This window comes from Miniopterus natalensis, chromosome 12 (genome assembly GCF_054644295.1).
Source record: "Miniopterus natalensis isolate mMinNat1 chromosome 12, mMinNat1.hap1, whole genome shotgun sequence".
Lineage (NCBI taxonomy): Eukaryota > Metazoa > Chordata > Mammalia > Chiroptera > Miniopteridae > Miniopterus > Miniopterus natalensis.
The window spans coordinates 60,517,782-60,806,139 of NC_142092.1; the positions used below are offsets into that span (position 1 = coordinate 60,517,782).

General features: G+C 44.5%; 1 protein-coding gene across 1 annotated transcript; it reads left to right on the top strand.

Moving 5' to 3' along the window:
• Positions 1 to 31,012: 31,012 nt before the first annotated feature.
• On the top strand, positions 31,013 to 175,497 carry BRINP1 (BMP/retinoic acid inducible neural specific 1). The gene is made up of 8 exons (XM_087823223.1): positions 31,013 to 31,265; positions 73,131 to 73,398; positions 118,122 to 118,312; positions 128,559 to 128,728; positions 131,538 to 131,643; positions 147,760 to 147,996; positions 152,076 to 152,298; positions 174,260 to 175,497. The coding sequence occupies exons 2-8, from the start codon at positions 73,181 to 73,183 to the stop codon at positions 175,398 to 175,400; spliced, it is 2,286 nt and encodes a 761-aa protein (XP_087679349.1). The 5' UTR covers positions 31,013 to 31,265; positions 73,131 to 73,180; the 3' UTR covers positions 175,401 to 175,497.
• The last annotated feature ends 112,861 nt before the right edge of the window (positions 175,498 to 288,358 follow it).

A 288,358-nucleotide genomic window follows, 5' to 3' on the forward strand; every position in this document is an offset into this window, starting at 1 on the left:
TCCACCTTAGTGATTGGGACTATCCCATCCCAGGCCACTGAACCTGCCTTATCCTGTGTGGTCAACGGCTGCTAAGGAACACACCAGTTACTGTGCCCCTGATGCCCAGCCTCACCTTCCAGACAAAACTGCCACACTTCTATAGAGTCCTGCTGTTTGGGGGTAGATACTAATTGGATCAGGTATAATCACCTGACATAGAAGAGTTAATTCATTGGCTGGTAGTGAAGCTGAAATAGCTTGTCCTGGGAGGGTGAGCTGAATCTATCAGATTTCTTCTTGGAGAATTCAAACTGGAAGGACAGAAAGAGTTGGTTAGTTGGAGGTGGACAGAGAAATAGACTCATTAGGTTGGTAGTAGAGCACTTGAGTAAGAATCCAGAAGGTTGACTTGGCTGCATTACTGCATTGCCTGCCAGCCTGAGCTGGGATAACCAACAATCCCTGAACTTCCCATTGTGGATCCCTGGAGAGGATAGGTGTGAGGACATGTCACAGGGCTGGTCAAGGGAGGCTCTGGGGGAGGTGACGAATGAGCTAAGTCTTTAAAGGTATTAGAGGTTCTTAAAGCAAAGGACAAAAAGGGGCCAGGACATCCCTAGAGATGGGAAGAGCATATGCAAACACTTGAGGTTGCAAGAGAACATGGCTCTTCTGAGAACAGCAGAGACGAAGCCGCAGAGGTGGGCAGGAGAGAGTTTGTAAGGGAACTGTGATAGGCCCCTGAGGAGGTTGCCTTTCCTGAGCACTGCTGACTGACTGGCAGCAGAGACCTGGCTGGCAAGTTGGGTGACAGTATGGGGCCTGGATCAGGGCTGGACATCTGGGGCAGGAACCTAGCAAAGTTCTATGAAGCCGCTGAAAGTTTCTAAAGAGGGGCTGACTTGCTTGGAGACGATGTACGGGCAACTATTCCTGGGGAGGCCGGTGTGTGGGCAGGTGGCTTGAGGTCAGCCAGACCCAGGTCAGATCCCCTCTCTGTCATGGCCTGAATGTGTGGCTGCAGGAAGTCCTTTGGAGCTTTATTTCCTTCTCAGAGCTTTAGTTTCCTTATCTGTGAGTTGACGAAGGAGCCTTGGAAATATCAATTGTGAAAGGCCTTGATGCATTTTAAAAGGCCATTCATATGCTGATTATCTATTGGTTAATTATAAGTAGGTAAAATTGTATGAGTGAGTGTGTGCACGCGCATGCACATAGACGAAGGGGGTTTCATGCAGTTTTGCGGCTGCGCCTGAGGAATTGCTGGGATCCAGGTGGACCTGGCAGGTAAGTGGAAACACTCTACTGAAAAGCCTGCGTCTAACTCTCCATTAAACTAAACCACCTGCTCTCCTGAGACGATCTCGGAGGCAAGGGGCTGGCACCATGCTGCCTCAGGTTCTCTGCACTGAGCAAAGCCTCGGGCGTAAGCGGGTATGTAGACATCGTCCACCCTTTCACCACTATAGTCACATGATTCTTCCAGAGACACAGAGCCTCTCAGGAGGGGAATGAGACTTGGGGGGCCACTGTCCTGACCTCTTCCTGCTTGCACGTTCTGGTGAGGGAGCTTGGGTCCCACCCCAAGAGCTGGCCGCATCTCTCCCACTCTCCCTTCCCCTACTCACTCCATGGCTGCAAGGCTCTCTACTGTCTTCATTTGGTGGTTGAATGAAGGCAGGCTCTCCTTCCTTTCTTCCACTGGGGCCTTTCTTCACCTACAGGGCCTCCTCCCTGGAACATTTGTTCCCACCCAGCTGAGATTTACTCACCTTTCCTGCCCCACATATCCATCCCTCCAATCCAAGAGGCCTTTCCCCACCCTTCAGCCTTATAGTCTGGCCTGCTTACCCTGCATGTAAACTCTCATAGCTCCCTGCCCTTCTCCCTCACAGCATGTAGTTGCTTATAAAATCAGTTTTGTGGGTTTTCAATATCTATCTTTCTCCATAGACCAGTGGTTGTCGACATGGTGATTTAGCTCCCAAGGGACTATAGGCAACTTCTGGAGACAGTTTTGGTTGTCACAGGTGGTAGGTGGTATTTCTAGTTAGAGACATTGCCACATGCCCTGTAAGATACAGGACAGGCTCCCTCCCAACAAAAAATTTCTGGTCCCAAATGTCAATAATCCCATGGTTGAGAAACCCTACCATACACAGACGGTGGGCTTCATGCTTCATGTGGATAGAGACTTCGACTACTACATTCATAACCTCACCCCCTGCATTGGACCACATGCACATTGACCAATTTGTAGTTGATGTTCAATAGGTATCTGGGGACTGAGAGACAGCCCCCCCTTGCATCAAGCTTGTGAACAAACCCATGCATACAGACCTCCCTCTATATAGGACGCCACACCATTAGATAATGCTTCTAATATAAAGATACACCTTACATGCACACGCCTCCTTCCACCTAATGTATAATTCACCTCTTCCTCATCAAATAAGTCCTTTTAGCAGCTCTCACCTCTCCCCACACCAACCTAACACCCACATGCACATATGTACCTATACGTGTGTATGTGCACCTGCCTGGGGACTTGGCACACCTCCGCTCACCTGTCCCTCTTCTCATGAGACACGTCAACTCTGCGGCAGAGGCTTTCTCTTTCATGTCACATAAAACAGGCTCAAAACACCAGGCCTGCACAGACACACGAACACATGCGCCAGTACAGAAAAGCAGAAGGCAGGGCTGGGGTGGCGGAGGCCCAGTGCACTTAACAAAACCTCCCCGTGGCCCCATTCAAGCCACGGGACTGTGGAAACACGCGCCATTAAAACCAGATCTGAAGCCAGACTTCAAGCAGAGGCATCAAATCCAACTCCTATAAAAATCTCTCTGTCTCTCCCTCTCTCTGTCTTTCTCCCTCTCACATACAGCTTTACAAATTTTCCTTTAAAAAAAAAAGTCAAACTTCAGAAATAATTTTAATCAACATCATGCCAGTGTGGGCTGAGGGTGAGATAGGATATGAATGCTTTTATCTCTGCTGGGGACACGGCTGACTTTGCCACTGATTCCGTTCGCGGGCGCGCCCCAGGTGTGTTCCCGCAGCATTTCTGCATTAGGCAGCTGCGCGGCCGGGTCTCACATCATTTATTATCTCGGCAGAGCTGCACACGCCGAGTGCTGGGGCCGTAATGAAAAGATCCAATACCCCATTAGCACAGCTAAATATTTGACTTCTAAACTCAAGTGGAAAATGAAACTCGGAGCCTGGAGAGGAGCGGGGAAGGGGTTGCAGTGTCAGGGAGCTCGACGCAATTTCTTCCTCTTCACAGCACTTTACAGTTTACAAAGCCCCGCAGATGCATCTTTTCTCTGAATTTTCACACCTGATGTCAGCAGCATCATCCCCCCTTCATGGTGAGGGGACTGGGGCTCGGAGACATGAAGCGACGTGTCCAGACCCGGTGTGGCCTGAGCCCAGGCAGTCGTGGTTGGTAAAGCACATGTAGCCTTTAATCGACATCAGTTCCCTTTTCTTCCCCACCCTCTGGCCCAAACTTTCAGTGTTATGTCGAGAATTTTCTAAACAGAAAATAGGATTTTAGTTTCATATTAGGGGGAACCTACCTTCCTTCTTGTCTGCTTGCCTTCCTGCCTGCCTTCTTCTCTCCCTCCCTTCCAACAAAAATGGATTGAATCTCCCCCACCTTCTGCCCACCTACTATGTGCCAGTCCTGTGCTGGGTGCTTGGGAGGGAGCAGTGAGTAAACGAATGCATCTAGCAGGAAAGACAGAAGGCCATTCCTAAATCATAACAGAAAGTGGAGGAACGGAGAAATCCAAGGGCTGGAAGAATTGAAGGGACCTGAGGGGCTGGGTTATGGACATCTTCCTAAGAGAACGACATGAAAACTGGAATTCAACTGGGAACCAGCCATGAGAAGGGAGGGAGGGGAGACGGAGAGTTTCCTAGAAGAAACAACACGTGTAAATGCTCAGAAGTGTAAGGGACATGCTGACTGAGTCACCGAGGGCAGTTCATCGTGCCTGGGAGGGGAAGCTGGGAGTCAGTTGTCCAGCAAAGCAGGCAGTGGCTAGACCTTCAGGAGTTAAGGGACTAAGAGGCTCCTGTGCTGGTACAGGGGAGAGTTGGTGGCCACTGTGGGAAAGGACAGGATGTTCTCGCCTTTTCATGTGTAAACAAATCACCTGAGGAAGGCGGGTTCTGATTCAACAGGTCTGGGATGGAGCCTGAGGCTCTGCCTTTCCAACGAGCTCTCAGGTGATGCCCAAGGTGTGGTCCACGGACCACACCTGAGCAAGAAGGCCTGGATCTGTGCTAACCTGGGGGCCACTCGCCACACGTGGCCACAGAGCAACTGAAACATGGCTAGTTCAAACTGAGATGTAACCTGAGTGGAAACTACACATCATAGAAAAAAAGAACTTAAAATTGTCATTAGTAATTTGTTTTGTTTGCATGTTGAAATGATATTTTGATATGTTGGATTAAATAAAATATGTCATTAAGATGAAATTCATTGGCTTTTACTTTTTGAATGTGGCTGCAAACAATTAATTACATATGTTAATTACACGCTTACCTATTTTGGATGTATTGATTGAAATAAAGTGATGATTCAGATTGACTCTACCTGTTTCTTTTTACTTTTCTAAATGTGGGTACTAGGAAATTTGAGGTCACTTATGGGACTCACTGCACTCTCAGACTACCCCTCTACCGTGGTTTTTTTTTTCATTGTTCTTTCAATAGGCAGGGCACCTTCCTACCCTGAGACCTGTCTCCACTCTTCCGCTTCTTAGAAGGACCTCCTAGCTAAGAACATTAGCCAACTAGTTCATCAGAAAGTGCTGGGTCCCCTTGAGCAGAGTTTCCTAATTTTGAAATCATCCAGGAACTGATGACCTAACCCTAACTGGTTCTGATTTAAAGACTTCACCCCACATACTTCTACTGTGTAGTTAAGGTTCAATACACTAAAGGAATATTAGCACTAAAAGGGAACTTAGATTTAATCCATTCTTAGTTTGCAAGTGATTAAAACGAAGCTCAGAGATAGATATTTAGTTAAGGTCACCCAGCAACCCAGCTTTATTGATCCTCGCCACTAATCAATCCCTCCCTTGTAGCCTAGTGTGAATGTCACTCACAGTGGCCTAGAATGTTTCTCCTCAGTGGTATTTGCATTTGAATACCTCTATCCTTGAAGGAAAGTGTAGCCTGTGGGCTCCTGGAGACCTGGCAAAATACCTCCTTCTATGACCACCATATGCCAAGTAGATAAATGCCTGAATGGTGTTCACACTCTCACACACACACACACACACACACACACACACACACACACACACACACACAGAGATGACTTTATGTTTAACTTCATTTGTAGATTATGTAAAAACTCTGGGGTCCTTCATGAACGTGAGGCTGCTGGTTGAAAGGTCCTTTGAGCCCCTGGGACAGGCCCCACCCAGGACTCCTGACACCTCCACGCCTTGCGGGCTGCCACCTGGTTTGCCAAATCCCTGCTTTGGTTACAGCTCATCCCCAGAGCTGGTCTCTGTGGGCCAAGCAAGAATTTCCCCGTTTCCTTCTGTGATCCCTGAGGGATCATCTTAATTATAATCTGCTAAGGAATTCAGTGTGTCTCCAGGCGGCCTTGGTGGCAGCGCAGCCACTCATGCCTTCACTGGAAGGACCCGCCCCTCCCCCTCTCTGCGGTTCATATTTTAAAGTTTGACACCGTATATTTAGAGGACTCTTCATTAATTCTAATTTTCCCTAAACACCCTTCTGGGCAGGAGAGGGGTTTGTAATGTTGTCTAATGACTCTTAATAAATCAGAAGGTTGTTCGAGGCTGACGTTTGATGGGGGAGTTTGCGAATGGGCGTCATCATTCCAGTTTCATAAAATTCCAGACCTGGGAAGGCCTTTAGAAGTCACTGGGTTTAATCTCCTTATTGCACGGATGGGGCACCTTGGCCCAGGAGTGAGGTGACTTAGTCAAGGCTACAAAGGCAATGGCAGAGCAGGAAAGGGAGCCCGATTTCTGGCCTCCACCTGCCTTCATGACCCCTACGTGCGATGTTGTTGACACAAGACCCAAGCAAAGAGGACTTCAGTGTTTCTCAGCTGACCAGAGAAAATAAAATGAACAAAGCATGACTCTTACCCCAGCAGGTTTAAATCCTGTATGAATTTATAAGTGCAGGTGGAGTTGTGATGGCCAGTGCTTCCTCCCCTGCCCTTGTTATATGGGTTTTCATGCTTGGAGGGCTTTTGTCTTTTTTGTTTATTGCTCTATCTCTATAGCACCACAGTTCAATAGAAAGGTAATGTGAGTCGCATCTGCTAGCCACATTAGTAATTTTGAATTTTTCTAGTAGCCACCTGAAAAAAGTAAAAAGAAACAGGTGAATATAATTTTAAAAATAATAGCTTTTATTTGAATAAATATATCCCAAATGTGATCTCAACTTGCAATCAATAGAAAGCAGTGTTAATGAGATACTTTGCATTCCTTTTTTCATCTTACATTTTTGAAATCCGGTGTGTAGTTTGTATTTACTGCACAGTTCAGTTTAGGTAGCTTCATTTCAATGCACCAAACCCACAGGCGGCTGGGGGCTACCATATTGGACAGTTCAGCTCCAGTGCTTAGAAAAGGGCCTGACACATAGTAAGAACTCGCAAGAGTCTTTATGAATGAATAAATAGATTGGAAGCACCCATCTCATCGATCACCTAATACAGTTCACTAGTATCAGAGGAGGAAAAACGAGGCCAGAGAACGACAGTGACTTTGTAGTGTTCCAAGTAGCTGCCTTCCTCCAGGACTTGGAAGCAAGTGCAGTGCCCAGACAGGGAGCAGGCCCAGCCTACCCTTGACCATGGTTCCCCAATGCTCAGCACAACCCCTGACATATACCAGGAGTCCAGCAAATGTGTGTTGAGGGAAAGGTCACCTCACTAATTGGTAAGAGAGCAGAGTAGAGAACCTGGGGCTCCTGCCTCCTGCCTGGGGCTCTTTTCTCTATACCCTGCTGTCAAGAAAATTGATTTATATTCAGGACCAGGAAGAGTGCATAACAATCGCATCAAAGACGAGCTGGTGGGGTGCGGATGCTGAGGCGGTGATTACTGTTTAAATTTCTTTGTGAATAGGTGTCCAGTGGGCACAGTCGGAACTCATTGTGTCGGGATCTGAATTTGCCTGCAGTAGGGATGCTGGATGCCATTTACATAGCAGAAGACGGGCACCTGCTACCCTGTTCCTTTTAAACAAACATATGCTTTGGGATGTGCCTGGAGCATCCACAGGGCGTCAGAGCTGGGAAGACACCCCTCTGAGATCCCCTACCCCTTCGACATTGCCTGTCTCCATTCTCCCCACCCTTCAGGGCCCAGCCAAGGGCCATGCCTGCGGCCCCTCCCCGCTCCTCCCTGTGCCGCGGGGAGCACGGGTCCTGCTCTGCTGAGCCCCGTCTCTCCCCCTGCTCAGCGCTTTCCACCTTATCTCAGAGCACGGTGACGTTGCAGGGGAGATGTTGCCTCTTGGAATCAAACAACCCATAGCCATAATCTGAATTCAAAGGGGCCTTGCAAATCTTCTAAAGCAGCTTCCCCAACTCAGGTGTCTGCGTGTCCCCTCCAGTTCTTTGTCGTCGCTGTCCTTGCACTCACGGTGACTCGTTTTCTCTAAATCTCTCTGCTTACTAAAGTTACATGAATTTTTGTGTGAAAGAAAACAATGTCTCTGAAAAAACCACAGTGTGCACATCACATGTATTCTCCATATAAAAATAATATATAGCTGGTTTACTATCATCTCACTATAATTAATATTTATATGTAACTGTAAGTCTCAGTGCATCTCCTAAAACCAGCTGTGCCTCTACCGGTGACACACGTCTCACTTTTAAAACATTTTTTGTCTAGGGCCCACCCTCATCAGACAGTGAGAAAACGGAGTCTCAGCTGGGGGCAGCTCTGTCCCCAGGCAAGTCTGAAGGACTTGGGTGGCAGTGCTGGCTTGGTACTCAGACCTGCTGGCCCTGGACCAAACCCTATCACATTTTCCTCCAGCTGGGCAGCCGGCGAGGAGCTCCACGCCTCCGGCTGGTGTTTTAAGAAAACAGGGCTTTTCAAGCCATAGGTGCTGACCCAGCTGTACATTCGGGGCTGCTTGAGTTTATGCCAAGTGCCAGTCCTCCCCATTCCATGTCCTTCCAGGAGGCGGAGATGAAGCACGTCCTGGAGCTGGGGAAACATTTGCATTTTGACGGGGCTGACTTAGGATGCTGGTTCACACACTAGCCTGGCACAGTCCATACAACTGAAAGCATGGCAGCCAGGTCTTGTTTTGTTTTGTTTTTCAACTTTATTTTTATTGTTGACACTATTACAGATGCCCATCCCCCGCCCCTTTTGCCCATCTCTATCCAGCCTCCACCCCCGTCTCTCTGGCCATCGCCACACTGTGGTCTGTGTCCGTGGGCTGTGCATATATGTCCTTTGGCTACTCTCTTCACCTTCTTTCATCCAGTCCCCACCCCTCCCCTCTGACCTCTGTCAGTCTGTGCCATGGACCCACGCCTCCGTTCTATTTTGTTCTATTTTGTTCATCAGTTTATTTTGTTCATCAAATTCCACATATAAGTGAGATCCTATGGTCCTTTTAAATTTTATAGTAGACACATTAAAAAAGAGAACAGGTGAAATATATTTTATTTAACCCATTATATTAAAAATATTCCCATTTCAACATGTAATCAATATGAAACTATTATTAAAATAGTTTCCCCTTTTCACATTAAATTTTCAAAATCCAATGTATATTTTATACTTAAAGCCTGTCTCAATACAAACTCTAAATTTTCATTAAAAAACTTGACCCAGATTTAGATTTCATAAGATATATACAGTTGAAAAAGTCTATAGATTCGTAAACCTGAGTTTTCCAAACCTACTTAAAATTGTTTCGTGAAAAATTTTTGAGTATTAGCTTTTGAGTTTAAATTTAAATTATATAAAATTAAATAAAAAGAAAATTTGACTTCCTCATCACACTGGTAATATTTCAAGCTCTCAATAGCCACATGTAGCTAGCGGCTACCCTACTGGACAGCACAGGTCTAGCATTTTACCTTGTGCTTACATCTGTTCCCTTGTAAAGTGGTCATTGCATGTATGTTGAACTTAAATATCTTCAAAATACTTGCATCTGTGATGGTTTACTTGCTCATCACGACCACTGATGAGACAAGCTGAGTAGATATTACTGTCCCCAGTGTAGAAATGGCAGAACCGATGCTGAGAGCAGGTAAATGGCCAGCCTCGCATCACACAAGCAATAAATCCCAGAGCCAGGCCTGGAACTCTGGGTTTCCAGTTTCCTCAGAGTCCTTAATGAAAATTCCGAATTTACCTCCATTTGACTTAAAGATCAGCCTACCAAGTTTGTTCCTTTAAAATGCCTGTGTGGGCTTTTTGTTTTGTTTTGTTTTTGTTTGGTTGGTTTTGATTGATTTCAGAGAGAGGAAGGGGAGGGGAGAGAGAGAGTTGAAACATCAATGATGAGAGTCATGGATCGGCCGCCTCCTGCACGCCCCCGGCTGGGGATCGAGCCCGCAACCCGGGCATGTGCCCTGACCAGGAATCGAACCCCAATCTCCTGGATCCTAGGTTGATGCTCAACCACTGGGCCACACCAGCCGGGCTAAAATAACTGTTTTATCACACAGTTAGTGTTATGTGTTAATAACTTGTGCCCATTCTTTTTTTAAGCTAAAGGGAGGGGAGGGGAGGTTATTGCTGAAATGCTGAACTAATTACCCCGGCTGTCAGTTTACTTAGAAGGCTCATTCTAGCAGGCATATTATTTAAGCATCAGACAACTGATTTGTTAATAACTCTCTTTCTTCCTCCAGGGAGTATAATTTTCTTTTGGGGGTTCAAAAGGTAAACTTTTCACCACCCAGAGGCCTGGTCGTGGTGTTCAGTCTGATAAGGTCTGTTCTCATACTCGGTTTGCTGGTTCCGGTTCTCCTTTCTTTCCCCAGGTTGCAGGGTGTGTGGGAGTGCTAATCTATATAGCATCTCTCTTTCTTCTTCTCTGTTTGTGCTCCTTTGACTGCTTTCTCCTGTGAGAAATACAATAATAACATCCTACTTTCTAAAGCTCTTTTCATCCTGATCGAGTTCCGAGCGCCACAGAACACACTGCATTTCAAAACCTATGGAAATGCAAGCTTACAGGTTACAGATTTAGGCAACATGAAAAGGCAGGCACGGGGCTCTCGAAGCACATTAATTCATTCACAACATGCCCTGTCCTCCGAGCGGCTACAATTAATTGTCTCTGAGCTAAGCCAAGCCTTTCGCTGAGGGTAGCACAGCCCTTGTTAAGAGAAAGGGAATGGTGTTTGTGCGTCTGCATTTCCATGTGATTATTGGGAGCCCACGCAGATCTGTTGGGTTCACACCAGCAGTGCAGGAAAAGGAGCTTGTACTCTCGCTGCAGTTTTGCAGACAAACCAAACATTTGCATCTTGTTAAAAGCTCCCTTCTCCTGTTCCTTCTCTCCAGGGTGAGGAGTCCAAGTTGCTTTTACAGACTTGCAAAGGCTGCCTGGAACATCTTAGAAAACTACAGCCCGAATGCCTACCATCTTGTGTGAAGTCCTACTTACATAATTCCAAACTCTGGATCCCAGACTATGGCTCTGTCTCACCCCCACGGCCCAACCTACCACCTTAGCCCCCTGCACTCTCTACTCCCACCCACACTGGGAGTTTTGTCGGGAGCAAGCTCCTTTCTGCCCCCAGGTCCTCTTCTTGCTGTGTCCCTCCATCAGCATTTCTGCTGCTGGCTCCTTCAAATCTCCCAGGTCCTGGCTCCAACAGCACCTGCTCAAATGGCCCTGCTCTGTGCATCTGAAAAACCTTACCATGTTTTCCTGTTTTTTTGTTTCTCTTGCAGCTCTTCACTATGTGCTTTTTTTTGTTTTGTTATTTATTTGTATAATTTGTAGTGTTTAGTCCTCTTCATCAGAGAACAATTTTAGCCATAAAATTGAATGTTGAGTGGAAGCCCCAGGACGCTCTTCTCAGAGGAATCACCCTTGCAAAAGAGAGAGCTTGGGGGGTTACTCACAGGGTCTTTACTTACTGTGAATGTTGTGTTTATGGCTCAAGGGTAATTTCTGAATCTATCATTCATGCTGGAAAGGACTTTAAGGAACAGCAACTGTATCCATGTCTCCTCCAGCTCATGGCTGGAGAAAACCACTGCTCGGTGGGTCAGATTGATAAGGGAATATGGCAGGAGGATTTTGAATCAATAACTTCTCTATCCAAATACTTGACATCATTCTCTGGGAACATCTTACTCAGTGCCCATATTTATAGCTAATTTAACTGTGTGTAATGCAAAGGGAATAAAGAAGTCAACGTGCATCCCTTTCACTATACCTTAGTTCTAAATCAAGATGAAGGCTGATTTTGGGTGGAAGAAAGGAGCTGGCACTATGCTACAGCCACATAAACTTTGGAGGGAGAGAGGGAGATGGAGGTCAGGAATTAGAGAAAATTTACCATTATTCAGTGTCCGAAATTTCACATCTATTGTCTCATATAATCTTCAAATCAAGCTGGAATGGAGGTTACCAGCTGCATTTTCCAGCTGAGGACTGTGAGACACAGACAGGATAGTGGAGATGTGTTGGGGAAGATCAAAGGGCTGGTATACATACAAAAGGTGTATGTGTGTTTGTGGGGGTGTGTGTGTTTCACATGGGTTTCAACCCAAGTGTTTACTCTGATCTATTGGTAGTAACTGTGGGGACATCTATTAGGAAGGAGTCTGAGGCTGTCTCAGAGATGAGCCCAAAAGTGCGGTGATTGATTAATAATGTCTGTCAGGGACACGGTCTTGGTGGTGGTAAAAAAGACAGAGCACATGCCATGTAATTTACAAACTTGGTAAATTATAAGTTCCAAAGTCCTAGCCATCTGCGTAATCTGGATTCTATTTCTAACTCTTCTAATAATGACTAGTGTGGTCTTCAAAAGGTCATTTTCTTCTCAATGGCCATTATGAGTCTGTAAAATTTGAATATTATAGTAGATGATTGGTAAGGTTTTATCCAGCTGAAATAGCCTGTGATTTTATAGGAAGTTTATAATGACTATATTATTAAAACAGGCACCCTCATGGAATAGCACATTTCATCCTGAGCCGCCGGTACATTTCCCTCCTCTTTTTCACTTGTATCGATTACTTAAATAGGGTGTTTATTTATATAAACAATGCAGGTATTTAAAATGGCAATATTGATTCCTTCAGTGTAAAATTTGACGTGTGTGGTGTGTTTCCTCCAACACCCATAGGGGAACAGTCATTCTCATTTTTTCTTATTTTTTTCATGGTGACAGCAGTTGACCTACACAGTACATTCTATATACTGAGCATATGCTGATGATTATGGAAGTAGCTCAGTAAAGAATCAGAAACAAACTTACACAAAAGGAGGATCAAAGGGCACCATGGTTCTCGAAGTTATAAAGATTTTGTCTCCTTCCTGTGACAAAAATAAAACATGTTAACTGCAGAAAGATTAGGACATACAGAGCAGAAACGGGCGGCTTGAGCGTATGGTCCCTGATAGCAGGAACTAGGTCTTGCTCACTACCCATTGTATCTCCTGCGGTTTGTAGAATTTCTGGGACTAATTAGTAAATAGGTTCTGAATATATGAATAAGCAAATGAATGGCAGCAAAAAAGACAAAAAGCACACCCAGTCCTGAACCGCAGAGATAACCCCTCTTAATATGAAGTGTTCCTCCACCTTGACTCCTCACTGACAAACATATACATGTTTGTTTTTAAAAATCAGCTTTATTGAGGTATAATTAATGCACAGGAGTCATCAGATTTAAGTATACAGTTCAGTGAATTTTGACAAATGTCTACAATCATGCAACCACTTCCACAATCAAAGTTAAAATATTTTCTTCGCTCCCAGCAAGGCCTTTGTGACACTTTGTAGTCAGTCTCTGTTCCCCAACCCTGATCCCAACCAACTGAGCTCAAACCACTGATTTCAGAGTCATCTGGAATCAGATAATGTGCAGTCTTCCATGTGTGGCTTCTTCACAGAGCATAAAGCTTTTGAGATTCATCTATGTTGTTGGGTATCATCAGTTGGTTCCTGATCCAGTTTTATGTTTATCCACTCACCAGCTGATGGGCATTTAGTTTTCCAGTGTTGCCTGTTGTTAGGAAGCTCTTAACATTCCTGTACAAGTCTTCGTGTGGACGTATGTTTTTCTCTCTGTTGGATAAATATCTAGGAATGGAAAGGCAGAGTTCAATTTTAACTGTATACAAAACTGCAGAGTGTTGTATTATTTGCATTTTCAGCAGCAGTGTGTGAGAGCAAAATTTGCTATTGTCATTCTTAATTCTGGTCATTCTAAATGGCATTTCGAAGCATCTCATTGTGGTTTTACCTTGTATTTATCTAATGACTAATGATGTTAAGTATCTTTCCCTGGTTTATTTTGCCATCTGGATATTATTTTTTGGTGAAGCATCTGTTCAGATTATTTCTTTTTTCCTTGTTTCTTTTGTTTGTTTGTTTTTTTAAATCTAGTTGTGTATCTTTTACTTATGGAGTTGAATGGGTTATTTATATATGCTGGTTACAAGTCCTTTGTCATCTGTATACTTATGACATATTTTCCCAGTGTGTAATTTTCCTTTTCATTTTCATTACAATATCTTTAGAGGAGCAAAGAAGTTTAATTTTGGTGAGGCTCTATTTGAAAATTCTTTATAGTCTCTCCTTTTGGTATCCTATAGTTATCCATTTTTCCCTAACCCAAGGTCACAATGATTTCCATATATATTGTCCTTTAGAATTAGGTTTTAGCCCTTACATTTAATTTTATGATCTATTTTGTGTTAATTTTTGTGACTGTTGAGGTGAGAGTTGAGGTCTGTTTTTTAATATGTGCATATCCAATTGTGCCAGCACCATTTGTTCGAAAGGATGATACCTTTCTCCATTGAATTTCCTTGGCTCCTTTATCAAAAATCAATTAACCAATTATGTTTGAATCCATTTCTGATATTTTGTTCTGTTCCATTGATTTACATGTTTTCCTTTTGCCAAAACAATCCTGTCTTAATTCTGTGGCTTTATAATAAGAAGCCTTCCAATCAGGTAGTTTAAGTCTTCCAACTTTGTTACTTTCGTATTGTTTTCAATATTTAACTTTTAACTTTAATGTGCAAAATGATTTTTTATTTCATTGACTTCTATTCTTATGATGAATATTTCTTTATTTCCCTACTTACGTTAAGTTGCATTTGCTCTTCTTTTTCTAGTTTTTATGTAGAATTTAGAGTATTGACTTGAGGCTTCCATTCTTTTCTAAGATCAGCATATAATCCTATAAATTTCTGTTTAAACACTGCTTTACTTGAAAGCCACAATTTTGTCATGTTGTGGTTTTTATCTACTTGCAACTCCAAATGTTTTCTAACTTCCTTTGTGATTTCTTCTTGGACTTGTGGATTACTCAGATGTGTGTCGTTTAGTTTCAAATATTTGAGGGGTTTTCCAGAACATTTGTGTCTTCTGGTTTCTCATTTAATTCCATTTTGATCAGAGCATGTACTCTCGTAAATTCTTGATCATTTTAAGTTTATCTAGATTTTATAGGTTCTTAGAATGCTGTCTACCTCTCCATGTTGACTTGAAAGAATATGGATTTTGCTGGTGTCCTGTGCTAGTATTCCTCCTCTAGGTCTACTTTATTTAATTATTAATATTTATACTATAGATTTTTTAAAAATTTAGTCTTAGTGTGGCATACTTTTCCCATTCTTTTACCGTATCTTTGGCTTTATATTTAAGGTGTTGTAGGCATCATACAGCTAAATCTTGCTATTTTTTTGCAGTCTAACTATTATGCTTTTGAAGTTTGAAGTTTGATGATTTATATTCAATTTCATTATTGATATGAATGGGTTTATAGCTACTGTTATGCTTATTTGCTTTCTATTTATACCATCTGTTCCTTGTTTACTTTTCCTTGTTTACTTTCCTAACTTTGGTTCTCATTAACTGAGCATTTTCTGTGATTCAATTTCATCTCTACTATTTGTTCAGCAGTTAATCCCCTTTTTGTTTATTTTAGTGGTTGGTTGCTCCAAGGCTGTGGTACACATCTTTAACTTATTGTAGCCTATCTTCAAGCAATAGTATATCAAATTGCACATTGTATAAGAACCCTACAACAGCATATTTCCATTTTTCTTCTTTTGGCTTTTATGCTGTTGTTTTCATGCATTTTTATTTCTACATATATTATAGACCCACGAAACACTGCTAACGTGTTCTGTTTTAAAAAGACAATTATTATTTAACAATATTTTAAATTATGAGCAAAAGAGGGAGATACATGAAAATTATATGCTTTATTAATTTTAAAATTTATCTCCTAAGGCATGACCTTGGATCATAATTCATTCAGTTCAGTTACCTTCACCTTTCTCACCTTCAACTTCTAGGACTATGACTCAGAAAAAATGTAAAGGACCCTTTTAAAACAGTGGTATTTATAGTCCTTCTGATAGTGTAATCCAACTGTAAAAATATCATAAATATACACTCTATTTATTTAATATATTTATTCACAAATGTTATGCACTGCTACACCTCTATAGCATATCTATCATCACCTATATATGTTAGAAAAATCAAACTCAGAGGATGAGAAAAATAGATAAAAATAGAATTTTAACAGTTTCTTCTACAAACTCATAATGGATTATTCTTGCATCTCCAAGATGTATTCTTACCAACCTTGGAAACCACTACTCTCAAACATAAAATAGTAAAAAATATGCATGAGCAGTCAGGATAACTGACTTATTGGGTTGACATGTCAGCTTAAAAAGGCACACGTTACTTAGATTTTATACATAAGGAAACTGAGGCTTAGATAGTAAGAGGCTCCCCTAGCATCACACTTAAGGTAAGCAGAAGAGCCCAATCTAAATGCAAGTCTCCTCATTTTGAGTCTAATTAACTTTTCTTTGTGCAGCTGTGTTCCACCCATTGGAAAACGATACTTCATGGCTGATATATAAGAACAACATTATCAAACAGCCTAATAACTACCATTAACTCAAAAATCCTTCATAATACGATTAAAACCTTCATTTCCAAAACAAATCACATAAGATGTTTTATTCAATTAATGCTATTTAATAATGATAACAGCAACTATATTAGAATATACAAAGATGCCATTTAATCCTGTGTTTTTATATCATTTGCCCTTAATTCTTTCTCTCATGTCGTATGAGAGGAAGTGAGGTCATTGGGAATTAAGTTTTCATTTCCAATTAATAAGGGAAGATTGGGGGGGGCGGTGTAGAATTAGGCCTAAAAGAGTGGCATGGAATTGAGCTAGAATGAGGGAGGGGTAGAGCATTTGGAGAATAGAGAAATCTTTGGAGAATATCCCAAATCCCAGCTTCTATCTACGAAGTAATCACATAGAGCAGACAGTGAAAGACTGGACCAGAGTCAGTCACTGACCTGGAGATGAAATTCTCCGTTTTCCATTATCAACTCAGCCAGAAATCCTCTCCCCCTGGAGCCATACTTAGCCAACTTGCTATCTCCCTCTGCGCCGCCTGGTTGATAAACACAGACTCGGGCATGGAGGTGCGCAGACCCAGGGCTGTCCTCCCAAAGGGCAGACTATTTTTGTATAGCATCAAGCAGAGTTCAGGGGCCAGAAATGGTTGTAGTAAATAAAACAACAATATTGAATCCTGTTTGCAGTTCTGTGAGTGATGGGAAAAGGAGATAAGAAAAGATGAAGAATCAGAACTAAGAATCTTCAGCCTGCTGGCTATGGTAAAGTAAACACGTTTAGAGAGGTACAGTTCTGTGTAGGAGGGAGACCTTGGGTTTGACAGTGGAAAGACCTGTGTTTATGCGCCCACTTACTTCTACCATTTCTTCCGGCTAGATTTTTAGCATAGCACCTCAACTCTGCTGGCCTCGGTTAGTTGATATTTCAGATGGGAATGCAATTATTGATGTCACCATAGAGATGTTCTAGATATTAATGTGAGCATAAATATGAGGTTGTTTAGTTACCATTTATTATTTACCTTCTACCCATTCTCCAAGGCCATGACTAAGTCACTCCTCCCTCTCAGCATCTGATCTTTCATCTAAAGTGGCCATTCCCTTTTCCCAAATCCTTTGGAATAGCTAGTAGCCCCATTAGAAAGAATGAAATGAAATGGGTGAAATCAATTATAATATTTCATTGAACTCCATATATCAAAAATACCATCATTTCAACATGTAACTAGTATGAAAAATGTTATAGACATTTTACATTCCTTTTCCATACTCTTTGAATAAATGGTGTATATTTTATACGAACAGCATGTATTAGTTCGGGCTCGCCACTGTCTCTTCCTAAAACCAGTCTAAGAGGAGACGGCGTTTCTCCTTTCTGTGGACTGGATGCTTTTCTAAGGTTAGTCTTCAGTGGCAACAACCATTCAATGACCTGGGAAACACTCCATATTCCCAACTCAGTTTTGGAGTTCTAATGATCTTAGCTATCTTCCCCGATGGCTGAAATTCAAAGATCAGAATGAAAATAGGATGGAGTAGAGTGCAAGACTTGACCTTTAAAGGTCATTTTAGCCTTGATTCAGTGCCCCATGGATACTTTAAAAGGCATCCCCAGTTCTTCAGATAAATAAAGCTGCTGGGAAGAGAGTGAATCAGACCAGATTATAACCTCATTGCCCTACATCCTATCTAACAAAGTTCAAGAGTCGAAATGCTGTTGGATTCCAGGGGATTCTGTTGGTGCAGCATGAATGCAGATGTGCCCAGTGTGTGAGACCCTTGCTCAGTCTACCATATCTCGAATTTGGCTGGCTCACTAAGGCATGGGCGATTATGCAGTTAAAATTGGATGAGAGTGGTCATGGTCATTAAAAAATATCATCAATAACAGCAAAATAATAAACAAAAATAAAACAGAGATTTCCCTAATCCACCAATGAAATATTTCATCTCAACTCTGAAGACTAGACCAAGATCTCCTAGAGCCAGACAGTCCCAACTGAATCTGTTAATCCTGAAATTTTATAGCTATTAATGTGTGGAAAATACGCCTTTGGATTACTAAAAGCTCTTCTGCAGAGACTTGTATGAGGGAGCCATACCTATGATAATTTAGGAGACAGTGAAGGCCCTCTGATCTTTTAGAAAGGTAGATGGCAACTCCCAGGAGACAGATGTTTGCGCAGTGATTTCTGGGCACAGTCAAATAGGATCACCACTTAGAGGGGGATTTGTTTGCAGAGGAGAAATGCAATTCTCATTCCACTAGAGATTTGGAGAGCTGTGGAATATCAACACAGCTCTCCAGGAGCACAGTCAACCCGGTTTGAGCTCCTGATGGACAGGCATCACTATTCTGACTGGAAAATAATGCATGCTGCATAGCCTGAAAAACATCTCCTTGTCTCTTCCCAGCCCACAGGCTTGTTTCCTGAAAACAAGAGGAACAAGAAATGGAGTCCGATCCTAGCTCATTGATCAAAGTACTTTGCTGCTAGTCTCCTCTATAAAATGCCAATGGGAAATGAAGGGTACCTTGTTCAGGGAACCCTTTGGCTGCCTTCAAAGATTTACAGAGCAGGCAGAATATATCTTGGCCCATCCTGCGTGGCCTCTCAAGGATTTGGGGAACCAGCCAGAGCTGTTTTCAGCGCCTAGGTTCATTTCAACTTACAGGTAATTATTTTTTTAAGCAGAGTAAAAAAATATATTCTGTTAACAGAATGTAAAAAAAGTTCCTCCTCTCATTCATATGCTTTACCTTCCTCACTGTATATGGTAAAAAATGGTAACATTATACATACTGGGGGAATATTTTTCACTGTTTCACTAGTTCATTATCTAGGTTAATGTACCAAGCAGAAAACATATTCTGGTTGCTCGTTGTGTGTTAGAATTTCTAATCTTTGTATGCAGAAAAGAGGAAGAGACGAAGACTGGATTAGATGTTGTCGAATGTGTGTGTTGATATTTTTATTGATTCACTCACCTGACATTTAGTGAATGCATGCTCTATGCCAGATGAGACCCTAGGTTCTGAGTGTTAAATGAATCTACCATTTATAAACCATCGGTGTCGGCCGCTTTGCCAGGCTGAATTCCCTTGACAGTGGGATAACACACACTCTGACTTCCTCATACACTGGACTGAGAAATAAGTGCATCAGGCATTTTGCAAGCAGTAATACTCTTCACCTTTCCTCAGTTCTCTAAACTAAATATTATTGGGCCAGTTTTACATATGAGAAAAGTGATACTGAGTGGTGACGCAATCTGGCCCAAATAAATTAATGGCAGAGGTGAAATTTGAACCCAAGTTTGTCTGGCTGCAACAATTATACTCTTTACCACTATGTGGAAATCTTTATAAGTGCACAGAACTACTGGCCTGCCCCATTTTATTATAATATAGCCAATTTCATACATTAACCTAAGTATCTCTAGGGGGCCTTAGGGGTTTTGAGTGCTTTCACCAGGCAGCGTTTAGAAGGTTGGCCATGGTCTGATAGGATGAAAGGGGGTTGGCACAGTTCATCAGGTGAGCTTCTGTGCTATAGAGCTGAGACCTGGGCATCAGGCTTTGTGCCAATCACGAGGTCACACTGGGGAATGGGTAGAAGTCACCAGGAGAATATGAGCCCCTGGATTTAATTCTTGGTACCTCTTGCGTGCCAATGTCAAAGGTCTCTCGACACACTGATTAGACATGGCCATCATGTGTCTAAAGGAACCAATATCTGAAAGCTACTGGAGGAGATCAGAGAGTGGGAAGATGCCACATGCAGGCTTTGCTAATTGTTCTGATATTTCCAATACATAGATACCTGAATTATGCTCTGGAGTGTCTGGAGATGGGAAAAAGAGGCCATTAAAAAAAAACACATTTCTAGTTTCCGCTTTCTAATCACATGCATTTTCTCCTGTTCTTTGAGATGTTTGTGAGTTTGGCCATGTAAATTTATAAAAAGGAATAAAATCAATTTTTACTATCTTCAGCGATGTTTAATAACATCATTAAATATTTCAGAATTAACTGCGATCATTGAATTGTAAAATGTGGAAGGTTCAGCAGTATTTAAGCATCCCTCGGTTAAAGTGCTCTGGGGTGCAGAGAGCCCCGAGAAAGATGCGAGAACCACATGGGCCGCGTGCTGAAGACAGAGGCGGTGTGGTCCAAACGGTTCCTGGGGCACGGACAGAACTGCTGGCGAAGGGGAGCATCCTGAGCATCTGGGGGCCCTTTTAGGTGAAATACTAAAAAATTATTTAAAACATATAAAGTTATTTTCGTGTGTATTTTTCTAGGAGAGACTAACAGCCAATGTGATGCAGGTCAGATGGGTTGGTGGCGTGGACATTTATTGCTTTGGTAGCTCTTATCTTTTCTCCATATTTCTGGCCATAGCACCCCCACATTTCCCTCCAAGGAGTAACCTTTTCCCCTTAATCCATCGGGTTGAGGTGATAGTGAGTCATCCTCGGGACAGGAGCATAGAGGACCTGATGGAGATTCAGTGATGGAGACACAACCCCTATTACGACCATTTAGACACAGTCTCGGGATTTTTGTTGGGACTCCGGGAGCAGTTCGCATTCGCCCTCCAGCTCCTTGTAAGGAACGTCTGCTTGGTCCCTTAGGCGACCCAGAGGGACAAACAGCTGACAGAGGCTGGCGGAGTGGGTCCTGATGACATGAAGCCAAGCCCGGGCAAGTTCTACATCTGTTTTGGGGTTTGTTTGTTTTTTCAGTTACATGAGGCAATACATTTGTTTTTGCTGCAGTTAGTTTCATATGAGTTTCTTGTCATTTATAAGCAAGAGAATGCTAATTGATAGTGCGAGTTTGATTAAGTGCTCCGCTCAAAGCCCGTCTGAAGCCGTCGCAGGCCCGGGGAGGCGCTGTGGCCCGCAGCATGACCCGCACGGAAACACACGTGGCTCGCTGCGTCCTGGTGTGATCACTGAACGGTTATTATCAGCAACATCTAACACAGGCACCCGTCCTGGCAGGGAAAAACAGTGACCAAATTCGTTAACCGTGATCTGTTTACCCTCTCCTTGTTTAATGAAACAGACAGTAATTTGTTTCTTGGGATACCTGTCCCTAGTAAAGCCCACGTAGCAATGAAATTGGGTTTGATGTCTACAAATATGTCCGGATTTCCTAAGTATTGTATTTTGCACAAGCGGCAGTAGGGACCCAGGCTCTGTAAACAATTTTTCTGTGCTGACATCTGTAATAAAACACCGAGAAGGATAAGAGTTACAAGGCGCTTGACCTTCAGGATAAAAAGATAAAGATATCCTGATTTCACAATTTAGATCATTCTTTCTATTTGATCTTGCCAGCAGACAGGTATGCTTTTATCTCTGGCATCTACAGAGGGTCTTCACCTGTCTCGGGCAGAGAACAGACAGGGCTGACACTTAGGTTTCATCTCTCGTGACTTAGTCTAATTGATTGGTAGTTGTTGCCTAGAGGCTGAGAAGTGTTTGGGGGTTTTGTGGGAGAGGGTCTCTCGTGATCCACTAGCAACGGCTGCCCCAGGCAAGAGAGAGACAAGAGGTGCCACTAAGGAGACACCAAGAAATATTGAAAATCTAAGCATATCTGGTGGTTTGAAACAAAATAAAGATAAACTCACGCTAATTGCAATAGAAGTCAATTATAAACACTGACAAAAGGATATTTATGTCATAAAATAACAAGCCAACCGTACCTTCTCAGGAACAGGGATGCTGAAGCTGAATGAAAATGTGTTTAGATGCCGGTTGAATGTCACTATGGATTCAAGTAATTGGGGTGTGCAGCCCTGTGCTACATTACGGTTTGCGAAGTGGGACTCAGCCGGCTAAGCACAGAGAAGCACAGCAATTAAGAGCACAGGCTCAAGGGGCTGGGACTTCAAGCCAACCGTCAGCTCTTGCTAGCTGTGGGTTCTTGATCAAATCATTTTACTTCTCGGATCCAAAGTTTCTTCATCTGTGACAGTGGAGATAACCTGTGACTCATGGCTTTTTTAAAAGCTTATTTTAATCAATACATTTAATGAAGTAATATTTGTGAAGGCCTTAGCAAACTTCCTGGCATATTATAGGCATGAAATATGTGGCAAATAAAAAACAATAAAGAAAAACAGCAATGCTGGTGATTTCATTTTGTCTCACCCAGTCAGTGACAGTAACTCGCTCAGAGTTTATCCTGTGTGGGGTGCTCGGGGTATATACGATTGGGGTACAGGGAGGTTTTCACCATTCAAAATGAAATGTAAACAAAACCAAAACTCTCTCCCTTGTATCATCCCTTTTGCTCTAATGGCATCAAATTAGAGGTGGCAGAGAATCATGGTTAGGTGAATTGAATTGTGAGTTCCACTATATGAATTTGAATCTTAGTTTAATGCTGACTAATTCTTTTATCTTTAGGAATGATAATCATAGCATCTATCTATTGGGATTCTTGTGAAGATTACATGAGTTAACACATGGAAAACAGAGAAATGCCTGGCCCAAAGTAAGTGCTCAGTAAATGCTGTTATTAATAATTATGTAATTTTTAGGCAGAGGTATAATACTTGTAAACCTGCTCTCATTGATTTAGGTACTGCTTGTCAGACCTCATGCTGAGTGCTTATCTCATTTAATCGTTACAACAACCTTGTTGGGATAAGGGTTACTTCCTAATGAGACTACATATTCCCAAGGGGAATGGTCTGTTCACTGCTATAGACCAGATGTCTGGCTCAGAGGAGGGGCTCAATAAGTAAATTCCAGGTAAATTATTGGATCCCCATTTGCCAAATGAAGACATCGAGGCTTGAAGGGATTACTGCTATGTGTGTAGAGTTCCTGGTAAGGTACATTTTGTGTCTTCCTGGGGGATGCCAGGTTTGGGCCCAAATCTGCTTGACTCCATAGTCTACTTCTCATATCCACAATGCTCATTGACTTGAAAATAATTAGTGTTTATTCACAGCCCAGAAAAATATGATGTCACCAGATCGGAAGATTGTCTTCCTGAGAACAAGCTGTGGCACAAATAGACACCCACTTTCACATCCCCCATCCCCAATAATCATGCATATCTAGATGGAATTAACTTCAAAATTATAAATCAACAAAGCAAGGCTTTATAAGAAAAGAAGTCACTGAATGGAATAACTTCACAGACTGAGTGGGGGGATTTCTCCTTCTCTAGCCTGGGAGGTATTTATGAATGGACATGAGGCAGGCTAGCAGGCACTGAGATATCATATAGGTACCCACAGATATTTAGCACCAGCAGGTATTATCACCTGATCGTGTAATGTCAGAACTGAAAGGGAAGACTGTAGAGGTGATTTGATATAACTACCTAATTTATAGATTATTAATTCTCTATTTGTGTACAGCAAATTCCCACAGACTTAATGGCTTAAAAAAAAAATCCCACATTTATTGTTACACAATTTCTGTAGGTCAGAAGACCAGGCCTAGAATGACTGAATCCTTCACTCAGGGTCTCATCAGACTGAAAGCAATGGGCAAGCGAAGGCTGTGACTGTCATCTGGAGCATGGCATACTCCTCTCAGCTCGCAGGTTGTAGTCAGAACCCATTTCCTCCTGGTTGTAGGACTGAGGTTCCTGTTTTCTTGCTAGCTGTCAGTCAGGGACCTAGAGACCACCCCTTGTTCCCTGCTGTATAATCTAACACAATCACAAGAGTGATACCTCATCATATTCACAGGTTCTACCCACACTCAAAGGAGAGGGATTATATAAGGGCAAGGGTACTGGGGTCAACTATAGAATTCTGCCTACCAAATAAGTTGAGAACACATGTCCCAGATGGACAAATAGACTTGATTTGTCTGGAGTACAGGGCTTACTGGAGACTGATGGCTGTTCACCTGGCTCCAAGTTCATCTCTCTACTTCTGGTCTCTGTAAATCAATTGCTTCAGTGTTGTGTATCTAAAACTCAGTCATCCTGATTGATAATGCTATTGGGATACATTAGGTTGGAAGTGACAAAAACGCAAATCACACTGGCTTAAGTAGCAGGGAATGTTATTGGCTCATAGTGTCAGGTACCTGCCTATGACTCTAGGTATCTCTGGACCTATTTTGTGGTTAAATCTCCCTCCATGTTGCCTTCATTCCCAGTCAGGCCTCCTGATTGTGGTGGCAAAGGGAATTGCCCGAACTCCAGGCTTGGATTTTACCAGCTAAGTGTGTGCATTATTATCATTTTGTTTTATGAGTATTTTTTAATAGTGGTTCCAGTATATGTTCCGGGGCTAACTCTGATTATACCAATCTGTGTCAGTACCCATCTCTAAACCAACCATAGTGACCACTGGGATAGAACACCCTGCCTGGCTGGTCTTGGTTACACAACCTAGGGCCAGGGGCTAGAATCAGCACCTGTCGAACCAAATGGACTGAGAAACTGAGAGGGCTGGTTTCCCAAAGGAAAATAAAGGCGGTGCTGGCACAGGAGGAAAATGGATGCAAGGCAGTTAAATGCTACCAATAGCCTATGTAGGGCTCCCCCTAGTGGAATGAGGTGGAGAGTGAGAGCTGGGGTAAGGCAGGCCTGTTACAAACAGGGAGGTGAGAAGAGAGAGGAGAGTGGAATAGACTGATCATTAAACCACCAAAAACAGTGTTTAACAGAGAAGTAAAGAGAGAACCAGTCCACTAGCCTTGATGACTTTGACTACCTGGGGTCAAGCTGTGGGTGCATCATTACAAAGTGTTAATCTTATGTAAGTCATACTAAGTTCCCGAGCCTGTTTCCTTTTCTGTAAAATGGGGCTACCTGCCATGCCTACTTCATCTTTCAGTCGTTGCAAAAGTAAGGTTTGGAAAAACAAGGCAAAGCGAGGGAGAAACTATCTGAGATTTCAAAAGGGCTTACGTACACTAAATTATTAATTCACGTAGAATATTGAAATTTGCAATAGGATTATCCCTTGAGACTAAGTCAACAGGATAGTACTTTTTTGGACACCTTTTTAAAAAACCCCTTTTTAGAACTCATATGCCACCAAGGTAACGGCCTGGGCAAGCTCTGGCCTAAGGAAGCTGGAACTTTGGCAACATGGAAGGGAGAAGGAGTTGAGAGAGAAAGCTGGGCATATCTAGTGAAGCAAGTCTGCACGTGTTCATGTCCAAATGCATCCATTCTCGTGGCTGAGAGAGAGCCTACTGGGAGACCAGGAGGCATGCAATCCTCGTCCAGGCATCAGTAGGTGTTGGCTTGGCTCCAGAATACCAGTGTGCTTGCTGAAAGAGCTCAGCCAGGAGCTGGGGCTACCAAGACCAAGGCTCACATGTGCAAACAGGCATCAGACCAGGCCGAAAGTGAAGGGTGCCAATATTCTTCAAGGCCTGGGACAGCACAGTGACTGTGGGCTTGGCTTCTGTACCAGGGTGGGCTGGGTTTGAATCTTGGATCTGGTATGTGACATTGGGAAATGCATTTAACCTCCCTGTGTCTCAGTACTTTTCATCTGAAAATGGGGGTTATAATCAATAATAGTCTTGATATCATGGGACTGTTTAAGGGATTAAATGAAGTAATATTTGTGAAATACACAGAGTACTTCCTGGGACATAGAGTATGGTTAATACTTTTTCGCTGTATTTTTATGTGCCACGGTCTCATTGTGAATATAGCTTTTAAGCCTTGAGTTCTAGTTCTAGCTCAGGAAACATATTCTAAACAAATAGTATCACCAGTCACTGTTTAATTACAATGACGATACATGTTTTGAGGGAGACGTTCAGGTGTGAGAGAGCTGATAACAGGGGACCTGCCTTGGTCTGGAGATGAGGGAAGTGACATTCACCCTGATCCTTAGAGGGTGAGCAGGACTTAGATAGCAGTGGGAAGGGCTTCTGACTGAAGGAACAGCTGGCACAAAGGTTTAGAGGCATAAAGGAATTTTGTAAACTCTAGTAACTGGAAGAGTGCCAGTGTGGGTGGTGCGGAGGGGGAGACATGACATTAAGGAGAAAAATCAAGCCTTGTGCACTTCATGTTAAAATGTGCTTTTTCCTAATTGAAGTAGTAGAGGGTATATGTGAACTAAATATTTAAGGAGAGGTCAGATTTGCTTAGGCAGAAGTGAAGGGTTACTGGGGAGAAAAAGCCATGGAAGTAGAGGGACTGGTCTAATTAAGGCACAGAAAGAGGACACTGGGAGCCAGAAGCAATGAGCAGTGAATTTTTGTTAACAGGGAAGGTACAGGGGCGATAAGTAGGTATAAGAACAGCAGCCAGATGATGGGGGGCATTGAATTCTGGGCAGAAAGTTTCTGACTTTGATACTTTGGTTGGCAATGAAAAATCCCCCATGCCTAGCTGGTGTGGCTCAGTGGTTGAGTGTCAACCCAGAAACCAAGAGGTGACAGTTTGATTTCCGGTCAGGGCACATGCCCGGGTGCCGGCTGGATCCCCAGTAGGGGGCGTGCAGGAGGCAGCCGATGGATGATGTTTCTCATCTATCTTTCTATCCCTCTCCCTTCCTCTCTCTCTAAAAATCAATAAAAACATATTTAAAAATCCTCCAGATTTCGGATAAGTAGATAAGAGCTGTGTTTTAAGCTTATTGCCCCAGCAGGTTTGGGAAAGGGTGACAGTGAAAAGGGAGAGGAAAGGAGAGGAGAGAAAGAGAGAGAAAGAAAGAGAGAGAGAAGACTAAATGGCATTTAGCATTTTTGTTCAATTAGGACATGCTAATAAAAACCTAGATGAGAAAGGCATGGAAGGCTTGAATGTTGCTCATACATAGTAATCACTCAGTAAATATTAGTTCTTATTAATTCAGCTGCTTTTAAAACAAAGTAAAAATAGCTCTTGAGAGGTGCAAACTGTTGTACCTCATACAGAGACAAACGCTCGCCTCTCGGTTCCTGCATTTCCTGCGCCCCCGCACGTGCCCGCTGCATTCCGTGGTACGGTCTGGTTTATGGATAAGTGTGGCTGAGCAATGGACTTCAGACTCCCAGAAGACAGGTACCAGGGGCCATATCTGTTTCTGAATCTTTCATAGCACCTCATATTCAGTAGGCACTTAACAAATGCCGGCTTCTTTCCGCACTTGTTCAGTCTGTTCTGAACCCAAAGGACCTCGGATGAAGGGATTTTAACTCCTTTGAGATTTGACTGGAGTAGTCAACTTAAGCTTTTGAGGCAGTGGCAGGTGGCTCAGAGTCCTGCACAAATAGGGCTAAATCTTATCTTTATTTACAGTGGGGGAAGTAAAACTTCCATATTGTCACTGAACGTTTATCTATATTTCTTGTCTATTTCTAGAAAAAAGGCTGCTTACCTGCTTTTTGATTTCCCTATTGACTTCCACTTTCCAGTTTCTCAAGCTGACATATAATGAAGCAATCTATAAAATCTAAGGTCATGCTGGAGACCGGAAAAGTTATTTCCTCCAGAGGTCCTGAAGCTGGGGTCCAGGTATACATATGAATGAGGTTGGCAAATGAAATGCCATGCAAAATTTTGTGGGTATTTTTGTAAGTGTATTTTTTTCAGAAGAGGGAGGGTCTATAGAAATTATGAGGTTCTCATCTAAAAATATGATTCACTGCTTATCAAGCCATCATAATAGGAAAACTAAAAAGGAACCATCAGACTGTGTCATTAAAATGTCCTTGACAAAAAGGTCCCATTCTAGATCACCCAAGATCTACAGAGAGGAAGTTCTTTCTTAAGTCTACCCTAATTCTTTGGCACCTTCTCCCATGCAAGCCCTTGGTAAATTCAGTGGAAATAGCAAACAGCTGCTCACCAACACCCACCCCAAAGAAAGAACAAGACATTTCTCACATATCTCAAGCTGCCTTAAATGTTCTTTCTTTGGCAAAGAAGAAAAAAAAAGAAATATATTTTTGGCCTCTAAACCTTTTCCCACCCGTGCGTATTTCTGCAGAAATGTTATCCATATGGTTCCGATTGCTTCCTTCATAAGTCATTAGGAATGCTTTACACCGAGAACTTTTCTGATCACCAAGGGGTCTTTGGAGACTTTTAAAAATGGCTCTCTTAGCCTTTCTTCATAGAAACAGGGAAACTAAACAGAGCCAAATGCAAATGAACTAAGACCTGGAAAGTTTGGAGTTTTATTCAAAACTCAGAAACTATAAGGCTCGGATAAGTCTTACATCTATCCATGCAAAGCCTTCACCTCCTCCTGCAGGGACACTAGCTGATAAATACCCCATTGGCACACAGGATGCAGAGGTCTTAGCCTTTAAGTTGATATTTAGGGCTGAGCGTGGTGGCCCCTTTAAAGGCTAAGCTTTTCCAACCACCCCAATGCTTCTCCATTATTTCCAGAGGTCACAGTAAAGATTTTGTACTTAGACTTGGGCGCGGAATTCCTGAGTCCATCACCTACCAGCTGTCCCTTGGCAAGCTACTCAAGGTTTCCAAGCTCCAATTTCCTATGATGTAAAAATGGGATAGTATCACCTATTTCATACCTCACAGCATTTTGAGAATTATCAAATATAATCCAGGGAAGCTCCCAATGAAATGCCCAATGCATGGTAAAAGCTCAAAAATTGTCTCTTTCCCTCTTCTCTTGTAGTCTAACAATAGTTAGCGCTGGGAAGGGTTCTGTGTTTCCTGAGGGAAATACTGGCTGTGTGGGGCGGAGGAGAGGAAGATAGGAAGATGTTCCACAGTGTTGAGTTCTCTCTTTCTGAGGCATCTGGACCACAGCCCACCTTGGGGGACTGATTAAGAGAGAAGAGCAGAGAGGAATCGGTCTGTATCTCGGGCCGCCTCGGAAGCTGCCTAACTAGGTTGTTTCAGGCGGATTTCAGACCGACATCCCCAGCAGGGCTGCTGTTGCCTACTCTCACTCAAGGAGAGATGACGGAGAAACAGAGATAAAGGAAGGGAAAAGTGAAGGAAGGGACGGGGCAGGGAAGGGCAGAGAGGAAAGGCAGGAGAGAGTGCAGCCTGCGGGGAGGGGGGGACAGGAGACGTGGACCTGGATGGGAGACTCGTGTGTGCGCCGTGAGTGTGTCTCTTTGTGGTTGGAATCGAAGTCAGAACTGTCTCAGGAACCACTGCCCAGGATCTGAACCTGGGCCAGACGCCGAGGGAAGAAGAAAATTGTCCAAAGAAAATGGAGCAGCTTTCACCTGGCAGAGAGGAATCAATCACTCCGTCGGCCGGGGGCTGGGGAGCTGTCCGTGGTGCTGACTCCCCGTGATTTGGATGCGAGCGAAGGAGACGTGAGAGGAGCTTTGGACGGGAGGGAGCGCTCCTGCTCCCCTCGACTCGGCCCCTGCGCCCCACCCCACCCCACCCCCACCCCAGCCCTGTCCTGCTGAGGCCTGGGCTCATTCTGGTTAGTTCCCTGTCTCTTCCTCAATTTTCCCCACCCTCCTTATCAAGGAAATAATTTTTCTCAAGTTCTCAATTCCTCACTCAGAAATGTATCTTCTGTTTTGTTTCAAGGCTCCTCTTCCTCTAATTAATTCACCAGGCCCCCGATCCTCCCCCCTCCCCCCCCGCAGTTATCACATCTCTCCTAGCACCCTTTGCATAATAATAGCATTAATAACAGTAGCAATCATAATTACAGGTAACACGCTTGGAGCGCTTGCCAGGTGTCCGGGAGTGCTCTGAGCGCTTTGACATACATCGGCTCATTTAAATCTCACACCAACTATGCTCCATAGGTAGTTACGCTCTCCCATTGTGCAGCCGAGGGACTGAGGCTCGGGGGCAAGCGGTGCGACCAAGCCCGCGCAGCTGCAGGATGCCACCGGGTCGAGAGCCTGCACTTTTACCGAATCCGGGTTCCTTTAAATGTCTCACCACTTTTTCCTGACTGCTCCCTGCCCCTCCATCTGGTGGCTTCGCGATGCCTGAGCTTCCAGGGGCTGGGAACCTTCATTGCCCATTTAGCTTACGTTTAAAGAGGAAGCGAAGTAAGCCTCCTGAGCGTGCACGGCGTGAGCACTCCGCCTGCGGGCCGGCCTTCCCGCGCCAGCCCCGCACCCCGCGCCTCCCGCTCGCCGAGTCCCTGCCTCGGCCCCCGCGGCCCCTCGCCCCCGCCCTGCCCCGGGCTCCATCCAGAGAACTTTGCGGCCCCTCGGCGTCTCGCTCCCACACCCTGCCCACCTTGGGGAAGCCCTCGCCTAATTCTGGGGGGCTGCGTGGGCTCCTGCCTACAGAGCCAGAGGAGCAGGCGGTCTCACATACTCACGGGGAGGCACGGAGATACAGGCGGACCCGCGCGGCGCCTCCCCAGACAGAATCACACTCAGATACGCACAGACACGCAGGCACCCGCATACCCAGAAACACGCAGACACTCGCGACGCGCACGGCGACGGGCGCGCTTAGGACACCACGATGCGGTCTCGCAGTCCCCGCCGGCGCTCACGCGGGGACGCGCCCCCCCATCCCCAGACCCAGGCGGTTCCTCAAGGGCTCAGCCGCAGCCCACCCAGGCTGCCCCTCCCCCCGAAGAGGCCTCCTCGCTCCCCTCCCCTCCCCTCCCTTCCCCTCCTCTCCCCTCCTCCCCCTCCTCCTCCTGCGCCTAAAGATGTACAAAACACTCCTCGGAATAAACCCGGGCTCGGGGCTCCTCCCTTCCCGCCCCCCGGCGCCGCTCCCCCATTCATTTTCGCCCGTCGCCGGGTAAGTCCCTCCCCCCGCGTAGCCCGGCCCCCGCCGCTCCCCGCCCGGAGACCGCGGCGCACTCGGACTTCCCTCTCCATTCGCCAGCCGCCGCGCTCCGGTCCCCACGGCTGCGAGCCGGCCCCGCGCGGGGGGAGGAGGCCAGCGCAGGCGAACGCGAGGGGGAGCGAGGGGGAGCGGGGAGAGGGGAGCGGGGAGAGCGAGCGAGCGCGCGCCGGGGCGCGGGGAGCAGTGGCCGCCTTCCGGAGCCGGGATTCATGCCTGTCCTCGGGACCAGCCAAGGGGACTTGACGGCTGAGTATGAGCCAGGCTGCTAGGAGCCAGGTGCCCTCACGCCTGCAGTCCCCGCGCCGTTCCCGGGATGCGAGCTGGACGCAGGGCTCTCCCAAGTTCCCACCGAGCCGAATAAAAAGCGTCCGCCCGCAGCTCTCCGCCGAAGACGGACATTGACTCCAGGTAAGGCGGCGCCAGGCGCGGCGCCCCGCGGCCCGTCTGCCCTTGGAGACGGCCCCGGGCCGCTTTCGGGGGGCGCCCCGCCGCCCCGCCCCCCTTCCTCCCAGCACCCTTCGGCTCTTCCCTCGCCGCCTGCCTCCTCCAAGTCCGCTCAGGTTCCCGGGAAGGGGGTGGTGGGGGGGTGGGGGGTTGTTTTCTGGGGTGCAAAGGGTTAAATGCGGGTTTTAGTAAGTGGCATGTGTGCGCTCCCCGCGCGCTCCCGACGTGTGTACCATGGTGGAAACTTGATGTGGCGCTAGTGTGTGTTTGCGTGTGCGGCGTCGTTGGCGTTGGATGCGTGTGTTTGTGATGTGTGTGTGTGTGTGTGTGTGTGTGTGTGTGCGCCTGTGTGTACGTACACGGGAGGGGTGAAGAGGTCCTATAACCTACTTAAGGCGCGATGCGTGTGTGCATGTTTGTACGTATGTGTTTGTATGTGTGCGCGCTTGTGTGCCTTTTAATTAGGTCTCCAGCTCACACGAAATGGGATCCTTACTATAGGATCACGCACGTAGCCACCGGGAAACCCGCCGTGGACTTCCTCTTGGGGCTCTGGGATGGGGCTTTGGGGAGGACTACGGAGATTAGGATGGCACCTTATAGAGCCAAATGTTGGTACCCTTGAAGGAAAATTCTCCAAAGGATGGAGACCTGCTACACTTGGACTCACCGTTTCGTATGAAAGAGAAATGGCCAAACCTTGAGGCAATGAGATGCTGTCACTTTAAATTCCGCACTAGGCAGACTCCAGGATTCTGATGGGAATTTGGAGTCGCTGGGCGGTGGGCGGCAGAGGAAGGGAGAAGTCAGCAGTGGGCTCCTTACCTGGGGCTTGACAAGTCTGGGATAGAGTCTACCCTGCTCCTTCATTTGTAATTGTAACAGCATAACAGTGCCTTCTGCTTCTGGTGCTTTGGGGGAGGACCGGGGACAGTTTGCATGGATACCCCTAAAGGAAATGGAGAGAGTCCTCAGGGACTTGCTCATCCATCATAGTTACACAGGATCTCAAATTCCTACAAAATTCATTTGGGGTAAGCGCTGGGTAGTATGGAAGGAGATGGATGGGGCACTTCCCTAGGACAGACTCCTCCTTCCGTCCCCATTTCACACAGGCTTGGGAAGCCCCACTTTAGGAGAATCTCTTCCTAAACTGTCCCTCCTCATGGCTCCCCTGGAGTTGGAGGATACTGGGATCAGGCAGAGAGGCAGTGCATGTGTGTGTGTGTGTGTGTGTGTGTGTGTGTGTGTGTGTGTCAGCACTGAGGGAGACCTACGATTTGGGAAGGGGTTGTGGGTAGAGAACTCATGGCAGGATATGGCTGTAATTGACTTATTGAGTCATGTTGTCTATTTGCACCTCACATCTCTTGCTTGGCTCCAAAATACTGCCAAGGGCACAGGGGTGGTGGAAGGAATCTCTGTGAGAGAGACAGTCCAGGCCAAGTCCCTCTTTCCTCTTTCCTCCACCTCCTAGGAGGCTCTCTAGGTAAGTCCCTTGGCCACCCTGGCTAGGTCCTGCTGGGCAGGGACTCTGGGGCCAGCCATTGATTTGATTCCTGGCTGCCTCTTACAGGCCTGCCCTACTCAGCAAAAATGCTGAGTTTTACTGCTGTTCATGCTTCCAGATTCGGCAGCTGTTACTTTTCCAAGGTAAGAGGCAGCCGCTCGGCTCTCAGAAGCAAGACTAGAGGAGGCTGGGGGCTGAGATGCTGGGACACAGCCTCTTGTCTCGCTGGAAAGGGGCCACTGAAAAGACCTTTTGGGAAAATGAAAGTAGAAATATACTTGTCTTAAACATTATTTATATGTATGTATATATGTATCTTCTGGGGAGAGATAAAAGCAAACATGTGTTGGCAGGAACCTGCCCTGGCGGGTGGGTGCCGGTGCTACCTGCAGGCACTTGCAGCCGCACCATTCCCTGGCCAGGGGCTGATACCTGAAACTGAAGCCTCCACAGGGCCATGGCGAATCTGCTTCCAGAAACTCACCTCAGAGCAGAGCTCCCAAATTCCTTCTGGGTGTGGGGGGAAGGCAGAGGAAGAGACGCGTGTAAGGAACTGCTCACATTTTCTCTCTTTTTCAATCTATAGACAATCAAATCTGGAAGGAATATGAAAGGACAGGCAGGACTCTGTGCCCAGGGAGGGGATGAGAATTCCCCAGCATTCTCTAGGGAGTTGGTGGTGTGCCCGGGCTAGAACCTGTGATGCCTGACGCCCAGATCACCGCCACACTGCCCAGGGGCTATATAATACTCCTCAGCCCTATCTTGTCACTGTGCTCCCACCCGAGACAATCGCTTGTCTTCTCTCATCAAACTTCTCATTTCAGAGATGCATGTCAAAGCTGCTCCATCTGGAAACGTGACCCCAGAAAGAAAGGGCCCAATCACTCTCCTCACTAGACAGACAGACAGACAGACAAATAGACACACACAGGCACACACACATGCACCCGCACATGCACACAAACATACATTCTTTCTCCAGTGCCTTCAGGGAATTGCAAACAGGAAGGGACCCAATACTGGCTATGACTATAGAGCCTCCAAACTGTACCTGAGCTCTTTATTAAGACGTGGTTTGCTTTCCATAGAGTCAAATGCACACCCCTCCAGCGATGCAAATACTTCAGGCAAATGAATGCCTTTATACTGAGAATCTTGCCCTTATTCACATTATACATCTCCCAGCCACAGGCGCCTGTGCGGGCACACATGCACACATGAGTCATACACACATGTGCCCACACAGATCCAGAAACCTTTCCTACTGGCTGTATTCCCCCAAAGGGAATTGCAACCTCCGCACCAAATCGTGTGCCCCCATATAAAGGCATCTCCCACAGGAAGACTGGGACTCAGTACCGGGGAAGGAGAAATATAGAGGCCTATGAAAGATAGGCTTTTGAGAAGTCAGAATCAGGGCCCACAGAAGTATGCTCCCAGACTCCAAGATGTGTGTTTCGGGGTGCAGGCAAGCTCTGAGAGGAAAAACATGGGGATTTCAGGCCCATCTGCAATAGAGGCTTTTCCGGGGCTGGATGGCACTTTAGTTCCCAGAAGGGGGAGCTGTGACTCCATTTCAGCCAAGGAGAAACAGCTCAGAGATTCTGAATCAGCTACGGGGCCCCTGTTGAGTTTAGATGGCCCAGCTGAGGCCGAAATGTATTTATTTGAAACAGTACAGGTGGGGACCTTAAAAACACTCTCCCCTGCTTAGTCCAATAAAAACACCTTGGTGCTTGCAAGAGTTTGTGCTACTGACCACAAAGTCCTCTATTTGTCTGGAAAGGTCTTTGCCCAAGGGGCCTTCAGTTGTGTGAAGAGACATTTTCTGATTTGCATCCTCTAGTTTGTCCCATCCTAATTCCTTAAACAAAATCACCCATACATAGCACCTGAACAGGCCACTAAGGTTAGACATATCCCGCCCTTCTCTCCCTGCATCGCACTTGCTAAATTCCAAAGGTTAATCAATTGGCCAGCGAACCCCTGGTAATCATGTTACACATTAGGTGGGGGTCGTGTGAAAAGGACAGGTATCCAAATGCCGTTCCCCAAATAACCCTCCTTGTTTTCCATTCTAATCTTTCTGCAAGGAATACCTTTATCTCCTCTCCTCCATTTCCCAACCTCGGCATTTACTTTTAAAAATCCTACCCGTATTTCAACATCCAGGTCAAATGACCCTTTCAAGAAGTCTTCCCAAAACCTTATTTTGGAAGTAATCTCGTTCCCCCCTGTTCATTCACATAATTTTTCCTGAAACTCTTTTAGCTGTGTCTCTGCTTTGTTTTATAGCTCTGTGGGTACATGTCTAGCTTGCCCTCTTCCATATGGTCTTTTTAGGAGCAATTTTTTTAAATCCCCAAGGACTGACACATAATAGTTGTTCTATAAATGTTGCTATTGCTGTTTTTCAGCCTCAACAGAAGCTGTAACACCCCCCCCCCCACCGCCCACTCCTTCATGTTCACTCAAAGCAGTGCAATCATGGCTTCAAGATTGCACCGCTGCACCCACAATATAGGGATATCAGTGGTGAGTCAGACAGGTAAACTGACGTCCTGCTTGAAGTATTACCCTGCTGCATCCCAGGGTCCTTAGTTTTGTTCTCAGTTAATCTTTCTTCTCACCCAGTGAGGCAGATACAACCCCCGTTTACACAAGAGGCTACTGGACTCATGCTGGCTGGGTCCCTGGCCCAAGGCCACATAACCAGCAGGGAGATAAGATTGGAACCTCCCTCCTTGTTTCAGCGTCTTTCCAGTGTGCCACTGACTTAATGGTAACCACTGCGGATGGCAAACAGGATTGGGTTGTTCAAAAGGTGCTAGGAATAGCAAGGGGCTTATTATTAATTGTTCGGAATTGATGTTATGAGGGGTCAGGGAGTCATTGGATCAAAGAATCTGTGTTTTCCAGTTTCTCAATAACCAAACCTTTCTCCTCATTCAAGAATTAAGAATCCTTTTTGTAATATCCATAACCGATGGCCCCTTGGTCTCTTTTTCAGTACTTTTAGCAACAGCAAACTCATCACCACGCAAAGCAGCCTATGTTGTATAGAAAGAGCTTTATTGGAGCCTTGACCCTAAGCCTGCTTCTAAGTCTCTGCAATCACACAAGTATTATTCTTTCCTAATGATCTGCCCGTCAGATATGATGGAAGCACGATCGTATCACCACCAGCATTGTCTTTTCGACTGGATGGGGCCATTTTTCGTGACATTCCCTTGGGCCCCTCACCAAGCTGGATATTGTCTTAGGGACATTATCTAGTTTATCTCACTTACAGGGTTTAGAAGCCACAAAAGCAGGTAGAGACGATTACAAAGTGTCATTTATTCATTCATTAACTCAACAAATATTTACTGGGTTCCTACTGTTTTTCAATCCTCTCTCTAGCCCAATGTTGTCAAATAGAACTTTCTATGATAATGGATATGTTCTCTGGGCTGGCCATCATGATAGCCATTAACCACATGTGACTGCTGAACACTAAAATGTGTCTAGATTACTGGTGAACTGCATTTTAAATCTTATTGTTGTTAATTTTGTTATAATTTAAATAGTTCCGTGTGACTAGTGTTTGTGAGCAGCACAGATCCAGACATTAGAAACGTCTCATGAACATGGTCCTATTTTCATGGAGCTCCTAGTCTAGTGGGGAGAGATGGACAATAACTGAGTGAAAAATAGATAAGCAAAATAATTTCACATAATGGTAAATATCAGGCAAATAATAATTTGGGGTTATAGGCTAGAAAGGAATGTAGATGTATAACTTTCAATAGGGTAGTCAGGAAAAACCTTCTCTGAGGGGGTGATGTTGCGGCCGAGATCTAAACAGAAGGAACCAGCCATGTGATTATGTGGGGAAAGGATACGAGAGGCAGAGACAGGAACAGAGATGAAGTCACTACACAGGGGCAAACTTAGGAAATCTAAGGGGTAGTGTGGTTGAGCTCTTGCATGAGACAAAGACTAAGAAAGGAAAGCAGGGGCCAGATCACAAAGGCCTTATACAGGATGAGGGGGTGAAAAGTCAAGACATCTGCCCTTGGAACCTCCCTGTTTGGGAAGCAGGTAGTCTGAGGATTTAGCTGAGCAGAGCTTGGAGACTGACAGAAGCTCATCACCAAGTACTTTCGATGGGTTTTCATCGTGTCCATATTTTATCACTCATCTCATGAACTCTCTCTGGTCCTGCTCTGAGTGCTACACGCTCCAGAAATCCCCAACTGTAAAGGGAGGGGGAGAAGCTGAAAGAGGGGAGATGGGTAGGAAATGAGGAAGGGAAGGGATACCTGGGGAGAAGGTAATTGAAGTGAAGTCTAGAAGCTGAAATGGGTTTGCATCAGCAAATATTTATTGCGTATCTTGTCTGTGAAAGGCCTGGAAGAAAATGACTTTGGGGGTATGGTGATGAATCCTGCTAGGTGCTGGCAATCTAATAAGGAGATCTTCAAATTTGTAAATAATTGTCATTCACGGTCGACTGGTAGTTGTCATTTCAGAAGTTCTGTGGGGGTCTGGGGAAGTGGCGGTGATGGGGAGGAGGAGCGTGGCCAGACGGTTAGGTCTTGGCGATCGGCGATTGTATCTTTTCACTTTATAGCCCTGTTCATTCTAAATGTCATATGGAAAGAGCTCAGGGACTCGGGGCACCTGATTCTAGCCCTGGCTCCTACCGCTGCCTACCTGGACCACCTTCCAAACAGATCGGGCCCCTTCCTGGGCTCGCCTTCTGCACATTGTGAAGGACCCAACTATGGCCTGTCGCACTGAAGGGGTGTGCAGAGCTCTTTGGAAATGTCGCGTGATGAAATTCTCGCGAAAGCAGAGAGAGACGCACGCACGATGGCCATGCTTCGTCATAAGGGCTGGGTGTCTTCTCAAAAATGAGCCAGTGTGAGGGAAGCCATAGCTCAGGGCACAGACCGTGGCTAAGACAGGGTGGCTGAGTGGGACGGATGTGCTGCTCTTGTACCTCTTCACATCAGAGCGATTAAGGGGTAGCTTGAGCGCCACCCTCCTGGAAGGCATTAGCCTAAAAAGCTGCCTGGAAACCCGCAGACAGTCCTTGCTACTGAGGGGGCAAAGAAGACAATTAAAAGATAATGAGGCTGAGGAAAAGTGAAATTAATTTCTTTTTTTTTTTTTTTTTTTTCAATGAGGGTGGGGACCTTTGTCTCTCAAAGGAACTGTCTTTTAGAAATTGCAGGTGGACTTGAAGAGGATAGGCTAACTAGACCGAGTGTGAGGCAGTTAAGAGTGTAAATCACCCGGCCTGTCTGCTCTCCAGCAGGGGACACATAGGGAGAGAGGGCCTGGTGAGGACACCAAATATATCATTCTGAACAAACCCCGTTCTCCATTCGCAGAGACTTTTCTCATGGGTGCAGAGCTGCATACGATGGTGTGGGAACCATCTTGGGAGCAGCTGAGAGACTGTATCCCCCAAGGATGGGGAGGTAGATTCATAAGGCAATTAACAAAAGCAAGACGCAGTCGCTTTCATGTAAACTGCTAAGGTCGAAGCAACGGGGCTCCAAGTAAATGACCCATCTGAACAGCCAGAACCCTTTGTAGAGGTTAACCCAATACTGGCCCAGAAGGGTTTCTGAGGTAGAATTTATGTCGCCTTTCAGAGGTTCTGCGAATGAACCAGTGGGACCCTCGGTGAGAATCAGGGATCCTGGGGTACTGGGGAGCAGCGCGTTACAGGCTGCAAGCTGTTCGAGCAGAGGACGAGCGGGCATCCAGGATAGGATTGCTTTCTAGAGCACCCGCACTTCCGAGGGGTCAGGGCTCACAGCTCTGTCCCAAGAACCTGCAGTCCACTGAAGCAGGTGGGCACTCCTGTGGGCTGTGGAACTCCTAGAGACCCCGGGAACCCCAAGATAAACCTGAGAGAGCCGTCCAAGAGCCGTGACACACACCTCCCTTAAGTAAGTATGTTTGGTTTATGTGGTAGTGGAGAAGCTAAATTTCTCATGGAATTTGATGGGCTCGGAGTTTATAGGCACATCATAGGGGAAGACCTACAAGGAGCCTTGGCTGGCGCTTTCAAAAACATCTGCACCAAGCACAGGGGCCATTCCAACAATAACATCGGTGTTTTGGTATGATTAGGGATGTAAGGGAAAGATTAAAAAATAGATTACCCGGCAGGGGGTAGTAATACAGCTTTTCTGCTGGGGCAAATTTTGGAGGGATGACTCTTTGAGATAAAGTGGTTCTCATCAAATGCCATTGCCAGAGACGCCGAAGCAAGGGAGGGCTGAGAGGGCTCATAAATAATTTTATTCTGAATGCACATCAACTGGGCAGCATCATTGAAACTCCAGTGAAGCCTTGCAAGTGATTCTTGAAACCATTACCTGATCAGCCAGTTTCTTCCCCCTTTTCCTTTCCCATCCCGACAGCGGGAATTCCAGATTTAGGCAGAGCATAGGATAGAATTTGAGGGGCTTCTGGAAGGACCTTCTTCCACAATATTTGGAGATGGCCGAAATGTCACAATTATGAAACCATTCTTGGAGTGGCAAAGCGTATGTGCCAAGCATGTCACGCATTCTTTGTGCTGTAATGGGCACTTACCAGATCTGTACCCCAATGTCAACCTCTCAGTGAGGACCTCCCTTGCCCACCTATACAAAGGAGCAAGTCCTCTCCCACATGTCACCTGCCACCTCTATTGCACTCATCTGACTGCCGCATGTTTACCAATTTATTTATCTTCTTTCTCACTAAACTGTCAGCTCCCAGGAGGCGAGAACAAGTCAGCTTTGATCACTGCTGTATTTACAGCTCCTAGAACAGTGTCTGGCACAAAATAAATGTTCATTAAACAATGCTTGTTTGGTTTTAAATGAAAGCATGAACATCACATTTCATAAAAGGCTGTATTCAACACAGATTTCCACCAATGCCACACAAGAGTGTCTTTTTCCCCCCCTGCATTCTTGCCAAGGCTGAATGCTGGCATTAGAAAAAGAAACAAAACAAAACAAAAAAGCCTAAAAAACAAACAAAAAACCCTGTTAATGCTATATGGCATGGCATTGCTATTTTTATTTTTTTGTTATTAAATGAACTTGAAGATTTCGAGTTTTTTAAAATAGATTTATTGGCCAAATGTGTCCCCCATTTGTATTTTTAGCTAGACGTCCAGAGCCCAGCTCACACTCTTACAGTAGATGATCTTCTGACCTTACCAGCACTCAAGTTCCACTAATAGGGGAGACGGTCTTGGCCTTGAACCTTTCTTCCTGTCTGTTGTTTTTATTTTTCCTACCTATTCCCAGCCCCATTCAGTGTTCCTTTCTTTATATATACCTGTATGGGTGTGTGTGCATTTAAAGAGAAATATCATATATATATATGTGTGTGTGTGTGTATATATATATATACATATACACACACACACACACATACACACACACACATGTACATATATGTTTTTCCTCTCTTCCAATTCATGTCACCTCCACCTTCCTACTTCATGAGCTGCTTTAAAAAATGCTACTGTTACCAAAGGCGGCTTTGGCGATTCCACTCCCAAGAAAAATAAGACCTTAGCTCTGACCAGGGTTTTACTCCATTTACTCCATGACTACCGGTCCTAGCCTCAGTAGCCCTTGAACTTCCACAGCTTAAAGGCGCAGATACACACACAGCGAAGGTTTGCCGCCGAGGCACTGTGAAGTTAAATTTCTATTTTAAGAGGCTATGAAGTTGGCAGCTAGAAAGCACTGGAAGAGAGGAAGATATTCATGGAGTTGACAGATAAAGGAGAGAAAGGAAAATGCAGGTTATTAAGGAGATTTAAGAGGCTTCCCTTCAGTGGTGCCATTTATAACATCTCCTGAAACGTGTGAGACGGATGCCTTTTTCGTTTAGATGTACACAACCGGGATGGAGGGCAGGGCCTGCGTGCCAGAGGGTTGAAGATTTGCAACAGTGGACCTGACCTAAGACAGCAGAGTCCCCGCAGCAATAATCAACCTTGATTTTGGGAGGCGGCCACGCTCCTAAGAGCTGGATGGTGCCTTAGAGGGTGGATGGCAGGAGGGCAGTTCGGTGAAAGAGCTTTATGTCTAGCGGCTGAGGGTAGAGGTTGAAGACCCGATGCTGTCACTTACTGTATAACTCAGAGCAAATCCTTTCGCCTCTGAGCCGCAACGTGCTCATCCGGAAAATGGGGAAAATGATTGCAACTTCAGGGTGTGGCTGTAAAGGGTAACTGAGCTAAAGCATGGCAGACATGCCATGCGAGCACTTGGTAAAATACATGGTAGCAATGAGGAAGAGGGGAATCGCGAGGAAAATGGTGGTAAACACCGTTCACACAAGAGCCAGCAGCACCTGGCTGCCTGTCCGCCGCTGTCCCATATGCACGTGCTGAATACCTTGGTCTTGCAGCTTAGAAAGCCACATCAAGAGCTACAGTGACACGGGATGCAGAGGGCCAAGGTGGGAGAACCAACTCAGGTACTGCTGGATCTTAAAGAGAAAATGGTTTCTATCTAAAAAATATGAGGAAGTTAGGCTAGACTATGATGAAGACAACTTTCAGCTCCAGTGACTCACGATCCTGTCTTTTTCTGGTTTCTGACCCATGGTAATACAGAGAAGATAGAAATCTGCCCCAGTCATTTGACATCTATCTGAGCGTTTTTCTACTCTCAGTCTCTCCCCAAGCTGCTGGTATCATATTGCCAAGAGGGGGACAGGGTTTGGTAAAAATGATTAAGCAAGCTCATTTGCAAGGTAGTGCCTTGAACCTGGTAATAATCTCTTTCCTACAAGGCATTTCCAGTTGGAGAACATACCTGGGGTCATGGGCAACATTTCATCTAATGCAACAGAGTGTAATAATAATAAAAAGTAATAATAGTTAACATTTAAATAATGTTGATGATCTGCCAGGCATTGTTCAAAGCACCGATCATATAAACTCATTAAATCTCCACAATATCTCTTTGAGGAGTTGCTATTGTCACCTTCATTTTATAGATGAGGAAACTGGCACAGGAACATCAGGTAATCTGGCCAAGGTTGCAGAGCTAGCCAGCGGCAGAGCTGGCATCCAAACTTGTGCGTCTGAGCTTTCAACCATATTTTCAAGTCAGGCAGAAAGAGTCCAAATCTTTGACAGGTCATCGAGTCAGCGTTGCCCTTGGACAAATGGCATCACTGCGCTGAGCCTTGGTTTCCACATCTCTAGATTGGGCGATGTAGCATCTGCACTTGAACTTGCTGAGAATATTCAACAAGTCACTAAGAGTGGTAGTAGAGGAGCACATTCACAAGTTAGAGAGAGGAGTGAAGCTAGGGAACGTGACCTGTAAAACGGGGCGAACAGCAGTACCGCCCTGACAGTGCTGCTGTGAGAATGAATGTCATATATAAAGCACTTAGCAACATGCCTCATGTACAGTAAGTGCTCAGTAAATGACATTCATGACGTTTATTGACATGGACATGTTTTTTGTATGACATACTATGTATAGCATGGCTCTTTTATGAGATGCACCTTAGTATTGGGGTGGTTATCTTTGGGTGATAGGTTAGGAGGGAACTTAATTCTCCCTTTTATGATTGCCTATATTTCCTAATATTTCTCTAATGAATAGGTGTTATGTGGGTAATTAACATTTTAAGGAGTAGAATTTGGAGGATCAGCGAGGCAGTCTGATAGGAGACACACGTGCGCAGCCTGAGATAATGCAGAGAACTGGTACTGAAATTGGAGTTACAGCAAGTTAGGGAGCAGAGAGGAGTCTGTCTGTGTGAGCCACGAAGGTTGAGTAGCCAGTTGGATAGGTGGAGGAAGGGCATTCCACCTAGAGATTGGGAGAGGAAATAGTTCCAAGTGGCTGGAGAGCATGCGAAGGGGTGGAGCTTTAAAGACTTGGAACTCATATTAGGTAATCTGTGTTTAAAAAATTGTTGGTAGCTGTTAAGAAAATACTTGACTTGATTAGATCTGGGATTAAGGAACATAAGGAGGAGAGGAGGGGGGAGTCTGGTGGCCCTTTAGCAGGTTATGGTAATGGTTCAGATGATAGAAGATGTCCTTGGCTAGGGCAGAGACAAGGGAGTGGAAGGATGGGAAAAACACTGTGATGGTGGGACAAGGTGGAGGGAGGGGTTAAGGATGACTTCCTTTGAGGTTACGCAACATCTAGGCGTGTTCTCTCTAAATAGTGCTTCTAAAACCAGCAGGGTCTCAGTGATCTCTCCTTGGGCTGTGAAATTCTTAAAAAATAAAAAATAAAAAGAGTTCTCAAAACAGAATTAAGTTTAATTTGCTTTAATTGAAAAATAAACACATGCGACATATAGCACTCTCAAAAGAGCTAGAAAATGAAATGAACATTTGGGTGTGGTAGGCCCTCCATGATTGGAAATCCTGAAAGGAGAATTGGTGTTGATTGACAAAGTGAATTCAGAGTTAAATTCAGGAACGGGAGGTGTAAGCCTTTTCTCAAGGCCTTGGTTTGTATTATTATTATTAAGAGCATGATACGGCAGCCGAGGGATAAAGGAAGGAGCACTGAGCTTGGGGCCAGAAAATTTAGATTGCGTGCTTTTTTCTCTTACTTTAATTGCGTGATCTTTGGTAAGTTGTTTTGTTTCTTAGCCTCAGGCTCCTCCTCTGTAAAATGGGGTGATAATCCAGAGAGCACTGGATTCCAGTGAGGACTGTGTAACGATTACGCATGGGCATTCTAGCGCTCTGTTGGGAGATGATGGAGGAGAGGTGAAGGAAGGAGGGAAAGGTGGAGAAAGGTTGGGAAGAGGCAGTGGAAGGGGAAGACGAAGAGAGCTACAGTGAGTCGAATCGACTCAGTGCGCCGCACAGCATCATTGAGCGCCTTCTAGGCTCAGGCCTTGTGTTACCCTAGGAGATGAAATGGCAAGCAACAGCTGAACCTGGCCTCTACGGCAGCTGTATTCCAGCCAGAGATATTCTCCATCTCTGGGCCATGGGATGGCATCCAGGAGGAAGACTGGGCAGAAGCAGGTGTTTGGAAAGCCTTGAGATGTTTTTTAGGAGCTCTTACGGGCCATGTTTCTCTCTTTCACAACCACTCGGTCTTCCCTATTGACGTATAGATAATTTGACCCTGACTTAGGTTCTGCCTGTCCCATGGGGAAGAGTCTGATAAACACATTTGCATCCAGGCCTTGGTGGCTTGGAATTGTAAGCTCAAAGTGTCGGAATCTTATAATATTGGCATCTTAGAATCATAGTTGTAGAATTTTAAGATCTATCAAACCTTGGAATCAGAGAATCTTAGAATAGTAAAGACTCAAGAGTCAGACTCTCATGGACTCATAGGATGTAATATTTATAGAATATAAAAATAAATGCTTAGTACCACCAAATCTTAAAAATCATAGAATCATGAAATTAGAGTCTTTTAGAAGAGAATTGCATTTTATGGTTTTCTGGTCCACCCTCCTGCCCAGTTAATGGAAAATATTAAAATAGCATTAAAAGTATAAACAGCCCCAGCCAGGGTGGCTCAGTTGGTTGAGCATTGTCATGTGCACCAAAAGGTTGCCAGTTCAATTCCTAGTCAGTGCACATACCCAGGTTGCAAGATTGATCGCTGGTGTATACGGGAGGCAACCAACCAATGTTTCTCTCTCACATTGATGTTTCTCTCTCTCCCTCTCCTTTCCTCTCTAAAAAGTCAATAAAAACATTTTTTAAAAAGCAAAGAAAAAAGAATACAAACATTCTTGAGAATCTTTATACAGGAAAAACATGGCCATAAGGAAAATATAATGCCTAATAACACTAATGGTGAATATGTTGACCCAGGGGCACTGATGATGGAGACAGGTGGAGTTTCTGAATATTGTAAAAGCTCCTGGTGGGGTGACCGTTGACTTTACTGACATCTGAAACAAACACTTATCTTAATAGAAAACTTGAAGCAAAACAGGAATGAATGACTTTGCTCACTGGCCATCCTGCTCTGTAATTATTCATGTTGGCCCATCTTAGCCATGCCTTCATTTTAGAAAATAGTCCCCTAACTGTTGGCCTCCTTTCTTTGGACTGTAAGCTCCAGGAGGTTAGTCGTGATATATGGTTCCATCTGACTTCCGTAAGGTTTCTAGAAGTGTTTAGCATACCAGGGCTTTTTCGGCATCCAGTCTGTCTGTCCTTTCCCTCAGAGGTTCCTCTTGTATACACGTGGTGCACGGTCGTTGGTGTGCGTCCCTGCTTATGTTTCCTCTGAAGTATTGTTTTGCCAAGATTTTTTTTTTTTCAATTTTAACTTGGCACCCATTTTGTGTGTAGCAGTTGTTTTTTTCCACATTCTCTCACAGGACCTCCGATCGAATGGCATATTTTGACAAGTACGGGAAGAACCTGGCTTAAAGAAGTGTGTAGGGTGTGTAGAGCCCTTTGCTGTATACCACAGAAGCTGTGGTGTGTGCGTGTGTGTGTGTGTTTACACGTGTATGCATGCGCTGCTCCCATACAGTGTGAATTTAGGTATTTTTCACGTGAGTGTGCAATTGCATTTGAATGTATTCGTGGCTCCCTGTGTGCACGCACATGTGGATAACCTAATGTGGAAATGAATGTGCTCATGAATAGTAAGCTATGTAAATGAATGTGTGGCTTTCGCATACCTTTGTTGCACATCTACTGTGTTTCTGACAATGAAGTAAGTGCTTTCATGGATGCTACTGTATTTGATCTTACAACTATGAGGTAGTTATTGTAGGCATTACAGTTTCTATTTTGAAGATGGGTCAGCGAAGGCTCTTAGAATTGAAGCGATCAGGGGCTGGTATTTGAAATGGAGCCTCTCTGTTGAAGACTTTTTTGTTAATATGTTTTTGATTGGAGTGTACAGGTGTGTGAATCCAGGTTGTGTGTGTGTGTGTGTGTGTGTGTGTGTGCTCATGCTCATGGACGTGGGTCTGCATACATTTCTTTTTCTCAGATGCATTTCTTTGTATGCATGGATGTGTAAATATATGAATATGCATATAGTAAACACACAGGCGCTGGCTGAAACGATAATCATCCAGCAAAGTAAATCAGTGTGGTTGGTCTTGGGGGCCAGGGGAGTGTGGCCGGAGTGAGCTGTAGGGGGAGAGCATCCGAGAGACAGGATCTGTCCCCAGGTTTTCCTGCCCACGTGTTTCCCCTCCCCTGCGCGTCCCCGCACAGTTTCCTCCGCTGGGGTTTTCTCAGGATACCATCTGAACCCACGTAAATCTCAGGCAGCCTGACACCCAGCCAAGCCACATAAACATTCCCATCCACGGCACTGACACTCCAAGGGGCTGGAATAGAACTTTGAAATTCTCCTTCACTTTTAATTAAAAAAAGATTTAGGTCAACCCTGGGTTCCCAGTTCTTTTTAACTGCGGCTGCTTTTACCCGTCGTTGTATTTTTATTGTTGCAAATGTGACGCACCGATCCATCTTCCTTGTAACGCTTCTCAGTTTCGGCTCCATCTGTTGAAGAGAAAACATTTGCAGAAATCTCTCGGCTTCTCTCCAAGGGCTGAACTTCAGTTGTAGCAAGGAGTGCAGTGCAGGAAATAGGGCTGGCCGTCGGTGAAATCAGGAAATTGGAAAAATCTGTTTTCAGCATCTTTTAGATCATCATTCGCCCAAGCTAAAGCTTCTCCCGTGTGCCAGGCTGATGCCACTGTGTCCCCCTGGGTATGCTGGGCACCCCACATTTAGGGTTTTTCACTCTTCTTTGCAACAGAACCATCGATTCTGTTTTCATTTGTTTGTCCCCTCTTCGAAGCTAGATTCTACATAGTTTTTCTAATAAACTATTGTTAGGTCTTAATAAGGACTGTTTGTTATGGAAGCGGATGGACTAGGCATTGGAGGACTTGAGTTCAAGTCTTTACTTTGCCACGTTTGAACCTGGCAAACCACTCAAACTCTCAGAGTTGAGATTTCCTGGGAAAGTCCCACGATGCTGTGAGGATCGAATGGGTTAATTAAAACCCAAATGCTCTGCAAACTGTGAAGTGCTGCTCTCATGCTACACATCGGAAACCCTGCTCTTCCTTTGTGGCTTCATTTTGCTTGCTCAGTCTTTCATTTGTTAGTTAGTTATGGGGCGCCGCTGGATGAGCGCTACGCACCGGGTCCTGCTTTGGCGTGGGTGAGACTGACATGAATGAGGCAAAGTGCGTACCCCGCAAGCCCACATGTCTGACATCATAGTAGGCACTGACACAGAGGCATGAAGAGGCTGTGGTTTCTCCTGGGCGGTCAGGGGATTCTTCAATATTCAGTTCAAGCGATGACCTTGAACTGAATATCAAAGAATAAGCAGTTTATTAGGTTTGGTAGGGGGATAAAGTAGGAGAGCAGTCTTGGCAGAGGGATTGGCTCAGGAAAAGGTAACAGAGGAGTAAAACAGGTTGGGACCTGCTGAAAATATCAGCGGGGAACCGAGAAAGCAGAGGCAGAGATGCTGGGAAGAGGCATGGGTAATAATGGGGCGAAGTGACAACAGCTTATCGCTGACATTTAGAGGTGGGAGGGGGCCATTGATAGATGCCATCAAGGAAGTGACCCAATGTGATATTGTGATTTATAATAAGAAATGTATATTGGTCTCCATCTTCCTTTCTGGCTCCTTTCAAGAGCTTTGAAAACCCTTGGAATGTCCTCAGTGATGAGAGAGGTAAAGGTGTCTTTTGTTATGTTAGTGAGATAACTTTGGGAAAACCTGGATGGGTGCCTGTGGCCTGTGGAGCCAACCTTGTGATTAAGGGGGTTGACACTTTCGGCTCCACCCCCCGACCTCTGGGGAAGGGAATGGAGCTGGGGGTTGAATCCTTCAGCAATGGGTAATGAGTTCATCAGTCATGCCCATGCAACGGAGCATCCATAAAAAACCCCAAAAGGATAGGATTTGGAGAGCTTTCAGGTTGGCGAACACGTGCAGGTGCTGGGAGGGCGGTGCACCCGGAGAGAGCAGGGCAGCCCTGTGCCCTTCCCCCATACTGTGCTCCATGCATCTCTTCCATCTGGCCGTTCCTGAGTTACATCCACTTATAATAAATCAATGATCTAGTGAGTAAACGAGTTCCCTGAGTTCTGTGAGCTGCCCCCGCAAATTAATCAAATCCAAGGCGGGAGTCTTGGGAACCTCTGATCTGTATCTGGTTGGTCAGTCAGAAGCGCAGGTGATAACCTGGGCTCGAAAATGGCATCTGAAGTGTTGGGGAGGGACATCCTTATAGGACTGAGCCCTTAACCTATGGAATCCAACGCCATCTCTGTGCAGATGATGTCAGAATTGAGTTGCTTGTGGTTGGTGTGGCAACCACCCTCCCCCCACTCAACACACACATTGAAACAGTCTCAAGACACCAAAAGACCCAATTATAATGATAGCTGCCTTTTACTAAACACTTAACTATATTTGAGGCAGACACTGTGTTAATGATTTACATTAATCATTTTATCCAAGGCCCCCAAAAATAAGGTGCTATGGGAGAGGTGCCATTTTGGCTGATGTGGGAACTGAGGTTAAAAGAGTTAGCACGACTGGCCAGCTAGGCAGTGGGTTCCACAGTTTGAGCCCAAACTAGGCCTGTCTACCTGTAATGTGTGCTCTGTTATCCAAATTAGCATTTTAGGAGTATCTGGTTAGCTCTGGAAAGGAGCTGGGAAAGGGGGAGAGGCTGAGCAAGTAACAATTGTGGTTACTCTGAGGGTAAGAAAATCCTTACAACTCTAAAAAGAAGTCACTCTGATTGTGAAATTTCAGGCAAAATTTTCAGCCTTTTCAGGGAGACATTTTGGAGCAAAGAGGAGAGTCCATGTGGGCAACTTCCTGGGGCACCCAAAGGAGGAGATGGGGATCTGGGAGGAAGTGGGGTCTTCAGGCCTCTTTCTCGATTTGTGGATGCCGGGACCCACCCCTCAGTCCCATGTGGGTCTGTCGCCGCCACCTCTGCCCATCGGACTTTTCTTCCTGCGCGCCTTTTTGTGCTCTTCTCCTCTGGTCAAGACTTGTAGATTGATGGCACTTAAATGCTGGTCTAAAATTTGTGTCTACATGTGAGGAGCAATCTTTTATTTCGAGATTATGCCCTCCCTATTTTTTGTTGTTGGGTAAAATGTTTGTTCTCTTATACAATGCTGGTAATAGTAATTACAATTTCTGTTTAGTTAAATGACCTTTTCTAGAACAAGAATATGTTGATAACTTCATGTTGGTTCAAAAAAATTGGTTTTATAAATTCGACTCGGCTATGGAGCTTGAAAGACTGATGTTGATGCTATAGTGACACAGAATAAGTCCGTTTCTCATTCCACATTCAGCTCCAGAACAGTATTATCATATCTTTGTGTATTTTATCATCTCTTATAATACCTTAGTAATGTCTTGCTCATAGTAGGTCATCATTAAATGTGTGATAAAGTAAGTGAATCTTTGGGTAATCAAACATGTACTATGTTCAGGTCTGCTTGATGTGGTGAAACATACACTATATTGTAAATAAATTTCAGTTTGATATGAAACTTATACTCAAGGCTTCAGAGTTGAGTAAGCGAGTGGTTAAGGGCTCAGGTTCTGGAACCAGACTGCCTGGGTGTGAGCCCACTAACTAGCTATATAAATTCAGGCAGGGTACTTAACAATGTACTACTTCACTTACCTGATCTGGAAAGTGGTATAATAAAAGCCTCATAGAGTTGTTGTGAAGATTACCTGAGTTTACCCAGGTGGAGATTTTAGAGCAGTGCTGAGACATAGGAAATGCTCAGTAAATGGCAACTCTCATCATTAAGAGTCACATTGTCAGAAATGATGGAGTTGGGAGCCCAGGTTGACATGGATCAGAAGACCAGGTGCATGTTCCTACTCTACAACCTGTTGGTTGAGTAAACTTGGAAGTCACCTAACCTCAAATTCAGCACTAACCGTCAGTAAGAATTTAGAGAAAGCTAATGTGTGTAGGATGGAGAAGTTGAAAAGCCTCCATTGAAGAGGGACCTTAGAAGATGAGCTGGGTATTGCTGTAGAGAAGGCAGTGAGATAGGTGGCCCAAAAGCTGAAGTAGCCTATGGAAAAGATGTAGAGCCATCTCATTTCCTCTTTCTGGAAAGTTCTTTGAAGCATTAGTAAGATTATTGGTTTCTCTTAGGATGGAAGATATTGAAACTCTTGCATTTGATAGGACATGCTTTTTCATAGACACACCCAGAAATAGAATTTCCATTCTCCCAGGAATTTACTGCCATGATGAAAACTCTTCTTGTCATAAGGGGGCTGATGAAAAGGTGAAATTAACGTTGACAATGGAATGAAGGGAACTAAAGTTGTTAGAATGTTGTTCAGGGTCTGGAATTGTTATCAAGTACACTTAAGACAGGATCAGTCTGGAAAGGGCTTCGGCGTGATGTGTGTGGAGTCAGATGTGTGTTTGTGAATATTCAATGAGACAGAGGTTGTGGCTGCTTCCAGCTCTCTGGATTTTGTTTGCTGCCAGAGATTAGGCTGCCATCTGGATAATACCTGCCTCTAAGATGTTACATGGGTTCTTGCTGAATTTTAGAAGTTGGTCAACAATTCCTTCTGTTTATTTTTGTGCGGGGAAGAAATAAAGGCTGGAACATTGAGGTTATCAGAGGAGACTGGTCATGTGGGGCGGAGGCAGGAAGTCTGAGGCTCTGTTTTTTATGTGCTTGGGGGATCTTGGTAAGCCACAGCAGGGGCTGGGTTGAAAAAAGACTAGGCATGAACAGAGGATGCTGAATGAGTAACCTGATGGAGTGCCCCTCTTAGCGAAATAAAGGCATTTGCACAATTGGATGGTGGCTGTGGCATTTGAGGCTGAGTGTGTGGTGAGAAACTGAGAGGTGGGGGTATGTTAAAAACCTCAGCACTGGGTATCAGGTAAGCATTTTAACTGGAGCATCTTGGAAATCTGTCCACATGTGTCTCAGTGGCTCAGTGGTTGAGCATCTACCCATGAATCAAGAGGTCACAAGTTCGATTCTTAGTCATCTTCGTCAGGATACATGCCCGGGTTACGGGCTCAGTCCCCCAGTAGGGGGTGTGCAGGGGGTAGCCGATCAGTGTTTCTCTCTCCCTTTGATGTTTCTATCTCTCTGTCCCTCTCCCTTCCTCTCTCTCTAAAATCAATAAAAACATATTAAAAAACAATCTATCCATATGCTCACACATTCAACTATTCATGCAATGAACATGCATAGTAAGGCTCCTCTTTTTGCTAGAGGCTGTGGTTAAAATGATATATTCCTGTTCCAGAGGAGTTTAATCAACTGATAAATAAATGGTATACACCTACTGTGTGCTAAGAGCTGGTGATAAAAGTGAGCAAGACAGTATGACTTCTACTTTTAAGGAGCTTATAATTCTGGAGAAAGATTATTAATCAGATAGAGAATAATATGAGAGTGCTAGAATATTTATATGTATATAGATATCCCAAATAATAAAAATAATAGTAATAATAATGTATATTTATTCAGCATTTGCTACGTGAGAGGCACAGTACTAAAACATTTTCTAAGTACTGTCCCAACTAATTCTTTCTGCCTCTTTTTGAAGTAGGCAGAATACAGTTATCCAAATTTTACCAATAAGAAAATGGATTCAGGGAAGTTAAATAAGTTACCCAAGGAAACAAAACAATAGCAGCAGACTGGGAAACAAACTGAGGACTTCCAGCGCCCTTCCCCTTAGCTTCTCTCCGTCTGCCCCGTCTCCCCAACAAGTAGTAGGGACTCTGGAGGAAGGGGCAGCTACATGGCTGGGCTCTGAGATGGGGCAGAGGCAGGACAAATGCCTAAGCTGGATACCATAGGCTTAGTGACCGTTCATCAGAAGGACACGTCTGGGAAGAGCATTTCATGGTGTGAGACTCGGAAGTCTGCACCGTCCCAGGCCTTTGAGGAAGAGTAAGTAGCTCTGAGTAGATGGTTGGGGGCAGCCAGGGAGTCTGGGCAGGAGAGGGTCCCTCCAGTCCCTCCACACGCAACCCTGGGCAGGTAACAGTGACTCAGATTTCAGTCTCTGCCCAGGACCCCTCTAGGGACCCAGTGAGGGAGGGTTCACTGACCTGATTAGGAGCCACCCTGCAGAGACAGCCATAGGGAAGGAAGGACGAGGCGGGTCTTAAATGTGGAAAGATGGGCTTGGAGGGTTAAGAGGTTTAAGAGCTCCTTTGAGGGGCAGGGGCGGCTTTCAGACAGGGTGCTGTGCAGGAGCAGGACACATTTGGAAGGAGTCAGATCCGTCCAGTTCCACGTACGTGCAGTGAGGGTGGGGGATGCGAGTGGGTGAGCAGGGGAGAAAGGCTGCGTGGGGCCGGGCGGGCCAGGAGCAGTGGTTAAGTTGCGGGTTTATGACTTGGAGAACGCGACCCAGGTAGCCAGCTTTCTTTCACTGATGTGCTTTTAATCGGATGTTCTTCGAAAATTTGCCCTTCGCTGACTCCATACCTCATTCCCTGGAGGCTGTGTGGAGCGATCTGTTTGCACCTGCACTTTATATAGCTGAGGGGCCCTTTCCTGTCACACGTGGTGGCTCATGTCTTGGACACAGCACAACAGCCGAAGTGCCATGGTGCTGAGTGACCCGGAGGCTGCTCTGCTTGACACTGTGCCCTGTAATAACAGGAAGCGTTTAGCGCACACACAGGAAGTATCCCAGGCCCTCTGCCAACCGCTTTACATGCATTAATTGATTTGATCCGGGCAACAGACGACTATATTATATTAACCTCTATTTTATAGACATGTAAACTGAGGCAAAGAGAAATAAAGCAACTTGCCAAGGTCACACAGATAATGAATGGCAAGCTTAGGATCCGAACTGGGGATGTCTCAGTTCCAGAGCCTTGCGCTTATTAATCTCTCTAGTATGCTGTTTGCTTGATGCTGTACATCGATTTTCCAGCAGGGAGAGCAGTTTTGGGAAGTGCTGCAATAATAGTTATGTTTTAGAAATAGCAATGAAAGTAATATCAGGCCTTCACAAATACCGTTGAGTTAATTATTCTCATAAATCACCTGTCACCCATAGGTGGTGACTAGTCTCATGTCTAGAGGTCTCTCAGGTGCTGAACATAGTAGCTCTGGGTCTAGCTCCAGGCCGTGATGCAAACGCAAGGAGGTTCCCATTCTGTGGATACACAAATGGAGGCTTAGATGGGTGATGCAACACTCCCAAGGCGAGTGCGGTAGTTGCCAGGTTTGGGGTTCAAATGGAAGCTGCTCTGGCTCTAAAGCCCACATTCTTAACTGCTATTTTGTGCAGGCCATCGTCTTTGTCTTTGCCTGTTTCTTGTTCCTAAAACAAAGGCATTGGATTAGGTCAGTGTTTCTGAAATGTCAATTTTCCAGGTACCACCTTAACTTCTGCTCTCTGTCTCATCTATAATAAGTGTTTGTCCTTAAATTAATCCACTTCTTATGGAAATGCATACATTTACAAAGGAGACTTCCTGTCACTACAACTATTTTTTAAAAATGTCTTTGGCCAAATAGATGGTATAACTACACAAATAATACGCTTAAAACAAAACAGTGCAGTGATATGCTAGTTTGGAGTCTCGCTTCTATAGTCAGCCGTAGTCCTCCCTGCCCGAGTATGTAATCTTTAGACCTGCGCTCTTTGTGTTGACACAGAGTATTTGAAAATGTTAGAGGCGAAAGATGGAGTAGCACTGAAGTGAGCCTTTTTCTAGACTTAATCAGGATTGAGACAGAGTTGCAAAGGGAATTTTTTTATTATTATTATGTGAGTTGAAGTTACGTTATGAGCAATCAGGTCTCCACTTAAAGCCATGTGTCTTCCAGCCAGTGTAGACAGCCCCGATTCTATGAAATGCTGGGCTGGGGTCGTAGCATCTTCTCAGCCCTCACATTCTTTCACTCTAAGGATTTGCTAAGGGCCCTCGCATACTTAAAGATCCAGTTTGAGAGAAGTAGGCTTGATTGGATGGGGAAGCGGGAGGTCCGGTCTAGACTGGGGTGAGGAAGGAGGAAATGAAAAGAGCCATCGCTATGCTGCGGCTACCTTGAGGCATCCAGAAGGGAGGCAGGCGTGGGAGCCTGCAGAACCCCCAGTGCTGGAGCTTCCATGCCACGTCGCCCATGGTAACCTTTCACTCTTTTGTCATTTTCCTTGATGCCCATCGGCTCCCTATTCTCTGTGGCCCTTTCCATGATTCTTACCTACTTTCTCTCCCTTGATCACCAGAGACCAAGGATATCAGGGCTGATATCCATTTAAAAAGCTATGTCTGCCCGCTGGCGTGGCTCAGTGGTTGAGCATCGACCCATGAACCAGGAGGTCATGGTTCGATTCCCAGTCAGGGCACATGCCTGGCTTGTGGGCTGTATCCCCAGTAGGGGATGTGCAGGAGGCAGCCGACCAATGACTTCCGTTCATCATTGATGTTTCTCTCTCTCTCTCCTTCTCCCTTCTTCTCTCTGAAATCAATAAAACAACAACAAAAACACAAACAAAATAAAAATCTATGTCTAACGAAGATTTTAACAATTCTATAGGAGGAATTAACAAGAATCACAAGTTGCCTCTGTCTCCATCATTGGTTGGACATTTTTCATATATAATTTCACTTCCCCCAACAACTCAATGAAGTAAACAAGGGTGACACATTTGACACATCAGAAAGTGAGAGTATCAATTAAGTCCCTCAGCTTCTGAGGCCTACAGAGTCTCAAAACCTGTGCTTTCTCTGTTATTGTGAGATGTTGAAGATTTTCCTGGGTCGGGAAGAGGAAGTTCCTGCACTGAGGACCTGTGCCTGCACCCTGGGGGCAGGGCACACTCTCACACCTCTCAGCTCAGCCTTTCTTTGTTCACTGGTAGAGGGATGATGCTAATGAGATCCTACTCATGGATTTGTGCCCCTTGGGGGCCAATTAACTTCACTTTACTTCAGCTGCCAGGGACCTCAGAACTAAATCCAGATCAATTAGCTCTTCCCAGGTGCCTGGTAGCATCTCTTCCTTCACTCATTTTAACTATTCTTTGTACCATTTTTATTTTTAATTGTCTTGATTTATATCTTATTTAACTTCGTAATATCACTTTAGCTGTGTCTGGGGCGTGAGTGGGATATGAATTCTAAATAAATAAGTAAAATCACTTTAGTGATATCTCTGGAGAGGGAGGACAGCTCATGGGTCCTCTTCTGGATGGAAATGGTGAGGTTGTTTCTGAGAAGGTGGCTTGGGGCAGTGAATCCTTTCTGGAGCACAAGGGCACTTGGGGAGGGGCTAAACCTGGCCCACTACCTGTTTTTGTCAATAAAGTTTTATTGGAACATAGTCACGCACATTTTTTACTGATTGTCTATGACTACTTTCATGCAACAGTGCCAGAGTTGAGTATAGTTGAAACATGGACAGTATGGTCCATAAGACCTAAAATATTCACTATCTGGCCCTTTAATGAAAATATTTTCTATTCCTGGTCTAGAGGAAAACAAGATTTGTAGAAGCTGCTGTCCAGGTAAAAAGAGAAGCTAATGTTTTCTTTATCTCCCCTGACCCTTTTATTTAGTGTCTCATTTTTCCTTTCCTCCCTGTTTTTTCTCCCTCCCCTTCCCTCCCCTTCCCCCCTTCCCTTCTTTTTCCTCTCCTTCTCTTCCTTTCACTTCCCTGCTATGTTGAGCTGAAAGAGTCCTTCTATTTCAGTCTTTTCTATTTTTTATGTTTTATTTTATTTAAATTTTTATTTATTGATTGATTTGACAGAGAGAGGAAGAGAGAGAGAGAAACATTGACTTGTTGCTCCACCCAACCATGCACCCACTGGTTGATTCCTGCATGTGCCCCAACCAAGGGTCGAACTCACAACCTTGGCATATCGGGATGACACTCCAACCAACTGAGCTACTTGGCCAGGGCAGTCTTTTTTATTTTTGAAGAGGACACTGAAGTCTAAAAACTGCTGAGATGAGGCGGTAGGAGAGTGGCTATGAAGGGACAGCCACTTCCCAGTGGGCAAATTCTCCCCGTCTTTCACTGTGCACACAGGCCATGGTAGGAGCTCAGGGGAGATGAGATATACAAATACAGGAAAAGCACCTAGCACAGTGCCTGGCACATAATAGAATGATCAGTGAAGCTTCGCTGAGTTCAAGAAAAGCCCAATCTAATTGCAGAGGCAAAAAGCCTATACCCACAGTCTGAATGCCAGAGACTAGTCAGAGCCTTAGAAGTTGGTGTTTTTCAAGATTGGCCTGGAGAGCTTCCCCTGCACATCAACTCCCTCACTGCATCACAGCCACATTGAGCCCACTTTAAAACCTGCTACCTTAAGCCAATATTCTTACTTCAAAAGTGGTGGAAATTGAGTCTCTGCGAGAGGAGTTAACCTGCCCAGAGCCACACAGGAAGGTGGGGGAACAGCCAGGATTAGAACCCAGGTACCCTAGGTTCCGAGTCAACCACTTTTTCCACTGTGGGATCCTGTTAAGTAACCATGAACTGGTGGTATATGTTTTAAAGGACAAAGAACAATCATGTACCTTCCTAGCTCTAGGATTTGAGAAGGGGCTGATGTAGTCAGGAAAGGCTTCCTGGAAGAGGCAGGGCTTAGGTGGTACAAAACAGGCAGAAAAAATGTTCTGTGCCTACGAAAACAGCAGTATATTTCCTGAAGTGATAGGAAATTGGACTCACCTTGGTTACAGGATCTATACTGATGTATAGGAACAAAAAGCAAGGTTAGGGAATTAGGTTCAATCTAGTTAAGGGTGTTTAAGGTATTTGGGCTTGATCCTGTAAGACCAGAATCATAAACAGATGCACCTGTTGGTACTTGGATGCATTGTATTTGACCCTCACATGTCAGGGGGGAAAATCATTTGTCCATGCTTAAAAATGGAGAGATTTCAGATAAAAACCTGGATTTCCTCCCGGCTTCTCCTAGAAATCAGGTGACTGGCAGCCTAGAGATGCCATTTTCACATGGATGCAGTCTGCTGACCTACCACTTGTCACCACACCCCCTTCATAGGCTCTACACCCTGCCACTCCATCCCCTCACGTCTATGTCCTGGACTCGAGGCTTTTGAGTTTACGTTTCCTGAAGACGTGGTAATGGACTAAAAATCCGTCGTCATTGATGTGATGAAATCATGTCAGAGGCTGTTTATTTGCTCGTCAAACATTTATTAGGCATCTATTTCCAGCAAGGCTTTCAAAGGGAAGGGCTGGGTTCAGGAGATGAATTAGGAGGCCGGTCCAGGGGTCCAGATGAGAGGACAAGCTTAGGAATAGAGCCGAGAGCCGTGGGGATGGGAGGTTGGACCCTTTTCCTTTGACCCCCATAGTCCATGTTTCAGAAAGGAAGCTGCCCCTCCCCATTTCCATAGAACCCGGCACCTGTCCTTTTAGGCCCCTTCGCCCCATTTCTTATATATTATATCATCCGAGAAGAGGGACCCATCTTTCATTCTCAGCTCCCCTCTCGTCTCTCTTGTCTTCCTCATGTTGTCGAAGGAGCACATCCACCTGGTCCTGATCCCGCACTTCAGCCCCCGCATGCAGAGCAGGCGGCTGAGCCTCCCCCCACCTGCCGGGAGGAGCCGGGCTGGCAGCCTCGGCCTCAGAGCTGCCTTTGCAGATCAATACACCTGCTTTGTTCCCATCTCTGCGCCTGACTGCGGCGTTCAGTCCCGTCCGCTCCCCTTCCCTCTGCTCCCCGCACTCTCCCGCGCGCCTCTCCACCCTCCCGGCCTCCCTCTCAGTCGCCCCTCCAGGGTGCTCCCCAAAGGCCCAAATGGCTCTCCACCCTCACACATTGGGGAAGTTGACTTCACTGCAAATGGTCCTTATGCTAAAACAACACAAAACCTTACCAAAAAAAGGAAAAATCGGTGCGTGTAGGAACAGGAGAGGATGCTTGGAGTAGTGAAAATAGGATGCAGGAGGCGGTGCGAAGACTCGGTTTTTACTCTTGGTTTCTACCAGTAACTAGCTGAGGGACGGGACGGGAGCCTAGGTGTCGCTTTTCCAGAAAAGAAGCAGCTGGACTTGATCCCTTTTGAGGACCTGTCAACCTAACATCCTTCAGAGTATTAGGGGGACATTTTGAATGGGTTTCTTTTCTACCTTTTTATGACATGTGCATGGTGCTGCCAGTCAGCCATATTAGTGTGCAGACCAGGAGGCCTTTCCCCACATCTCAGCCTTGGTAAGAACTGCCTCCCGCAGAGCCCGCAGAGCCCGCAGAGCCCCCAGAGCCCCCAGAGCCTGCAGAGCCCGCAGAGCCCGCAGAGCGCAAGGCCCTGGTGAGACTCCGCAGGAGCGCGGCCTGCCTGCCTGCACGAGGTCTTAGGGGTCCTTTCTGTGGGTTACAAGGAAGAGGTGGACATCAGACCCCGCAGTGCTGAGGTTCTGGACTTGGAGAGAGCTAGCTAGATCATATGACACCTTCGGGTCACTCCCTGCCTTAGGGGAGTGTCCATAATCTCACAGAAAGCCCATGTTGGGTTTGTGAATGTCAGTTACCTCATCCCCAGGGGGTGCCTGGCGCATGAAATGCATCTGATCAGTACCTGTTGAATGAGTGAAAGTCACTGGCATTTGATCATAGAATGCCTGAGTCAGAAACACCCTTAGAGAGCATTTAAAATTTCCAGCTGTTTCCTACATGGACAAACAGAGGTCCTTAGACAGGATGAGCCTTGTCCCAGATCACATGGACCAGAGACCAAGTCCGGACTGGGGCCCAGGCCTCCTGACTCCCCTTCCGGTGCTTTTCACACTGACCGACTCTGCTTGCATCCCACATCGTCACTGGGCTGTCTTAGATTAACCCTTTCCAGAGGCCCTTGTGGCTTTTGTGTTGATGTTCCCAGCCTCTTGGGGGGAGGCAAGCTGGTGCCTTCTCTCCTGCTCCCGGGCTGGTTCTTTCTGTTGGCTGTCAGGACCCTGCTCTCTGAAGCACACGGCCACCCCATCACTCACTCTGACAGACCCCGCTGAGCACCCCCGGTATATCTGGGAGCCATCTTCTGTTTGGAAGTCAGCGACGGTCAGCCAGCATGTCAGTAATATTTGCTTTCCTGAGGCTTAGGCAAATCAAGCCCATCCACTTCCTGAGGCGCGCTCTCTCCCATCTGGCACAATTGCCCCCCCATCCAGGGCAAGCCCTGGTTCTCAGCACGGTTCTCTCTCTTCCTCTCTCCCTCTGTCTTTTTTCCCTTCTGCCCCTCTGTGCTTCTCCCCGCCTTCCCTCTCTTTCTGCTTCTCTCGCTGGTAATAGGTAAGTTTCCTCTTTACTCCACCAGGATAGAACTATAATCTGAAACAATGCTAAATTTGGAAGAAATCACCCAAGCCCACTGTCCTGATTCTAGTAAGTACAGAGACCAAGTTCCAGAGACGTAGGGTCATCAGCTACCCCGTCTTGCTGCTGCAGTGGGATTAGCGTGGGGCGAGAATTTAGACTCAACCTAGTCCAGTGTCAGTTAAACCTCGTGGCCTCCTCTCCCCGATCCTCCCTAAACAGCCCTGCTTCAGGCTGTGTCCCCGCTGGCTGCCCTGGAGCTGGTGTCCAACTAGGAAGGAGCTGGAGACACGTGAGCATAATCTCAGACTCTGGACTTCAACTCTCCGAACTCGGTTTCCTTGTCTGTTCAGCGAGGACTCAGTTTCCTCATCTGGCACATAATACAGAGTTGCTGTGGGGGTCAAGGGGGGCCCTGTGCTCCTCAGGGTTCTAGATTGCTAGACATGTGCCTGCTCCCTCTGCTTGGTGTCATTTGGCCTCTCCCTTGAATGGGAGCTTACCATTTTTCAAAGTGATGCTTATTCTATACTGAGCATTTGGGGCATCCCGACAAGGAAGCAGGTGTGGTATTTTGGGGCAAAGAATCTCTTTCAGGAGCTCTCTCCTTCATCTCACTGCCTACTGTGTGCTAGGCCCCCCTCCCAGTAGGGAAGCGGACCTCCTCTGGGACCGCATTAAAGCCACCTCAGTCAGGGGGTGTAGCAGCCAGAAATAGACCAGTGGTTTCCTTGGAAGTTTCGCAAAAATGGATCCTTTGGGTCAAAGGCTACTTAATCTGCAGAGCACAAGCTGTTTGCCTGACTTGAGGCCTCAGCAGATTTCCTAGGCTTGAAGGGGCTTTGGTATGGAAAAATGGTTTGTGTTTTGAAGATTAAGGGCCCTTTCATCCAAAAGATGCAATTTTTTTTTTCTTCTTTCCTCAAGCTCCCAAAGAAACACTATGTTCCTTTCTGGTTTAAAACTGTAGCCTCCTGTTGTATGCATGGATGGGTTAGGTCACACTGCATCCTCACTTACTGAGGAGAGAGCCTCAGTGAACCTCAGTGCCCCCTCTTTTAGGACTGGCCCTCCTCTCCTAGTCCCAGTGTGGGCCAGTCATCCCCACAAATGCACTAAAATCATCTGGGAGTGTTTTAAGACTACAGATTCTGGGACCTCACCATGAGAATTTCGGATGAAGCCTGGAGGAGAAAATGCATTTTAAAAGCAGAGACTGCTTGGGACTCACCAGCTTACAGATACCTGGCTTGGGGACCACAGTCCCCAGCCCAGCAGTCAGTGCAGTGAGGTAGTTAAGAGCCTAGACTTTGGAGAGATCCAGAGTCAAATCACAGTGCACTTCGCTGACCCTGTTTCCTTACTACAAAGTGAGACTAGGGTGCCTGTTCGCCACCCTGCCACCACCATCACTACCGATTCAGTGGCTCTAGACAGCTGGCATTTATTATCACAGCTCATGCGCCTGTGCGCCAGCGAGGGGCCGCGGGTCTGAGCCAGCCTCATTGCTTAGGCTGGGCTGCTCTCGCTGCTCACGTTCAGCCGGGGCCTCCGCGCTGAGCGTGGCTGGCTGAGGCGTGTTAGCTGGACTGTCTGTGCCATGTATTTCATGATCCTTCTGAAACACCGGTCGCATCCTTCTTGCGACAGCAGCAGAAACACAGGAGGGGTGCAGGAACCCACGAGGTCTTTTGAGGCCCAGGACTGACGCACCATCACTTCTGCTTCACTCTGAGCACCAAAGGGAGTTATGGTGATGAGCCCAAGTGAAAGGCATGGGGAACAGACTTGACCTCTTTGGTGGAAGAGCTGGGAAGCGGCGTGACAAAGAGCCTGACCATAGGGAGGGGTGATGGCTGGGGGCCATTCATCTGCCACACCTATTCCATACGTGGTTCTGAAAGTCGACTGAAATAATGTTTGTAACATTCTTGACCCAGTTCCTGTCATACGATACATGCTCAGTTATGTTCATCATGGTTATGATTATAGTAAGGACTCAAAAATGGTGGCTAGAATCATTAATCCAGAGTTTCCAAATCTAACAACACAGGTAGGAAAACATGCCCAGAGGGGTGATGAAGCTTTCTCAAAACCACACAGATGGAGCAGGTTGAGCCCTTGGAAACCAGACGATGCAATGATGTTTTATTTGGGATTTGAAGGAAAGTGGGAAGAACCTGGGTTTTGCTTGCTGTGATATTTGGCATTCCAATAATCGCGAGATATTTCTTAGAGTTAAGCAGTGGCCTCAGATGATCCTGCCATCTCCCTCCCCTGCCAGGACAGTGGGTCTTATAGGTGGATGTGACTTTAGTGTACATCTAGAGCCTTTATTTAAAACGCAGATCTTTATACCTTTCTTACTGGAGATTGCAATACAGTAGGTCTCGTGAAGTGTCCAGAAGATTAAATATTTATTAAGCATCTAGTGATTTTGACCTTGGTAGTCTGTGGAATACTTTTTTTGAAACCCAAAGGAGTGCCCATGGAGGGCAATACTGAATCCCTTGAATCTTTCTTTGGATCTTTCTCACATTAATACGACCGGATCTCATCTGTGGCAGAATGAGCGCTCTCAGATCTGTGAGGGCTGAGAGAGTGTTGGAAAGAGACAGTGGTAGAGGAAGACGGACTTGACCAGGCGCGTGTTTGCCAAGGAAAACTCATGGCAGCAGGGACACCCCAAAACAAGAACCACAGACGGGTCAGTGAAGTAACAGTAGCTGAGCAAATTTTATGTAGGTTTGCAGATGTGTGTTGAAAAGTTGCTGTTATCTCTTAGGGCTTCGTGTGGTGGTAGCACTAGAGAACCAAACTCACACTGGATTACGGTTAAAAATAAAAAAAAGCAAAACAAAATAACACAGTAGCTGTGAGACCATGATAAATTATGGAACCTCTTGTTTTCTCTCCCATTAAGTGAAAATAATCATCAAACCTTCTTCAACGTCTTGTCTTGAGGACTAAGTGAATTTTGTGTGTTTTATTTAAATAATTCACCGGTGTTAACTCGCAGAATGTTGATTTTCTCATCTCTGGAATGAGAGGTATATCCCTGTCCTACATATGTTAAAAGTGGCTCTGAGATCAAATGGGAGCTTGGTCCCTTTGCAGCATGAAGTCTTGCTGGAAGGCAAGGATGGAATGAGGAGTGCCTTGAGAGAGTGTCGGCGAGAGAGGGCATTTACAATCTCCAAACTGACCATGTTTTTCTAAAACTGAGATTGCCACCCAGCACCCGCTTGAATACTCAGATGTACGTCCCCTGCCTTCTGCCTTGGCTCCATGATTGTCACGGACAAGCAGCAGTTGTAGCAGTCCTTTTAGTTTATCATTTAAAAAGCACTGCATAGAAGAATGAACCCATTACTCAAAACAAGCAGAGCCCAAGGAACTTCTATCCAAATGCATCCACCAGGAACCTTTCATCTGTTTTCTCTAGTGACCTGTTCAAAACATCAAGCCAAGGGTCAGAGCTTTTGATGAGTAAATGCTGAAGTTGAGGTTCAGATGGAAACTTAAGTGTTTTATTTATTTTCTCCACTGAATATTAAGCATAGATTAGCCACAGAGAAGAATTTAGAGCCACTGACTCAGCAGAACACTGTTTATTTATTGAACAATTATATTTTGAGCTCTGGTGTAGTGCCAGTTCCTGTCTTTGGCATCCCGTTTTAACACCAGGCTCTTCAGTATCCCTCCGTAGGGAGAGCATCCTTTCCTTATTCGTCTCTGTGTCCCAGGCAGCATCTCATTTACTGATCTGCACGTAATTGGTGGGTTTGCATGATTCGATGCCTTTTGCTCACACTGGCCCCACTAGCTGAAACGCCTCCTATAAAGTCCCTCCTTCCCCTTCATCTGGAAATCACTATGAACCATTGGAACCCAAGTAAAACCTCAGCGCCCTGGGACAACTTCTTGAACTGGCTCTGTTTGAGTACCTTTTCCCCTCCTCTGTGCCAACAACTCTTTGTTTAGGTCTCCGACGGACACTTCCTTATTTTACTCGAGCTTCCCGTGGCTGGCCCAGAGTTTGGCATTCCACCCCAACCCCAGAGCCCACGCCGTTCTTCAATCAGTACTGATTTTCCTTCTTTTCCGTATTTTCCTTTTCTTCTCTAATTCTGGATCTGTTCATCGAGCTTATAAATACCATCCTCATGCTCCTATGAAGAAAAGAAGTCCTCCACTGACACTGTGCTCCCTCCTCTGGTGGAGAGAAAGGCAGCACTGGCTACTGCTTGTTGGCTGGCTTTCTTTGCCAAGTACTCTACATTCTGTGCTTCCATTTATTCCTGTCCCATTCATGCCTTAATCTCTCTCAATGAATGTTCAGTTCCCATTAAGATATTGAACGAACACTGTCAGCCACCTCTGGATTCTTAAGTGCAAGAGGCATTTGGAGTCCTTACCGCGTTGTACCACTCTGTAGTTTTTTGAAACTTGAGACCCTTCTCTTTTTAAATGTTCCTGCTCCCCTGGCTTTGTTGATATTCTCTCATGGTTCCCTTCCTCCCCCTCTTGTAGCCTTTTCTGACTGCACTCCATGGGATTCTTTGCCTTTTAATCCTCCCTAAATATGAGCATCGCTCCGTATTTGTTCCCATCGCTCTGGTCTCAGGCGTATTCACTGGGTGTTCTCACCCACTTCCAGAGCTGGAACTACACTAGTTGCTCAAATTGTTACACAAATCTCTCCCTCTAGTTTGGCCTCTCTTTTGATTTGGCCTCAAGCATTCTTCAATCCACTGGAAATTCTGACTTAAATGTTCAACAGACACTTCAAACTTAACAGGTCCAAGAGGGAACTTGTCATCATTTACTCTAAACCTCTTATTTTAAATATATGTGTCTTTATTGATTTCAGAGAGAGGAAGGGGGGGAGAGAGAGAGAGAGAGATAGAACTATCAGTGATGAGAGAGAGTCATTGACCGGCTGCCTCCTGCACGCCCCCGGCTGGGGATCGAGCTCGCAACCCTGGCATGTGCCCTGACCGGGAATCAAACCGGAATCTCCTGGCTCCTAGGTTGATGCTCAACCGCTGAGCCATGCCTGGCTGGGCTAAACATCTTATTTTTTAAAATTATTATTTATTAACATGAATGACAGTCATCATTCTAATCCTCAAACCCAATCTAAGAGTCATCATGACACCTTTCTTTCACCACCCCACCCACCCAGTCATCAATTCTTGCTAATTTTGCCTCCATCCTCCCCCCCGCCCCCCCACACACATACACCTTTTGGTCAAATGCGAGATATCTTGTTCAGGCCATTTCTTGCCTAAACTATTGTGATAACCTCCTCAATTTTACCCTTGCCCTTCTTAAATCTATCCACTACCCCAACAGTTGGAGTAATCCATCTAAAATGAAACTCTAACGTACAGCTTCTCTGCTAAAAGCTGTCAGTGGATCCTTGCAGTCTCACAGGGCTAATCCTAGCTCCTGATTTGTTTGGTTCATTCATCCAATAGGTATTGATTTAGTGCCTACCATTGATTCCAGATCCTGGCATTCACGGGGGGAAAGGGGGAAGAATCGGTGTCTTCAAGAAACTACCAGTCATGCATAAAGATACGATTATAAAGCAAGTCACCCCATTTGGCTCTTTTGCGTCACCTCCTGTCACTCCCTTCCTCAAAATTCTCACTACAGTAACTTTGAAATGTTTATAGATGTTATATTCATACCACACTCCTTTATTCTTTTCACATGTTTTTGTCCTGGCCTGAAAATGTCAAGGCCCACATTTTGTCACAAAATTCTTTACCTTCCAAGTCCTTGCCTGAATGCCATCTCCAGGAGGCATTCTCAGAGACACTAGCTTGGGGCTCCATGCTCCACAGAACACTGGTTATACCCTGTCTTTGCCCTGTTATGTTATTTTTAAATTACCTGTTTCTTTGTCCATCTCCTGCTGTGGACTGTGAGAATTAATTAAAATAGCAGGGACTCAACAAATATTTGTTGAATTTTGTCAAACTGACCCAGAAAAGACATTCCAAAATGTTAATTTCACTTTCCTTTTTGAAAGATCTCCTGCAAAGAATGCTGATGATTTTGAGGGAAAGCTTAAAAGGCAGCTTCCCTGAATTTAGATCTTTACATTTCTAAATGCGGCTCCAAATGAAATATTTACGAAGAAAAGGATTCTCTACATAACTTAGAGAAATTTTGTTAATTACAAAAAATATATATAGTATTTACGATCCCATCCCTAAATCACAAAAGCAAGTATTCCACATATTTCAGTTTTCTTTTAGATTGCTGTGGCCTTTCCTAGATTCAACATTTCTGGAAATTTCACACCTCAGTTTGACTTAGCCATTTTCTTTGTTGACATCTCTACAGTTAATTTGTGGTTGTTCACGATTGTCAAAACAAAAAAAAACCTATAATTTAGGATGATGTGATATCTTAGCTTATTGTATTAAAACACTGAATCATAGAACCTAGTTAGAATTGGCTTAGTTTGGGATAATTTGAGTTTGAGAAGCCTATGGGATTTCTTAGAGATGTTGATTGTGTGGTTGAAAATAATAATATAAAATGTATAAATTATAATGAACACTCATTATAGTGGTTTCTATACTTTTTTTCTAGTCACAGACATAACATTCAGTAAAAATGTTTGACTCCATACCTCTCTATGAATGTACGCATATGAATTATTTACACATATTACCTTCACTAGCTAATATCCCAATTCCCCATGCTCCGTGTTCACTTAGAGCAAAGACCAGCATTAATAATTGCATATGTAAATCCATATTTTAATTAGTCCTTTGGATCATCTTGAATTGTTTTGGCCAGTTCCTGACACATCTAATTAGATCATCATTATTTTGGTTTAGCCTTCTAGTGTGGCTTTTCCTCCACCATTTTTGTGTTCATGTTGGCTTGAATTATTAGCATTATTGTCACCGACAATTTCTTTTTAAATGACTTGCCCATTTTGTGAGCTAATATAAATCAGATTATATAATCCTAAACTCCATGTCTCTAGACACACATAAGTATTGAGGCTTTGGGATGCACTGAAAGGGAAGGAATGATGAAGCCCAGCCTCTTCAAGGTGTAGGGGTCCCCCTCTTCACTCTGGTGTCTTTTGGACACTTGACTGTCGGAAATTTGGGTTAAGTGTGGAAAACAGGTAATCAACACGTACACTAGAAGTTCTGCTTTTGTTTCCTGCTCTGTGTGCCCTGATTAGTAAATTCTAATTGGGCTTCATTGGACTTTTACGTTGAATCAGGTAGGCACTGAGTTACGTGTTTTAATGCATGAAATCTTTACTTTGACCAAAGAGGATTCATAGAGTAAGATCAGAAAAAAGCAAAGAAAACACACCCTCGATGCTTATGTTCCACTGTTTAAACTTGTTCTTGGATCGGGTGTCTCTGACATTTGGATGAAACTTAAGACAAGTCCATGATATTTTCAGGCGACATTCACCATTTTTCTCTTCACCTCTGTTCCTCATTTTCAGTCTTGGTTCAGCAATTAATGTGTCCAGTGCAGTATATTACAACAAATCAAATTTTATTTGAGGTGGAAACTTCGTTGTTCCTTCTGATCCTCCTGTCTTTCAAGATTTTGCCGTATCTCTTCCATCTTGCTCACCTTGATCTTCACTTCTTCAGGGTCCAGAGTTTTCTCAAGGTGGCGAGGTGAGGAGGTAGTACTTTCTCATCAACTTAGCATCAGTGCTTCAAGGGCTTGGAAGGGGTCCAGACTAATGTTTTCCACATGCAGCATTTTTGGGGGTATCTGGAGCTTCTCTTGTCTCTGGGATCTCTTACTTGTAAATCCTGTGATGAAAGAAAATGCGTATCTTTTCAGCTACTCACTGACCAGTCATCCTTGTGTCCTTGGTAAATTATAAGGCAATTTCAGTTTCCTTTTGCTGGGATCCCCTTTCCCTCCAGCTGGGGATCTGGGACAATCTCTCCTGGCTTTCTCTTGTATGTCACCCATCTCTGATTTATGGGGGGCACGTTCCTTTTACACATGAGCTAAGCAGGTACTTCCCAAATGGCAGCCCCTCCTCTACCATCAGGTGTCTATCCCTCTGCAGAATTCTTTGTTTAGATTTCTCCAGTGTGAGCCAGACAACAATGTGCCATGTTCCCCCAACCTCCAGGGGACATTTGTCATGTCTTTGAGTGGTCTTGTTGAAGCTCTAGGCGAGGAACTTCTACCCTGACTGTGCCCCTGAGTTGTTTGGGGATGGGCAGGAGGATTCACAGCACGGTGTCTGTTCTCACTCAGACTCCACTCATAATCTAACTCTTTTTTCCATCATGTGACTGAAAAGTTGAGAATCTCAAAAAGCTCAGTTGGGCTACCTTTTTGGAAATCCTAAATAGTGGTCGCCCACCTCTCTTTAGAATATTCTATCTGTTGTCTTGGGCTTCAGCTAAAACCCAGACAAAAATAATTGTATTTAAAATCCTACTTAATCTTTCTCTGAACGCTGAGAGGTACTCATCCCCGGATGAGGATTTTTACAGATGAGGAGACTGAGTGTTCATGGTCATCCAGCTTTGCAGGTTTGTATCTCTGGTGAGAGGTCTTATCTGGAGATCCTGGTATCGAAGTTGAAACCTGGATGAGATCATCAGGTTGCTCCAGGCTGAAGAGGGAGGCACTGTGGGTGATCTCAGATCCAGTGACCCGCCTTAGGGACCCTGAGGGTGGGGGACAGGGCAGGCATTCCTTTCCACCCTTGGCCGAAAAAGTGGGCTATGGCTCTGAATGTGGGCCATGGCTCTGCAATGCATACGGAACCAGCAGAAATGCTTGGTGACAAAGCCGTGGAAGGCCCTTCTCTCTCATCTCTCATCTCTCCTGCGTGCTCCTCAGATGTAGATAATTTACAATGGCAACAATTAGAGAGCATGCTCTGTGTGGGATGAGCCTGATTCCCTTAATAGCACTGCAGGCTTATATATAGCAGGGTTCAGCCAAGGGTCCCACGTGTTCTGCAATCTACAGCCCTCGTCAGCTGCTCCACGTCCATCAGGCACCCGCAGCAGAGGGCCTGGGGGTCAAGGGCAGCCCTGGGAATAGAACCGGCCTCTCTTTCACAGTCTCTAAGCCCCAGTGGCAGGAAGTTCCCGGTATGAATGCTGGGAAAAGGACAGTTCTGGAATGCATGGTAGTACATATCCAGGCTGTCTCTAGGATGTGCAGGTTGGGGGTGTGGCCCTTGAATGTGGAAGTGTTTGTTTGTAATGTATTTAATGTCTGTTTGTTTATCGATTTTGAAGGGAGGAAACAAGTGCACCGTGGCTCAACCACACAGTTGCTGGGGAGAGTGAATTGGGTCCTGGAAATGTTGATAAAAACCTGGAGATGGATGAGTGATCTTCTCAAGCAGTGTCATAGAGCAGAAAAGGCTCATTCTAGCCCTGCACTGTCCACGAAAAGTAGAGTACCATCTATATATGTCATTTTAAAAATTTTAGCAGCCACGATAAAGCAGTTAAAAATAAACAGGTGAAATGAATTTTAATAGTATATTTTATTCAATCCAGTACATCTAAAATAGTAATATTGCAACATGTAACCAGTACAAAATATTAGTGAGATATTTTACATTCTGTTACTCCTACTGAGTCTTTGAAATCTGGTGGGTGTGTATTTTAAGCTCACATCACACCTCGATTCGGAGTAGCCACATTTCAGGTGCTTGAGAGCCACATGTGGTCAGTGGCTCCCAAGTTGGACAGCACAGACTCCAGCTCTAGCTCTGTCAATTGCCAGCTCTGTTGTGTTGGACCAGTTACTTCAACTTTCTGAACCTCAGTCTCCCCTCCCCCCATGTATAAAATGGAGATCACAATCTCTCATGATAGTGAGAGGAAGTCACATGCATAAAGCAGCTAGTGTGGTTCATGGTACATAGTAAATGCTCAGTTAATGCGAGATTCCTTCCTCTAACTGACTTCTGTGGCAACTAAACTGTAAGCTCCTTTGGGAGACTGGCTATCCAGAAGGAAACCAGTGCTGACCCTCTCTCCCCCTTCCTTCCGCTGACATCATCTCCCCCCAGGCATTTGCCCCACTCACTCCTTCACATCCTTCAGGTCTCTGCTGAAAAAGCTCTTAATCAGAGAAGCTTTTCCTGAACAGCTTGCATGTAAAGGCGCACTCTCACTCTCGGCCCCCCCTTTTACCTTTGATTTTCTTTGGAGCACTTTTCACCTTCACGTCATAGATACAGTCACTTCTCATTTGTTTAGTCTTCCCAACCCAACAGAAAATAAGCTCCTGGAGGGCCCTGGCTGCTCTGTTTACTGTTTAATTCCCAGCTATATATGTTGATGGATGAATGAATGAGTGAATTTATTGAACAGCCCCAGTGCTTTGTCCTTAGCATATAGCACCGAAATGAAATGCAGGGTTCTTGCTTGATGAGAGAGAGCATGAGAAATAGGGGCGATCAGATGCCTCAGAGACCCTTATTGTCACTGAAACCTCTGCTACCTGTGTCCTACCCCGGCCACACACGCCATCACTCTACCCTCTCCTACCCCTACACTCGTTTTATGCCACTTGCTCTGCTGGAATTTCCCTGACCTCATCTCTGCTTGTTAATGAAACCTTACATGCTGTTTAAGGCCCAAATACCACCTCTTCTATAGGATCCTTTTCGGATCTCTTGGTTGAAAACCTTATACCTGGCCTCTATTCCTCCATCGGAGGTTTTCCTTTTGTTATAGTATTTATGACGGCATATTTCCTATCAGAACTCCTCCTGAATGGGCGTGACTCCTCACAATATATTGAACCTGTGGAGGGCAGGACCTAATTTCAGCCGGGGTGGCATGAGGGTGGGGATGTAGTTGAAATTTTACAGACTTTGTAATGAGAAACCCGGGGATTAGAATCCTGACTCTAATACTTCAGAGTTGTGGGCTTGGGGAAGTTATTCAATGTCTTTAAGTTCCAAGGTGCTCATCTGTGAAATGGGATAGCATGACCTCCTGGCAGAGTTAACCTTTATTAACATCTACTCTGTGCTGGGTGCTTTGACTGCTATCAAGAGAGCAGACACAGATCCAAGCCCAGGGTAGATGCTCAACATTACCAGTCATGGCACCTGTATATGATCCTGAGTCTCGAGTACAGTGGGTGCTGATATGGGCCTGTTTATAGAATGGGAGTCATAGCATCTGTCATAATATGACAACATGTAGGTAACATGTAGGCTGTCGTTCTTGCCCAACAAAATATCCATGTCTATTAAAACTCACTGCATAGAAACTTTTGTTTTCATTGTTAGTGTTCTGTGGATTAGTGTGATTTTCTAAGTCAACAGAGATATATATTCTACCTTCTTCCAGGAACCACTCATCTCTCCTTGCTCAAATGTAGATTTTATCATAGGTCTCAACTGCAAAGAAGGTTCACACAGGGCCATATACACCCACTGCGTTGTTCAGACAATGTGTCAACATGAAAACCAGGAGCTAAAAGATAGAAGTCAGGTGCACTTGGTCTCTGAGGTCATGATCTGTTAAAAAAAATTGGGTTAGAGCAGGGTTTAACTTTTGCATCATTGCCAAGTGGGCCCAGTATTTTTGTTTGTTGGGAGCTGTGCTGTGCATTTGTGGGATGTTTGGCAGCATCCCTAGCTCTACCCACTTGACGTGAGTGGCACCCCCTCAGTCATGACAATGGCAGATGTCCTTTGGGGGACAAAATGGCCACCCGTCGGGAAGCACTGGCTGAGATCTTTCAAATGTCAGCTAATTCTAGGGCTGCAGGCTGAGGGCGCGTTGTCTTGTGCGCACACACGCTCACGGGGGTGCTGCTCCACGCTTAGCTTCGTTCCACTTTGGAGAGCAGCAGTGTTCGGAATCGTGTTTCCCTGCACACGTCCAATAGCCAGGCGTTCTCGCCAGGCTCCCACCCTGCCCCCACTGACAGCAGAAGCCATTTGGAAGGTCTTTATGGGTGACACGCTGCGATTTCAGTGTGGGTTGCTCCCCACCGGGATCTCCGAACAGTCGCCCCCACTCCTGCTTGCACTCAGGTGGGGCTGGCAGGCTGTGTTGGCAGCTGCAGCTGTTACAGTTCTGCACTCAACACGCGTGGCTTTGTTTGAGGCTCTGAACAGAGCTTCAGGCCTCGGCTCCGACAGCCCTCTCCTCTGCCCACGGGCCTTTCTCCTTGGCCTCTGGCAGCTGGGGCTCGCGGTGCCAAGCAGATTTCCGTAGCTCCTCATAATAAAACAATGCAGTTGGGCAACAGAGGGAAACATCCAATCAAGTAGGAAATCTCCATCTCTTTTTGATTCCCCTTTAGTTTTTTAGCTCTACTCTCTTCTCATTTTCAGTTGGAAGAGTAGACACATAAGATATCATATCTACTCACGTTGGTACATAATTTTACACTTGGCAAAATGTTTGTGTCCTCGCCACATTTTTAAAAGATAGAAATAAAAAATCTGAGATCTAGAGAGAGGACGTGACTGTCTGAAGTCACACCGCTTGCCATGTGCAGAAACAGTCTTTTAAAGACTCTGCAGATAAAGGCTCACAGCCCAGTGAGCCAGAGAGATACAGAAACAGTTAAGTATAATGAAAGCTAATAATCACGAACATAGAGTTATATGAAGTGAGCGACTAGAGCAGAAAGGACCAGCACTTCTGGAAATGAGTAGGAAAAGGAAATGACCTGTGAGGGCCTGACTCAGGCGGCTGCTGAAAGCTAAGCAGGACTTGGCTGGGCGGTGGGGACAATATGAGCGAGGACACTCTTGGCAGGGAATACGTGGACATCGCCAGGACCAGCATTCATCCTCAGCACCCCCTCACCGTCATGGAGCACTTGCTGAGTGCCAGGCACTGGGGGGAACGCGGCCCATAAATGGTGTCGTCGCATTTTCATACCAGGTGCTGTTGTTAATCACATTTTACAGACAAGGAAACTGAGACTCAGAGAGGTTAAATGACTTGTCTGGAATCATTCTGTTTATAACTGATGAGGCCTGGATTCAAAGCTGCCTTTGATACGAACTGAGATGAGCTGTTCTTGAAAAAGTGGGCAGTTCTAGGCTAGTAATTAGAATGATGATGAAATGATGAAAGCAAAATTTATAGATTTTCAAAAGCCTCTCTTCTCTTCTCTCCTCCCTACAAGGAGCCTCTTCCTGAGCTCCCCCTTGGTCCTAAGCATTTCTTGAACATGGCTCCACTGTGCTATGCTACCATCCTCCGAAAAAAGAGGTGGCTAAGGCCCCACCGAGTTTCTTGGCCTTTAGTTTCCCTTCTGAACATCAGGGAACCTTGAGGCTCAGAATCACTAGCAGGTGAATCCTCAGGTCACGTTTCCTTGGGGTAAAGGGGACACCCCTCTGAGCACTGTAGACGTGACTCTAATGAGCGCCAGGGACTCTTCATCGGTAAGGAATCCAACCAGAGGGCCATGCTCATAATCCATCCCGAGACCGTGTGCATTCGTGTGATTATGCAAAAGCAAAGTGCGTCTGCAGCAGGTCCGCGTGAGAGGAGGAGAGAGAGGAATTCTCATTTCCTGGGGCCCTGTTGTGAGAGGCAGGCTGTTTGTGGAGACAGTAGGTGGGGCAGACTCTTGAGTTCTGTCTCCGCATCCCTGAGGCTGTCTCTGCATTTCTTCATTTCATACATTCTTTCAACACATACGCCTTCAGCGCCTTCGATGTGCCAGGCGCCAAGGTATAGGCACGTCAGCGCACCCTGTGTTCTGCAGAGGAGGAAACCGCACCCCTAGGAAGCTGAGCAGTTCGCACGTTCATCCTGCAGGTGAACAGACCTCCGCAGGCGCCGCGCTCTTAGCCAGGCGCGGAACTGAATTTTGTAAACCTGAAAACGCTCTACTGATGTAAGGCCGTATTGAGATGTGTTAATACCATTCTTTCCCTTTGTCTCTCCTTTCCTTTTATTTTCTCTCCGTCTCTGCCCCCTCCCCCTCGCCCTTTCTCCGCAGGACTCCACAGAATGGAGCAAGAATGAGAGGAAAAAGGCCTGCAGAAAAGCATGAACTGGAGGTTTGTTGAGCTCCTCTACTTCCTGTTTGTATGGGGCCGTATCTCAGTGCAGCCCTCCCGCCAGGAACCAGCCGGGACAGACCAACATGTCTCCAAGGAATTTGATTGGCTCATTTCAGACAGGGGGCCTTTCCACCACTCCAGGAGCTACCTATCCTTTGTGGAAAGACACCGTCAAGGATTTACAACCAGATATAAAATATACAGGTAAGCTCCGGGCTCCGCTGGCCCTTGCTTTTCATTCCTAGAGGGCTCTCGGGGGTCAGTCCTTGGCATGGGCCTTGCTGTAAGGCAGGGGCGTCTGGGCCAAGGGATCGTGCCCCTGCAGTAGGCTGTCGCTCACTTTTGCACCTTTTTTTTAAAACTTTGCACGAGAGATTAGCAATGACAAGGGGAAGAACAAATAGCTAATATTTATTGAGTACTTACTGTGTGCTGGGCATGGTACTGGTAGTTTGTATATACTATCACATTTAAACTTTTAAACCATCAGAGATAGGCTCTATCATTTTTCTCCACTTTATAGATGAGGGGACTGAGCTTCAGCGAGGTGAAATAACTTGTGTAAAGTCACATTGTAAATGGTCAAATATTTTTAGTCAACCGCATCAGGTGTTGGTAGTGTTGTTTTGCAAATGCGGTCAGTGCATCCAATAACCTACTCAAACACATGCACGGGTTTAGAAATAACTAAGCACACTCAGTGAACAGCCTTTTCCTGAGCAGATCTGAACTGGTTCTTGGCCCCTTGGAATCCTAATCATACAAAAAGGACTTACCCAAAGTTCTCTTCTCCTTAAAACCATCTTAGTGTCTCCTCATTCCACTTGACCACCCTCTCTTTGGTGTTTCTACAGCTTTCTGCACTTGTATTTAGTTTTAAACCATTTGGAATCAGAGTACATTCTTGTGTTTCTTTCTTACCCAACTAGAAACTCTTGGAGGGCAAAGACATTATATATATATATTTCTTTCAAAAGAGAAGACTATCAGAATTTCAAAAATATAGTTGATTCAAAAGTCTAAACTATTCCTTAGAAGAACTAGTTCTCAATCACCCAAGAACAACAGCTATCTACTTAATTTCAAATTTGGATCCTTAAAATAGTATCGGGCACAATACAACCATTTCTATCAGTGGATATGCTTAAACTAAATATGGGTGCTCACTGATTACGCAACAGAAAGCTCCAGTATCTGAAGTCTCTGGTACTGGGAAAGACATTGGCTTGAGACGTTGGATTTAGGGGAAGAGAAGTAGTGGTAAAGGCCCAGATGTTTGTGATTTGTCAGGTAATAATAGCCTCTTGGTTTTATCTGTGGTCGTCTCTTCCATTTGAGCCTCCTAAGGGTACTTTAAAGTTGGGATAACCAAGGCTCATATTTCCATTTTAAAGATCAAGAGATGATTGACCTGAATACATTTATGTAGCTGAGAAAAGGTGGAGCCTGAACTGGAAACAAAATCTGCTAAGTCCATCCATATGAATAAATGTGCTAGAACTGAAGGCATCCGTTCATTGTTTACAAATGTTTCTTAGCAGCTCTCGTATGCCTGAACTGACTCTAGACACTAGGGATAAGTTGGTCTGAATATAAGTAGTCCTGATATGACAAGGTGATAGAGGGTCATAAGGGAGCTATCATGCTTGTTTGATGATTAATCTGTGTTTGTGATTGCTGCTGTTGAAATAGAGACTTAAATGGGTATCCTCAGTAGAACCACAGCTCCAGCGTATTCCACATTAGCAGCCTTTTACTGGGCGCTTACGATGTGTCATGAAGGCTGGCCATTCAGTTCTCACAACATCCTCTGTGAGATGAACAGAGATTTTTCAACCATTTTCATCTCATGGTACACATACACTAATTACTAAAATTCTGTGCCACACCCCAGAAATATATTTTTTGGCGATCTGACAAAAATAGGTATAGTTTTGATTCATTCACACTGGACTGCTGGTTTTGTGTTGGCTGTTGTCATTTTTTAATTTCACAATCTAAGGGAAAAGAGGTCAGTGCCCCTGACTAAATAGTAAGGTTCTGCATGTTTTACAAATTCTTGCGGCACACCAATTGAAAATCATTGGTCTATCCCACCCATCCGGTGAGGAGTAGAACTAGGGTCTAAACACAGATCTACCCAAAGCCCTTTTTTTACCCACTCTGCTGCATAGCCCTCCGGCATGGTGTCTAAATGTGGAGGGTTTCAGAGCTCTGAAAGAGCTCTTCCAAACTTACTTTTTCACAACCATTTTGTCAACATTTTGGGGGTAGTTTTAGAGATGCTGAGAAATGAAAGTTTGCTAATGAGGTTGTGGGTCAGAACATCTGGATACTAATGCCCACTCTCCAGGCACTGGTCTAGTGACATTAAGCAAGTCCCCTCCTCTCCTGGATCCCACTTTGTTACCCATCAAAATATAGGCGTGAGTGATGTAGATCAGTGGTTTTCCACCAGTGCTCTTTGAAACCCTGAGAATCAATTAAAGAAGTCGTAGGGGCCAGTGTAGCGTAGGAAGACAGGCAAAGGGGAGGAAGCGGTGAGACAGGATCCCCGGCCTTCCCCAGCTCCTGCGAGAAGAGGTTTGTGGGCTGTACCTAGGCTTTTCTTTGCGTTCGCTGCTAAAACAAAGTGTGCAATCAGCCAACAAGCTGATCTCTAAGCTCCTTTCTAGCTCTCAAATTAAGTATAAGGTTTAACTAAGGTCACGTGGTTAATTAAATGATGGAGTTCAACCCAGAAGTCGGGCCCCTGGTCATCTAGTTATTTCTTCCTTCCTTTATTTAATCCTCAAATAATTACTAAGCACCACCTACAGGCCCAGTGCTGTTTGGGGCAGATGATACGATGCTGACTAAAACAAACATGGTCCCTCTCTCCTAGGAGACTAACATTAATTAAACACACACGCACAGGGCTACAAAGAAGAAAGAGCAGGATAGGTAGAACTGGGACAACCTTATTACCATCAGCACCGATCTGGAACCTATTGTGTGCAGAGATTTGGTGGGGCTTCTGTCATCACCCGCACATGGACATGCACATAAGTACCCAGGGACATATGTGCCTCTGCAGACCGGGTGCAGACCAGAGCAAAAACCAGCTAGGACATGCTCCGCAGGCTGGTTGTCCATGGACTCTTCCTTCCCATTGCATGCTGCTTGTTGACACTAACACGTGTCCACCAGTGATTTCCTGTGCTTCCTGTGCACTAACATGGATGTCACACATTAGAAACTGGACATTTGCATCACAAAAGGCAGGCTTTCCTACTGGAATGAACTCTGTTGTCATATGCTAGAGAGACAGCCTCATTGAAAATGTTTTAGACCTCAGGCTCTGGCCAGTTTCCCCCACCCTGGATCCAGGCTAGAGCCCTGAGTGATCTAGAAGCTTCGGGAATAAACTGGAAGTCTCTTCTCCTCAGTTAAGTGGGTTAAGGCTGCCTTCCCCTCAGGCGTCTGCACGCAGAGGCTGGTTTCAGCTCACAGAGTCCTGGTGGGGAGATGGTGCTGCTGCCACGAGAATCTTTCAGAGGAAATCCCAGCAGAAGCTCCCTCTCAGGTTGCTCCACAGGCGGAGTAGTAATATGTGCACAGCAGTGATTTGGGTGCATGAGGCACACACTCTGTCACTCACAAGCCTGAGCTGGCACATGGAGGCTGGACGAGCTCTCTGCTGGCTTCTGCCGGGGCTCAGGGAACCTGGTGCTGGCTCAGGTCTCCCACTTCCCTGAAACATGATTTCAGCCAAGTTAGGGAACTTGTTTGAGCCTCTGTTTCCTCATCTGTAAAATGGGAGTGTTAGTTTAGGTGGTTTCCAAGGGCCTTCCCATGTCTGAAATTCCATGATTCTGTGAAATATTGTCATCTAAGAACAGAGCATAGGGTAGCAGAGAGGACTTTGGACTTGGAGTTCAGAGACGCAGGTTTTGTTTAATTTGGAGCCCCTTTCTAGCTTTGCCATCCTGGGCAAATTCATCTACACACCATTCACTCATTCATTCATCCATTGCTATAGAACTTAACACAAATCACACCCTTGAAGCTGTGCTACAATTGGAGATAAAGAGATGAGCAATCAAAAAAAAGCGTGCACACACACACACACGCACACACACATAGGTGCACACCCCACAAGCCCACAGTGGAGGATAGAGGAAAGAAAGATCCAGTAAGCAAACAGGCATCATTTTATGGGTGCAGAGGACACTGTTTTCTGTACAGGAAGAGAGAATGATGTCTCTCCTCCCTATTAGGTCATGTGATAACAATTTGTGTGAAAATGCTCTGTAAAACTGAAATTTTCTTATATCTGGAATTTTTTTCATAAGGTTCTAAATCATCATTCTAATAAAATCATTTATTTTTAACTTTCTGTTAAGCCCATACATATAACAGTCATTAAATGCAGCATTCTGCGAGGGAAATGCTGGTTTTGTCCATTTGGGGAATGAGAAAACAAAGACAGCAAGAGGCTAAGCGTATTGTCCACGTCACACATCTGGGAAGTGGCCAAGCTGGGAATCCAAAGCAGGCCTTAGAGACTCCACAGTGTGAGTCCCTAACACTGTGTTCATGACTCTCTCTGCTTCTCAGTCACCTGGTTTATTAGCAAACGCCAAGAGACATCCTTTGACCATGGACGAGTCACAACCTCTCTGAGACTCAGTATTCTTATCTGTAAAATGAAGATAATATTAACTGTGTGGTTGTGGTGAGAAGTACCTTAGATGTCAAGTATATTGAGCTTGGAATTTTGTAGGAGCTGCATAAGCGCAAGTTCTTTCCTCTATGTAGGAGAGCTGATAGCATTGCTAGAAATTATTTTTTTCCTACTTGTGTTAATTTAAAAGTCAGTTTGGTCCAAAGGCATTTCCTGTGTTTCCACTGCCTTTTTCTTGTTTTATTTTTTGGTTTATTTGTCCTAACTTTGAGGTCATTAATAATTGCTGTAAATTTAGTAATTATTTCAGAGGTGGATTTAGTAGGAGAAACGAAACGTGGCACCCTCTGTAGGCTTTGGTTCTGGAGAGTCCAGGCAGAGGAGAGATACTGATGATGGCAGTCACTGTGCCATAAGAGGTGGCTTCATATCCAGTGGTTTTCCCTGTAGGTTGCAGAGCAAGGTTTGTGGCTTATGGTACACCTTTCTTTGAGCCTTAAATAAGTACCTGAAACTTGAGTGTAAATCAAATCTTGGCAAAGCAAGTCTGGTTGCCTAACTTCCTTGCAATTGTTTCAGAGTTGCATGAATCTCAGTTTTCATCTACTCCCCTGATGGTTCCTTCATGTGTTTTACAAAAATATCTTAGCAGGTTTTGTGGTAAAGCTGGGGACAGGTGGATGGTTTTATTGAGATAAATGAGATGCGGTCCTCATCTAGAAATTAGTCAGGCATATGCATTGACACCCAGGTAGGCTACATGCTGTACACGGGGAGATGATGGTGCACAAGGTAGACAGGTTTCTGCCTTCAAGGGGTTTACAGACAGGTGGCGGTGAGAGAGTCCACCGCTGCGCCACTCAGGATGCTTGTGGTTGAACTTGAAGGGAAACCACCGACCTCTGGGCTCCAGGAAGAATCTAGATATCACATGGTGCAAAAGTTATATTTCTATTTGTGTGGCTAAAACTAGTCTAAGTTAGAATTTCTTTTTTTTTTTTTTTAAAGATCTTTATTGATTTCAGAGAGAGGAAAGGAGAGAGAGAGACAGACAGAAACATCAATGATGAGAGAGTCATTGGGGATCGAGCCCGCAATGTGCCCTGACAGGGAATCGAACCCTGATTGCCTGGATCCTAGGTCGACACTCAACCGCTGAGCCACGCCCGGCCAGGCTAAGTTAGAATTTCTTAAAGCATGTTATATGGAACTCTGGTTTAATGTGATGTTAAAAGATGTTTTCTGGAAAAAAAAATGATCCAAATAGTAATAATAACAACAATGATAATAAGTGAGCTGCGAACATTGAAAGCCTTACCAAGTGCTTAGCACCGACAGTGCATATAAATTATTCCAACCGATTGATCCTCAGGACAGCCCTGTGCCTTGGGCTTGGTTCTCATACCCATTTACGTAACTTGTCCAAGGAAAGAGCTCATTCACGGCCGCACAGGCTGTGTCACAGACGAGCGGATTCCAGATCCCGCAGGGTTAACTATGCTATGTTGTCTCCCAAATGACATAAATCTATTTGTTTGGGAAACAGATCACTCCTCGAATATTTAATAATATTTGACGAGGCCTCTTTGGCCGGACAGCCTCTTTTTCTCGGAATGATTGGGATTCTGGAGAGGTTTATGGAGCCGCTGGCACTCCCTGGCGTTGGCAGCTCAAGTGTTGCTTCTTTGGATGCCAGCCTGTGTCAGAGCACTCTTGAAGGGACATCTCTTCAGCTTGGGAATCTGGCATCTGGCCTAGGAAGCCACCCTACCTGTTGCACTTTTGCTTTGAGCACCCCCTGGTTTATAATGAAAAGGAATGGGATTAGTAGCTTCCGTTTTCCTATCCCAGGTGACAGGCTTATCTTTTTTTCCCCTCTCCCTTTTCATTTCCTAAATTTTTTGCACTTGTTTTTTATTTCTAAGTTTGGCATCCGCCCTGTGGTATAGGGATAGGAACTTCAACAGAGGGCGGAGCCACAGCAGAGGAGCAAGGAGAAGCCTTGATTCAATGTGCAAAGAAGTGGCCACACCAGAGAGTCACCTGCAAAGCTTTTAAAAAACACCAATGCCTGGGTCCTTTGTCATGTGTTTGCATTTAATGGGTCTAGGATAAACATGAGGACCTCTGACCTAGGGCAACGATTGTCAATCAGGGATAATTCCTCTTCTTAAGGGGACAGTTTTGGCTGTGGCATCTAGTGGGCAGGTGCCAGGGATCAGGGAAACCGCATCTTCTACAGTGCACGGCAGCCCCCCGCAGCACGCGGTTCTCTGGCTCGCAACATCAGCAGTGCAGAGGCTGAGAAGCCTTTCTCTGGAGCACGTATTTTTGGACAAAAAGGAAAAGGGGTGCTGGGAAGGATATTAGAACAAATGGGTTTTGGTCTTCATGAGTTGGAGTTGGAATGGTTGAAATATAGGCACCAGGGTATGGCCGGGTTCCCAGAGAGCCTGGCTGCAGGACTGGAGGGGAAGGGATTTATTTCCTTTGTTTTTAGACGGGGCCTCAATCAGGGTGGCCGTTGATGCGTTGAGGAAGGTGAGGCGGGTTTTGCTTCCTGCTGCAGAGGGAGCATTTGAGGGAAAGTGGTTTTCCACTCCAGATGAAACAGCCTCCCTTCCTCCAGGGGATCTGGGAGGTCTCGTGGGTTTTTTTGGAAGTAATAAGTTCAGGCTTCATAGGTGGCTTCAGATACACATTCCCCGAGTCCTTAAAAATCAGCTTGGACCAAGAGCATTAACAAATCCCTTCTGTTCCTTTAGAGGATGCCGACTAGGCTAAAAATAAGATGAGCATGGGAGATGTCCCGTGTTTGGAGGTATAGATGCCACTCACTGGTTGCCATCCCTGGTGAGAGCCGATACCCTGTGCCCTCCCCCTCTCCTATCCCTCATTTAATCCAAATTTCTGATCGAGGTCTCCCTGAATAGAGCAAACATCTCCTGGGCCACTGTGATCCAGTCAAAGATAATCCTCCATGTTGATTATTTAAAATTGATCTTCCACTCCGCAGAACGATAGCTTTATTGCTACCAAATTGGTACCTTCGTAGCACTTGACCTCTTTGCTCCCATGAGCAACCGCAAAGCTTTGTTTGCCGCAGGCCCCGCAGAGCGGTTGTCCAGCTTCAGTCGGGGGCAGTGTCTGAAAATGGACAGACTGACTGACACAAAATATGGCCATCATTGTGACCTGGCGATATTAGGAAGGGAATGGAGACAAGCTTTTGGGGCTTCAGACACTATGTTCCAAATCTGGACCAAGGAAGAAAGAGAGAGGGACTGGACCCGTGACCTGGAGTACCTGTCACTTGCTCAGGCATTTGAAAAATGTTTACTGAGCTCCAGACTCCTGCCAACCAGCCTGTGCCCTGTTTTCTGGGCATAGGAAGAGGAAAACCTTGATCCCTCAAGGGACTCAGGGTGTCTTGAAGAAAACTGCCTGAAAGGCAATTAAGCACAATGCCTCCTGCTAAGTTCCCGAGCGGGCAGTGAGTGCCCTGGATGCGGGGCTTGTGTGGGAGGAGGGAATTTCCTCTAGCACTGGACTTGTGAAGCAAGCGGGGAAGGACAGGAGGAAAAGGCAGGCCTAGCAAGGCATCCTGGAGGAGAGAGTGTTGAGCCCAGTCTTCAAGGAGGCTTCCGATTTCACGAGAAGGCAGTAGGGAGAAAGCACTCCGGGCAGATGGAGTAGCACCTGCCAAGGCAAGGAGGCAGGAGAGTTTGGGCCGGCAAATTGATTTTAACGAACCTTCAAACTCCAGTTAATTGCCAGGGCATTATATTACCATATAGCTATTTAGAGCAGTGTTTTCTGTTTGTTTCATTTTGCCATCTCTTGACCCAAACTCATGCTACAAAAATGGATTCTACGTTGGCACTCAATATACCTAGAGATATGGGAAATGAAAATTCATTTCATTAAAAAATCTTAACTTTACTGCACATGATGAATCTCGATATTTCATATTCTATTCCAATCTAACCTAATCTATTCCTTCCTTATTTATTTATTTTAAAAATGTAGGTGCATACCAACTAACTCGATCTCAGCTTCCCCAATGGGATGGGCCTTACAATTTTAGAACTCCTCACCTCGAGTCTGTGCTTTGGTCACGTTTTGGCTGAGGAAACTGCCCCATGTTCAGCCAGTGGAGTTTGTCGTGGGTTTAGGGGAGCAGACTAGAACCTGTGCCTTGCCTGGTGTGGGCAATAGTAAATCAGTGAAGGGTTTCACCCCGACATGGTCTGACAGGCATTCAGGGATACCATTCTGGCTGCGGCATGAGGAATGCATGGAGGGGAGTGAGAGAGGGGTTACAAACCCTTGGCAGTAATTTAAGGGAGTGGAAAGGAGTGCTGGATCCCAGACAAAGGCAATAAAGATGGAGTTCATTAACTCCCAAGTACCACTCAGTGCTACCAGCAGAGCTGCTTGGTCTACCTGGCAGGCAGCTCTCTTCCTGGGCTGCATCCAGGCTCACCTGCCCCAGTTCCATTCTAGGCACCCTGGGGCAGGATGCATTATTTCATGGAGCCTTCTACAGCTGCTGGATACCTTTGTGTCTCCCATGAAAAGAACCAGAATGCCCAGGCTTCTGCCTCTAGGCAATTTCTTTATCTCTCAAGGCCTTCTTTCTGGGCATAAGAATTACTGGGTCTCGTTAGCAGTGGATTCCCAGACTAGCTTGGAGGAAGGCCTTGCATCGCACCCTTTATCTACACCTGACTTGTCCTTGCAAACCTTGAGGGAAAGTTACAGCTGCAAGTCAGCAGCTAAGCTTATGTGAACCCTAAAACAGTTGCTATAGCTTAGTAGTGAAGAGCAAGTCTTTAGACCCAGGCAGACCTTGGTTTGAGTTCTGGCTCTGCCATTTCCCACTTATGTGATTCTGAGCATGTTCCTTAAACTTTCTGAGCCTCAGTTTCTTCATCTGCAAGATGGGGAGACATTCCAAGATTGTTGTATGAATCTAAGGAGACTCACATATGATGGCATGTAGCACAGAGCAAGGGCTTGAGGACTGCTAACTTAGATATCCAAAGGGCCAACCCTGGGACATTCAGCCACAGGGACTCTGCAGAGGCTTCTGGGAGACTCCAACAACAGATGGGAAGCTTGACCTGTGTGCTTTGAGGCTCAGGTGCCCTGTGAAACCAGCATTGCTCCATTCTTAGACAAAGAGGACACTTGTTAGGAGGAAGATGGAGAAAGGGGGCCGGAGTGAGGAAGATTTCTGATGCCCTGAGGCACATGGAGCAGGAATCCAGAGGCCTCTGCACTGGCAAGGTGTCCTTAAGCTAGCAGCATGCATCCATTCATGTAAACAGCGCACGTCCGTGATTTGCAAGCGTCTCATTTATTAATCAGCCCAGGTGACGGGAGCAGTCTGTGCCATCTCATCTTCCAGTTCCCACTGCCTGATGCCCGCCAGGGCGTTTTGATGTCTAATGCTCAGGAGACACTGGCCCCTCAGGGATGGCTCTTCACCCAGACACCTTCACGGCAATCAGTAGCATTTCAGGATGGGGTGTGTGTATGTGGGGTGGGGGTTACTTTGCTTTTGCTCAAATTACAGGTGTGCTGTTCAGCGAAGGCAGCAAGGTGCAGCCTTCATCCTGAGCACTTGCAATAGCCTTTCTGTGACTGTGGTATGACACCCTATTTTATATCACTTTGATGGGGAAGCGTGGTTTGTGAGAGAAGGAAGGCTGTGAATACAAATGATGGGGAAGTCTGGGCACTGCTAAAGCGTTGGGGATTGTCTGTGCATTAATTCAGCAAGTAGGTGTTGAGTCCCCACAGTGTGCAGGGACTACATTCCTGATCTGTGCCCTTGAGGGGGACTCTAGGGAGCTGGAGAGGGGCAGGCGATAAGCAGCCAGATTACTGCCTCCCATGAGGAGTGCTGGTTGTGGCACAGAGAAGGGGCACTGGAGTGAGCCCTGCAAAATTGAGGAAGGCTTTCAAGGAGAAAAAGTTTTGTTTGTTTGTTTTATTTTAAAGCTGAAATCTGAATAGTAGGAGCTGGCAAAGGAAGGTAGAGGGGTGTGCGTGTGTGTGTGTGTGCGTGCACATGTGTGTTCTCAGGTGGTGTTCAGAAAGGGACAGACATGAGTGATAGGCAGGGAAAATGTTTGCTGAGGGCCAGATAAGTCAGGGAGTGAGGTCAGGATGGAGCCCTATGTATGTTGCATAAGAGACTTTGAATTTTATCCTCAACTGGCGGCTCCCACACTTTCTCATTTCAGGATGCTCTCTTAATGTCTCAGTGGTTTTGTTATGGGTCCCCTAGGCCAGAGAAATACTAATAATTCTGCTTATTAAGTAGTTAGGTCCAAACAACTTAATGAAGTGGTTATGTCCCAATAAGTTTAGTGGCCATTTGAAAAATAATACATGCAAATCTAGAGAAAAACAATGTTTTTATTTTATTCATAAATAACCACAGTTACTACTTTTCAAATCTTGCAATTAGATCCTGTCACCCTCATTTCCTGCCCCTCATTAATTTTTCTGCACTACTTCGTAATTGTACCAACTGCCTAAAACCCAGCTTCACAAAAATATGCAATCATTGAAAGACTCTAGTGTGTTTTAATGTTGAAACTGTGAAGTACCTCAAGTTAGTAGTTTTTGCTATGCCCAATAAATGTTTTTGCTATGCCCAATAAATGTCAAGTATCCTTCGTTTCCCTTGAGCCCCTGTACCTGTGCTACAGTGCCTCGCAGTGTCTCAGCACACAACATAGGAACCAGTGCTTAAGGGCAATAGGGAGCTCTCTCAGTGATCCAAGTGAGAGGGGAGAGTGTCTTAAACTAAAGCAACTTTCATGGGGATTTGAGATATATTATTTTAAATTTTTATTTTGGAATAGTTTTAGATTGGCCAGAAGTTACAAACATAGTACAGAGAGGTCCTATATACCCTTCACCCAAGGGTTATGTCTTACATAGCTATAGCACAGTACCAAAATCAGAAGACTGACATTGGTGCAATGTGTGTGCCCAGTTCTATGGCATTTATCATGTGTGTAGATTCATGTAATCACCACCCTGGTGAAGATACAGGTCAGTTCCATTGCCACAGAGACCTCCTTTGTGCTGTCCCTTTATTGTCTCCTCTCCCTTCTCTACCATCCCTAACCCCTGACAGCCACTAATTTGTTCCCCATGTCTATGATGACATCATTTCAAGAATGCCACATAAATTATAGCTAGAGATATTTAAAAAAGAAGAAGATGTGGTATTTGGGCATGAAGGCTGAAAGGGAGGGACGACTGAAGAAGCAGGGACTTGGCACCATTGTACCTTAAGTGAAGAATCACTGGATCTAGGTTAATTAGGGAAAAGAGGGACATTTTCTAACTTGGTCAACTAGGTGGGTGGTGGTGCTTTGCATCAAGCTAGGGAGCCGTGGAAGGTCTGTGTATGTTTGAAGCTGAGTCAGCATTAGAAATGTTGAATTTAGACTACCTGGAACATCCAAATAAAGACTTGGTAGGCGGTTGTTTTATGAATGGTTCTGACCCTCAAAAGAGAGAGCTTGGATAAAAAATAATGGTATTCAGAGCCATGAGGGTAGCAATGGTAATTGTAGATCTATCTCCCTTGGGGATGTGCTCCTCATGGAGGAGCTTACTTAGCATGCGCAGAGAAAAGCAATGAGGAGGTGAGGGATGGCCTGTGGTGAAGGGGGAAAATCAGGACATCGGATGCCATGGCAGCTAAAATAAATGAATGTTTAAGAAGGAAGGTGTAGGCAATCAGAGCCATGGTTTCTGATATAAGATATACATAAGATTAGAACTGCAATAGTCTTTTATACTTAAATCTTGACCTTGGCAAGAGCTGTTTAAATGGAATGTTAGGGACAGAAGTCAGATTGCAGTGGGTTGAAGAGTATGTGAGAAGCAAGAGAGGAGAGTAGCCTTTTTTTTTTTATTGGTAAAAAGAATCATAGCTATGAAAGGGAGCAGAGACTTGAAATGAAGAGGGTTTTTTTGGTGGTTTTTCTTTGGTTTCTAAGAGGGAAGAGACCATTAAGAGAGGGAGAGACTTATGCTTAGGGCCAGAGTAGGGTTATTATTGAGGAAGCACTTTCCCTCCCTGCTTCTTGAGAAAGTGCAAGAGCACACAGATGGAGGTAAAAGGAGGGACACTTTTCCATTGAAATGGGAAGAAAGAAGGGAAAGAGAGGTGTGAGTACAGATAAATCTATCGATTTCACTCGGGATTGAAAGGGACTTCTGATGGCTTCTGTTCTCTTTGTGAGGTGGGATGTGAAACCAGTCACTGAGGAAGGGGTACTGGGAGTGCAAATAAGGTCGGTAGTAAGTGGAGAAACTATGAAATAGTTAAGCTGCAGAATGGGAGAGGGGCCCGATTAAGGGGCTGTAAAAGGATCTCCAGGAAGCAGTTAGCACTTTGATAACGTTGGTGGCCACCAACCATGACAGCTGCAGCCTGTGCAGCTGGGATATTATTCTTTATAAGAACTGAAACTTTGAGGCAAGAGAATGGATGGTGGATGTGGGTAGGGGTTTGTCAAGGAGATGCAAGGACAGTTGGGTAAAGGAGTTAAAAGTACTGGCCACAAGTAAATGTAGAGATGGATCATTGGGTCGGAGTCCATCCAAAAGGAAGTGAAGACAGTAGATAGTGGATGAAGGGAAAGGAGATAGTCCTGGGCCTAGAGGTCTTGAAGAGGTAGGGAGCGGGTATTGTGATGGACAAGTCAGAGCCTGGAATGTTTTAATACAATATGTCAGATTTAGAGGGGCTTTGGAGATGGGCTTTGGAGATGACGCATTCTAGGAGTAACCCTGGGAGAAAGGAGGAGGCCGGAAGAGGGTGGAGGTGAAGATCATTGAGATGGAGCGTGTCCAGGGGCCGAAGGGCTGAAGGTATTGGATGTGAGGCACTTGGGGTTAAGACACAGTCTGAAAATTAAGTGCTGAAGCATTAATTAACATGAGAGAATGCCTTAGAAGTTAGTTATTGAACACAAAGAAGAAATGAAGGAAGGGGGTGGGGTGGAGGTGATCTCAATCTGCAGCAGAAGATTTGCATTCGAGTTTTTGTTTTTCCTTCTGCATTTGATCTCTGAATAATCTGTCCTCTCTGAGCCTCAGTTCCCTTCTCCTTAAAGAGAAACTTATCATCTTTACCTCCCTGTGGAGTAGTGATGCTCGAAATGGAATGTGGAAAAAATGTGCTTGGTGAACCCTGCACCCTAGCGTCAATATGGGCCTTGTTCCTGCCTCAGGCACCTTGCACCCAGGACTGACTTTGGATTCCTTCCACTCTTCAGATGGAAGATAGTGCTTCGGTGCCTAATGATTGCTCTTGAATGGCCTGCTTTCAGAATATCATTTTAGGATCACAAAATGAACCGCAGCTGTAATACTGGAGACGTCCCTTAGATGTCCTATCTTTTAGATGTCCAGAATAAATGTGAGGACAGTTGACCCAGACAGATGGACCAACGAAAGGGTAACTTGTGCAACAACATAATGAGTTCAATATTCTTTTGATTTACAAAAAGAGCACTGGGATGCTTGTCAGCAAAAGGGAAATGTAGATGGTATCGCACTTCCTGTAGACCACAGAGTTCTCACTCTCTAACAGCTGCAGCTCAACCTCCTTTTAAATAATAATTATTCTTCATAGCTATTATTATTGCTACTCATAGCTATCATTATTATTATTAAAAAGGTCAAGGAAAGGGTCTCCTAGAGAGCAGGCCTTTCCAAAGGCAGAGTGTTCGGGAAGCGGAATCATGTAACTCTCCCACTCTTGAGGTTGAGCAAGTTGAGCTGGAAGGACAGGGTAATGGGGGGATTTCCAAAACGCAATCCAGTTGGAATTCATTCCAGAACCAAGAACAAAACTGAAAAAGAAAACAAAGCACGCATTTGATTCTCACAACAATCCTATATGACAGATACGGCCTTTAACCCCATTTTACAGATTAGGAAATGCAAGCTCACAGAAATATTTTTGCTCAAGGTCATACAGCTGGGAGGTGGGGGGGCAGCCAGTCATTTGTTTTCCTTAAATGGATCTCTTCAGGTGAGATGGGAAGAAAGAAGGGTGATTGGAAGAAATGCTTGCAGGCAAATAGACCAGACCTTCAACAGTCACCCACCCATCCGTTCTGTTTCTGCAATGTAATATGTAGACGTTGGCCCAAAGGCAGGACATGTTTTTGCTTGGCCTACAGTGAGTGTTTAAAAGGAATGGTGAAAAATCCAGGTATCTTTTTTGTTGTTGTTATTGCTGTTCTTAATTTATAAGTCTCTGCCATCATTTGTGCATATTAACAATGGGCAGGAACTGTGTTACAACTGTTCTCTTCCAGTGTGGATGGCGCTCAGACTTTATCACTAAGACAGTGTAGTAAAGTACGTACGCACTTGAGCTTTACTTCCATGGCCCTGAAAGCCTTCGAGATTTTGATTCCCTGGGTTATTTATATTGCCTTATTTATATGTCTGTTTCTCTGATCTTCAGGGAAAAGTCCAGTGTAGCAAGCTCAGTGTTCTGATATATGTCACCAATCAAATGATCATAACTACCCTACCACAGAGATGTGACTGTAACATTTCTATTGATGAGGTGTTTACGGTTCAGAGAAGTTAATGAACTTGTCCCAAGCAACACAGAAAATAATGAGGAGAGCTAGGATTCAAACCTAGAGCTGCCTGCTCCCAGAAGAGTATGTGGAATAAAAGTTAAAAATGTGAACCATCTCTGAGCAGGGATAATGACATTTCATCTTGCAGTGATATATGAAAGATGTTATTCAAGAACTGTTTCTTGGAACTGGGTCCCTCTTATGAATGAACACTCTCAAAGGGGAGACGATAAAGCACCATGTGCGAATTATTGAAAAGTAAAGTGCTCTGTACCCTGTAAACTGAGAATTTGGAATAATCCAAGATTGGGTACCCAGAGAGGAGAGATAAATCAGATGAGATTTGTTAGCTGGGTTTATTTCCTTTCCTATCTCAAATTTCTCTCTGCCTCTGATTTTCTTAAGGTGAAATCAGCCGGACAATTCGGCTATTTGGGGGTGGGGGGAGCGGTGCAGCCAACCATGTTAGTGCAATTCAAGTGTTTGAAGAAACTTTAGCCCTGGAAAAGGGTTTAAGGTCTGTCTAGTACTTACTTCTCATTTTCCATTGACTACACTGAGATAAGAGTGGTTAGATGACTTGATCAAAATTCCACATGTATAAATGACAGACACAGGGCTAGAATGGCCTGCCTCGTGAGTACCCCGTGTCCTCGTATGTGGCCTCTTCTGCATGTTTGACTGTCTCTGATCTTTCAAAATACCAAAAAGCCCTCTTTTGACATTTAAAATCAGACCTTGTATTGTTAATTATCTTGTCTACCCAGCTACATCAAAATTTCATATATGCAAAGGCTCTACACTTTATTCTTTATATGCCCAGCACTAGGCTTGCATTCAATTTGATGCTGTTTGTTAAAAATGATCCTGGTGGTGACGCTCCTGATGCCTCAGCGACGCATATATATTGTTTATGTTGGGTAAAGTTGCCGATGCTACTAAGGTTGGCGATGACAAAGATGAGTGATGGCAGTTTCGCTGGTGATAACAGTAATATCTCCAGCTGGTTCCAGTGCTGATGTTCATATTAATGATGAGATGATGGCAGCGATGATTTGGAAGGTGCTGCTGATCGGGGGAGGGTGATAAGTATTACTCTGCTTCCAGGTTGCTCAGCTTTTTGCCCCGGCATGTTTGTGGTTCTGTTTGAATCCATTTGGTTCTCTTTTCTAGTACAAGTAGGATCCTACTTCTTAAAAAAACACACAAAAAACCCCCAATGAGTTAGTGGCATGCCACTGCTGAAAATCAGAAGGGCCGTGCTGGGGCCTCTGGGAAGTTGTGTTTCTTTCTGAATGATAACAGACATCCCTACTGAGGCCTCAGAAATCCGTGGGGGAGACAGAAAGTTTGAGGGGTAGTCAGAGGAGCTGGAAACACGGAGAATGGGTAGATGGGGGGAGAGGGAAGGAGGCAGGGAGGGAGGAAGCGGAAGAAAGAGACAAAGAGGAGGTACAAAGGCTGAAATTGAAGCTCTCCGTATGGTGGTGACCCCTGAGTACAAAACTTTGGCAGTCCCATGAGTAATCAGATTAAAGTTCAGGAGGACGCCTCTGGAGTCAGAAATATGCAGATTGAAATCGTACCTGTTATCAGCCTCGTGGACCTTTGGTACATGAGTTAACTGCTCTGAGCACCAGCGCTACCCTGTCCCTCAGCCGGGGACATCCTTATGGAACCTGCCCGGAGCCGCTGAGGATTGAATCTGGTCCGGTGCTGGAAGTCAGACTCCTCAGCGGCTGCCCGGGCGGCCACGTCCCTCATTCCCTCTTTTCCTGCTTCCCCACGGTCGTCGCTGTGTTTTGGATGCGGGAGAACCAGGCGACCTTTCCCACCGCTTTGTTTCCCGTCCCGATCTCAGCGATTCTCTAAACTCTGTCCCCTCCTGCAGGAGCTGGTAGCATGCGGAGGGGCGGTCTGTCCAGCGCTCTGCGGCTGGAGCCAGGGCGGAGCAGGCCTTGGGAGCGGCGGGGCATGTCTGGGGGGCAGGCAAACCGAACCCCGGCTGGCCAGGCCCTGCTTGTTTCCAAAACTGGCGTAAATGAACCTAAAGATGCTCTTGCCCCTCACCAGCCAGAGGGCGGGCGCGTTGCAGTCGGTAATTAATCTTGGCTGATCTACATTAAATATTTATCTGCTGAAATGAGCCCAGCGTTGTACTGTTATTTTTCATCATAGGACTTTGTCATTTCCAAAGAGATTTCCATGGGCCGGCTCCCTTGTACATATTCAACCCAGATTTTCTGTGGAATGACACATCTTTCTTGGCGACAACCTTTTTCTCTCTGTGATATACTAGCTACTGGTATGTTGGAATTTACAGGCTGATAAACACGTTTCTTGAGAAGGAAGGGAGTGAAGCAATCCAGTTGTTGCTTTCTTAATAAAAACCCCCGGGTGCAGGCTCCGGAATGTGGAAATCGGTGCCCATGTTCAGCAGCAGGTGGTGAGGGGCAGGAAATTGAGGTCTGTTCTGGAAAAGGCCCTGGGGAAGGGTGAGGCTATGAGTTGCTTTGGTAATAGTTATTACCACTCCTTGCATTCGAATAGGGCCTTTTACATTCATTTCCATTATCTCATTTTATTCTCACAACCAACCCAAATAAAAGGCAAGATGATATCTCCACTGTAGAAATGAGGCTCTGAAGGTTAAATGTTTTTCTCCAACACAGAGAAGGGGCAGAGCTGGGACTGGAACTCGGAGTTCAGGACGCTGGCCTGTACCACACTGCCTCCCACAGGGAGAAGAGAGAGGCGCAGCTCTGTTAGCTTTCCTTTGTGAGTACGCATCTGATATTCAGGTCACTGGGTAGCCTGCGATTAGTTCAACGTGATGTCAGCCTAGGTCTAAGCTGCGCCTCTAGAAAGCGCAGGCATTTCCAAAGGTAACTGAGAGAAAAAAAAGAGTGATGCAAAATGAGGGAGCCAAATAATCGAACAAGGGGAGGGAAGGAGAAAAACAGGAGAGATCTGGCGGCAGGCTTCTCAAATGGGAATGTGAATTCACGTCAGCCCAGCGTCTTATTAAAAATGCAGACTAGGAACCCGCGGTCTGGAGTGGGACCTGGGATCGTGAGTTTCTAGCAGGCTTCCAGATGGCACGGATGCTGTCGGTCCAAGGACTACAATTTAAGCAGCAAGAAACAGGAAGAAGCTGGAGGGACAATAGCACCAGGTCTGTCACCCTTGGCTTGGAAGACCAAAGACTAGGAAAGTGTTTAATTTTACACATCCCTCTCCCCCTTTTTTAATCCTTAGAGCTAAGCTTAGGTTCCGTGAAATTAACAGGTACTTTTGTGGTCTTTTGGATCATTGATTCTCAAACTTTAACCTGCTTCATAATCACCTGGAGGGCTTGTTAAAACAGACTGGGCTCAGCAGCTGAGCATCAACCTAGGATCTAGGAAATCAAAGTTTGATTCCTGGTCAGGGCACATGCCCGGGTTTCAGGCTCGATCCCTGGTCGAGGGCATGCAGGAGGCAGCTGATCAATGACCACTCTCTCATCATTGATATTTCTATCTCTTTCTCTCCCTCTCCCTTCCTCTCTCTGAAATCAATAAAGGTATATTTTTTTAAAAAAACAGATTGTTGGGCCCCACTGACAGAACTTCTAAGCCAGTAGGTCTGGGGCAGGGCCAAGGAGTCTGCATTTCTAGCAAGTTCCCAGCTGTTGCTGCTGCTGCTGGTGGTCCATCCAGGGACTTTGAGGACCATTGTTTTCTTTGAAACCCTTCATTTTAGAGAACACCAGAGGAGACCCAGAGAGGGAAAATGACTTTGCTTACAGTTGTGGGACCAGAGAGGGGCAGATTCAGGCCTCAAACTCTGTTAGCTACCAGGCCACTCCTCTTTCTATTTCCCCATAGCTCTGCATCCTTGGTCAGGTCCTAGCATCAGTTGCTGTCCCCGAACAAGGTTTTGGAGGAACCTAAGGAGGTTGTTCAGTGAAGAAGAGGACTTGGGCAGTTGTGATTAACACAACCTTGATAAGAAGAGAACCCGCCCTCTCCCCAGGGGCAGAGCACTGTGTGCCTGCGGCTCGCTTGGAAGCATGAGGTTGTGAGAAGCCATCTGTCACCTCGCTCTCTCCCCTGTGACCAGCTGTTACTCTCCCCTTGGGCTCAGTCAACATGAAAAACATTATTTCTGGGCGAAATTAAATTTGGGAGTTTTGAAAATAAGAGAGAAACACCCTAGGTCCTCACACCCCTTTGGAATTCTGTTCTTTCTTCCAGAGGTTATATAGCTCCTGGCATTGCTACATATTGAATTGGGGGGGGTATTTTATTTTATTTTTCCCATCACCATTTGTGCCTTCCGTACCCGCTCCCCCCCTAACTCCCCCCCCCCAGGCTTTTCTGTCCCTGACAGTGGAGATGGGTTTATTTCTCACTGCTTCCGTTCTTTGGTTTCTGTTTTTCTTTTGTTATAGACTTTTCCTCTTTCTCCCCATTACTCTTCTCTCTTTTTTTAAACTTAATCTTTATTGTTGAGAGTATTACAGATGCCCCCCTCTTTTCCCCCCATTGCCCCCTCCCCCCCAGGCCTTCACCACCCTGTTGTCTGTGTCCATGGGTAGTGCACATAGGCGTGTAAGTGCTTTGGTTCGTCTCTTCCTGCCTCCCCCGCCGAGACTCATCAGTCTGATCCATGTTTCCATGCCTCTGGTTACTCTTCTTTTAAGTTCCTCTCTCCCTGTTGTCTCCTTCATTTCACCTTTCCTGGGATCACTGGATGTCTGAGCCAAAAGAGAACCTCAGTCATCAAGTCTAACTTACTTGTTTCCCCGGGTAGAAAACCAAGGTCTAGAAAGCTTCAGCCCCGTGTTGCTGGACCTTCTACAAGGGGTGTAGCCAGGACCTCAGCACTGCTCAGCTGCAGGGCAGGGCTCGACCCAAATGCCTTGGTGCCTTCCCACAGTGGATCTCAACCATTTCCCACCTCAGCAATACTCACACTCCTCAACAGGGATGTGTCTTCTACATGTAGTAGTTCTCAGGCAAGGGGAACAAGTGGGGTGAGACAGGGGGTGAAAGGCTTTGTACAAACTGTCCGTACCCTTAGAGGATGTGAGAAGCCAACGCTTTCAGTCCTTACTGAGAGAAATGCTGATCTGTCTGTTGGAGAAGTCAATATGTTTCTACCCTATGGCTCTGTAATTCCACCTTAGAAACCATCATCTAGAAATTCAGTGTACACAGAGACCTGTGCTCGCAGTGATCCTTTCTGCAGCACTGTTTGTACCAGCCAACAAAGGACAAAGCATGGAAACAACCTTAATATCTATCAGTAAGGATTGTTCAAATAAATTAGGGTCCATCCTCATAATACTACAAAGCCAGTAAAAAGAATGAAGACAATCTCTGTGCACTGATCTGGAAAAAATCGTGACAGATTGTCTGGTGAAAAAAAAGCACGTGGTACATGCACACGTGACCTGATTTTGTGCTAAAGAAAATTTTTTATGTGTCTATAGGGATAGGTGCTAGATTTATATACGCATAAGTAAGAGAAATAAAAGAATGAACATATATAATAAACTAGTACAATGATAGGTGGTTTTTAATATTTTGCAAAATAGCTCCCCTCCCCGATCTTCATAATCCTTGGCGCTGCTGATTTATTCCCACTTGACCGTGGAAAATCCCATCCGGCCTTGCCGACTCCCTCCCCCCCGCTCCCTCTCTGCCTTTGCAGGCCCCCCCCCCCCCCCATGCACACAGCGTAAGTGATTTTGGAACATCAGCGCTCGGAGACGCGCAGAGGAAGAACACCGGTTTCTTGGTAGCTCTTCCGCAAGCCAGGCTGATTGATTGCGCATCGCAGCCAGCTCCAACTTTCTGTCCCAGATGACGAATGAAGAGCTCTTAAAAACAGAATAAAATATCCCATATGAGGGGAACTATCTCTGCCAGGCCGGGCATGAAAGGCAGTGAGCAATGGGAACCGTATGTAATTCCTGCCCTCGCCGTGGCCTGTCTCATTCCTACACTCGCGGAACCCGTGTCAGCAGCGCTGGCTGGGCTCCTTGGCTTGGCTCTCAAGGTCCCTCCGCTATTTATCCCCGAACCACAGCGATCTCCATCACTTCCCTTTCCTGCGCCATTGTGCTGGTGGCTCTGTGGACGTCCCCATTTCCTAGACAACACTCAGTGGCTCTGCTCACGCGCCCTCCAGTGTTAAAGTCCTGAGCGGTCTTCAGGCCCTGGCCGGATGCTTCCCGCTCTGTGAGGTCTGCTTTCGGGATTAAACCAAGCCTCACTTGCTCTGCTGTCGGAGCAGTTCTTCACCCCACATTGCTCTTGACAAGAATCGTGTCATTGTCTTTGCATCCTTAGTTCTCCCGTATACATAGTAGATGTTCAATGAATGAAGTAAGGGATGAAGGAGGGGGAAATGATTAGGCAATAGATAGAGTAGCGAGATTCCTGGTTCAGTTAGGCCTGCTAAATAATTACTACTAAGTTCCCACTGGGCTTAATTCAACAGCATTTAAAAACACTAGATATTTTATTCACGTTGTCGCTATTGGAAACCGCTGCATTCTTTTTCTTTGTATGTCACCATATATGATTGATTTTTTTCAACACTTGCCTGGGTTCAAAAAAGTTTCTCCGGAGATCATCTACCGTTTTCCTTATGTGGGATATTTTGTTTTATTGCCATCTTTTCAAAATTATGACCGAGGCTCCTAGGATCCCCTTTGTGCATATAACACTTATCTGCTTTTGAATTATTTCCTTAGGATAGACTCCCAGGAGGAGGATTATTAGGTCAAAGCATATGAACATCCTTATAAACCTCATTAATTTTGACCCCACTAATTCAGAATTTGTGCTGATTTGAGCAGATAGTGAGCCTTTTCTTACTCTCTCTTTGAAAGGAAAACCACAAAATAATAAATTGGCATGAACGGTTTTCAAGTTGCTATTGACAGTATCTCATGCAAACATTTTAAGCATTTTTGTAGGCATCTCTTCCTTGCATGTGGAATTGATATGTTAATTATAATTTATTCTCATCAGTTCACTGAGGCAGCCTTCCATGGCCAACACTTGGTTAATTAATTCCCACCTTTTTCTACACCATTGATATGAATGAGACATCGGCCACCTGTGCAGGGTCCCCCCCTGGTTTCATCCGATATACATGTATTGAGCACCTGCCACTTGATGGGTATTATTTTAGGTGCTGAAGACTGGTAAATAAGACAGGTCCCTTCTCTCTAGAAGCTCACCTCTCTTACGGGAGACTGGCAGGTAGACAACTGCAGCACCGTGGGCCAGGGAACTGGTGGATGGAGACAGCGCCTTTGAAGGGTACCTCAGAGCCAGGGGCCAGGACGGAGTTCCAGCGGCTAGTGCTCTGGCTGAGCTGAGTTCTAAAGGAGTGGGAATTTACCAACCAAGGACTTTAAATGGGACACATGTTTCAGTTACGGTCTCTACTAGCTGATGGTGTTCTTTTGCTTTCAAGTATTAAACTACCCAGCCTTTTCATTAATTCAGACTAAACCTTCCCCAAGCAGCCTGCATTCAAATGACTTTATTTCTCTCCTCTGCAAAGAACCTTGGGGAGGATCCGAGATCACAGTTCTAAGCTTGGCTCTGTTACTGATTTCTCTGAGCTCCATCAAACCAGGGTATGTGTCTGAACCTCAGTTTTCTCATCAATAAAATGGACATCTGTTTCTCTAGTTGGGGTATTATGACTATAAAAAGACATTGAAAGAAAAGTGCTTTACATTTTAAAACAAGATGCAAGGTAAATGCGTTCTCTTATGTACCCCGTTGATACAGGGCCTCCCTTAGGTCTTCAGGAGCCCCTCATCCATCTCTTCGTTTGAAGCTCCCCATTGGCGTGAGGTCGCAAATACCATCTATGGAACGTGAAAATGGTTTCCTAATAAGCTCTATATGAGGCCAGAAAAAAGTGCCAAACAAAATCAGCCAACAATCAGTCAGGGAGGCGGCACTGCCGCTGACTGTGTGGGGAACGGGTCACTGCTCAGGAAGATTAGGCTCTAAATACAGCCCATGCCCTTCAAGCAGCCGGGCTCTGGGAGGCGGGCAGGGAGGTGGCCAGGGGCTCGACGGGGGGACCCGAGTGGGGACCCAGGGAGTCAGGGGTCCTGGAAGGGACACGGGCTGTCATCCAGTACAAACCCCAAATTGTAAATACAGAATAAGGCCCCAGAGAGGGAGAGGAACAGGGACAAGCTCTGTCTCCCTGGCGCAAGCCCCTGGGAGAGGAGCGATGGGCAAAGATCCCCGGGCACAGCTTGAGCCATTGCGGGTGGGGTGTAGTCCTGAGGAAGACGGGAGTTGCCAGCTCCCCAGTTCTCCTCCCCAGCTTCCCGCCAGCTTTACTGAGATAAAGTTGACAACTAAGGATTATATATATTTAAGGTACACAATGTGATGTTTTGATATATGTATACATTATGCAAGGATTATGCAGTCAAGATGTTAATATATCATCTCATCTGGTTACCGTTGGTTTTATTTTTGGTTTGTCTCTTTTGGTGAGGACAATTTATATTTGCTCTCTTAGCAGATTTCAAGTGTACAACACAGTGCTATGAACTGTAGTCCCCAGGCTGTGTATTAGGTCCACAGAATGTACCCTACAGCCAGCATCTCCCCCTTTTCCCACCTCCCGGCCCCTGGCAACCACCATTCTACTCTCTGCTCTCTGCTTTATGAATGATCTTGAAGCAGAGGTTGGTGACCCCTTTAGAAAGATATCAAACGAGGGAATTGGGGAGTAAGTGAGGAGTGGGAAGTGGGGTGGGCTGTCCTTTGTCATAGCTGCCTTCCTTCCTGCCTTGAGAGATTCCTAGTGTGCTTGGATTCCTGGGGGGACCTTTCTCTTTTTCTCAAAAGCTGTATCTTTTTGTCCTAACTCAAGATGCAAGGCACCTGACTCTGACCATCGGCACTTACCATTCATCTGTGCTGATCTGGACCACTCAGTTGGGACCTTTGGAAAGGCTCTGGGTTTTTCTCTAGTTTTGTCACGTTAAGCTCTTTGTCTGGAATCAATGTAGGTTCATGGTGCATGTTTAACTGTTAGCAATGAGTAAGTACCCTGCTCCCCCTATAAAAGCTCTGATTCTCAGTATTTGTCAATTTCCGTGATGGAAATATTCCCACAATCAGGCTACCAACTCGATGTCACCAACCACAGAGTTAGGAAGAGAGCCACACACAGTTGGCTTTGTCGGGCAAGTGGGGACTGACTCCTACAAATCGGTGTCTGGACCTGCGTCCTTTGTGGATTTCGTTGCCTCTTATCTATTGCAGAAGTTAATGTATCGGGAGAAGAGGGAAGGGGGAAGGGATATGAAAAGCAAAGCAATGGCAGGAAACAACTCAAGTGGCCTTCAACGGGTGAATGGATAAACAAACCAGCGCATCCGTAGATAATTATAGAGAAAATGAAGAAGAAGAAAAAAAAAATGTTTGTGTAGCTGCTTTGCAGAGCAGTGGGGCAGTATTTATATCGTGTTCAATGGGCAAGTCCACTGACCCAGCAGTGCCCTGAGAACATGCACCCATATACCGGGAGGCATGGACCAGGTGTTCATTTCTGGGTGATGTAGAGAATAATAGTGAAGATATTAGAAGTGGCCTAGATAGCCAGCAGGAAGTTAATGCATAAATACATTGCAGATTATTGATAGTGTAGAACACTCTGAAATAATTAAAAAGATTAAAGCACGACTATTTCTATTGACATAAGTTCTATAGAGGATTTTGTTGGGACAAAAAGCAAGTTACAGAGCAATCCACAGGGTAGCATTCCTTGCATATATTTAACATATACACACAAAACAATATTTAAAATTTTGAGAATATATTTATGTGCGTATAAATGTAAAAATAAAAACCAGGAAAGGTTTTACCAGGGTAATGGCTATTGTCTATAATTAAAACCTTTTTAAAAACAAATAAATTGCATTCACATACTGGTTGGATAATTAAACATCAATGGACTGTCATTTGGAAATACTATGATGGAAACTCATGCACCTTGCTTTGGATGGGCTTAGGAAAGCACCCAATTATGATTACCGTCAGGAATATGAGGCCTCCAGTGAAGGTGTTTTGTCTGGCTGCCACGAGGGGAAACATGAACGGAAGAAAGAAGGCAGTGAGGAGGAAAAGATAGCTGAGAAAATAAAGGATACGGGATTAAGAAAAAAGTGAAAAGAAACAGAAACTGGAGAGGGAAGAGGTGAGGGAGGAAAAGGGCAGAAGTCAGTGAGAGATCGGACGGGAAGGATGGGAGAGAAGATACAGCTCTGTTCTATTCCTGGAGGATTCTCTTCTAGGGAAGCCAGAGCTACATCACATCCTTCCTGATAATAGGCTCCAATTCTGCAGTATCTTCATGTCTGTGCCGTGTAGAATGTGGGCCACTGGGAGAGTAGACTTCAAGATAAGAGGTGCCCGGAGACTCATGACTCTTGCCTTGGGACTAAGGAATCCAGCAAAAACTAGAGGAAATCTCCCTGCAGATGTGACTGCGGACTTGCTCCTTATGAGGTTGTAGAAGATCTCATGGTATTGGGTGGACATGGTCAGCAGCATCCAGTATGCTGCACTGGACCTACCCAACAGGGTGTCCGTTTCAGAATTAGTCTTGGAGGGTCCAGCATATTAACACTGTGCATGAAACCTACCCACCTCTCTTCTTAGCTCATTAGAGTCATTTAAATTAATCAGAATAGATGCCTATGTGGTCCTACTTGGCTCAGCACATATTCCATGAGGAACTACTCTGTGATGGGCACCATGCCAGGGACACAGGGGACAGAGATGGACAGAATTGGTTAGAGCCCTGAAGGTATTAAGCGCACAGTCTGGTGGCAGTGAAGACTACATACATAACTCAGGGTAGGACAAAACCAAAAGGAACATAGAGGTGATTTGATGCTAACAAACTGCAAAATTTCCTCATGGATTAGAAGGGTCCTATTCATTGGGAGTTGGACTTTTATGAGCCGAAAGTATTTATTAAAAGAAAAAATGAATTTTGTTCTTAGATATGCATTAGGAACTCCAACCATCTATTATCAGGACACATGTAATGAAATAGTTCGGGTACACAAGGTCTGGGGTCAGATAGACCGGAGTTCAAATCCCAGCTCTGGTTTTACTTCTGATTGACCTTGGGCAAGTCACATTCATGTCTAAGCCTTCACGTTCGTGAATATAAATGCAGTTATGATTTAACCCACAGGGTTATAAAGAGCATTAAATACTGTGATTGTGTAACATGCATAGCACAGTATGTATGTGTTACTATATATACTAAAATCTTTTATTCATACTGTACATTTACTATATCTTTTATATATGTACATGTAACCTATAAAGTACTATATATATATATATATATATATACTGTACACACAGTGTACATGATTATATATATACTACATATGTAGTACATACATGTATATGTAGTGTGTGTGTCTATGCCTATATCTGTAGCTACATCTACGTGTACATCTACACCTATGTCTATTTCTATGCCTATGTCTATATCAATACCTATATCTATGTCTGTACCTATGCCTTTGTCTCTTTCTATCTCTAATTTAGTTAGAAGATCTTCCAAGGCAGGTGCTGAATGTGCTCTCTGTGACCTGGAGCCACCCACTCCTTGATGCTTTATGTCTCTGACAAATCACCCACCTCTCTGCGCCCCAGTTTCCTAATTTGTATGGCTATGCAGTTGACTCCATGCACGTTCTCTCATTTGGGGCCTGGGCTGCTCTGTGAGGTAGGAGGGCTGGAACTACCGCTTCCATTTTTCCAGAGAAGGACCCTTGTGCACAGCCAGTTGGGGGCACTTTCTCAGGGTTGCCCAGATAAGGACTGTGTTCCCCCAGCTCTGTATGTGGTCTGTCCCATATCAGAGCCAGCAGGGGCCCCATCCAGTGAAATGAATCCAGGCCCCTCCAGCTCTATCCATTGGCAGAAGAATGTGGGCTCTTAAAGTTCTCTGTAATCTCCACCAAACCCATCTCTTAGTTGCTGTGGTGCAGCCATTGAATTCTGTTTGTTCTTCATTTTGATTTTTCCTGCTAGCGTTTGTTTCTCCCTCACATGCCCTCTCCTAGTGCCCTGCTTTCCAGGGCCGGATCTCTCAAGGCCGGAGGAGGGAAGCTGGCTCCTCCTTCCACCCTCATTCCTGTGATGTGCTCTGTATTTCTCTGGGCTGGGAAACACCTGCCATTTAGAGAACACAGCTGGTGGGTGGGGCAGAGAGGAGGGCAGAGGTTTCCTCAGCAGGGCAATCTGGGGAATGACTCAGGATAAACAGAATGTGATGGACTCAGAAGGGAAAGCTGCCACTCACATTCATCCCTGCTTTTGGCTTCCAGCCTGCAGCAGTCTGTTTCTAGGCCTAGGCATCCAGTATCACCCCAGCTTCAACTGTATGTCAGACCCTGAGAATATGAAGTGAAGGCTGCTTGTCCTTGGGAAGCCCTTCATCTAATGGGAATATAAGCCGTGGACAGATAGAATGAGTAGTTGCAAAAAGATTTGGTCTAACGGGGTCACCTTGGACAAGTAACGTAACCTCTCTGAGCCTGATAATTTTGGCACCTTCATCCTGGCCTTTTGGGTGAGACACTCTTTAAAACATGTGGCTCAGAGTAAGGTGGTCAATAACTGGTATTGACAAATGAGTAGTAAGGAGATGATCATAAGGCACCAATTCTGGCTGGAGAGCATCGTGGCTGTGGGAGATCTGGAAGCGCTCCTGGGGTAAGGAGTGCTGTGCTTGGCCTGTGGGATGAACTGGACAGAGTGGGCCAACCTTGGCGTGCGGTCCCACCCCTTCCCATCCCTCCCTCCGCCTCCACGCTGCCTTCAGTCCTGCCTCTATGCCTTGCTCACAAGTCTCCCCACCCCTGACATTCTTTACCCCTTTTCTTTGCTCACTCAAATCCTCACCAGCCCCCAAACCCAGCAAAATCCTCCCCTTCCATTCGCCCATCTGAACTTCTCTGGCCTCGTTTTTCGATTCAGATTCAGAATCTCTCAGGGTTCACACTCATTAGTTCTCTAATTGTGTCAGAGAATCATAGTATATATCGACAAGCACTTCAGGGAAATATTATTCAAGCCTTCGGTTTTATAGGTGGAGAAACTGAGGCCCAGAGAAGAGAAACCACTGGCGCAAGTTCACAGAACTCCCTGATGACAGAACCAGAAATAGGATCCTGGATTCATCCTGTTTCCAGAGCTTCCTGAGTGTTGTTTCCCTGTGTAAACTGTAAACTTCGGGAGCGCCTGACTTACTTTCTACTCCCCGTGTAGGGGGTGCTGCTAGCTGCTAGGACTGTGCTCAGGAAGCACAGCGCCCGAAGCCCCTACTGCAGGTGTGATTTCAGCTTCTGCCCTTTGCGGGGCTTTGGGGGCAGGAACGTCCTATGCATCTTCTCCCAGGTCCACCTTCTCAGACCTGACAACTACCTGCAAGCACAGAGGACCTACACAACAGGCCTCAGCTCAGGTTACTTTGATTTTTACTCATAAACATGAGCAAATATAACAAGTGCAGACTGAAGGAGAGAGGGAGCTAGAGCAGGAGCAACTTCAAGGAGAAGCGTCTGCCTCTTCGATGTGGCCGCCCAGGCCCAGGCCCAGGCCCAGGCCCAGGCCCAGGCCCAGGCCCATTGGGCCACCGGGGAAGTCAGTCTTTCATGTTTGTTGCCGGAGCAGGAAATGGTGCAGAAAGACAATGTCTGGAAGTAGCAAGTCTGACCCACACAGGGCCTGCGTCCCAGTCGGGCTGCCCCTTTGTGCCTGGGTAGCTGGCTTCCCTCTCCTGGGAGCTGGCTTGTCAGGACTTGCAGGTGGTGTCCCGGAGGCGTTTCCACAGCAGACTGAGAAGTGATGGATTTTATCTGCTTTTAGGAATTCAGCACAGGCCACTCTCACACTCCCTCCAACATGGACAGCCCAGATCAGCCCCCCAACAGGATGTCACTTTGAAGTGCAATATATATAATTACCTTTAAAAGTAGCTTTTAACTTTTGGTTTTGAAAAAATATTTTAAAAATGTTTCCATAAAAGTCAAAAATTTTTTAAATTTTTTTAAAGGAAAATCAACAACTATATGCTCTTTACCTAGGTTTGAGATTCATTAATGTTTTGCTATATCTGCTGTCTCTTTCTGTCTCCTTTTTCCTCTCTCTCTTTTTCTCTGTGTCCCTCTCTCCTCTGAAATAATGGAAATGCAGATATCATGCCTTCCTACCATAGTTTAACACACATCTTCTAGTAGTAATAAGGCATGCATAAATAATAAATAAATTTATTAATATAAATAATGCATCCTATAAATAATAAATACCTAAATTTCATAATAAAATAATTATACCAGCAAAACCCCTTAGAAAATTAACAGTAGTTCTAAAATACAATCTAATAACTAGTATATATTTATTTAAATATCCACAATATTCTTGCAGAATCAGAGTTCATACATTGCTTTTTTTTTTTTTTTTTTTTGTCTCTCTAATCTCTTTTGGTATAAAATTGCCCACACCAGCCTTTATTTGTGATTTTTTTGTAATGGCATTGACTTCAGGGGAAACCCAGAGCAATATTTACAGTGTTCCCATTCTGGATCAGTCTGATTGTTTCCTTGTGGTGTTAACTTGCCCCTCTGTCCCCCGTATTTCTTATAAACTGGAAGTGAGGTCTAGACTCTTGATTAGATTCAGTATATCCATTTTGGCCTGAATACTTCATGAGTGGCATAATGAGTCTTTCAGCCTGTATGGCTGGGGCTCTTCCATCTTCTCTCATGACATCACCTCTCCCACCGTGCGTAGGCCACTGGACACAGACACTTTGGGCATTTGGGGTGTCCCTGAAGTGGCTCCCAAAGAGTGAATGAGTGGATCCTACCCTAGAAGAAGAGATGCTCAAGTTCCCAGACTGTAAATAAATCTTTGGCATCTCTGTGGCCCTAACTACCGGTCCATCCCCTTGCTCACCCACCAGTGCTGCACGTCCATATCTACTGAACGTATAATCTCGACAGCTCTGCCTTCAGCAGAACATGCTTGTTCCACCATAGGAATTCTCAGCATGGATTCCCATTGATCCTTCTGGACGTAGGGGGCACCCTGCCCACCAATTCTTGTACTGAGGCCAAGCTCCGGGGATGGTGCCATAGACAGAGCAGCCCTGGTGGTCCCCGATATTACAGAGCTTAGACTTTAGCTTTCTCTACTGGATTCAATTCCTTGAGAAGGGGGATTGGTCTTTTTGACTTCTATGTTCCTAGCACACAGCAAAGAGCTTGCTGGGCAAGTCATATTGGCCACCCTCTGGACCAGCCATATCAACGCCATCTCTAGTGCAGTTCCCATTGAATAGTAGGCATTTATTATTTGGTTGAATGCCTCTTCACTCAGACCATTTTTGAAAGTGAGTGTATGTGTATGTGGGGGTGAAGGTGTCAATAATATTTCCTGCTTGAACCTCTCCCAAATCCAAATTTCTGTACCCAACTGCACACTGGGCATTTCACCCAGATGTTAGACATCTCAACTATATTGCGTCCAAACCTGTACTTCTGACTGCCCTTCCCTAGTACCGGCCAAGTCTGCCCTTCCTATAGCTTTCCCATCTCAGTTAATGGCAGATCCATATTTCCAGTTGCTCAAGCCAAAAACTTTTTTACTCCTCCCTGATTTCCTTTGTTCTCTCGCCTCCCTCATCTAATCCATTAGGAAATTCTATTTTTACCTCCTTGAAAATATAAATCCAGAATTTGGCCATGCCTTCTCTCCTCTCCTGGGCAGTTCATGGACCACCCTGGATTACGGCGGAAGCCTCCTGCACAGCTTCACTGCTTCTCTCTTCTTCATTCTATTCTCAGCGTGGAATGATCTTTGTAAAACATCATGTCACTTATTTAGCTCAATGCCCTGCGATAGCTCCCCATTCATTTCAGAATAAAAACCGACGTCCTCACAGTGGTCAAGAAGGTCTTACACGGTCAGACCCCTGTTTTCTCTCTGACATTCCCTCCTACTGCTCCTGCCCCTCAGTCACTGCTCTCTAGTCGCCAGGACTCCTGGTGTTCCCTCCACTTGGAAAGCTCTTCCACCAGATGTCAAAATACAGAGCTTACTCCCCACCTCCTTCAGGTCTTTTCTCAGCCACACACTGAACCTGACCATCCTTTTTGAAATTGTACCCCCTTCGGCCTGCACTTCCAATCTCCCTTACCCTGCTCCACTTTTCTTTTTTTCTATACTACTCATCACTTTCTATTTTACTTGCTTTAAACACATTATTTTTTGTCCGTTGAATCCCTCTAGAAAAGAAGTTCCACACCTGTGACTGTTTTGTTCATTGATATATCTCAGGTGCTCAGAATAGCGTCTGGCACATAATCAGTATTTACGGAATGAATGTATGTGTGAATGAATGAATGAATGAAGAATTCAGTGAATGAATGAATGGCGAGGCAAAGAGGAGAGAGCAGAGAATTCAAAGCCACATGTACCCGGAGCCATGTTGTCTACAGAGCTTCACTGTCTACATTTTAAAAATGGAATAAGTGAAAACGTCTACACATAGGACAGCTTGGGGATTAAATGGAAGCATTTGAAATGTGCTTTGCAAGCTGGAAAGCATTGTATAAATGTTAGCTTCAAAGGGGCGGGCGGGGGAGAACAGAAAGAAACCATGAAGGAGGAGTGACCAGCTTGGGCTTATGTGGGCAAACTCCTACCGGAGGCACTGAAGGGGATAAGACACGAAGTGGAAGGAACTCGGGCTAAAAATGCCTTATGCCCCTGGGAAGGGGAGGGTGATTCATCCTGTAAGCGTTTACAAGGAGTTTGGAAATTGCAAGTCACTGCACTCAGACTGGAACTGGTATTGATAATTTCACAGTGTTTGATGGGGTCAGTCCCCACATGTAAAAGAATTGCCATCCAGGGTCATGAGCGGTTCAGGTGCCTGCCTGGGGAATGCAGAGGCGGGGAGGGTAATGATTAGAATGTAATACCCTTTATGATCACCTCTATGTGGCCAGCCGTTTACATCCAATTTGTCTAACAGGAAACCTGTGGAGGAAGGACCTTTATGATCCTCATGGCGCAGGAAACAATCCAGAAAAATCTGTGACTGGTACAGAGCCACCAGCTGATTAGAAGCAGTCTTGGGACTTGAACGCCAGTCTGCCTTGGTTCCCCGGCCTGTCCTCTTTCTACCCGATGTTACTGTCTCTCATATTTTGCGTTAAGATGGAGGTGTTAGGGAAGTTCCCATAAATGAAGTAAGATCCTGTTTTTGTCTTGATGGGTGGGATTTGGACAGGTCAATTCTTTCATGTGTTTAAGAGATACTGATTGAGCACCTACTAAGTGTTGGGCACAGCTAATAAGCTCATGCAATGAACCATCCAGTGAATAAGGCAATGTTTTTACCTTCCTGGAGTTTATGTTGTAGTAGGTGAAAGGGCTGAGGCCTGGAGAGTATATGGAGAAAGATACTAAAATGTAAACAAATGGCTAAAATAATTGCAGATAATGACATGATTGTCATTATCTGGATAGTAGGATGGGTACTAGTCTAGTTTTGGTGGTCAGAGATTGCCTGTCTGAGCTAGAGACTTGCAGCTTTGAATGATGAGAGGGCAGCATTGCAGAGATCTAGGGAAGTGCGCCTCCTGCAGGCTACAAAAGCCCAGAAAACCAAGACATCCAAGCCCCTTTGAGGACTGGACAAGGCCACTGTGGCTGGGGTGCAGTTAATGGGAAAATGGAGAAGATGAAGTTGGAGAGGTATGTAGAGGTCAGTACATATAAGCCATGGTAGAGAGTTTTGGTTTTACGTTAATTAAAATACTTTCCTTACTCAACTTCTCTTTCACTGACCCTCCTTATTGACTTGGAATTCCTTCTCAGTGCCTTTGCTGGATCTTTCTCTTTTCAATTTCTAGATATTGGAGCACTGGGCCTCAGTCCTCGGGCCTCTTTTCTCCATACTCATATTTTGAAAATCTCATCTACTCTTATTTGTTCTCATGGCCTCTTAGTACCTATCCTGACAATTCACATTTATATTCCCGGCTTAGACCAATCCCCAGAACTCCAGATTCATATACTCAACTATATAATAGCCTTCTTAACTGTGTCGTATCAAAGTCAGAATTCTTGGTTTCTCCTTTCTAAAGTGCTCTTCTGCCAATGGTTCCGGGTTCATTTAATGGCATCACTATTGACCCAGTTTTTGCTCCCCAAGCCCAAAGCCTTCAAGATTTGTCTCTGGCTTCCACATCCCACATCAGCAAATCCTATAGGTTTTACGTATAAAATTATTATCATCTTGACTACCACCACCCTCATTCAAGCCACCATCAGCTGCTGTCTGGGCCACTGCAGTGGCCACCTGATGCCCTCCCAGCCTTCACTTGTGTGCCATCCCTACCTTCAGCTCTTCTCCACAAAGCAGCCAGAAGGATCTTCTGAAACCGACTCAAATTCTGTCATCCCTCCCAGACTTCTCCAGGGGCTTTTCACCGCCCTTAATACAAAATCCAAAGTCCTCATCATGGTTTATCGGGACCTACTTCAGATAGTCCCTGCCCCCTGAACCTACCTCTCTAAATTCACCTTCTTGTCATTTTTCAAATACTCTAAGTTTATTTACAGCATTGAACACTTTGAGGTTGCTTTTCCCATTGCCTGGGGCAGATCTAGATCTCCCCTATCTCATTCAGGTCTGTGGTCATGTCTCTCCTCATTGGAGAAGCTCCCACTGCCCCCATCTGAATTGGACCCTCTCCATCCCTGTTAATATTCCGTTGTCTTACCTAGTTTTGTTTTCCCGTGGGACTTAGCATTGCCTGGCATTTCATTGCATATTCATCGGTGTGTTTATTGACTGGCTCTCCTGCTGGAATATAAGTTTGCCAGGGGCCACAATTTGTCCCTCTCACTGCTGTACCTGCCTCCTTTAGAAGACCACCTTGAGCATCGTAGGTGCTCCAGAGTTGGTGGACTGAGTGACACATGGAAAGTCATGGAGCCAACTGAGCATGAAAGCGCCATGGCCATTCCTTCCTCAGATATTTCAAAACCCACTCTGTGCCAGCCTTCAGACAGATGCTGAGGATGCCCAGAACAAGCTACCTTTTTAATCCTCACGCAGAATGTGTCATGTAGCGGGAACGGAAAGCAGTAAACAGGCCATTTTTGCACAAGGCAATACACTCTTTAATAAGGGAAGTAGAAAGTGCTGTCTGCGAGTAAGAATGAATCAGCAGAAGCAGGGGAGATTTTTCAACAGGTAGGAAAGCCTGGAGGTCAGAGTGGGTTTGTACACTTGATGGAGTTCAGTAAAACAATAAAAACACACTCTGTACCTGCTGGAGCCAGGGGAAGATTAGGTGTCACAAAGAAGCCAGAGGGTCCTGGGCAAGACAGGTCATGGAAGGCATTGCACTCAGAATTGAGTGCTTTGGGCTATATTTTAGGTAGTGGCTTGTCTCTGAAAGTTCATAAAAATGTAAGGAAAAGGTGAAGGTGGGTGCTGCTTGTTATGAATAGGTCCACAGAGCAGTTCAGTTTGAGCAGAGTGAGGCTGTGGTAATAGAGGAAGGAGCTGGAAATTTGGAGCTCAACTCTGGTCATGGGGAATCTTGAATAGGAATTGTGTAGACAGTGGAGATTCATTGACGGCTGCCCAATAAGGTGCAGGAGATGTCATGAGCCAAGCCCTACTCTGAGACGAGAATTCTGGCTGTGATATTGAGGAGAATTGTAGGGTTGTCAAGGTGGAAACGGGAACCAGGTGGGCGGCATTTGCACCTCCATGTGTCTTGGCTAAGAACCTTGTTTTATTAAATCATATAAGAATCCTTTCCTGCAGATCCTTGGACTTATTAGATGTGCTACTGACTGGAAAAGGGAAAAGTGAAAGCACTAGGGTGTTCAGGATTAATTCCAAACCTCCTCACTCCTGAGGCTTAAATTGCCACCTTTATCTACACATGGAACAGGATACAGTCATAAATAGAAATAGGAAGTCACTGAAGACTTGGGCAACTGGAAACAGAGTCCTAAGGTAACTTGCCAGATTCCAGGGGCTGAGCGTTGGCAGTGGAACAATCTGATTGTGGGGGTTTCTAAAAACACGAGCTTCTTAATGCTGGAAAGGAGACGTCTATTCATAAACTCACTTACACTACCTTGATTTATTTAAGAATTATTTATTGGGCACTTTACTAGAACTGAGCAAAATGGATCTAGCCTCTGCCCCGTGGAGGTTACTGTGTAGTGGAGGGGAGGCCAGTGCAATCATCACACAAGAGCATAATTGCCAGGTACATTCAGTGGTTCGGGGCCATTGAAATGCCCTTATGCCCAAGAACAGTGAAATTTGCTAGTTGTTTCTGGGGACACCAAAAAGGAGGAACTGAAGGACCATTTGATGGAGAGGAACCATTTCTATGTGCCCTAGAAGAAAGACTAGAGTTAGAATTGAGATTCGGGGGGAGGCGTGGGACGGACCGTGAGGCTGACATCTCGCAGTGTGTTCTGGAGTATCAGCCAACCAACCAGAGCTAAAAACAGGGAAGCAGGTGCTCTCTCCCGTAACTGCCACCTGTCACTTGGTGTGGCCTGTGCGACACTAACACACCGGTCAGCGCGTGCAAGTTTACAATGGCTGGTTCCTGCCTGAGACAGTTCCAGTTTACCTGCGCGCTCAGAAGACAGTTCATAGTGTTCCATACACGTCTCTCTTTCCTGAAACTCACCGGTCCCCCTAGTCAGTAAGTACAGCCACAGCCACACTGTCCAACCACCGCGCGGGTCCTGAGTTCCTCCTAAAGCACCTCTGTCCATCAGTTACTCAAACTCCGCTTCTGTATCTTCATTCAGGGGGCTCCCTACTTCCCAGGGCATCCGCCCTCTCCTGAGTAGTTCTGACAGTCAGAAAGAGCTCACTGTATTGAGTGGGGCTTGGCCTTTCTGTCGGTGACTCCCAGTCCCCCTAATTCTAGCTCCCGGAGCCATGTGTTCATGGCATCACAACTCACCGGGCTGTAACAGAAAATTGGTGCCATATTTCTTCTTCTTGTGGTGTTTGGACAACCAAAGACCTCTGAAAATGCCTTTGGTGCCCCAGATGGTATTTTTCATCATTATGTATACTAAATCAATTACCTTGTTTAATCATAAAATTATAAATTCTACTTGAAACATGTTTATTTTCATAATCAGGTGTGATCCCGGCATTTTTTGATCAGTTTCTTCTAATTTATGTTTTAAATAGGGACTTTTTTTAGGCTCCAAGGTGCTCCAAGCAGGCTGTGTGGGAAAACAGCCTTATTTTCAAATTTCCTTTGGCCCAGAAGTTTTCAGATATTTTAGGGCAAGGAAGTCCTTTTGTTAAAATACACTTACACAGAATTTACTGACCTACTTTTTGAGTCGTACAATCTATAAATCTTTGATCTATCACCCTTGAATATACCCTTAGAATACATTATTTGATGGACTAGATCAATGGGATAAATGAGGGTCAGCAAACTTTTTCTGTAAAGGGCTAGATAGTACATGTTTTAGACTTGGTGGGCCCCATGGTCTTTGTTGCAGCGATTCTACTCGGCCACTGTAGTGTGAGAGTATCCGTAGCCAATACGTAAACAAATTCAGTGACTGTGTTCCAGTAAAAACATATTTACAGAACAGTGGGACAGAGTTGGTCTGTGGGCCTACAGTTTGCCGACCCCCTGAGTTCAACCATTTTTGAGAACTTTGATACATTTAGGTAACGAATGACCTTAGATCCCCATTTTTCGACATAGGACCAGAAGGTCGGTGAATGTCTATTGAATGAACTGAAGAAAAAGATATTCCTTGCCCAACTGGGTGCCGTTCAGTGGTTGAGTGTCGACCTAAGATCCAGGAGATCGGGGTTCGATGCCCGGTCAGGGCACATGCCCAGGCTGTGGGCTCGATCCCCAGTCGGGGGCCTGCAGGAGGCAGCCGATCAATGATGACTCTCTCATCATTGATGTTTCTGTCTCTCCCTCTCCCCTCCTCTCTCTAAAATCAATAAAGAGATATTAAAAAAAAAAAAAAAAAAAAGACATTCCTTAACTAGTTGTGAGCAGTTAGGGGAGCTTTCTCCATAAGGAAACCAAAAAAGAACCTAAGTAGGAATGTGGATTTGGGGGAGGCTCAGAGATGTCGGCACATTGGCTAATTCTAAAGTATTCTAATAAGAAAGAATTGGCAATTAAATGTAGCATTCCTTTCTGGGGAAAAAGTGGTTCATTTCTCTCTTAAAGAGATGTGCCGTGGCAGCGGGAAGCGAGCCGAGGTCTGCGTGGGCACGAACCGGAGTTTAAAACCAGCTCTGCTGCTGACAGCTGTGTGTCCCTGGGAATATCATCTCCCCTCTCAGGGTCTCCGGGTTTCCACCCGAAGATTGAAAGCAGTACGAAGACATTCTCGGTGGTCCCTCGGAGCTCTCAGATTTTGTGATCTGAAAGAGAGAATTCATATAATTGCAATGTTTAATGGGATTTATGATAATTGGAAAATAATTGCTGCTCCCAACTTTTATTAATCTATATTTAGTTACGATCATGCTTTCACAATAGATGCCTTGGAAATGAGCAGAGACACATCGAGTCAACAGAATTTTAAATATTTTATTTATATGCAGTTTGTGTAATCCCTGGAGCCCACGGGCATATTAAGATTAGTTAAAATACCCATTAAAAGTTATGTGTTATGCTACAAACTCCCCTTTTGGAACGCCTTGCCAGAGGATAAATAGGAAACATTTATTGAGTAGCTACTACGAGTAGATTAATTGCATTCATTATGCTTACTCCTTCCAGCAACCCTTCCAGGTAAGTTCTAGGATTCCTGTTGCTCAGAGAGGCTGAGCAGCCTGCAAAGGGTCACTCAGCTAATGAGTGGCCTTCTGCTAGGATTCAAAGTCAGGGCTTCGGACTTTAGTCTCAGCTCTTCCCACAGTGCCAGGTCTTCGGGAAAGGACCTGTTGTGTGTCTCCCTTCCAGGTGCACTGGGAACAAGTGCAGAGCACAGGAGGTGCTCCCTGCAGGGCCGATGGGGAGAGTTGACACCTGTTCTCCGCTGGCTGCTGAGTCTTGGCTGGAGCGGGCAGGGAGGGCCCAGGCAGAGAAGCAGGGAATCGGAGTTTTTGCCGCAGCTCTGGCGTGGGTTTGCCATGTGTCCTTCAGGGGCCTGGGCCTCAGTTTCCCCTGCTTCCGATACTCCCCATCTTCCAGGTTGTCAGGAAGATGATGTATGTGATGACAGCTCTGTAAAGGACCAGGTGCAATGTGGACCCCACAACCTCGAGGTAATAGGATAGGACAGTGGATCGGGATGGAGAAAGTGAATCTGAGATTCTAGCCCCTCTTCCCCCTGATGGTGCTGCAGCCTTGGGCAAGTCCCTTTCTCTCTCTGTGCCTCAGTTTCCTCATTTGCGAAATGGCTGTGATGTCCTCCTCGGACGATCACTCCAAGCCCTGCCATCTGGCGGTTTGGATTCCATCTGACAAGGCAGCGAGGCAGCTCCGCCGACTGCGGGCATCCCAGGGAACTCCTGCCACTCCTGGACCATAAAGCAGTCCATTCCCAGCCGCTTTTCCCGGGCTGAATTCCCATGACCCCATAGTGGCTCCTGTCCTCAGGAACGAGGCTCCATGAAGAGCCCCATTTGCTCTTCTGAAAATGGCCCATTTATAGGAAAGTTGGGTAGTTCCGAGTGCGCTTGAGTGTGTCTGTTTCCCTCCTTAAGCCTCTACTCACCGAGAAGCAGGGGGCTCTGTTGCAGACGCTTCCTCAGATGAGTTGCCCCCACTTCTTTGCCCTTAATTTTCACCAGAGCCTTCAGAACTCTGCCTCGGGCTGGTGGCAACTTATGTGAGCACGCTTTGGAAAACGGAAAGGCTTATATACGTATTGTAAGCAAGGATTATTTTATTCTCTGAAGTGAAGGCAATGTCTCGTGATTAAATTACAATTATTCATAAGCATGTTTCAGAGACAGTTTCTCTTTCCCTCGTCCCCCTGAGGTCAAAACGCCGCAGGTTCCCTTGGCTCTCACTTACGCCCTGGGGCACGGAGGCGGGAGATGCGGTGGGGACGCTGCTTGCTGAGATGCCTCATTTCCATGTCACGTCTGCCCTTGGGTTCACCTTTCCCCAGCAGTCACGTGGGGAGACTGGAACAGCAGGCCAGAGAAAGATCCCCCCCACTCCCTGTCTCTCTCTCTCTGCCCTTCTTTCTTCCTCTCTCCCCCTCTCTCCTCACTAGCCTCCTCTGTGACTCCCCTCCTTCACCTCTGGGGATAATTTGCTGCTAACAACAGCAGGAGTGGTTCTAGACTCTCACCCCCAGCCCTCGATACTCAGAGACTTTTTAATTCCACTTCCAAATGATTAGTTAATGCAGCCAGTGGGATAAGCTGCCCAGGAGTAAACAAACGCAAACATCCTATAACCGTAATCAGTCATGCTTTCAATAAACGTTTATGGGGTCCACAGTGTCTATAAACTGTTCTAGAATGTACCCTTGGATTAAGTCAGGCCACTGGAGAACTACATATTTAAGCTGTAATCTGTAATATGTTGACTCTCATGGAGTTGCTTTACTGAACAGTGCTTTGGCATATGCACAAGGCTATACTGAGCCCATCAAACAATGGGGTGTTGTTGAAGATGCCCCCTACCGGCATCCATTACATCCATCTCTTTATGTGAAACCATGGGAGATCCTTGTGTCCTATCATAGCATCCAGGACAGCTGTGTTTCTACAGCAACTTTGAACAACTGCCTTGTTATCTTCTTGACTATATGGCTTTTTTGGATGGATTTCTCTTTTTCCATTGGCTGCAAGGAAGCTCAGAGACATTTGTAGTCCATTTCTATCAAGTGTTCAGGACATTATAGAATTAATTTTGTGTGCTAATCTTAACCCAACATTCATTTCATTTTTCTCTTTATTTTTTTTCACTTTTCTGTACATTTAAGTTTGTGTGGAATACGTGTTTTTGAGAATCACTTTCAATTATTTCTGTTATGAGATCAGATTTAATTAAAAAAACAAGCTGCAAAACATGCTCTTTAAAGAAGAGGAAAGTCACCCTTAACTTTACTTGTCATTAGTGGCCTCAATTATGTAGGAAACAGTGCAGGACACTCACATCTATTCAGCTCTCACGCTGGAGGTGCTCTCCTCGCAGCCCTGAGAAGTAGAAATTGTCATCCCCCATTTTTCACGAGGAAACAAAAAAGGAAAAATTAAGCAATAGAAACATTGTCATAAATGTGCCCTATGCAAATAATAAAAAAAATACTTACAGCAGCCTACAATTGTTTGTACCCTGTTGCAATTTACAAAGGAGTTTTCCGACCATTTTATTTAACTCAACACAATTTGGGGAGATGCATGTTTTTGGTCTTCATAGCATCTATGAGGAAATAAACTTGGAGGGAATTTATAAACTATTGGTCTATTTCTTAAATTCAGACTCACTACTTTTAACACACATCACAAGATTCAAATCCCACCTATCCCGAAAGGTCTACGTACTGATGACATTTGAAAGATCCTGATTGCTTCCTCTCGCGTCCCACTCTCCACCCGCTGTCATCCAGCTTCCCATTGTAGCCTCTCATGTGATAATACTGATAATAACTTTAATGCTAGCATTTTATTGAGGGCTTACTATGTTCTAGGTACTGACTGTGCTTCATGAATTAATATACTTCTAAGCCCATGCCCTAAGGTAGATATGCTTCCCCTGGATTGCATCCACATTTTATAGACTGTACACAAACTTGCCTTCCATCTTACAGCTAATTGGTGGCGGAGTTGGGTTTTAACCCAAGATTTCTACCTTGAGAGCCTAGGCTGGGAGATACTGAGCAGAAGATCATGGGATACACCAGCTTATTTCCCAAGGGCACAGAGCCGGTTCTCCTGCCTGTCTTACCGTCTTTTCTCCTTCAGTGGCCCCCAGTGTGTGTGTGTGTGTGTGTGTGTGTGTATGTGTGTGTGTGTGTGTGTGTGTGTGTGTGTGTATGTGTGTGTGGAGAGCAGGGGGTCAGCCAAGAGGATGAGTGAGCATTCCTATACATGCAGTGAAGGCTGAGCTTTGGACTTACGATCCTCTCTCCAGCCTCATCTTAAATCCTGCCACCCTGGCCCCAGTCTGCATCCACCCTCCGCCTCTGTCACCACCAGCCTCCCATCTTCTGCTCCCTCAGTGGGATGGGCCTTGCTGCAGCCACCCCATGCCTCCCATCTAGGATGCTTTTTTAATCTCAGTCTAATTGGTTTGCCTGTCTTGCTGGGATGCTTAATTGGGCATAAGCATATTCCACGGATCCTGTGCCTTTGTGAGTTCTGCCATCTCCTCCAAGGGGAATTTGCTTGCGCTGTGGGCTCAGAATGAAAGATATGTTTTATGTTGTGCTCAATTCACTGAGAACTTACATGAAATTGTTCCTGGGCCAGCAGAGCAGTTAGGCAATATGACAAGCAAGACTTTCTCACTCTCTTTTCTTTTTTACTTCTTTTTTTAAGGCGGCACGTCGCATTCGAAAGGGCACTGTCCTGGAGTCCCGAGCTGGGCTCTGATTTCAGCCCTGTCAGTCTCTTTTATGTGATCTTGGGCAGATAACTTAATGTCTTTGAAATTCAGTTTTCCCATCCATGAGTTGAGTGAGTTAAATTTGGTGTTTTCTATGAAAAGCGCCAGTGATGCTTTTAGAACTGGGGTCACACTCCCTATGGGCCAAATCCAGCCTGCCATCTGCTTTTGTAAATAAAGTTTTATTGGAACACAGCCAGGCTCACTTATGTATATGCACTGTTTATGGTAGCAAAACCAAAATATTTACTGTATGGCCCTTTACAGAAAACAAGACTGCCTGCTCCTTGTTTAGAACACAAGTCAGATTGGGTCATTGTTCAAAACCTTGTTTTGACTTTCTATATTACTTATAATTTAAAAATAAAAAAAATATTTACCAAATCTAACATAGCCTTGGAGATCTTTTGATTCCATATTTTGAGGGTTTCTTTCCTATCACTGTTTCTTTGGTCTCATCTCATCTACTCATCTCCTCATCTAAACCTGCCTCCTCGATGCTCCCCAAACCTAGCGAACACAGTTCTACCTCAGGACCCTGGCACCTGCAGTTTCTTCTTCCTAGATCACTTTTCTGCCCAGTGGCTCCATGATCTCGTCTTCATTTCCTGCAAGTCTCTCCTTAAATGTCATCAAATCAGGAAGGCTTTTCCTGGCCACGTATATAAAACCACACCGTCCCCCCACCTCTGGACATCCTGACCTCCTTCCTCTGCTTTGTTCGTCTTCATGACACACGACTGCTGCTCACACATAGGCATCCCTCTCCCCAACTGTCCTGTCCTCTCTCATCCCCCTGCATTTTGCACACAGGGCTCATCCTTCCTGAAACGTTCTTTCACTTTCCATATCCAAATCCCACATTCCCTCCAAGATTCAACCTGCACAGGAGAACTCTTTCACATCTGTGCGCCCACCGCAGCCCCTCCTCCCCACCGGGTCGGGGACCCTCCTGTCTGACTGACGTGACCATTGCACCCAGCACACCTAGTGACATAGCTTTCCTCAGCATCCCCTTTCCTCCAGGGGCTGGAGTTCCTTAGGCAGGGACTCCGTCGGCAGTGTGGACACGCAGTGCCTGGCTCGGGGCCAGTGCTTCATAACACGCCCCAGTGCCTGGGCCCTTCCCAAGAGCCCGGCACTGCTCAGCGGGCCGTGCACCCCCTCTCCTAGGCCTTCCGTCCACCCCAGGGAGGAGAGGGGCCCCAGTGTTTCCAGGGAAGCGACACAGACAGCAGGCCCGGGGTGTGTAGCTGGTGCATATCAGGAAACCTAAGGAGGCTGCTAAAAAACAACCAAAGGAACTGTGTCGTGGGCTCGTAATGTTGTGGTAGAGGCAATATTCCTTTGTGTCAGTCCTGGTTCTGCCATGGTTTTTATATCTACCTCTCCACAACTACATTACAAGAGTGATTTAAGAATCAGTGTGCCGTGTGTGAGGTACTGAGCTCACTTTATTTAAAATTTGAACCATGTTATGAATTGTGGACTTCTAGAAATCCCTTCGGCAGACATAGAGCGCAAGCTCTGAGGCTTGGAAAGGTACCCGGTGTGAAAGCTTTTGCAGGCCCAGCCTCCTCTGCACCAGGTCAGGCTCCGCCACTGAGTTACCTGGGCGCACCCCGCGGGATCCCCACCCCGCTCTGCCCCTTCTGGCTCCGGCCCGTCCTTCATTTGTCTCTCCCACCTTGCGGCGGGAGAGAGAGACCCTTTCATTAAACCCCGGTTCCCGTCATTTATCTAAGCTGACCTTACATTCCTCTTGGCTGGTGTGTTTTTCTCCAGGGACCTGGAGCTTGTAACTCAGGCAGGTTGGAGAGCTGGTTGTTCCGGGGGAACTTGGTCATTGGTGGGAACGGAGGTCATTGCTGAAGCGAAAGGAGCCTGACCCAAGGCCCCTTAAATTCCTGCTGGTATTCAGTGTGTAAGCGCCTGGTCCCTCATCCAGGAACCTGTGGTGATTTCCGTGCCTGGGAATTTGTGAGGAAATCATGTTATGAAGCTATCTTTCACACTGAATTAGTGCCTAGCAGTTTCCAAAGGCATTTTCACACCCTGCGCTTCATGGAACCTGTGCTTCAGCAATAGGAAATAAATAATATTATTTGGATGTTTTACATGAGGAAAGGTAGGTCCAGAGAAGTGACATGCTCTTCCCAAGGCCATACCACACAGTTTGCAAGAGGCAGAGTGAGAGCCTGAGTCGGACTCCCAAGTTCAGTGCTGTCTGGTCTTGACCCACTCTGTCATTAGTGGGGGGAGAATTGAAACCCCCCCCCCCCCCACGCACACAATCTTCAGGACACAGCTTAATATCTTCCAAATTGCAGTTGCTCGATGAATTCATGTTAAAATTTTGAACTAAACGAGGCTCTGGGCTTGTTATTTGATTTTGTAATGGTCTTAGAACAGGTCTCCATTTGCTTTGTGCCTTAGATCTTATCCATGGTTACACAGACTGCCTTCCTCTGTCTGTCCCTTCTTTCCTTGCATCCATCAATTTTTTATTTATTTGTCCAGCTAACATTCTTATGACTCCTACCATGTAACATGTACCGTGTACCTAGGAAGATTCCATCTCTGTGGTGTCATTCACAGTCTAGGAAGAGAGATGGATAATATGAGACAACAGTGATCTTTGGAAATAAATAAATATATTTATTTCCTATTGACACTCTGTAAGTTACACAAGAACATGACTGTGTCTATCTGGTTTTCCAAAGTCTCCCAGTGATGAGAAGTGTGTTCAATAAATATTTGTTGGCTGAACAGGATTGAGAGCTCCAGCTCTAAGTACCACTTGACAAATATGAAAAATAATTGTGGTCGCTCTCTCACGTAGAGGGATGGATGGCTGGGCAGACTTGGGGTGCAGGTGGAAAGTTGAAGAGTCTCACTCCTCTCTCCTGCCCAGGGAGTTTGCCCGTTGGAAGGTGAGGAACACAGCCATCGAGAGGAGAGACCTGGTCCGTCATCCAGTGCCCCTCATGCCGGAGTTTCAAAGGAGCATCCGCCTGCTTGGCAGGAGACCCACCACTCAGCAGTTCATCGATACCATCATCAAAAAGTACGGCACCCACCTCCTCATCTCCGCCACCTTGGGAGGTAGGTCAGCAGCCACTGGGCCGTAGCCTTGTCATGACTTTGGGTCTGGGACGGAGGGGAGGGCTGGACGCCCTGGGATCAAAGCTGAATTAATGTCTCTGCCATGGCATATCACTCCCATGTTTATATTGCCACAGAAGCCAAACTGTCCTGGTTCTGTGATTGCCCCAGAGCAATTGATTCTGTTCTCCGGACGGTCCTCTGACTTGACAGCTTTACTGACTTCCGTGGAACCATGGCTTCACCTTGGAATTAGCTCAGTTTGTTGGGAATGCGTAATTTGGCTGTTGTATTTGTTCCTTTTGGAATGTCGTCTAATCTGGGGAAATCATTAAAATTCAGATGCTGTTTAGAGAATTGCTGTTAATTTAAGTGTGCTTGAGAGATTGATAACTTGAGGTAAGCATTTTACAAAGGGGGTGTCATTAGCATATGCTGTGGGCTTGGTTCCTACGCAGGCAGACTAGAGGGCAGACTGGCTGCGCCACTCCACTCAGCCTTGCCCATCCCTCCCACCAAGTCCCAGGGGTCTTCAAGGGCACAAGGAGCAGAGGAGAGGGTGAGGGAGCAAAGAAATAAAAAAAAGGGAGGGGCTGGTAGAGACGAGTGCATGCAGGTGCCTGTGGGTCTTGCCTGCGTGCATCATTTTATATTATAAGCTACAATCCCTCGGTCATCAGTTTTCTTCTGACACAGTGACCAGGTCCACCTGAGTTTAAGAAAACCCCCTTGGTGGTAGGGCACCGTGCCACTACTCAGAGAGCTGCTAAGTGGCATTTGGCTATGGCTTACCGCAGCTAAATAAGGTCGGTATATTGACAGGGCAGGCTGGGTGGATTGAGGTGCAGTTAGTTATACTAGATAATCTTCCTCCTCAAAGGGAGGGTGAGCCCCAGGAGCTGAAGCAGGTCATACGCACTGCAGGGAGGGAGTGGCTGTCCAGGCGGACAGGAGCGGGCCGGGGAAGGAGGGAGCACACCGTGTACATTTTCAGGAAGGTCGGACTAGGAAGTTGATGGTGTGAGGGACATGGATTGGTCTGGCAAACTCATTCATTCTTATAATAATAGCCACTATTTATTGAGTATTTGCCCATAGCTGGCATTGTGCATTGTCTTTAGTTCTCAAAATCTGCACATTAAGCCAAATTATCTGCATTTTATAGATAAAGAAGCTGAAACTCAGAAGAGGTATGGCTAGTAAGTGGCAGAGCTAAAGTCTGTTTTTGTTTTTTTTAATTCAATGTGTTTAAACAAAACCAGAAAACTTAAACTTAGTTTTTAATTTAGGGCTTTCAGTCCACAAAGCCTGCATTAGTTTTTGCCCCAACATCAATCTTGTCTTTAACCAACTAATCCATCCACCGACCCACCCACTTCCCAAAACAACCAGCCCGCGTGTATTTGTGGCTTGTTGCTAGTCAGAGATTAGGTGACGTTGGACTTTGAATGTTAAGTCATGGAGTATAAAGTCTATTCTCTTGTAAAGGGAAAATGAAACCACTTCTACCTGGAGTGTTGCATTAACCTGGATCCTTTCCTTTGAACTTCTCCCACTTCCCATTTTACCTGAAAAGTAAAATTGTTGCCACCAATTCAGTTCTTCCATTAGAGACTATGTTCTGTCCGAGTCTCTGGAAAACCCAAATAACAAAGACCTTCCTCGTGCAGTGAAATATATTTTTAATTTTCCAAGGCGTGGTGGTGAATTATTCACAGAGCCTTGTTCCTCTCCTGTTTTCACAGCACAGCATTTTAAAATATGCAAAGCTCTGGAGTGAGTTCTGGTGTTGGACAGCAGGCCCTAGATTGTTGTTCCCCCAACGTGGGGGACTGGGAGGACGAGAGGGAAAGATTGACTCTTGATTGAACACAATGTGCCAGAAACCCTGCGAGGTCCTCCTCACATCATCATTTCATTCATTCGTTCATTCATGGGAAAATGTTTCTTAAGATCCTCATGCAGAGGGAAAGAAAGGAGGTGGTAAGCTCTAGTGAACGAAAGGGCAGGCTCTGGGCTTTGATTAACCGAGTTCCCATCTCGCCTCCCACTCCTCACAGGGTTTGTGTCACCTTGGCAAGTTACTCTTTCTCTAAGCCTTGGTTTGCCCTCTTATAAGTGGAAATAACTATAATAAACTATAATGCTTCCTTAATTTATACTGTGAGGATTCAATAAAATGATGCATCAAAACTGCTCAGTGCAGTGTTTTGCACCTAACAAACTGTTGCTCTTATTATTGCTAGTATTGTTGTTAGCCCTGGCCAGTTTGCTAAGTGGTTAGAGCATCGGCCCATGGACTGAAAGGTCCCAGGTTCGATTCCAACCAAGGGCACTTACCTCAGTGCAGGAGGCAAGCAATCGATGTGTCTCTCTTACATCAATGTTCCTCTCTCTCTCTCTCTTCCACTCTCTCTGAAAAGCAATGGAAAAAATACCCTTGGGTGACGATTAAAAACACATATATATTATTACTGTTATTATTCAGTGGGGCTCAGGAACTTCAGGACTCAGGATTAAAACCCATTCCTACTGCTCACTAGGTGAATGGGAGACATTGAACAATTCATTTTCCTGTCTGGATCTGAATTTTCCTGTCTAAATAGAAGGAAGTGAAGAAAATTTTATTCACTATAATTTTTCCTAAGGAGCACGCTGTGTTCGTTTAGGAGAAATGCTTTGATAAGCTGTTTGAGGTGTCAGGTGAGTTCCTAAGGGTATACTCAGACAACAACGGCCATCCGTAAACTGTCACATGTGGGACAAGTAAATGCATTTGGATGGCTCCCGAGGGAGAAGAAAGTGGAAGAGAAGGGAGTGAGAAAGAAGTGGAGGCGACGGGAGGGCTGACAACTAAGACTAATCCATGGGATCCTCACAGTTTTGCTGAGATCTATTAAGCTCCTAAAATGCTTGGTATTTGTGGGTTTCCTATGGAAGGTGGTGAAAGGAAATTTGGGGGTCTAGGGTAACATGCAGGAATACCAATTTCCCTTAGTCTCTCAAAAGATCTTTTTTGGGCCCAGAGGACGCCCCCTGGAGCCTGGGTATCTGTGTGATCTGCATGATAAGCTTGCAGCATGCATAGACGGGTGTGTGCACATGTCCCCCTGTGCTTGGATATAAGTGAGCCTGTGCGTGGACTTACCTGCACACTCGGTGCACACACGCTCACTCACTGGGCTTATGCATATGGATGCAGTATCCACATATGTGAATATATGTGAGCTTGTACATGTCTGTAAATGTGTGCTTATTGCAGGAATGCCTTCTTACGTGTGAGGTTTCATGTTTTTGCATTTGTGTGTAAGTTTATGTGTTTATCCATTATTTCCCACCCTGCATTTTGGGATATCTCCCCTTGGCTAAGAGGAAAGCTGAGAATAAAGTCACAGGGACTCAGAAGGAAAGGATCAGGGCTGCCCCAAAGGCCTACAGATCAGACACCCCCATCCCCCATCTGGAAGTAGCATCCCCCATTGACTCAAAATGTCAGATGATCAGCTTCCCCCCAACCCCCATCCCTGTGTGGCTGAGTCCACTTTCTTCCCCTCGGAAAGTCCTGCTGCAGAGAGAGGCAAAGGCCCCGGAGGACAGGGCCCAGGAAAGGCCTCTGCGGGTGAAGAGGCAATTTGCAGCAATGCCCTAATGGGAAAGCCACTCTAAACAGAACATTCTCTTAATAAACACAAAATTAAGTCTTAATAATGCAGCGAGAAGCCCATTAACCCCTCTTGATCTAAGGTTTGCTTCTGCCAGTCCTCAGTCCAGAGGGACTGGGCTGATTTCACCTCCTTTTTCACGGGCCCCTTAGAGTGCCTGAGCCGACTCCTGCAATATTTATTTCCTCTTCCACGTGCCTCTAACTTCTAGCATATTCGGTTATTTAATCATTTACCTTTCCATCCATCTATCTCTTCATCTACTCAGTCAATCATCTATCCACCCACCCATCCATCAACCTATCCATCTATCCTTCAAATCATAACAGAACACCCGCTCTTCATCTGACTCAGGAGAAGCAAGGCGAATCCTGTTCCCCCACCCCTGAGAGCAAGTCTAGTTGTATCTAAAGTCATTTTTAAGCCAGATCTATTCGGATTGCTATGGTGTTCAAAGGATGCAAGGTCATGTCCTCTTGGGTAACCGGTGAAGCCTTCACGGGAGACTGTAAACACGAGTGTTATTCTCAACTCAAATCTCGGTACAGGAGACCCAGAGATTAATTGTGGTGATGATGAATCTTCTTACTGGGAGATTTCAGTCAAGTAATCGAGGCAGATATGACAATCACATAGGACAAATACCATGATCATTTGTTAAGCACATAATACATACCCTTATTGTGCTAGGTAATGACAATGAAATGAGGAAAGACTCACATACTCTGACGTCACAGTGCTTCTCCTCTAGGGAAGGAGACAGCTGTCAAATGAGCAATCACCAGAAAATGTGATAGGTGATGTATGGCAGAAATAAGAGACTATGGGAGCACGTGGTTAGAGTTCTTAACCAATTTAAGAGTGGAGGATTCAGGGAAGACTTCTCAGAGGAGGTGTTATCTTGGGTGACACTTAAAGGATGAGTAGAAGTAAGCAGGAGAAAAGCAGAAGAGCGGACTCCCAACAATGAGAGAAAGTGAGATGCATTTGTGCAGGCTAGAGCACACCTAGAGAGTGGCAAGGGAGACAGCAGGAGAGACCAGATCAGCGGGGCCCCGTGTCCCTCATTAGCAACAGGGAGGCAGGCACCCTTCTTCTGGCTGCATCTCACCCTGTGCATCCCTGTACCTGATTTATTATTTATTTATTTAATTAAGTTTATCTTTATTGTTGGAAGTATTATAAATGTCCCTTTTTTCCCCTCATTAATCCCCTCCACTCTGTATCCACCTCACTCCCAGGCCTTCCCCATAACAATGTCCGTGTCCATGGGTTATGCTTATATAACTTCTTTGATTAATCTCTCTCCACCCACTCCCCTACCCCCACCTTCCCTCTGAGATCCCTTAATCTGTTCCATGCATCTGTGTCTCTGGATCCATTTTGTTCACCAGTTTATGTTTATTACATTCCACATATGAGTGAGATCATGTGGTACTTGTCTTTCTCTGACTGGCTTATTTTGCTTAGCATAATACTCTCCAGTTCCCTCCATGCTGTCCCAAAGGATAATAAGTGATTCTTCTTTTTATAGCTGCATAGTATTCCATGGTGTAAATGTCCCACGGCTTTTTTATCCACTCATGTACTGATGTGCACTTGAGAAGAATGTATATTCTGCAGCTTTGGGGTGGAATGTTCTGTAAATGTCAATTAAATCCATCTGATCTAGTGTGTCATTTAGGGTCACTGTTTCCTTGTTGATATTTTGTCTGGAAGACCTATCCAGTGAAATCAGTAGGGTGTTAAAGTTTGGGCATGAGCCTCTTTGGCTTCTTCTTGCTTGGAACTCTCTGTGCCTCCCTTAAAGTCCTCTAAAAGTTTTCTTAATAAATTTAGGTGCTCCTATATTGGGTACATATATGTTTATCAGGGTTATATCCTCTTGTTGGATCAATCCCTTTAGTATTATATAATGACCTTTCTTGTCTCTCCTTGGGGTCTTCATTTTGAAATCTATTTTGTCTGATATGAGTATTGCTACCCCCAGCTTTTCTTTTCATTTCCATTTGCATGGAAAAATTTTTTCCATCCCTTCACTCTCATCCTGCTTGAGTCTTTTGTTTTGAGGTGGGTCTCTTGTAGACAGCATATATTTGGGTCATGTTTTTTATCCATTCAGCCACCCTATGTCTTTTTATTGGAGTATTTAATCTATTTACAGTGAAGGTTATTATTGATAGATACTTATCTATTGCCATTTTAATTCTTTATGTCTATGTTTCTCTTTCTCTCTATTTCTATTTCTACTTCTAATTATAGCAGTTCCTTTAACATTTCCTGCACTGCTGGTTTGGTGATGATAAACTCACTTAGCCTTTTTTTTTTTTTTGGTCTGGGAAGCTCTTTATTTCACCATCTATTTTGAATGATAGCCTTGCTGGACAGAATAGTCTTGGTTTCAGATCCTTGTTTTGCGTTACCCTGAATACTTCATGTCATTCCCTTCTGGCCTGTATAGTTTCTGATGAGAAGTCAGCTGACAGCCTTATGGGAGCTCCTTTGTAGGTAACAGATTGCTTTTCTCTAGCTCCCTTTAAGATTCTCTCTTTGTCTTAAATTCTTGGCATTTTAATTATGATGTGTCTGAGTGTGGCCTCTTTGGGTTCTTCTTCTTGGAACTCTGTGCCTCCTGAACTTGTGTGACTTTTTCCTTGCCCAGGTTAGGGAAGTTTTCTGCCATTATTTCTTCAAACAGGTTCTCTAACCCTTGCTTACTTTCGACCTCTTCTGGCACTTCTATGATGCAAAGATTGTTATGTTTCATGTTGCCTCACAGCTCCCTTAAACTGTCCTCCTATTTTTTGTTTTTTCTTTTTGGGTCTCTGATCGAGTGACTTTTTCTACCCTGTCTTCTAATTTGCTGATCCAGTCCTCAGCTTCCTCTAATCTGCTGTTTATTTCTTCCAATGTATTCTTTATTTCTGCTATTTCATTCTTCATTTCCTTCATAGTTTTCATATCTTTTTTCATGCTGTTATCATCCTTACATCAGTATTCTGAACTCTGTATCTGATAGATTGCTTATCTCCATTTCATTTAGCTCTTCTTCTGGAGACTTCTCTTTTTCTTTCATTTGGGGCTTGTTTTTTGGTCTCCCCATATTGGCTGCCTGTTTGGGTTTCTATGTATTAGGTAGGTCTGCTAGGACTCTGTCTTTTTGAAAGGTCTCTGGTGCAGGCCAATGTCAGATGCTGTTTGTGACTGATCTTGTGTGCCCTGCTTGGAGCTATCAACAACCCTCAGCTTGAGGTCTCCTCTGCTGGGGCTGGGTGTGTTTGGACAGGAACAAGATGCACACCAAAGCCTGCTTTTCCAAGGCCAGGGTCCAGAGGCAGATCAGGCAAAGACTCAAAGCACTCTGAGGTCTGCCTCTGCCTGCGGGCTAATTAATCTGATTCTCTTAATGAGCCTCAGGCTATAGAAACTCAACAGGGTGGGGCAGCTGGTTGTTATCAGTCTCCTAAGGAGCCTCAGGCTGTAGAAATTCCTCTGGGTAAGTAAGGCAAGAGGTTTTCCAGCAGGATAGGTTAATTGCTTACCCCCCACCCCCCAGGCAAAAGCAGCCAATTGTCTGCCTGAGAAAGATTTCCTGTGCAGTCTGGGGGAATGACTAGGCACAGGAATCCAGAGGGGTCCCTTCTGATCTCAATCGCCAGAGCCCACAACCCCAGATTCTCCCCACACAGCTCCAGTCCACTCTGTCTTCCCTCTGCTGGAGCCCAAGGTGAGTGGCTGCACAGGAAACTTTGTGCATTGGCTCTTTAAGAGGGTGCCTGCATTTCCAGTCATCTCTCCCTGGCAGACAGAAACCCTGCTGCTTTTCACAGCCAGTTCTTATGTGGGCACCTTTCTCAGTTCTGGTGCTCTTGGCTGGGAAGCCCAGCGTGGGGTTTAGGCCCCAGAGTCCTCAGTGGGAACCCCCACAGCTGAGATCTCCCTCCCGACCTTTAGCTGCTGCCTGTGGGAGCCCAGCCAGCCCTCTCACGCCTCCGCACTTCCAACCAGTTTCTATATGGTCTCCACTTGTCCTTCTTGGTTATGAGGGTGCTCTCCAGCTCGTCTTCAGTTGCAGTTGATTATTGAGGATGGTTTTTCTATGTTTCAGTTGTAATTCCAGTTCGGTCCTGGGAGAGTGTCCGTGTAGCTTCCACTCAGCCCACCAGTCCACCGCCATCTTCAATCTCCTCACCTGATTTTTTAAATAATCCCCCTAAGTCTCTGTTTCCCTAGACCAGTGTTGTCCAGTGGGAATAAAACATGAGTCACAGTGAGTCACACATGTCGTTTTAAATTTGGTCACAACCATGTTTTTAAAAGTGGAAATAAAAAGGAGAGAATCAATTTAAAAATTAACTTCACTTTATATAACATGTCATCCAAAATAGTATCCTTTCTACATGTAATCAATAGAATAAACTATTAAATAGATATTTAACTTTTTTTACATTTTGGTCTGCCATGTAGCTTACAGCTACAGTGCATCTGAAATTGGGCTGGCCACTTTTCAGTGCTCACTAGTTACACTTGGCCGGTGGCTCCTGTTTTGGACAGCAAGCGTGTGGTCACTCAGTGACTTAAGAATTGGGACAAGGTCTTATTCATTTGTCTCCCCAGTGCCTGCCAAAGTGCTCAGCACACAGAAAATGGCCAGTGCATGCCAAGCTATACTGAATGGACAAGCTAGAGAAGGAGAGAGGGGAGATGAATGCATCTCTCTTAGGGTGAGTGTAGGTCAGGGAAAGCTTGAAGGAAGGTGATGCCTGAGCAGGTCCTGAAGAGGAGGGTAGTAAGAGGAGGTAACGTGTGAACTGGGCCCAGGAAGCTGGACGGGATGTCAACAATCCAGACACAACCGCATTCCATGCATAAAAAAAGAGGCTGAGGAGAGGAAAGCTTGGGAGGAAAATTGGTAAGAATAAATCATGGAGGCAGCGGGAATGGCCTGGGTAGGACATGTGGAGAGACAGCATTGCAAAAACAGACAGAAGGCTGCCCGTGGAGAACGCTGGCAATGGAACTGTGTTCTAGAGGTAGTCACGGAGGGATCTGAGGCAGAGGAGTTAACCTGTGGGTCAGGACTGTGCCCACTGCCCGAGATAACCACTGTCCTTCTGAAAGTAAATTGTTTTTTCTCTTCAACTGAAAAACCTGCCAGCATTCTGAAGAAATTTCAGTTATCTTAGATATTGGGCTTTTGTCCTCAGAAAGTATTGATAGTGTTTGTTCTCTGACTATCCTATCCTATCATACAATTGAATAGTTGACAGAGATCAAATAATGGTGGTTAACCCTTTCCTTGTGCTCACTGTGGGCCTGGCAAGAGTCAGGTACTTCATGTAATTAACTAATTTAATCTGTATGAGGTACGTGCAGTTTGTATCCCCGATTTTACACCTGGAGAAACTGAAGGGTAGAGAGGTTCATGTGTTCATGCAGCTGCTTCAAGTCTAGGCACTGTTTTTACTACTACTCCAGATGGTTTTTTAAAAACATTTTTAAATCAATAAAAATGTCTGTATTGATATTAGAGAGAGGAAAGGAGAGGGAGAGAGAGACAATCTTAAGAGAAAAGTAGCACCTCCTCGGTGGAGTTATTAAGAAGAATAAATTAATTAATACATGTAAAGTCCCTGTATCAGAGACCAGTGTGTTGTAGTGATCAAAAATTGTCTGGAGAGCCTGGCCAGTGTGGCTCAGTGGTTGAGCATCATCGACCTAGGATCCAGGAGATCGTAGTTCGATTCCCAGTAGGAGACGTGCAAGAGGCAGCCAGTCGATGACTCTATGTATCTATCTGTCTATCTATCCATCATCTATCTACCTATCTATCTATCTATCTATCTATCTATCTATCTATCTATCTATCTATCTATCTATCTATCATCTCATCTATCTATCTATCCATCCATCCATCCATCCATCCATCCATCCATCCATCCATCCATCTATCATCCATCCATCATCTATCTCTTTAGCCATCCATCCATCCATCCATCCATCCATCCATCATCTATCTCTTTAGCCATCCATCTATCCATCCGTCCATCCATCCATCCATCCATCTATCATCCATCCATCCATCCATCCATCCATCCATCCATCCATCCATCCATCATCTGTCTAGAGAGGGGTAGCAGAAGGAGAGAGAGAGAAAGGAACAGAGGGAGAGGAGAGGGGAGAGATGAGAAGAGGAAAAGGAGGCGCTGGGAGATGAGGGAGAAACAGGAAAGGGAGGAAGGAATGGGAAGGGACCACCTATGGCAAATTCAACAATTCACAGGAGAGACTGAACCTCAGAAAGAGGAGGGCAGTCATGAGACGATGCTGGCGAGAAGTACAGAATGGATTAGTAGGGGTTGGACTTGATGACTAAGAGTTTTCCCATGACCCTTGTCTTAATGGAGCTTGGCTCTTATGACTATTTATCTCTCTTTCATTGTGCTCTTGATTTTCACAAGCAGGAGGAAGTTTGGGTAAAATCAGTGGGAGGTGTGAGGGTGTTTTCAGCCTCCACGCTCTGGAGCTGCCCCTCCCACCTCAAAGGTGGACAGGCTGTCTGAGCTTCTTTCCACTCCATGCAGGGGAAGAGGCCTTGACCATGTACATGGACAAAAGTCGCCTGGACAGGAAGTCAGGGAACGCCACGCAGAGTGTGGAAGCTCTGCACCAGCTTGCATCGTCCTACTTTGTCGACCGTGACGGCACCATGAGGAGGCTCCATGAGATCCAGATATCCACTGGAGCAATCAAGGTACAGCTGGAGGGTGGATTGGGGTGGCAGGTTCTGAAGACAACAGCACTGCAACCTGGGTACTGTGAGTGTTGACGGGCACATACGGTCCCTGGCTTCATCCCCATGGACCTAACAGCAGCCCCTTGCCAACCATCTTGACTGGTGTTGTCAAGAGCATGAGCGTTGTCGTTAGGGTGGCCATCATACTGATTCACTGGGGCAGCCCCGGCAATGGCCACAGCGTAATTAACAACAATCCTCTCATTCACTCTTAAAGTTCTCCAGGATGATTGAGTTTCAGGTTTTCTTCCCAAGAGAAGAAACTGAGGCAACAATGGGTAAATGATTTTTTGAAGGTCACAGAAGTCAGAGTACTGAATTACAGTAATTTGTAAACTTTTTTTTTGTTAATCCCCACCCTAGGATATTTTTTCCATTGACTTTTAGAGAGAGTGGAAGGGAGGGAGGGTTGGGGGCAGATAGAGAGAGAAACATCGATGCGAGAGAGACACATTGATTGTTTGCTTCCCGCAAGCGCCCCTTCAGGGGCCAGGGGTGGAACCTGCAACCCAGGTACAAACCCGACACCCTTGGATGCACAGGCCTACGCTCTGACCACTGAGCCACACTGGCCAGAGCTACAGTAATTGTTTTAAACCCCTATGTTTTTTATTTCTCACCTGTATATTACAGATGGCAAAGCTGTGATCCAGGGTTAAAGACGTTTGCTCAGGGTTTCGCAGATAGAGAGTACCTTAATGGGGTCTAGAACTAGTCTCTAGACCAGGGGTCGGTGACTACTTTCTGTACGGGGCCAGATAAGAAATATTGAGAGGTTTGCAGGTCATATGGTCTCTGTTGCCACAACTCAATTCTGCTGCTATCAAACAAAATTCAGCCATAGACAATATGTTAACAAATGGGTGTGCCTATGATCCAATAAAACTTTATTTATAAAAACAGCCAGTCTGTCTTGCTTATCTCCATGACGCTCATCTACACCAGCACTAGCCAACAGACCTTTCCAAAGTGATGGAAATGTTCTGTGTCTGTGCTGGACAAGACCATAGCCACCAGTCACTTGGAGTCATGGAGCCCTTGAAATGTGGCTGCTAAGGAACTAAATTTGTAAGTTTATTTCATTTTAATTAATTTTAATTTTAATAGCCACACTAAATAGAGCAGCTGTAGATTTTTAATTCAGTGCCTTATATCACAGGAACTTAAAAAAAAGAGATCCCATTTTAAAGGCAATAAATTCTGAGATTACCATTTTATAAAGAAAATAAGGGAGGGCATTTTTTATATAGTTGATTAGTTCTTTTGAGAATTTCAATGCAGATATTTTGCATTTTGCATCTCAATTTTTTTTAAACCCGATTATACCTGCCTTTTACTTCTCAATCTTCAGTCTAATTTTTTATTTTTTTCCTGAATAAAATGCAGACCTAGTCTTATATAAAGACTTTCAAAGATATCCGTAGGGAAAACATGTATGGGCGTGGGGCGGGGAGCAGTGTCGGGGAGACTCTGGCAAAAGAGTCAGAATTGGCTAGAGCAGGAGAAAAATGCTGGAGGGAGCGAGTTACTGAGGAGGGGGGAGGTAGGAAGGAGATAAATAAATCAGTTTAACAAACAAAGAGCCATTTATCTGGGAAGAATCGCCTGTATTGGGGGGATTATGTTGTTAGGGAACTCGGCACAGAGAGACGGATCTTTATGAAGCAGTCAGCGTGGAAGTGAAGCAGAGACCTGGTTTTTATTATCACCAAATGCTTCTCTGCCCACTGGACGGGGCGGGATTGAGCTATCGGAGCCCTGTCACAAGATAATCTTCTTTTGTGCATCCTAAGCGTAGCCGGCCTCCTTCTGAGACATTTCTCGGCGAAATCGAGCAGAGGCCACTCCACAAGCCCTTCTTCCTGGAGCACTGTCTTCTCCACTCAGTCTAGGACTTTTCTTTATCTTGACATTTCCTGACACTCCCTCAACACCCCACTTGCTAGAAGGGGCCGTCTCCCTGCCAGCTTGGTGGAAGATGCCTGGCTGACCCGGCAGGGACTCTTTGCCCATGGTTTCTTTTCCCTGGGTGTCTCTAGCAAAGTCAATTGGTCGTTTTGACTCTCCCTCAATAACAACTGTGTTCTAATAACTATGTTATTATTCAGTTTGAAAAAAGAATACTTTTTTTTTGTTAATTTTCACCCAAGGATATTTTTTCCATTGATTTTTTAGAGAGAGTAGAAGGGAGGGAGGGAGGGGGGCAGAGAGGAGGAGGGGGGGAGAGAGAGAGAGAGAGAGACATTGATGTGAGAGAGACATCAATTGGTCGCCTCCTTCACGTGCCCCGATCAGCATGTGCTAGGCACTTACGCCCATCACGCCTAATCTCACAGCCTTCCCAGAAAGGATTTACCAGCTTCAGGTTAGAAAAGCTAAGTGACTTTCTTAGGTCACAGAGCAAACAAGGGGAGCAGCCAGGATTTAACACTGATTCTCCTGATTCTAAAAGCCATGCTTTTGAAATGTGCCATCCTGGACTGCTTTCACTTATTAGTTCATGTAATTCTCAAAGCGACTGTGGAGTACCACCGAGAGAGCCTGGGCATTCTGGCTCTAGCCTGTCTACTTGATTGGCCTGCTATCTTGTCATCTGCTTGGTGACAGCCAGGCTTGGTCCTTGGCACAGGCAAGGGGCTCAGGAAGCAGCCGTTGGCTCAGGCAGGACTTTCTCTGCCAGCTTTGCTCTGCTGGGGGCTGACTTCGCAGGGTTTGTCCCATACAAGGGCGTCCCTCTCACATCTGTCACCCTTGATGTCCACTCCAGGTCACAGAGACGCGCACTGGGCCTCTGGGCTGTAACAGCTATGACAATCTGGACTCTGTGAGTTCTGTCCTTCTGCAAAGCACCGAGAGCAAACTTCACCTTCAAGGTAGGTGCCCGTGGCAGTGGTGGGACCAGAGGGTGGAAGGGGAGGCAGCCTGGGGGAGGCAGGATGAAAGACAGAGAAACCAGTGAAAACTAAGGCAGTTATGATATAAAGTCCTTTTCAAAATTTTAACACCAACAGGACATTAAATTTGTGGTTATTAATTAGTTTTCAGATACCAGGAATGGAAATGCGAGCTTTATCTGATTATTTTGATGAAAATGCCTGAGCAGTGTTATTTATAGATGCTCCAGATCTAACATATATTAAAGTTTCATATGATATCATCTGAATTTCCTACATGATGGTGTTTTCAGTGTATTTTGGCAGGTGTTATTTGAATCCCAGGAGATATAGGGCAATTTATGGAATTTCTGGTTCTGTGTAATCTTTTTCCTTATTTTTAACCATTTGTGGCCTTCAGAATATTCATACACACATACACACATGTGTTTATGTATGTGTATGTGCTTGTAGCAGAGCTGACAAATGCAAATACTCGAGGCTTCCTAGGGTGTAGAGAGACAGATGCACTTAGGCACTGTAGTGAGAATGTAACAATCACAAGGGCTAATTGGTTGCTATATATAAATATTTGTATTCATTTAATGTCTATTATACATCAGGTCTATGTTAGGTGCTCCATATATACTCATGACCTTAGAATAATATACCATTTACAATATTAATATTATCCTTATTAATTCATCAAAAAGTGGGGAAGAGATTGTAGGGGAAACTGACAAGGCTTTAAGTACAGATGGTGCTGCTTTAAAAAGCATAATTTATAATAACAGAAAAACAACGTAAAGATCTCAATTTTCCACATGAGGAAACTAAGTGAATTAATGTAGCATCCATACAACATAATATCAGGCAGTTACTAAAACGTTGTTTATAAAGAATTTCCCGGTGTATGTGACAGTGATCTGATATCATATTTATTTAAAAATGGGCGGGTTCTGATTAAACGTAGGGCATCACAACGTCAAGGAAGAAGGTAAAACAGCATTGCAAGGAAATATGCCGTGACGTTAGAAGAGCTTACCTCTGGATGGTTAGGTTATAGATGATCTATTTTGGGCTTCCAGTTCCTTTTCTAACTGTTCTACGGTGATCATGTATTAACTTTATAGTCAGAAAATGAAATGACATGCTTTAAGTTGGAGCAGACTAAAAATGCGACCTCCTAGAAAGGTATGTGATAAAGGTGAGTCTGAATGTCAGTGGGAGGAAAGTCGGGCTGAGATTGTCAGGTGGAGCTAAGCAGAGCTCAGTATGACTTTTATATTCCGGTTCCTTGGCAACATTTTGAGTCACACACCTGTTAGAGAAGATGGTTGGAAAGAGGTTTGGGGAGGGCTTGGAAGTGTCACTGGGGAGCAGTGAATGAAGATTCTCAGGGAAAGCGAGGCCAAGAAAGTGGTTTAGTGTTAAAACAAAACACACCCTCAAAGACATGAAGAATAAGCCTTTGTTAGAGAAAAGAGTAGACAGATGGATCTGGTGATGCCTAATAAGAAAGTCAGAATCGCCTTGGGTGTGCCAGTGATGTTCCTGTGATACCTACAGCGACCTTCAAGTCCCAGCAGGCTTTGAACCCAGGAGGTTTGGCTTCAGTCTGCATTGATCACCCTGCTGTGAGCGTTAGAGGTGGAGAGACCTATGAGTTATCATTGGAATAAATTTAGGGAGAATTCATGGGATGTTACTAGAAATTTAATAATATCATAGGGACATTCTGAGGCTGACTTAACATGAAGCTAATGAAACTTGAGGTCCAGGATTCCCTCACCTCTAAATCCTCATATTTTCTCATTCTAAATATCCATGTTCATACCTTATTTTGAATTACATTTCTCAGTCAGCAACTGAAGTATAAGTCTCAGTCCCCCAAAACCCAGGTCTGCCATCGCTTACATTATTAAAAGTATAGTATCCAGAAAAAAAGATGATAGCTTTGTCCTATTCTGAATTGGTTAGAGCACACCTGGAGGACTGGATTCAAGTCTGCACATCACACCTCAGGAGGGACATTAAAAAACCACAGTGCACCCGAAGGAGGATGTCTTATGACAGATAGCTGAAGAAGGGTGACGTGTCTTGCAGAAAAGATAGCCAGATTTATTAACATGGATAAAACAGGCTAAACGTGATCTACTTACAAGAGACTGCAAGGACCCCAGCTCTGACCTGAGATTATATAGATCTCAGTTTAAACTCAGTGTAAAATAGGCCTTCTAATGCACAGTCACACCAGACCTAGAGTGGCCTACTGAATATGTAGTGACTCTGAGGTATACGTAAATGACATTGGTAGGCATGTTATAGAGATTATTGAATCATCATTCCATTGGGTTGGGTGATTAAAGTAAGTGTTCTTTAAGACCTTCGCAATGCTGATTCTAGGGTTTTATGAAGACTTTTCTTGAAACTGGCCATGTGCCGAATTTAATGGTAGACAGTGAGTGTAGGAGCTCAAATCAGTTCATTTCACTTCACTATATATGGGGGGGGGGGTAGGTTTTACAGTTGTCAGCACGGGAAACACAGAGTTTATTCTTGTATCATTACTATTAATTATTGTATTATTTTCCATATGAACAACTGTAAACCTGCTTTTACTCCTCCCTGTATATATTTTTCAAGAAACCATATTGGCATTGAACTTGGCACAGGGATACAGGAGAAAACAAGACACATTTTCTACCCCAAGGAAGTATATGCTCTATCAGAGAAGATGGACTTAAACAATAATAGGCATAATGCATTTTAATGGAGAAAAATATATGAGGGTTTTATGGTTCTAGTTTGTATGGGGAGTGAACTTACTAGGGAGTCAGGGAAGCTTTCTTGCGGGAAAAAAGGGTGCATAGGATGAGACCTGAAGTGTGAATACGAGGGCAGGGCCATGGATATGGAAGCAGGCAGAAGAGTTTATGAAGGGGCATTCGAGGAACTGAAAACGTCTTAAGAGATTAAAGCTGAGACATCAATGGTGAGAGAGACAAAGGGATCCTCTCCATCCTGAAGGCCTCCGCAGTGCATGACTGAGTTGAACGTTAATTTGAGAGTACTGGGCACCACGGGAGGGTTTTTACCAAGGAAAGTAGCGTGAAGAGATTGATGCGATGGAAGACCACTCTGGCTCTTGTGTGGTCGGTTAATTGGAGAAGGGCAGGTTACAGGTTGGTGACCAGTTGGAGTCTACTACAGCACTTACGATGAGAAGTCACAGATTTAGACATGGAGGTAGACGTTGGGATGGAGGAAAAGAGGCCAATTTTAGAGTTACTTTGAAGGCATCATGACCAGGATTCAGTAAAAAGACCGTGAAGAATTCAGATAATTGAGTGAATAGAGTGTGGGGATGAGATAGGGAAGATGGACAGGAAATACGTATGATTCAAGGTGGTGTATAATAGAGGTAATGAAAGTAATGCATACTATTATGGAGACCCCGAAAAGGGAGTAATTCACTCTGTCTGTCTAGATGGAGGAATCATAGGGAACAGTGGTATCTGAGGGAAAATAATCTTCTGGTGCCGAAGGGACAAGGGAAAAGCTCCTTAAATATGAGACAGAAGACTATCTCATGACTTTTCAATAGTCTGGTATTTATCGGCAGGGCATGGAAAGCACTAAGCACGAGAGAAAGGCTGATAAATTGGACTCCGTTGAAATTAAGAAATTCTGTCCATCAGAAGCAGCTATTCACAGAAGGAAAATGCAAGCTGCCGCGCGGAAAGGAGTGTCTGCCATGTGTGTATCTGACAGAGGACTCTGCGCAAAACACGCAAATAACTCCCAGAGCCAATAAGAAAGAGACAGACAACCCAGTAAGACAGGAAAGGGGGGAAAGATATGAACAGGCACCTCGCAAACGAGAATATCAAAGTGGCAAATAAACACTGGGGAAGGTAAACTTTCCCAGTCCTCAGATAATGTAAATTGAAACCACAGTTCAGTATCGTAAGGCGGCGATCAGCTGGCCCAAGTGAGGAACACTGACAAGATCAAGGGGGGGACTGTGAGGCGCCCCGGGGCCTACACGCGTTGCCTGGGGGAGGGACAGGGAAAAGTGAGCGCAGCTACTTTGGAAAACTCTTTTGCAGTAGTTACTGAAAACGCAGTGTGCCCTCGCCATCTGACCCAGCAATTACAACTCCCGGGAAGTGCCCATCGGAGAAATGTTACCTACCGTCCCCAAAAGGCATGGATGCTCATAGCGGCTGCCTTCAAAATTCCCAATGGGAGTAGCCCCAAATGCCCATCAGCAAGAAAACGGGTAAATAAGTTGTCAGACATTCACATGATGGGCTACAACAGGGAAATGAGAACAGAATAAATACCCTTTCATGCAACGACGTGGAGGAACCTCGTGGAGATCGCGCGCAGTAGGGCTCCGTTCCCACGCAGGTTAAACCAGTAAAAACAGAGGCGTCGTTTCAGAGTCCGGAGAGCGTTACCCTTTGGGGAGGATGAGTGGGGCAGTGACTGATGGGAGACCACGGATGTTTCTGGAAGTATTGGTAATGTTCTGTTTCTTGATCTGGGTGACGGCACACGGTGTGTTTACTTTGTGGAAATGCAGAGCTGTACACGCGTGATGTATATGCGCACGTTTCTTTGTGTGTAATACGCAGCTAGTAACCATTTATTTATTAATGCGCTCCACCTTGACATCCTCTGGAAAGAGAAAACCGAGTACAGCAGGGAGGTGGTCCAGCCCAGGAGGAGCCCAGCCGCATGGACTGAGGCCAGAGCAGCCAGAAATCACAGTAGATACTGTTAATTCAGCGCTTCCTTATGAGACAGGGGCTGCACTAATTTATCTTTAGTATACTTACATTTATCTTAATTTACCCTTATTTGCATTATATAATTGTATTTGTTACATTTTTAATCCTCACAGCACTGCTACAAGAGAGGCATAAATAACATCCCCGTTTTGCAGGTGAGGAAACGGGGCTGGCTCCCCAAGTGACTGAGCCAGAATCTGAACCTCGGCAGCCTCTCCTCCTTAAAATGGTGCTGCTCTCAGTTCCTCTCCTAATTCCTCAGAATGGGGCTGGGAGGGGAGACTCCGCAGAGGTTTATTTTGGCGGGTAGAGATGATAAGGAATGAGACTCTAATGATAGTTTCATTGTGGTGTTTCACAAAATGTCCACAAAACCGGGCAAAGGTAAAAGGAGGTAGGAAAATGAAAGAAGAGGCTTAGAGGAGACTAGAAATGAAAAAAAAAAAAAAGGGATCATACAAATGGTCAGAGGCTATTAGTCATCAGAAAAGCAACAGCTTCTAGTAGTAGTAACGCTAATAGCATGAGAACTTCTTATTTTTATACTTCTCTCTCCCAGAAGCCCACAGAGCAAAGTTTTACTGACACTGTCCTGTGATTTAATCTAGTATCCATCTGGTGATGTCTACAGAGAGCAGAGCTCTGCCTCAGCAGCTCTCTGATGTGGAAAGCGATGCAGAGAGACTATTTTGCTGAAACCTAGGGATGATCCAGAAAGTTTTCCATTCATACATTCACTCATTTATTTAGCACAGTGGTGCATGTTGGCTACTAAGTTGTAGCTAAGATCCCGAGGGAAGAAACCATACCCTTTGTCATTTGTTCATTACCTGCTTCTCCTTAGTTCAGTGTTTTGCTCTTAGTAGGTACTCAATATTTAAATGTATTTGAACTGTCAATTCAATTTTGTTTTGAATCTTACTTTTTATTGTGGTAAAATATACATAACAAAGTTTATTTAACCATTTTAAAATGCACACTTCATTGGCATTAAATAGGTTCACACCCTTGTGTAACTATCATCACTATTTATTCCAGTCCTTTCTCGGCACCCCAAATGGAAATTCTGCACCCGTTAAGCAGTCATTCCCCATTTCTCCTCTGCTCAGCCCCTGGCTTTCTGTCTCTGGATTTTCTTATTCTAGATAGTTCATGGAAATGAAATAATACAATATGCGTTTTTGTGTGTCTGGCTTCTTTAACTTAACGAAGTGTTTTCAAGGTTCATCCATGTTGCCGTATGTCTTAGTACTTCATTTTTTCATGGCTAACTTCAAAGCCATTCTACAGTTGTACCACAGTTTGTAGTTCCCCAGTCATAGGCTGATGGACATGTAAGTTGCTTCCACCTTTTAGCTATTGTGAGTAGTGCTCTTATGAACATCTCTGTACATGTTTTTGTTTGAATAAGTCTCTACGATTCTCTTAGGTATATACCTTTAGAGTGGAATTGCTGAATGATATGACAATCAAATTAAAAAGGAGGTCTGGTACAAACATAAGTTTATTTTGTGGCCGATTCCATGACTGCACCGTTCAGTTCCTCTGAAAGGCTTGCCAGGGCTTTGCTGCGTGACGGGCGGTGCTGCCCGGTGGGAGATGCACACGCCTCTCCTGGTTGACTTTGGACTCGGCCGTGCGATGTGCTGTGGCCGGTGGAAGGTGAGAGGAGGAGATGTTGATGCCTCGTCTCAGCAGGCACTTTAGGAGACATTGCCTTGGCTTCTGCTCTTTTTCTTCTGTCATGCGAATGGCATATACCTGCGAAAGGCTGCTCCTTCAGCCTAAGTGAAGAGGACTTCTGGGGAAAAGTCAAAGCCCCGCCATCATGAAACATGAGCAATAAAGAGACCTCTGTGGTTATAAATCACTGTGATTGTGAGGTTATTTATTACCATGTGGTAACTTAACAAAAGCTCAGTAATGATAAAGCACTGGATTAAATGACATAAACCACACTTCCTTACTTACTGCAGGCCTTCTCAGTGCCTTAACTGTGCTAATGTGTATTATGAGTCTCAAGAGGTAGATTAAATATGCAGAGTTTCCTGAATGTATTTGATTCTGGGGACATTTGCAGATTTATGATTCTGTGGCGAACAACTTGGCAAATGCTGGACTGTACATACCATTTGGGTTCAATCCTATCCCTTTGCTGCATGAGGTCAAAAATCACGTCCTACTCATTTTCCATATCTCTAGCATCTATGACAACACCTGACTTAAAAAAGTGATGAGAGAAAGGACTTTCAGAATAGTTGCTGAATTGAGCTGTCTTATTTTTGCACACCTACTGTGATCTAGCACTATGCCTGGTGTCTTGCAAAGAAATATTTTAAAAAGAGACAGCGGTATTCCTCAAGAATCATAAGTTATAGCTCTGGATCCAAAACAAAATATGTGCTGAAATTAGTGGTCAGATCCTTTCCTGTCACCTGAGCACCTGTCTCTTTCACTACTGAGTTGAAGTTAAAATAGCTTCAGGTTTCACACTGTGATGTTGAGAAAGATGACTCAGGTCCTGCTCACGAGGGAGGGCTCAAGAGAGGGTGGGGCACACTAGGTGCAGAGCAGAGAAGCACCCACAGTCCTCTCTGAAGTGTGTTCTGCCTACATTCACCTTCATTCAGACACTTCCACTATTGCCCTTTTATGTGCTGGGGGATAGGGAAATAGGAGGTGAACACGGCATCTCTTTTTCCACTCAAGGAGCTCACAGACCAGGAAGAACATGAACATAAATACACATAATATGATGTGATCGGTATTCTATTAAAATTTTTAATATGTGCATAGTGCTCTTGGGTGCCAACCGGGGGGTGCCAGAAATTGCCAGAGGCCTCCAGGGAAAGCAGCAGAAAACAGATGAGGCCAGGAAGTGACATTAGTTGAACAACAGTCGTGTGCTAAGACTATAAAATGCGTTATATAATTGATTTTGTTTTCCAATTCATGAGGTATAATTTACATCCAGAAAAATTTACCCTTTTGAGGTGAACGGGTGCTGTGATTTGACAAACATATCCATTCGTTAAATCAAGATACCACCACAATCAAGATAGGAAATTGTTCATTTGGTTTTCACACCAGCCCTGTGACAGAGGCTTTAATGAGGTAACTGAGAAACAGAAGAGTTAAGCCTCTTAGCCTCAGTGTCCCAAGGTCAGGCAGTTAATAACAGCTGGGCCACACTTGGAACAGGAGAGAACCTGGCACATGGGGACAGAGGCAGTGGTGTTGCTGGATGTAGCCAGGAAAGGTTATAGGTCAGGGAAAGAGTTGGAGACATCTGCTCATCTAGGGAGCAGACAGCACAGAGTCTTGTAGGTGTCAAATTTGGTTTATATCATGAATTCTATGAAGAAGCTTTTATTTAAATGGAGTCAACCTCTTCTTAAAGCTTAAAGGGTATCTTCATGCTGACATTTTATGAAATTTAATTTTAAAAGTATGTTCGCCTGTTTATCCTTGGGGATTTCATAGCTTAGACCATCTTCTCTTTTTTGAAGTTAAAATTGTCATTTAGAAGTCTCCCTGCCCCTGACACCTTTTGTCAGTATAAATCCCCCTGCTTTTATTTATTCATTTATGGTGTATCTGCCTCACTGAAGGGTAAGTTTCATGAGAATGAGGACTCTGATTCTAGTTCCTGGTCTTTTCTCCAGAGCCTGGAAGAGATCCTGACACATGAAGATCACAAATTGATCTTTGCTCAATAAATGATTGAATGACAACAGAGAGTAGACTCCTAGAAAATCAAGGTTGAAAGAATCTGAATGAGCAATTAGTCCAGGGGCTGGCAAACGTATTCAGAAAAGAGCCAGATGGTCTTAGGATTTGAGGGCCACACTTAATCTCTGTTGCAAGTACTCAACTCTTTCACTGTACTGTGAAAGCAGCTATAGGCAATAGTTAAGTCTGTGTGGCAGTGCTCCAATGCAATGATTTTACACAGATAGGTGGTGGGTTAATTTGGCCCCTGGGTCATAGTTTTCTCGCTCCAGCGTCTGTCAGTGTCGGCCAGGTTAGGCTGCGCTAACAAACAATCCCTGAATCTCAGTGGTTGGCAGAAGGAAATGTTCCTTTCTTACTGATGCTACAACGTGGTCAGTCAGTGGTGGCTCTGCTCCTCTGGTGGCCTCAATGCGGCACATTGCTGTTCCTGTGGGGAAGGGGAAAGACAAACTGATTAACCCACGTGTTGGCTCTTATAACTTCATTTTGGAAGTTGCGCGCATCACTTCCACCCCCATTTCACTGGTCAAAGCTTGTCATGTGAACCCACCTTAGTTCAGAGGGCGGGACCGTGTAATGTTTTCAAAGGGAGGACACTGCAGGGAGGGCCCTGAGTATGATTTAATGACAATCCAATCTACCACACACCATTTGGGCCTTGGGTTCTGTAGAGCATTCTTACTGTGTCAACTTTTCCAATTCTGCTTGTTCACTTTCAATGATGAGGAAGGAGTTCTCTACCTACTAAAGGAACCTGTTTCATCGAACCTCAGAACTTCTGGTAGTGGAAAAGGTATTAGTGCTATCGTGCTGAATTTCATTTACCCTCATCTTTCATCCAAGGGTTCCAAGTCTACTCCATAAGATTCCACAGAATAGATGGCGATAGGTCAGAACAGGAAAGGTTCCTCTCTCCAGAAGGGGGAGCCAGAACCCACCCACTCTCCCCCCAGGTAGGTGCCTTTATTTCCCAGAGAGCAAATGACCCATCACGGAGACAGGGCTGAACTTCTGAATGAGATCATAGCCTTTTTGCCCTTTCTGCACAGTTTCACCCGGTGAATTATTGTCTTATTTTCATTCCACTCCAATGAGCTGTCAGCGATGGATACCGTAATTCACAGCAATAGAAACACAAACAGATGGGTAATTGACCTGCATGCCTTCATTACGCTGGAGTTCAGAATGGCTGTTGGAGCCATAAAGTCCTCTATCTGCCAGTCTGAAATCCCTAGGCTTTCACAAGGAAGGGGATCAGGATGACTTTTTGCAAAAGGTGCAGTCCTGGTTGTTCTCCCCACCTCGTGCTTTTCAGAAATAGACAGAATTTGACAAGCAGAACTTAGCGGGTACAAGGTAACAGCTCCGACTCCCGTAGGGCTCAGAGGTATCTACAGGGGGCCACATTCTAATGCAAGAACAGGATAGGAAAATATTTATATTCAACCAAAATAGAACCTAACCTGTATTTTCTCTCTTCCTCTTAGCGCCGTACGAGATCATGCATTTAATATTTAATGAAATCGGTCAGAAAAAAGGGAATCCATCAAAAATAGTACTGTGTTAAGCAATTAGCATTGTAGACTAAAATAAAACAAAGCTAAAAAACAAACACACCAGGAAGATATATGGCCCTTGCCTTGAACAAGACTTAGATTGATCCCAGGTGTTCACACATTAATCTTTGCTCACAGTACACCCTCTGCATGGAACACAGTGGCTGCCCTTTACCTATTCAAGGCCATGCTCGTGTTTCAGGACTCCCCCCACATCCCACACACATCACAAAGTCTTCCATAATTACTGTCTCCAGGCTTATTCTCTTTCATCTTCATAACAGATCACTGACAGTCAATATGTGAGATTTATTTATTAAACACGGTCTGCTGCGATGGACTGGACATGATGCCACCTTTTATGTTTTAATTACCAATTAAGTTCTTTGTCTATTATTTTTGGATTCTGTGTTTTAGTTTTGAATCTCTAAGCAGCCCCCCTGTGTCCTTAGAAGGTAGGAAGCACCTCCTTCCACAGCTCCCCTTGCCCTGCTTGTTGAAGGATGGAGGAAGAGGCTGAGTTCCTTATGAGCAAAAGAGCAGGATCATGGTCGGAGGGGAAGGCTGGACTGCAATCTCCAGATCGTAGGGGCACCTTTCGCTTTCGTCGGTTGAGTTTTCTTTTCCAGATATTAAATGTTCTCCAGCCTCACTGAGTACAGTCGCCTAAACCAGGAGCTTGCTTTAGATACTGGTAGTATCAGCAGTGTTATTGAAGGTCTCCAGGGGTCCGATGTAGGGTGTCCCTGAAGGTTCTTGTTACTTTAACACCCCCAAATGGTTGAAATTCAACAGCACAGCAAACCCTCCTTTTTTTCTTCTTTGTTGTTTTTTTTTCCTGAATCTCAGGGATACTCCCTGCCTTTAAGGAACAAGGATCCTTGACTTCTGTTGCTGTAGGAAATGCTATTCCTCTAATGAGCTGCCAGGCCTCTGCTCTGTCATTCTTCCTTTCAGAGCTGTGATCTGTGAGGCACCAGAACTCTGTCTTCTCTTCTCTAGGCAACTTGGAAGCAAGCAAACAAACAAAAAATGTTGAACCTTTGTCAGAAAGGAGGGCGATGGCTAAACCGGGTCTCAGTTGAAAGTTCTGCCGCCTGAGACCTTTGCCCACGGTGTTTTCATTCTGTAGATGACTCTACGTGTGACTCCTTCATCCCCTTATGCCTGTTAATCCATCGAGTCCCCTCCTAAATGCCTCTCCCTCTGGGAGAGCCTCTTGGCCACCCCTGCTCCATCCTGGGTTAGGTGCTCTTCCCCTTCTTTCCCGGGCAGCCTTGTGCTTCGGGAGAGCCCTGGTCTCACTGCATCCAAGCAGCTGGTTACACATCTGCCTCCTTCCTGCACTGTGAGGCCTGCAAAGGCAGGGAGCTGTCTGCCTTATTCACCCTGGTATCCGTGGCAGGGTGCCTGGCACATAGTAGGGATTAAGAAATATGTGTGGAAAGAAGGGAAGAGAGAAGTACAGAAGTAAAATAGGAACAATGGAAGGAAGGGGTGAAAGAAGGGAAGGAAAGAGGGAGGAAGGGAGGGAGGGAGGGAGGGAGGGAGGAAGGAAGGAAGGAAGGAAGGAAGGAAGGAAGGAAGGAAGGAAGGAAGGAAGGAAGGAGAGAGAAACGGAAGGATGCAGGGAGGTAGAGAGCTTTCTTTTCTCTTCCCCTTCTTATAAGGGCACTAATCCTCTCATGGAGGCCCCACCCTCATGACCTAATCACCTTCCACAGGCTCCACCTCCTAATACTATCACATTGGGGTTCCAACATATGAATTTGGGGGGTGATGCAAACATTCAGCCCATGATAGCCAGGTTTTTGCTTAAGTGGTGTTTATGCCCTTTCTCCCCCCATTTGCTCCTCATAACGGCCCTGGAAAGTGATTATTCAGACTTACTTCATAGGCAGGAAACCTGAGTTTAGAGGCCACTCTGGGCCGGAGCTACCCTAGGCCAGGACTTTGTCTCCAGTCTCACCTCACATGTTTCACAACTCGATTGGAATTCCTGGGTTTGTGTCCACAGTCTGTTACTTTAGTTGGGGAGCTTTGGGCAGGGCACCTAACTTTTCAATTTTAACATCTTCTAAATCTAATGGGGCAAGATGTTTTCCATTGGGATAAAAAAGACAATAGTTTTTTGCACTCAACAAATGAGTTCATGGAGCTCACCCTGGGCTTGGCTTTAATTTACACTCAGATCTGTAGTGGACAGGCAGGGCCCTGCTCCCTAAAGTCCACTCTCGAATGGGGGGGGGGGTGGAAAAATAAACATGAGAACAAACGAATGGGTAATTTCAATAAGTAACGGAGGCTATGAAGAAACTAGAAGAGACATTTTAACTTGGGTGGTCTGGGAAGGTCCGGGGCCAGGACAAGGCAAGGCAGCCTTGCAGAGATCTGGGAAAAGAATGTCCTAGGCTCGGGGAAGGACAAGTGCAAAAACTATTGGAAAGACATGACTGGCACATGGAAGGGCTGCAAAGGGGCAGGATGGCCGGCGTGCTCTGAATAAAGAAGAGAATATTAGGAGATCCGAGGAAGGGGGGAGGCAAGGAAATAAAGCTATTCCACTGTGTGCCGGAGAGCAGGGGAAATCTTATCTTGGATTGTGTGGAAAATACAAAAAATATTGTGAGATGTCTGTGTTGAACGTGAGGTGGGAGGAAGGACTGAGGAAAATGGGGCAAAGAGGAAAAGAGAAGACAGCGTGGGTGTTCCCGCATCCACACTGCCCGCCAGCTCTGCGGAACACTGAGACGTTCCATTTTAAAGTATAACAAGATTTTTTTTTTCCAAAGTATAATGAGATTGAGGGGAAAATATTCCATATGTTCAGCGTGGGTGAATTGGTGTTCAAATGAAACTCTCAACTCTTGCCTTCCTGGGTTTTGTGAAGCAAAATTTATATGCTTGGCAATAATGGTGGCCTTTCTCTCTCTCTCTCCCGTTTTCTCAGTTTTCCTTTCCGTGTGTGTGTGTGTGTGTGTGTCTTTGAGAACTGTGGGGACAGAATATTCCAACCCAGCCAGCAGCTGTATATCTTTCAAACACTGGTTCTAGAGGCCAAATCCCCCTCTGAATTATTTACGACTCCCATTGAGGCCTGCAGGATTTGGGCGCCAATCTAGGGGGTCAGCAATGGGCCTCTTTGTTGGACACAGGTCACCGGGAGACGACTGTGTCGGTGACTGCTGTGTGAACCTCCGCTGCTGCTGCTGTAGAAATGGTTATGTAACTTTAAACGGTAATGACATTTTGCAGAAAAGTGCTTTTTAATTGCTATGTCTTCATTATTTTCTTTCAAATTTGCCCAGGAGATTCTGCCTCAGAGACAGCTCACATGTTCTGAGTTTCCATTTTTAAAAGAGCAGCCAGTTTTGTGTTTCAGCTGCTCCCAGAAACCCCCCCCCAACCCCAAACTTCATCTGTGTTCAGTTGCATTAAGTGGGGTAGGTAATATTGCCCTTTGTATCCTTGCCAAACGGAGAAATGATTTGACGCAGTTTTCTAAAAATGCTCTCCCCAAATTCCTTTTGGGCTGGGACCAAGAATAGAATACTTTATCCCCTACAAAAGGCAGAAAGAAAGCGATGAGCAAGCTAGAAAACTAGGGCTGCGCGTAGAGTTCCTTTAAGCAACGGAAACTTAACCCCAATCCATAGACTCAGATGCCTAGAGGGGATTGGGATCAGCTAAAAATAAATTTTGCTTTGGAAGTGAAAATTGTGATACAGATAAAATGACTCAATAATGCATACTCAGAAAGAATTGTAGACCTGGTTTAGAAGGAACTTTCCTGCTTAACTGGACTTATTTTGCCCACCTTTTGGTGTCTGTATTATAACGCTGTACAGCCCTTCCCAGCATCACTCAAACTCATGTGGACCTCGGCGTGGGCCTCACCAGGCCTCCAGGGGCCTGCTGCCCAAGCTGCGCAGCTCCACCTGGTAGCACACCTTCCACCCATCTTCACATAGCGTCCACCTTCGTGAAGAGCCCTCCCACCGTGGCCTGTTCAACAGACATGGAATTCTAAACCCTGCTTCTTGTGAAATCTCTCCAAATAGCTAAAGACTGCCTTCTGAGCATTATCTCCTCCTGACTAAATACCCGCAGCTATTGTTCATTTATTCTGTAGATTCTGCTGAAACCTTCAAAAACTTTAATCAGAGGAGAAACATCATCACCATCATCATCAAAAATAGGAACCGTTAACATTTACTGTTTGCTTGCTATGTGCCAGGAATTGTTCTAGACATTTTGCAGGATTTCTTTCACTTAGTCTTCTCAACAGACCTTCTGATGTAGGAACTAAACGTATTCCCATTTTATAGAAAAGAAAGTGGAGCCTTAGAGAGGTGGAATAACTTGCTTGAGGATGACTTGGTAGTAAGGAGAGGAGCCTGGCTCCAGCGATGCCCAGTTTTTAATGACCTTATTATGGTTTCCTACCATACGGCTTGCTGGAGGCACGAGTTTCATTCCCACAATGCTCCTCTCAGAGAGTCTTTTTGAGATGCCATCTGAAGACAAGTTGAAATGATGGAGCTTCATCTTTTAAAAATAATTTGAAGGCAAGAGAGGGAAAGATAAAAATATAGAAACACAACTGTGAAGTAAAGAGAGAGAGAAATGCAGATCCCTGACGAGCAGGGTAGGGGGGTGTCCCTGAAGCATGAGTGATGAAAAACTTTAATTCGAATAACAGTCCTCTTTTGCACAGTGGGTAGTAAAACCATTAGGCTCATATGCCTTGATGGCTAAAACTGTTACCAGCTCCAAATGAGGTGGAGGGAATATCCCAGGTGAAAGTGCGTTAATGAGCTAATTTAGCCCAGAGCTGTCCTTCCATCTGGTCACCAGCGGCAATTGCCTGCTGTGCTGACATTTCAAGGGTACAGGAGTAGTGCTCATGCCCAGATCAACCCTTCTCCATCACTGGCTCTGAGGACTAGGACTGATGAGCCAAGTATAGAGGAAAGATCATGAGATGTGGTCCAGAGCACTCATCCTATAACCAACCATGGGCTAGTCACTTCCCCTCGGTGGGCTTGGGCTTCATTTTGAGAACCAGGAAGAGTAAATGAATTCCATCTAATATCTTTCTCCACTGATACTTTATTTTTTATGATACAGTGGTCTTATGAAACTATATCCCTCTTCATATAATTTAACGGAGTATCCCCATTATCCACAGAATGCAGTTCAAATTGCTCAGTATATAACTAAGCTCTTTGCATTCTAGCATCTGCTCCTCTCTAAAACCTGTTCTACAGCAGGCACCCCCCCATCCAAATTCATTTCCTTCCCAGGTTCATGATGTCTTTGTTCTTGCTGTTCCTCTCTTCAGAATGTGCTTCCTGTTCTCTTTACACAATGATCTCTCACTCACTTTTCACCCAGCCCCATACCATCTCCTCTACAAAGGTGTCCCTGCTCTCCAGGTGGTGTCGTTTGCAGGCTTGGGCTGCCGGGTGCATCACAGGCCGTCTCTGCTTCATTCAGGTCTATAAGGCCGCGTTAGGATGATGTGTGTCTGTGTCTGTCCCTGCTGATTGTGTTGTAAACTCCCCAAGGGCTGGGATAGTGTCTTCTTTATCTCTATAGACCTGGTGCCTAGCTCAGGACTTGTGCTTCATCAATAGGGCTCATAAATATTTGAAGAAAGGAAAAAAGGAAAGAAATGAAGGAAATTAGAAGAAAACAGAAACAGTAACCTTCTGCTTTCAGTAAGGGCTTATCCTCTCCGAATGGAAAGGGTCTATACCAGACCTCAGTCCTAGCAGAGCGGAACAGAGTATGCATTTCAGAGACGGCCAAGGTCATGACCTGAGAAGTGTAAGCAGAGGCAATGCACCCGGAGGCCCCGCCGAGCGTGCCCTGTCTGGATCTAGGCGGCTCTGAGATATTTTGGTTACACTACACAGGGAGAGAGCTAGCAGCTTCAGGATCCCACGCGTCACCTTTCGAAGCTGTGAATGAAACACCTTTTTGTAACCTTTCTGTTTCCCCTTCTTGCTATTCTCGAACAGGGCTGCAGATCATCTTCCCTCCGTATCTGCAAGAGAAATTCGTCCAGTCGGCCCTGAGCTACATCATGTGCAACGGGGAGGGCGAGTACGTGTGCCAGAACAGCCAGTGCCGGTGCCAGTGCGCCGAGGAGTTCCCGCAGTGCAACTGCCCCGTCACCGACATCCAGATCATGGAGTACACGCTGGCCAACATGGCCAAGTCCTGGGCCGAGGCCTACAAGGACCTGGAGAACTCAGGTAGAGAGCCTGACTTAGTTCTGCTGCATGAGTGGCCCTGAGCCAAGTCTAGAAAAGAAAGCTGACTGCCTGGGAGCAGGGCTGCTGTGAGGGCTGCTTCCCCTACCCTTTCATGGCGGAGAGTCCAGGGCAAGGTCCAGGAGCTGCCTTGGGGTGGGCACTCAATACATCTCCACTGAATGAAATAATGAACAGTGTAATCAGGTTTGTGGTCCTGTGATGTATCGTCTCTTTTGTACCCAGAAGACAGAGAGCGTGATGCCACATAGCACATAGGACACCTCTGGAGAAGGGAGAGCTGAGGGTATTTGTACTCATTCCCGAGTCTGTGTGTCTGTCTAAATAAACAGACACACATGTGTGTGTAAGCATGTCTATGTAGATATACATCTAATGTAGGTATTGATAGATATCCAAAGAATTCACAAACTGTCAAAGCTAGAAGTCACTGCTCAGGTAACTTAAGCTATTTCCTGCTTTTCATGGTTAGGGGAGGACAGTCAGTCACCTGAGGCCGTAGAGTGGCTGAGGTGCAAAGCTGGCTCCTAATTAATAGGAAAGCCAGGCATGAATCATACAACCATGCCAGTAATTGACATTTTAATCATATCTGTGTGACGAATGAGAAGCTGCTGTGAGCAAACCACGTAGAGCCAGAGGTTGGCATGGTCAGGAGTGGGGGGGGCCACCCTGAGGAAGAGCAGAGTCCACGTGTCTGACTGTGGGCCGGAGATGAGAGGGTGGCAGGCCGTCCAGTGGGAGGCCACCACCAGGTGCCTGAGAGATGCCTGGGATGTGGGCTAGGGCTGGGGAGTAACAATGGGAAATGTGCAGGGGTGCTGAGCTATTTACAAGGGAGAATTAGCAGGACTTGAGGAAGGAAGGGTGAGATGAGATCCCAGAACGCCTTTTAGGTATGTTTGTCAGACACTTTGATGGATGTTGGTACCATTCACTGAGCTAGAACACCCTGCAAGTTTGGGAAAGAAAACTGTGTATTCAGTTTTGGACATGAAAAGCTTGAGAATCCTTGAGACTTCCTTGAAGAGATGCCAAATAATGTCATCGAATATGTGCTCAGATATCTGTTAAATAAATGGACATATACAGAGAGCATTACTGTTTTAAAAACAACTTTATATTCCTCAAATCTATTGCGAGAACTGCATTAAAGTAAGTAATGATGTTCCTGTATTGTAGAGCAGGGAGGGTGCCAAGACCCAGTGCCTTCCCCAGGGTTACATAGTAAATGGCAGAGTCGGTAATGGAATCCCTGATTCCAGACCCAGTGCTCACAGCAGCTTTTGTACCTTATTAATTCTACTTTACCCCCCAGTCCTCAGCTCCCTCATCTGATAAATGAGAGGACATGTTTATGCGTTTAATTTTTGAATTTATTTAAATATGTAGCCAAGAAGCCCTTTGATCAAACAAAATCATACCTTGGAGCCACTGTGTACCACAGATAAAAGCTAAGCTCTGTTGAGCTATATTTGAAACCACTGGCTGCCATGAACTGTGAGTCCCCGGCCAGCCCTGAGTGCTCACGACGCCATCAGTGATTCTGCTCTTAAAAGGTCACGCGGCTCCAGTGGAGCTGTGGCTGCCTTATGTACCTGCACCCATTAGTCCATTGGCCATCCTGGGAGTGCACCAGAGAGAGAGGTGCAGGATGAAATGTATTGTGATGATTATTTGGCCTCGAACAAAAGAAGCATTTGATAAAATGCTTTTGCAAAGAGATTCTTCCTTGCTAAAAAGCAGAGGAGAACATAAGCCATGTGCACGAGTAGTAAGGTCGTTAGCATGTAATCCTTATTACCAAGGAAAAGAAACTACTTGGAGCGGGCGGGTGGGTGCGGGAACGCAGAAAGCTCAGATGCTGCAGAGTCAGCTGGCTAGTCGGTGGACGTTATTAGTGCCGTGCTTTCCCCCATGAGCGCACACATTTACTCTAGGCACCCTGTGCTTACGCCTTTGAAACGTTTCACCCATTAAGATAAAGCCATCCTTGTGCATGTGCACTTTCCTCCTCGTTTGGAGCTCGAGACCCTAATGACTCAGCACCAGGGAATTTGGAGGGATTCACAGCCAACCAAAGGTCAAAGCCATCGATTGGTTCCTCGTTGGCCCCGGAGTGTTGGTGGTCAAACAGGACCGAGCTCACACACACAAATGGGGGTCTGAGTATCCTCCTTGGGAGGGAACCCTTCCACTTGTAGTCAAGAAAGTAAATAATTTTTAACTTTTAAATTATGTTTTCTTATCTGACCCCAATTCGGGTTCATTGAAAGGCCTTCGAGGCCAACAGAGCCGCCTACAGGATGAGCTGCGTGTCTTCCAGGGAGCAGCGTAGGGCTGGCCAGAGCAGCGTCGAGCCCGGTGCCCTGCCTGCAGCCTGCCCACCCAACTGTCCATCAGCGCAGCCCTGCATTATCCTTTTCATCCGCTGAGCACTTTCTGTATTTCTGAAACAATTTAGGCAGATGAGATCCTAGGTCACCCTCTCAGCCTTTGAATTAGATGCTGTTATACCTGGTGACAGACGGGGAAACGGAAGCACTGAGAGAAGAGTGGTCATGCAGCTGTTGGTGGGCGAGATGCAGGTTGCAGGCATGCATGTCTGACTGTCCGGAACGAGGTGACTGAGTTCTCCAGGAGGCAGAGGCACTTTTCCTGTACGTGTGTTTCTGGCACCTTTTATTTTTTTGTTTCTCCCCCGATCCTCTTTTTGTGTTGAGAGTAAGTATAACATGCTAAGTAAGAGCATCGGATTCGGAGCGAGTCCGGAGTTCTAATTCTGTCATTACTGGCTGTGTGACCTTGGCAAATGAATTAACTTCTCTGTGCCCTAGTTTCTGTAAAAGGGGGCATTAAAAGTACCCACTTCACAGGTTTGCTATAAAATCACTTATATGTGTTAGGTGTTTAAGACTGAGCCTAGTGCTTATCGAGAGCTTTGTAAGCATTTCTTTTAATAAAATGAATGCCTAATGTACCTGAAATTTCCATGTAGGTTTTATAACATAAAGTGAAAATATCAGGCTCAAGATAGATCTACATATGTATTTTATTATATGTATAATCTAATCATTTTACCTTTTTACCTGCAAAATGATTAACCTCTTAAGTCTTTAATTTCCCAGTAGTTGAAGGGGGGCATGGATGGGGTGGGCCTGTAGGAATTAGATGGGAAAACAACAGCTCTGGTTTTGGCCCTGCCTCTTGGCACTCCTGGGCTGTTCTACCTTCAGAAAGTCATTTCCTTACCGTGTGCTTCAGTGTCCCTCTACATAGAATGAACGAGCTGACCCAGATAATTTCTAAGTCTGTGTCAAGTCGTAGCACATGCTGACAATCGGAAACTCAGCATCCCAGAGGCAGAAGCCTCCCCCCAAGAGACTCAGGAGTCTGCCCCCGTCTCTTAAGCTGGAGTTTTCCAAAATGGGACGTGATGGAAGATGGCATGCGCACACAACTTCCCATACGGCTGGATCACACAGTGGGGAGGTTGATCCATTTCAGTTCTCTGTCAAACCTGAAGATCACATCAAAGAGCATGTTTCAGTTGGTGCCAAATTGCCTTTAACACCTATCGACTGCTCGGTACCTCTCCACGTTTCAGAGTGAGAGCAGGTACGGGGCTTGGGTCATGCAGCAGGGAACAGTATTGGGTGGAATTGATTAACATTGTTTTCATCACACTATTTTACAGCTCCCATCTACTGAAGGCACGTGACCGTGGTTGTCTGTGTAGAATTGGATAAAAATTGGGTTTCATTGATTCTGAGTAATCATAAACACAGTGATTCGTGAATATTGCTATCCAGTTGGCATTCAGACGACAGAAGTTTGGGAAGCCCTGTCTTCAGCAGGATGCAGGCTCACTCCTGTAACAGAACCTTCATGGAGACACAGTGGCCTCTGCATTCCTCCTGGGAGCGGAGCAGGCTAGAGCCATGTCCTGTGGGCCTCTCGCAAGTTAGTTTTACTTGCAGGCCTGCTTTCTTGGTAGGCGGGTGGCCTCGGATGGGGCTGTCATGCTCAGCCCTTCTCTCCTGGCCTTTGTCTCCCTCTAGATGAGTTTAAATCGTTTATGAAGCGTCTACCCAGCAACCACTTCCTGACCATCGGGAGCATCCATCAGCACTGGGGCAACGACTGGGACCTGCAGAACCGCTACAAGCTCCTGCAGAGCTCCATGGAGGCCCAGCGGCAGAAGATCCAACGCACCGCCCGCAAGCTCTTTGGCCTCAGTGTCCGCTGCCGCCACAATCCCAACCACCAGCTGCCCAGAGAGAGGTAAGTGCCGCCTCCCCTATTGCCCCTGCAGCCTCGGACCTGGTGCTAGCTTGCATTTGCCTGCTGTAGGGGGAAATACAATGCAGGCGATGCATGTGGAGGTGGCAAGCGAGGCCTTGCGTGGCCCAGCCCTACGGTGTTCTGATCGCCTCTGATTTCTCTCCTTTGGTTCCGGCTGCTCCGATGCAGTGGATTTCTCACTGTTTCCTGACTATGCCATGAACTTGCAGCCTCTGTGTTCTGTCTGATCCATCTGACTGAGGAAGGGAAAATGAAAGATAATACATTTTAAGCAACCAGAATAATGTTCCATAGTGGTTCTATATATTAGCTTGCTAGGGCTGTTGTAGTAAAGTACCACAGATTGAGTGGTTTAAACAACAGATATTTATTTCCTCGCAGCTCTGGAGGCTAGAAGTCTGAGATGCAGGTGCGGGCAGGGTTGCTTTCTTCTGAGGCCTCTCTTTGGCTTGTAGGTGGCCATCCTTTCCCTATGAGTTCACATGGCCATCCCTGTGTGTGTGTCCGTGTCCTAATTCCCTCTTCTTTTAAGGACACTAGTCCTATTGGGTTAGGGCTCACCTCAGTGACCTCACTTTAACATAGTTACAACTCTAAAGACCCTATCTCTAAATAGAGTCTCATTCTGAGGTACTCATGATGAGGACTTGAGCATATGAATTGTGGGGAGACATCATTCAGCGTAAGCACCATCTGGTTTTTGATAAGATCTTTGGGTGAAGAAACTATGTACCCCCAGAACTGACCACGCTGGATGCAAATCCAGTGGGAAAGGGTAACCAGTACTAGGCTTTCAACAGATATGTGTTCAGTTTTGCTTGTTGTCACCTTAGAGAATGAGGTGCAGGGTCCAAAGGCCCAGAGACACGGAGAAGACATTTACTAAAAGTGAGAAGAATGTGCAGGCTCAGAGCACAGGCCACCCAGAGTGTGCCGGGTCTAGGGAAGGCTCAGGAGAGCTCCAGGGGGGTTGCTAGACAGGCATTAGGAGGGGAGAAGGAGCGACAGAATTGGGCGATGGAAAGAACACTAGACATAATCAAGGGCTGAATTTGAGATCATGCCCTACCATTTGCAGGCTCTGTGACCTTGAGCAAGTCACTTCACTTCTCTGAGCACAGACGTCCACTTCTAAGAATAAGTTGCTTTTCTTACACAGTTTGTCAGGTGTAGATAGCTGGGAATGTCCTGCCACCGCCAGGGCCTTCCAGCAAGGAACTTGCAGCATTGCTTTCTCTCCTCCCGAGATGAGAAAGTGTTCCTGAATCACAGCTTCCCTCCTCCACTCACCCAGAGGGGATGTCTGGAATTCCACCTGGGCAAGTCACTCAATTGCGTTCATTTAAGGATTATCGAATGCTGGTCCTGGGAGGTGCAGGGCACAGAAACTCGGCGTGTGCTGGTCCCTCTGAGGCTGACCCTCCGTGCTGGCTGGGGGCCGCTTCCTGACACCGGAGTCGAAGGTTCTAATGAGCGCTTCTCACACAAGCAGGCCGGGTGCCTCTGCCACAGAGCAGTGTCAGACAGGGTGCTAACCCTGGGGACCTCTGGCCGCCTAAGCTGAGGGAGCTGGGATTTATAAATGAGCTGATTTCTGGGCTGCAGTTTGTCTGTGTGCCAGGCTCCGTGGGAGATGGGTCCCCAAGCAGATGCTGCCCTACCACGTGTGTCACAGGATGCTTACTTGGGTCCCAGAGGGGTGGCATCGTGGAGGCTGCGTGGGAGAGGGAACGAGCTATGGCGCACATGGACTGGGGCTCGGTCCTGGCCCCATCATTTCCTAGCCAGGAGGCTTTATGTCAGTCCTTTGCCTCATTTGCAATGTGACATAACAACACTTCCCTTCAGGGTAAGTGTGAGAATTAAGATTTTAAAATGTAAAAAGCCTCCTGCAGTGCCTGACTCAGTTAAAGAAAGCAGGAGAGATACTAAGAGGGCGGGGGTTGGAGAGAGAGGGAAAGAAATGGAGAGGAGTTGTCACATAGTATGTGTTCTATATGTCCGGCACTGTTCTATGCATCTTATATGAATTAACTAATCTGCTTACTACAGCCTTGAACTAGGTATTCTTACTGTCTTACTATTATTATTTTAAAGATAAGGAAACTGAGGCACAGAGAGTTAAATAATGTGCCCAAGATCAACAAATATTATTTTATTGTTACTTAAAAGAGATGTTTACCTGTAAACTTCAGTGAGACGTCAAATATAGATAATTAGAAGTTTGTTTCAAGCATGCTGGGACCTGTCTATTGGACTGGAATGCAAAGGGGGTGTTTTGCTTATCAATTGATGCTAAACAGTTCTCCGCAAGACTTTAGTGGCTCAAAACAACATTTAATTTTCATCTTGCATAGATTTGTAGCTGGACTGGACGGGATGTAGCTGGACTGGACACAGCCAGGGGGTCTCTCAAGTTGGTTGGTGCTGGAGTCATCTTGGGTCTTGACTAAACTTGACCTCCAAGGGGCTCATTCCCAGAGCTGGCCATTGATGCTGGCTGATACCTGGGAGCTCAGATGGGGCTGCCAATCAGAGTACCTACACCTGCCCTCCATGTGGCCTGGAGTTCTTACAGCATGGAAGCATCCCAAGACTAAAAGAAAGCCGTAAGACTTCTTACAACTTAGCTCTGGAAGTCAGAGAGTATCACTTCTACCATGTTATGTCAGCCAAAAGCCCAGCCCACAATCGAGGGTGTGAATACTGGGAAGTGTGGGTCACAGGGAGCAAAGGGAGTTTTCTTTGGAGATTATGTTCCAAAGGATAAATTGAGTGTAACTAGAGCTAGAGGTGACTATCCTATATGTAGGGCAAACAAGATTAATGATAATACTGATAACAAATACAAAGCAGTAACAATCACTATTGAGTAGCTAGTGTAACAGGCAACAGAGCTGGCAAAGTGTAAAGATTGTGGAGCCAGATGTCCTGGGTTTAAATCCCAGTGTCATCACCTGCTTACATTGGAACCCTGGGGAATTTACTACCATCTTTGAGCCTCAATTTTTCTCATCTGTAAGATGGGACTAATAATACTGCCAACCTCATAAGACTGTTTTGGAGATTAAATGCTGTAACCCACATGAGGTGCTTAGAACAGTGTCTGGCAGGTGGAAAAGACTCAATACACATTAGCTACTTTTCTTATTGCTGTTTTTACCAGGCACTGATATTTTGCATATAAATTGTTTAGCCCACCTTAATGCTCAGTAAGTCTGAGTGTTGATGATGATGGCATATATTTTTTTCATCTAATCCTCACACTATCTCTGTGAAGCTGATGCTATTAGATTTGTTTCATAGATGAGGGCACTGATGAGTCAGAGATATGATTAACTTGTCCAAGGTCACAGGACAGGTAAGTGGCAGGACTGGAATTGTCCTGCTGACTCTATTGGTGGGCTTGGTGGTCCAGAGTGCTGTGCAGGCTTTAAGCAGTGTGCAGCAGCTAGGAGATGCAGCTGTGCTTGGTTGGGTTCCCTGATTTGAGTGTATGTTGATGCCAAAGGCAGGGTTAGCTCATCAAGGTCATGAGAGGGGGCAGAATTAGAATTTTATAGTCTCTAATGTGGTGTGCTGAGACTCAGAAAATGGCCCAATTTGCTGAGCCCTGAATCAGTTCTGAAGCCCAGGCAGGAATCAGGCAGACACATCAGGCACATCCCCCGCAGTTAGAGAGAGGAGGCCAGGTTCAGGGCAGGTCGATGCGGTGAGCCTCTCCTGCCAACTGACTGTGTGGGCTCTGGAAGCACCAAGATAAGTAAGACTCATCTACCCCAAGGCTCAGAGCTTGTTGGGATGAAGGCAACGAGACTATTTCCAGACCATGCCTGCCAATGGGGCATCCAATACCCAACCAAATATTTATTGGGTGACCATCATGTATAAGGATTTGCAGGGATCCTAGGGGTACTGTTGTGGTAGATTTCTTTTAGCCTATGCAGGTGCTGGCCTTCGTGTCAGACCCTGGCACTGTGGTTGGGCAGGTCAAGGGAAGGCAGGGACCCACAAGGAAGGCTTCTGAGGATTGTTTTGCTGCTGGGAGATCCTTTTGTGGTGCAGTTAAAAAGGGGGAAAGACTGGGAGATAGACTTTGACTTTGGTCACTACTATATTGACACCGAGACTTTCTGAGCCTTGGTTTTCTTATCTGTAAAATGGGCATCATTCTTCCTCCTGCCTCAGAGGGCCTATGTCTGTCTAACCCGAGATGGTGTGTCTGGAAGCATTTGTAAACCCTGTGCTCTAGGAAGGGGGGCTATGCAAGCAGAGTGAACTAGAAACCAAATTTGTCAGGAAGAGAATGAGGCTGGGTTTAGGTCCAAGGCAACGTTTAATAGTTAACACTTCTAAGACATTTACCATGCACCAGGCACTACTTAATGCGCTTTCACCTCATTTAATCAGATAGCACTAACTCACCCCATTTTATGAATGGGGTCATTGAGGAACAGAGATGTTATGTGACTTGCTGAAGATCCTAGAGCAAATAAAAGGCAGGATCCTTTCCTTTAACCTCTGTGCTGTTTTCTCTGTCCAAGGCAAGATGATCCAAGGTGATGGACGACCTGTCTGGAATAAACACCGTGTTATGGTGGAAATCACCTCTCATTGCAAAGGAAGAAAGGAAGGAGGGAGAAAGGGAAGAGGGAGAAAGAGAGGAAAAAAGATGACGGGAAGGAAGGGAGAAAGGGAGAGACAGAAAAAACCCCAAGTCAACAGGGTGATGCTGAATTAGCTGACTTCTGTGCAATTCTGTAACTATTTACTGACCACCTGGTCTCCTAGTCCTGCTGAAAGACATTTAAAGACACAAGCAACAGGGCCCTTGTCCTCAAAGCCTCAGTTTCTAGCCTCAGAGCATCCTGTAGGGGACACTGGTTTGAGCCAGGGGGCCTGAGTTCAAGTCCTGGCTCTGCCCTGTGTGGGCCAGACTAAGTCCTTGATGGCCTGGGGCAGGTGCCCTCGAGAACACTGGCTGCAATAGCGGTGCCCTGTGCCCTGAAGGGGCGGGGTGCAGGTTGAGTATGAACAATCGCCCCTCACCTTTACTGTCACCTTTTATCCATTTTCTTTATGAAATTCTGAATTAAAACTCATTTGGGAAATTAAGGTGACACTTTTTTTTTTTCTAAAACAATTTGGAAACAAGTGGGCTCATTTTCTCTGAAGTCCTTCCCAACTCTAGGAGAAATGTCACAGAGAATGAGAGTAACAGTTCAGCTCCTAAATATCGGTACAAGGTCAGTAATTGGATCTTTGAGCAGTATTGCGTCAGATGATGCTAATTAGTCCATTTTAATGAGTAGCGTAGTTCAAACTCAGACCTTTCTTCCCTCAAAACACAATGGCCTTTTAACTGTCTCCGAATCTAATCAGTTTCCAATCTGTGTTCCAGGAGGCAGTCAGAATTATTACCTGGGAATCAAATTATATCTTGTCGCCACCTGCTTAAAACCTGTTGGTGACTGATCACTGCTCTTAGGAGACAGAGAGAAAACTTAAGATGACCTACAGGGCAGCCGTGATCTGGCCCTGCCTACCTCTTATGTTGGCTTTCACGCCTTTTCTTGGCTCTCTCAGCTGCACCTCCACTAATCTCCTTTCTATTTTTTTAAATTAAATGTATTGGGGTGACATTGGTTAGTAAGATGATATAAGTTTCAAGTGTACAGTTTAATAATATCAGCCATATAACTCCTTTCGGTTCCCTGGGCATTCAAGGCTCCCTCCCCCTCCACAGGCTCCGCACAGGCTGTTCCCTCCACCTGGAAGGAGCCCTCCTGTTCCTTTGCTGTAGCAGCTTCTACATGTCCTTCAGGTCTCAGCGCAAAAGGCCGTGATCCTTGCACCGAATGGCTGTGTCGGGACCTGTTTGATATGCTTCCCTAGCATTCTGATTTCCCAAACAAAGCCCAAATGCCAGTTCCCTCTGTTCCTTTGTTTATCTACTTTTTGACACCTGTCTGTCCTGTGAGACCTTCAGCTCCAGGCGTGCATCTGTCCCCGTGTTCTCCACCAAACGTCGCCATCACCCCTAGCACGATTATTGGCTCGCAGGAGCTGTTCAGAATCTTTGTTCAAGGGATGGACAAGTTTATTATTTTCTACTTGGAATGGGGTCCCAAAGGCGTGTTGACGTCTTTTAAAATTATATCCCATTGCCGTATAAATAACCTACAGATTTTCCACCTGTACAGTGTGTGTTGCTATGATCTTCCTCATTCACAAATGAAGAAACTAAGACCAGAGGTTGTTAAGGGACTTGCTCAAGGTCACTCGGGGAATTTGTGAACAGACCATGACTAAAGGTCCGGCTCTGAGACTGTGACGGCCTGGACAGCAGGGTTGGCTGCAAACCTAGGAGATGGCCCTCACCTGAGCTGCATGCAGACGCTGGGAGCGCGTCTTGCTGACTCTATTCCTTCGGGAAATGTGCCCTCTTGGGCAAAAAAGGGCAAAAATAGATACTTCTCAGAGTCTGTTAAATTCAACGAAATGAAGAAAATCCCTAGCAACAAGCAGGTGCTTGATGTCAGTGTGATTGGAGGGTTCCTCCCTATGTCCCCTCACCGGGTTTCTGTAGAGGTGGCCATACTGGGAGGCAAAGCAGATACTCGGAGCCTTAACCTGAGGGCAGGCAGTATAATTATTGGCATTTTCCAGTGACTCTCTCTCTCGGTTTATTTTTACTTCCCATGTTCACATGGCCTTGACCCAGCAGTTCAGGCCTTAGCCGACCACAGTGTAATTATACATCGCTGAGATGGAGATCTCTTGGGGGGCATCCACGTCAGGCTCCCATCCCGGGGCCATAGCTTCTGAACCCGTCAGCTTTTAACACATTTCCTGTTCCACACAGTGTTTAATTGGTGTCTGTGGAAAGCCTGCCTACCAAGATAATCATTCTCTGTGTTACGATGACCCCCAATGCCCGTGCCGATTCTGGTTCTTCTCTCTGAGCCCTGTACCTGCTTGCCCCTGGATTTCACCTCCGTAGGCACAAGCAGGGGGGCAGGCGGATGTGACTTCTTTATTTTATTGAACCGAAGTCAGGTCTAGTTTATTAGACTGACAGTTCCTGCTCTGCCACTTATTAGATGCATGACCTCCCGAAGTCTCTAACCCTACCTGAGCCTTCTGCTTCCTCATCTGTGTGATCGGGATAATAAGAGGAGCTGCCCCGTGGAGTTTCGTGCCCCCGGTCAGTTATATGATGTACGTGGAAACTCTTCATAAGCTGTAAAGGAATGAACGGGTCCAATGTTAATATAATCAAGGGCGCAGCAGCAGCAGCAGACCCTAGGTGTTTGATGACGACGCTTTCATCCAAGAAACGGATGTTTCCCTTAGAGGGGCTCAAGCATGAGCCCAACAAAATGTCATAAGATAGCAGCAGGGAGGCGATGGCACGTAAGGGACTTAAGTTCAGAGGCAGAAGTCTGACAGGCCAAGATGTGTGATGCCGTCGCCAGCATCGTAACCTTGGCGCTGTATTAAGGCGTCTGAGCTTCAGTTTCCTAATTGGCATGGTGGAGATAAAAATAGTACCTACCTTTGGAAAATCAAGAAAAGAACATATAGGCCACTTTTAACATACAGTAGGGACTCAAAGCTCAAGGCTCCTTATCAGACAAATTGGAGACCAATCATTTGTCAGTTAATTAAAAATGTACGTTAAAATGGGGAACCCTAAAATGTATGCATGCTACACATATATAAACACATTTTACTTTAACTTAAAACATACAAATGTGTATTCCTGGGCCAGCCTTTTCACATAGGGTTAAGTCTTTTTGGAGGGTGTGCGTATGTTCTATTTGACATTTTACTGGCTTCCTTGCATACACCTGACTAATAATTGTATAATATTTCCAACTTTGGTTTATCCAGAGTGCAGCAGTTGTTTAAAGGCTCTTAAAAAACAATCTAAATGTTTGTAGTGTTTTATAAACCCTTCCAGTCTTTCTCGGATACTCCCCCTATATTTAAATGGATGGGAATTTTTTCAGCAACTTCTTTGTAGAATTTCTTCATAGAATTCAAATTAGTTTCCACAGAAAAAGGCCCTATTTCATCGATTGGTTTGCTTTGAATTCCTTGATAAAATAATAGCAAATAGAACTGACATGGACAGGTTTTGAAACACACAAAACTGACTCTCGGTAAGCGAGCTTGTCCTGGAGGGAACAGAAGCACATGGGCTTTGTAGGAACCACGATGAACCAGCCATGAGTAGTAAGTGTGCTGTGATCGTCACACACATTTACCTGATGGCAGGCAGGGGCTCGGGTGTGTGGCAGGTCCCTTATATGGGGGTCAGTTAGGAACTTCCCCTGAGAGAGAAGCTTTATTTTTAGTAATTTGCCACTATTACTGGACCAACTTTCACAAGGTCATACGATAAGAAAAAAAAGATGTAATAATAGTTGACATAGATTGACCATTTATGAGGTACCGGATAGTTTTTAGTGCTTACCTCATGCACTCGTTTCATCCTTACAACGCCCCCATAACACAGATTCTGTTATGCTTCCCACTTGATAAACAGAATTTGAAGGGAAACAAGGTGAGAAGAGAGAACCACACTCCTGCCAGGAAGACTGGAGGATTCCCTTCCCTCTTTGCCTGGATCCTTCTATTCACCTTAAATTCCATATCACACCCCATTTCTTAAGGGTGCTTGTCCCGCTCACGGGACCAGTTTGCCCTGCCCTGTGGTGTGTTGTTACTGCATCCTGCTCGGCATGTTTCTAACACGTGGCATGTTCACCATTGTCTGTTTAACCTGACTTTCCCCACTTGACCACGAATTCCATGATGACAGGGACCCTGTTGTTTCTTGCTCACCAGTGCACCCCCCTCCCAAAGTTAAGTGCCTGGCACCTAAGGACACACAGCATCTGCTGAACTGAAGTGAGGGCGCATTTGAGATGGGAGTTGGGGGACAATAATGCTTTGAATTTGGGGTGGAGAGAACGGTTTTCCACTTAAGAAAACAACATATCCTTATGAAATATTGAACATGAGATTAATTTCATCCAGAAATGGGAAATCAGGAATCAGAGAGAGCCTAGGAATCAAGATGGAGCCCATGGGCTTTGGAGCCAGACGATGCGGTGGTAGATCCTGGGGACTGTGTTCTTCCTGTCTCCTGGCCCTGCGTGCCCTCAGCTGTAAAATGAGGCTAAAAGCAGAACTTCCTCCACAGAGTCATTGGGAGGACTACCCAAGATATATATGGAGCTCTTAGCATACGTGGGCAGTAAATATTCCCTCTTAGTGTCAGTGTCCTTGTTACTGAATTAAGATTAATCGGTATGCTGTGATGGACTCTGGAGGGATCGAATACCTAGCTATGGGGTTGGCATCTTATCCTGTAGGTGTTGAATAGCCACTGGGGGGAAAAACAATAGAAACAATGAATCCATGGACCCTCTTCCTCTGGGTGGAAAAGGGTTTGGTGTCTCCTCCCTGTGCTGGCATGAGCTCTTCCACAGCTCTGTGGGTTATAGCGTGGTTCTCAAACTAGAGTGGGCACCACAGTCCCCTGGAAGACTCTCTGAACACAGATTGCTGGACCCCAGCTCAGGGCTTTGATCCAGGAGGTCTGGGATGGGTCCTGGCCCTAAGTGATGTGATGCTGCTGGTCTGGGGACCACACTAACTTGGGTTAGAAGATTCCCCTCGTTGCCATAAATATGGTCTCACTCACTGTACATGTACTTGGTAGGAACCAAGCAAAAGTGAGTTTCCCTAAATGAAACCTATAGGATATTGTGAGGGGATGTAGGAGAGGTAGGGGTGTCTATGACTGAGTAAGTTTAGGGGACATTGAATTAAAAAATAAATAGAAGAAGGGGTCAGATGTGCATGTATTTCAAACTCATTTGGCCGAGAACGCTTCTTTTGAAGCTTTTTCAAGAGGTTGGGTTCCTCAGTGCACAGCCTTGGCAAAGAGTGACTTACACCAGATTAAGAGGCAGCGACCCAGGTGATCTGATGCGGTACCTCAAGTTGTGACTCCCCTTCCTGTCACTAGAGATGCTCATCCTTCAGCTTGTCTAGGGCAGATAGATGCTAATGGCTTTGTGTCCCAGCAGGTAGCAAGCCTGCTGAGAGGATATGACTGCTAACCAGTAGCAGCCACAGGAACAGCAGGGCGACATTCATTTTCTGGTGTAATTAGGAAATAGATTTACACCACTTGTTCCCAACCTTAAAAAACAAACTGTTACTAAGACAAATACCTCATGCACAGGTTATTTTAAAGTTTGCGAAGGGCTTTCGCATCAGTGAGCTTATCTAATCCTTATAATTGCCTGTGAGGGAGCCAAAGCAAGGTTAGTCTCCCCACTTACAGGTGAGAAGACTGAGGCTCACAGAAATTATTGACTGGCCCTTTGCTAGCCCTTCGTTCTTGTCAAAGACTATTCACAGGAATATGTATACGGAATCTTCGTGCATTCATCCATTCATTGCTCCATTCAACACATATTTAGTGATCAGCCACTAAGTTCCAGGCATTATGCAAGGGGTGGTGGCAGAGTGGCATTAAGACAAAGGGTATCTCTGTTTCCGGAGAGATTGAAATTTAGTGGATAAGATAACATTGGCACTGGATGGGACCTTGTCCATGCCTTGCCTTAGGAATCTGAGGCTCAGTAGGGCTAAATAACCTAAATTACAAAATCGTAAAATGTCATGGCTCTCAGGGAACCTAAAATATCATATAACCTATTCCTCTCATTTCATTAAAGAATAAAATGAACAGAGTGGGGGCGTATTTTGGCCAGAGTAAGTATATCATTTTGTATTGCTGTGCAACAAATCACCACAAATTTCGAGGCTTAAAGAAACACACATTCAGGATCTCATAGTTTCCAGGGGTTGGGAGCCTGGATGTGGTGTAGCTGAACCTTCTGCTTATGTCTCACAGGCAGAAATCAAGACGTTGAGGGTCCGGCAGAGAACCCATGCGCATTCAGGTTGTTGTGAGAATTCACTGCTTTATGGTTGTAGGACTGAGGTCACCTTTTTCTTGCTGGTTGTTGGCCAAGGCTCACCCTTAGCTCCTAGAGGCCATTCTCCAGCCCCTGCACAGGTACCTTTAGATCTTCAAAAGAACAAAGATGCAGTGAGTAATTCTCATGCTTGATCTCTCAGTTCTCCGTCTGCAACAACCAGAGAAATCTCTACTTTTAATGGAACACATCTGATAAGGTGAGGTCCACTTAGATATCTCCTTGCCTTTAGGTCACTGTGCCATATAAGGGGACACAACCCTGGAAGGGATATCATATTTACAGGTCCTGGGGATTAGAGCCTGGAGTCCTGGGGAAGGAGCGGCCGTTTTTTTAGAATTCTGCCTAGTACAGTTACATAGCTTGGTAGTAATGGAATGGAGAAGAGATATCCTGAGTTTTCTTTGTGGCTCATGGTATATAGTAGTTTGAATATCTATTGCTGTATAACAAATTGACTCAAACTTAGAGGTTTCAAGCAGCAATCATTATATTATGCTCATGATCTATCGGCCGGGAATTTGTGCCAGGATTGGCTGGGCAAGTCTTCTGCGCCACATGGAGTTGATTGAAGGCACTCATTGATATTCAGCTGGCAGCAGGGCTGGACTGGAGGTTCCAAAAAAGCTTCACTCCCACGTCTGGTGCCTTCGCAAAGAGGGCAGAAGGCTGGGCTCAACTGGGCAGATCCCCACCCCGCTCTCCAGGGTCGTTCCAAGTGGTCACTCCAGCAGAGTGGTCAGATTGCTTGTCAGCAGTCTCAGAGCTCCAAGAGGGAGTTTTCCAAGACACAGGCAGTGGAAGCTGCTGGTCTCTTGAGATCCGAATGCACAGACTGTGTGAATCATGCCTGCCTTTTTGTGTTGGTCAGCGCAGTGGTAGAATCTGCCCAGATCCAAGGGGAGGAAATGTAGACCTCGCACCTAAGGGAGGAGTGCCAAAGGGTCCCTGCCCACCTGCCGCACAAGTGGGTTTTCCTTTTGTTTATTTTTCCATTACCATACACTTTAGTGCAGAGGGGGCTTCACTCTTCAGAGACCTGTGCGGAAGCATTTTCTAATATAAAATTAGCCCGTAGAACTGGTGTCAACCAAGATTGTCGTTTAGTGGGTTTATCTTAAGGTTTACGCCCCCTGCCACACGCTTCGACCTGAATGCATGCTTTGTTGTTTTGTTTCCTGGGAAGCTGGTTAGCGGGAGAGAATGCTGCGCAGTGTTATTTTATTATTTGGTGGGTATATGTATAGTGTGGATACCAGAAATGGGAAGGAAGGCGATTCTGCCAGTTGCTAAGTATTCCAGGTAAGGAATAATTCCAAGTGTGTGTTCTGGAAGCAGGGAGATAACTACAGCAAATAACCACTGGGGACCCACTGTGAGAAGGACCTGCACTAAGACTCCATTGATCTCCTGACTCCCTAAACGCCTGTTCTAATAGTGGGGCACAGTGACAGTCTGTGTCTCCTGGATTTAGTATCAGTCCCCAGCCAGTGTCCAGTAGTCCTTGGAAAGTGTGAACATTTCCTTTGCGCCAGTGCATAGTTTTCATTCCCTCCTGGAGAGGCCGGGGAAAGATGGGGAGTGTACATGGGTGACCTTCCCCCAAGGGAAGATTCTGGTTCCGGGCTTCCAGGGGCTAATCAAGCAAGTCACAGAACCTCTCTGGGCTTTTTCCCACGGACTAGGCTTTGTCTAAACATCATTCAGCTCCAGTCTTCTGGAAATTGCCATCCTAAAGCCACAGACAGTTTCCCCTGGAGTAATTTGCTAACTTGATAGTCGCTGACTTACTGATCGTTTGTGGGGGGCATGGGGAGATGGGAAGGGAGGGTGGTGAGTTGGTGACAAAGACCTATTTTAAGTGTGTATTAAATTGTCTATTGAAAAAGAGGTACAAGCTCACAAACAGCCCCAGGCTAGCTGGGGGCAGCTGGCTGTCAGTCATGGGAGCTTTCAAATGCCTCCCAACCACAGGGCAAGGAAGCTTTTACCTAAGAATATCTTTGGCATTGCTTTTCTGTTTGTGGGGGTAAAGTGAAGGCAGTCAGTGAGGCTGGACCTGGCCCCGGCGGCCACCCAAGGGTATATAACCTGGTTGGGGGCGGGGAGATGCCCGCAGCTGAGCTTCCCGTGAGTGATGTGCCGGGTTCGTGTGACACAGCACCAGGCCTGTCTCCCTTCCCATCCCTGGTTGTCATTCTGCACTTGTAGCAACAGGAGCAACTGACTCATTCAGCCGCCACGAGGCAAGAAAATAAGCATCTCTAGACCCTTTCTGTTGTTTTCAGGTGTTTTTTTTCTTCCCTGGGGCTCGGACTCGGCTTCCCAGTTGGAATAGACTCTGGAGGCTCAGAGCACCGAGTCAGAAACAGAACTGGGCTCTTACAATTTCTGGGGCTAGCTCCTTCGTATCCTGCTTCCGAGCCACTCACAGCCCTCCCAGCTCCGCCCTCCACCGGGCAGCAAACTCACACCCGGGTGAGTTACAGTCTTGTGATGTGACAAGTCGCTGGTGACCTTCAGTAAGCCAGGCCTGCTCTCAGAGCCTTGCTTTTCATATCGTTCAAACGAGATTCAGGTCCCCCTCTCCACCCATCCCATGACCCAGAAAAGTTGTGCAGATCAAAATTAGAGAACTACACGGAAGTGATATAAAAATACAGACTTTAACAGTGCCATAAAAATGTAAAGTACAGCTGCCTTGCGAGTATCTTCTGCTTGTCGCAAAGGATGATTTTGGGGGGTGTTTTATGGGAGTATTACAGATATATAGAAAGCGGAAACATTGTAACTGTACAGCCGCATAAATTTGCACAAAACAAATTCACATGTGTAACCAGCAGCACCCAGATTTTTAAAAAGCCAGGTGTTATGAGCCCTGGAGAAAAAGCCTTGTGTCCTGTTCCAGGCACTGGGAGCCTTCTGTCCCGGGAACGCCTCTCATCGCTCTCCCCCGGAGCTCAGGTCTGCCTGCTGTCATACGGCATGGACCCCGGTGTCTGGGTCCCTTTCGCCTTCCCATTCTTCAGCAAGATCCCTCCGTAATTTTTGTGTAGTTTGGGCTCCTCTATTTTCAAGAATATTCTACTTTCTTTATACAAGTCTGTTGTCCTGCTGGTGGTCACTCGTGTGGCCTCCAGTGCGGGGCTATGACGAATAGTGCTGTCCTATTACACTTGTCTTTGGGTGACCCCCTTTAAGCATTTTTGTGGGGTACATACTAGGAATGGCATTGCTGGGACACAGAGCGTTCGTAGATGCTTTAGTAGATACCTCCAGTTTTCCTGGAAATCTGCTGGACCAATTTTCTCTCCCACCAATAGCATCCTTGCCAATACTCAGTGTTTCCCATCTTTACTATTTTTATTTTTATTTTATATTGGCCCCCCCCCGCTGCAATCGTATCACACTGGAGTTTTAATTGGCATTGTCCTGCTGACAACGACGTGGGCTTCGTGTGCCGGCTGGCCTTGTGAACACCTCCTTTGATGAGGTGCCTGTTCATATCATTTACCTATGTTCCCTCTGGGTTATCTGACTTTTTCTTACTGATTTGTAGGTTTTTTTCCTGGGAAAAATTACATTTATTAAATAATTCACTGAGAAACCTTCCCAAGATAAATGGAGATTGTGATAATTGCATCTACTGAGACCCAGAAAGGGTCCGACCAGCCCCAGCAGCCAATCAGTGCAGGAGTTCTTTACGTTTTAGAAATAAAACACAGTTTTTGATTGGCTGGAGGTACAGCAAATACATTCTCTAATTAAGGGTTGTCTCTGCGTTCATTGAATGGCATCTTGGATGGATATGTTGTAATCTTAATACACCCCTGTTCACCGATTGTTTCCCCTGTGTGGCCAGCCATGGTAAGAAATCTCTGCCTCCTCCAACAGCATAAGGATGCTCCCCTATGTTTTCTTCTCAAAGCTGTTTTGCTGATGTTGCTACTGTGATTATTTTTTACTTTCCCCATTCAGATCTGTAATCCATCTGTTAATGATTTGGGGGTACAGAAGAGATAAAGTGTCAAGAAGAGGTTTTGTTATTGTTGCTGTTTTAATATCAATATTCATCTGACCCAGTAACATTTATTGAGCTGTTTCCCTGGATTTTTAAATCTACGTTTATCCATTTCAAAGGGACCGTTTTCTACGTGGGCTCAAGAAGAACGCAATAGCTGGTTTCCATGAGAGACACTGTGCTCCTACTTTATGCAGGAAGCTTTACATGCATTATCTTATCTGATCTTGAAAACAACCCTGCAAGCATTGTATTATTATTCTGTTCTGTAGTTGAGAAAACTGAAGCTTAGGAAGGACAGGCAATTAGCTCAAGGTTAAGTAATGAGGAGCAGAGCGGGGATTCAATACATTCTTCTGACTCCAGAGCCCACGCCTCTAGCTCTTTCTTCGAGCATCGTGGTGACAGCCTTCATTATACACTGTGGAGGGCGAGTAACCAGTGAGGCTGCAATGTTAATCTGTAATCAGCTGGGCTTTCTAATAAGGGAGAGGAATATTTTTACCTGGAACATGGTTAATGCTCAGTCAAGTCATGCCCTCCTTTTACCGCAAACTTCCCAGCAGCTTGGCACACTCAGTTCCAGTTCTGAAGACAAAGTGTAAGGTAGGCATTCCCTTCCCCATTTGACAGATAAGAAAACTGAGGATCAAAGAGGTGAAGTGACTTATTCAAGGTCAGCTATCCAAGGTCAACTATCCAAGGCCCTATCGTGGGAGGGCGGAGTCCAGCGTGTCCTTAACTGACTCCCGCACTATTCTCACCCCACCTCCCTGCCCAGATCATTGATCTCATTGACCTGGAAGACCGTCTTTGTAGTTCGGGGTTAGCCCCTTCTTACTTTCTAACCTTGTGGTCTGAGTCTCTTCTTGTCCTGCCTGAAAACTGCCCAGGAAGAACCGGCCACTCTTGGGGCCCTTCACCCGGAGCGGCCTGCTGCCTTTAGCCTGGCTGCCAGCCCCAAAGAAGCACCGGCTCCTTCCTGCGCTTTTCTCCAGCACACCCGTGCCCCAGAGCGAAATGCTGCATTTGGATGTAGCTGATGGTGCCTGTCATCTTCTTGCAGAAAGAACTGTGTAATTGCAAAAGTGGTTTCCTACTCCTCCCCAATTAAGCTCCTGACAACCTAATTTGAAAGAGCCTCCACTGGATTTTTACTTGCCCTTCTCCCCCCCCCTCCCACTGCCCTCTGCCCCTGCCCCCTGCAGACCAGACCCGTTGCCTCTCCAAAACCGAACCACCGAGCTTCTCCGTCGCGGCAGGGGAGGGACCACAGGATTCTTCTTTTGGCCTTTGCTTCCTTGTTGCTATGAGCCGTTCAGTGAGGCTCTGGCATCATGTGAAGAACCGAGAAGAAGGGAAAGCAGGTTACTGAGGCGATGATAGAAACTCAAGAGGGGAATGATTAAAAAGCTAAATATGATCTGGGAGAAATGATGAACACAGAGTGGGTCTGATGGCCAGTTATAATTCATCCCAGCACATCCATAAGCCAAGGCTGCTTTCAGTGGAGCCGCAAGCATCCTCGCACCATTGATATATTCATCTCTTATTAGCACCATTTCTTTAACACACACACAAGCACGCACACACACTTATGCACGCACAGGCTCGCACACAGCACACACATTCATGCGTGTGCACACACCCACGCACGCACACACTGCACAGCCCAACCAAGAAAGGGTGCATCGTCAGAAACCTGAAAACAACTGTTTGTCTTCCCAGTCTAGTCGAAGGTCTACAGAGTATACATTTTGTGGAGTCTCACGGAATCACTCAGACACCCATTACACTGTCAGAGAAATGCCAAGGATGAAGCACAGGGCATAAATAACGGAGTAATTCAGAACTCCGATATTTTTTTCATTTCCTCTCCAGTTTTAAATAAACACTCCGGGTAGGCAGATGTGAATTATGGATTACAGTTTTCTATTTTAGCCTAGGTCTGTCTTTCCCCACCACTCCTTGGCACCTGATTTGTATGATCTTCCCTAAAATGCCACTGGCCCACACTGCATTCCTGTCTTAGGCAAAACCTCCAATTAAAATCAGCAGGGAGTTTGCTTGAATTAGGAATCCCAGCCTGGGCTCCCGCCCAGGTGGCTCTGAAAAGGAGGTGTGTGCCTTTGAAAGCACTGATGGGAAGCCCTGGGTGGCATAGCCTCCCTCCTCGAATGACGAGCGACTCCATGCTGTGTCACTGGGAGACCTGTCATGTCTCCAGAAAATCCTGGCTGAGGCAAAGACAGGGCCTGCGGGTGAGCAGCGGAGTCTCCGTCACCCAGAGCCCAGCTTCTCTTCCAGTCTGGGTTTTAGAGGATAGGAAAAGCATAGCGGGCTAACTGAGGGAGCACTGCGTTTGGATCCAGAAATCCTGAGCTCTGGTGTGCCCCATCCATATGCTGTGTGGCCGAGGGAAAGTCACAGCCCCTTTCTGGCCTTCAAAGCTAATCAGTAGAATGGAAATCGCCAAGGAGTCCCGCCTCCTGGGCTTGATGAGAGGAGAAAGGGAAAACTGCCGTGATGGAGAAAGCACTCCGGAGACATGGGTCCTCCACCAGAGCATGAGGTCTCAGTGCTCAGGCCTGAGCAGGAGAGAGATGGGCTGAGAGTTTCCAGGGCCGCGCTGGATCTTCCCCTTCTGTGGCCCAGGCTGCCTCCTGTGAGCCTCGTGGGTGCCCACCAGTGGGCTTCAGAAATAAAAGTGCCTCTTCCTGCCCTCCCGCCCTTCCATCCTCCTTTCGCCCTCCCCACAGCCCCCCGTCAGAATGAACTGCAATCCCATCCAACAGAAAGATGCTGATTTAGACGTATTGGAGTTCAGCTTTGGCTGCAAACGCAAGAAGCTTTGGATCCCCAGGGACAGAGAAAAGCATTTTAAAACTTGGTCCTCACTGCCTGGAACTGACTGCCTTGCAGTTGGGGCTGTGTCAGCCCTTGGTGAGACCCCTCCCTCCAGCTGGCCTATTAAGCCGTCCTCTGTCGCCAGGGCTGAGGCAGGCTGTCACCAGCTAGCCTGGGAAATGTTATTTATAGATCGCATTTCCTCCTACCCCTGGTCCCCAGCCTCTCCCTATCCACTTGTCGTGTGAGCTCCAATTACCTGCGAATGGAGGAGAGGGATCCTGGCGGGTCCAGAGGAAGTGAGGGATGGGATAATAGGCTCTTCACATGCTCAGACTTTTGGTATTTTTCAATTTATTTCTCTTTTTGTGGCCTGCTTACTTCTTGCCTCGTTGTTATAATTTTACATTATGGTACGTCGCAGAAAGTGCACCCATTCTGGAGTTCGAGACCCTGGTATCTGAATGTGGAGGACCTTGGTGATCTGAGGCAAGTCGTCTCCCTTCTCCAGGCCTTGTCTTCATCTGCAGCGGGGATAGTTGGCTGTGCTGCTCGGCTAGAGCCCCCAGCACAGTGCTAGGTATACAGCGGGTGCTCAGTAGGTAATCAGTTGTAAGCCACTGGTTGCCTTGGCCAGCTTAGGATGCTGCCTTCTATTGAGCATTGCAGGATTTCGGAATATGGATAATTACTACCTAGAGCGCTGGCTGGAGATGGAGAAGGTATAGGAGATGGATCTGATTCAGGCAGATGCCTCACTGTTGGAAGTTCCTTGGTAAGGACAAACACATGAAAAACTGGAATGATCTGGTGTTTCTGGCTTTACTCTTCTCGAGATTATTTAAAAGCAAAGGCAAGTTCCTGACCGTGGGAGTCAGGACTCAGTAGCAACATTGCTTCCCCTCTGGTCCCTCTCCCCCCTTCTTGAGAAAAGGAAGACTTGCCCTCCCATGGCCCACCCAGTGTCCACATTCCCCGAATCTGTGGGTCAGGACAAGGGAAGGTGTGGCTGCGTTTCTTTGGTCTGCTCCTGCCCCCTCCGATTTCCTTCCATCACCTTCCCCTCTCCAGGTGCCCCCGCATCGTTCTGTCTAGCTCAGGCTCCTTCCCCGCCCCCAGCTCCTCTCCGATCACCCTTCCTCAGGCTTCACCTCTCTCCCTTCTCTCTTTCCTCCCTCCCTGGGCCTGGCTCCCTGCCCCCCTCCCTCGTTCTAGTCCTCTCGCTGTATCATTAATGCCTTCATTGATACAGCCCACAGCCTCATGATTATTCTGAGGTCAGGAGACGCAGGTGGCACGCAGCTCGCTAACGCGCCTCAGAGGGCCTCTGTCCCCGGTCCCTCCCGCTCGACAGGGCTAGAATCCTAATGCGCCACTGGCCCCTCTGCTCGGTGCAGCATGACCGGGAACTTTCATCTTTCTACTTCTCCCACCGAGGATCCCGAGAGTTCAGCCACAATGAAGCATTGATCCGAGGAGTGGGGGCTGTGGCCCTGACAAAGGACCCCAATGATGAGACACGAGAAAGGGGGCGCTCTGCGGGGTTATAGAATGCCTTGCAGATGGGAACAGAGGAGTTCTGAATGGGGTACTGTCCTGGCACTTGGAGAGGGAGTGACAGGGGCAAGTGTGGGCCATTTGAAAGGGGCATTTTGAAATTAGGCTCTCGTCAGATGGAACCGCGCAATCAGAGACGTGTGGCGGGTCCCTGCAGCTCACAGAAATATCAGATGACTCATAGCCAATATTCAGTGTTCTGGTCTGGGCGGTGGGAGCCGCAGAGCTCATTACCATTCCGGCTCCGTGTCCTGAAGGCCGGGCCTGCTGTTCTCCAGGCTGTGATAGGATTGGTCTCCCGCAGCAGAGGCTGGGGGGCCTGGGCTGTGTGGGTGGACGGCATCGGAAACTGATGCTGCAGTCCGGCGGGGAGACGGGAAGGTGGGTTTTCTTAATGAAAAACAAGGAGAGAAAAATTAATTTTGTTCATTCATTCAGCAAACACTAATATGGCATCAGACTCTGCGCTAGATGCTCAGGGAAGGCGGGATCCCCCCGCCCCTCAAGCCTCAGAGCCTGGGGGGGGGGGACTGACAAGAAAACCGGGTGTTTCAATACAGTGCTCTGAAGGGGCTGGGTGGCTCTGTGGATTTAAAAGGCAGAGCGATTTCAAGGAGAGCACTAATTATTCCTCCATTTCTCTCTACTGATAAGCAACTCATTCAAAGCGAAGCATCCCGGGAAGCCGGTTCAACAGTATCCGTTTCAAACTCCCCTTCTGAAAAAAAAAAACACGGTTTTCCTCCGACTCCAGCGAGATAGTGAAATCCCTGAGAGTGTCTCGATACCTTCAAAGGGACAGCTTACTCCCTGGGATAAGAGTATTTGTTATTAGCACCTCTTCAGTCATTGCTCTAGGCGGGGCTCCGGGCTTTGACTATATTATCTCACTCGATCTTCTCACCCGCTTCCTAAGATGGGCTTTATTATTCTCGTGTGGATACGGATACTGAGGCTTAAAGACACGAAGTCACTCATGCCTGGTTCCGGAACGGAGCTTTGAACTCGGCTCTGCTTGGGCCCAGCGTCTGGGTTCTGCCGCCGGCCCGCCGACCTCGGGCTTGGCCGGGATTGCTGGCGCTTCCTCCCACAGGCAGCCCGGTGCGAAAGGGCTCTGTGTCCAGCTCCCTAAAGTGGGGATCCCGGACCACCATCATCATCACCGCCAGCAGCGTCACCACGGGGCTTTCTTGACTCTTGCTTGGCATCTAATGAAAGAAAGAAGGAAAAAAACAAAAAGCCATAGCCACGGGCCTGTCTCTGCTGTCTCGCCCTCTGACTTTAGTCCCCCATTTCACCTCTAAGCTTCTATTGCTGTGTCTGTAAAAACGGACCTGGCAGTCCCTTTGCGGGAATAGCAAGAGCTAACTTTTATCGAGTCCTTAATGCCTGCCAGGTTTGAGGCTAAGCTTTCACATAAACATTCGTGCAATCCGCACCGCGGCCCGGTGTGGCGGGGTGACCGGGACGGGAGGGACACTGCCCAGCACTACCTCGGCTCCTGCGTGCGGGGCCGGGGCTGTAGGCCGTCTCTGCCCGGCCTCCGGTCCCAAGCTATTTTCAGGGTGGCGTTGTGAGGCGTAAGTGAGAAAACGGGAGTGGATGTGTCCTGTGCAGGGCAAGAGGTGTGAGACGCACGGAAGGGGTCGTTTGTAGCAGGAAAGACAGCCGAGAAGCGACTTGCACAGAAACGGGGGCGGATGAGAGGCCGCTGAGCTGGCCGCCTTGCATATTCCTACCTGTTCTTCCCCCGCTGCCTGTAGGGCGGAGTGTCTCCCTTACCGGGAACGCCGGCGGCTGGAATCTGGGGACAGGCCTGCTGTCGTTCATACAGGTGCTGGGGGCAGTGGCAGGGAGGCCTGGCGGTGCACGTTGCGATGGACATGCCACTGAGTTGAGAGTTGGGGGTAATGACATCTTTCTCACCTGTTTTGAAAAACCGCAATCAGGATCATGCAGGATCATCAGTATGGGAGCCCTACGCCGTGTCTAGAGTGATATCAAACATAATTGGTTTTTGTTGAGGTTGCGTGTTCTGTAACCTCGTGGGGGAATCTGTGAGGAGGGTTGAAACGTCCGATGCAGGTTAGGGTTACTTCCTCTTGCTGATTTTTTTTTTTTTTTTTTACAATCTGTTGTCATCCAGCAGGGGTGTTTGAGTTTAGACCCTTTAATTTCCCGAATCAAACTTATTCGGGGCTAACGTGTCATGGAATCACAGAGTTAGAAGGACCCCAACGAACGTGCGCCCCCAACCTTCACTTTACGGATAGGACACCGGACATACAAGGGGCAAGCACAGGGTCACATGGCTGGCCTGTGGTATCCCAAGGACTGGCAATGCCCGTCCCAGCCCTTCCTAGCCTGACGGTGCTGCCCAATCCCCTCCTTCCTAGGGCGGCTCCGGGCACACCATCAGCTGCGTGACCGTCGCTCACAGCCTGCCCCGGTGGTTAACGTTCTCCGTTTTCCCTCTGCCCCCCCCCAGGACAATTCAGCAGTGGCTGGCGAGGGTCCAGTCGCTCCTCTACTGCAACGAGAACGGGTTTTGGGGCACCTTCCTGGAGAGCCAGAGGAGCTGCGTGTGCCACGGGAGCACCACGCTGTGCCAGCGCCCCATCCCCTGCATCATCGGCGGCAACGACAGCTGTGCCATGTGCAGCCTGGCCAACATCTCGCTCTGCGGCTCCTGCAACAAGGGCTACAAGCTGTACCGAGGCCGCTGCGAGCCCCAGAACGTGGACTCGGAGCGCAGCGAGCAGTTCATCAGCTTCGAGACCGACCTGGACTTCCAGGACCTGGAGCTGAAGTACCTGCTGCAGAAGATGGACTCGCGCCTCTACGTGCACACCACCTTCGTGAGCAACGAGATCCGCCTGGACACCTTCTTCGACCCCCGGTGGCGCAAGCGCATGTCCCTCACCCTCAAGAGCAACAAGAACCGCATGGACTTCATCCACATGGTGATCGGCATGTCCATGCGCATCTGCCAGATGCGCAACAGCAGCCTGGACCCCATGTTCTTCGTCTACGTGAACCCCTTCAGCGGGAGCCACTCGGAGGGCTGGAACATGCCCTTCGGGGAGTTCGGGTACCCGCGCTGGGAGAAGATCCGCCTCCAGAACAGCCAGTGCTACAACTGGACTCTCCTGCTGGGCAACCGGTGGAAAACGTTTTTCGAGACGGTGCACATCTACCTGCGCAGTCGGACTCGGCTGGCCACCGTCCTGCGGAACGAGACCGGCCAGGGCCCCGTGGACCTGTCCGACCCCAGCAAGCGGCAGTTCTACATCAAGATCTCGGACGTGCAGGTGTTCGGCTACAGCCTGCGGTTCAACGCCGACCTCCTGCGCAGCGCCGTGCAGCAGGTGAACCAGTCCTACGCGCAGGGCGGCCAGTTCTACTCGTCCTCGTCCGTGATGCTGCTCCTGCTGGACATCCGGGACCGCATCAACCGCCTGGCGCCCCCCGTGGCCCCGGGGAAGCCCCAGCTGGACCTGTTCTCCTGTATGCTGAAGCACCGCCTGCGGCTGACCAGCAGCGAGATCATCCGGGTGAACCACGCGCTCGACCTCTACAACACCGAGATCCTCAAGCAGGCCGACCAGATGACCGCCAAGCTCTGCTAACCGGCCCCCGGCCCTTTTGTGGCGCAGACGTACCGGGACGCCACCGAGCAACAATAAATTAAAAAAAAAATTTTTTGTAAAGTGTAATTAATGTTCAGAGGAGGGAAGAAACACTCACACACACACACACACACACAGACACACACACACAAAACCTTCATTCGTTGGAAACTAAATAACGTTCTCGCAACTGTGTATCAAACCGTGGGGCATGTTTGTTCTTTCTATACAATGTTGCCAAGAAGGGTCTCAGCCTGGGGAAGAGCTTGGAGGAGCTGCCTGGGCCTCAGGTGCTGGATGCAGGGGAGGAGGGGCGTATGCCACGCGTTGTAAAGGTCTCTGCTGTGCAGGTGCTACGATGAACCGCGAAAGGGAAAGAGAGATATATGTAATGTACAACCGACACTGCCATTTTTCCTTGTGGGACGAAATGGACATAGATAAAGAAGATATTTCTTCGGGTAACGATTCCTTTTATGCCTTCTTCTTCGTGGTTCTTTTGACTCATGTTTGTTCGGGGTGGGGAGGCAATGACAGGGCTGTCTTACCCGCCCGGCTGCTCTTCCTGCTCCATAAACTGAAGCCCGCGGGAGCTGGACGACAGACGGGGTTGGGGAGAGGCATTCCCATAATCACGCGGGGTTAGAGCCACCTTAGGTATCCGCGGCGGAACCCCTCGGAACCCCTCGGAACCCCTCGATTTTTTGTTTGGGAGCCAGACTCGGAGAGAAGGGCACGGCCCTGGCGTCACACAGTTACTGCCTGAATGAGGACTTGAGTTCCCTGGCGGTCCCCTCCTAAATCATGCGCCACGCTCCTGTTTTCTCCTTCCAAGCAAAATGCCAAGGGACAGAGTATATTTCAGGCTCAGGTTGTTTTGATCGCTTCCCCCCCTCCCCCCCTTTTAATCAAGAAACCCCTTTCACCTACTTTTTCCAAAAAGAGAGGATGTCAGATTTCCTAGAAATATTCACATATTAAATTTTAATTTGAATAAAAATCAATAACCTAAATAAAGCAAAATAAGGTAGGTTTAAATATTGCGCTGGCCTGCCAAACTGACTTCCCCAGGGAAGTATCTAAAGAGTTGTTTTTGATTTACTCAGAATACACACACATCCATAAAATAATACCACCCCTTCTTTGGCATCTGTGAAAGCTGAGAAGCCTTGTGTGGAGGTGTGGGGGTCGAATCGGAAGGAGGGACTAAGAGAGAAAATGATTTCATGGCAGGCCCACCTGTAGAGGGTTTGGGCAGATGCCGCTCCATCTCCAGGAAGGCTGCCTTGATCTCTCTGCTGAGGTGGAACTTGCTGGCCGTGCTTCTGAGCATCTGGATCTTCGTTTCTGTATTGGCAGAGAAACAGGATCACACATTTTAGGGCTGGAAGAGAAAGCAGAACACCTGTGGTCTAAGCTTCTGCCCAGTGCAAATATGCGCTTTACCATCTTGGGGAGATGACTGCTGGTGGTAAACTGGGCCGTGTCAGGGACAGGGAGCTGATTAGCTCTACCTTCCACATTCTGTGGATTCCTCTCTTACTGAAGGGGAGAGAGAGAGCTCATTTCAGTTTGTGTTACAAAAAGATCTTGATTAGATAGTCCTCTCCTGTACCTTGGCCAGTGGATGCGAACCTTCCACCCACCGGTTCAGTTCAGGAATGGGCATTTCTCTCTCACAGTAATGCTATTCTAGACCAAATACAAAGACCTGTCTCAGAGGTCCCCAGAGCCTATGATAATGTGACTCAAGGAGAACACCATTCCCAACACGGTTTATTTTCAGATGGAAGAAGGAGAGGGACACCATGCATAAGAGGTAAAGAATTATCTAGTTTGTTTGTGTGTCAAGGGATATTTTTTTCCATAATGGTAAATTTCAGTTTTTTATACATTTCTAAACCAGTTTTAGCACTTAACATGCCCTTCACATTAATGTAGCTTTTTGGATCTCAGATTCTGAGAGGATTTGGCATTCGTTTAGGTTGGAAATTCTGCCTTCCAGAGGTCACATGGCAGCTGTTCACCAAGCACAAGATTTTGCAGGTCAGTAAATCATGAGACATGTTTTCAACACCTAGTCCATGAATGGGGCATATCAGAAACATGAAGATTTGTAAGGAAATGGTCCATGCTTTTGTGTCGCTCACAGACCAATGAAAAAGACAGACATATGCACCAATTAAAAAAATAACTAAAAAATAATCACAGTACACCATGATGAGTGCTATTGTGGGGTCAGGCACACAGAGAGCAGTCCTTAAGAACTGATAAACTCTGTTCAAAGGATTGGTGAAGGCATCCCATGGGCAAGTTCATGCTGAGTGTTGAAAATGAATAGGACTTGGGCAAATCGCAAGGAACAGAGGCCCAAGGAACAGAGAATGCAAAAGCACAAAGGTGTAAAAGGTATGGGGCACCTGAGGATGCGTTACAATAATAGCTATAGAAAGGTGGTGTCTTAAATGGTAAGCTACCAAGGAGAATAAGGATTTCGACTCTTATCTGAAGTTGAAATAACCACCCATAGTCTATGAGCTGGAGAATGAATTTAAGACTGATCATCCCTCAGTTGTCTCTCTTCCCCCTTTCAGCTCTACCTTCCAAAGACTCACGATCTAATAATCCCTCTATTTGCACAGCACTGTACAGATTGCTAGCAATTTTCATATGCACTGTGCTACTTAATTCTTATCACAATTCAGTTAGGGCCTTCAACCTGAGTTCTTCCACTAGGCTTCACCAACTCTGTGTGTGTGTGTGTGTGTGTGTGTGTGTGTGTGTGTGTGAGAGAGAGAGAGAGAGATCGAGAGAGAGGCCTCTTCTCTTCACCTTGAAAATACTAACTCCACTTCATATTGCAAAGAGAACACATTGAAAAGGTCAGGGAAATAGAGAAATTTTCAAGGACAGAGACAGATTCAGACATCAAAATATTTATTCAAAGGTGAAATGAAAATATTTTGCTATAAAAGGAGACAAAGTTCTATGGATTTCTGAGTCTCCTGTGCTGCTGGCCCTTTCAGCTAACAAAGATCCCCCCAAGCTGGGAGGAAAAAAGCCTGAAACCTTCAAGTGAGATTTTAATTCAATTAGTGTCTTACCAATTTGATGCAGCAACCAAGGACCTATGGTGTCTGATTAATATGCTGATGCTAAGGCTAAAGAGTGAACAGAATACCCATTTGGATAAGGCCTGGCAGCAAAGCGTGGCATTGCCATGGAAACCACAGAAGGCCATTAATTAGCTATCAAATAAAATCATTGGAAAATTCTGGACCCTGGCATATCTGCTCCCTTCAAAGAGGAGGCCAAGAAGAGGTCACACTAACAGCAAGGCTCCCTTCGGTGATTAACATCATAGGAGCACTGAGACTACATGTCACCAAGTAGGAGAAAAATTGGGAAGTATGGACACAATAGAATGGAAGAAGCTTTGGGTTATCCAAGTACAAGAATACAATTTTTAAAATGGAGCATCTTGTTAGATTGTCTGTGCTGATAAAATTATCTCATTGACAAACATTTTCTCCTATTCTCTTTTCTGTAGAAAGAAGGAATAATATGGTTCCACTAGATGGTGATAAATGATTGGGGGAAGAGAGCATAGAGTCAAAGGGTGGGAAGAGATTAACCCCTAAAATAACAGATAAAGCTTGTATAACTTTTAAATTAATAGGGAAAAAATTTACAAACAAAAGCAGAAAAGGAGAAAAATTTATTAAAATGTCTGGACACATAGGTATAATAACAATACTTACCACATCGATAATCACAATAAATGTAATTGGACAAAACTGGTCATTAAAAAGACAGAGGTAGTCAGCCTACAAGTTACGAATTAAAACATAAAGAGAAAGAAAGGTTGAAAATAAAAGGATAGGTAAAGACATACTAGGTAAAGATTAACTAAAAGGAAGTTGATGTAGCACTGTTAACATCAGTCAAAACAGACTTTAAGGCAAAATACATTATTAGACCAGTTTACCAAGGGAAGTGGAGAAGGGAGTGGACAGGTACAACCACAGGCTTTAAGAGCTAGAGGGGTCATTCAAGATCTGTCAATCTTCAACCTTCAGAGATGAGGAGCTATACCCAAAGTTATTCTACAAGTTTGAACACTGAGCATGAATTGAGTTCCCTTTTCACTATCTCAAGTATATTTTGGCTTAGAGCACATATCAAGTTAACGTAGTTCATACATGAGAATCCTGCCCTCAGGGAAGGCAATTTTTAACATAGGGTAAATATCTTGTTGGTAGTTATAGTCACTTTAATAAAATCCCAAATACACAAAACCCCAAATGTATTAAGTAGATATATTCTTTGTAAATACTAATAAAAAAAAAGAAGTCTTTAAACTGGAAAGTAATGTGCTTGGTTAAAGGATGGGCAGGAATGCATTGATAAGTATTGCATCACCAGTAGTTACAGAGCCTAGTTTACTGCACCTGGAACAATAGTTCATGAAGTTTAAAGGACAGAGTGCCCGTCCTCGTCAGTTCAGTGCCCGTCCTCGTCAGTTCAGTGCACTGTAACAAAAACACCACAGACAGCAAACATTTGTTTTTCACCTTTCTGGAGGCTGGAAAGTCCAAGATCAAGGTGGTGGCAGATTTGGTGTCTGGTGAGAATTCATGTCCTGCTTCACAGAGTGCCAACTCCACACCGTGTCCTCATAGTACAGAAGGGGCAAGGGAACTCTCTTGAGTCTCTTCCATAAGGGCACAAACCCCATCCCTTAGGACTCCATCCTCATGACCGAATCACCTCTCTGCCTCTTCCAATACCATGATCACCTTGGGGGTTAGGGTATCAACACAAACATTCAGTCTATAAAAGTGTTTAAATTAGTAAAAGAAAAGCCTTCGTTAAGTAGCTTGAAATAAACAAATGAGCTTCATGAATCACAAATTGGGTTTCTCTTTGAGTTGAGTATCTGACCTCTACCCCCAAACTTGCTTGCTTGGTAGGTAGCCACCAAAACTGTATTGGCTCCACCCAAGGGCCAATATTTCCCTAAGAATGAACAAAGATCCTCTTTATAGTGAAGGTTTCACAGTCTCAATAAAACTTCTAAATGGAACCTTTTACCCCAAGAAGAAAATGACATTGATAAAAATTTAAAATAAAAGCTTCAGAGCTGATGCTAAGGAGAAAGAAGGGATACCCAAGCTGCAGGTCCAAATTTTCATATTGACGTCAGCAGATGACTGTGCTCTCCCTGTCAAGTGATCTCTGTGAGCCTTAACCAGGGACAGAAGATTGGTCTGACTTTGCCGCAGGCCTGCATGAGTGAGGAAACTGTAATGTTCTGATAAATTAGAGGATGATTATAAACACTGCCAAGGGATTGTTAATTATATCATATTAATTATATAACACAATTATAAATTAATAATTATATCACCTAATATTTGGTTAGCGTACAAAAAGATGCCGAGCTTAAAACCTAGACTGAGGCGCTGCGTTTTTCTGAATTATTAGGCACCTGCAGAACTAAGGTTAGAACTCAAATTTCTTAGTTCCCAGGTTAGTGATATAACCATTCATTCAGCATTATTCCTGACATGAAAAATACTGGGGCCTAGTGCTCTGGCTATGAGCACAGACCTGGAGACGGGAGCTCAGTTACTTTCTGCCTGCACAAGGACTGAGACAGTGAACCTCTCTGGGACTCAATTTCCTCTTCTGTGAAAATGGGGTCTTAGTAGGTCCTATCTAATATGGTTATATGAGAATTGAGTCTATTTAAAGGGCCTAGAACAGTGACTGGTATATTGAAAGTTTATCTGTGTTACATAGATGGTAAAATTAAAAATAGACTTTAGATAACATGCAAATTAGTAATCTTAATAATAACTAAAAATCAACTCATCTAATTTTACAGGCCAAACACGACAGTAAGAACTTGAAGTGAGTTACTCATTTAACTTCCTGGCGACCCAATGGGGTGCGTCTAATTATCACTTCAGTTTTACACAGGAAGACACCGAGTCTTAGAAAGATGAAAAAACCTGTGTGTGGCTACATGGCTAATGATCTAATTTTGATTTGTAAGTCTCCAAAATCGGGTCTCCTATGCCATACAGTTTCCCCAGTAAGAGCATGTCAGTGATCTAAAAATGTTATCTATTAGAATAACCCAGACCTTAAAAGTCACCTGGCCCAGCTCTTAATATATAGCCATTAAATTCCCCTGTGAGCCGGAGTCAAGGGTATCCAGATAGCACTGACTTAATCACAGAGCTTAGGCAGGGAGCCAGGAGGAATGGGCAGTCTAAGACAGATTTTCCATCTGCAAGAGCAGGATCAGGCTCAGGGCCCACATACATTTTATACATGTTTAAAACACCTTCTCAAACACTCCAGGAGGCCCCCTGGTTCCAGGTCAGGCCACAGGCTCTTTAGGCAAAGTGCTATTGAAAGAAGAGTACTGAGGGAGTGAAATGGGCAGCTGGGAGCAGGAGATGAAAGCCATAGTCTGTTCCTCACATGGTCTTACAAAGAAGAAGCCTTCCATCTCCAGCCTGGTCAATTCCCACGTTTCTATTCAGTGGGTGGAGCTGGAACCAATTTGATCCAAGACCCCTGAAAGCCCCACCCAGGCCCGTGCAGTGTAGATTCACAGGGCTGGAGGGGATCTTTAGAATGAACTGGAGGAGGCAGAGTGATTTTATAAACAGTAGGTGGCGTTTTGTGAAGACACCTTTTATTGTCCCTTGCTCAGCTTCCCGGTATCACCATACTTTCTCAAACTAGTTGCACCTCCCTTACCCCAAAAGACCCAGAATTCTCAAGCCCAGAATTCTCATCTATAAGATGCAAAGCTCTCTGCTTTCTCTTACAGTGGCACAAACACAGGTTGCCATGAGGATGTTTCTTTTGCTACATTTCCACCCTTTACACGAGTCGATGCAGGTAAGGCCTGCCTGGAGCTCACTGCGACATAGTAAGCACTCAGCAGAAGTTAGCTTTCAATGTTCCCGTGGGCCAGGCATGGCTCCAGACTGGGGCTTGGCTTCTCTTGTTACATATTCTGGCTCCTCTGGAATTATCGACAGCACCCAGTAGAAGAGTTAGACAAGTCTCTGTCTTCCAAAAGTTCACAGGCGACTAATGACAACACATCCATTTAAAACCTGAAATAGCGGCAGGATACAATCGAAGAAGATATCATTTTTATCTGATAAAAATGGAATCAGGGAAAAGGAGAGTGAAAGGCTGAGTTTGTAAGAGGAGTAACACCGGGAAGCGGCTCCTGGTGGCTGTTCCCCGAGTCCTCTCCAGCGAAGCCTGTTACAGCCTCACCCCATTTCCAGGCAAGCAGCGATGTTGCTTAGCAACCCAGCCTGCAACAGCAGAGTGAGCTCAGCGCTCCCCAGTGCATTAAGGGCTGTTACTGCTGTCCTGAAAAAGACCAAACTTTCGCTTAAAACCCCGCCTACAGCACAAGGGACACCTGCAAATGGGAAGCACCTGGGAGGAGAGTCTGTTCTGCAAGGGTAGGTTGAGCAGAAGGCAGACAAAGGGGAAAGTACTTGGCCTAAATCAGTGGGAAAATATAGAGAGTATGTTTCATTTTTTTCAAACACTGCAGAAACTTGATGTGCTTAGAATAATTTGCCAGGCTAAGGACTTGGTGAGTGTGCTTCATTGAATGTTGATGTGGCAATTAAGGCCAGCAGGACATGCCTGGTTTCCAATTCATGGAGGCCACCTCTCCCAACAGCTGCAGTCACTTGATTACCACCCGCAAGTTCAATCTCAAAGTCAGATCTGGAGAAAATATTGTTCTCAGTCAGTAGAGATTGAAGTTGTTAGAGTCCAACTCTACATTCATTCATTCAACAAATATTTTTTGAAGTTTGCAGATTAAAGGGGGAAGACGGGCATTCATTTTATAGTGTGGTACATGTGAAGGAGGGAGGAATATAAGCTGCTATGGGAGTGTGCAGCATGGGGCCCTAACCTGGATTGCACAGGAATGGAGTAAGGTCACTTGAAGCACCAGGAGATCTGATGTTTAATAAAAGTCTTGAATGATAAGTCATTGCTGAACAAAGAGAGGAAGGAAACTTTGTTCCATGTGCAGTAAGCAGTTCATGCAATGATCCAGTTCAGCTGGAGGGGAGAAAGGGAGAGAGAGAGAGGCAGAGAGAGAATTGGAGATGGGGATGTGGAGGAGGAGGAGTAGAAGATAAGAGTATTATGTAGTCATATGATGAAGGGTTTTGTATCTCACATGAAGATTCTGGACTTCATCCCAGCAGCACCTGGCAGCCACTGCAGAATTTTAAGCATAACATGTGATCAAATGTACTAGTAGTCAGTCAGCCCTTCTGCTACCCAACTGCACTTGGGTCCCTGGTCTAGTCTCTCTCTGGCTTGGTCTTCTGCCTAGTTCCCTGAAGAATGGAGGTTTTGTTTTTGAACCTGAGCACATGTGTCACCCATTGACCTGCCTTTCCTTCTGACTTTGCCTGTTTTAAGACTCCCAGCCACAGGCCTTGCCCCTGCTGCTCATATCCATGTACCATTATGACTTCCCCTAAATGCCATTTGCTTAGACTGCCTCTCGATCACTCAGTATTGCTTTCTTCTTCCTGCTGAGACCTGGTAAAGCCCATTAAGTGCTTACCTTCCCATGGCCTTCAGAAGCTGTGTTTGAATGAACCCCGTGCCCAGGAACCAATCCACCTCAAAGGATTTGTCTCACATCAAGTTCTGGTCAGCCCAGCAATGAAGCGAGGACTCCACCTGGCCCACCACCTCTGTGGAACTGTGATTAAGAGCACCGGCTCTGGGGTCTACTCTCCTTGAGGGGGAACCTTGGCCTACACCCAGCCTTTGGCAAATTAGTTCATCTGTTTTCAACATCCTTACGTGAAGATATTAGCTCTTACTTCATGGGGGCTGTTATGAAGATTAAAAAAACCCCAAAAACTTATGCAGAGAAAATACCTAGAGTAGCACCTTTCACAAAGTAGGAGTAAAATAAACATGTATTCCTCTCCACTCTTCCTCTGAAAGTGCATTATCTGCTTATATTTGTTTTGCATCCTTACAATTGACTTCCTAAGGCTGGAGGATTAAAGGAGATTATGCATATAAACACCAGGTACATAGTAAACACTAGCTATTATTATTAATTATTACCATTAATGAAGCAGAATATCCTGATTGAGATTTAACTGTATCATATTTCCTTGAATACAGGCTCATCATAAATGAACAAGAAGTAACCATCCATTGTGGCTGTTCCTTCTGTGCATTCACATTTACCCCCACACAGTGCAGCATGTGTCCTCTAAGGCTCTTCTCAACCCTTGAACAAGGCCAGCGGCCCCTTTGGTTTCAGCAGCTATGCCGCAGAAGACTCCCATGGGGAGGTCAACAGAATGACCACATTGTACCACTCCATGGAGACCATTCTCCAAAGGAGGGGGAGGGGGAGGTAGATGGCGTAGTCCATAGTGATGATGGCTGTTACATGTTGCATTATGTTCCCTAAAATTTATATATTAAAATTCTAGCCCCCAGTGTCTCAGAATGTGACTTGTTTTTGGAAAAGACCTTTAAAGAGGCGATTAAGGTAAAATGAGGCTGTTAAGGGTGGGCAGTCATGCAGTCTGACTGGTGTCTTCATAAGAAGACATTTGGACACACAAAGAGACACCAGTGACATGTGTACACAGAAGAAAGGACTTGTATGGACACAGCAACCACTGCAGACAAAGGAGAGGTTTTTCAGAAGAAACCAAATCTGCTGACTCCTTGATGTTAGACATCTAGCCTCCAGAGCTGTGAGAAAATAAATTTCTGTGGTTTAAGCTACCTAGTCCGTGGAGTTTAGATATGGCAGCCCTAGCAAAGTCACACAGTGGCCCATCAAAGAATTAGGCTGCAGTCATTGTAGAGATAGGTGGAGAAAGACAGGTACTTGAATCACTAGAAAGAACTGGTTCTTTGGGGAATGACATGGTGGTTTGGATTTCCAGAGAAAGAGACTAGGCTACCCTTTGCTTCTCCATGGGGAACTAGGTCTTTGATACAACTGCTGGCCTAGATGTCTTGGAGAGCTGTCAGCTGGTGTGTCTCCTTGAAATATATTCAGGTAATCTTGTGAAGACTCTGAGGCATAGGGGATGCTATGTGTGACCTCAGTGTGACCCTCTGTAGAAGAAGCATGTAGGAGTCCTCCGCAGCATCTTCAGGTAATAGTTGCAGGTGGAGTCAGTGAAGACCAAGGACCAAGCATCTGCCTCATTTTGTTGGAAGGATGCATGTGTATGATTAACACAAGACAGGGTTGAAGGGAACTTCATCAATGAATGAAGTAATCAGCCTGCTAATCAGGTAGGTAACAACTCAGAAATATATAATTTTCTTTAAAAAAAGAAATATAACATTTCTAGCATCTGTATGTTATAGAATAAACTAATATCCACTGTACATAAGTAGATGGGGAAGCTATGAAGTCACAGTATCAGCATAAGAGGCAATTTATTGTGGTCTCTCGCATCCCTAGTATTAGTGCAGTGCTTCGTACCAGGTATGTGCTCAGTAAATATCTGTTGAATGAAAATGTGGATACCCATGTGCTATTTTCTTTCTTTCAAACATGCATCGACAGAGGCCCACAGTGGTAAAAGAGATCTAGCCAAGGTCACATAGTGACCTTGAGTCATTGGTAGACATTAGGTGTCTTAGTCAGTTGGGGCTTCTACAGCAAAATATCTCAGAGTGGGTGGCTTAAATAACAAATATTTATTTCTCACAACCCTGGAAGCTGACAAGTCTAAGACAAAGAGGCTGGAGATTCAGTTCCTGGTGAGGGCCTTCTTCTTGGTTTATAGATGACTATCTTCTTGTTGTGTTTTTACATGGAGGAGACTGAGAACTCAAGACCCTTTGTCTTATAAGGACACCAACTCCATCCTGGGAGCTCCATCTCATGACCTCATCTAAGCCTAATTACCTCCCAAAGCCTCATCTCTAAATATCATCACATTGAGTTATAAGGTATCAAGAAATGAATTGGGGTGGGGCATGAACATTTAGTTCATAATGCAAGTCAAAAATAAGAACATTTCCCTTCCATTCCAGTGCTCTGCTCAAAGCCTATGTAGATATTTAATATCCTTTTTCCAGACACATCTGATTCAGGATTCTAACTGGCCAGGCAAATGATGGGCAGAATGATCTAGTATGACAGATCCTCTCTCCCTCTCTCCCCTTTCGAAGAGAATTTGCCATCTTCTACGATCATCAAGCTGGCAACATCAATCTGGATATCCGTTGAAGACACTGACCTAAATCTGTCACATTGCAAGGAGCACTTCACAGCAGCTGGGATTTGCTGCCACATAACGGTTTTGTTGTACTTGGAACTCTCTAATAAGCTGATTAAAAAATACAATTATTTGAAGTCTTAATATGTACTTTTCAGACATCTGATAGGAAGCAAAGTGAATGGAAACACCATGCTGAGTCTAGAAAGCAGGAATCCTGTTGTCTTAGAAGATGCTCATACTTGGAATGTGGCCCACTTCTCACAGTTACCAGAGCAAAGGTCTGGCAGGATAACATCCTCATTTAAGCTTTTCCTTGGTTTGCTGTGGTACCAGTTCAGCACATGAGGATAAAGTCATGGGTAAGCCTTGGGCCTCCCTAGGATATATTGACTTCTGACTGTGCCCCATGAGGCAGGATCATTCTACTACTTATGTGCCGGACATTGAGCTGTAGGCTCATCTCTCTAATTCTCCAAAAGACTCTGCAAGAAAGATAGACAACCATCGTCACCTCATTCCAACCATTCTCATTTTAAAGAAACAGAAGCTGAGCCTCAGAAATGTCTTTGATCCTGGGCCTTTGGATGAGCTGGATTCACACCAGCTCCGTCTAATACCTAAACTCACGTCTCAAGAACCTACTGTGCTTGGCACTATGCTTCATGACTTGCTTCCTCAGAAGGAAATGGTGGGTCCTCCCCACTCAGAAAGCTTTCACAGTATTCTTTAGGATAGGGGCCTTCTAGTTGAAATAAGGACCTCATTTTATTTCGTATTTTTCTGTATTAAGAAAGTTAACCTTATAGATGAGTACAGTGGTTAGTACCCCTTTATCTGCAGTTTCACTTTCCACAGTTTCCTTTTGCTGTAATAAACTGCAAAGTAAGTATAATAATTTCTGAGTCCTATGAGTTTTTTTAGTAGATCATTGAGCCTAAAGGTTGTCTTGGGCAACCCTGAAACAACCATTCATTTCTCCACCCATCATCTTCTTTACTCCTCACCACACTCCAGACAGCACCTGCATTGGCATATCCATTTCATGGTTGAGGAATCCTAGGCTTTCTGAGGTCACCTGCACTCTAAACCAGTGGAGATTGGGGTTTTTAGGGGCCCAGGGTCACCTGCACTCTAAACCAGTGGAGATTGGGGTAGTTAATCAGTTGAAAATTTAAATATTACTTGTCACACTGATAAAGGAAAGATGGGAGGATATGGTTTAGGGGAGGACTAGAATTATAGATATGCCCACCCAATCACAGAATGGCACTCGACAACCACAGGTCTCTCTCCTAGAAGATAAAGCTTCCATCCCAAGTGTTGGCATGTTGGGGAGAAGACCGGTGTACTATATAAGTACACAGATCCCAGAGAAGAATGGTCACTCATTCTTCTAAACACAACAATTAGCACACTCACTCCACTGCCATGTGAGGAGAGTGGCCTGTAGTATGCTTCTAATTAATGGATGCACTTCTGCTTGAAATTAATGAGCCAGGAAGTAAGTGATGCTACCAAGACTAGAATTCCCATGGTCCTGATATCCAGGATGCGTCCCCTAACACCATTCCACACTGATTTCTAGGTAAGCACTGCGCACTTCGTAGTTGACTTCCAAGTCTCAGGGTCTTGAAGGTGTAAGGTACTGCAGAAGTTGAAAATGTAAAAAGCCCGGAGTGACCTTCATTGAACTTAATTAACATCACCTTTTTAGGAAACCAACTCCCCTCCCTTCAGACCCAGGATGATTTCCCAAAGCCCATACCTGGTACTTAAGACAAGCATAAACCCTCAATTGTGCTCAAATTGTTCCATGTTATAGCACAATTCAGCCAGATATTCCAGGTCAACCACTTCCAGCCTTGTTACAGCTCTCTCCCCTTGTACAGACTAAAAACATTATTCTGAGACACAGGGGTTCTATGTCTCAGTTTCATTCCTTCCTTTATTATTAAATGAATATTCATTAAGCATGTCTGATGTTATTCTATTTTTTGGAGATATAACAACAACTACATCTTTGTCTCAAAGGATTTACTCTCAGTTTTAGGAAGTGGGGTAAGCTTAGAAATAACGCAAATATATATACAGAGAATGGAGACAGAAGCCTTTTCAGGAGAAAGTCAAGGTAGAGATGAGGGAGTGGTCCATTCCTGGGGTAATCATCTCCTAGACACATTGTAAAAACATCGATTCTTTTTCTGCTTTCTCAACCTCTGCCTCTTTTTGCTCCACTCCTCCATTATATCCAACATCCACTTGTGATTTGGCCAATGTCCTCAGTATCTAGGTCCCTCACCAACCATAATGGTTTAGACCAAATGCTCCATTGAACACCACCCCGGTGGTGCTCAGTCTGTATCCAATTCAAGTGCCACTCAGATTCGGGCTGGGCCTGCTTTATCATCTTTTGCTGCAAGGTTCTTGCTGACAGAACCCAAATTGGGCCTCCAGAGACCTAGTGCCTGTAGGGCACTCTCTATGGCAAGCCCGTGCCCTGGAATTGCTTATCCAAGCTGAAACACAATCCACTCACCTCTTAGTTGCGGGGCGAGATTTAGAGTCTTAATGGTGTCTCATTGATTTCTTAAGGCATGCGTAGAGCTGGCACTCCGCTGGTGCATATTTTAAGTCTTACTGTTTTGTTCTTGCATCCAAGGTGATTTTATCGGGAGGAACACATGCTTAAAGAAGCTGAATTCAATACAGGCAACCCTCATTAATTCAGACCCCACTAATTCCGGCTGGATGGAAACATAACTTTGTGTTATCTAGAAGCAGAAAGATTTTTCAAGTAAATTAACAATGGAAATAAGACCACAGGAGGGGAAGGTTTCACCTGTGTAAAATGCCGTGTTCCCGAACACCTTCCAGAATCCTAGAAGGGCCATCAACATATAAAGAATTTCCTCTGTTTGTTCATTAAAGCTAAAGACTTGCTCTTCAAAAGATAGTTTCCTGTTTGGCAAATGTTTCCTTTGGTTTGTTAATCTGTACAGTTGAAAAACAGTAAGGCTATATATGTCTTTCAAAATATTCACCAAATCCACTCCCCTCCACAATGCTAAGTATATTATAGACTTATTGTATCCACACATAAATATGCGTGTATGCATTAAAAATGCAATGCAAACATTTTAAAATGAAGTAGACTATTTATGGTTGTTAGTATTAAAGATGATTTTCACTCTCTACTTCGTATTTGTAAGTTTTTTCTGTAATGAACTCTTATTTTTATCAACATAAAAGTGTAAAAAAAATCATTAACATTTTCTAATATTTAATAGGTGTTTTTTCCTCCAAATGCTTTATATAAAATTGTTTGGAAGGAGGAGACTCCACCCACCCCTACACCCAGGTCTGTGGCTGGCCTAATAATAACATTGACACAAGACCAGATTACCAGGAGAAAAAACAATTTCATATGTGCCTGTGGGAGATCAAAAATGATCCTCAGAGAAGTGACTGAAGCAGGCAGCATTTTATACTTTTAGACAAAGAAACAATGGATTTGTGAAGATTTGACAGGACAAAGAAACTTAGATTTGGGTGCTCATTGGTAAGAAAGCTAAAGAAAAGGAGAACTTTTGGTAGAAAGTTAATAAAGAAGTAATAAGGTTTACATAGGCTCTTTGCCTCTGAATTTCTTCATCTGGCCATTGAGGTGTCTCTTTGAGCCACCTGGAGCCAGGAGCGCCCCTTTCACAAGGGAGATTTATTTCCTGCATTCAAGGAGACAGAGGAGGGTCAATATACCCCTCAAGTACAGGTTGCTTTTCAAGTATTTAATTAGAAATGATCAATATGCATATTTTGGGGTGACCTGCTCTGGGTCCCAGCAGAATAATGTTGGCTCTTACTCAGCATTTATGAATAAAAGACTTGGTGGGGAGAGTGAGAAGCCGGCTTACCACGAAGCCACAATTTATCTTCTTGCCATCCCTGTTGGAGGCAACTGGATCCTGAACTCAGTTTAGAACACGAAGTGATCCAAAACTACATCTGCTGCTCTATCAGAAATCATCTATTATTCCATGGTCGGGATTGTTAGGTGAGGAGGAGAAGTTGAGGCTTCCTTATGTGTGCTCTCCGGGAGCTCATAGGTGTCACAGTCACAAACGGAGGCAGCTCACACACACCCTGGTAGACCATGTGATTACTCGATGCCTCCCTTATAAGCCATAACAAGCCCTAACTACCTCCACTAGAGCCCTGCCAAGTACCACAGTTATCACTACAATTATTGCAGCTGTATTGAAAACCTTACTTGTGCTGGGTAATTTTCCATGCATTTTCCAGACAGAATTTACTTTTTTTTTTTTTTTTTTGCTACAAATAATCACAGATGGATGCCCAGGGATATCATATAAGTCGCACAGCTGATACATGATAGAGGTGATGTTCCAACGCAGACAACCAATGCGAAGACCCTGCCATGAACAAGCCTAAAAGCCAGACTGCTCTCCTGGCATTCTCAAATGTCAATGTTTGATTCTTGAGATAAACTTGGGTTTGGATTAACCAGATAATTCCACTCGAGACTGGCACATAATCTTAGGCTCAGAGGAAAAAAACATCATTTAGAAAGAGCAATTCAGATTTTGCATTTTGAATGCTGATTCTATTATTAATTAAATGTATAATCTTGAGCTTTGCTCTTAATCTCCTCAAACTCAATTTTCTGTGAAGTGGTCAACATATACAGCTGATGAGAATAAACGAGATAAAGTGTTTTATATACCTCTGGAAGTTTTCTTTTTATGACTGTAATTTCTAATTAATAGCATCTTCATCTTCACGGTCACCTACCCTCATGGGTCTAAGCATGCAATGCAGAATTCTCTGTACACATACCCCCGTGCAAAACAACTTTATCTCCCAGAGCACCATGTCCGTGTGCGGTTTCTTTGTCTTTTACCTTCCAGACTCTACTCATTTCCAAATGAAGTCAGCATTTCCCTCCCACCACCACCTCCACTGAGGCTGTTTCATGCATTTGTAATATAGTTTAATTCTCTTGTCACGATATGCATTCCTTCCTGGAATGACCAAGCTTCTAAATTATTTTTTAATTTGCATATATTAAGGTCTGCTCTTTGTCTGTGAAGTTCCATAGCTTTGACTAACGCATAATGTCATGCAGCCACAGTTACAGTGTAAGACAGAAGGGACTCACCTTTCTAAAAGTTCCCTATTTAACCCTCCCTCCTCCACTCTCCCCCTGGAAACTACTTAGATTTTTATTGTCTCTATAGTTCTACCTTTACCAGGATGGTATAAAGTTGAAATCATACAGCATGTAGACTTTTTTATTATTAATCCTCACCCGAGGATTAATTTTTTCCCATTGATTTTTAGAGAGAGTGGAAGGAAGGGATGGAGGGGAAGGAGAGAGGGAGAGAGAGAAACACTGATGTGAGAGAGACACATGGATTGGTTGCCTCCTGCACACAACCCCACCAGGGCTGGGATCGAACCTGCATCCCAGGTACAAGCCCTTGACTGGGAATTGAACCTGTGACCCTCCCATGTGAGGGCCGATGCTCCAACCCCTGAACCACACTGGCCAGGGCAGCATGTAGTCTTTGGAGACTGGATTTTCCACTTAGCAGTATGTGTTTAAGATTAATCTATGGTCTCAATGGCTTATTTCCTTGAATTGCTCCATTTTATGGTTATGCCATAATTTGTTTATCCATTCACCTACCGAAGGACATCAGAAAAGTTCCCAGTTCTGGGCAATTATAATACAGCTGCTATAAACATTCACACGCAGGTTTTATACGGGCATAAGTTTTCAAGTCAACTGAGAAAAAGCCTAGGTGCACGAATGTTTGACGGAGTGGTGAGACTACATTTGATTTTGGAAGGAACTGTCAAGCTGTCTATCGGAGTGATTTTCCGTTTGCAGAGGGCCCCTGCTCCTCTGTATTTTTACCGGCATTTGGCATCGCCTGCTTTTCGGGTCAGCCATTCCAATAGGCGTGCGGTGGTTGGGCGTCTTTTTAAGCTTCAACTATTCTGAGGTCACCTTGGGACTAGCCAGACAGTGGCTGGTAAGGGGATGGTGTGAAGGGGGAGATGGTTTAACTGCTGATGGCCGGGTGAGCGACGGCACAGGGCTGTTATGTGACATGCCCCCTGGTTACAAGTCCCAGGAATGAGCTGGCGAGCGCTGTGACCCAACCGTCCGTTAGGAGCCGCACCCATGGCCCTTGCTGCGGTCTCTGGCTTCATCTCCTGCACAGGCCTTGGGAACACAGGCCTGCTGCCAGGTCACCTCTGTCAGTTCCTCCCCTGGCAGAACCAGCCGATGGAGAGGACCAGCTCTAAGTCAGCACCCAGACAACTGGGACCAGGCAGGGACTGCAGGGAGGCAAAGCAACCGTCTCACAGAGACAGGCGGGGGCGAGGCGCGAACCCGGGGAACAGCACCTAGCAAATAATCGGAGGGCAGTGTTTGGATACTACAAAAACTATAAAAATATTTGGTCATTATAGAAGTTAAATCACCACGAGAAGTTTTAAAAAATGGAGTTAAGACGTCACTGAACCCCAAAAGCAAAGTTACCGGGGACAGGTTTAGAAAAATAATATAAAATAACATGAAAGAAAAAAAAAAGAGTAAAGGGATTGGCAAGCAAAATAGAGCTGTGAAATAAACAAGAGAGCAAAATATGGATGATTAATGTTCCTGAAAAAGAGAACAAATTAGGTGAAAAATTCCAATATTTGTATAACGTAACAGAAAAAATATTGAATTGAGGAAATACCTCCTGAAGGCAATTCTAACCCGCACAGAACCCCCTACAGAGAGGGGCCTGGGGAACACACTGGCTTCTGCTTTCGTCTGGGCAACATTCGGTGCCAGCAGACGGTGGGCCAAGGGTATGAGCAGTGCCCACCTGCCCAAGGGAAAGGCAGGTGGGCAAGAATTCTCCACCATGCCAAGTTCAAGCATAAGGGCCACTGCAAGCCATTTCTCTACGTGGTAGGGCTCAGGAAATGTCACCCATGAGCTTTTCTTGAAAAAAGCTGTGGTCACAAAATCCAGTTGACCAAGAAATGAAGCAAAATAAAAGGCAGAGGAAGGAGGAACTATGGAAACACATTCTCTTGCACTGACTTTATTTTAATGTAGAACTAAGGTTAAAGAATTGTGAGAATTTTGGCTGCTATGCAAAATGTAACTGCTATAGTCCATGAAGATACATAGGACAATGAAACTCATAAAAACTGGAAACGGGAACATGGGAGGTGGAAGGAAGAGTGTGTACGTCGGAGTGTGTGTATGCACGTGCTAATTTTTCTTATTTTCACTGTGGTGGGAGGATTCTACAAATATTACTTATATTTGTTAAATTGAGAAAAACATATTTAGGTATGTTATTTACTAACTATAAATGTAACAAATAGGGTGTCATTATTTTTATTGTCAAAAAACTTTCCGACTTATCGGAAGGAAATCAGAAATAAAAAATCAATAAAAGAAGCCCAGATCCAAAAGCAAATAACAGAAAATCTAATGGGAACAGAAATAAGACATTAACATAAAATAGTATGAAAGAACAAAACCAAAATCGAGACGTAGTATTTATTCGCAATGAGATAAACCCATCAATTATTTAAAAAGGTCACCAAATCAATTCAGAAAAAAAAACACCAGAGTTCGAAGCAGTTAAAACAAGTGCCTTTGAAAGACTGCAAAATACTGAATAAACACTTATTGTTCAAAATAAACTAGGGATTAAGTTGCAAGCATGAATTAAAATCAGAGGAAAAAGAATGAAATAATACAAAAAAGGGTACTTTCTAATAATATGACGATGGAGAGCTCATTGCCATGGATATTTATGTTCCTAATTATCACAGCATTTACATTAAAAAATGCAGAAAATGTCAAAATTAGCTATAAACACACCATTGGTGAGGCTTCTTAATTAAACTCTCAGATTAAGAAAGATACTTTTCTTCTAGTAAACAGAAGAAAAAACAGCTGAGATGTTGCCTAAATAATATAACCAAGGCAGGTATTATTACTTCTCTACAGTGCACAGCAAACAGCCATTCTCTCAAGGTGCTCACGGGACACTTACATATCTCAGACTTGAACTTGTTCACTATTAGAGCCTCAGTGATTGATCCAAAGTAGAAACTGAAAGATTATATTTTCTGATCACAATAAAACCATAGTGGGTTTGCAAGAACAGGGACAAGACTGGAAATCCTACCAACCCCACTGTCTTCTTTGAAAGTCCCCAGAACAAAGAGTAAAGCACAGCTAAAATTTCTGAATGTCTAGAAAATAACAATACTGAAAATGCCAGATATCGAGCCGGATGTAATAGAATTATAATTATGCTCAGAGAAAAGTTCATAGCTGTGTACACACTACTATATTAAAAAATGAAAATAAACGGATTAATTATCCAACTAAAAAGGTTAAAAAATAAAATACAAAATAAGAGGAAGGCAAACGGTGAGAATTGATAAGTAAAAAACAAAATTAATGATTCTGAAAACAGAAACACAGTAGATTTAATGAATAAAATGAAAGGTGGTTGTTTTTAGAGAGGAAAAAAAATAGACCATTCATTAACTATCGACTTAAAAGAAGTGTATGTGGGTTTGTGTGCTGAGCGGAGGGGTAGGTGACATGGGGGACATCTGTATTATTCTCAAAAATAAAGGTTTAAAAAGGAAAAAGACAATATCAATACCAAAATGCAGATAGATCCCATCTCTCAACCTTGATATAAAAACCCTAAATTCTTAGCAAATAGAATCTTTCTTTTCTTTCTTTAATACATCTTTATTGATTTCAGAGAGAGGAAGGGAGAGGGAGAGACAGAAACATTAATAATGAGAGAGTCATTGATCGGCCGCCTCCTGCAGGCCCCCGACTGGGGATGGAGCCCCCAACCCGGGCATGTGCCTTGACCGGGAATCGAACCTGTCTCCTGAGTCTTAGGTCGATGCTCAACCGCTGAGCCACGCCCGGCTGGGCTAGAATCTTTCTTGACATGAACTAATATATAACAAATGATAACCAAGTAGCATTTTCATTCCCAAGAAGGAAACAACTATTCAAGATTAAGTATTACATTAATATTATTCAATATCTTAATAAGTCAAAGGAAAAGAGGCTGAGTATTGGTTATCTCAATAAATACTGAAACAGATAAATGTTTAAATTTATCTGCACCTGATTTTTATGGTACTTAATAAAATATGGAATAGATGGATACTTCCTTAACCCTACGTCAAGCGAAAGGTTGTTAATTTTGTAACAGTAGAAACATTTACATTAAAGTCAAGAACAAGGCAAGGAAAATATTGTTTTGTTATTTAACACTGTTCTGGAAGTCTTAACCATTGCATTTAGAGAAGAAAAGAGAAAAGAAAAGAGAAAAGAAAAGAAGAGAAAATATATAAAAAAGGAAAGATGGACAATTTTTATCAACACATAAAATAACTACATATCATTAAAACCTCAGAGCAAAGACTTAAATTAATAGAAGATAATTTATAAGGTAATTAGTTAAAATTGTTAATAAAAATCTAACCACACACACCTGTTAATATAAATTTAGTGTAAGAACACACCTCATTTATAAAAGTAATAATAAACATTAATTTTCTGGATAAACTTAACAAGATGTGTACAAGGCCCATATGAAAAAAGTCTTTAAAACTCTACTGATAACCATGAAAGAAAACTTCAGGAAAAGAATGGATGTATCTTACTCTTGTATAAGAAGGTGTAAATGGTTTAAAAAATTAATTATACTAATCTAAATATTCAATGGTACCCAAACACATACATTATCATAATATTTTGCTTTGTAACATGAGTATATGACTCCAAAATTCATCTGGGAAATAAGCACAAGGAGCTGCCAGAACCGTTTTGAACAAGAGGAATGAAAGGGGCCTCTAATGCAGTACAAGGATAGAGTAGGATATAGTAATAAAACTATGTGTTACTGTAGCAAGAATAAACTAACAAATTAATGGAACGTAATAAATTCTCCAAATAAGCCCAAATGTACATTAAAAAAATGGATTGTTATAGAGTTTCAACTGTGAGAGGAAAAGATAGTTTATTGAATAGATTTTTTTTGACAACAAACTAGACATTTGGTGTGAGTAGAGGAGTTAAGAGTAAATTCTCATTTTCCTTTTTTTCACCAAAATAAATTCTAGATGGAGCAAAAATTTAAGATAAAATGTGCTACTGTAAACAGAAAGAAAAAAAAATCATTAAAAGAAATTATGAGGTGGGAAGGCCTTACTATGTTTAACCTAAAACCACAAACTACTCAAATATAGATTATTAGGAATACATACATAAATACATCTGTGCAGTATTTAAAATTATAACCAAAATAAAAAAGTAAAGCATGAAAATTTGATATGCAACACACAGGGAATACAGCTAATTTCCTTAATATATAAGGAAATTTTGATGATCACTAAGAAAAAAATAGCTATTGTTCAATGGGAAACTGGAAAGGGTATAAAAAAAGTTCATAGAAAAATCCAGTCATGCACAGATACACACAAATAGCTAGTAAACATACATAAGAAAAAGATTTCCAAAATTTCTCATAATTTAAGGAAAGAAAATTAAAATAACAACTAGATACCATTTTTATTTATGGTTTTGCCAAAGATCAAAAAGTGTTAACAAGTATATAGGAAAACAGGCATTCTCATGTACTGCTGATGAATGTGCATTAAAAACCAATTTGGCTATTTCAATCAAAATTACACATGTACAGATTATTTTATCTAGCAATTTAACCTCAAAGAATTTTTCCTGTAGTTGCTGTTGGTCACATGCATGTAACAATTTTCTTTGAATGTCCATAAATGACTAATCAAATTAATTAAGGTATATCCATACACTGGATATTTTATAGCCATTGAAAAGATAAAGAATTTTCTTATGTGCAATTATAGAAGGATCTTTAGTCCACATTTAGGGAAAAATAACATAATCAATGTACACAACAGTCTATAGTATGATCTCTCCAGTTTTCGATAAATTACATAAAGGATACATACATACACTTGCTTGTGTTTCAACATTTCTGGAAGGATTCACATACATGTGAAAAGAACAGCTGATAGTTATATTCTTTGGGGTGTGGATATGAGGCTGACTTTTCAGGGAGACTTGTTTTTTATCTCTTTACCACTTAAACTATTTAAATTTTTACCATATGTCTGCATTTATTTTATAATAAAAGTTTTAAAAGAAACGAAATGGCCTTTTATTTCTATGAACAGTGAGAGTTAGATGACAATATTATTTGTAAAGAATATTTTATAGCCTATGTGAAATCAACTTACAAATATCTGCAATATATTTTATCTTGAATAAAAGAAACTAATAGACAAATTATAAAATATTGCATTGTGGTTACAGGATTGACCCATGGAGGCAGGCAGGCATTGGGTGGGGTTCTCGCCCTGTCACTAAAACACACATGACCTGTGTTCATCCATTCAGCAAAGCAACTGCCCTCTAGGCAGCTTGCTTACTTTCCATAAACCTTTATTTTACATCAAGATGGGGATAATAACAATAGTAATAGTACTAATTACATTAATACCTACCTCATAAAACTATTATAAGATTAAATAAGCAAATGACCATAAAGCTCTTAGCACAATTCCTGACACAGAAATTACTTATAATATATTAACTATAATCAAAAAGAGTGGGAAAGAAATGACAGCCATCCTCTCACTCCAGGATTATATATAAAGGCATTACAGAATAGGAGAGAGAGAGAGACAGAAGAGAGACAGAGACAGAGACACAGAGAGAGAGAAACCCATGTAATTTACCCTTTAAACACAAAGTGGGATTCACATTATTGGCAAACCTGCCTTTATGCCTAAGCCTACATTGTCAATACTTCCTGTGTCAATAGGTACAATGCCATCCGACCGCCAAGTCTTAGTTCAAGCTAATATATTATCTGCCTGAATCTTTGCAACAACCTTCTACCCACCTCCCTGCCTCCACTCTCTCCCATGTTCGTGTTTGTTCACTCACGTCATTCCCCACCCATCCCCATTGCCCACAGGCTCCAGGGCCATTGAACCTGACCTAGGCTTGGCATGACTGAAAGAATCTGCAGGGATTTGGCTCCTGTCACACTCCTCCGTGACCTGGATGCTCCTGGCACCCCTCCACAGCAGAGAGAAGTGCTCTAGCACACATCTTTCCAGCGGCACTGAGGGAGAACACACACGGAAAGCTCATAAACTTTGGGGCCAGGCTGACCTACATTCTTTTAATTCGATAAATTTAAAATGTCACATTTTCTAAATTTAAGGTGTGCGGTGTGTGACTTCCATACATTTATATATTACAATATGATTTCCATTGAGAAATATTTATCACGTTACATAATTATAGCACAATATTTTTTGTCTGTGTTCATTAAACTATGTGTTAGGTTCCTACGGCTTATTTACTACCTGTTACAAGTTTGTTACCCTTAAACGCTATCAATCTTATGCCCCCGTCTCCCCATCCTCTGGTAACCACCATTTTACTCTCTGTGTTTTTTAAGATCTGGCTTTTTTAGATTCGGCATATAAGTGATATCATACAGTTCTTGTCTTGCTCTGACTTATCTCATTTAGCATAATGTGCTCAAGGCCCATCCTGTTGCTGAAAATGGCAGGATAGCGTATCTTCCTTTCTCGTGGCCTGGTAGTGATATTCCATGTGTATATGTACCACATTCATTTTCATGCACTCATCTGCTGAAGGGCATTTGGGTTGTTTCCATATCTTGGCTGTTGTAAATAATGCTGCGATAAACACGGGCGTGCATAAATCTCACTGCAATCCTATTTTCATTTCCTTTGGGTACATACCCAGAAGTGGAATTGCTGAGTTGTATGGTAGATCTGTTTTTAAATTTTCGAGGAACCTCTATACTGTTTTCCACAGGCCAACCTACATTCTCATCTTGGTTCCAACATCTCCTGTAGTGTGACCATAGGAAATTCACTTGACTTTACTCACTAATCAAATTTGCTTTTGATGAAACGAACTTTTCTGGCTTCAACATCAAAATCATTATTGGGTTTATAAGCCAGAACCCAGCGATAATTAACAAAGGGTACAGTGTTCCCCACATAGTAATAACTGACGAAATGTTTTTTCCCTTAGAACAGCTGCGGTCTGCCTCACGTCTGGACTTTCTTTTTTATCTCCACTGTAAGCACCTTGGTTTCCCTGTTAACCTACCCGGATTATTACAACCACCTTCTAACTGATCTCCAAGTCTCCATCTGGTCCCTCCTCCTATACTTTCTTTTGGGTTCACTGCTTTCTAAGCCTTTTCCTGACCATGTCCCTCTGTTCCAAAGTCTTCACCGATCTGCATCACTTCCAGACTAACCTTGCATCCCTTGCCACACATCTGCTCTACCAGCATCTTCTATTACACAGGGAATGAAAGTACTTTCTATGGCATAGCTATGATTCGCCAGCTGCTGAGTCTGGCCCCTCGCATCTGTTTCTTCTTATTACTACGCTTATTTTAGGACACAGGGCTTCAGAGATTCAATGATTTTCTCAAGGTCATTCACTAAATGAAAAAAACAAACATTAAAACTTGTACCTGTCTGGCTCTAAAACGTCCAGGCCCTAGGTTAGACTGGACAGCCGCCTTGAAAGACACACCATAAGCTATTTTCTTCCTTTAAATGAGATACGATCATTAATTTGTTAGGCTGGTTGGGAGCAAGTTAGGAGACAAAGTATAAAAGAACCAGATCGCCACGAGCTTAGCCTGCAGATGGTACCGTTTGGACTCACTCCCATAAGCAGCGGCCAGGCACTCACTAGTGTTAGCAGGGGCACGCACAGCTCGCAGGGAGCCCATCGGGACACTGTTTCAATAGTGACAGCCAAAGGAGATGGTGGCGAGGGCAGGGATGGTGGAGAAACGACCGAGGCAAGAGATATTTCGAAGGCGATTGCCCAGGTTTGCCAGTTACCTGTTGAGCAAACTCCAGGTCACAATGGGAAGTTCATCACAGCCCCCGATGTAACTGTTAAGATCCAAGTGAAATTTGTGGTGACTCTTGCCCACAGGCCGAAAGTTTATTCTGTCACCATTAGTGGGGATAAGAGGCCCTCTAACAAGGAAAATGACCCTTTTACTTCACGTTATCACATCACTTTAAAAGACGCCGAGGCCGGGCGCGCAGGCGGGGGTGTGGGGTGCTCTTCCCTTTGCAAAGAGATCAATCGCTGTTCCCCTGGCGATGGCTACAGCGCACCTTTTAAAAGGAATCATGGTGCAAGGGCTGAATCCTTCATAATAAAATCTTTAAAACCGCTATAAAATTCCCCTGTAAAGCCATTTTCCTGGGGAGACCTATAATTATTGAAAGGCGAGATGAGAGCGAGGGCGTCAGCCCCTCTGACAGAGACGCGGACGGAAGGAGGCCCAGCCAGGAAAGCGGGGGTGAGAGAGAAAACCCAGGTGAGAAAATAAACCAGGATCAATTTTTCTTCCCAGTGTATTTTATTGTATACAAACGATAAAGCATAAACAGCCTCTGATTTCCCACCAGACTCTGATGATTTTTTTTTCTTTCTGAAAAGGCTGTGGCTAACACTGAACCTCGCATCCTATCATTCCAATGCACGTGACGCCTTCGCCCCCCACGCGCTCCGCTGCGGTTAACCCAGGTCTCATGGGACGGCTGCCTGCTTTTCTTGAATTTTAAATTCAGGCATTCAGTTAGCATTCGGGGTCTTATTTTCTCTTTGATCTTAAAAATCCAAGTGGCAAGTTTTCTGCAATTCCTGTGCAATCTACTTTGTTTGTTCAAAAAGCAAAGCAGAGAGATCCTGGTTCAACTCAAGTTCACCCCAACCTCCCCTTCTAAGCCACGCTCCTGCTTCCAGCAAGCTCTTCCAAGGCCGTAGTTCCACGAAGGTCTCAGGGGCCTTGGACAAGCCCTGTTCATTCATAGCACAGGGGACAAAACAGGAAACGGGGCCAGAAAGCTAAAACTCAGCGTGGCCTGCGCAGTTCCTCACCTGGGTCTCAGTTTCCTTATCTCTGAAATGAAGCCATCGGACCAGATGTGGAGACCACATCACTTTAACATCCTGTTACAATCCTGTTCAGCCCACAGTGACAGGCGGTGCTGCCCAGGTCCTGAGGCGGGCTCCGGGTTCGGGAGGAAAGAGGCCCACGCTCGGCTCGTGATGTCTCCAGGAGCGCAGGCTGTGCTGATGGCAGCAGGGATGGCGATATTCTGCCCTTCTTAGGATTTAGTGCTTTTAGGTCTTATATGATTTCCATTTCCGGTTAGAAAAGGGGGGAAAGACTGGGTCTTGGACTAAGCATGATGATTCGAGTGTTGTGGGAAGGTGGACTTGATATTCTAGAATAAAGTGGCTAAGCAGGGATTAAACAGAAGATAATCCAGAGGCAAATCACTGGTCAGGAGACGAGAAGCAGGGGGACGAAAGCAGAGACAGTGTGCGGGATGTAAGTGGGCTGCGGACGGAGACAAGGTCTGTGGTCTGCAGCTTTCTCCCCGGTGTGACGCTGAAGGACAGCTGTGGATAAAGGAGAGAAAGAAGAAAAAAAGACTCCTGAGGTCTTTGAATCAAGAATTCTGTAGTTTTACCGCTTGAGCCAATAGGAGATGTTTCGTGATATTCTGAAGACGCTCTAAATTAAACCAGCAGCGATTCCTCCCCTCGTCCCCCACGCGGAACATATGGAAATATTTGGAGACATGTCTGATTGACATGACTGGGGTAGGGGGAGTGCTATCTAGAAGGCAGAGGCCAGGGATGCTAGGAAACATCCTGCAGTGCACAGGATGGCCTCGCAGAGCAAAGAACTGTGGGGCCTCGAATGGCAACAGTGTCAAGGTTGAGGAGCCCTGCATTAGAGGTCTGTGGGAAGAACAGATGAAGGCCTATCCCGCATGTGCTCTATCGTGCTCAAGGCCCCAGTGTTCACCAACACGAACCGACATGATCTCCCCTTCCGCTTTAACCTACATCTAGGCCATGTTTCCCCGCTGCCCTGTAAAATCAGGTGACAAAGTTTGGTTCGGTGGGATGTAAATGGAACTTACTTATGACAGTCCTGGGACTAGCCCATTAACAAACCTCCCAGTCTCTCTTTTTGCCTCTTGCAGTAGCTGAAGGGGGAATTCTCCGATGACCTGCAGGAGGGAGAAGACACAAAATGATGGAAATGATGGAAGTCTGGGTCCCTGAACGGCTGTGCAGAGCAGAGCATGCCCTCAACTCCTGATTTCCTACATTGGATTGTATTGTAAAGAGAGATTGGTTTTAAACTTTTATTTCATTAAGCCATTGAAAGTTGAGGGTTGTAGGTTACAAGAATTAGACTATTTTGAGTAATACATCTAAAATCTGATCAATTGGACTTGTGCTATTTCCTAGCATGAGAAGCAGATCAGTATTTTCCAAATTCCGTCTGTCTTTCTCCACTGTCCTGTACGTGGATGTATGTTTTATTAACTTCTCTTTTATGGCCTCTATTCCAAGTTTAAGCTTCCCTATTCTTAGCAACTCATTTTTCATCCATTTTTTTCCCCCCTGTCCAAAGCTGTTGACAGTCTATGTTAGTAGCTACAATATCACAAAAGCAGAAGCAAGGGGATAAATGTCTCCCTTTTATATATCAGAGTTTATGGGATCCCTGAAGCATTATGACTCCATAACTGATTATAAAATCCTTAAATTATTTTATGTTCAGGAGAAAAAAATATATAGCACTATGTTAGGCTCCATGGGTCATAAAAATGTGTTATATATATGATGCTTGTCTTCAAAGAATTTATATTATGGTAAAATAAATGAAAAAACAGAGAACTCTAAGAGAAATACATTATAAAAATAAATTCTTCTAGAAGTCTAAGAGAGAATATCACATGTAGTTAGAGATGTCAGAAAAAGATGAATTGAAGTTGTGCTCTTTCAGGTGGGTTTCAGGATTTTTTGACAGATGAACATACAGTAAAGCATGAGGCCATTAAGATGCCAGTTGCACTAGGACCAGCAGGAAGTCTAATTAGTTAGCACCATCTAGAACAGCGCCATCCAATAGAAATATAACAAGCCACGAACGAAAGCCAATTGCAATTTTTTTTTCAAGTAACCACATTAGAAAAGTAAAAAGAAACAGATAAAATTAATTTTAATAATATATTTTTACTCAATATATCCAAAATGTGATTATTTCAATATCTAATATAAAATATAAGATATTTCACATTTTTTTAACTCAAAATCTTAAATTCTGGGGTGTAATACACATTTAGAGTACCTCTCAAATTGAATTAGTCACATTTCAAGTGCTCACCAGCCCCATGTGCCTGGTGGTTATTATATTGGACAGTACAAAACCAGAGGCAATGTAGGTTAAAGGGCCTAGGTTTTGATCTTAACATCACCCACCCTGCCCAGAGTACACTCATTTGCACAACGGTGCTCAGTGAAGCTTATTGGGAAGAATTATTCCAATAAGTATTTCCATGGAAGACATAGGTTTATGCAGCTTTGAAGACAGACTTTTGTGCTGTGATGTAGAAGAAGCTGATGCACTATGGAAGGAAGTCTTAATTGGTTACCCTATCACCTTTCTAAATGCCAGTCTCTGATATTCAATGTTGACATTTTAATGCCTGTTTTTCTGCCTCCTTAACTACATGACATGTATTACAGCAAAGTTACCAACATCACCCAGGGACAAAGGTCTTCACATTCTCAGACTCTTGTCAGCGACATCACCAACTCTAGACGTGAACACCATTTGGGTCTTCCGGGGCAATCTCAGTTGCCCCGAGAGTGGCTTTGGACAACGATAGAGCTTTTGGAAATTCAGGATTATTTTTTCTCATAACTGTTGTGTGTATTTTCTAACTTTCAGTTTTGGTTCTGCCTCGTTTTTTCCTTTTAACCCGAGCTTGTCCAATCACCTTTGTCTCCTGTGATTCTCTGCAGCTCCTTTTGTTCAGGTGCTCACTGCTCTCTTGATTTCAATAATCTTGACTTAAGTCCTAGCCACCATCGTCCGTTCTCTCCACTGTTGCTTGAATGGTATTTCCAAAGATAAATTGGAGTGTGATTGTTTCTTTCAAAAGATCACCATTGTTTCTACAGAGGTCTCAAATTAATTGCCGGAAGACTGATTTTGACTCTTAATGAGGTTTTGTTTATTTAGCTCTGAACTGTGTTTAATAGTAATCATAAAAATAATAACACTTTGAGTTTCCCTATTGAAGTCACCTCAAAACCACAACTGCCTCGAATCTCCTGCTTAGTATGCTCAGCCCTCTTGGTGTGAGTTTAATACCTCCGGTCTATGGAACTAAGCCCAAACTTCTCACATTCACAGTTTTTCAGTGTACTGGCCTCAGAGTACTTTTTACAGACTTGCATTACACTGTACTTTTTCAGTGATATGCTTCCTACACTTGCTGCTCCTAAATTGGAAGGAGTCAGAGCTGAACAAGCTTCACTGATGGCTATGCACCAGGTGCTGTGCTTCAAAGGCAAGCTTTACAGAAATTCCCAACACTACCCAATGAAAAAGGTAGCTTTTTATAGAATAAGAAATTAGGGCTATGACCTTGCTTTTAGGGTCACAGAGCTGGTACATATCAGAATGGGATTTGAACTCTGAACTCTATCAGGTTCTAGAGCTCAAGCAGTAAAGAGTTCAACTGTGTTTTGGCATCTCTGAAGTGTTACTCAGGGCCTTTGCGCCCCTGGAGAGATCATCACCCTTGCCTGCAGGCAGCGATGCTTTTCCCATCCCTCCAGACACAACCGAATGCGATCTTCTTCGTCCGTGAAGCCTTCTCTGACAGGCCCTGAGGGACCACTCCTGTCCTGCAGCCCTACAGAGGGCTGTAACAAATACTTTGGCAATACTGATGTTTTTTTTTACATTTGTAGCTGTTTGTAAGTATTTCCCCTACTGGCTCTTGGTGAGTCACTCTATTTCTTTGTACGTCAATCTCCTTTCTTAAAATGGAGATTCTAATAGCACTTACAGTGTTGTGAGGAGAAGGGAACGCCAAGGGATAAAGCAACGAGAGGCCTTAGAATGGGGCAGAACACGGGAAGTGATCAGTAGTAGTCAATAGGTTAGCTACTATTATTCTCACCATTTTTACCACTTGACTGAATACAGAGGAAATTCCGTTAGGTGTTTTTATACCCCCAGTTCCTGGTATCACATCTTGTACCCAGTAAGTGTCCCCCAAGTGTCTATTGAGCCAAAAACGGTGCCACTACTTCTTTCCTCTCTCTCGGATGCCGTTCTGCAGAGCTTCCCGTGCCTAGCAGCGTTCAGATTTGACTTCAGCTGAGTCTCTAGAATTCTTGTTTTAAAATATCTGTCTACTTAGCATGAACCTGTTAATTTCTCAGTTTAGTCTTTTCTTTCTTTGTTTCACTCCTTCTGCTATGCTTCCGTCCTGAGGGGTAGAAAGAAACCAAGGAGTAAGAGGTTAGTTTCCAGTGATAAGTAGCTTGCTTTCTAGGGGATGGGAAAACTATACAGAGAACTACAAGTAAATGTACATACACTGCAAACAATCAGATAGCGTAAGAGAAGAGAGAATATTGATTAACTAAGGGGGTGGCTATTTTTGTAAGGTGGAAATCTCCTTTGATGAGACCTGTGTGATGGAAGAAATCAATCAAAGTGTCAGGCAAGAGTATTGCCGGGTAATTGGACAGCATGTAAAGGGTCCTGAATTTGGAATTGGCTTGGAGATTATCAAGAATTGCACAGAAAGGTTGCTGTAGAGAATAAGAAAATGGAACCCATGAGCTTGGGGATGTCAGTACCTTTATGGTCATTTTATACACTAAAGTTTGAAATTTTTATAAAGACACTTGGGTTTCCACTAGAGACTTTAATACAGAAACTGACATGATTCCATTTACATTGTGAAGGGATCACTCTCGCTTAAGTATAGTGAAAAGAGGGTAGGAGGACAAGAGAGGATGCTGGGAGATCAGGGAGGGGTGGGGGTAACTGGGTAAAGAAGGTGAAGGGGTTAGGTAAAGAGCATATATGCATGCCCCGTGGACACAGGCATGGTGAAGGCCAGGGGAGGAGCAGGAGAGGGTAGGTGGAGGTGAGCAAAGGGGGGGGGGGGAGATGGGAGAAGTCCACAATAATGACAAAATTAAAAATTTTTAATTAAATCAATAAAGTAAAAAGCTATAAAAAATAAAAAAAAGTTATTGAAGAACTGTAGCGGGTGGTGATGGTTTGCATCTGGGTAGTTATGGAAGTTCTGGGATGTGTTTGCATTTAAGATTTAAAATTTTCTGGAACTCTCCAACTATTTATAAAAGTGGAGAGACTAGAAAAATAAATTTGTATGTAGTCATTGCCCACTTATTCAACATTCTTTGCTTCTTTGTTTTTTTTCCTCCTGTACCCTTCTTCTCCCCCACTCCCGGCCAATATTTTGTTTTATTTTACACACTACGGACACTTTTTAAATTGGGTAATTCTTCTAAACAGTTTTGTCAGATGAATACAATGAGGCCCCAAGCAGTGAAATCACGAGCTCTGTCATTAGTTAGAAGTGCCAGACCTAGAATTTCTTTCCTGCAAGTTTGCAAAATACCTTCTTTGGGTGGAAACTGGAAAATGTTTGTCAAACCAGTGACAGGAGTTACAACTCAAGTGACCAGAACATTGTAACTGCTCCACCAATGTTGGCCAGTATCGTCATTAATTTTCTGGGCATTTCTGAGCGAGGCCACCCACATTACCCGCTTATAATGATCTTGCAGTTTTCATACTCACATCTTACGAAATAGTTTGCACATTTCTGCTTTATCTTTTAGACTCAGCGGTCTCTGTGTCCTGAGACAGTACCCGAAACACTATTACATCTGTCACTGCTTCGACTGTAGCACCAGCTACAAAGTTGGTGCCCATAAATGCTTAGGGATGGACTGATTGGTTTTTCACCTAGAGGCAGATTTTGCAGAAGAGGGAACATCCAATTGACTGGAGAAGGTTCTAGTCCTGCTTCAGTTTCCATAGGAAAGCCACTTAGACTCTCCATGCTTTGACTTCTGCTCTATAAAACTGGGATGATAGTCTCTGTCCCCATAACTCTCAGGGGTACAATGGTCCAAATAGGATAATGCAAAGCATAAATTGCAGCGCAAATACAAGGTTTTATTGTCCCAGGGACATTCTAGCCCTCTGTGCTTCTTGCCGCATATCACCACATTCTCGTTTAAATGAACACTCAATACTTGCCAAATGATTTTCCCTAAATCAATAACATAAACAAAGAAAACAAGATGATCTAGTAAAAGAGGCTCAGGAAATTGACTCTCAGGATGTGTGTACAGTATTCTTAGAAAGGTAGGCCGATATAATATGCCACAAACTCTCTAAGTCAGCGAGGAATTTACCAGAAAGCTTGCAAGTAAATGCATTTTCTACAATTCACTCCAGCGCAGCAATTCTCGGGAGATAACACCATTCATACTCCATTTCAAATTAAAAAACATATGCTTTTTCCTCTCTTAAAAAAATAAAGCAAAGGGAACATGGCCCATTTTCTTTCCTTTACAAAAACAAAAGCTTTTAAAATGATAAAAATTGCCTCTGCTTGATAAAACAGCCATCTGCATCTGATTTAGTTAAGTGTTATTCTTGTATCTTTTTATATTATTATTACTGCTGGTTGGAGAAAGATGCATAAATACAAAGAGGGTTCTTGGGAAAGTTCACACAATTTCATGTTCAGTTCTCCCTGAAACTTTGCCTCCCCTTCAGGCTGACACTAAAATGGAATCTTAGCTCTGAGTGGAAGGATTTGAAACAAAGCTTGACAAAATATTTCTGATTATTTATGAGTAATAGCTTGCTGTGCCCCTCCCCCGCCTTTATGATGTTAGTGCAGAAGAGATCTTAAGAAACTTCAGAATGAAGGACAGCTATTGCTTTTGGCATTTATATGACCCTCTATTATCGTAATCATTTTTATTAGTTATTTCTCACGTCGGTGGCGGAAGAGAGATTGGATCAGCTTAGTATTCAGAGTGGGTGAGCTCCCCGTATGCTGTTAACTCTCATGTGATGGTCGTAAACACCGAATGGCAGGCCATCTGAAACAGGCGCAGGGTGGGCTTCCAGAATATGCAATTAAGATAACGGAAGATGGCATCGCCTATACAAATGTCACCACAGCTTCAGAACTAGCCTCTTGGAGAGGGCCCCTTTGAGTTTAGGACGAAGGGGGAGGAAAGAGAGTTTGTTGAGAATGCTCTTAAACAGGCTGCGCTGATATTACCAGCTGATGTCTGCAATAGCATCACTGTGAGAAGGGGGGCTGGGTGCAGGTTTGACTACAGAGCCGACCTTGAATAACACGGGTTTGCACCGCACATTTTTTTTCAATAAATACTGTAAATGTATTTGTCTTCCTTATAATTTTCTTTATAACATTTTGTTTTCTCTAGCTTAATGTATTGTGAGAATATAGTAGGTAGTATCTATGACATACAAAATATGTGTTAATCAACTGTTTCTGTTATTGGTAAGGCTTCCAATCAATGGTAGGGTATTAGTAGTTAAGTTTTGGGGGAGTCAAAAGTTATAGTTGTGGGAGGTTGGCCTCCGAACCCCCATTTTGCTCAAGAGTCAACTGTACTATTTATCCCTGAACTGTGTGGTGGAAAATGGTGACTGTTCCTGCATCAGATGAAGAATTCGATCGGAAGACATAGATTTTAGTCCCCTGCTCTACAACCTACAAACTGCATGATTGGATCTTGTATCTTACAACTCTGGTCCCCTTTTGGACCAAAATGGGTACAATAACTTTCACCTTTCAGGGTAATACTGGGGAAGAAAGTAGGATTGTCAAACAGGGCAACCTGGACGCAGAGACAGCTACCAGAGAGCATCCTCAGCAGAAGGAATGTCATGGGCAAGGACTGTGGGGACTGGTGCTGAGGTGAAGGGTGCAGAGGCTCAGTGTGGTGGGACCTGGCAGGCCCAAGGGGGGCAGCGGGCTCTAAGCTGGGACCAGGTCACAGAAGGATGGGGCTACTGTGCCAAAGGATTTGTGACAATGAGATGAGACACCATGGCTTAGTTTCTTTTTATTCCAGTTCTTTATTATTTATTGGTTTGTTTGTTCATTTTTGGTAGCAGAGAAGTGAAATGTTAAGTGGCTTAGGAAGAAAAAATTAATCCAATTAAGCAAAATGAATTAGAGAGGAAAGAGACATAGCAGGAAGGCCAGTGGGCAGGCTTTAGAAAAATGTGGTCCGAGCCAGTGTGATTGGGGGGAGGAGAAGGAAGGCAGGGGAGAAATGCAGGGGATGGAGTTAGGATTCTGCAGGCGGCACCTGTCTGCATGACAGATACACAGGCCGTGTGCGTCCTCCCTTACAATTTCCTCTGCTGGGCTGTCCTTTGCAATTTGGAGATGACCCCTCTGATGGTGATTACTGTGCTGTGTGCAGCTGTGGCTGAAGAAAGTGACTTGGGGGAGCAGGATTTACCACGAGTCAGAAGAAGCCTTGTGGAGACGAGTACGTAAGGAGGATCCAGGCTTTCACTGAACAGCCTTCCTTTCCTTTCCAAGCAGCCTCCGACCAATCTGCTCTTGCTTCCTGTGCCCAGTATCCCCTCTCTCACGAATGACAGAATCCTAGAAGGCCGGCTCCAAGGGATGGGCTCATAAACACAGAGTGACATAGACACTGGCGGACATTGGACTAAAAAATAGTGTTTATAGTGGCAGAGGTTTGGGTTCAAAGAGCGTTTTTACGTCCTACTGGCCGCGCAGATGCAATAGTTCTGACCTTAGGTGAGAATAAAACATATGTGGGCTTCAACGTCCTCCCTTGTAAAATAAGTATACAAATTCAGAAATTGCATGTGTTATTGTGCATTAAATAAGATGACGCCCATTAAAGCATTCGGCGCAAGGCACAAGGCTTGCTCACAGAACGGAAGGCGAGCAAATGGTAACTAATCTAAAGAGCATGAGGGACGTTGCATGCTCCCACTTCACATTTTCCCCTCTAGCTTCTCCCTCTCTCCCTCTCCCTCTCTCTCTCACAGTGACATGCCAAAGGAAAAAGAGGGCAGAGCAACAAGGACCCCGGCGTTTGAATAGCAGACAGCTTGGAGACTGATGCTGTCGCTAAGAGAGATGCGCTGGGGAGAGGGGTTAGGAGGAGCCGGTTTACGAGACTAATGACGAATCTGTTCTTGGTCACATTGCCTTCAAAAACCGACCGGGATTGCAGCCTGCTTTGGAAATGCCGTCATGTTCCAGGACTAGTGGAAGGCAGAACACACGGGAACAGACATAAGGAGGGAAACTTAAGAAGAAGGAAAGGAAAAGCGAGTTCTTCCCACTGTGTCCACCAGTGGTCCAAGATGCGTGAGTCAACACGTCGCTCCTGGTTTCCACCCCTACCATTTCTGTCGAGCATAAAAAATAGACCCATTTGTCACTGTGTCTGCATAATATCAGGATAAGGGTGTACAGTTCCCTGCCCTTAGTGGAGGCCACTGGGACGAGTGTCCTCCTGAAGATTGTCTGAAAGAAAACAAATGAGCAGGCCCAGAAATTGGAGGCGAGGTGCTCCCTGTGGCGGGGGCGATGCCGAGATGATGACTCCTGGAAAATTGCATCGGTTTTATCCAACACAGGACTGTTTTAATCACTGCACCAGGGGACCGGCTTCAAGGACGGATGGATAATGCATGTTTCAGAGAGGCTGATAGGGAGATAGTGTGGATCCTTAACTGTCTTGAGCAGGATTTTAAGAGAGCAAATGTCCTTGCACATCTGCTTGGGGGTGCGGGGTACGAGTTTCAAAGGAAACTTCAAGGTTCCCCGTGGGCCCAAAGGAGCACTTGAGGAGGCAGACTATAGCAGGACTCTGGAGAGAGGCAGAGGAGGCATATTTTGCAAAGTCAAACAATCAGGGCTTAATATCCTCCTACCTCGCCCCCCCCAGCCCCATCCATGGGAAGTAACTGAAAGACAAATGATTGATAAGCAGACAAACAGACGCCCTGACAGGTATATTAACCTTACGGCATTCTCATTTCCAAATTTTCTAAACCTTTGTTATGGAACTGACTCAGGTGCTGAGAATTCACAGAGGCACCAGGGGTTTGGGGTGGGTGGGGGTTTATATTTACTCTCAACTCTGTGAATTTAATGGACTAGGGAGAGGCACTGGCATTAAATTATCCAGGCTCATATCCTAGCTTTACTACGAACTACTTGTGCAACCTTGGGCAGCTCACTTCACCTCTCCAAATCTGGTTCTTCTCTTGCAAAGTGTGAGTAAGTGTTCCTAACTGATGACACTTGCAAACCTGAAATGTTATAGAATAGCAGTTGCCGTGACAGTGGTTCTTCTTTTTATATTTGCATTATTATTTTAGTGAAAGGGGTTGCTCTGTGATGACAAAGACGTCCTATCGCCTCCCTGGGCCTTAGTTATCTTCCATGTTCAGTGCGATTAATGATATGTGCAATGATAATATTTAAGGAGCTCTCACGCTATGTCCAAACTGTTCTAAACACTATACATGCATTTACTCAAAAATCAGCTTATGCTATAGGTACTATTATTGACTTTATTTTGATATTGAGAAAAATGAGACACGGAGAGGTTGAGCTTCTCATCTCTGGTCACACTGCAGGTAGAGCTGAGATATGATTTCAGACTTATAGCTTCAGGGCTACCTCTCTAACTTCTCTGGCACCAGCCTAAGAACACAGGCCATCAGAATAACACGGGGCCCAGAAACAGGTTACTGTATTTGCAGGTCTATCTCTTGGTCCCAGGATACATCTTACCCTCCAAAAAAAGTCTTATAAAAGTCTTAGCTTAAGGAGAGAAGCCCCTGCTGTCACTAGCAGTTTCTCTTGGTGTAGATACCTGCAAGGCTAGAAGGGGGTTGTTTCAATTCGAGGTACAGAAAACAGCATGCAAACAAACAAACAAAAAGCTTCTGAGGAGGGAGCCACAGAACCATAGATTGTATTAAAGATGGAAGAGACAAGAGAACCCATCCAGACTGTCTTGCAATTTCCAGATGGTGAAGCTGAGGTGCAGATGGGGAGTCTAGACCAAGTTCACACAGCGAGAAAGTAGTAGAATAGGGACTGGACCCTGATGACTCCCAGGCCAGTGCTCTCTGCCTTACAATAAGTGCTTAGCATTGAACTCAGACCTTGGTACAGCATTGAGACCCTGCTGTGGCCTTTTATGTGCATGGAATCTAAACACAATGATCCAAAAACACTAATATATTTTTATTTACAGATTGGAAAAATTGACTTTGACTAAGGTGGAACACCCCTATTGAAGCAAAAATCCTGAATTGCTTAATACAGGGTTGGGTAGACAGTAGGTATCTGATCAATACTTCTTAGGTTAGACAGAACCTCTTGACGGCAGACATGACTTTTACATTCATCTCCCAACTGTATCTGCCATCTCAAGTCCTTAGCTGAGTCTGTGCGTTTAAAGATATAATTCATTGTTTCCATTATTTGTGAATCAGCTAATGCATCATATTCTATTTGATGAGCAACTTGGAATAATAAAAAAAGAGAGACTATATTAAGCTCTTACCGCCCTGCCATTGAAAGGAGGCCCTAGCACAATTCCTGGCTCACAGCAACCTTCCATAAACATTAGCTGTTAGCACTGCTGTTCAGAGAGCTTGTAATGGCCTCTGGGGACAAATGATGGCTACTGAACAATCCCTATTTTCTCCAAGAAGCCCCAAAGTAATGGGGAGATTAGCAAATAACGAACATAATACAATTATTAATGGCAAAATCACAGAGATTTGTGGATGCTAAAAACGAGTAGTTAATTATTTGCTGCTATTGAAGATAAGCTCAAAGCAGACCTTAGAGAGAAAAAATGCTGGATAGGGTTTTGACGGATGAGTAGGAGCAAGGAGAGCTACTTCAGTAAGAGCAAACTGGAAAGAGAAAGTGTGGGATTTATTCAGAACATTCACAGAACTGCAAATAGGCCATTGATCACTGGAAAGATAAAAATGGGGGATGACATAGCCAGATCTGCATTTTAGGAAGGTGACTTTGCCAGCAGCTCAGATACTAGGGGAAGAAAAATGTTGCAAAGGAGAGGAGAGTACTAGGAGGCTACTGAAATAAGAGACACAATCCAGCAATCCCACTCCTATGTACATATCAAGAGGAAACGAAAAGAGGACATCAGAGATATCTTTACTCTCGTGTTCCCTACAGCAGTTTCATTATTTGCAATATCCAAAATATGAAAACAACCCAAGTGTTTGTCAACAGATGACTTGATAAAGAAAATGTGGAGCATTATCGACACATTATTATCGACATATAAAGAATATATGGAATATTATTCAGCTATGAGAAAGAAAGAAATCCTGCTGTCTGCAAGGACATGAATAGACCTTGAGGGGATTACGCTAAGCAAAATAAGCCAGGCAGAGAAAGATGAATATGTCATGGTATCATTTATATGCAGGATCTTATTAAAAAAATTTTTTTTAAGTATGTTTTTATTGATTTCAGAGAGAGGAAAGGAGAGGGGTAGAGAGAGAGAGAAACATCAATGAGAGAGAAATATCCATCGGCTGCCTCTTGCACGCCCCCTACTGGAGATCGAGCTCACAACCTGGGTGTGTGCCCTGACCTGGAACTGAACTGTGACCTCCTGGTTCATGGGACAACACTCAACCAACTGAGCCACACCAGCTGGGTGAATCTTTTTTTAAAAAGTCAAACTTAAGGAAACAATAGAAAATAGGAAGTTGTTGCCAGGAGATTGGGGGGATGGCAGGGAGAGGTTGGTAAAGGGTAAGACTTTTCAGCTATGGGATGAATAAAGCAGGAGACTCTAGTGTATAACTTGGTGACTACAGTTGATAACACTGTTTGTGTAACTGAAATTTGCTAAGACAATAGAACTCAACTGTTCTCAATAAAAAGTGGTAAATATGTGAGGTAATGGATGTGTTAATTAATGAATTAGATGGAGGGAGTCCTTTCACAATGTATACGCATATCAAATTATCGCAATGTACACGTTAGCTTACAATTCTGTCCATTATAATTCAATAAAATTGCAAGAAAGGATTGTCTTTAGAACAGACTTAGGCACAGATATAATTGAGGTTTAACATCTTATTCTGTGCTCATTTGAGTCAGGGGGATACTGTCTTGAACATTTAATTATTGAATGAGCAACAGGGAGAATTAAAATTTAGAATAAAGAAGTAACATAGACAAGAGATGCTCGAGGCCTGAATAGTTGGTAGAAGAGGAGAGAGACAGACGGAGATTTTTGAGTCAAAGTTGGTGGGCTCGGTGAGAGGCTGGATGCAGGCGCTGAGGGGCAGGAGTGGGCGCTGCCTCCGTGGCGAGATGACACCAGCCCAGCAGGCTCCCCAGCTCTCTGCGGGGCTCACCCCCCTTCAGCACAGGTACCCAAGTGCCCCCCGACACCTGCAAACGCAGCCTGCTCTCTTCCCAGAGCCAGCTACGAGTGGGGATCCTGGCGCATTCCTCCTGCACCTCTCAACCCTGTTGTGTTTATCACTTGCGCTATTTGTCTTTGCTGAGTGAACATGACCATCTGTTACTGTAACCCAACTACGAAAAAGGGACGCTTTTATTTTTCCTCGTGTCACTTTGTACTGCTTGGGTGACACCTCAAGGAAGAAAAAAGGCAGAAAGCAACAACAAACGGCATCGGTGATGAAAAGGGAGAGGCTAAGCTCCCATCCCTCACACGTTTTCGCAACTCGCCACATAAAAAGCCCCACAAGATGTGCGGTAACATCAGTGCCGACGCTCATCCAGCCGCCTGCACACACTGTGTCCCTCACAGGGCCCGTTTCTTATATATCCTGAAGGGTGTTTTTCTTCTTTCCCTTTATTTTATTTTATTTTTTAAAATCTGCTCACCTGGCAACAAATGGAAGATTATAAAAGCATGCTGCAAGGTCTCTATAACTTCTCAGACTCTCTCGGTAACACATGGTGCCCGAGCCCAGATTATTGAACCTGTCAACTAAACCTCTATAATACCAACTCAACCTACTTTTCCCTCAAAAACGTCTCCTCTTACTCAGGCATTGAAAGCCTGTACCAAATGCAATTACCTATAGCTCTCAGGACGAGAGACATGCTTTTCTACATCTGTTTCTTAGCCCAGAATATCCTTTCCCAATGTCCCCTCGTGACTCTCCGCACCCGTGTCACTGACCTCTTTTCCATCCCGTTAGGGTGCCATGTCCCCCCTACTTTTCTCTACTTCACTCATCACCACCCCTAACCCAGGGAATGTCAGCCATCGGCCCCCCTGTCACTCCTTCAAGGAAGTAGGCCCTCCCTGAAGACCCTTCCCACCCTCACCGGATGATGTCAAGTCACACTGTAGGTTTCCTGTCGTGTGATAGTTACAGTCATCTCTCATGACACATACATGCGATTATTAGATTAATGTCTGTCTCCTCTCTAGACCGTGAGCTCCGTGATGCTCACAGAGTTTCCCCAACGACTAGCATAGTGCCTGGGACATGGTGGGAGCTCAGTAATCACATGCTGAAGAAATGCAGCACTAGGGGAATGAATGGGTTAGTCAGCGAATGTGAAAACCCTAGTCAGTCCTCAAGGACTATCTCTGCTGCCACCTCTTAAAGAAAGCCTTGTCTTATGCTTCCTCTCATCCCCGATCTCTCCATCATTTGATAGTTAAAACATAGTTCCTATATTTCCCTTGTGAAATTTTTGGAGAATGGCTTCTGTTGCAATAAGGGTGCTATTTTTTAACCTCCTGATTAATGGCAGAATCTAAGGGAAAAAGCTTCTCTGAAAAACTGGCCTTCCCCTTTGTATTCTGGGGTTAGACAAAGATACGGCTTCTGAAAGCTTTTCTGGCTTCACCCATTAAACAGAGCCCTCTAAAGCTTGTCTGAGCTATGCTCAGGCTCTGTGTACCTATTTAAATGCTTCAATTTAAAGATAAGGAATCTGCGATCTCCAGAAGGGGAATAAGTCATCAGCAACTTAATGGCAGAGTTTTGTCCAGAACCCAGGTCTCCTGACGTACAGCCTAATCCCTTCTCCAATATTCTATGTTTGTTGTCATATAAAAACAAATAGACATGGCTGAGAAAAAAGAGACAGCGTATTTATTTCCCTCCACTGGAACACATTCCTAAGATGGGACAGACGGAGACATTATTTATCCTGGATGGTGGCTTCCAAGTTTAATAAAGCAAACCTTCTTGCCAAAAACTGGCAGGGTGATTCTCTACAACGTTGTGAAGAACCACTAAATTAGCCACATCCATCACAGGCTGACATGTTCCTGGGATGACACCACATTAAGAGCAAGAGGCCCCAAATGTAGGTGTCATTAATAACCAAAAATGATTTCACAAAGCAGTATATTAATTGAAAGGTTTTCAAAATTTTAGAGCTTGAAATGGCTTTGGAATCAGTACATATTTTACTTGAATATATATGTGTGAAAGTGGCCTTACTCGAGGCTGTCTTCAATTCAATCTATTTTAGCGAGACAGCATGGTTTGTTCCAAAGAAGTCTCTGCTCTACCACAGACTTCCTGTGTTACCTTAGGGAAGTCAACTCTCCTCTCTGTTTCATCATTTGTAAAATGAAACTCTTGGATCAGCTGAATGGGTCGTTTCTCCAAAGTAACCCAAAGCCTTTGCAGTTCCTTTGAGCACACAGTTCATAAAGATCGAGCCTGTGAAAGGCACTGGACTAGATGTTTTAGACACAGAGCATAATTCCTGACTTCAGGGTGCTCAGAGTGTAAAGAACAGGGCTGATGGGTAAGTAGCCACTGGAATACAATGGAAACCAAGAGAAAGCTCAAGTAGGCCATGTTAGAAAAGAGAAAGGACTTACAATTATGGATAGAGAGGGGTTATTTAAATGGGTGAAAGAATATGATATGCAATACGATATGCAGCTTTTTTGCTAATAAACTTTATAGATCTGGAAAATTATTTTCGCAGTAAATGGAAACGATCAAGATGGATATAAGCATATGCTAAAAGTCTGAAGTGCACAGTGATGACGGATGGAAAGTGAAAATCACCCAGGTAATACAGAGGGACTGCAGAGCCCAGGGTGTTCAATGGAAAGGTTTTAAAATCTTTAAGAAACACAGTTTCTACATAATTCTGATATTTCTTAAGTACATAAAAAAAGAAAGAATGCTTTAAAATGTATTCTACAAATTTGTAATAAACTTTATATTTACTCCAAAATGTGAGAAATATAACATATAATTTTACCTACATGTGTAAATGGAAACTAGCATGAGGAACATACTATTAAATCAGGGATCAAGACTACCAGTAATGGCCACACGATGAGGCCAGGCCACTTCTTACACAGATAATCATGATAAAAACTAGACAAAATTAATAAAAACAACCATTTAAAGGCATCACAAAATAAAAAAGAGCTGGTCAAAACTGCAGAAGAGCTTATACTCACACTGCTGCTGCACCATAAAAGAATTGTGATGGTGGTGCTTTCTCACCTAAGGGTGCTGCGCAGCCTTTGCGGAATTCCAGTGGCAGAAAAGTGGAAGCCCTCTTGGTTTCAGGTGTTCATGGACAGGAATGAGAGGGATGAGAGGTTAAAGGAATCAGAAGGTTAAGGGAGAAACTTTAATTCATAGGAATCGCAGGGAAGATGAGCCCCCCAAAAGCTGACCACTAAAATAAACAGATATGGGGAATACTCAGAAGATATGTCTAAAAAAAGCAACAGCTCAGGCCAAAAAACTGAGCAAAGATAGCAGTTTCTGCATGTCACAGAGACACAATTCAGTGTGAGTACAGCAGTTCAACTGCCTCTTAGAACTGACAGTCCTCACAGGAACACAACAGATTCTAGAATCTCCGTAACATATTATCTGCAATGTTCAGTTTTAACCAAAAATTGCCAAATGTGAAAGAACCAGAAAGTATGAATAATAGGTAGGAAAACAAACAATTAAAACCCAGTCAGTAGAAACTCAGTGGCTCCAGCTCTTGGATTTAGCAGGCAAAGATATCAAAGCCACTAACATAAATGTATTCAAAGATATAAAGAAAAATAAGTTCGGAAAATGAAAAGAAAATACAATATTAATGAATGACTAGAAAAAAATGTTAACAGAAAAACAGAAATTATAAAAATAAATTTAAAAAATTTTATCTGAAAAGTGTAACATCCGAGATAAAAAAAATTACTAGATGGGTTCAACAATAAATTTGAGATCAAAGAAGAAAGAACTGGTGAACTTGAACAAAGATCAATAGAAAGTTTTCAATCAAAATAACAGAAAAGAGAAATATTTTAAAGTATATATATATATAGCTTCAGAGACCTATAGTCAATATTGGGCAGTCTAACAATTTGACTCCCAGAAGATAGAATGGGGCAGAAATATATTTAAAGATGTAATGGTCAAAATTTTCCCAAACTTGTTGGAAAAAAACATAATTTATAGATCTAAGAAGCTCAATTCAATAACCCCCAAGAATTATACAGACTCAAAAAAAAAAAACACCACATAATGTATAAGTGCATCTTAGTAAAATTGCTGAAAGCCAAAAAATATAGAAAGAAATAAAATCAACTAAATAAAAACCACACATTGTAAACAGAGACACACTTATATAATTAATAGCTGAATTATCATCAGAAACAATGAAAGCCAGAAAATAGTGGATTTAAATATTTAAAGTGTTTAAAGAAAAAAAACAACTAAAGGTGTTATAAAGACATTTTTAGATAAACAAAAAATGACCAAATTCATTGCTATTGACAAATTTAAAAGAATTCTAAAGGAAAACTTTCAGGATAAAAAATAAATATCAGAAAGAAGCTTATATATAAAATGGTGAAAACATATATTTTTAAAACTTTATTATAAAATTTAAAAATGAAAAAGGATTTGAACAGACATTTCATAATAGAAGATAGGCAAATAGCCAAAAAGCACATGAAAAGACACTCGATAATACAAATCTAAATGTATATGGTTTTTAAAAAAGTCAAAACCAAGTAACACTAACTTCTGGTGTAGAAGTCAGAACAGTGTTTACCTGTGGGGAGCAGTCATGAATTGCAGATGGGGCCTCTGATGAATTTCTTTGTCTGGGTGTAGGCTCAAAACATTTGTTCACAACACTTTATGTACACATATATGTTGACATTACAATAAAAGGTTTACTAAAAAAAATTCCAAGGCTGGTTTTATAAAGTTAATAAATTATTTTAAAGTTTATCTCCGAGTAAACTATCTGAGAAGAGGCACAGAATATTGAAGATGAACAGAGAGAAAATATTTCTATGGATTTGAGCTTGTAGATTTGGTGTCAGGCCATCCTGAGCTTTCACCTCGGTTTGATTAGATAATATGTAATATGTCTGTTTCCTCAGCAGAAACACACATATAATAATTATGCCTATTTCACAGAGTTGTTTGAAAAGACAAATCAGATATATTTTGTGAAAGTATTAAGCACAGTATACTTAAATATTATATGTTGGCCATGATCAGGAAATGGTAGCTAGTAAAATAATAACAATATTAATAATAATGAAATAATAACAATAAGAATAATATTATTATAAACCAAAATAATTTTAAAAGAGAGTAATAGAGGAACTGGCTGATGGATTATTTTTAAATCTTCATAGACTGATCTGAGTCTATATAGGGTGGGGCAAAAGTAGGTTTACAGTTGTTTGCATGGAAAATAATATGATAACTAATAAATAATAATACAAGAATAAACTGTTTCACATACTTACAACTGTAAACCTACTTTCTCTCCACTCTGTATATAAATCAATATATAATACTGGTAGCATTTCAAATCAGTGGGGATTGAATGAGTTGTATCATAAATCATCTTCAGATTCCAAGGCAGATAGCTAAAAGAGATAACATTTTTGTGAGGCAGACACGACAGACAAAGGGTGATATATAAAACCCGTAGGGGGCAAGAAAGATCAGCAGCGCAGTGGAAAGTGAACCAGAGGGCCCAAGTAAGAAAATCACAACAGAAAAAATTTGTGTATGAGTTCAATATGCAAAGGAAAATATAGGGTGTCCCTAAAAAAATGTATACACACTGTAACAGCTGACGGCTCAATTTTGAAAATAAAATGTATTTTAATAAACACTGCCTTTATCATTATTCAAAGTGTGTGTATACATTTTTGGGGGACACCCTATATAACTCACAGAGGGATCACGTTAGATCAACAAGGTTCACATTTTTGCTTACTCAACAGCTATTAAGCAGCACATGCTTATATTACCTCAGTGAGGGGACAGGCATATGTTGCTTTGGGGAGTACAAATGAATAGAACCTCTTTTGGAAGAAAATTTAGAAATGTATATATCAAAAGACTTAAACTTGTACATCCTCACTGATCCAGAAATTCCTCCAGTCAAAATTTCTCAAACAGAAGTAATTGTAATCACACTCAAAGATTTAGCTCTAAAGAGAGTAATTTCTTTCTTGTTTGTAATGTGAAACATTTGGACTTAACTGTAGTTCAAACAATAGGGAATTGTTTCATTCATCCAAGGACATCCTTTTCAACAGCGACACTGATAGTGCGCAATAATTTTAGAGGCAGGGGATAATTTTTACAAGATACCCTTCCATTTCAAAGAACTGATTACAAGACAATATGGGCAATGTGATTATATTCTTACACACTAAATACGTCTATACATTTGGAGAAAAGACTAGAGGTAGCATCCACTACAATATTAACAATATTTGCAACTGAATGGACCAAATTATTGATAATTATATTTTTTTATTCTGCTTACCTATTTTTTTAAAAGGCCTTACAAGGTGCATATATTACTTTACAATTAAAAAGAAAGTTATACTATTTGAATGCAATCCATGGAAATGTAGCAGTACCCATAAGGTGCTTTAGTAGTTTAAAAAAAGGGGGTGTATATATAAATGCTCTTTGCTAGGATACAGATTATCTTTGAGTTTTGGCAGTTAGAAAAAAAAAAAAGACAACAGGCATACAAAAATTGTGGAGACTCTCCTAGCAGGCAAGGAACCGGTATGTACAAAGAACAGGGAGGTTTAGGTCATTTTGTAGACAATGAACAAAGTTAAATGTCACGAGAGTTGCTGCCTCTCTACCTTTCAGTTGGTCTGGGCTAGAAGCGAAGTTGGAGACATAAGCAGACATCAGATCATAGGAGGTCAGTCCAACGGGCCATGCAAGGGGCTCAGGCTTAACCTTCTAACGGACAGAAACCACTGAATGGACAGAGAGCATGACTAGGCCTGGGTTTCAGAAGAGTCCCCCTGGCAGCGTTGTGGGGGATCGATGGCATTACGGAGAGCAATTGGAGATCAGATACTTACCAGGCCATTGCCATGGCCCTGGCACCAATGAGGGCTTGCGATAAGGCAGTGGCTAATGCTGGGCTGAGAAAGAGACGAGTCGGAGAGAAATTTAGAGTATAGAATTAACAAGATGTGGCGACTATCAAGGCATGGAAAGTGAAAATGAGAAAAACATCAAGGAAGCCCTAATATGTTATTTTTAACACAGAATGCAAGGATGTATAGGTGAAGTCATGTTTGCCTGATTTTGCCTATATGCTTTCTACTTAGACTAATACAGAAATACATATATATACGCCCAGTTAATTAAAAACACCGATGCGCCTTTAAACTTAACAGAACCAAACCAAAGCAAATAACAAAAGACTTAAGGTAAATAAAAAGGGAGGAATGGGAAGAACTAACAAACACAGAATCTACAAAGAAAATAGAAATTATTTTGGTGCCAAGTAAGACCTTTTGGCCAAGAGAAAATGTTAGTGAATCTATGATTCAGACCTAATGGGCTGAGTTTATTTTTCTGGTCTGCATAGAGAACCACTTTCCCCCACCCCCCAAAATAGTACTTTTTCATATTGGGGAATGCCACTTGCTTTTTCCATTCTTTGTTCCATTTGTATTTAAAGTTCTTTTCCTGCTGTTTCCGCTTGCTAAGAGCGTAACTACAGCATGATATAAGCTTTTGCTGTGTTCGTGACTTTTTTGTGCTGGTGCGGAAGAAACAGCGTGGGCAGCCAGGCACCGCGGGGGGAGCAGAATGTACAGTTTCAACAGTCACGGGAGCTGTGTTTGGTGCCCACAGCGCCCACTCTTATCACAGCTCTTGACGCGACGCACAGCATGCAGTTGCTCTCACCACGTTCTCCTCTGAGAGAGGGTTTGTTATGTGAAATGAGGCAGGGACGCTGTTAGGTGGGTCGATGAAGAGAGAGGGGAGAGAGAGGAAGAGAGACAATGTGAGCAGACAGGTGTGCGATCGATCATTCATTCAGCAAGTGTTTCGAGTACGCCCACACCGTGCCAGAGACAGGCATGCCCGAGTCCTAACACAGTGGGCCCTGCACTCTGCCCAGCCTCCCACGCCAGTGCCTTCCATGGGCCCAGGCCATCAGCCAGAGCTCAGCAATCAGCGGTCATCTGCATGTGACCAGCATCTGGGTCTCCATCATCTGTCTCCTAACTATGTGACCCGGGCAGGTCCCTTCACCACTGAGCCTTCTGTTTTCATACACCAACCTTGGGTGTGTTGAGGGCAGATGAAGGAAGCGGGGTGGTATCAAAGCAGATTTCTTCATAAAGTGAATAAAAGTGGGGGGCAGCCTGTCCGCTCTCCATCCTGATTGTTGCCAGGCCTGCAGACTCGCCAGGTATGTGTATCAGATGACGACAGTGGGGGAGGGCTTGGAGGTGGAAGTGTTTCTCATTCATGGGGAAGCCAAATGCCCGGTGATTAAGAACACACCCTGGAGTCATCTCAAAATTCTGAGGCTAAAATTTCTTGTCCCGTGAGTTCTTTCTCTTTTTTCCCCTTTTTTTGCTCTATCAAAGAGGGTATTGGGGGATAAATGGTGATGGGGGGAAAACAAAAATAGAACAAAGAAAAAGAAATAGAGTTCTTGTCCCACTAGTTATTCACCTTTGGTGAAATTACATAACTTCTTTCTTGCTCTATAAAGCAGAGATAACAACTACAATTTATTGAGTATGTACAATATTCCAGGCACCATGATGTATACATAATCAGTCTCCAAACTGTCTCTGTGAAAGAGATGATGCCCTAATCTCCAGTTTATACCTAAGAAAACTGAGACTCAGAGAGGCCAAGTAACTTGCCCAGAGTCACACAGCTGATAAGTAAGTAGGCTGATTCCAGGACTGAGCCTCTAGACACCACCCTGCATTGCTTCTCTCTACAAGTGATGCGAGGCAGTAATAGAATGCTGAGGGATAAATATGAAAAAGTGCTATGGGAATTATTTAGGTTAAGAGGCAGTAGAAGTGAGTTGTTGGCACAAGAAAAGCATCATTATTATAATGATAACTCCCATTTCCTGAGTGTATATAATAGAGTAGGCAGTAAGCTGGGCGCTTTATATATTTCATTTCATTAAATCTTCACATATCCCTTGCCAGGTAGTTATTACTTTTCTTATTTTATGGGCCAAGTAAGTAAGAGATTAAATAACTTGTTAATGTCCCACTAGTTAGTAAGTGGCAGAGCCGGAATTCGGACCTGCCTGCCTGAGGCCCCTGCACTTTCCTCTCTGCCACAGTTCTTGCCACAGGCAGAGGATCAGGGGCAGGATGTGAAATGCTGGGGACTGAATCTTGGTCCACGGTTACACACAGGGGACATGGTGCATAGCAAAGCTGAAGCATAAGCTAATTCAGGTGCAAAACGCTAACCAAGAATCTTGGGCTTTACCTTGCAGACAATGGTGAGCCATTAAGATATAAACAAGAGCATGACCAGAAATTGTCCCACAAACATGTCTAGAGAAACTTTGTCTCTTGTTGCTGGCATTCTACCCATCCCAACCCCACAGTGCACTTCTTCAATCCTGGCAAAAAGGTGTCCTCTGAATACACAGTCTACGGTACTTCTATCTTCCCTGAATTTTACGGGATTTACTGACGGTACTTCTGGGCGAACATCAAGTGGTATTTGTATTTTACTGCCTATTACTTGCCTTTCATCTAGGCTGCCATCTCCTGGAAAACAGGCATTGTGTCTTGGGTTTCTGTGTGTTAAGTGCCTGTCCTCATGTGTGTACGTAGTTGGAACTTTAAAAATGCTGCTATTGGGGATGTGAGGGGTCTGGCATCCCTGTGAAAGGGCTGCCTCCTCTCCAAAGGAGCAGCTGGAAGAGAGAGAAAGTTGCTTCCCAGCCAAGAGTCAGGAGACCTAAATCCATCCCAAGGTGACCAGCGGCAACCAAACTGGGAGAAATCCCTTCCTACAGTAAGCCCCAATTTCATTGTCTGTCCAAAGGAGCCAGAGCTTCCTCTGAGAACTCTATTTTAAAAAGGGAGTGAAAACACCAGGCGGGTGCTGACCATACAGCCCAGCTTTACTAATGGCTAGAGGTAGAAGCATGATGTGGGCCCGGGGTCAGAATATCCTGTTTAATCTGGGCTCCACCGGGGTGTAGGCTACTTGTTACAGGCTGAATTGTGTCCCCCAAAGTTCATATGTTAAACTCCTCACCCCCAGTACCTCAGAATATGACTGTATTTAGTGATAGGACCTTTAAAGAGGCAATTAAGGTAAAATGACTTTATCTGGGTGGGGCTTATTCCAAGATGACTGGTATCCTCACAGAAGGAGATTAGAAACATCCAGAGGGAAGGAGATGGGAAGACATAGGGAGAAGACCGCCATCCGCAAGCCAGAGAGGGAGCCACAGAGGAAACCAGCCATGCCAGCGCCTCCAGGAGGCTACATTTCTGTGTTTAGACAGCCCAGTGTGGGGCACTTTGCTCTGGCAGCCCTAGCAAACAAATGCACCCCGTAACTTCTTCGAGCCTCAGTTTGTGGTTGTATAAAAGGGACCATCATACCTAACCTCAGGGAGGTGTTTGAGGCTTACATATGATTTATGTAAAAGAGGTAGGTCCTTTATGGAGGATGCCTGGAAGTTGTAGCAATGGGAGCAACAGTAGCAGCGGGTTCGTGATAGGAAAACATCATTGCTTCTAGCCCACCAGGCCCCTGAGGGGGTCGAGGGAGATGACAGTTCTGATGTGAAATATGGACTTCACTGGGGTCCAAGGGCCTGGCTGTGAACCCGGCTCCACCGTGGACTATGTACGTGAGCTCGATGGTTCTCAACCTCCCTCGCCTCGCTCTGCAGCCCCTTAAACATAACTCGCAGCCGCCTCCTGGAGCTGCTCAGAACAGAAACGGCGAGCAGCGTGGAACAGGTATTAGGATGCGTCAGGAACCCTCCGAAGCCCTTTCCCTCATTAGTGAACTCATTAACTCATCTAATATGCAGAGTCTGGGGATTTGGTAAGATTGTTTTTCCCATTTTTATAAAGGAATGCATCTGTTGCACGGAGGGAGGAGGAGCTGGCTCCAAGTCACAGAGTTAGTAAAAGGTGGAGCCAGGGTTCAAACTGGGACAGAAAAACAGAAATGAAAAGAAAACTCGGGGATATTAGCTCCTTAAATGTTACTTATCTGACGTTATTGCTCTTTCCTATGCTTTGCTGTCAGCTCCCTCTACAGCCCTGGGGAACAGAGGGTTCATTCCTGCCAGGACTAGAATCTTTTTTTTTGTAGGTGGAAGAGGGGTTTATTAACCAATGTCACCCCAATAGATTCAATACAAATTTTAAAAAGTAGAACCTTAATCAGAAGACAATATAGCGGCAGAAGCACGTGTGAGGAATCCCCTATTCCAAGTCCCCAGGGTGGACATTCTCACCTTCGGACCCTTAAGCACATCACTGTGTCCCCTTGTGGGGAAGTGGGACCATTCGACCAGGTCATCCAATGATGACAAAAACCACGTGTGCCACTAGTGGGTCCAGAGCACTTAATTGCCAGCGTGGCAGCCTTCCAAACTCAGTTTCCCTTTGGTGTGGTGAATAGCAACGACTGTGAGGCTGTCTGCTCTTCACCTGGGTGGCGGAGTGACTAAGGGCCACGATGAGCCTTCTGACTCCCAGCAGACACGCAGCTCAGTGAGAAGTAAGCTCTTGATGACTTAAGTCACGGCATTTTAGAGCTGTTTGTTACCGCAGCATAACAGCCCACCCTGACTGATGCATCTGTCCCATGAGTTCATTTACTCTGCACCTCCCTGGGAATCTTCCTGGGAATGTTCCATGATACTCTCAATTCCCGAGGTCCTATTTGTCTCCTCTCTGACTTTCTCTCTTTCCATGTTCAATTCTATTTTTCTTCCCTCTACAGTTTCTCTCTGCAGTCCTCTTTACCAGGGGGTGTCTTCCAGAGGAAACGTAACTCCAATTGTACTTAGGGGCAGAATCACTCTGTCTGCCCTCCTTCTGTTCAAATTAGGACGAGAAGTTGGAACCGATCCTGGGTCCCGCTCATGAAATGCAGCCATTTCTACAAGTACAATGAAAACTTGGGCAAAGTCTGGGTCACTCCGGCCACTTTGTGCACGTCAGACCTCATCTTCCCAGTGATGAGGCTGTGTCCATCCGTGACTGCCTCGAGTATGTCCATTTAACAAGGACAAGAGTGGCCGATATGTCCCTAACGGGCCTTGAAAATTCACTTGACTAGCGTGAAATGGGTCAATAAAAATGAGAAATGAAATTGAGGTCAGAGACTTTCTCTGGAGAGATAGTAAACAGCACAGAGGCATCCTCCATGCCCCCACGGTGCTGCTGCTGACTGACCAACAGCCAGAGGAAATGTCCCTGCTCTGTGGTGCCCCAGGAACCTTGGAGAAACAGGGAGCGGTGAGGGAATCTCGCAAGACAGGCTGTATCCATAACAGGCGAGCTTGTTGCTTCGATTCCTAATTCTATATCTGTAGCTAAACTCCCAGGGCTATGCTCATGGATTATGGCTCGGGATTTGGCTAGGGGGTAAGTATTGTGAGGGCGGTGATGAGATCTTGTTTAAGGTTATATTTTGGTACCTGGCACCGTCCATGGCATATAATAAACAGCTTATGATTTCTGATGAAATAGCCAATGGATATATGAATGTCTTAGTCCATTTGAGCTGCTATAACAAAAACACCATAAACTGGGCAGCTTATAAACTGCAAGCATTGACATCTCAGAGTTCTGGGGGCAGGAAAGCCCAAGATCATGGCACCAGCAGGTTCGATGCCTGGTGACAATGTGCTTTCTAGACAATTGTCTTATCGCTGTAACTTTACACGGCAGAAGGGACAAAGGAAGCCTGTTGGGCCTACTCAAGCCCTCTTGTCTGAGTCACCTGCCAAAGGCCCTACTTCCTAATGCTGTCACATGGGGGCTAGGGTTTCAACACATGAGCTGGAGTGGGGGCACACAAATGGATCAACTGCTTAAGTTGCTCTCCTCTTACGTGTCTCCCTCTCTCTTCTCTCTATCTTCAACCCTCAAATCCCCTGCCCTTCCCACCAGGCCTGGCTCCCTGCTCATGGAGCCCTTCTCTGAGTGTTGTCTATGTGCCTGTCACTGTGCCAGGCAACGGGTGTGAGGCCACCACTGAGGCAAGGCTCTGCTATTCTCACTTTAGTGGGGAAGACAAACCTTCTCACAAACGATCTCCAAGGCAGTGTAAGTGAAGAAAGTGTGGGGGCAAATGAAAAAGAGGAAAGCTCCTCCAGAGAAGAGGGGGAGAGGAAGAGATGGCCCCTCCCCTCGCAGTGGTAACTCCTGACCTGAGGGTTGGGTGGGTGAATAGCAATTTGCTCTGTGAATCCATCCAAGGAAGAATTTTCCAGGCCGAGATTATATCATATAGCCCTGGGTATGCGAATAGGACAGAGATATGGGCCATCAGGAAATTTTCAAGGAGGGCACCAGGGAAACTTGGTCTTCCTGAATCTTAACAAGATGCACAGTCCAACCTGAATCTAGTTTGCTCCATCCTTCCAGCTGGGCCAAGCCTCATCCCTCTGGGAAGACTTCAGCTTAATCTAGCAAAGATTTCTACCTTGTGGGCTCAGAGTCTATCAAATACGCCTCACGCAAGCTGTGTGATCTCGGGGAAGTCACCTTCAATTTTTTAATCTGCTAAATTAGGGTTTCAAGAACACCCTTCCCTTCAAATTAGAGTATAATTAATGACACAGCACCTGGTAGCTCATCAGTCTCTTGGCTTCTTGTTTGTTCTCACGTATGAAATGTTATGATAATAGAATGTGTCAACAGAGGTAAAACACTTAGAACAGTGGGTGGGACGCAGTAAGTGGCTCTGAGTGTTAACGATTATAATTCCTACTACATATTACATCTGTTCCTTAATAGGGACTGCTTGGTACAAACGATGAAAATAATGCATCAGGGCCCGTTTTCTTCCTCTGAACCTCCTCCCCACATGGATCTCAGTTGGTAAGGAACTGGTGGCCTGAGAGCAGGGTCTTGTCTGAAAATTCTAACTCCTGGCCCATGGTCCTTCAGTCGTGTGCACCAGCCAGCATGCTCCTGGGTTAGGAGTGGAGGCTGCTGGATCTTCCGAGCTGCAGGCGCACGTCTGCTCTGAGCCCCCTGCCCTCTTCCTTGGCTGGAGGACACTGTGGGGTCACCTGCCTTTTCCCATTGATGCTGGCAACATAGGCTTTTCTGCAGCTAAAAATATGCAGCTCAAGATTCAAGGTGAACCAAATGCATTGATTTTCAACCTGGACAAAAATCAGAGGGAAAATAGTATTCAGGGGCTTCTGCTTGGAGTGGAGGCAGGTGGGAGGCTTAAGGTTTTATTTAAAATTATAAGGCATATTTTTTAATCCATTGGAGTTTCTAACTGGCTTGACAAACATTTATTATTAGTATTAATGTAGATCCACAAGCAGTGCCTTCTTGATAAGAGAGGGTAGAAAGTTTCTCAATTTGAGAGACTGTCCCTCTGGCCTCAAGGGGTTAACCATCCTTGAACTTGACCTTTATCTCTCTGGGGTTCATCCCTGGTGATTCCTTGTCCATGAAGGTCATAGAGGCCTAAGATTCAAAAACATTCAAAATCCTCTCTTCTGGGAAATTTGGTGGATCATGACTTCTGAACTAAAACTATATAAGTAACATTTCTCCAACAGTAATGACAGGCAGTGTGCATGTAACTTGGCTCCTCTCTCTGTGTTCTATGGTAGACATACAGCATATTTTTATAATAAGAACTGCAGAGATTTAAAAAGTAAAAACACCATAAAGAGAATGTTACAGTGCCTGGTATATTCAGTGGATAAAAAATAAATGAAGATGAAGCCAGGCATCATAAAAATAGCCTTGATAACTTTCCAAAGTTGAGAATCAACATCTATTGAGTATTTTAGGCAGATGTTGGCTAGATACTGTCCATAAAATACTTCCTATAACCCTCTCCAACTGGGTGGTGACAAAGAAAGCAACAGCCCTATTTTACAGATGAAAATATTGAGGATGAGTCAGTTTACCTAAGACCACAGAGCTAGGAAATAAAGAAGGAAGGGTCAGACCAGGTCTCAAGGCTTTGGACACTACAGCAAGCTCTCTCTTTCAGTCCTGCGAAAACCAGAGTTTGGGTTCAGAATACACATAGCAGAGTTTGTCCAGGTGGGGTCCCGGATCTGTGGCGACAGCACCACTTGGGGACTTGTCAGAAATATAAGAGGAGCCAGCAAGCCCTCTGGGTGATTCGAATGGGCTGCTAGAGTCTCAGGAACAGTAGTGAAGAAATAGAGCCTCAGAAAAGCGAAGTCAATTGCCCCCAGTCCCAGAACAGAGCTGGGTTTTGAAATGAAGTTTGTCACAAGGTTGCTGTTTTTTCTCTCATGCAGAATAAATTCTTTAGTATCTGAGTTTTAAGGCTTTTTTTTTAACTACCAACTAAAAACACTGATCAAAGAAGATGATTCCAGAAATCAAAAGCATCTCTCCGGCTTAGGAGCTAAGTGACTTAGGCAATTCATTAATCACGTCCTGCTTCTGTTTCCTCATCTGCCGGATGCCTGTTCAGCTGTTATGGCAGCCAGGCAGAAACTCGTGGTGAGGGCTTAGCACAGTGCGTGGCACAGAACAGATGCCCAGCAAATGGCCAGCCTGGCATTGATGCCAATAGCCCAGCCTCTTTCTCTCCAGGTCACAGAGAATATTCTTAGACAAAGCCTGGGGCATCGTAGGTGCGCAATAAATGCTCGGTCCTTTTTGTTCTTTCTTACAGAGGCTTCTTTTCTTCTTCTTTTAAAAAAATTTATCTTTATTGTTGAAAGTATTAGAAACATCCCCCTATTCCCCCCATTGGCCCTCTCCTCCCTGTTCGGCCCCCTCCCCAGGCCTTCACTGCACTGTCTGTGTCCATGGCTTATGCATATAAGCTCTTTGGTTAATCTCTTTTATTTTTCTTGACAGGCTACGTACCTTCCAAACTGGTGTTTCACCTTCTGGATTTTCTCCCTGCTGCCAACTCCCTTAATGTCAAACAGTGCAGAAGGATCCCGGGGAAATAAACTCCAAAGCTATTGTAATGGAAAGCGTTAGCTTCAGTCAACTTTAGCATTAAATTCTTAATAAGAGCTTCTGTCCCATAAAGGAGTCGCCTTGCAGCCCTTTGTCTTAAGAACTCAGGTTATTAGCTATGACCCCCCCCCCAGAGATGTACCCCCCCAACACATACACCCTTTCTGAGTAGCCCTTGCTTGTCCCTGCTGAAGCCCTGGAGCGGCTGCATCCCACTTGGTAAAATAGTGATTTAATAAGATGCTTAATTATTTTTGAACCAACAACAATATTTTGCTCAATCCTGTAATTGCATTTTCCATTTTGCTAGAAAATTGAATGCTGAGAAGCATGTGAACTTGTCACATCAGTGAACAGCCTGGAAAATCAACAGATTCCATTCTAAAGGCTGTGGCCCCTTTTGCAGTCATCTGCAATACCCCAAACTCCAAACAGCAGGTTTTGAGGACCCTGAACCCAGCTCAAGTGGAAAAATTCGTTGCATGTATAATGTGATTGGTAATGTAGAAGGGGACGGTAAGTGTGGCTGGACAGGCATGGATACTATACAACGATTCTTCAGTTACTAACGCGTGATCTTATAACAAAATTGTACCAAGGCTCTTAAGTCTTAATTTACCTACCTCTGGAATGAGAATAAAAATGCCTGCACTGCTGATCACAGAGGGGCCTAAAATATGCCACCGTAGGTAACAGCTGACACCTAGTAGATGTCAATAAACAAAGCCTTCCCTTTGTCCAAGGAGATATCCAGAGAACTCGATTTCAGCTTTAAAACACAAACCAAACTGAAACAAGCAAAATGAGAGAACATAGGTCCTTCGACTTGGCCAGACTCAAAATCCTTCATCCCGTTGCCTTGCCCGGCTATGCTTCTCACTCAGCGCATTGTCACACTTCTGTGCTGTCTGTATATTTTGTCCCCTGCATGTGGCAGACAGCGCCTAAGACAGCTTGCTGTTTCCGTGAATCACAGGCCTGTTAACCCCCACTGCCCCCCCTTGGAACACATCCCTGCGTTACACAGACGCTGTGCTTTCTTCATAAATGCCCTAGTTGCCTGGTCGCTGGGAGGCTGGCCCGGTTCCCTCTGTGGCCCCGGCCCGAGCGCTCTGCGGGTCTGCTCCTGCCCCTCCCTGCTGCGGGCCTTTGCCTCCCTCCAGTTTCTTCTGCCCAGGCTTCCATTTCTTCACTCCTCTTAACGATTCCCTGAGAGTTGCCCAAACACTGACTCCAGCTTCCTCTGTTGATGATACACCCTCACAGAGGCCAAGGCGGGCCCCGCACGGGGCCAGAGCAGTCTGAGCACTGCAGATGCGTCCCAAATGGGGCACTGTTTATAATAGTAGAGTCTCATAGAATTTTTACTTTTTAAAAGAGTCTACTTTTTCACTTTAAAAACAAACCTGGTCATTATTTAAAAACTTGAAAAATATTGAAATTAAGGAAAACAGTAAAACATTGTATGTATGTAGATAGACATCTAGATAGGTAGGCAGATGGATGAATGGATAGATAGATATAGATAGATAGATGATAGATAGATGATAGATAGATAGATAAATAGATAGATAGATAGATAGATAGATAGATAGATAGATAGATAGATAGATAGATAGATAGATAGATGATAGAGATAGATGATAGATAGACAGATAGGTGATATAGATATAATGTCACCTACAGTTCATCAGTATGAATGCCATGGCATATTTGTAGCTGGTGCGGTCCTGGTACAAAGTAAACCCTCAAGGCCCTGGCCAGATAGCCCAGTTGGTTAGAGCATTGTCCCAATACACCAAGGTTGTGGGTTCGATCCGCTGTCAGGGCACATATAAGAATCAACCAATGAATGCATAAATAACTGGAACAACAAATCCATGTTTCTCTGTCTCTCTGTCTCTGTCTCTGTCTCTGTCTCTGTCTCTGTCTCTGTCTCTGTCTCTGTCTCTGTCTCTCTCTCTTTTCCTTCCCCCCTCTTTAAAATCAATTTAAAAAATCAAAGTAAACCCTGCACAAGTAATGATAGAATAAGCAAAGACTGAGGAGTCTCGCAGTTAAAAAGATTGCTCAACTCTCTGACACCGTTTCCCAAACGTACTTATCCACCAAGTCATTTTCCATGTAACACTTTTTACACAGAACAAAGTCAGAAAGCACAGATCGCCGTGGATAAGACGGCCATAAAATCTCTGCTCTTGCTCTCATCAAGTGGCAAGGTCTATGTTGCCTCTACTTGAACTCAGGTAGCCTCTCTGAAACTGCTTTGTACAATAAAACATGTTGGAAATGGAGCTGTACAAGTTTCTGAGCTTGGGCCTTGAGAAACTGGCATCTTCTACATCCCAGGCCCTGAAAAACTCTCTCTTGAAGCCTAGAGCTGCCCTTTATGAAGCCCGGTCATTGTGACAGTGCCTGCTGGAGCCGCCACACCCAGACACTCGGGTCGACAGCCTCAGCAGGGTCCAGCTCTGCTGCTGTTCCCCCAAATGCCTCCCTGCTGCCTCACATCTCACAGACACATGAGAGAAGGCGTCCCGCACTCCCCAGACCAGCCTGTCTACCCGCTAAACACCCCTGAATGATGTCCTTTGACACCTCACAGAAGAGAAGACTCTGCCACTGAGCCCTGCCCAGCTTCCTCAGGCACAAAATCATGAGATGCAGTAAAATGATTTAAGTTTAAAAAAAACTTAAACTATTCTACGTCTTGGGTTTTCTTATGCAGCAACACAAGACTAAAATAGTGATATAATCTGTTCTCTTTGTTGTTGTTTTCAGATGGGAAAACTAAGTCGCAAATTCTCTGAACTAGTTCACACCAGAGAGGGGACTGGAACCCCTATATTCTCTGATTGTAATTCAGTGTTCTTGCCATGACAGAGGTTTAGGGGGTGCTCTGAACCCCTGTTGCCCCTTCTCTCACATGGGCTGTCTCTTTCAGCTTAAACTGACATTTATTGAATACGTTCTGGGTGTCAAACTACAGACTCGGGGACATTTACATACTCATCTCATTCAGTCCCTGCAGCCTGGGGAGTTCTCTGGGAAGCCAGGCTGTGCAGACCAGCAGAGAGGGATGTCACCAAGGCTATAAAATCAAAGGTAAGTCCAGCCAGAGTGTAAATCGACCAGAATATATTTCACTCTCCCGGCTGCAAGGCCTCAAGCTTTTGAATGAATATGTGCTTAACTATTTATAATTGACCTTTGCACAAAGGAACATGAAAATTTTATAGCTCAGAGCTTCATTTATTAACTTTACTGGAGTGTAAAATATTGCTGTTTGCCATAAATTTGTACCAGGACAAACAATATATATGCTAATTAGTAGTCATGTCATCGTTCGCGCTGTTGTGTTGGCTGGTCAGTTCCAACAGGCAAAATAGCAGAATTCAATCCACAAATGACAATTGAGTCGCTTGATTCTTGCTGTTCAAACAGTGAGGTCTGAAGTGATGAATTAATAGTCTTCATTATAACGAGTCCATTTCCTGCTCATTTCCTTTATAAATTAGCCTGGGTAACACACTGAGTCCCTTCAAGAACGGCTCCTGGGCACCTGCTGAGATACACCTGCAAAACCCACAAGTCAGCAGGATCCCTCCGGCTCACATCTTGTGGTTTTCATGTTCCTTCCGGAGTTTCCAAAACTCACTGGTGCTTCAGGCTTGGAAGGGACCCTAGAGATCATCTGCACTTGCTTTACAGGGAAGGCGACTGAGGCTGAGGGTGGTGAAGCGCATCGCCCAGGTCAAACAGAAAACAAGAGATGGAATCAGGGCTTATGAGTGATGGCAGTGAAAACTAAGTCTGGGACAGCCCTAGCAATCACTGTTTCCCACCCACTTCAAAGATGGGAAAACTGAGGACCAGAGAGGGCAAGTTCAAATGCTGTATCTTTCATATAGCCTGACACCCTGAGTAAAACCTGTGGCTTCATTCTACCCATTCATGTATTCATTCATTTAATAGATTTTTATTTAGTACCTACTATGTGCTAGGGTGCAGAAGATAAAATGGTTATCCAACCACATAGCCCCTTCCCTCATGGAGTCTAAAGTATAGAGTGAGAGATATATGTCAATCGAATGGTCACACAGTTATATAGTAGCAAGATGCGGTAGGCACTATGAGTGTTAGGAGAGTGGCAAAAAGAAATACGATCTCTTCTGAAGGGCTAGATATCATAAGTGAGCAGAAATCTGAATGATGAATAGGGGTTGGTAGGTGCAGTGTGTTGAGGAGGTGGTTAAAACATATTCCAGTCAATGGGAATGGCATGTGCAAAGGCCCTGGGGAGGAATAAGCTTGGCCTGCTATAGGAATTAAAGAATGGTTGTTGTGGATGTGTGCACAGAATGATGGAGAAAGTAACACAAGATGATTAGTAAGACAGCCCCAGTTTTAATCATGTTGAACTTTTCAAGTTTTCGTTCAGAAGAGATATAGAGAGCAAATAAATACTTTAAGGAACATGGAAATGACATGCATAAATAGAACAGTTTGTCTCTATTGTAGCACATGTTATATTGAATTATGATGTGGCACTCAAGGCTGTATCCTTGACTATAAAATGAGGGCTTGAAACATGACATTTTTTCCTTGTGTTTATAGCATCCAGCCCAGTGCAATGATGTTACCTTAGGAAACTTGAAATCCTAGTGGAAACTGAGAGATTCACACAGACAAAACAGTAACTCCATACACCACATTGTTGAGACAGGGACAAGGTCTGTGTTCCAAACCCAATCCTGCCATTAACAACAGTGGAAATTTGGGAAGTCGCTTCACCATTTGGGACCTCAATTTACTCTCATGAAAAATGAGGAGATTCAGATCTGCTCTAATTTAGTGCTTCTTGGAGGCATTCCAGGAACCAGTATCTACACCCCTGATGAGGCGGGCATGTTAAATGCGGATTCCTGGCCTCCCCCCACACTGTCAGGCTGTCTGGGCTGAGACCGAACGACCGGCACCCTAAGTGTGCTCTTAGAGCTGCTACGGCACTGAAGCCTGAGGACCACTGCCATGCTCTGTTCTGGATTTCGCATTCTCTGATTCACTTGGAGTGAAGTCCAAACTCTGTTTCAGATTGCACAGATAATGCAGAGCTGAGGGCTCAGGGCATTGCTTAAACTGACTTACGACGATTAAGAGCCAAGACCCCCGTATAGCTGGAGATCCCAGCTCCTCTGGAACCAGAACTGAAGTTCAGTGACAGTTGTTGAAGTAAATTATAGGAACCTCTGCAGTGTTTGCTGCTGGAGCTGTTCACAGTGTTGTCAAAATATCCTCTGTGCATGCGTATCAGTGCAGATGTGTGTTTGGACACATGCATGCCTGTGTATAAACATATGCATGGCCACATATGGGTATGCACATGTGGGCATGTGCATGTGCTTCAGCATATACTAATGTGTGTGCACAGGGCCGAACGTGTACCTCTGAACGTGGCTACATGTGCTTACAGATGCACACTTTTCTGTACATATATGTTCATGTATTCATAGGAGCATACACATATGTATGTAAATGTATCATTTTTTATACCATTTGTTATTGATTCTAAATTGAGTTATGAGTGGAAAACCATAGTCCTCTTCATTCAGTGGTCCCCGAGGTGTGGGGAAATAGAAGATGTTGGATGGCTTGCAGAGGTTAGACTCTAGATATTAATTTCACTTGGTTTCTTCAGATATCTTCTTATAAAAGTGGCTTTAAACTAAATGACACTCCTTGGCTGATGTGGCTCAGTTGGTTGAATGTTGTCCTGTGCACCAGAGGGTCTCCTGCTAGATTCCTGCTGCCTGGGTTATAGGCTTGATCCCCAGTAGGGGGCGCGTAGGAGGCAGCGGATCAATGTTTCTCTCTGTCATCAATGTTTCTCTCTCTCTCCCTCTCCCTTCCTCTCTCTCTCAAATCAATAAGAACACACACACAAAGTAATAAAATAATAAAATAAAATTAATGACACAGAGAAGGAAACACTGGGCTTCTGGTCCCAACACTATGGATAGCACACTAGATGGTCTTGGGCAAGTCATGTGATCTCTCTGGGCCTCAGTTTCCCCTTCTTTTTCTGTAGTCTCAGAGCTTGTTGTCCAAACCTAAGTGACATTTATAGTGTGTATCCATGTTCCTTAGAATATTAAAGTCCCCTGATAATAGGAATTCTATCTTACTCAGTTCATATTACCAATGTCTATGAGAGAGTCTAGCCTATTATGATGGTGGTGGTGATGAAGATGACAGTGATGGTGGTGATGGTGACAATGGGAGCTAACGTTTGTTGAGTTCCTAATTTGTCACAGCACTTTTAAGCACTTTACATGGATCGCTTCATTTCACTCTCACCACAAATATGGCATAATTACTACTATTCTCTCCATTTTGGGGAGTTATGGTTTAGATAAACCAATTTGCCTGTTGAGTGCTGTCGGGCTAGGAATCGGCATGACGAGCTCAGATCCAAATCTGTCTGACTCCGGTGACCACAATGGATACTGGTGCAAATGTGCTCAGTAAAGAGCTACATGATATTCTCATAGAACGGTATTTAGCAGGATGCGATGTTTACTCGCAAGCCCCCAAAACCTTGTCTACAGAGAGAAGAATCTGGTTTAGGATCACATATGAGGGACACATTTTAAAGTTGGAAGGGATCACAAAGGTCTCTAGACCCAAATGGCCTCATTATATATATATTCAGGAAGTTGAGGCCTAGAGAGGTAAAGTGACTTGCTCAAGGTGACAAGTTACCGTAGCAACAATCAAAAGAGAGCCCAACGTTCCTCATGCCCAGTACAAGTCTCTCCTCTTCTATCTCTGCACGCTTTGTAACCCTTTTATACAAAAAGACAAAAAGCCTTCAAGGCAGCCTCATGGCATCACAAAGAAGATCTGTGGAAATTTCCTCTATACAAACACGAGTTGCCATGATCACGGTTATTATTACGATTACGCTGTTTGTGCCTCTGCTCCCTGTTAGTTCCAGAGTCGGTGGACAGACACCGGGACGGGATTATTAAACACGCTAAAGTGCCTGTCACGACTCCACATGAATCCAGGAGACAGAGCTTTCATGGACCAATCACCTTGCTCCCCCAAAGTGCCCCGTCTCATAATTAAAAATTAAACCGTTTTCCAATGAAATGATTTGGTTCATTCTTCTTGCTCCCGCTCCAGTGCCTGTGGCACCAGCTAAATTTCGCATTAAATAATTCAACTGCAATACATTTAAAATAGATCACGTTTAGTGCCACACTTCTGATTGGCCGCGAAACCAGGCCAATTGCACAAGACTCTGGTGGGTGTCAGCCTGTCAGCCTCTCAGCCACCAAGGGTGTGCAAGGCATGGGCTTCCACTAACGAGGGCTGGCCAACTCACCCTTTTTTTCTCAATCTCAGGGTGTAGTAGCACAATGAATCCTTTATCCCTCCCTTACCCATTTTATTTCATGTTTATTTCTCTGTTCTCATTTTCTCCCTTTTAATCAAAATCTTGCTTTAGAAAACAGAACCTTCCGTTTTGCTCTTTTGGTGGGCTGCGCTCAGCTTGCATCCAACATCTGCTTACCTGCTAAGGCCACGGAGCCACATCACGACTCTCCCCAGGCCCTGCGAGAGGCAGGGGGAAGGCAGGACGGATTAAGGAACTGTGCTGAGTCAAATGCTCTCTCCTCCCGGGGCTGCCAGTTTTCATCTGGCTCAGGCTGCCAGGATCTCAGGATCATTATTTCATTTGACAGATGATAGGGTAACAGTAGCCTGCACCGCTAATGGGCCTCACCCGGGAAGCTAGCATGGCAGCCCCAGCCCCGGTGGGAGGGGCAGGGGTTTGGTGTCCAGGTGGGCGACCCAGAGGGAGGCACTTAGTCACTCTGGACCTCATGTCCCTCCATGACCTCTTCCCTCACTAGACAGCATACTTTTATCTATTCTCATGCACATAAGTGAAAGGAAAATTTGAGCCACAAATGACTTTCAGGGGAGGTCACCCAAGATTATGAGCTAACGAGGACAGCCGGACCAGGGACATCAGTTGCCAGAGAGAAGGCAGGGGTGATGATCTTCCCGCAACTCGAGGATCCACAAAGGGAAGGAAACTCCTCTTTCACTGCCTCAGAGGGAAAGAGACTTTCTGTGGCTCCCTGGTTTCACGCTCCCTCTTCCCCAGGGGACAGTACTCACGTGATTGCTGAGTTTGGGAGAAGAAGCTGGGCTTGGGTGTTTCAGGCCCTCCTAAGCCATCACTTTTCGAGCCAGCCTGCTTACAAGACCCACGCGTCTCCATCTCCCGACGCTCGGCATACAGAGACCGTCTCTGCCCAGGCGAGGGGAGGGTGTCGGTGGCCCAGGGCTGCCTGTGATGGGTGGGTGAGCCGATCAAGGGTGACGCAGAAGGACTGCCGCCATCATTTACCTTCCAAATAAGCTTTTATCAGTAACTGATCTGGGACGTTTGATTTTCATTGCTGTGCTTCTCGGATCTTATTTCTCAGGAAGTTCTGAATACTGTCAAGGAAAAGGGGTTTTGTTTATTTATCTTGCAAAACTCTTTGTTTTTCCTGCAGAGGCCCGAGGAAAAGTACCAAAGGCCACTAGGTAGGAGAAGGGATGAGTTAGCATCTTGGAGCCCTAAAGGGTCACGTAGGAGCCAGGAGAAGCTGTTACAAGGAAACACTTCAACCCTAAAGTGGTTGAGGAGACCTCTGCTGAGGTAGTGAGCTTTTCATCACAAGGGGAGGCCAAGCCATGGGGCCATTAGCCACTATTGTGTACTTCTGACACTGGGTGGTTTGCTTTGAAAATTGGAAGATACAATTGTGGAGGGGTTTGGGAACATCCCTGGGCCCTGCTTCACCTGCGCCAAGTCCTGCTGTTTTTTTCTGCAAGGGCTTTCACAGTGGTGGATAGCTGTGCTCCTGAATAATTAATGATTGCATTTGTCATTTGCAGAGATGTGTTTATAGAGAGAGAACATGCGTTTACAATGTGGCACTCAGGACCTAGTAAATGTCTTTCCTTCCTGTCAATGTACTTGGCGAGGGCACATGCACGCACAGGCACACGTGCATGCACATGCACATGTATGTGCACACTCACCCATACTCAATGCACACATGCACGTGCATGCACAGGCACACATGTGTGCTCAAAGAGGCCATCTGCTTGTCTTATTTATTAAATTGTGCCTGAAACTCATAGCTCTCTTGCAGCAAATACAAAGATAAAAAATGGGAAGTTATTAAAAATAGAAGCAGAATCTAGATCCAGAGAGACTGGCGAGTTATGATGCTCACACCACTCAGGTCCACCAGCCAGGGGCGTCCAGTGGAGACAGAAGATTGGGAACTGCACTGGGGGGTGTCACTGCCCAAAATGTGGAGGCTCCGATGGTTAGAAACTAGGAAAGGAGACCATCCATCATCACGTATTATCACAAAGTGGCTGGAATTTGTCAACCTACTTTTGGAGGCTCACTGCTGATTCTGGGTGCTGTTAATTGGTAAGTTCCAGAAGGACTTCCTTTCCTGCTTATGTCTGGCTCTTGTGGGACTAGATGTGGAGATGATTTCACTCTGCTCTTTGATTCCACAATGGTCACCAGCATGTGAGAGGTAAAGTCAACCATGCATTTTCCATTCTTTTCTGTTGTTGTTTTCAGTTAAATATCAATTAGCAACAGAGAGAGCACAGGATCCAGTCAGGGGAGAAGGGGTGAGAGCCAGCAGGTGCCAAAGCAATTTATTCATAGATTCTCCACCTGAGGTGTTGAAACAGCCGGGCTTTTGCCTGCAGGTTTCAAGTGGGTTCTGGGAAAGAAAAGTGCAAAGTAATTTGGGGAAAGATACAGAATGGAAAGTGGCCCTTTTGTGAATAAGACTCATTAGTTCATTTCCCTTGACCCTAACTCACAGGACAGTGGGAAAGAAGCCCAGAGCTGGTGGCTGGAGACCTGGCTTGAGAAAGGGCTTTATCACTTACTAGCCTGTGCTTCTGGGTAATTCACTCGACCACCCACAAGTTAGTTTCTTCATCCATTACCCCGGAGAGGCTATAACAACAGCCTTGTCCTTACCAGATAGTGGCTGTCATTGCAGGAACTAATGGATATGAAAATACTATAACATTTAATACACTGGAGTCCCCGTTGTTTCCCCATCTAGAGATCTGTGAGATTTCTGTGGTCAAATACATTTTATGACATTCATATTAAAGGCCCTGATGAGCCCTGGTGTAAATAAACACACTGCCTAGTGGTTTCAAAATCTAACTTCACCCTTGAATTCAGTCTCCTGGAAGCACCATTTAACACCCCATTTTACAAGTTTTGGAGGAGAGGTCATACAAAAAACTTCTGTTTTGCCCGGCAATTGAGCGTAGAATAGGGGTGGGGCTGACATCTAAGTCAGGGAATGCACTGAAGATCATAAAGTGCTCTCCTCCCCCAACTATTTTGCTTCACAATGTTACCAAAGTCTAAGTCATGGTTTAGCTCAATGGCTCATTGAAAACATCATGGCTACATCCCAGAAGTCAGGATTCAATAGAAATTTGAACAAGTTCTTTTCCTTATGAGGACTTGAGTTTTCCCATTTGACCCAGGGGGCACATATCCCAGATCAGTGGGAACCACACAGACCATCAGCATCAGAACCAGTGGGGTTTAAAAACACAGATTCCTAAAAAGCTTCTGCCCAGCAAAAGAAAACAGCCTCAAAATACAAAGGAACCCCATGGTCTGGGAAAGCATATTTGCCAAGGATGCATCTGATAAGGGGCTAATTTCCAAAGTGTACAAAGAACTCATAGCACTCAGCAAGAGAAAGACAAACAACCCAATTAAGAAATGGGCAAAGGACCTGAATAGACACTTCTCCAAAGAGGACAGACAGATGGCCAAGAGACATACGAGAAAATGCTGAATGTCGCTAATCATCAGAGATGCAAATTAAAACCACGATGAGGTATCACTTCACCCCTGTCAGAATGGCTCCATCAACAAATCAACAAATGACTCGTGCTGGCGAGGGAAGAAAGGGGAACCTAGTGCACTGTTGGTGGGAATACAGACTGGTGCAGCCACTATGGAAAACAGTATGGAGGGTCCTCAAAAGATTAAAAATTGACCTGCCTTTTGACCCAGTGATCCCACTTCTAGTAATATATCCTAAGAATCCTGAAACACGAATCAGAAAGAATATATGCACCCCTATGTTCATAGCAGCGCAGTTTACAATAGCCAAGATCTGGAAACAGCCCAAGTGCCCATCAGCAGATGAGTGGATAAAAAGCTGTGCGACATTTACACCATGGAATACTACGCAGCTGTAAAGAAGAAGGACCTTGTACTCTTTGGGACAGTATGGATGGACCTAGAGAATATTATGCTAAGCGACGTAAGCCAGGCAGAGAAAGACAAACATCACATGATCTTACTTATATGTGGAATCTAAAGAACTTAATAAACTGATGAACAGAATAGATTCAATGACATGGAAGCATAGAGGAGACTGATGAATGTCAGAGGGATGGAGGAGGGCGGGTGGGGGGAGGGGGAGAGATTAACCAAAGAATTTATATGCACATATGCACAACCCAAGGACAGGGACAATGGTGTGGAGAGGGACTGGCGAGGGGTGGTGGGATGAGGTGGAATGGGTCACTGGGGAGAAAAAGAGACATCTGTAATATTTGAAACAAGAAAACAACAAATAAATAAATTAAATAAAATAATTAAAAAAAATAAATAAATACTAAAAACACAGATTCCTGAGGCCCAGACCTCAGACAGAAGCAGAACATCTGCATTGTGAATTGATTCCCTTGTGGTGAATTTTACACACACTGTGGTTTAAGAAGCAGTGTTCCAGAAAAATCTCAGAGTTACACGAATGCTAACATCCTTGGTTTTCTTTAGTTCAGACACTTGAAGCAAAGAAAAAATAGAGGTCAGGAGCCCAGAACAAAAAACAGCCTCTCTCCACTGGGAAAACCACCTGGGACAAGCCTCAACAGCTGGGCAATCCTGCAAGCCACGCACCCAAAGCAGAGCAGAACCAGCCTGTTGTCACTGCCTCCCACTGTAATTGTGGAGAAGCCTCCTGCACACACACACTGATGCCTCCCCGAATCGGCCAATTGTAAGCCAGGACTGTGGGAGTGAAACATCAAATATCACAGCATTGATTAATGGCCTTTAAAAGTCCCTCCTGTCTGTCTCCCTCTGCACCACCGTGCCCATAAAGCTGTCACTATTCATTAACAGCTGCCCCCTATCCTGACAGCATTCAGATCGCACATCAAGGGGAGGGATGTGGGTTGAGGAGGTCTGCTGTGTGGTTCTGGCAGCCCTAACCCTAGACCACATCTTCCCAAACTCTTGGTGTAGGTGTGATACCTAGCTTCTATTAGAAACCTCACAGGAAATACTGGCTCTGCTTCTTTTAATTTGGACCATTCACTCTCCCAGCTGCCTGGAGCCAGAACTGGAATTTATTCCAAGTGTTTCCTGCTTCTGCCTGGGACCCACTGTTACTTAACCTATCCACACCTGTGTACTTCTTGCAATTTGTTTTATGGGCTATCATGGTGGACCAGCACTGTGTAATGGGGACATAGTGCAAGCCACAAACACGAGCTACACGTAAAATGTAAAACTTTCTAGGGGCTACATTTTAGAAGATTTTAATAACTGAGACTAACTTTTAAAATATTTACTAATATATTGCCCTTAACCCAATAGACTCAAAATATCATCACTTCAACATAGAGTCAATGGAAAAATTATTAATACCAAATTGTACTCTTTCTGGATGAGATGATTGAAATCCAATGTGTATTTTATGCTTACAAGCATGTCTCACTCTGAATTGGCCACCTTTCAAGTACTTAATAACAATGTGTGGCTACCGCAGTGGCCAGGGCAGTCCCAGGCCAATAGGAGAGAGGCTATTTAGCTAACAATTCCCCTTCGCCACTCACTGAAACATGTTTGGAGCCCTGACTATGATTGCTAGAGATCTGGGCCCTGGGCTGAAGTGATAAAACTCCTCCGACATCTGTACCCTTCTGGAATTTAATCAGCTGAGGGTGACAGGCGATGAACAAGTAGAGGAATAAATAGACGAAATAGTTTCAGACTTCAATAACGAGTATTAAAGAAGATAAAAGACAAGCTAACCGGTGGATATGACAGACAGGAACCCGGAGAGAGGAGTGGATCAGCTCAAATTACAAAGGAAGACTCTCAGGACAAAAGCCTGAGCGACAAGAATCCATTCGTTTACGTTTCATTACGGTAACCAGGAAAGATGCACAGTCTTAGGGCTTTTCGTGGCATAAAGGGCTATATGGGTTATTTAATGGAACTTCTGGTGCATGAATAAGCACTCGCCTGCACTGAATATTAGACTAAATCCCTACACAAGCAAGAAACATATTCCCAGCGCCCAGGAAAGCGTCTGGCTCACGTCACCTGTGCAAGATGTATGAAATGACTGGACACGTGGCTAAAGAAAGGGCCGCGCCTCAGGGACCTTGGCTTTGAGATGAGACGATGTAGAGGAAGGCTGCGACTGTTCACTCTGCGTTGGTTAGCTGGTTGGTTTGCGGGGCGTTGTGAGTTTCACTGGGCTCTAAACAAAAATGTGCTCTCAACAGGTAGGCACCCCGCCCCTGCAGATAACAGCAGCAGACCTAACAAGTGGTCCGGAAAAGGGAGACCGGCTGATGCTCAACCCACCCAAGACCAGGCTCAGAAAAATGCCCTCGTAAGTACCAAGATAATTTGTGAAAATGCCAGGCTTTTCTTACTCAAGCGGTTTGCCAAGATACGCAGAAATGAAATAAAATGATAAATGCAAGTAATGCTATTGCATTTCAAATCAGTAAGAGCTGGTGCGAGTTTTGTTGTTTGTTTACTTTTTTTTTTTTTTAAAGAATTACAGTGTTTTATAAAACTTCAAGGAGGACCTGACTCAAGAAATCAACGTGTTCAGAACAATAAAAAGTGATTCAGGACAAGGATCGCCCAACAGAGTGTATTTTTACTGCCATCAAATCTGGTTCATTAAAGAAAAAGATACTTTTAGGACTTTTACTTACAGTGTTTTTAACTTTAGTACTTTTCTTTTCCTCTTTCCTGTGTGACTTTGCTTTAGCCGACTATCGTTCTGCCAATATTAATAGCTAACACATATTAGCACTGACCGAATGTCAGGAACTTTATATCTACGTCAAATGAACGATCTCATTTGCTACTCAAAAGTGCCCTATTATTTTGGGAAAACTGTTATCCTTATTTCACAGACGTAAAAACTGAGGTTAATAAAATTTAAAATATTTGCCCATGATCACAGGAGAGCACTCCTTAAATATTTGGCCTCAGGACTCACTTATGTATTTAACAACCAGTGAGGACCCTGTGCTAGTTTTTAATTTCTACCAGAACAAATTACTATAAACTTAGTAGCTTAAAGCAGCAACCTTGCCAAAAAATCAGTTGAGTACGTTGATGTAGTTCTAGTTCTAGGTTCTCTCTTTTGTTCCATTGATTCCTGTGCCAATACCACACCGTCCTAATTGATACAGCTTTTTATCACCAGGCTGGACATCAGGTAGCCCCATTCCTACCACTTTATTCTTCTCTTAAAGAATTTTAGAATAATGTCTGTATCTACAGGATCATCTCCGTGGGGTTTTGGTAGCACTGAGGTTAAAACTGTCTATCAGTTTGGGAGAACTGATATCTTCACAATGTCGAGTCCTCTGATTCATGAGAATGAAAAGTCTCTCCATCGATTTAGATCCTTGATTTCTCTCTTCTGTACTGTGTAGTGTTCTATACATATGTTGTTAGATTTACACCTTTTTCCAGCGTGTTTAAAACAATGGTCCTTTTGCCTTTAACGTTGTAAGTGTTTCGCTGCCTCTTTTCAGATACACCCTACATGGCTCCTGCATCCGCAGGCCCAGCGTAAGTAGCTCGATCGCTCTCCGTTAAGCCGGATAAGCCAGCAGCACAGACGCTGGCTTAGATTCGGAAAGGGCCTCTGTAGATAGGGAATCCTCTTTTCTCCCTGAGCCTGTTAAACCAGAGGCAGTGGGGCCTTTTTGGGTTGCCGAAGCGATCACTTATCTTGCCTGTTAATCAGCCTCCCATGTTTGTATCTTGTCTCTGGGAGGGCCATCCTGTCCTCCCGAGCCTCGTATGCATTGATCCTTCGGCTTAAGCCCTGGGAGACGGCTGCCATATCGACAAAAGCCCTACTGTTATTTTTTCCTCTGAGTTATCAAAGAGGAGGGTATCAAGATGGGAGACAGGATGAAGGCCGGAATCCACAGGACTCGGGGCCGGCTTAGAGGGAAAGGGAGACGCTGAGGAAATGGGGGAGCCTATGGTGACTCTGTGTGGCTTTGCCTGCGCCAGACTGGGACACAAATCAGAGTCATTCATGCTAACAATGCTGGTGATAGATAGGTGGATGGATAACATTCATCGCGAGCTTAATCACATCAGGCCTTATTTTGAAAGCTTTACAGCATTAACTAATTTCGTTCTTACACCGACCCTTTGAGAAGATGATTACTGCTCTCACTATTCTATCGTGAGAACAGAAGTCCGAGGGAAGCTACCCACCTGGCGTAGAGAACGAGAGGGGAAACGGAGCAAGAGCCGGTTTTGCGCTTTAACTCCGGGGAGCGGAACGGAACGGCAGCCAGCCGGAATTCCCGAAGCCACGTGTGCCCTAGTTGAAGGAGGCCGACCTGGTGAACTTGTGTCACTTCTGACATTGCCCTGAACAGCAGCCTCTGACCTGAGAGTTTCCTTAAATGCAAAAGAGGTTAATGATTAAACTATGGCTCCCAGAGGTGCCCCCAGGACTGAATGAGGTGAAGTGTGTAAAACACTTGGCCCACAGCAGATGCCTGCCCAATGACACGTGTCCCTCCTGCCTTTTCTACACACACACACACACACAGAGGTGATCACTGAGCAATGTTTCTCTTCCTTCAGCAGTAGCAAAAAGATAGTGAAAGACAGGGATGAGTACATTCTTTGGGGGATTTTTGGAGGCCTGTACAAAGCGTCTCCAAAGCCCAGCAGATGATGTAAACACGCAGGAATCGCAGTGACTTCTGGAGCTGCCCCACCGCCGTCCTGTCCTTAGGTAAAGTGCCTCCGCAGCTCACTGCACGTGGAGGATGGGTTCGCGGGCGCTGTGACGGCGCCGCTTCAATCCAGACCCCTCGGGATTATTCCAAAGACGCCAGCGAGACGGCATAGCGCCTCTGCAAGGCTGCCGCTCCCCCCTCCACTGGTAGCACCTCTGCAAGGTTGCCGCTCCCCCCTCCACTGGGCAGGGTGCGCAGGGTCTGTCTTCGCTCGTCCCTAACCCTCTGTTAGGCCACTTTGCAAATGGCTGAGGGCAGTTGGAAGGTAGAAAAGTTCAGCTCCTTTTCCCCTCCCCTTGCCCCTCCTCCCCCTTGCTGAGTCTTCCAAGGCGGCCAGGTTGGGAAGCAGCAGTACCCAGGTGTGAGGCGCCGCGGGGTGCCCCGGGGCTTCGGTACACTGGCTCCTGGGCCTCTGGCAAATCGCCTTCAAATAGCTAAACGTGAACTGTCTTGACTTCTGCGTGTGTGGCCCCCACCCTGCCCGCGCTCCGGCTCTATCCCCCCACTCGGCAATCACAGTGCGTAGATACACATACATAGATTTAAAGCACGCTCCCCGGTTATGCAACTTGAGGGGTCATCCAATACCTCCTTTCTCAGTGTCCTGTGAGCCCCTGCGATTTTCCTCATTGCCTTGTTTAAAATATTGTGATGCTGGACATCTATCACAGGATAAAAAGCATTTTAACACGGCATGTAATAAAAAGCACTTTAATAGAGCACGGCTTCCTGCTATCTCTGCTTTTCCAGACTCACCCCCCCTTCCACCCTCGACCCTTCACTCGGAAAGTCTTTCAGCTCCCGAAATGTATCCTGTTACTTATCTTTCCTAACCATTTGTGCAGAGCTGCCCTTTACTGCCCCTCACCGGCGCTTTCACCTGGCTCACCCCGCCCAGCCTTCGGGGCTGAGTGTCCCGTTGCTTCTCCATCCATCCCTGCACGCAGTCAGATTAACTGTCCACGGTCTGTCTCCCAACCCGACCATCAGAAGTCATGAGGGGGGACCAGGTCTGTCTTTTACAATGTTGCCTGTCTAGTATATTTCCTAAGGAAGAGAAGATTCATCATCCACCCACATCTACTCTCCTCTTACTTAATTAGAGAAATACTAAATTTTAGCACACTAAATGACCAAGAAACTATAGGCTACACGTTATAGCTACCCCGGCATCCTGTTACGGCGAAGGGATTAAATTCCCATGATCAGCATGTGAGTAGAAATAACGCATAAAAGAAATGGCTGTGTACAAAACTGCCCCTGACCCTTTCCCCAATTCTTGGGAGAGGATTAGAGTCGGAAAGTGACATTAGATCCAGAAGTGAAAGACGCATTGGGAGGATGGCAGAGCTGCCCTATCAGTCTCGGGCAGCTTAATTCTCCATGGATACATGAAAATGAAATAAAATTTTGATTTGTTGAAGTCATTATATTTTGGGGTCTTTTTGATGTAGCTTGGATCATGATTTTGGTAGGTAGATATTCAATTCATATTTTTTAATGGATAATTGATGAATGGATTCTGATGAGCAGATGAATTGTCCTGTTTTTGTTCTGAGGTCATGTGATGTCCTTCGGTCGATGGAATATCAACAGACACGATGTGAGCAGAGGTACAAATGTGCTTGCACAGACTGGCATGCACTTGCATTCCTCTGGTTTTCCATAGTGAAAGAAGATGCCCCAGAAGATGCTAATTGAAGGAGAGCATAGAGACACCACAGTCAAATGTGAATCCTAGAAACACACCCGTCGGATCTCAGACTGGAGCTTAACTGCCCCAACCAACCCACAGAGGCATGTGTGAGAAAAGAAATGCTTGCTGTCGTCACTACCAGGATCTGGAGTGGTTCTTTATCAGGTCATTATCCTGGCAACAGCTTGCGAATACACCACAACTCATCTTTGCCAAAGGCACCTTACACTAGACAACTTCATAACCATTTCACATTCACTTTATATCCGTTTACTTGCTACAGCTTCCAAAGTTGGGGCCCTTGAAGGGGGATAAGTAACGTCCAATATGCTTTTATGAACCTGTAGAAATCTGGAGGGGTGTCAAATGCAGAGAGCCTGTTTGAAACCATGTCTCCTTTAGAAAGTATATAAACTCTCCTAGAGGCCAAGGGGAAAATTGCTGATGTCCTGTAGGATTTCCAAGCATGGGACACAATAGTTCAGTCTACAGAGGTAGCAGCCTCTCTCTGTAGGAGAGACTTACTCCTTAAACTCATTCATGTCACATGCTGGTTGAATACACACGGACACCTCTTAGCACTCTATGTCATTTCTTCACTATAATTATTTGTGTTCAAGGATGTCTACACTGGCACGTGAACCAGGTAAGAGCTTGGATGTATTTCTTGTAAATCAAGGTTAAAATTTTGGTTTTATCCTATGGTGTCAGGATCGGAAATCTAGGAATTCCTGATTGCTGTTGTGGTAATCACCTCCCCTTACCTGGAACCCAAGGAGCTCCTAGATAGACAAGTCATGGTGACACAACAGGACGAAAAATTATTATTAATTGCTTGCCCACACACCTGATACGGCAGTGCAACACTCTAGGGAGAGATTGAGTTGGTGCACATGACCTTGGTTTAAGGTCTTAATGAGCCTTTTACTTCTCCCATTGCACAACTGTCCCTCTCCCAATATGCTCCTTGAAATCTTATAAATCTCTCTACCTGCTAGAAGGAACAACACGGCAGGTCTGAGAAGCAGCACGTGGCTCAGCTCACCAATTCCACATAGGAAACAGAAGGAAAAGCTTGGAGAGACGACTTGCCTGCCCTAAGTGGCCCATTAATCCTTTGTCAGTGTAAGGATATGAGAAGTGTGGGATCCTGCATGAGGAGCAATCTTACCTCCTAGGGAAACGTGGCTACTTCTTCCTTCCTTGCTGAGTGCCCCAGTCATGACTGGCATGGAAAGAAGCATCTCTTCCTCCATATAATGTATCTCCACACCTCGTCATCTGCTATAGGTCCAAGCAGAGAATAAACACTCAAGCGTGTTTGTTGATTTAAGAAAGACTTGTTCTCGAGACAGTGGCGGCCAGCAAAACCAAGTAATAATCCACAAACTAGAAGAACTAAAAATCTATCAGGAGGGATCAGAAATGCACAGAAATTAGTTCATCAATACCAATTTATTGCCCTGTGTGCTAGGACTTGGAGATACAAAGGCAAATGAGAGAGACAATCTGTCCTCCATGAATTCATGTTCTGGGGGATGACATAGTCAATTACACTGATCCCTCTGGCAGAGGCTGTGACAGAGCTAATGTGGGACCACAAAAAGAGAGATTAACCTCAGATCAGACAAGGAGGGCTTTCTGGAGGGGGTTAATCTAACTGTATTTGGAGAATGAGCTAAGGTGAGAATGGAAGAGGCAGGCAGAGGGAATGGCAAGATCAATCGTGAAGGCTTGCAAAAGTCTGGCATGTTTGAGAAAGAAGTAAAATTCCGTGTGGTTAGAGTATAGGTTGTGTACGTGTGTTGGATGTTGGTCTGGGAGGGGATATGATAAAGATGGGCAGTCAGAAAGCGGCAAATGATGTTTAGCCACTGCTCAGTGGAAGGTCGGATGAGTAGAAGGTTGGCATGGAGCTGCAGAGAGGAAAAGAAATCCTTCAAGAATGACGTAATAATAAAAACAATTCTAACAACAATGAACAAAAGCTACTACTCTTGAGCCTTTAATATGTCATAAACGTTTGACACACTCCATCTTGTATCCTCACTCTCTTTCATTGTCCCCATTTTTTTGGATGAAGAAAATGAAGCTCAGAGAGGTTGAGTGGCTTGTCTGAATCGCACAGTTGGTAAGAGACAGAGCAGCAGCTCTAGCTCTTGTCTGTGTGTTCCCCAAACACATGCTCTTAACATCTAACTCATATCATCATGAAATGCAGTTTAAAGGTAGGCAAAATATGGAGATGCAGAGATGAGGTTATACGTTTCACATAAAGACCCCAGCATGGGCCAGCCTTAGAGTTCTAAGGAACTGGGCCCCATTAGGGAGCCTGAGCAGCTACAAAGATTATAAAACGGATCTCCAGGGGTCTGCACTTATCTCCCTAATGCATCCTCCCAGAAGAGCCTGCTGTCATCTATTGCAGGCGATGGATATTCACCCTGAAGTTGTAAAGAGCAACTTATAAAGAGTGCACCAAAAAAGTAATACCTAGTACTGGCAGCTGATGGTTGGACAAACTGGGGCAGAGAATACTTTATTATTATTATTTAATTTCCCCCAAAGAGTGCACAGTTTCATCCTATTTATAACGAAAATCACTGATATCACAAAAGCATCTCATCAGCAATCACTTTTACAAATGGAGCACTGACGCTTTAGATATTAACATGTGTTATAAATGTCATTGATATATTAAGACTTTTTAGACTGTCTGTCTAAAAATAGATGGCAAGCCAGAGGTACGAAGGAGGAAGACCCAGAACTGACTAATTCAATCAGGAAACGGGGAACCTATTCTTGCACAATTGTCTTATGTGTGAGCAACGCAAGGAAACACCTGAATCTGATCTATGGTTTGAATTCCACTTACCGGCAGAGTGTGGTGCAAAGAGGGAGAAAGAGGGAGGAGGGAAGAGAGAGATGAAAATACGTGGAATTAAGGGATTTTAATGCTATGCTCTCCAATCATCTCACTTTGCATGAGGAGAAAACTGAGTCTGGGGAGGCTGTGGTGTTAGAAAAGAAAAGCTTCATAAATCTGAGCTCTAAATTAGATACTAAAAGACAGAATTGGTATTTTTTTTCTTTAAAAACATGGACAGCTCTGTTGGTGGGGGAAGCTGCATTGGGAAGGGTTGGGCATAGGAGTTAGCAAGAAAGAGGAGGGAGCATGAACAATGTTTTCAGCCTACCACCTGACAGGAGGGTCACATACACATGTTCTGTCCAACCTGATGCCCAGGACATCCCGGGAAAGGGGGGAATTAGACCCTTTTCATTCATGACATCCCATTTATTCATGATTGCTCAGGGAAATGAAGTCTCGTGCTCATGGCTAAACAACTGAACCGGCTTCACTGAGCCTTGTCCCCTGAGGTGCCAGGCCCATTCTCAGCTGCACAGCCCCAGGGCGGAGCTCCCACTCTGAACTTCAACGTAGGCCTTCCCCTTGGCATCTCAGTGCCCTGGGGATAGCGCACTCACTTGGGTGGCCCGCCCACTGCCCAGAAGGGCTCCCTGGGGATGACAGGGACCCTGGTATGAGCTCCCTTTCTCTGCCTGGTCTAAACCTTTGCACCAATTCCTTTCCTTCTGACTTTGGAGAAAATTGTAGAGCAGATCGATTCTGTCCTACATTACACACAAGGTTGCCTACTCCAATTAGAAAACGAACAGAAACCAGTAATTGTACAATTAAGTCCTGTATTGATGAACTGTACAGATAACTAAACGTCTAATTTTTGCCTTGAATTTAAGTCATCACAGCAGATGCTCCAGAACAGGCCACACAGCCAGCCATGTGGGGTGGCAAAGGGCACGTGAGGAGGGCAGGAAAGAGAAGAGATTTACGGGATTTAAAAATCAATACAGCCCTGCCGGGCGTGGCTCAGCGGTTGAGCGTCGACCTAGGATCCAGGCGATCGGGGTTCAATTCCTGGTCAGGGCACATTCCCGGGTTGTGGGCTCTATCAATGACTCTCTCATCATTGATGTTTCCATCTCTCTCTCTCCCTCTCTTTTCCTCTCTCTGAAATCAATAAAGATATATTTAAAAAATAATAATAATAAAATAAAAATCAATTCCGTGGGAAGGGTGGTGGTAGTTTGGTAGCGCAAACTAGGGCTTTGAAGGGGCTGCTATTATATTTAGGGCCCTCTTAAGCTTCCCTGGAGCCCGATAGCCACAGGGAAAGAAAAGAGGCTCCTCCTCCTCCTCCTCCACTTCCACCTCCACCTCCACCTCCACCTCCACCTCCACCTTCACCTTCACCTCCACCTCCACCTCCACCTCCACCTCCACTTTTACCTTCAACTTCACCTTCACCTCCACCTCCACCTTCACCTTCACCTCCCACTTCTTTTCTCACTCATCTGGTCATTCAAATTGTAAATACTTTTTTTTAATTTCCAGATTAAGACTTATTAGAATAACCTCTAATTCATTTTGTATCTGCTTTTTAATATTTACTCATTAGCCTCACCTGAAGATGTGTTCATTGATTTGGGAGGGAGGGAGAAAGAGAGAAACATCAACATGAGAGGGAAACATCAATCAGTTGCCTCCTGCACATGCCCCCAACCTGGGATCGAACCTATAACCTAGGTATGTGCCCTGACTGGGAATCAAACCTGCAACGATTTTGGTGTTTGGACTGATGCTCCAACCAAGCCACCTGGCCAAGGCTGCTTTTAACATTTAAAAATACAAATTATTGCGATGATAAGACAACACTTGCTTAAAGTAAAGCTAAATAACACTTCATGGAAGTTCATAAACTAGAAAATGAAGGCTATTCCCTGCTTTTACCCCAGGGGCACCACGGGCTGGGAAGCAGAGCTCCGTGATGAGCAGCACTGCTCTGGTTTCTTTCTACTCAGGTTCGTGTTCCAGCCCTACCACTACTAACTTGGGTGGTTTTGGGAAAGTGACTCACGTTTCCTGGGTCTCAGTTTGCTCAAGTGAAAAACTGGGACTCAATGTCATGACCTCTCTCTCAGGATTGCTTGTGAGGATTAAATGATTTACTGTACAGTAGTCTAATGCCTGACCTACAGTGAGAACTCCCATGTTAGCGACTCCAGCACAGCCTCCCAGATGCACAAATGTGTATGAACAATTGGCTCTGTCTATATATTATATGTAGAGGATGCTTTTCCCCCTTAACTGTTATGTGGGTCTCTTCGAATGTCTGCTGGCGTGAACTCATCTTCTTAAACATTTATTCCATTTAATGGATACACCTACTCAGTTCATTGATAGACTTGAGAAGGTATCCTCTGTATTTTGGTTTTCCTTTGTAAGCAATGCTATAATAAATGTCCTAACAGACATTTGAAAGGCTCCACAATTGTATCACTTAAGGGGTCCATTTGTTATATGAGGTCCTACTGGGTTATAGAATCCCCTTTTCAAAGATGAGGGAAAGAGAGTCCCAATAGTCATTTTGTTTGGAATTTCTTTCCTTGGCTGGTTCCGTGGCAGCCCAGCCAGCAAAGGCTTACCTGGAGCTGTGTGTGTTCAGAGGAGCCAGCACAGCTCTGGGTGTGGAGACCTCAGGGTGTGACAGAGAAATGAGACAGAGGCACTGTGGAGACGTTGAGGCATTCAGGACAACAAAGACAAACTGGACGCTGTCTCCTAATTTTGGTAGAAAATCACTGGAATTTATATTATTGCTGCTCTCTGAAGGTCTCTTCAGTTTTGGCTACTCTCAAGATTTATTTATTTTTTTTAAGATAATTTGGTGTCAGGAACCCTGAGGCTTGAGGATCACCTGGGTCTTAGAAGAGCCTAAGTGCATTGATATAGCCTCACCTGTGTCCTGCCTCCTAGGCACCCCCTTACAACCACAGCCAATGGGCCCTGTTAGAAACCTCTGATTTTTGAGTTCTCAGCTCCCCTGTGCTTGGGAAAACATATCCTTGCAACTTTTCTATTTCAAAATATCACAGGTAAAAACCACTGAGACTTGGGTCTGCAGCAGCAACCAGGAGGAAAAAAAAATCAGAGAAAACAATATATGAGGAGAGGAAAAAAAAGAGCTGACATTTTCTTCTAGACTGAATAATGCATTTGAATGTTTCATTTTGCTGTAGATTGAAAGGGGCTTGAGGGGGAAAGAGGTGAGAAGGGAACGAAATGAGAAAGATAGAGGGACGTGTAAGCCCCAAGAGATGGGCATTGTAATCTAGAAAGTTATTTCTCAGCTGGGCTTAGTTCTAAAGTTCACCACTGAATTATGTGTTGGATGTTTGGAGACCATCCCTGGTGCACCTGTCACACCTGTAATAGAATGTGCTGGGTCTGAGATGATTTCCCGTTTCAGGACTCACTGCCACCTGTTCAATGTCCCTCTCTGGGTCTTGTTTCTTTTTTTCTTCTTCCTTCCTCACTTCCTTCCTTCCTTCCTTCCTTCCTTCCTTCCTTCCTTCCTTCCTTCCTTCCTTCCTTCCTTCCTTCCTTCCTTCCTTCCTTCCTTCCTTTCTTTCTTTCTTTCTTTCTTTCTTTCTTTCTTTCTTTCTTTCTTTCTTTCTTTCTTTCTTCTTTCTTTCTTTTAAAAGATGTTTCATTGATTTCAGAGAGAGGAAGGGAGAGGGAGAGGAGAACTGAAACATCAATGATGAGAGTCATTATCGGCTGCCTCCCACAGGCCCCCAACAGGGGATCGAGCCCGCAACCCAGGCATGTGCCCTGACTGGGAATCGAACCTCAATCTCCTGGATCACAGGTCGATGCTCAACCACTGAGCCATGCCAGCTGGGCTCTTCTTTATTTTTTTAACTTATTTAATTCCACATGTTTTTTTTTCCACAGTTATTTTTTAAGTCACACAGTAGAGACTCAGTAAATGTTTGCCTACAACCATGTAAACATCCCCTTCCCATAATAGAAATTATATTAAAAACAGCAGGACTAGATCAACTCTGCACTAAAAATACTCAGGACAATATATGAACTCTGTGAAACAAAATATGCTTCACTTTATCCCAAAAGATTGTCCTTAAAGAGTATGTGAGGAAAGTCTGCACATACCTAGACCAAGTCTCTCATATATTATGAAATATATATTTACATATATTATGAAAAAGTTCTTTTGAAAAAAATTTTTAGATGGATGCAAATTATAGTTAAGACTTCTGTAACTTTCTTAATTAGCTTATAGTATTTAAAGAAAAATATGATTTCACCAATTAAATTTTAACAGTACTCAAAATAAGTTGCAAAATTCAAATGCAAAGTAGATGAAAATTTTTATTAACATTTGGCACACTTACTTAAGAATAAAAACTCCATGTCAACTTCTAGTAAAACTTAGCACGTGAAAGATAATCTAAATATATGGCAAGGAGGGAGGGAAGAAAGACTGAAGGAAGAAAGAAGAGATGGCGTGAAAGAAAGGGAAGGAAAGACAGACAAGGGAAGGGAAAGAAAGGCAAGAAGGCAGAAAATACCTAGGAAGGCAAATAATCGCATTACTTTCTGATATTCCATAGAATCAGAAAGCATTTCAAGGAGCAAACATTCACCGTGAGTGTGCTGTGGGGGAGTCTCGATGGAGAGTCCAAATGGAAATTATTTGAAAATGTGTAAGTTCCTCCCACACCAACAGCAGGAAGGAAAGGGGAATGTTCAAGCTCCTGGTTAATGACCAGGCTTCAGTATCAGACTAGACTAGTTCCTTTCCCAGCTTTTCTGCTCACTAACTATATGGCCTTGGACTAGTTACTCGCCTTCCCTGGGCCTCAGTTCCTTCCTGTGCAAAACAGGAATAATTCCTAGGGCCATGGAAAGGCTGGAATGCACAATACCTGCGAGGGTCTAGCACAGAGTCAGTGTCGGTTATGCCCCTTGTCGCTGCTGTTCTGATCCTGATCCTGATCCTGATCCTGATCCTGATCCTGATCCTGATCCTGATCCTGGTTCTGATTCTTACTACTACTATTACCCTTTTGGAAAATAACGACTCACTATTTAGAAAGAACCCTATGTGTGTTTACTCCCTTTGCCCCAGCAACCCCCCTCCTGGAAATGAATCTCCAGAAAATAACTCAACAAAAGGATAAAGCTAAACTGCTCATCGCTAAAGCATTAGCCATAATTGTACCAAAAAAAAGCAAAAAAAAAAAAGCAGCGACTTAAATGTCCATCAATAGGGGAATCATTTACAGTAAATTATGATGTATCAACATAATAGGGTATTATGCAGCCATTACAATAATAATTGTGGCGATGTAGCATCATGAACAAATGCTTACCATTTAATGTTAAGTGAAAAAAATTAAAATGATATATACAGTACAACTGTGGCATTGTAAAAATATGCATGCATATTGGCAAGTGCTGGGATCTTATATGTAGAAATTGAAATAATTATGTATGGCTGTGCACTTAAAGATTTCTTTCCTTCTTCAAATTGCTTTATAATATTGTTTTGAAACCATCTTTCAATAATAGCAACCATGCAGCCTACTCGTTATAAATCATATCAGTGAATTAGTGCTAAAACAGATTTGCCTAGAGACATGCATACAAGGGCTCTGGGACATTTATGTGCAATATTTATAAGTAATAAGCAAATAGCTAACACATATAACTTTTACTATGTGCCAGACACTATAGCCTGAGTGCTTAATTCATTTCATACTTTGAATTTTTTACAATAACACTATCTTAGAGATAAAAAAAACTAAGGCACAATGTGCTTGTAACTGTCCCTAAGTCACATAGCTACTAAATAGTGGGATGGGATTTGAATCCAGCCGGTTTTTCCCCCAATCCACTCTCCCAGCCATCACATGCGCTGCCTTCAGTCGGGAACAGCTTCGTGGGTGTGTGGCCAATGCGGTCACTCCACATGGAGCCCCCTGCTCGGAGGGTCCCACATATGGGGTTTGATGTTCTATTGTTGCTGTTCTGAAATTCTTACTAATTTTATCTTTGAACTTGTGTTCTGTCAGTAACCTCTTATGGGGCAAGGGAACAGGTGCGGAGGCCTTACAGCCACCGCTCACATGGGGTTCCGCCTCCCTGAGATGTGCTCACAGATTCCGCTCTCTACCCCTGGTGCCCTGGGCTCTGCTCTCGCTCCGCCTCTCCAGCCCCGCCTCGCAGCCACCGCCACGCCCATCAAGGTGGCGACCAGATTCCACGGGCAGAGCCAAGAGAATCTTCTGTCATCATCCTCTATCTCCAGTGGGGGCCTGCATGAGACTGGGGCTGGGCCCTGGCCTGGTGGCATCGTTGGGTGGCACAAGGCTGTGGGTGTCTCGCGCTGGTTGGCATTTACCATGATGCATTCAGTGGGCAACTCAGCAGTAGCCTCTTATCTACCCTTGATCCACATACTACACACCAGCCTGTTGTAACGAGAGGCTGGAATCCCTTGGGTGTTGCCCCTCTGCTCTGGGTTGGGGCAAAGGATCTGTGGGAAGTGGAGACTCACTTTCCCGCACCTGATCAAGGCCCAACTACCTATCTTGAACTGATCCCCACAAATTACAAAGCTGGCCCTATATTCCGATATGGTTTTATATATTAACAAAAAAGCAGAAATGCTATTAAAATGAAGACCCCTGGCCTTGGCCTGCCACAAATCAGGGGACACAATAGAGGGAGAATCACAGAAACGATGTTTCCACCAGTGACCCGAGATCATGGGTCCTTTATTCAGGAGATGTGACTTAGTCCACGAGTAGAAGCTCTCTTATCTTAGCTGTTGCCAAAACCAGAAATCATAAGCCAGCTTTCGGCACACACTGTGTCATCAAGGACATGTGTCACCTGTGTGGCCTTTCACTACTCACTTCATTCAGTCATAAAAGGATTAAGAGCATCTTATCTCACATTGCTTCGAGAAGTAAATTAGGTGACATCATAATGTAGTTATTAGTATCGTGCTTGGTACGGAGTAAGGACTCAGAAAATTGTATTTGTTACCCAGAGCTGAGGCTTGTACAGCATCCTACGTATCAAAGTGAGAACTTTGTGCTTCAGATACCAGATGGGAGAGGGCCGGCGGAGGATGGTATTCTGTTGGGAACGTTTAAGAACCAGATATTTTAATCTTCCCGTGAGTTAGGCACACCTGAACAGCAGGTACGAACAGGTAGAACCAATCTATATTTATTCTCAGAAACATATTTCGAATGCACTGATCTACTCCTGTAAAGGCTTGGTTGAGTTCCCAAAATTATGTGAAATGCCACATGGTGGAGACAACTTTGGTTTGAAAAATCAGAACAGGTGCTCTCAGTGTAGTCTTTATCCATAAAAATAACCTGAGCATTTCCAAGTGGAGTCGGAAATTTTTAGAATTTCAAGTAGATTATTTGATGCATAGAAACACCCCATTGGAGAGAGCCTTTCCTTTGTATACCTCTTCTAATGCGTGAGTGATAAATTAGCTAGGTGGTGAGGAAAGAAACCAATATTGTTGACAACTTTTAATGTGATAAAAATCTTTGTATGTACTTCTAAAACCAACTGTACTGAGGCATAATTTACAACAATAAGATGAATGTGCCTGTTTTAAGTACATAAATCAATGAGTTTCAACAAATGTGTACATTCCTGTGACCACTGCTTCAATCAAACTGTAGATCATGTAGAACATAGCCATCATTCCCAGAAGTTCCACTGTGTCCCTTCCCAGTTAATCTCCCACCCTCTACTCCAGACAATCACTGATATGATTTCTATTGCAATAGGTTAATTTATCTAGTTTAAAACTTCATGTATGTAGAATCATACACAACATACCCCTGTGTTGGCTTCCTTTGCTCAGGGTTCTTCAGAGAAACATAATATAATATAAAATGTAATATAATTAATATAATTAATATAATATAATATAATATAATATAATATAATATAATATAATATATAATATAGATAATATAAAAGAAAATTTTTTCTAAGGAATTAGCTCACATAATTATGGAGGCTGAGAAGTCCCATGATCTAGTGTCTACAAGCCAGAGACCCAGGAAAGCTGGTAGTGTAGTTTAAGGGCCTGATAGCCAGAAAGCCAATGGCATAAATTCCAGCCTGGATCTGAAGGCCTGAGAACCAGGCATGCTGAGAGCAAGAGAAGGTTAATGCCCTAGTTCAAGTAGTGAGGCAAAGAGCGAATTCAGTCTTCTTCCCTTGTTTTATTCTATCCAGACCTTCAGTGGATTGGGTGAGGCCCATCCACATTGAGGAGGGCCCTCTGCTTTACTCAGTGCACCAATTCAAATGCTAATATCATCTGGAAACACCATCATAGACACACCTAGAGATAATGTTTAACCAGATATCTGGGCACATGGTGGCCCGTCAAATTGACATATAAAATCAACCATCACATTGATGACCTGAGAGCATCGGTAGTTTCTTTGTATTGTTACATACTATGGATATACCACATTTTGTTCACCCATGAACCTTGTTTTGCCTATTATTCCAGTTTCTGGCTATTTTACATAAAGCTGCTTGAACATTCCTGTATAAGTCTTTTTTCTGAATGCATATTTTAATTTCTTTCAGGATAAGAGACAGTTTATTTCCTACTGGGGGAATTTTGGGCCATGTGCTAGGCATATATTTTTATCTTTATAAGATACTACCAAACTATTTTTCATATGCTTGCCCCATGTTGTGCTTCCACCAGCCACGTGCACTAGATATTTGTAAATTAATAAATTATTTCTTAATTATTTTATTAGCAATAAATACAGAAGAATACATTTCCACAAAATAACTCCACAACCGATTTCTCTGTGAAAATTGTTTCTTTCTTCCTTACGAGTAACAAGAAGGGTCATTGTACATATTAAATTGATCACAAAACTGCTTTCAGAAATTGAAGTCCTCAGATTTATGACTGTTGTAAAAATAAATTTCGGCACAATGCTATATATGTAGAGTTTAAAATATCATAAATTTGATGAAAAAGATTCAGAGTGAGCAATATCGGTAGCATGTTATCAAGCAAGAAAAGCTGCTTTTTCCAACTACAAATAATAGAGTTGGGATGTATATAGCTTCCCTTTCCTGTAATATGCTAGTAAGACCTTATCCTATATTATAGAGCAGTCAATAGCCTTGCCGTAGGGGCTAGTTTTATCACTATCTTAGTCCATTTGGGCTGCTGTAACAAAATACCACAGGCTAGATAGCTTATAAACAACAGAAATTGGTTGGGTAAGGGTCATAGACTTCTTCCAGGTCATAGACTTCTCACTGGATCTTCACTTGGCAGACAGGGCAAGTGGGGGTCTCTAATCCCATCCATGAGGGCTCCACCCTCAGAACCTAATCACCTCCCAAAGGCCCCACCTTCTAACACCGTAACTTTGAGGGTTAGGATTTCAACATATGGATCGGGGAGGTGGAGGTACACAAACATTCAGATCATAGCAATCTCACATTGCAATTGTGCTTACACTGTCCATGAAAAGCAAAAAATAGAGGATGATTATAGGATTGCAATCAGTGCTGACTAAAATTTCAAAATCTGTCTCCATAGCATCTTGGCATAGACCCAAGGAGGCAGAAAACCTTCAGAGAATGAATTGCGTTCCTCTTTGCCCCTTCCACGTCCAAAAGCTCTGCAGGGATCCCTGGGTGCTCAGTAGGTGCATGGTAAAGGGAACTAAACTTATTTTTATGCCCTGCAGGTCATTGTGAGCTCAGATCATAGTGACACACAGTTATTAAACATTTTATAACACTTCTTAGGCCTCAAAAGGCATAGTTATTTGTGGTCTGTCTTGCTTGAAAGATTCTTCTCTGAAGCCTGCAAAACAGGAACTCTTATTTTCACTATTTTCCAGTGAAGAAGCGAGGCTTAGGGGGTTTAGTTGGCTTTCCCAAGGTCACACTGATGACATCACTGCCATGAACCTGGTGTCCTCATCACATTGAAGACCTTCTACCCTCCAGCTCTGGTGTTCCATGAGTGACCATCATGCTACCAATGAATTTTGTACGTTGAAAAATATTTCTATTTTTGCTCAATAGTGGGAGTTTTGTGATTTGAATCCTAATGTGACCCCTTTTCATCTTTTCTTTCTTTTTGCTTTTGTGGAGGTAGCCTGAGGTCCATGGTGGAGGTGTGAATTAAACTTACAACTCCTGATGAAAAAAGTCCCCGGGCCATGCAAGAGACTGTGTTTATACATAATAATCTCATCAGGGGGTTATGAGGCCTAATTAATTACTGTTTGCAAAGCAGCCTGAAATAGGGAGATGGAAGGTTTTACGGAGTGTACAGTATCGATGGCAGTTTAAGCGTGGTGTGTACAGAACTAGCAAAAATGACATGCAGCCAGTGAGGCAGAGAGAGCCGGCAGGAGGGCTTGGTTAGGGCAACACCTGCACACCCCCGAGACTCCTGGGGGCTACAGGTTCAACTCCAGCAGATAAACCCGTCTCTTCATCCTTCGGCTGTGATTAGATGAATGGACCGCAGACATGGTCCACCTTAGCAGTGGCTTGGATTTGACCTGGGAGGTAGACCGTGCATATCTTTCCTTCTGAAGGACTGTGTTGATAGCAGACAGCTCAATGGAGTGATAGTTCCCTGGTCACCTTTATTTGAAAGGCCATATCTGGGGCTGTTTTTTACATTTTAATAGAAATTTGCGCTCCCTTGGTAAGAATATTTAAACTGTTATAATTGTGATTAAGTTAAAGGTTGAGGTCTATGGACAAAAAAGGGGGATGTACAAGTTCAGTGACCAAAAGTAACCTCACAGGGTGATCTGACCATAAATCCCCAGCGGGGCGAGTCATGGTAGGCAGTCACACCCCCGGCCTACAACTTCTTTAGTAAAAGGTGATCAGTTAGCCCTGCCCATTGTTCTTGTGCATCTAGGCTGACACCCCTTTGAAATGCCTGAAGTAATCCTCTTTTCCAGGCCCCTCAAAGGTATAACCATCCTCAAGGGGGCACATAATCTTATTAACTATCGGGTACCTTACTTTCTCCCACCCTCAGGAATGTAATCTTCCTTCCATTCCCACCTTAATTCCACATGTGTAAAAGAAACTGCAAAACTGTCATTCTTGGGAGCATTTGAAATCTTGCTGCTCACCATGCCATCAGTTTGGCTCAAATCAACTCTTGTAAAAATTCTCTGCAGGTTTGGATATTCCTATGGTCAGGTCTGGGTTCCAATTCTCTTGACTTGCTAGTTGGATTAACTTAAAGTCTTCAGCCCACCTCCACCATCTAAAAACATGGTTTGTAGCCAAGGGGAGATTTAAATGAGTGCTGAGTAGGGTACCTGGCACCTTGTGACCACTCTACAAAAGACAGCTTTAATCAGACAGGACAGGGGCCTCACATAGCAGCTCCTAACACCTTTAGTCGGGAAATGAGGAGCTCCAGAGAGGAAGGCTTGTTTAAAGGAGGCAGAGACAAGTTTAAAAACTAAGTGAACATAATTCTCCATCCAAGCTTTACTCCCCGTACTATAAAAACACCAAGATACCTTGAGAGAAAGTGAGCTTAGCTCCCTATGGCTCAAAGAGCTTGAATTATTTTATTTTACTATATTAGTTAGTTTCTTGGGTTGTTTGGGTGTTTTTGAGAACAAGCTTTAAAATGTCTCTGGGGTTGAAGACAGAGATATCAGGGTTCAAAATTCTCCCTACTTTCTCACTGTGTGATCTTGGGCTATGTTAGAGCCTTAGTTTGCCTTCTGGAAGAATTGGGATTATATATTGGTATGGACAGAATATTTGTGTTACCCCCAAATTCATATGCTGAAGCCCTTACTCCCAATGTGGTATTAGGAGGTTGGCCTTTGGAGGTGATTAGAATTAGATGAGGCGATGATTGTGGGGCCCCCATAATGGGATTGGTGTGTTCATAAAAAGAGGAAGAGACTAGAACTTGCTCTTTTCCATGTGAGGGACGCTGGAATAAAGCAGCCATCTGTAAGCCAAGAAGAGGGCTCTCACCAAAACCTGACCATGGTGGCACCCTGATCTCAGACTTCCAGCCTCCAACACTTGACAAAGTAAGATTCTGTTGTTTAAGCCACCTAGCGTACAGGATTTTGTTATAGCAGCCTGAGCTGACTAAGATATGCATATATCTCCATCTCCATATTTCCATATAGATATTGATATGGACATGTAATAATATCAGATTGAGACTCAAAGAGTTCAAACATCTAACCCCATAGAGACATGAAGTCGTTCAATAATCACTAGTTGTAATGACCTCTTTTCTTTTCCTGTAGAAGCCAATATATGAGCTTCAGTTCCTTGTTGGCCGAATGACCTTCTTGGTTCTTGGACACCAGAATTGGATGCTTGGCAATCATTCCAGAAGCTCAGGTGTTTTGGGGTGAGGAGGGAAAACTTCAGATGAAAAATGTATTTGTATGTGCAGTTTCATTATTGTGATTATTTACCTGCACTCAGAGCAGCTGCTGGGGAGGCCAAAGCACCGGCAGGTGAGCAGGACTGGGGTGTACCGGCGTCTTCCCACCATGCATTCCCGTTCCCTGAGCATCGCTTTTGTTCATTGGAACGAAATTGCAGGAGACTGCAGCTTCCTCCACCGGGCACTGCAGCAGCAGGAGGGGTTAATGCATTGCTCCGTGAATTCTGATTTGTAAAATTTGCTTAGCAACTTATGAATATGGATGTGATTTCTGCAAACAAAAAGTTGTACGGCTCCCCATCGGGAAGACAATATTTAAGAAGGCAGTGCCGTGGCAGGACCAAAGGTGAGGCAGGAAGGTCAAGCAGAAAGGCGCTCAAAGGGCCCAGGAGGAAGCAAAAATAGATGCAGATCCAGGAAAAGGCAGGAAACAGAGGCTGCCCAGGTGTCAGACAGAGGTGGGCCCGGGGCATGCGGGAGGGAAACCAGGCTGGAACAGAGCAGGTGAGAACCGCAAAGTGAGAGGGCAAAGCAGTTAGAAAAGGGAAGAGGGAAGGAAAAGTCAAAGCACCTTGAAGTATTAATGTCCTCGGAGAGAATGGAGAAAAAAATTCTTCCTAATGGATGGAGAGGAGAGTCATGGACGTCTTTCCTGTGGCATTTAGAGTAATAAATATGTATAACTCTTAGGGGCTGGCTGGTGTGTGGTGTATGGAAGCACAGCTATTTTTGGCGTCTTCAATTAAAGAATGCTCAGTAGGATACAGTCAGGCTTCCTACAGGACGGATCTCATGGCCAAGGTTAAAGAATTTCTCAAGCGCTTGGAAGTCTGAGGTAGGTTCTAAGACTTGATACTTGGACTGGTCTTTAGGTATCGAAGGCATTCCCTCCGTGGTTTCATTGGCTCGTTCAGGCACTAAAATAGCATGGGGGCGTGAGAAAGGAAAGGAGACGGACACCTCTTCAGGGCCTACTATGCCCAGGCCTTTTACATAGCCATCTAATTCATATTTCCCAGAGAATATTGTCACTGACTTTGTCTCGTCTGAATTTTTTTTTACCCAAAAGGAGAGGGGCATGATTCTGTAGCACATTTCATGCTCTCTCTAACTTATTTGTACGCACTCTGATAATGGGACAAACATCTTTCCTACTCTTACTCTATGTGGGTAATATGATGATGACTTCATCTGAAGCTCCAGGGACAGCAAATATTTAATTAGAGCATCATATACATCTGACTATAACCATCACTGGTTAGTTCAGAGATGGATGAAACACCCAATTCTCTACTCACGTTTGATCTTGGGAGTACAGTTCTTCCCAGAGATCTTTTAGCTAAAAAAGCAAATACATGTTCTACTCTCTCTCTCTCTCCCTCCTTCCCTCCCTTCTTCTCTGACTACCACAGATTCTATGGCCAATACTTTTTGGAGACATTGGAGCTTACATGTCCTTTCTGAAGATTCATAATCCACATTGACATATAACGGTTTTATAAAGTTTTACCCTAAATAAATGCTTAATGCTTTTTATCCAGCAATTCACAAATATATTTGGCCATGCCAGTATTTTCCCCCCCAGAATACCTACTTGCACGCTTCATGATTAACATTTTACAGAACACTCTTAAGGGTCTGCTGATCTAAGGAATCTTTACAAGGATCTTATGGGGAAGGTATTATTGCTATTCTTTTATGTAAGTAAACCAAAGCTTACAGAGGTGCCTTATGTGATCTAGGTCTCAGAGTAAATGAAAAAGTGGAGAGATGAAAAGGTAAACCCTGTGAGCATGCACAAGGCCCCTTTCACTTAACACCCATCAGATGCATTTCTGCCACCTCTGTCCAGGTGTTGGCACCTGCCTTCCAAAAACTTAACCTCTAGTTTTTTCAACATCACTCAGCAAACAGGTAAAGAAATTGAGATTTAAATTCATATCTCTAAAAAGAATGCATGCATCTTTAACAACTCTGGCTTATTTCCTCCCTGCAGGTAAGATAAGAAACAATCATCTATAACTTTCATCCAATGTGAGAGATGTTCAAGGAAGATGAATAAAGATGTAGAGAGGAAGAGTTCACAGGAGGAAGTCCTCGGTCAGGCTGATCGTGATCAGGGACAAGTTCACATGGAGGTGGCTCTTGAGGGTTTTTTTGTGTTTTTTTTTTTAAATATTTCTTTATTGATTTCAGAGAGAGGGAGAGAGAGATGGAAACATCAATGATGAGAGAGTCATTGATCGCCTGCCTCCTGCACACCCCTGACTGGGGATCGAGCCTGCAACCCGAGCATGTGCCCTGACAGGGAATCGAACCACAATCTCCTGGATCCTAGGTCGATGCTCAACCACTGAGCCACACCATCTGGGCCTGAGTTAGGTTTTAAGAGATGGGTGAAACTTTGACAGATGGAGATGACCAGGGAGGAGCATGTCAGAGCCTCTGATCATCTGCATGTGCTGCTTTATTTCTGTTGAGGAATCGACACAACTTTAGAACCTGTTAAGTTCTTGGTAAACAGGTAAGTACCCAAAAGAATGGCTGGCAGAGACCAATGTCCAGACATGTCCTTAACAAAGTTTTCATTAACCTACCTTAACCCAAGGACTTTTACAAGACTAGAGGAGAGAAGATTTTTAGATGTGTAAAAATTATTGAAAAATACCCATTTTGTATGTTCCTTGTGACGGGATGTACTCTAAGGAGGGTCTCCTGAAAGGTAGGAGTCTCCCAAACTATCTAGGGAATAATCCTAAACTCTGAGTTTTATTAGCCCAGCCAACAATACCTAAATGAATAGGAGAGAGTTAGGATTTTCACATTAGGCTATAGGTGTAGGTGTGTTCATAATTAGTATTTATGAGTCAGCTATATTGTGTAGATAATATTAATTCATTGTCTCAATAAGTTTCATGAAACATATGCTAATGTCAAGCCCCTACCCCCAGTTTCCTGATAAGTACATTAATCTTCAGAGATTAATTACCATATCCAAAGCCACGAGTCAAATACAGATCTTGAATGTGAATTCAAGTTCTCCACATCCGGAGGCCTTGCTTTGAATTTTCATGCTTTATATCCTTTCTGTTGCCTCCTCCATAGGTTTCTGCAGCTGATTGGCACAGAGAGTTTCAGCCACCCTGTGAGTCATGACTTTTCAACTAGAGTTTATGCTCAGTAATGTGAAGCAAACCCTCACTGTTATTTCCAGTGACACTAGAGGTGGACAGAGTAGGAATTAATGAAAGGTCAGGTCTATGGGACCATTAAAAAATAAATAGAATTGTACTAAACACACATATATCCTTTGTCCATTTAAAGAGTGTACAGAAAAAAAAAATCAAAGGCAGTTACTTGAATGGGGTGAACACATGGTTGTCTTAGGCTCGTGAAAGACCTGCTTAAGTAATGATCGAAAATGATTTGTAATTATCTTATAGATTCAGTGAAGCTGTGTCTTCTTAGGGGTTAATTTTTAGTCAATGCTGAAGGTAAAAAAAAACACGTGGAAAAGTTGAAGTGCCATGAGCATGGAGAGAACCCGCTCTGAGAAACTGAGGAAGATGCTCCTGGCGGAAGGACCTGTGAACTGGTACCCACAGCAAGAGTACAGGATGGATTAGCTGGAAGTGGGACAAAGTAGGCAGAGGAGGAGGGGCTTGTTGAGGCAATCCAGGGAGAGGCCCAAGCAGAGGCAACGGGTTCCCCAAACAGAGGGTCAGAAATGGTGGTTAGAGGGCTGAGGGGAGTACAGTGGAGGCTGAACAGATACATAGCAGGCCCTGGCCAAAGGGCGTCCTGTGAGCTGTGCTAAGACATTTGTTTTTTACTGTAGAGAAGTAGCAATATCTCGAGTTGTAAGCAGAGGAGTGACTTTTGCATTTTAAAAAGGTCCCTCTGGCTGCAGAGTGAGAACGTTTTACATGAGAGTTGGAGTGGGGGCAGGAAGGCTGGGAAGGAAGCTCTTCCAGGAGTGGGGTGGGGGGTAGAGAGTGAGGGGAGGGCCTGGTGGCCTGAACTGGGCGGTGTCAGAGGAGCTGAAGGGAAGTTGGTGGATCTCAGACGCGAAATTAACATAAGGAAGACTGATTGACTTGGGGATTGAGGAGAGGCTAAAGAAATGCAGAGCCAGTCACCTGGGATCCAAGTCTAGGGCTGCAGGCAACGTGACAAGGACTGCTGGAGCCGGGACTCGTTCTTAATTTAGACCTTCCCTATATCTGGGCAATGAGCAGTGAGCACCGGGACTAAAGATACAGAAACTGGTTAGGAAATGAGGCCATTTCCCAAGTTCCGAAGAGGTATTTTGGATGCTGGACTTGTGGGACCCTGTGGAGGAGGGGTGTGTGTGTGTTTGTGTGTGTGTGTGTGTGAGAGAGAGAGAGAGAGAGAGAGAATTAACTTTTTTCTCCTGCCCCAATTTCTATGAGCTGCTATGTCTTTTGTGCTCTTTGCCAAGAGGAAAGAAAACAGATTGTTCTTGCTCAGAGCATTCAGCTGACTCAACTGGTGCCAAACCAAAAAAAAGGAAGGAAAAAAAAGCCCAAGCACATAAGAATTGCTCATGTGTACACAGCACTTTACAGTTTACACAGGGCTCTACATTACACCCATCAAACTGTAAACCCTGTGACGCAAGCATCCTACTATTAATTTAACTTCAATTTGAAAGACAAAATAAAAAATGACCTGAGAGATTAAATGACTGGTGGGGAGCCTTACAATATACTTGCATCAACTAGATGTGACCTTAGTTTCTCCTTTCACTGGTTGTATCAGCCTTGACTTCACCCCGAAGGGGGCACCTATGATATGAAGAGCTGTGTAAGGGCCTTTCCCATTCACAAAGCCTTTTTACGCTAGGCGCTGACTTTCATCATCACAAGACTCAAGGTCTCATCCTCATTTCAGATGAGAAAACAGAGGATCTCAGGGGCCCAACATCAAACAGCCTGCAAGTGGCAGAGTTGGAATCTAAACCCATTTTTTCTTCTTTTGCCCTTTGCCTCCCCCCAGGACTACTGTCAAGCTAAGAGGCATGGGACCTCAGGTCCAGAGAGAGATTTAAATATTTCAAATATGATGGGTGTTGAGGTCGGTGTCACGGGTCTCCTAACTGGAGATCACTGGGATTCTGTCTCTAACAACAGAGCGGTGAGTCAGCCAACTCGGGCCCCACGGGGAGGTCTCCGTTACCATCTCCAACGGCAACAGTTCAAGGCCCACTCCAAGCACACCACTCTTCCCTGCCAACTGGCAGGCACTGACCACCCAGAGCCTGCTGGCTTCTAGGTCCAGGCCTCGGAAACAATCAAGTTAGGTCAACTTCCCAAGTCAGGCTAAGGCAAAGAGGTGGTGGATAAGGGGAAGGACATAGAGCAGTGCTAAAAACTTTCTGTTGGGTCATGAAACGAAGGCTTCTGAGGACGTGCCGGCAGATGCAGGCATGAACATTTATTTCATAACCCAGTGATGCAGGAGATAATGGCACTTGGCATTGGAAGAAATATACTCAGAGAGGTTATACTGCTGGTCCAAGGTCACACAGCTAGTGAGTGTTAGAGCTAGGATTAGATCTCCCGTCTCTCCAGTGCTAAGGCCATGCTCTTCTCACATTTCCATTCTTCATATTTCCTCATCTCTATTGTTTTAAGACTCTATGGGGAGTATTCCTGGTCTCATTTCTGTTTCTCTCTCAAGGCAAAGATCAAGATCCACCTGATCTTTAAAGCTCCCTCTTTCCCCTCAGGTGAACTTATAGGCAAATAACAGAGTCCCAGAACTGAGAAAGCCAGGAGGACACATTGAAAAAAACCCCACAGCTGCTGAGCCGCAAATATCGGTTGTTTTTCTATCACCTTGCTTGTGGAGGCTGGAAACAGACTTCTGTTGATTATGTTAATGAATCCTCTGTGGCTCTCCATTGCTTATGTGTAATGAAGGTGGCTTTTTAAAAAATACCTCCTTCCAGAGTTTGGGAAAACTAAAGTGTTTGTTTGGATCGGTCATAGCTAATAACAGAAAATATGGCAACTGCTTCCAAAAGAACTGCAAGAAATGAGCTCTCTGATGGCCCAAGGAAGGTATTGAAAGAGAATCCAAAGCACTGCAGGGGGTGCACGGGGTTCAGGATAAGGGAGGCGATGGTCCTGTTCTCTCCCAGTCAACCTATTGTGAGGTATCCCCAGTACCACAGCTTTGGAAGAATTATGACAATTGGATTGGGCCCAAACAAGTGTTCCTAGATGACAAAAGAGCTGGAATGATTCCTTACAGGGTTTGTTAAAATGAATGAACTCCTCTGGGCCTCATTTCAAAAATGAACAGATTCAACGCAATTGGTGTTTCTCAGCTGAACTTCTTTACTTGTAAGTTGTTGGTTATTTGTTCATTTAAAGAACGTGACGTGGAGTAATCAATCTCAGATCACTTTGAGGATCTGCACCTCAAATATGCACCAATCACCTACGATGTGCTTGGTGCAATTTCAGATGCTTGGATGACCTCAGTGAGCGTGGGTCTCAGTTTCACAGAGCTCACATTCTAGTTGTGTGGGATAACATGAGCAAGTAAAGCAAGGTATGGAGAACATAGCTTCAGATTGTGATGGGGATGCCAAGGAAATGAACCCAGATACTGAGGGTAAGGTGACAAACAGTGATTGATAAAGTTAAGCATTTGGTACCCAGAAGGTGATATTTAAGATCTGAATGACCAGAAGAAACCACAGCAGCAACAGACCCATGACAGGGCATTCCAGGCAGAGGCAACGGCTGGTGCAAATTTCCGGAGTCAAGAATCACTTTGGGCCCAGCTGGCATGTCTCAGCGGTTGACCATTGACCTAGGATCCAGGAAATCTAGGTTTGATTCTCAATCAGGGCACATGCCCGGGTTGTGAGCTCGATCCCCAGCAGGGAGTGTGCAGGAGGCAGCCTGTCAATGACTCTCTCATCATTGATGTTTCTCTCTCTCCCTCTCCCTTCTTCTCTCTGAAATCAATAAAGACATATATATTTTTTAAAAAGAGTCACTTTGGGGTGTTCTTGGAAAGAAGGCTGAGTAGCTATGGTTCAGGGAGCTAGGGGGAGATGGGTAGAAGACGGGGCCAGAGAATAAGCTGGGGTCAGACCATGCAGGACCTGGTAATGAGAACGGATTTTATTCCAAGTGCCATGGAGGAAGCCTTTGGAGGGTTTTCAAGAAATCAGTGACGTGATCATTGTGAGTGTTCCCTGCCACTGAGTCAGTTCTGACTCCCGGCAACCCTCTGAATGCATGACGTCCACAGTGTCCTGTCCGCAGCAGCCCAGCTCAGCTCTGCAGATCCTGCCTGTGGCTTCTTCAGTGGAGCCGGTCCATCTCGTAGTTGGTCTCCCTCTTTCCCCGCTGCCTCCTATTTTCCCAGCAGTACTGTCTTTTCCAAAGAACTCTGCCTTCTAATGAATGTGCTCGAAGTAGGACAGCTTCAGTTTTGTCATTTTTGCCTCCAGCAATGCTTCAGGCTTAATTTGCTCTAGGATCCACTTGTTCATCTTTCTGGTGGTCCAGGGTATCCATAGAGCTCTCTTCAAATACTTTATTTCAAATGAATCAAGGGTGTTTTTTCCCTATCAGCCTTCTTCAGCGTTCAACTCTCACATCCATATATAGTAACTGGGAAATGTGAGGGTGTGGATGAACTTGGCCTTGGTTTCTAATGACACATCTTTTCTCTTGATGATCTTTCTTTCTTTCTTTCTTTCTTTCTTTCTTTCTTTCTTTCTTTCTTTCTTTCTTTCTTTCTTTCTTTCTTTCTTTCTTTCTTTCTTTCTTTCTTTCTTTCTTTCTTTCTTTCTTTCTTTCTTCTCTTTCTTTCTTTCTTCTTCTTTTTCTTTCTTTCTTTCTTTCTTTCTCTTTCTTTCTTTCTTTCTTTCTTTCTTTCTTTCTTTCTTTCTTCTTCTTTCTCTTTCTTTCTTTCTTTCTTTCTCTTTTCTTTCTTTCTTTCTTTCTTTCTTTCTTTCTTTCTTTCTTTCTTTCTTTCTTTCTTCTTTCTTTCTCTTTCTTTCTTTCTTTCTTTCTCTTTCTTTCTTTCTTTCTTTCTTTCTTTCTTTCTTTCTTTCTTTCTTTCTTTCTTTCTTTCTTTCTTTCTTTCTTTCTTTCTTTCTTTCTTTCTTTCTTCCTCCCTCCCTCCCTCCCTCCCTCCCTCCCTCCCTCCCTCCCTCCCTCCCTCCCTCCCTCCCTCCTTTCTTTCTTTCTTTCTTTCTTTCTTTCTTTCTTTCTTTCTTTCTTTCTTTCTTTCTTTCTTTCTTTCTTCTTTTCTTTTTCTTTAAATATATCTGTGTTGATTTCAGAGAGAGGAAGGGAGAGGAAGAGAGAGAAACAGAAACATAAATGAGCAGAGTCATTGACCGGCTGCCTCCTGCACGCCCTCCGCTGGGGATTGAGCCTGAAATCCCAGCATGTGTCCTGATCGGGAATCGAACCTCGATCTCCTGGATCCAAGGTCGATGGTCAACCGCTGAGCCACACAGGCCGGGTTGATCTTTCTATTTCTTCCACTGCTGCCCTTCCTAGTCTCAGCCTTCTTTTGATCTTTATGACTAAGACATCAAAGAATGACCTCTATGTAATGAGAAACATGGACCCTGTCTATAATATCATATGTGTAATTACAAAGTAGACTGTTCTAGAGGCTCCCAGCTCTCCTCAAGTCTCATTCACGTTCCTCCTCAATTTCATAGAATGACCTAGTTCTCACACTAACATATTTGAGAGAATTAGGATCATTTGGCTAAATGGCAATAATTAACAACAATCTCTGGTAATCACTCAGCAAAGGAGAGTTTGCATTTATCAAAAGGGATGTGGCTGTTTGAACTGCAGGTTCCTGTTTCCCACCCCCTCACGCCGCCCCGCCCCACCCCTTGCAACATTATTGTGTTTAGAGTTTACTGCTGGGTGGGAAGACAAAAGTCCTACCAAGGACAGAAGTTCACAGTGACAGGGAGGGAGTATATATCGCCTTACATTCAAGTCTTCACTTTCTTACCTTCTCTGCCCTGAAACATTTCCAAATGCTTGTTTACTGTTCATTTGCAAATATATTTTATTAACTGAAGCTTCTAAAGTGTTATATCCCTGCCTGGTTTATGTTTAGATGGGACCTTGGCTCTCCCACTAGGTGAAAACATTTCAAAAGTAAGGACTATGTTTTCTTGTTTATTGCATTCTACATAGTGCCTGTGTTACGGGCTGGGTTTTGTCCACCCCAAATTCATATGGTGCAGTTCTAGCTCCCAGTACTTCAGAATGTAATTGTATTTAGACATAGGGTTTTTAAAGAGATAATTAAGGTGAAATGAGGTCATATAAATGGCCCTAGTTCAATACAACTGATGTCTTTATAAGAAGAAGAGATCGGAACAGACATGAGTGTGTCCAAAGGAAAGACCATGTGGTGACAAAGGGCGAGGGTGACCATCTGCAACCCAAGGAGAGAGGCATCAGAAGAAACCAACCCTGCTGACACTTTGATCTTCAATTTCCAGCCTCCAAAACTGTGAGAAGATAGATTTCTGTTGTTTAGGCCACCCAGTCTGTGGTAATTTTGTTATGGCAGCCCTAGCAACTAACACAGCCTACGTGCCACAATATATATGATTTTCTGCCTCCCCTACTAAATTGTGAGCCCCTCAAGGCCAGCAGCTGGTAAGCTTTGTGCCCAAGGTTCCCAGCACTAGGCTCAGCACTAGGTGGATAAATCTAAACATTCACAAAAATGGCAGGTCCAGAGAGCTAAAGCGATTTTCCCAGTTCACTACATACCAGCATAAGAGCTTGACTACTCCCTGCTCTGTTTTCGAGAAATCTCAGAGATGGTCATGAGTGTAAGGCTAGGTATCAGCATTGAGGGTTTAGGGCACACTGAGAACAGCTAGCAGGAGAAGCTCGAACCCATTTAAGGGGACAAGTGATTAGGCAACAACAGCCAGGCTCACCCATGATGGAATGAGCAGGCTTGAAGGAGACTGCCCTGTCCCCGACATGGCAGACAGGGACAGTCAGCCCCTCTCTCTCCACACCAGACCTGTCCCTCTCCACCCACTTCCTAGCTCTCTCCGAAGGCAGGAAGAGTTGTTCATCCGATTGGTCAAGTCTGAGTCACTAATTGAGCTGCCATTAATAGCAGACAGGATAATTGTGCTTTCGGAAAGCAGGAACCAGATATTAGCGTCTATCTTGCATGCCCTTTCTGCAGAAAGCACAAGCTCCAGGGTTCCCCTGGGAACCGGCTAGGAATCCTCCCCAGGCCGGCCTGAGTGAGCTAGCACGAGTGAGATGCAAGGAGCAGGAGGATGGTGACTTAAGCTCCGAAGCTTCCCGGCAACTCCAGCTCCACTTTTTGCTCTGCTATTGGAAACACACGCATATTCACACGAAATGGGGAATTAGATTAGCATGCATTCACAGCTCCTTGTTTATCTTCCAAACACAGTGGGTGGGAGAGGGACATATTTCAGGTCCCCGTCGTTATAAACCCCTCTTTAACTACCCTGTCACCCCGCAGCCTCAAGCCTCCCACCATCGCGGAGCTGCGTGGTGTTTGCACAGAGACAGTTGGGCTGCACGTCTGTGGGCGGTTAAGATCCTGTGAATTACGCAGATCCTGGCTCTTGTATCATCAATTATTCTGGTCCTTTGTGTGGGCCTGCGTGGGCTGCAGCGTGTGATTTCTGGTTCTCACCCTGCAGGGACTCTTAGCAGCCTAACCTTTTGAGTCACTTCTTTACTGAATCACTTTTCTTAATTCGTAATGCCCCAGCCCCCCGCTTTCTCCTCTCCGCACCCGCTCGGCTGGCACCCTGATTCCTAACCTGCGCAGCTGCCCCTCAGGCCCCCTTCTCCCTCTCAAGTGTGAAGTTCACCGCCCAAAAGCCAAACCAAGTGTGACTTTTCTCCCGTAAGTTTCCTAATCATTTTAAAGTGCTGATTTATTTCCCAAAATAATGGGGACAGTGCAATATTCTAAAAGGTTAGTGAGGAAAGGAAAACTTTCCTTGCTTTGAGCATTGAGTTCACTTTGACTTTTAAAATTTAAACAAACAAACAAAAAAATATATATATATATACACAGTTGTGAGTATGCGGAACAAAGTTTATCCTCGTATTATTATTTATTAATTATTGTATTATTTTCCATATGAACTGTAAACCTACTTTTGCCCCACCCTGTATATACACATATACATATATGCACACACATATTTATCTTTCATAAAGAATAGTGTTCATAATAAAAAACTTAGTTACTGAAGCTAGAACAAAAGAAAATAAACTGCCTAACGGTATGCACAGATATAGATGCAGTTTGGTTTCCCAGCCTGCTGGCAGCAGTGCCCTCCTGAGGTCAGCTGCTCGGAAGCATTCGGTTCCCACTCTAATCAAGATCCGGTGGCACTTATGCAGGATGTGCTGCCAGGTCGTTCTGCTGCTGCGGCTTCATTTCTATAGTTCCCCAAAGCCCACATAATGTCAACTTCTCTAAAAGCTGGAATCCGGGAAGAGCAGGAGCAGGTCCTCGGAAATGCACTGGGTCCCTTCCTGTATGTGTTTGGGGATCACTCTGCATGTGGTCTGGTTCGGGCTTTACTTCCCTCATCAATGTAAGTCTTTGCCAAGTCATGGAATTGAACATCTGCCTCCATATTTAATTATAATTGTCATCCTTTCTTTACCTGTAAGTTTCTCTGTTGGAATATGCAAATATCAAATAATAATGAAATATTGCATTGAAATAGCATTTGTCTCCAAAGACCCCCTAAGGGCATCACACAGTGGAATCTATATTTAGAACCTTCTACAAGGCCACCTTCTTGGCTAATGCGCTCCAGGAGCATTTTAATTTACATATATTTGGGACTTTCCCAGATAAAGTTATTGATTTCTAATATAATTCCACTTGATTAGAGACTATACTCTGTAAGATAGCTATCTTTTAAAATTTATTGAGACCTATTTAATAGTGCAGCAGATGGTCTATCTTGATGATCACTTTATGTACACTAGAAAAGTTTGCATGCTCTGTAGTTTCTGGGTGTCATGTGGTAAAATTGTCATTCACGTCAATGTGGTTGACAGTGTTTTCAGAGCTACATCCTTACCGATTTTTTTTAACCTAACAATTATTTTTCAATGTTTTCTTTTAAATTTTATTTTTTAATTACATATTACTTTTAATATTATTTTGTATTAGTTTCAGGTGTACAACAAAGTCATGACATAATTTACCAAGTGTAGCTAGCTACCTATCATTGAAGAGGAGTATTAATATCTTCCATAATTATTGCAGCTCCCTCTCTTTTTAAAAAAATTCTGTAAGTTTTGTTTGATGTATTTTAAAACCTTCAAGGTGATTGTGGACTTCTCTCTTTTCCCCTTTAATTCAGTCAGTTTTACTCCATGTACTTTGAAATTATCTAATTGGGCATCTATACTTTTATTATTACTATGTCTTTCAAAGGAGTTGAGCCTTTTTCTATATTAACAGCTGCTATTTATCTCTCACTATACTCCCTGCTTGCAATGGGAAATAGCCTTACTAATAATTGCTTCAGGTTAAGGATCAGCAGTAGATGCCAAAATCAGTATGTGAAAGTTTGACGAGATACAATATTGACCTAGTCTCAAAGAATCTCCCAAGGAGATACTTATTAATGACAAATACAAAAATAGTAACTTTATAGGGGAAACCTGTCAGACACCACCATGATCAAATGAACAAAGTTAATTACCAGAAATCAGACAAATAGACACCATTTTTCCCCTAATAATTTGCAGAGCCAAGGCCGATGTTGCTCCCAAGGTCCTCCTGCCCAAAATGCATAACCTGAGCCTGATCATGAGGGAACACGGGACAGGCCCAATTTGAGGACCATTCTACAAAAACACCTGTGGTTTTTCCAAAACCTCAAGGTCATAAAGGACAGAGACAGAGCAACCATTCCACATTAAAGGGAAGCAAAGGGACATAACTAAGTACATTTAATCTTGAATTAAATTCTGAACTCAAAGAAAAACTTACCTTGCTATATAGCAGACCTTAGCAGAACAATTGGGAACATTAAACAGGACGTCTAGGTCAGATAATAATTTGGTAACAATGTTAATCTCCTAATTTTGAGAGTTGTACTCATATTTATGTGAGCGATTATCCTGGTTTGGGGGAAAACACACAATGAAATATTTACATGTAGAAGAGAATTATGGACGCAGGAAAAAATGACCTGCAGGCTTGGGTGTGTGTGTACAGCTCTTAACATGGGTAAAAAGAGAATGGGAGAGGGAAGGGAGAGAAAGAGAGATATGGGGAGAGAATGATGCTGAGCAATGTGGTAAAATATTAACATTTGGGGAATCTGGGCGCAGAACATATAGAAATTCTTTATTTTACAATTTTTCCATGCATCTGAATCATTTTAAAATAAAAACCCTTGTCTTGCAGTACATTTTTCTATCTGATATTAATACAGTAACTCCAGCTTTCTTCATCTTCATGTTTGCACGGCCTTTCCCCTATTATTTAATTTTCCAAGTATCTGTGGCTTCATGTCTAAAATACCACACTAATTGTACTATGTCTTGCTTTTTTACTTAGTGGACCATCAGCCTTTTAATTGTAATGTTGAGTTCATTTAGATTTAATATTATTATTCACATAGTTGGATTTAGGGCTACATTTTTTTTATTACTTTGCTATTTGTCCTTTCCTGCCTTCACTTGGGTTAATCAAATATTTTCAAGCATTTAATTATAATTCCTCTGCTGGCTTTTCAGCTATACCTCTTCACTACTTTTTTTAAATGGTTGCCTTAGGGATTGCAATGTGCATCTTTGAGTTATTACAGTCTACTTAGAGCTAATGTCACTGTTTCCAAAGGTGAAAGAACCTCGCAACAGTCGAGTTCTATCACCATCCCTATTTTTAATGATGCTGCATATCTTAATGCAATATAAATGTAGTGTTATAATTTTTGCTCTAAAGAGCCATGTGCATTTTAAATATGCTAAGAAAATAAAAGATTATCTTTGGTGTTTATCCTTCTGCTTACCACTCCTGGCACTTGTTACTGCTTTCTGTAGCTCTCTCAATGTCCTTTAGCATTTCTTGTAATTCCAACCTTCTGAAGACAAATTATCTCAATTTTTTTTAAAAAAATAAAAAAACGCCTTAATTTTGTGTTCATTTTCCACGGACATTTTTGCAGGCTATGGATTGTTAGGTTGACAGTTTTCCACTCCTATGGAAAGCTCTTTAAAGATGCCATTTAATTGTCTTCTTTCCTCCACTGATTCTGATGAGAAATCAGCTCCTATTTCCCATTTACACCCTTGATTTACTGTATCTAATGTGTCATTTTCTTTAGATTCGTTCAATATTCTCTTTTAATTTGTGGTTTCTTGACTAAATGTTCTTAGGTGTCATTTTCTTTATTTTTATCCTTTTGGGTGCTCACTTATATTCTTGTATCTGTAACTTTGTTTTCCACAAACTTGGGGACAATGTAACCATCATTTCATCCGTTGCTTTTCTGTCCCATTATCTCCCCCCTATTTCTGGGGCTTCAGTTATATGGACGTTGTAGTGATTGCTCTTGCCCTACAAGTCACTGAGGTTTTGACTTTTTTTCAGGCTTTTAATTTTATTTCTGCTTTATTTTTTATAATTTCTATTATTATGTCTTCAAGTTCACTGATCTCTTTTCCGGCTGTCTCCAATCTGCTGTGAAGCCAAGTCAGTGAAATTTTATTTTAGATATATTTTTTAAATTTCTAAAATGTCCACTTTGGTTCTTCTTTAGTTTCTGTTGTGTCTGCTGATGATTCACTTATTATGGCCGTACATTTCCTTAAGTCCTTGATTATTTATAATAGCTGCTTTCAGGTACTTTTAGTTTTTGCTGATTTCAATAACTGGTTATCTCAGGCTAGTTTGCTGGTTTGGGGCCGCATTACCTCTTTACATAACTAGTAATATTTTTGTTATGATTATAGACTGGACATTATGGACACTACACTGTTGCGGCAATGGATTTTGGTGTTCTCCTTTAGAGAGCATTAAATTGTATTTTTTATTTTCCAGAAAGGCATTTGATTTGCTTTAGAAAAATTCTATCTGTGTCACTCCTGTGAATTTGCCACCCAGCATTTGCTTGAGTACCTTTTGCGATGGTTATCTCACTACCTCCTTGAAGAACCCTACCTACTAAACACTGACAGCTCTATTAAAAACATCTTTCTCTATATTCAACCATAATACACTGTCTTTGTAATTTCACCCCAAAACCACAGAGACAAGTCTATTGCCTTTTTAAGTGACAGCCAGAATTTTCTGGGAGAGGCTTTCATACCTTTCGTCAGATGAGCAAAGGTCTCAGTGCCGTCAGTACCTCACAGCGTCATCACTAGAACCCTCTTGCTTGTCTGGGTCATTGGAGATGCTACAAATAGGGCTTAAGAGGAAAGACTCTGTCCGGCTTTGAATCCTAACTCTACCCCATGACCCTGGACAAATCACTTACCCCCCTGTGTCTCAGTTTCCTCACCTACAGAATAAGTTACTTGCAGAGCCTGTTTAAACGTTCCCACATTCACAATCCCATCAACCCTTTCATTGGGAGAACAGCCTTTATGTGCTCTCAGGCTAATTGCAGCCCACCCCAGGGCTTCGCCAATGGAGTGGGGTACCACAGTTCGTGGGGCTCCCATGTCAAGGAGTCTAGAAACGTCCCTTTCCCACCTCCTGACCATTTACCCACTACTGGGTCCCCAGTGAGGGGCCTAGTCACAGATCTACTAAATTAGAATCACGGTGTGAGCCCCGGGAATCTATTTCTTTGAAAGCCCCCTAACCTTCCCTCCCGCCTCCCCTTCCCCCCCCACCAAGAAGATTCCGAAACATCCCAGTAGCACGTCATGAAGCGCTGATTAGGAAACTGAGGCCAGACTCTCCTTCAGAACCAGGCTGCTGTGAAAGCAAGTGATTCCACATAAAGCAGGGCCCAGCGGCCCTTGGGTGCCGACAGGCACGTGAAGCACAAGGGGAAGAGGCTTCGCTCTGTTCGCGGATGAGGAATGCCAAGGCTGGCCCGGCCCCAAACCTGTTCTCTGACTTCACAGCTGGCACTTTCCCGACACACTTACCTAATGACTGTTTCCTTGCCCTTGGAGGCTGGGCCTCTATTATCTGCTTCAGAATCTAGGCTGACGAATGACCCGTCTAGATTTTGCCCTTTACGAGAGTCATTATTATCTCAGTTTATCTCTCTTTAAAATCGGTGCAGCCCTGACCTTAAAGAATTGGGATGCTGTGAAGTTTAATTAATGTCACCGGAATCCTCGGATGCCTCTGGATAAAAGGTACTGTGCTGATGCAAAGTATTACTGTTATTACGATTCGCCGGTGGCCAGGCTCGGGGCCCCTGCTGGGCTGTGCACGATGTTTGCATTTGGAAGAAACAGGCTGGGCAGCAAGCACATCAGCTGCTGCTTGGAAACCCACGCTGACCTCAGGCTTGCCCATTCCTTGCGTCTGAGCATCAAACCCATCGCACATCCCTGGGGGGCGGCTCAGAAGTTCCCACAGCTCCCAGAGGAAGGTTGTGGGCTAAAGAGGAATGAGCCCCAGCCTCAGAGGTGAGTAATGGTGACCGTGGACCCTGGGCCTCCCACTGACTAACTACAGATCACTCTTTCACCTCCTCTTGGAATAATGGAGCCGATGCCTATTTTTGACAGAGTTCGGGAGTAAATGAGGTAACATATGCAAACTACTTTCTATAGCATGTGATGCTTAGTGAAAGCTGCCTAAAGGATGGATCCCAGAGAAAGGAACTGATGCGAGAACAAAATCCTAGGCCACGCCCACTGTGTGACGGCTGTATTGCTACATTGAAACAGTCAAGAACATCACTTTTAGCTAAGGACATTTTGAAACAAAAGAAATGCAGGCGTGTTTATGAGCTTATTCTGTTTAGAGCCACACCCTGCGACTTCCACTGTCTTCATTTCACAGATACTCTTGACACTCACAGACACGCTCGAGGTCACACGGTCATCAAGGGTGAAGGTGTGACCAGTGTTCTCTTTGCCATGGGACAGCTGCCTATCACATCCACATAGTGGGCAGAACGTGTCAGATTAATGGTCACATGTGTTGTTTTGTTTTTAATCCCAACATATGATAAAAAGTTACTTGTGAGAATTTTAAGGAAGTAAAGTGTCATTTGCACAACTCAATGTTAATTTTATTCTTTTACTCCCACAACGGTGCTGCAAAAATAAAAGAGGCCATTATAATTCCCAACTTATTGACATGGAAACTGAGGCCCAAACAGTATTCACACCAAGAGAGTAACCAAATTAACATTATTTATATAGAGATCAAATGCTTCTTGGGGGTTTATAGACATTCTGCTTCCCTGTTTTATTCCCAATCATATCAAAATTCCAGGGTAGCATTCCCTAAAGGCTGCGCATTGGGCAGGACATCAATGTGAAAACAAGCTCTCCTCTTTATCCCACATGGTGAAAGCAGTCACCTTCCACCTAAAGTGCAAGAGGCCCTGGCACATAAATAGTCCCTCACAACAGTTGTGGGAGCTCCTAGGTGGGAAAATTTGTGCTGGAGGTAGTTAAGCCTCAGTTTCCCTGGTCTCCTGCTCTGTCCTCAGCAGCAGGAACATAGCATCTGCTGGGCTGAGTAACAGCCTCCCTCCTTGTGCCCCTTCACAAGCAGGGATGGCCCCAGGGTCCCCAGAGGGCCGGGCCCTGCAGGGCAGGCACAGTTGAGCCGGAGACAGGATGAATTTCACCGAGGTCTAGGGTTTTATCTGCTTTCTTCCATCCTGATTTATTTCATAGCTAATGACTCTCTGGACTTGGTGATGTATGATGCTCTGTCAGGGACAAAAAAAATTGAACTTTGACTAATTAAATACAACATCTTCATGCAGTGAAAGGTTTTGCAAACGAATGTAACTCACATGGAATTATGTTGGCAGGAGAGTCCCATGGAAAAAGCTTCTAAAGACAAGGGAGCAAAGACAGGGAGACCAGGAAAGGAGAGAGGGAGGGAGATTTCAAGGGGCAGGGAGAGAAGAGAGTGACATGTGTATATTTAGAAAGTTAAAGAGAGACATACAGAGAAACTGACTGAGCTGGAGACAGAGACTCAAGAACAAAAGTCCAAAGGGCAGAGATATAGACACCCTCAGACGCACGTTTGGTTCTTTTAGTGAGTAGGCTCATATGGGTATTCAATAATATTATGCAGACATTTTGAATACTTATCTCAAATAAAGATATCTGCTATTTATTTGTTTACTCAATAGATGCACGTATTGAGCACCTTCTCTGTGTAAAGTACTGTGCTAGAACCTGGGGACACAAAGAGCAAAACCTGTGGGAATATAATTAGAAAGACATTCATGAAACAGGAAGAATAGAAATAAATATCCAATCTCAATGTTGCAGTTACAGTGATGGATAAATCCCTGGTGGCTGAAAGGCATGTTTTCAAGTGTGATGTAAGTAGCAAGAAATAACAGAAGCATAAAAGTCTTCTTTTCTCTTCATACAGTTTTAAGGTTCATGGAAGTGGGGGGAGGGGTTGGACCAAGCTCACAGAGGAAAATGTATCTAGAAGCGACACCCATTACCTAAGTGGGATTTCAACAAATTATACATTTTTGTTCAGAAACTAAACCAATGTGGAATAGTTCCAACATGTAGAAAGGATAGAAATTGCTACAATGGCCCCCCATGTGCCCACCACTGACCACCATCTTTTGTAAGTCTAAACGTCAACCACTTAGAAAGGAAAAGAGAAACTGAAGGTTTTCTATCTTCTTAACACTCTCAGGATACAAATTTCACATCCCTTTTTACAGATGAAATAACTGAGATTCAAAGGATTAGGGAACTTTCCCAAGTGTAAAAAGCTTACAAGCGGTACAGCAAAAATTTCCACCCATGATTGTCTAATTCCATGCTCTTTCTGATATGCTACATAGCTCAAGGGCAAAAGGCAGAGAAAGGATCGAGACTTTTCAACACCCTGGCATGTAGAAATAGGGCACCAGAACACTTCCACCATCTCTCCCTGTCTTCTCTTTATTGGCTGGGTGGTTAGGAGATTTATTTTTGCTCCTTAAGGGTTATTCACAGGTTCACTCCCACTTCATCTCAGGTCTAAGGAACGTTGGCAGGAAAAGCAGCACACCTGTTCCACCTTCTCCATGTCTTCCCTTCCCGTTCACATCAGCATCTGAAGCTGTCATACTTTGTTAACTCACTGCCGTGATCCCTAACTGAAGGCAATATGCTGCTAACGCACAGCTGTTGCCATGGTGACCATGATGTCATGAGGTGACACTGCGTGTTTGGGTTGAGTGTGATGATGAATTCTTTTTAATTTAGGATATTAACTTCATGGAAATATAGAATGCTAGATGTTAAAGTACAAAGGAACCCAATATTAGTGCATATTTTTCTTCTTAGAAATCAAGTGGGACTCGACAACCTCCATATGGTCTTTTCCTGCTCCAAGATTTTATAATTATGGGAAAAGATGAATAATTACTTTACTCAGAAAGAAGCAGCGTCGTTGGCCTAAGACTGCAAGTGTTATGATTCAAATAGGACTCTCAGTTAAAAGGCAGGGTGGTCTTCTAGAAAAATCATTAAGATCTCGGCTCACTTCCATTGAGTATCAGTAAGGCCTTCCTTTCTCCCAGCCTCAGTCATGCCATCTGTTAAATAGAAACAAAAGCTTGGAGCTATCTGTAAAGACTGAACGAAGAAACATATTCAAAGCACTTGGCACATAGTGGTTCTACTTAAATATTATTTTCTTAGCTTTAAAAGCTTGCCTGGCTGTGTCATTTCACAGCATGAACTCATACAAGTCATTCCATTTCTTTGAGGCAGAACAATTTTATTATCATTTATAAAAATGAAAATGGAAGATATATGGAAGCAGATGAAAAAGAGATGGATATGATCCTATTACAGTCTTTCTAATCCTAGACTCCAGAATCTAGACTCTAGAGCAAATGATTTCACAAAAAGAATAGATGCGCATGTGTGTATTGCTCCTTTAACCATGCAATCAAGTTCAATTATTGCCAAATACGACAACTGATAAATGAAGTAAGATACTTAAGCCTTCTTAGTGAGTAGTGGTGAGTGGGATTATGCCCATGGGAGGTGGCCTGGGGCTTCAAACTAACTGGCATGGGTGACTGGATTGGAGATATTGGCCTTGAAGGCAGAGAAGCTACAGGGAGAGGTAGGATAGTCATTTTCAACTTGGTGAAGGTATTTTATATCTAAAAGGAGGAGAGACTTGCTTGAATTAGCCCTAAAGTCAGGAAAAGGGACACTGGATGAAGGTCAAAGTGTATGAACTTTAGGTAACAGTTTCACATGACCAGACTTCACAGCAGGTGAGTGTGAGATCTTCAAGGGGCTGAATTCTCCATTCCTAGAAGTGTCCTTCCCAAGGATAAAACACATATTGGGGAGTTGGGGCATGCAGAGGAGTCTATTGCATTAGATGAAGGTGCATACAGGCAGGAAGAGGGATTAGGAAACAGTGGGCTATTCATTTCCATGATCAGTAGTCAGTTCTCTGATCTTCAGGGGATATTTTGCTATAGGTAGATAGATTGTATTTGTCTCAGAGAACAAAGATTAAAATTGATGCACCAAAGTGCCTGCAGTGGACATTTCTATATAAACCAAAATTTTCTTTTCCCCTCCAAGTTTTATTCAGCTGCTAAGGTTTTTATATTCTTTGGGTATCTTCAAGAAATGTGGTATATGGTTGACTATGACTATGAGAGACATTTATAAATAATATAGGAGATAGTCAGGGTAGCAGCTGGCTGTTGCAAAAATTAAAAATAGTTTACCTTTGATTAAAAGAAGTTCCACATGAATTCATTAACTAGCCATGATCAAATAAAACTTTGTTGATACCCCAAAGTCCCATGGTAATATTGGGGGCCAAATAGGAGACATATAAACAAAATGAAATGATTCTACAAAGATTTATCACAAGTATCTTACTCTAATATGACGGGCCTTAGGAAAGGGGGCCAGGAGAGAAAAATATTGGCCAAATATGGTTGAATGGGAATTCCATGCCTCATCAGTCACAGACATGCTCATCTATGAGATGCTTTAATGTATTTTTAAAATTTTAATGGGTAATCATTACAAAAAAAAAAAAAAAAAAAAGCACATCATTAAGCCAATCATCTTGAACCATAAGCCAGGAAGATGCCAATGGACTAAATAAAAGATAAACATGGCAGGGTATTAGAAGCTCTTTTGTGATCATCCAATTTGGGGGTGATCTAAGTATTTTGGCCCATATTTCTGTTAGGTGTACACATCACTTATGAGGCTCTAAACTTCAGTCAGCCTGATGCCAACCCAGTGCACACCAGGTATATGACCTTAGACAAACTATTTCCTCTCCTGGGCTTCAGTTTCCCCTTCTGGGCATGGCCATTGACATCTAGCAGGGAGCCCAGAACAGGGTTACAAGATACTAGGCTTAGCTCTAGGACCAAGGCTCCAACTCTCTAGTCAATGACCACTCTTGCTAGTTCTCTGACCTCTTCTGACACTGCCAAGTTTTCTGAGCCCTGCTCTGTTCGTCTGCTTTTGCTAAAGCTTGCAAGGCACTAAGGCCAGATAGTTGATTCTGGCTATTTCTGGTCATTCAACAAATAGGTCCCAAGCATTGAGTTAGATTGGCAAAATTTTCTGGAACAGGCCAGATAGTAAATGTTTTAGTCTTTGAGGGTCATAAGATATCTGTTATCCACCATTCAGCTCTATTGCTATAGTGCAAAAACAACCACAGATAATACATAAGCCGACAAGACTGGCTGCACTCAAATAAAATTTCATTTTTAGAAACAAGTAGAGGGCCAGATTTGGCCCATGAGCCTTAGTTGGAAGATGTCTGAACCAGATACTGGGCATTATAAGATTAATAAAATCTGTTAGTTGGTATAGAGTTCAAAACTCCCCAGCCCATGCATTTTTGTATTGTATTTGGCCGATGTCATGCTACAATGACAGAGCTGACCAAGACCTGGTGGCCCACAAAGCCGAGAGGATATACTATTCTCTCTGTTGTAGAAAGTGTACAGATCCTTGGTTTATAATAACAAAAGGGTTATTATTGAATGATCATTAAGAATGAAGAATCAGGAGTGAGACATATACAGTTTCAAATCCAGTAAAAATGCTCTGAATGATAACAAAAAGAACCACATGCCAACCATGTGTTGAGCATTTTCCTAATAATTTTTAAAAATTGTACTAAATGGGTCAATCACAGCAATTCTATAACATAACTATTGTTGTACTCGATTTGCAAACGCAGAGGTAGTTTACCTAAGCCACACACCTATTAGAAGATATAAGAATCCAAACCCAGCTCTATGCGCCTCCAAAGCTGAGGCCTAATTAATCTGGATCATAGAGGATGAATAGGGTATTTGCTAAGTTGGGGGAGGAGCAGTGAAAACGGCTTCTTCAGATGCACAGAAGCACGAAACATGGGCAAGGAACAGGGAGAAGCATTCAGAGGCAGGAGGAGCTGGACTGGAAAGGGCGACAGGGCTGGCTGGTGAAGCTTGAAAGCCAGGGTAGAGTCTGTGCCTGTGGTGTCGTCAGCCAGGGCTGGCTGGCGTGGATAAGCTACTCAGCTATGCTGGAGAGTATTAAACCCCAGGGACACGGGTTTCTCTCACTTATTAAACTTTTTCGTGGCACGATGGCGCCCTCCAGGATATCGGTGACGGCTCGTAACGGCACAGGCAGCCCAGCTTATTGTTCTGAGCCTTCGTTGGAGCAAACAGTGCCCATCCTCCTTAGGATGCTGCTCTTACGCAGTTGCTCACCTCTGATATTTATTCAGAGAAATTAAACAGCCAAAATATTAGCCTTTAGGGGTTACTATGGGATTGGAAGCCTGGCTTATTTGAGAGGTGCCAGGGGATGCTTTTTAAAGTAAGGAACACAGTAGGACATTCCCTTCAAGGGCAATGCCAAGCGTTTCAAAATGCCTCTGCTCTGAGCTTCTGCTCATGATCTGGAGCAGCCAACCTTAGACATGACCTGTTTCTGTCTCTTATGCTGTCTGGAAAAGAAGCCAGGGTCCAAGAAGAGATTGGTCTTGCTTGGGTCCCAGAAGTGGCGGAATACTGGTCCTGTGGCAGGAAAGCTGTGTGATCCGGGTTCCAGATGGTTCTGACTGGCCAAGTGATCTGGATGTAGTTGATGATCCATTTGACTGCACAGATAAAAACTGCTTCACGGTCTTGGCAGAAGAAAGAGAGGACGTGTCCTTTCCTGAAAATTGTGCTCAGGAAAAGGACCGGCCGCTGCCACGGAGGAAGTTCAACACTCAGAGCTGCAAGGAAAGGCAGATCGCAAATCGAAATACAGAAATACCTTTTGTGAATCGGGAACGACGGTGGAGTGACCTGAGACACGTGGTCTCTGAGTGACTGCTCATCATTTTTTTGAAGTTTCCTGTTTTATGGCAAAATTTCATACACACTTTGCATTAAATTCAACAATAAGTCCCTTTTTGTTTTAAGATAGCCTTTGCAATGCCGACTATCCTGTAAATTCGAACCTTGGCACAGCCCTGGAGATAGAGCCATTCTAATCTGAGAAGCA

Coding starts and splice junctions, on each gene's coding strand:
- BRINP1 (XM_087823223.1), top strand. CDS start 73,181: ATGAACTGGAGGTTTGTTGAGCTCCTCTACTTCCTGTTTGTATGGGGC. Junction 131,644..147,759: donor GAGCAAACTTCACCTTCAAG/GTAGGTGCCCGT, acceptor ATTCTCGAACAG/GGCTGCAGATCATCTTCCCT. Junction 147,997..152,075: donor CAAGGACCTGGAGAACTCAG/GTAGAGAGCCTG, acceptor GTCTCCCTCTAG/ATGAGTTTAAATCGTTTATG.